The sequence below is a fragment of the Schistocerca americana genome, chromosome 8 (genome assembly GCF_021461395.2).
Source record: "Schistocerca americana isolate TAMUIC-IGC-003095 chromosome 8, iqSchAmer2.1, whole genome shotgun sequence".
Lineage (NCBI taxonomy): Eukaryota > Metazoa > Arthropoda > Insecta > Orthoptera > Acrididae > Schistocerca > Schistocerca americana.
The window spans coordinates 311,862,217-312,150,574 of record NC_060126.1 but is presented as its reverse complement, the minus strand read 5'-3'; the positions used below and the strand labels follow the sequence as shown (position 1 = coordinate 312,150,574).

At 39.8% G+C, this 288,358-nt stretch overlaps 1 protein-coding gene and 1 long non-coding RNA gene across 2 annotated transcripts; both read right to left on the bottom strand.

Annotated features, from left to right (window-relative positions):
• Positions 1-5,459: 5,459 nt before the first annotated feature.
• LOC124545430 lies at positions 5,460-33,583 on the bottom strand. The gene is made up of 3 exons (XR_006967628.1): positions 33,439-33,583; positions 29,180-29,224; positions 5,460-7,415 (listed from the first exon to the last, which is right to left on the bottom strand). It is a non-coding gene; the product is annotated as an uncharacterized LOC124545430 (long non-coding RNA).
• Positions 33,584-124,010: 90,427 nt separating this feature from the next.
• LOC124545333 (sodium channel protein Nach-like) lies at positions 124,011-274,612 on the bottom strand. The gene is made up of 11 exons (XM_047124233.1): positions 274,415-274,612; positions 274,030-274,230; positions 253,027-253,165; positions 252,805-252,935; positions 252,460-252,544; positions 252,220-252,318; positions 191,844-192,027; positions 191,712-191,765; positions 171,860-171,980; positions 137,044-137,156; positions 124,011-124,288 (listed from the first exon to the last, which is right to left on the bottom strand). The coding sequence occupies exons 1-11, from the start codon at positions 274,525-274,527 to the stop codon at positions 124,053-124,055; spliced, it is 1,476 nt and encodes a 491-aa protein (XP_046980189.1). The 5' UTR covers positions 274,528-274,612; the 3' UTR covers positions 124,011-124,052.
• Between the last annotated feature and the right edge of the window lie 13,746 nt (positions 274,613-288,358).

The following is a 288,358-nucleotide window of genomic DNA, read 5'->3' as shown; positions in this document are numbered from 1 at the left end:
AATGGCAATGATTATTGTTACATAAAACCTATGGAACTGTTAGCTAAAGAGAAAATTTTTGAAGTATCCGCAGTTGAACTCTCTGCATTAATATTAATAATCATCTGTGTATATAGGAGCCCTGATGGGAACTTAAATGATTTCTGTCATCAACTAGAAGCAGCTTTAAATACTATAAAAAACTTCAACAAAACAGTGATCATATGTGGAGATTTTAATATTGATTTTCAAGAAATCTCAAACGACCAGCAAAGCTTGATGACCCTACTGGAAACATATAACATAAAAGCCACCATAGACTCTCCTACAAGAGTTACACCAACAACTAGCTCAACAATTGATCAGATAATAATAAACACAAATGTAAATCACAATTTCTGTGCCGGAAATCTTAATACTGGCTTCAGTGATCACTATGCACAGTTTATTGCTTTGCACACCCCAAGTGAAACAACTGAGAAAGAGGAACTTGTAAAAGAAGCAAGGAAATTCACTAACATACAAATAACCCTTTTTGTACAGAGACTAAGTGAAGAAACTTGGTATGAAGTGTATACTTGTGAAATTCATGGAAATCTTCATGTTATACTTTGAAGCTGCATTTCCATTAAAAAAACAGAAATGTCAACCTAACTTCCAAAAGAACAAAGGGATTACAACAGGTATTAGAATCTCTTGTGCAGAGAAAAGAAGATTACACAATATAGCAAAGACACAGAACATGCCTCCTGAATTTCATTTGTACTTGAAGAATTGCAAGAGGATCCTCAAAAATGTTGTAAGGAAAGCTAAAACAATGGCAAGTGACAAATACATTGAAAATTCAAAAAACAAATCTAAAGCTATATGGGAAGTTATAAAAAATCAAACAACAAGTGAAACTAAACAATATAAAAATATGAACTTATGTTATGAAGGACAAATGATTTCTTGCCCTCGGGGTCAGGGATTTTCTCTGCCTCGTGATGGCTGGGTGTTGTGTGATGTCCTTAGGTTAGTTAGGTTTAAGTAGTTCTAAGTTCTAGGGGACTGATGACCATAGATGTTAAGTCCCATAGTGCTCAGAGCCATTTGACCCATTTCTTGCCCAACAGAAATTGCAGGGACCTTCAACAAATATTTTGCAAACATAAGTGAACAGTTGGTGAGTGGACTGGAAGAACACAACAAAATATCACCTCCATCATGCAATACTGTCAGAAATGTGTCTACATCTTTGTTTCTTTCACCCACAAATACAGAAGAAATTTTATCAGTTATAAAAACCTTGAAAACAGGGTACTTATGTGGAACTGATGGAATACCAGATGCAATTATTAAAAAATGCTGTCACACTTGTGCAATAGCTCACTGGCATCAGGAACCTTCCCTTCATGCTTAAAAACAGCAAAACTGAAACCACTGTTCAAAAAAGGAAATGCAGAATGTGTTTCAAATTATAGACCAATTGTCCTACTGCCTGTATTTTCAAAAATTTTAGAAAAAGTTTTTATAAGAGATTGTCTGATTTCCTAAATAAAAATAAAATTCTCTCTCCTTCACAGCATGGATTCAGAAAAGGCTATCCAACTGAAAGTGCAATATTTGAATTTCTTAATGAAATATATACTAAACTGGATGCAAATGAGTTGGTGACCGACATATGTCTTGATTTATCTAAAGCTTTAGACGTCATTGACCATAATGCCCTACTGCAGAAGCTTGACCAATTAGGAATTAGAGGTATATCCAATGAGTGGCTCAAGACATACCTATGTGGTCACAAACAGATGGTTGAAGTGCAATATACTGACCATAACAAAATCAGCTACTACTATTCAGGATATGAAAATGTGAAATATAACGTCCCTCAAGGATCAGTATCAGAACCCATTCTGTTTCTCCTAAATGTCAATGATCTTATGTACAACAAGTATTGCCAAACTACCCTCCAATTTGCAAACGATACAAGTTTCCTTATTAGTGGTAAAACAGAAGAAAAACTTAAAGCCTTCACTATCCAAACAATGAACAGTGTAGAACAGTGGTTCAGCTACAACAAGCTAATTATAAACAAAGAAAAGACAGTAGCACTGAACTTCTATAATGTAAAAGGAAGACACCACCCAAACATAGAAATATAACTTAGGGACAGAGTTCTTGAAAGTGTTGACAGCACTAAATTTCTGGGACTCTGGCTCCAGAACAACACAAAATGGGAGGTACACATTGAATATTTGCAAAGAAAACTAAGCAAAACCTGATACATGATACGGATCTTAAAAACTTGTTGCAGCAAAGCCAGCCTGTTAAATGCATACTACTCCTATGTGCATTCTGTAATTAAATATGGCATAATCTTCTGGGGCAATACAACAACAAATATTAAACTTTTCAGGATGCAAAAGAGAATACTAAGAATTATTGAAGGGGTAAACAATACGAAATCATGCGGACCCGTATTCAAAAAACTGTCAGTTCTTCCTCTTCCTTGCATTTTTATCTACGAAACATCAGTTTTCATCAAACAATATATCGATAGACACGCAGATATCTTATTAAAAAATGAAGATATACATGCACACAATACAAGGCAAAAATCTGACCTTCATATGAAACAGGTGAGAACATCATTGTGCCAAAAAGGCACACTACATACTGGGATAAAGATTTTCAATAATCTACCTAACCATATGAAATCAATAGGTAAACTCTGTAGTTTTAAGGCTGAAGTAAAGGCATATTTAATTGATCATTGCTTTTACAGTCTGACAGAATATATAAAAGCCAAACAACAAAACTAAAGATGCAGACTTTGTATGTTGCCTGTAATGTTTGTTGTATCTATGAATCTTTGCTAAATTACTTCAATATCTAGTCATTAGGATTGCAATACAAACTGTATTTTATCTTGTAAATACCTAACCATGTCCAATATCCTTGTATATATTCTATACATATAGGATTTGAAGGACAAAATAAATAAAATAAATAACTCCTCCTCTCTCCATAGTGTCTCTGCTTACATGTGCTGAAAGCTTATATCTACCTACATTTATCTTTTCTATATCTGTGAGTATAAAATGGTCAGACAGGCATAGTACATTCTGCAGACAAAAATGAATTAAACTGTGGCCTGTTTTTGGGACTGTCTAAGGTTTTCGATGTCACTGACCATAATTTACTGCTCAGGAAACTATATTGCTATGAGGTTCGTGGAGTAGCACATGATTGGTTAAAATCCTATCTTTCTATTAGGTATCAGAAGGTAGAGAAACAGCATGTGGGTAAAGTCTACTCATCAGCATACCAAAGAGTCAGGTATGGCGTGTGGCAGGGCTCTGTACTGGGGCATTGCTGTTCTTAATATTTATAAATGATTTGCCAAGCCATTTATCAACAGTAGATGCAATATTGTTTGCTTACGACACCAGTTTATTTTTCAAAGCTACGAATAAAGCTGACCTACTGTAGAGAGTCACAGTAGCCACAGAAGAAGCAAACATGTCGTTTACAAACAACAAATTAATTGTTAATGACAAAAAAACAGTTTGGATGAATTTCAGACATGTAACAAACAACGTAAAATCTGACCTAACTGTAAAACTAGAACAGTGTAAGATAGAGCAAACCCCCCCCACAATAAATTTTTAGGATAATGGCTAGATGAATATTTAATGTGGGAGAAATACACAGAAATGTTAAACAAAAAATTAAGTCAATATTGTTATGTTCTTATAATACTAAAAACTTCCTGTAGTGTTGATGCAGTGTTATGTTCATACTCTGCACTCATACATAGTACACTAAGATATGGTATCATATTTTGGGGGAATAACAGTTTAGCCAAACACTCGTTTGTGCTTCAAAAGAAGGCAATAAGGATAATCAGAGGTATGACACACAGAGAATCATGTAAAAAAGTTTTCAAGGAACTACAAATCATGGCTCTACCATGTATCTATATTTATGAAAGTATATGTTTTATGAAGGCACACCAGGAACATTCTATGTTAAACATGTTCATAACTACAAAACGAGAAATAGAGATGACTTTCATAGAGAAAGTCACACAAAAGCTATGTATCAAAAAAGTGTTCTTTATCAGCCAAAAATCTTATTTAGTGCACCACCAAATGAAATTAAAAGTATACCAAAATTCCACATATTCAAAAAAGAACTTAAAAAATGTTAATTAGCAAGAGTTTTTATAGTGTCAAGGAATACTTAAATCACCAGCATTCAATATACAGTAGCTTATTTCCTTCATCGTAATGATCCAAAATGGTCATTGAAAACTAAATTGTATTCATCGATTATTCTAATTTAGCATATTATGAATGTGGTTACGCATATGGTTTCATGTCATATGTAATAATATTTTATTTATGGACATATAATTTTAAATCTTTTCATGTCATATTTTCAGTGTAAGGCAATATGTGACAAATCCTATATCATTTTTATAATGATGAGATACAAGGATGCTAAGTAAATACATAAACAAATAAAAAAATCTATTCCACCCTCAGTTTATAAATCTCCTAAACACAAGGAGCTCATCTACTTTGTTTTTTAATCCACTGACATTCTGATGCAATATATTAACATTGTTTTTCACTGTGCTTTTATGATAATCTTGTGATATTTTAACATTGCCAGTACCTGCCTGTCTGAGCTTATCATTAAGCTTAATTTTATTCAATGTTGAATCACTGGACACTGTGTGGTATCCATTGTTTCATCTTCAAACACTTGAATCTTGCATATTGTTTCAATAGGAGGATTGCTGGGTCTCAAAAAAAATTGATGCAGTAATGTTCGTCCATTTTTTCTGTCATTTTACCCAGAACACAAAATCTGATGACTTCCACTTACATGTGATCACTTGTCAATGGCTAGCCAGTGTCCAGTTGTTTCCACAGTTGTGAAAGAAATCAGACATGCACACTATGCAAGCCTACAAACATAGAGAGCATATGCACCCTGATATCATTGTTGATTTCAACAATAAAAAGTAAGGGTGGATGTTTCAAGAACAACCCTTGTATATAGATTTTAAGCATTTCTCTTTTTTTGTACACCATTGTTGTGAGGCTCCAAAATATTATGAAATATATAACTACAACACAAGAAATGAGCCCACTTATTTCTGCCAAACAACAAAATTAAAAGTAACATTAGGGAACTGATGCAAAACAAAATTAAAATCATTTCCTTAAATAGATGTCTGTATAACTGTAATAAATCTAAGTTACCTGTACTTGTGATACTACACTGTAATTCCAAATTGTACAGAACTAGATTTTTTCAATACATGAAACAAGGTTCTTACTGTAGTCTGTAATGTGTAAAAACTGGTGAATTGTAAATATGATATTATATTTTAACCTTTGTAAAACAATATTATGTACATAAAAGACATCACTTGATATATGTACACAAAAAGATATATAAAGAAATAAATGTTTGTAGTCTGAGACAGTATGACCATGTTAAACAGCCTGCTCCTGATATAACAGATGTTCTTAGTCTGTGTGACTACTTAATAACATCCACCACCATTTGCAGCTGTGATGAACGGAGCTACTATTGTTATGGCAACAATTTATGACCAGCATATACAATAAAACAAGTAAAAAATAACAGTTATGTAATATTGTAGCCTAGAGTTTCATGAGTTCACCACTACTCCTCCTAGAAAGATCAGTAACAGGGTTTGTCCTTACCAAAAAAAGCTTGTTGTAGTTTGTGACATGCTGCATGCAGCTCCACAATTTCTACATATTTTGTTTGGAAGTGGGTACTGAACTGCCTATACTATGAACTGTTACTGGCAACAGGTAGAAAACAGTTTCAATTGTAGGCTACCATTAACAAACACCTTGGGAAAAGTGGAGAATGATTCTGACATCCTGAATGGCCTTTTCAGAGTTGAGTCTCAGTTCAGTTGTGACAGCATCATGTGACAGCATAGTGAGTCAAGGAGAAAGCATTCTCACAAATTTGTAGAACAACACATTTTCCTTAGCTTTTGCATAATGTTGAGAGTGATCAATATCTTCTTGTCATCTCTTGGTGGAAGAGCAGGCAAGTGGTCAGTGTGGGAGAAAGGAGAAGAAAAAGAGAACAGGCAGAGGATGAGATATGTAACATGGTAGTATGCTACAGATATCCTGGTTTCTCATTTGCACCTCTTTTGAGATATTATCTTGATATAATGTTTCAAGAAGGCAGTGTTAGTTAGGCACAGTACATATATATTTATGACCAACTGCAACCTTATTATGATTCTTGTGCGGCGAGCAAGCTCTTTGTTTCCAGTGAGACATATGTGAGATGAAGCCGGATGTATGAGCCAACACAACATGCACAGGAAAATAATCCCAAAAGCAACAGTTGTGCATCATTTTCCATAATAAGATGATACAGCCATGGTACAGTGACATCTCAAGATAAATGGGCGCATACATTCATAATTTCATCTCAGACACACACGTATGCATGTGCACACACACACACACACACACATACACACACACACACACCCACACACACACACACACGCAGGCACGCACGCACGCACGCACACACACACACACACACACACACACACACACACACACACACACAAATATTGACATTGCTGTTTCAGAAAGTTGTCAGAATTAAAATGCATGCCATTACCCATTTCCATCAAATGTGTTTAGTAGTTGTCCTTTGGTTGCAGGGAATATGCCAGAACTGGTTATCTATTCCCATCCATTCCCAATTTTTGAACCCCTTTGTACGCTATCAGCTCACTTGGTATCAAACTTCTTTGATGCATTGGATTTCCATAACCCTCTCTATCTCTTGAATTAGAGAATGGAGAAAAAGCTGCAGACACATGCCACAGAATGTAATTAGTGTAATGTGAACACATAATGCCTCAGAAATAATAATTTCATTTCTCTTTCATTACGCTTTTTTGTGATTGGGAAATGGAGTTATTAGCTATACTTTTGGTATTGGAAGTCTCACAGTGCAATACTTTGGAATAACTCTGCCATCTTAAAAAAATATATATCAATTGCACAGAAACCAAAAGTGAATGTTGTTATCATCTCATGATATCCGATAACCACTGTTTGGTGGCTTATGAAGTGGGTACAAGGGATTCTTGACTGCCATGGCAGCTTTCCTCCCACAATTCTAGGTGGTAGTAGCGTGGGTTGCTTTCAGACTCTGAGTGATGGTAAGAATGCGCAGCACAGGACAGCAGCCTGTTGTGACATCTTCTCCACGGGTCAACCTCTGCTGGATCAGGAAAGTGTTGAGAGGCATTGTCAATGCTGCTGCAAACTGCATCGGGAATGTCTGAAGTCACCAGCCCATCAGCACAAAGCTCACGGCACAACACACGCAGGCACTCCCCCAGTGACGGTGTTAGCTCCCTGTGAGAACATTACAATCTTAGTCACATGACAGTTTCATCTGCAGCAAAAAGACATCAAGCATTGAATGGCAAAACAGTGTGGAGCCCAAACATAGGTATTATACAGCTATGATTAGTTTAATTACACAATTTACCTATTAGCATCCTTTATTGCCACCCACTAGCATCACCACCATGATCCTAGTTGATGACATCCCAAATGTGTCCAATAGGAAAGAAGTAGGATGATACTGGTGGGCGGGCAGGAGGGGGGAGGAGAGGAGGGAGGAGCATGGAAGCATCCTCTTAGACAGAATTTTGAAGTTACAGGATGTTTCATTATGCTACTGCAGGTACCAGTTACTTGCAAAGTGCTGTAAGTAAGCAAATGACCACACTTGAATGAGATAGCAGGTATGTTAATCATACACCAGTCGTATCAGGGACCCGATTGAGTTCTCACTTTAAACCCTTCACTCAATAACACCTACCTCTAAGATGCTATGTGGGCTGTGAGACGGCATTATCTCACTTGGTTTTAGATTACTTGCACCTTGCCATCACTGTATACCAACATGTACTTTAATTCATCAGTTAAGGCAACTTTTATTCATGCTTAGATCATCCAACTGTTTGGTTTTGTGTTGTTGCTAATATCTGTGTACTGTATCATCCAATGAGCAGAGGTAAACATGTAGGGCTGTGGCTTCCACTGTTAAAATACACAACTGTCAACAGCAGCCAATGAAAACATGTTGTTAGTCATGGCAGTTCACTTTCAGGATATCAGCTTTTCCCAAATTCAAAAATGGTTCAAATGGCTCTGAGCACTATGAGACTTAACTGCTGAGGTCATCAGTCCCCTATAACTTAGAACTACTTAAACCTTACTAACCTAAGGACAACACACACATCCATGCCCGAGGCAGGATTCAAACCTGTGACCGTAGCGGTCACGCGGCTCCAGACTGAAGCACCTGGAACTGCTCAGCCACTCCAGCCAGCATTTCCCAAATTGACGTACTCATAGTACAATAGGATATGAAACAAGCCCAGTGCTTGCATTATGTCAGAAAACAAGGTTTACCATGTGACGCGAATCCACAAACAGATGAACTGATGCTGCACATCTTGCCCATCCTGGACTTGACTACCACACTGATGGCCAGTAAAATGTCTTCTGATGCCCCAGCCACAAGATGTGCTCATTAATGACAGCAGTGCTCTCCCTCCACTGCAGCACACTGCCATGACTTACAACAGTAGGAAGAGTTACATGACCTCCTGGTACCATTTCTATGCTCCTACAGTATTCCAAAGTGACTAGTGTGCTCATTTTAAATGAATGACTAGTATTTTGTCTCGTAAGCTTGTTTGTACTGAGGTCTATGATTTGATAAGGATGGTATGAGCATCTGATGTACTGACCCAAGCATTAACCTGTATGCTACTGTCATTTAGAATATTATTACACTGCTGACACCTCATATCCAAGGTGCTGAATAAATGTACAAAAGATCTGTACAAGCCTCTGCAGGATTACCACTTGAGTTTGCTTAAATTCAGTTCATTCTTTGATGTGTCCTATGAGTACTAATCCAGTATGATACTTGAAACAACAAGTTGAATGTGTTTTCCTCAGTTCGTTGTTTCAAATCTCAGTACACAGTTCCTGCTTCATCCACAGTACTTGTGTCAAATAGTGTTTCCCCACTACGGAAAATTTGCAAAATCCTTGTCTGTACGAGTGAATACGTGGGAAGACCATGACTTTACCTGCAGGACAGCATGGAAATAAATGAAGCAACCCTAGTGACTCCCTCCTTATATGATGGGTGGTCAGCGGGAATGATGATCTACCACCTAAAACCTTTGTGATGCAGTTTTAGTTAGATTTTTCCATAGTGTCTCAGGATCATTTTGCCTTTGCTAGAGTGGAAAAGCTACAGGCTGAAGTGTTATTAGTCTGGCTGCAATGGGCCCACCAAGCCAGTCTCAGATGTGTTCAACAGTTTTCTAGCCCTTTGAGCAAGCTGGTGACAGTACCATAACTAGCAATTTGCTGTTCATCTACTTAGCTCTATAGGGACGAAATTTGTTGTTCTTAAACAGAAAATTCTCTTTGGATCAACGTGGGACAGAACTGAAGGTTAAAAGACTTCATCTCCATATATTCGTTTCAGGAGAAACTGTGCTGTCATCAGTCATTGTTTGTTTCTACCCACATCACTGTCCCAACGCCACAATATTTGGAAGTTTTGTGCACAAATGTGTAGATGTTTCATGTTCCAGACTCCCTCTCCAGACAAACATACTGCTTGTCAGTCTACATAGAAATGCAAAAGGGAACAAATTGTAGTTGCACTCGCAGACCCGATATCTGCAATGTTCCTCTGTCCAACGTATTGGGATGATTTGAAATCAAGTTGCTACAAGCAGTTACACCAAGCATCCAGAGGTTAACAAAGACAGTGTTAGTCATCTTTTATCTATATTCTTCTAAAGGCCTAGTGTAGCTTAGTTGCATTCTGCTACCAATTATGATGGGGTGTAACCAAGAATGGCCCTCATTTTTTACTGTAGCTCTTTGCAGACAACCTTGCTTTGATTTCCTTTAAAATTGTGATAGGATGTACACAAGAAGGGCCCTCATTTTTTACTGTAGCTCCATAGCAATGTTGCCACATTCTCCTTCAAGTACCACCTGTTGTTTGAAGGGAGTCCTGAAATTAAACTATGAGTAGCTGTAATAGCATCTGCTACCTCTCACAGTGATTGAACAGATTGTATCCTACCAATAGCTTACCACCCCAAGGACACAATACATCAAACACCTGAAACATTATGCAAACTCTTCAAACAATTAAAGTGATCACTAGCTCCAACACCAATGAATCATGAATCCTAACTACTTGAACAATGTTCCTACCACTAGCAGGTGTAATTGACATTTTTATGTGAGTGTTATGGCCTCTTCCTGTATTAATAAAGACTAAGTAATTGCAGCTCAAGCTTTTCCAGACACTTACATTTTCATAAGATGTCAGTGCACCATGGCTGAACCTATGCTCCCCACTTCCTCATCAATTATTTTGATCAAAGTATGTTATGCCCAACAAGCCACTGTACACGGTCTGACACACAGTACCTTTCACAGTTAAAAATTACTTCCTTTCCTTTTCATTGTTCAATTGAAATAATGTAAAACAATCTGTGTGCTTCCATATATTCCTCAATCCTTGTTATTGTGTCCCTATAGCCCTTGCATCAGAGATGATAAAATTGTTCACTTTCTATGCAAAATCATATTTTGCTTTATTTATCTGACTATGTGGGTGGCCACAGTATTTGCAATGATGATTTCATAATTGGGACCAGCAAGGTTAGAATCCCCATCCAGCCATCTTAATCAAGGTTCTTGCATTTTCTGTAAACCATATAACCTTAATGCTGAGAAGGTTCCTTCACCAACAGACAGCAGACTTTCTTTTCCATCTTTGTCCACCTCAAAAATATACTTCACCTTTAATTGCCATAAACTTGATGTGATTATAAACATAATTTTCCTCTCTCTCTATTCTCATTTTTCATTAAAATTCCCTTAAAATCTCACTAACAATTTGGAATGGATGACTATAAAGCAAATATGTCTTTAAACTTCTTGTAGGCTTCATTTAAGTTTCACATTTCTTTATTACCAGTTTTCCAGTTTTGGCTATGGCCATCTTCAGAGCTGTTAAAAAAAAGAGTGGTGTAACTTAGTTGGTTACACCACTGATTTTCATTTGTAACAGATCTGAAGATGGCAGTAACTGAAACCAGTACTAGTGAAATGTAAAATTTATTTGATCAAAAGGACATTTAGAAATAAATTGTCTTAATATGATAATGGACTCATTTACAGACTTTACACCTTCATTCATTCAAGTTGTTTTGATGACCATTTTAAAGGTACAGATGATGATCAAAAATATGTAGCATGAGACAGATAAGTTGCATAATAATCTAGAAACTCATTGATGACAGCACTTTCAATCTAATGAAAACAATGCCTTCCTTTAGACATAAATATTGTCTAAAACTGTTCTTTGTGTATTCAAGGAGGTGGTGGTGCAGAAAGCAAAACACCTACAGCAGTGCAAAGGTTCTAAATTTTGCCATGTATAAAACCAGTAAATGTGTAATAAAAAAGTGAAAAATGATGGGAGTAGGCTGAAAATTGGTGAACATATTCCTCAACAGTGTGCTGGGGTATCAAGCACATGGTTAAGCCAAACTGAATGAAGTCTATACAAATTTTGAAGGCTTGTAGCCAAATTTTTAGTTCCATATGACCTTGTTAGTGAGTTTAGTGCTGACTGATAAATGCTGGCAGTGGCAGTGTTAGGTGGTTGTCCCACTAACAACCTGATGACAGACTGGCAGCATCCCATTATTTGATTAACACTGTGCAATTGATCAGAATTCATGACAGAATAAAGGTCCAGTACAGTGATGCATAAGTGTCACAGCACTATCCCTACAAATAGAATCAGAAATTTACAAGCAGTATGATGTTCGTGTCTCGGTCAGGTAGATCAAGTTCTGAATATCTAATAATCCACAGGCATTGAACCTGTCATGGAATACTGCCAACAGAGACTGTATGACAGTGCAGCAACTGTAAGTATTAGTAACTGTTCAGCAGACCTCATTACATGTGATGTGTTCCAATTTCACCGAGATGAGTGCCCCAGTAACAGACTCCTGAATTGAAACAGCTTGTGTTGGTGACCGTGAACAACTTCTGTGGAATTTTATTTATTTATTTTACATGTCTAGTTCTATAGGACCAAACTGAGGAGCAAATCACCAAAGTCATGGAACATGTCAGCACATGAAATTACAACATAAAAATAATAACAGATGTAATAAAATGTTTCTGAACCCAAAAGAGGACAAGCCATAAGTTTATGTAAATGCAATCAACAATATGACGTTGGAATCAGCTTAATTTCTGAAGGAACTCCTTGACAGAATAGAAGGAGTGACCCTTGAGGAAACTCTTCAGTTCTGATTTGAAAGCACTTGGATTACTGCTAAGATTTTTGAATTCTTGCGGTAGTTTATTGAAAACGGATGCAGCAGCATTCTGCACAAGAGTCAAGGAAGTGCCGTTCAAATGCAGATTGGATTTCTGCCTAGTATTAACTGAGTGAAAGCTGCTAATTCTTGGGAATAAGCTGATATAATTAACAAGAAAGGAATTGAGAGGCCAGTTTCAGGATACCCAGACCAGTGAACTGGGGTCAACAAGAGGTTCACAAACTTACACCACTTATTGCCCAAACTGCTCATTTCTGAACCAAAAATATCCTATGAGAACGGGGAGAGTTACCCCAAAATGTAATACCATATGACATAAATAAACAAAGTGGACTAATTTTCATGTCAAACGATCACTTACTTCAGATACTACTTGAATAGTAAAAATGGCAGCATTAAGTCTTTGAACAAGATCCTGAATGTGGGCTTTCCATGACAGTTTATTATCTATCTGAACACATAGAAATTTGAACTGTTCAGTTTCACTAATCATATGCCCATTCTGTGAAATTAAAATATTGGGTTTTGTTGAACCGTACGTTAGAAAATGTAAACACTGAGTCTTACTGTGATTTAGCATTACTTTATTTTCTACAAGCCATGAACTTATCTACATCTACATCTACATTTATATTCCGCAAGCCACCCAACAGTGCATGGCGGAGGGCACATTATGTGCCACTGTCATTACCTCCCTTTCCTGTCCCAGTCACGTATGGTTCGTGGGAAGAACGACTGCCAGAAAGCCTCCATGCGTGCTCGAATCTCTCGTGACCTGTTCGGGAGGTATAAGTAGGGGGAAGCAATATATTCAATACCTCATCCAGAAATGCACCCTCTGAAAACCTGGACAGCAAGCTACACTGCAAAGCAGAGCACCTCTCTTGCAGAGTCTGCCTCTTGAGTTTGCTAAACATCTCCATAATGCTATCATGCTTACCAAATAACTCTGTGACGAAACGCACCACTCTTCTTTGGATATTCTCTATCTCCTCTGACAACCCGACCTGATACGGATCCCACACTGATGAGCAATACTCAAGTATAGGTCGAACAAGTGTTTTGTAAGCCACCTCCTTTGTTGATGGACCACATTTTCTCCCAATGAATCTCAACCTGGCATCTGCCTTACCAACAATTAATTTTATATGATCATTCCACTTCAAATCGTTCTGCACGCATACTCCCAGATATTTTACAGAAGTAACTACTACCAGTGTTTGTTCTGCTATGATATAATCATACAATAAAGGATCCTTCTTTCTATGTATTCGCAATACATTACATTTGTCTATATTAAGGGTCAGTTGCCACACCCTGCACCAAGTGCCTAGCCACTGCAGATCTTCCTGCATTTCGCTGCAATTTTCTAATGCTGCAGCTTCTCTGTATACTACAGCATCATCTGTGAAAAGCCGTATGGAACTTCCAACACTATCTACTAGGTCATTTATATATATTGTGAAAAGCAATGGTGCCATAACATTCCCCTGTGGCATGCCAGGGGATACTTTAACGTCCGTAGACGTCTCTACATTGAGAACAACATGCTGTGTTCTGTTTGTACATGCCATGAACTGCACTGTTTTGAACAGAGCTAATGTTGCACACAACATCCTGTACTATGAAGTTAGTGTCATCAGCAAACAGAAATATTTTAGAACTACCTGTAATGCTAGAGGGCATATCATTTATATAAATAAGGAACAGGAGTGTCACCAGCACTTATCCCTGGGGCATCCCCCATTTAACCATGCCCCACTCATACCCCAAATCACAACCATTCTCAATACTGTGGACAATGATCTTTTGCTGTCTGTTCTTCAAGTAGGAGGTGAACAAATTTCAAGCTATTCTCCATATTCCATAATGGTCCACTTCTCAAGCAATATTTTGTGATCAACACAATCAACTGCCTTAGTTAAATCAAAAGACATTCCTAGAATTCAAAACCTTTTGTTTAATTTACCCAGCACCTCACAGAGGAAAGAGATTGAAGCCAAACTGTACATTTGATAGAAAATTATGTGAAACAGAATGATCAATTTTACTTACACACACAGCCTTTACAATAACTTTAGCAAACACTGGTGGCATAGAAATTGGTCTGATATTGTCTAAATTATCCCTTTCTTCCTTTTTATAAAGCAGCTTTACTGCTGAGAAATTAAATCATTCAGGAAACTGACTATTCTTAAAGGAAAAATTACAAATATGGCTAAGTACAGGGCTAACATGTGCAGCACAGCACTTTAATATTCTGCTAGGCACTCTATCACATCTTCAGTGATTTAATTATTAACTCAATCTCCCCCTTGTCGATACCACATGGGAGTATTTCAGACATCAGTTTCAGAAAGGCATTTTCCAAAAGCGTTATATGATTCCCTGTAAAATCTAAGTTTTTATTTGATTCACCAGCAATGCTCAGAAAATTATTGTTAAATACTGTACATATATCTGACTTGTCAGCTACAGAAAAAGTTTTAGTACAAACTGACTATGTTGTCAACCTAGTGCTGTTGACCACACACTTCCTTCACAACTGACCATATGGTTTTAATTTTATCCTGTGAATTAGCTATTCTTTTTGAATACTACATACTCTTTGCCTTCCTAATAATATTTTTAAGCACCTTACAAAACTGCTTGTAATGGGCTACCGTAGCTTCATTGTCACTGCTTCTAACATATTGGTATAATTCCCACTTTGTTCCACGTGATATCCTTATCTCACTAGTCAGCCACCCAGGCCGCCTTTTACTGCCAGCACCCTGTTTGGAATGTTCTAATGGAAAGCAACTTTCAAAGAGCATGATATTTGTCATCTATGTTAACGGCACTATAAACATCCTGCTGCTCTTGTTCCTTAACAAGATTTAAAAAAACCCTATTGCCATTGGATTAGCTTTTCTACATAGTTTATAATATTATATAACATTTGTTTGAGTACAAAAAATATTTTGTGTTAAAATTTGTGTGTCATGGTCAGAAAGGCCATTCCCTCTTTTACTAACATCTAATAATGAAGAATGAATAAAAACATTGTCTACAGCTGTGCTACTGTTCCTCTGCACCCTGGCTGGAAGAAACAATCTGCATCAGCTCATATGAATTTAGTATGTCTACCAACATCCTTTTTCTTGCACAGTCATATACAAAATTGATATTGAAGTCACCACATATAATTAATTTTTGGTACTTCCTACAAAGTGAGCCAAGAAACCTCTCTAGATTCAGCAGAAATGCTCTGAAGTCAGAATTAGAAGACCTATAAACAACAACAATTAGAAATTTAGTTTCAGTAAATTCAACTGCCCCTGCACAACATTCAAATACCTGCTCAGTGCGGTACCATGATACATCTACGGAATGTGAAATACTGTTTTTTACATACATGGCCACTGCCACACTCTGCAAAGGACTCCTTGAAAAACAGCCGGCTAATCTGTATCCTGGTAAAGGTAGCCTCTGAACTGCTCCGATATACCAATAATGTCAGAGCCAACATCTGTAAGCAGTTCAGTAACTTTATCTCTAATACCTCTTATATTTTGATGAAATATGCTAATTCCTTCTCTATCTGGATATCTGACCTCCTCTGGAGGTGATTCCTTTGTTAGAGGGACTTTCTTTAAGCAGGGATACCAATCAGCTCACTTCAGTCTAGAAAATATGCAGTTTTAACACCAACGACTGCAGGAATTTTCCTTGAGTGATCCCACCACTATCCACTACACTGTCACCTATAAGCTTTGCTAGCCTCCCCTTCCCATACCTTTTTAGGTGCAGACCATACGTAGTGAAATCTGATCCACTGATAGAATCAACTGGCACCACTGTAAAGTGAGCCATGCCCTCCACCATAAGTGCTTTCTCCAGCCCCATGTTAAAATGCCAGACAGCAGCATTAAGATGAGGCCAATCACAATGCTGAAACAGTTGCACGAAGTGCACATTAGTGCCACCAGTTTGAGTAGCTATCTTTGCCATGTCACCATCTACATCATATTCCCCATCCCTATCAATACTATTTCCTGTTCACCCACAATCACTATCTGATCCTCTTTTATAAAATTCCTTCATAACTCCTCTGTGTTAACAGTTACCTGAGCCAACCCTGCACTAGACTGCACAATGCTGGTGACCTGGCACTCACTCCCCAACACTTTCTGCAACTGCTGGCCACATCTCTGCCATGTGAACCACATAGCAGCAGAACTTTCTTCTTTCTGTTACAGTTTGCAACTGACTTACGCTCTCTAACTGCTGAGGACTGCTGCATGTTTCCCACACCTACAGCTACAAGAGGATCCTCTCCACTCACCTCTGACAGTTGGTCAAATCTATTGCTTATACGCGAAGTACACCTGTCTGAATATCTCCTGCTCCTAGCTGCCTTCTTGCCAGTTCCCATTCCCCAGCATCCTTCACCCTCCTCAACCTATCTAGTTCCTCATTTACATCTTGTAACTGCACTGGAAGGGCACAGATCTTATGATCCTGCTCCTCAGTCAGCTTAGTTCTGCTACAAATATGCTCCTGCTCCTCAGTCAGCTTAGTTCTACTACAAATTCTGTGTTTCCAGGAGAGGATTTTGCTATAATGCCCGTCTGGCTTCACCACTGCTTTCCCCCAATGAAAATACTTGGAACAAATCTTACATTGTAACATACTACTCACAAGCCTATGACAAAGCCCACATTTCTCACTCATGGTAAAATGTGGTGGTTTAACAATAAAGTACAGTGCATTCTATGCAGTAATAGTAACTGGGGGATAAATGTGGGTCCACTACCATCAGCCAGAGTAAAGAGTGTGAGTCAAGAATCATGTCATCCTGAGCATGTTACCAACACATAGTTGTCCTGAGCTTCTTTTGGGGCAAAAAGACGTCTTCTTGAGGATACACAGGGCGAGTGAACACAGTCCCTTCTTCTTATTCACCTTTGCATTTTCCTGTTTCTGCTACTGCCACATAAGCTGAAGCAATGTTACAGATAACTGGTTATACATGGATGCTCTTCCAGATGCCCCTCCCCCCCTCCCCTTCCCCATGTCTTGAGTAAATTTTGAGTAAAATGTCTTCATAGCGTGTAAATGAGGCAAATCAATACTTTGATGTGAGAAACATCTTGGTTGGCTGGCTCATCAGCCCTCCTTAAAGCCACAAGGCGGATTTGATCCCAGAAGTAATAATTAAAAAAAAAGTATGGGAAACTAGGCATGAGGACATTACATTGAAAATTAATACAGTGCAATATGTGGGCTCTAAATAACATATTTAAATGTATTTATGGTTTTCATTCGACTCTCCCAGATAAACAGATATAGAAAAAGACAGAACTGACAAACTGCCTTGTTTTCAGTTATTTTATCACTTACTTTCTGTCGTGATCAAAGACATGTAAACTTCTATAATTTCTGTCTCTTTGATGAAATAGGTCCCAAAACTCATCTACAGGTTGACATATGTGAGGTGTGTTGAAAAGTAATGCCTCCACATTTTTATGAGAACTCTTGAAGCTTTTTAAATAAAATAAACTTCATAAACACAAGTCTGGGTATTTTGTCATTGGTCTCTCAATATATATATTCCTTACTGTCATTTCTTGTTAGCAATATTAACTTATTCCCAAGAATAATCAGCTTTCACTCAATTAATACTCGGCAGAAATCAAACCTGTATTTGCATTGGACTTCCTTAACTCTTGTGCAGAAAGGGGTTGCAGTATGCTGCTGCATCCATTTTCAATAAGCTACCATTCAAATTCAAAAATCTTAGCAGTAATCGACGCACTTACAAATCGAAACTGAAGAGTTTCCTGATGGGTCACTCCTGCTATTCTGTCGAGGAGTTCCTTGAAAAAATAAGCTGATTCTTGTATTGTTGATTGTGTTCACTTAAACTTATGTACTGACTTTTTTGGGTTCATAAACATGTTATTTTTATCTGTTATTACTTTTATGTTTTAATTTCATGTACTGACACGTTCCATGACCTTGGAGATTTGCTCCTCAATTTGGTCCTATGGAACTTGACTTGTAAATAAAAAATAAATTTAAAAAAATAGTCACCCTGGCGACAAACATATTTCTCCAAATGAGAGACCAGTTCGCTTGTGCATCACTATAGAATGTTTGACTTTGTTGAAGGAGCAACAGTCTCACCTCTGCTTGCACTGCTTCATCATTATCAAAGTGAAATTTTTGGAGGTGATCTTTTCTGCTTTCAGTTTTCTGAGGAATTACAGAATGCAGTTTCTCAAGCACTGACATAGTTGCATTACACACTGCCATGTTACAAGCTACAATTCGGATCCATTTAGGGGCAAAAAATTTCGACTTTTGTCAATAAAAGAGGAAAGTTGACTGAGTAATATGCATGACATGTATACCTAAACTGATATTGGGAACAGAATAAAAAATTCAGAGACATTAATTTTAAGCATGCCCCATATTATTTGCTGGAATAGTCTACACCTAAATCCATACTCTGCAAACCATTGTGAAGTGTATGGCAGAGGGTATATCACATTGTACCAGTTATTAGGGTTTCTTCCCATTCTGTTCACATATGGAGTGCAGAAAAAATGACTGAAGCAGTTGCAAATCAATCAAGATCTGACCACATATTTATGCAGCTTTTTCCACCCAGCACCTCATTACTGATAACTGCATCATCTGCAAAAAGTCTGAGGTTACTTTGTATATTGTCTACAAGGTCATTAATATACAACATTAACAGAAAGGGTCCCAACACACTTCCCTGGGGCACACCAGAAGTTACTTCTACATCTCACGATGACTCTCCATCCACAATAACATGCTGTGTCCTTCCTACCTAAAAGTCCCCATTCCAGTCACAAACTGCACTTGATACCCATAAGATCATACTTTTGACAATAATCGTAGGTGTGGTCCTGAGTCAAATGCTTTTGGAAATAAAGAAATACTGCATCTACCTGATTGTTTTCAGCAGTCATGTGGGAAAAGTGCTAGTTGGTTTTCACATAGTCGATGTTTTTGATTCAGTGCTGGATTGCGTGGAGAAAATCATTTTGTTGGAGATATCTCACTGTGTTTGAGCTCAGAATTTGTTCTAAGATCACACAACAAATCTATGTCAAGGATACTGGATGGTGGTTTAGAGGATGACTTCTACAATGCTTCTTGTATACGGGCGTGACCGATGCTGTTTTCTAAGAACTGGGCATGTTTTTTTACTCAAGGGATCTGCAATACATTATAGTCAGAAAAGGGGCTAACTCAGCCGCAAATTCAGTATAGAATCTACATCTACATCTACACAGAAGCCACCATACAGTGTGTGGCAGAGGGTAACCGGTACCACTACTTGTCATTTCCCCTCCTGTTTCACTCATAAATACTGCAAGGGAAAAAAGACTGTCTTTATCCCTCTATATGAGCCCTAATTTCTCTAATCTTATCTTCATGGCCCTTACTCGCAATGTGTATTGGCAGCAGTAGAATAGTTCAGCAGTCAGTTTCACTCTGAATTGCTTTCATGTCTTCCTTCAATCTGAACTGGTATGGATCCCAAAAACTCAAGCAATACTCAAGAATAGGTCCCACCAGTGTCCTATATGCAGTCTCCATTACAGGTGAACCACTCTTTCCTAAAATTCTCCCATTAAACTGAAGTCGACCATTCACCTTCCCTACCGCAGTTCTCATGTGCTTATTCCACCTCATATTGTTTTGCAACATTATGTCCAGATACTCAAATGACTTGACTGTGTCAAGCAGGACACTAATAGTACTGCATCTAAACATTACAGGTTTGATCTTCTTACTCATCCGCATTGATTTATTTTCCACATTTATGGCTAGCTGCTGTTCACACAAACTGTGAATTTTGTCTAAGTCCTCCTGTATCCTCCTACAATCACTCAACTTAGACACTTTGCCATAGGCCTACACCACAGTGTCATCAGCAAACAACCGCAGATTGCTGTCCACCCTGTCCACTGAAGCATTTATTTGTTTAGAGAACAACATCGGTCCTATCACACTTTCCTGGAGCCCTCCTGACAATACCCTTGTCTCTAAGGAACACTCCCCATCGAGGACAACATACTGGTTCCTATTATTTAAGAAGTCTTCGAGCCACTCACTATATCTGTGAACTTATTCCATATGCTCGTATCTTCGTTAACAGCCTGCAATGGAGCAAGGTGTCAAATGCTTTCCAGAAATCTAGAAATATGGAATCTGCCTGTTGTCCTTCATTCGTAGTCCTCAGTATACCATATCGTATGGAAAAAGGGCAAGCTGAGTTTCGCACGAGCGATGCTTTCTAAAATCATGCTGATTCGTGGACATAAGCTCCATAACCTCAAGAAAGTTTATTATTTTCGAACTGAAAATGTGTTCAAATTCTGCAGCAAACAGAAGTTACTGATATTGGTGTGTAATTTACCAGGTCCGTTCTTTCTTATATAATGGTGTCAACTGTGCTTTTTTCCAGTCGCTTAAGACATTGTGTTGGGCAAGAGATTCACGATAAATGCAAGCAAGGTATGGGGCCAATGCCTTCGAGTACTCTTTCCAAAATCGAACTGGGATTCCATCCCAACCTCGTGATTTATGTGCTTTGAAATCTTTCAGGTGTTTCTCTACGACAGGTGTGCTTATTACTATGTCGTCCATATGGGGGTGTGTCCGGTGGCCAAATGACGGTATGCTTGTACGATTCTCCTGTGTGAACGATTTCCTGAACGCAAAATTTAAAACCTTCGTTTTGCTATCTTCAACTGTCACAACAGACTGGTCAACGAGGGACTGAATGGAAGCCTTAGACCCATGATTTTACGTTAGACCAGAATTTTCTCTGATTCTCTGCCAGACCTTTTGCTAAGGTGTAATGGTAGTAGTTGCTGTATGCTTCGTGCATAGCTCTTTTCACGAATCTCTAGTAACCTTCGCTTGTCGTTTTTTGTGCGTTCTCTTTTGAACAGTCTCTGCTTTCCCAGCATCCGCCGAATTTCATTATTAAACCATTATGGGCCTTCTCTATCCGTTATCCACTTACTAGGCACATAACTGTCCAGACAATTATTTACAGTCTCCTTAAACTTTGCTCATAATTCCTCTATATCCACCTTACTGGAATTAAATGATGCCAATTCACTGTCTAAGTGAGATGCAAATAATTTGTTATCTGCTCTATCTAACAGAATCACCCTCGTAGCCTTCTTAACTGATCTACTAACTTTCGTAATCGTAGTTGCTACAATGACATCATGATCGCTAATCCCCATTTATATACTTATATCGTCGATAAGGTCCGACCTATTTCTAGCTATAAGGTTCAATATATTTCCACTGCGTGTGGGCTACCGAGCTCGCTGCTCAATCGAATTTTCAGAAAGCGTGTTCAAAAGTATTTCGCACACTGTCTGTCTGTAGCCCTCCCCCCCAGCAATGAATCCATAGACATCCCAGTCTATACTCGGCAGGTTAAAGTCACCTCCAACTAGTATTGCTATTGACCATAGATATTCTTTGAATGACTCTAGAAATGTCACAGCAAAATCGGGTGGCCGGTAAAAATATCCAGCAACTAACTCGGTTTCACCTACACCTGTTATATGCAATCAGATGATTTCACTGTCACACGCAACCCCGACCTCAATAGAGACATTATTTGTGTCACCTACAATGAACACACACCCTGCTATGGCCTCTAATCTGTCTTTCCGATATACGTTCCACGACTCACTAAATATTTCAGAGCGTTTCACTTAAAGTTTCAGCCAGCTCTCGGCCCCACGAATAATTTGAGCGCGAGAACTTTCCTGGAGGGCAGTAAATTCGGGAAGTTTATTACGAATACTTACAGTTTACTGATAAAATTGTGACAGTTGAAGTGTCTTGATTCTGAACACCGTTTGACTTCCCTTGCTGCATATCGACTGGCATGTGTTAATCAGAACACCTCAAACTACTGCCTAGCCTAAAAAAAAACCTCACATGCACTCCACAAGTACTCTGCTACTCAAGTAGCTGCTTCCTTTGTGTAGTGCACCCCTGGCCTATCAAGGGGAATCCTACAAATCCCCACACGATAAACACATGTCTAGAAATCTGCAGCCAAGACCGTCACCGAATTGGCGAAGCCTTTGGTTGAGACCCTCCGCTTGGCTCCAAACCAAAGGATCCCAATCAACTCTGGGAATGATGCTGCAAATTGCGGGCTCTGCTTACACCCTGCACACGAGGCCATCAGTTTTCACCACCTCTGCCAGCTGCCTATACGAACTGAGGATCGCCTCAGAATCCATGTCATTGGTGCCGACATGAACCACAACATGCAGATGACTGCACCCTGCACACTCAATACACACAGGCAGGGCCACCTCCAAATCTTGGTGAGGTCCCTCCTGGCAGACATAATCAGTGTTTTCTTTCCAGCCCTGAATACTCTCTGTCTAAGGGGGTCCATAGCGTGCCTAACCCTGGAGCTCCCAATAACTAGTAAATCGTTTCCCCCACGTGCCTACTCGGACCCTGCTGAAGGAGCGACAACCTGACCACACAAAGGGTGAATGGGCGAAGCCATCGGCCCTCTGCCTCGAGTGACAAAAACGTGTACCACCTGCCACTCACCCAACTGTGAGTGCGTAGCCACCACGTTGGGCGCACTGGAAGCAGATCCTGTGGGCAAAACAAGCGGCACCTGAAGTGTCCCATGCAACACGCCAGATTCTCCGCCACCACTACATCCCGAGGCAGGAGCCAGAAGGGGACTGACCATAGCCAAAAGACATTCAGCTTTTTGCGAACTCTTGCCAGCTCCTCCTGCGTCTGCACACAGCATGCACACACCGAAGCCATCGTAGCCAGACTAACTGAAGAAGTGAGCTATAAAAGCGGGCAGTTCTAGATAGGCAGTTTGCTGCCCTCCTGATGCACCAATGGACGCTGATACGTTAATGAGCTACGTAGCTGGCTGTCAAGTGAGCAACTATTACGCTACAGACTGAATGGTATTACACTTACAAAAACTCGAGATTAAATCTCTTGAACAGAGAAACACGCACGAAATTTAATAAATAAATGACGAAGAAAACACAGAAAATGATAAACACTTAAACACTTAACTTGCCGTTCTGTAGTAATACTCGTATATCAGCCGAGAGGTAGAGCCTGACTGACTGCCTTACTAAACGAATGGACAGTTGCTTTCCAAATTCTGATCTCTGATAAAGATTCCTTCGAGCCCTAGAGTTTTGTTCAATTTTAACGAATTCAGCTGTTTCTTGGCACCACTGACACCAATACTGATTTCATTCGCCTTTTCAGTGGTACGAGGATTAGGTTGGGGCAATTCTCGTGGGGTTTCCTTAGTAAAAGAATGTTTGGAAACCGAGTTAAGCTTTTCATCTTTCGGTCTGCAAACCTCAATTTCCGTCCCTGTCTCATTCACTAGGGACTGGACACTAACTTTGGTGGCACTAACATTCTTTACATATGACCAGAATTTGTTTGGGGTTTGTGAAACATCATATGACAATATTCTGCTAAGGTAGTCACATGTGCCAAACGTGTTTCATTCAGCATCTCTCTGCCTATAGTCATATGCCTTGTTTTATACCTGTTCTGCAGTAGTCTGTTTCTTTAGCGCCTTTTTACAGTGTCTGCGTACCAGTGAGAATCCCTCCCTCCCTTTATGAACTATTCTACTGGATACATATCTGTCCAGTGTATTGCCAACTGTTCTTTTAAACTTGAGCCATCGTTCCTCTGCATGCTACTCCATGTTCTGAAGGTTTCAAGTTCCTCGAGATATGACGCTACATATGTTTAATCTGCTTTACTGAACATGTATATCTTTCTGTTTGTTTTAACTGTCCTTTGACTTTGGTAATCATTGTTGCCACAACCCCACCACGGTTACTGATACCAGTTTCAATGTGGACATCCTCAAATACGTCAGGTCTTTGTTGTTAAATCCAATATATTTCCATCATGAGTGGGGTTCTGAAATGCCTGTTCCAGCTACTTTTTAGAGAACACATTTAGTAATGTTTCACGGGATGTCTTATCACGCCCGCAACTAGCAAAACTGTGATTTTTCCGACTGAATATTAAATGATTTAAGTCCCCACCGATGATTGCAGTATGATTGGGAAACTTAAATACAAGCTCTGAAGAGCTTTAGTTAAATTTCGGAACCCTAGTAAGTGTGTTGTAGACACTCGAAGATAAGCTGCACGTAATTTTTGTCTGTAGAACCAACATAAGAATCTGTAGCGACAAGGTTTAAACGCTGTGTTATTTGCGAGGGAACAGACTTAACATTTTTAAAACTGTTGTTCTTTAAATTTCGTTAAGTACCAGTAATTTGTTCAACACTCGAAAAAGTGTCGTCCTTTAAATTCCTTTGGAGTCTACATTTTCTCGCTGTTCGTCCTCTTGACGTTTATTTTTCAGTTTCATTTCGTTTAAATCCTTAGCAGTATCTTTGTAATGCAGAAGAAACTTTTCAACGCTGTGTAAAATAGGCAATGAGTTATAGATAAAATCGTGCAATAGAAATACTGAACAGTGTATTCACTATAAGAACTGAGACATTACCACGTATATAACTTTTTTCCTCCTGACTCATTGGTACGAATAATTGTCACCCCATATCTCACGGCAAACTGAAAAATACGTAATAAATTGAGCAGATTTATTTATTCGTATTCCCAAAGAATACATACTGACCTGCCTTTTATTGTAATGCTGAAAAAAAACATTTGTCACTTGAAGATTTAAAGTTTTTCTTTCTGCATGTGAAGCCCAATCTCAGGAACTACTGTAGGAATTCTGACACGGTTTTCACTAATAGATAGACTGTTATATGAGTAAGGTTTTTGTATAGCACTACATATCACACTGTCCACTCACATTAATGTGACCATCTGTCAAAAGCCTGTATAACCATCTTTTGCAGTGGGACTTCTGTGAGATGTGCGACAAGACAGTCAGTGTGGTTCTGGAATGTACCAACAGGGATGTGATGCCATGCCAGCCCCAATGCCATGGCTAGTTGCACTATGTTTCTTGGTTGAGGAGCCAGAGAACCCTTCATCACGCACCATATGGTGGTTTGTAGAGTACATAAGTAGATGTAGATGTAGATGTAGACATAGTGTCATCAGTCCCGTCGAAGTGTTACCGCAGATCCTCGACTGGGTTTAAATCCGGGGAATTTTGTGGCCAAGAGAGTATGGCAAATTCGCCCTGGTGCTATTCGAACTATGCACATACACTCCAAGCTGTGCGACAAGTTTCATTGTGTCGTCGTCGCCCCCCCCCCTCCCCCTGGGGGCTCGCCACTCTTTGGTGAGTACGCAATGGGCTACCACAGGGCCCCAGCCTTTTGCAGCAGTACTTTCCTTTCTGTGTTACATGTCTATCCTGCTGCTATTGTTTCCCCTCCCTTGGGGACCGAGTTGTATGTCTTATTTGGGAAACTGAAGTACTTGGTAAACTTATGTATGGATTCGTCCTGTCCACCTGTCTTTCTTTCCCTGTCCTTCCTTTTTTAGCACTCTTCCGCTTTGGCATTTGAGGTCTCCCGTTTTCCTTTTCTTTTTCTTCCTCCCTGTGCGTTCCTGAATGCCAGCCCACGTGTTTGACGCGTTAAAGGTGACTGGGTAACACGTAATTCCCAGCCGCAGGTCGACAAGCAAGGCTTGTAATACCCTCTGGTAAAGGTCAGTGCCAGGGAGAGATAATTGCCTGAGCTGACTGATTCTTCTGTCTGCATTCTGGGATGTGTTACATGAAGTGTGAACAATCACCTAAGGCGACTGAGCCTCCCTTTGAGTGTGGGGGGGGGGGGGGGGGCAGGAAGGATTACATCATCGGAGACACTGGAAATCATGGGGGATTTCTCCACAATGAGTTCCTCATTTCAAAAGCACAAATGGGTTGATATGAAAGAATCGACGCCACACCCAGTTGCACCCTGATGCCTCACGGTGTCACACAAAGAAGATGGTCACAATTCATGACAGTTAATCCATTTGTTATTCAGAAGGGTGTAGATGCCATTACCCGTCCTGTGAAATCCTGGTCTCAGTTGCATAATGGGACCTTGCTTTTGGAGAGGGATAATTCTTTGCAAGCACAGAAACTGCTTAATGCAACACTGTTCAACAGCTAACCTGTTAAAGTAGAAACCCATCGTACTTCCTCCCATAGTGTCATGTACACTCAGTTGCTTCATGGCCTGACCAAGGCGGAAATCACAGCCTATCTCACTGACCAGGGAGTGCCTGCAGTTCACTGCATCATGAAAATGGTTGATAAAGAATTAGTGCCAGTCCACACACTGTTCCTCACATTTGACTGTGCCGTGCTTCCATTAAAAATTAAGGCTTGCTATAAAGCTATTACTATCAGATCATATATCCTGAATCCCACACTTTGCTATAAATGTCAGCACTACAAACATGACCGTGAATCTTGTGAAAATGCAGCCAAATACGTAACCTGTGGCACAGATGCTCATGATGGTGAGTGTCCATCTTCTTCCGCTTACTGTATCAACTGCAAGATGCTTCCTCCTATGACTGCCCAATCTACCTCAATGAGAGAGCTATTCAGGAGACCTCATATTGCTCAGAAAATGGCGGCTAGCTGCGAACCTTGTACACCACCTCTGGCAATTATGGTACAGTTCTCACTACACCCTGAGCTAAGAAGGACATGGATGTGCAGATTTGTGACTTCCAGTTTAGTGCCATAGTTGTGAAATCGTCAAGCGCCAAGGTCACATCCTCATCATCACTTGCTATATGTGCACCCCATACCAACAAATCTTCGCCTGTGTCAGTGAAATGGCATTCCTCGCAAACAGAAACATGGAAATCCAAAAGGGAAACTCCCACAATGACTTTCTGTACACATATAACCAGCCAACATCTGGGTTCAACGCCAAGGTTCAAAATGGTTCAAATGGCTCCGAGCACTATGGGACTTAACTTCTGAGGTCATCAGTCGCCTAGAACGTAGAACTGATTAAACCTAACTAACCTAAGGACATCACACACATCCATGCCCGAGGCAGGATTCGAACCTGCGACCGTAGCGGTCGCGCGGTTCCAGACTGTAGCGCCGAGAACCGCGCGGCCACCCTGGCCGGCATAGTCAATGTGGGTGCATGAACCAGGCACCTGCTGCGGAGGCGCATACGCAACAACGTTCGCTGAGCGGTCATTGAGGAGACACTGTCGGTAGCCCCATGGTTCATCTGGGCGGCCAGTTGTTCAACAGCTGCCCATACACATCTCTGCAGTCATGATTTATCCCTGGCATCTTTGGCCTGTGGTGCACCAAAGTTGCCTCGGCACCAATTTTGGGCTAGCCGGAGTGGCCATGCAGTTCTAGGCGCTACAGTCTGGAACCGCGCGACCGCTACGGTCGCAGGTTCGAATCCTGCCTCGGGCATGGATGTGTGTGATGTTCTTAGGTTTAGGTAGTTCTAAGTTCTAGGGGACTGATGACCACAGCAGTTAAGTCCCATAGTGCTCAGAGCCATTTGAACCATTTTGAACCAGTTTTGGATGGCGCCATTTTGCCATTCACGTTATTTTTTACCCACTGCAGCACGAGAGTAGTTTACAAACTTAGCCGTTTCGGAAATTTGTGCTGAAAACCAATAATCGCTCCATTTCCGCATTATGACAACAACTGCACTGTTTTATGCATCCCTCCGACGTGTTAGTGCTACCATCTGCATCTGTGAGTGGCTATTTCATGTTGACATCAAACGCAGGTGTTGGTGAAATTAATGTGTCTGAAAAAGTCGGCCAGCTATAGGAATTTAATGCTACACGTATGAAGCTGGGATGGGTCACAAGTATCGAATAATTTCAGTTACCATAAGGCCTTTTAATATTCAAAACGAATGATAGGTAAAGATTAGAATTTAGTGTCTTATCGACGTCGAGTTCAATAGAGACAAAAGCACGATTGTGGACTGAACAAGGGTGAAGAAGAAAATAGGCGGTTGACTTCTTTGAGGAAAGTCCCAACTTTCACCGCAAGAAATTTGTGAAGCACACAGAAAATTTGAGTCAGAACAAACGAGCGGCGATTTGAATGCTAGTCATCCTGATTTTAAATCCAGTGTCTTAACCTCTTCACTACCTCGCTGTGAATGTTATTAAGAATTTAGAGCTATTACACTAGCATCAAGTAAATAATTATTCATAATTACTTGTATTATAGTTTAAGGTACTGTGAAAGTGTAGATCTAGATACCTGATGTTCACACAAAATTCTTTTACTGCGTTTCTCAAGCCTCGAGTCAAACAAATAGTACGAAAATTGTTTCCGACAATAGATTCTAGTTGTTATTATACTCGCATTTCTCAAGCCTCGAGTCACACAAATGGTACGAAACTGGTTTCCGACAATATATTCTAGTTGTTATTATACTCAAATTATCTGATGATGGATTTCTAAGAAGTCTAATGATATGATTTGTGTGACTCAAGACTGAAGGACACAAAGAAAAAATCTTGTTCGCAAGGAAGTCCCTCTTAGGCAATAAGCCTAGTACACATAAATGACGTTCACCCATTCTGTTTAACTGTAATTCAAGAAAGACTGTTCACCCTTTTTCCATTTATCTTTTGTTAACAATTTTCCTTGACTTTTTTCGTCGGTACTTACCCTCTTGCGCACTGAAGGACATGTTTCCAGCTGACACTGCGGTATCTGCAAAAAGAAATGGTCGCATGTAAATTTCTCTTGCTCAATATTTGTGTTAAGATTTAGAACAGAATTACGACGTAAATTAGAAGCAATGAATCTGAATACTCAAGGCACCGATGGCGATATTCAGAAACTGAGCTGTGAATACGAGACTGAAAATTGTGTAGAAGATTATTCCATCGATCGATTGCTCTGTTTAATATTTATCTGTAACGTACGTTACTCTATAAATAATAATGCGCGGAGCGTGAGGGCAAACTGTTATTTGAGAGCATTGAAATACAAACTACGGAAACGTCATGAAAGGAACATTCGTGATAGACTTTGGTCGTGTATTGAATTGGGGTTCTTATGCCTACAAGCAAGGTAGACGGTGCACTGGTTAACAGAACTGTTGCGTATCGTGTGTGTTCGTTACTGAGTAACAAATATGGCACAAACCGTTCCAGTACTACCTGAAACGCATCGTTACTCGATGTTATTTTATCCGCACAAAGTTCCTGTCAGTATCGGATCGAGTCAGTAGTTTCACATTGATCTCATTCATCAACCGCAGTGAAATCGGAGTAGTGGAAACGTTTGGTTACTCAATTGTCTTCTTTCCCACACGTTCGTGCCAACTCTGCAGACTTCATATTCTTTTAATTTCTTACTGTCAGCGGACTCGAAGCAGCGAATACATTTTGTCATTCGCCGTGATTTCGTTCCCACATGCAGTTCGTGACTGGTTACGGCCGACTCGGCAGTAATCCTTACTTCCACGTGCATTTCAGGCGAGCAGTACACGGCGTGAGTGAGTTGCACAGGATCTCTCTGTCTCCAGCAACACTTGATTCGAAGTATCTACTCCTTTACAACGTGTTCAGCTCGACTGCAACATTAAACTGTCTTAGCTGAACCGAGAGGTTGGTTCTATTTTACAAAGGCTCGTCATACTACACTTGTGTGCTAAACTTACGGGCTTAAGTAATTTTCGCATGATGTGTCACCGCCAAGTAACGTAACTGAATGAAACTTGGACCACACATAGAAAGAACGGCGTGTGTGATCACGACTAACGGCACTGCATGATCTTCAACGTGCTCCCATGCTGGCCACGAGGTTGGTAAGGAGCTCTTGTGGTGGAGCAATCCATTCCTCCACGAGCGCAGTTGACAACTGCTGGAATGCCATTGGTGTGCCTGGACGTTCTGTAACACATCTCAACGCATTCCACACGTGTTCCATGGGACACAAGTTGGAGCAACGTGAAGGCCACTCCATGCGTCGAACATCATCTCCTTCCAAGAGTTCCTCCACCTGAGCTGTTCGATGTGGTCGCGCAATGTCACCCATAAAAATGACATCAGGGAGAAATGCACGCGGGGAAGGAGTATACACAATAACTTTGACTGGTGATGTGTCGTGATCAAAGATTTGGAGGTCAGTACACCCATAAAACATACTTCGCCAAACTGTAACACCTGGACCACCAAAACTATCATATTCGACGATGTTCCTGGATACATTACGTGTTCCCACTTCTCGCCATATGAGGGTACGTCCAGAAACACAACTTAGACAGAATTTGCTCGCATTCGAAAAGATCACAAGACTCCACTCCTTGGTGGTCCAGTCCCAATGCCGTTGGTACCATCGCCAACGATGATGGCGATGTGCGGGTGTCAACGAAACACAGCGTACTGATCGTCGAGCAAAGAGACCACCCCACACAGTGACTGTGCCACAGTGGAGCAAGAGATGTCGTGCTTTGCAGTTCTGTTAAATGTGGTTTCAATTGCGTCCTCTGTTTCACGTGAATTCCTTCTTGCTCGTTGCTTGTTGCAGCGGTCATCTGCTGCTATAGCTGACTGCGCCTCCTTCGGGCAGCAGTGCCTGTGATTCGGAACGCTCCCTATGCACGTGAAACAATGCTGCCTTTTCCCGTTTCTTCACTACCTTGTGTTGCTGACTACACGCCATGTGACGTCAGCTTTCTGTGTTCGATTGGGAGACCTATGGCAACATGCCCCCGCACTTTCATTCATTTCCACCAAGTTGTTAATACGTTGTGTTTATCTATCTCGTTCTCATATCTTGCAGAACACTGTATTTATGTGAGTTTCCTTTAATGATAATTCAGTAAATTTTTTATCGTGCAGTGCAAATGTTCTACCCTCTTTTGTACTATCCCTTTTGAATACTGTTTAATTCCGCACAACAAGCGTGAACTAGGGGCAAAAGATAGAGTTTGTATGCACCGACTACGATAACGAGTGAGCTAGCCGCTCTCTGGATTACGATGGCGCATTATTCTATCAACTTTTACGAAAAAGAAAGGAAATACAAGAACTTTTGTTCTAGACTTGTACGAGAACGGTTAAAGGTACTCTGTTTGTGTAACACCTAGCATTGTTGTAGCCGCCGCTAAAGTAATTAATCTGAATGTAAAAACTACATTTGTTGTTGGCAAGATTTCAGTTTCGATTGACATAAAAGATAGGGAAAGCCTACCATCCAAGCTGCAACACCTGAGGAGAGTCCTCCAAAAATGGTTCAAATGGCTCTGAGCACTATGGGACTTAACATCTGAGGTCATCAGTCCCCTAGACTTTGAACTGCTGAAACCGAACTAACCTAAGAACATCACATACATCCGTGCATGAGGCAGCCGTAGCGGCCGCGCGGTTCCAGACTGAAGCGCCTAGAACCGCTCAGCCACAACGACTGGCTCGAAGTCTTCCACCAAAATGGCTACAGTGAAACGCAGATCAACAAGGTGCTTAAAAGGAAGAAGGAAGCAGTGACAATCCCAGAAGAAGAAGAAGAAGAAGAAGAAGACAAACGACTCGCGTTCCCTCCGTACGTGGGTCCGCTCTCGGCCAAAATTGCCCGACTTCTGGGCAAATGCAATATCAAAACCGTTCTCCGCCCACCACCGAAGACAAGGGAGCTCCTAGGTTCTGCCAAAGACCTGCTGAAGCTTAACACACCAGGAATATACAGTGTACCACGCGAATGTGGTAAACAATACATCGAACAAACACAGCGCAGTATATCTAAGCGCTGCGAAGACATATCAGATGTGTGCGACTAGGTCGCACAGAAAAATCAGCCATATCAAAACACAGCATAATGAAGAACATATCTTCAACTTCGAAAACACGAAGGTGCTGTGCCGAGTATCTGGCGTCTGGGAAAGTATTATCAAAGAATCCCTAGAAATAAGGATTCACCACAACCTGGTCAACAGGGATGAGGGATACCAACTCAGCGGAACATGGAACCCTGCGATAGCGGCAATCCGTCGGTAGCACGCCGGTCAACGTCCTCCACCGCGGACGCAGACAGAATGCTTACACCGAAAACCGAACCCGGCCACTGGGGGCGAGCGCTACCCTCACCAACGCACGCACACTGCCAGTCCACCGCAGCCTCCCGAGGTCTAGTGGACGGGGGTGGGCGCGCATATAAACACCCCGCTCTCCGCGAATCTCGACAATTCGCCAGAAGATGGGTAGTATGACACTTCCCGAAACGTCACGCTATATCAACGCTACCACCAGGCTGGAAACCCGAGAAACATTCATCACCAAGTCAGCCCTTTGTTGTCAGCATTTTGTGCGCAAATAGCTTTCTTCCATAACGTGTCTCACTTCACCAGCAGACTATGGAATTCTCTCTCTCGGTTCTGATGCGACATCAGAATAATAGGTTCTTTCTTCAAAGAATTCTCCTTACCGATGAGGCTACATTCACAAATCGTGGAAAACTGAATGTAAGAAGTACATATTATAGGGCCGCTGAGAAGCCTCACTGCCTGACGCAGGTTGAACATCAGACGCCGTGGAGTGAGAACGTTTGGTGTGGTATTATCAGAGATTACGTGATTGCACCTTATTTCATTGAAGAAACCTTAAGGGGTAAAAGATGCACACAGTTTTTTTAGCAAAGTCTTACCGGCTGTCTAAGAGGTACGACCACTTGAAATGCATAGACATGTTAAGTCCCTGTTGTGACTGATTCTCACTACTGCTAAATAGATGTGCCCAAGTAGCCAAAAAACAATGGAAGTTCATTAATACACCACCTTAAGCAAGTACAACAGAAAGCAGATTCAGTATTAATATAACTAAAAGATCCTCCCAATCTGATAAGAGTTTCACACCAAACACAATAACATTTTCTTGAATGTACGAGCACCACTGTTATGCTAACATGGTCACTGAGTTACGTACGCTGCCCATCCTTATAGGGTATTACTGACGTAGCTGAAGTCCGTGTTGATGCTTCTGCGATGACTTGGCAGTTTGGACGCGATGAGAGGTCGTAGGCTTCGACCATTGTGTGCTGCGCACTCGGCGCTGAGCCCAGAGAACTGTAACTATGAACTCCTGCTGTCGAGAGATTGATGAGCAGCTGGGGGGCGTCCTATAAATCCGACAAACGGAAAAACACCGAGAAATTGTGATAGTGTCACATGGCCAAGCCAGTGCCGGCGATAGTCACCTGAGAACCGCAACAGCCGCTGTAGGCATGACGTGCTGCGGCTGAGTTGCCGGCACCTCCGAATGGCGGCAACCCGCAATACACTATTGTGTGGTTGGCAACCGGACCGTAGGCGCCAGCCTTGGCTACAGCAGGATGGCTATGGTACCAGCATGTTAGGTGCCCGATTACTACTCGCTTGCGGCTAGGAAAGTGCTCATCCTGCTTTTTTGGGACGCAAGGTATGAGGTGAAGCGTCATCAGTTGGTTGGGATTTTCACCCGTTTTGCCACCACTGGACTTTTTCTTTGATATCAACTAAAAGTCTATGCTCAAGTTCCGATAATCCAAGAGGATTTAAAACATCATATTGTTTGCACCACGTTGATAACCTCGCCGTTGAGCGCCCATACAGTCAGTCAGAATTGCTGCAGCATGTGCAATGATATCGAAGGTATTCGAAGGTATCTGTTCAGTCTGTCCAGAAGTCTTTGTACCAATGACCACAAAAGTATATTACTGTGGACTGTGGGTGCTTCAATCACTTGATGACATGAATGAAGTTTCAGATACAGCCACATTCTTTTCTGATGCACTTTCATTGCTGATGTTGATGTAATTTTGCAACATAAGTGAGGTAAAGCTGTAATTTATCAGTTTTTGCACTTAAACTTCTTGTCTTACAACTCCATTCAGTTTTTGAGATGCACCTTTCTTGGAAGCGTCTGACAGAAACAAGAGCAAAACTGTTACGGTAGTTAACTGGTGAATCATTCTTAGGTGCGACATAGTTTGCCTTCCAGTTTGTGTGTAATGGTACAGGCCCAGACATGACCCTAGTGCCATATCCAGGAACAGATTGCAGCCAGCCGTTGCAGCATTTCACCATGCCAACAGATTCCACGACAGTGACCCAATTTTCTGAGCAATGACGAGCTCTCAGGAAGTTCTGACGGCACTGAAGTTTGTGACAGTACTTGTCGTCCTTATTAACATGCCCCCTTTGTCCATACGTATGTGTCCACACCAACCGAGAGGTCTCTCCGTGGCTTGGCTATGCATCAACAATTGCCATGTGTTGGTCTCTGCCATGAGGTTGCTGACACTCTTCTGATGTAGCTATTATTACCACAACCAGATGGCGAATCAACGACAGGTGCCTGATGGCCTAGACGTCAGGTCGCTTTCACTCTGTCACTATCTCCATGAAACTACTTCCATCGCCTACTGGTCTGAGGTATAAACTGAGGTACTCTCAGCTCTATGACATTTGGGTCAGAAGCCGCTAGATGCCCCAGACATCATTCCAGGGTTCATCATCTGATGTCATCACCTTCTCCTGCCTGGCCGGCCACTGGTCTGCATCATTCTGGCTTCCACAGATGTTAAATGTCATGCCATCCTGACTCAGCATCAGCCTACTGCTTGAAATGTCCCGGTAGCCAAGGCCATTCGCTACTACTCTGCCTCTTCAGGAAGTGCTAATAGTGGTACGTCCAAATTGGCGTGCCTGGGTGCTGGTTTCTATGGCCATCACCTGTCGCCTGCTTACTGGAGGCACGCTGCACTACATGCGGTTACGGTTAACGATACAGAACATTGCAACTTCTTGGCTGATAAAAACGTGTGGCGGACCAGGATTCAAACACAGGACCATAGCTTTTCTTGGGTACGTTCACTACTGACCGAGTACCCATGCATGACACAAATCCGTCCTCTCAGCTTTACCTCCGCCAGTATCTCATACCCGACTTCCTAAACTTCACAGTTCACCTGCGAAACTTGCAAGTCTAGCACTCCTGGGAGAAAGATCTGGCACACAGTTTTAACTTGCCAGGAAGATTCATACCAGCGCACATTCCACTGCAGAGTGAAAATTTCATTCTGGAGACATCCACCAGGCTGTGGATAAGCCATTCTCTGCAATATTGTTTCTTGCAGGAGTGCTAGACTTGCAGGTTTAGCAGGAGAACATCTTTGAAGTTTGGCAGGTAGGAGATGAGGAGCTAGCGGAAGTAAAGCTGTGAGGAGGGGTTTTGTGTTGTGCTTGGTTAGCTCAATGGGTAAAGCACTTACCCGCGAAAGGTAAGTCCAAAGTTCGAGTCTCATTCCGGCACATAGTTTTAATCTGCCAGAAAGTTTCAAATCAGCTCACATTCCTCTGCAAAGCGAGAATATCATTCTGAACAAAGAATATTTACAGCATTTGGCTGCCTCTATCGTCTTTGTCTCCAGTAGGGAAGCATTTGCACGTTCAAATCTCCTCATCAGCATTACAGATTAGCCTCAGTTTTAAATTAAACTCTTCTCCACTGTTGCTCTTTCGTAAGTAGATTGTATTAGCAGCGTCAATCTGGGGCACTGCATCAGCCAGACGCGAGAGTTCCATATAACAACACAAACTTACTCATAAGACAGCAGTCGGTTTTATATTCAAAACAGATAAATCATAAGTCTCAATATTGTGATTTCTCCAATACTAGTAATTGTATTTTGAAGAGTGAAACACCGTTAAATTTGTCTCTCTGATAAATTTGATACCAGCAACAAAAATTGCTACAGTTGATACCGATAACTTTGTAGTTAATCTTTTTCTTATTTTTCCTGGTATTTATCCCATCTGACGAAGGCTCAGATTTTTCAGAATTTGCTAAAATTTATTTGATTATTTAATGTTTCACATCCAGACACCACAGGCGTCAAGATATTGGAGGAAGTTGTGTGCGGCATTTGTCTGTGAATCTTGTAAACTTCGTCCTGTGTGTTATCATACTTTAATCGTTTATGTAGTGTACTGCATACTCTGAGGCGGAATCTGGGACCAGCCCAGCATATGCCTAACCGAGTATGAGAAACTGCCAAAAAACCACATTGCAGGTGGTCATTGAACTGGCTCACAGTTGTCAATCCACCACGTGGATTCATTGTGGATTCGGCTCACATCCCTGTCTCGCAACCTAGCACGCTGCGCGTTGTGCTATAGAAGGAAGCACGATGACTCCGTAATTATGTACCTATGAAAAGAGACTATAAGTCATTTGGTGAGGACGTTCTCACAAATCATTTCAGTAAGAACAGAATACCGATATCTTAAACGGTTCAAAAAGAGATCAGCTTAGTTGTATCACCATATGTATCTGCATTAGAAACTCAATAGTATTGTCAGAGACAATTATATTCTTCGTCACATACAAAGTACCGCAATATACAGTGTGAAAGGCTGTTCCTCTTTTCAATCAAAAGAGAGCGACCATGTTTGGTCAAATATTTGAGGAAAGTGACACAAAACTCCCTAGAAACTACAGAACGGTTATTTGTCAAATTTTCATAACCCAACCAACAGTGGGAAATGAAAAAAATGTGGTATTTAAAAAACGGTCAAATGTTTTGTGAAAAGATTTGACCGAAAGTAAGAAATAAAATAGCTTAGAGAACATTTGGTGTGCTTCTGAATGGTACTGAAAATCATGCACAGCAAATCCTCTAGCTCTCTTTAAGATTTAAGACTGAGTTAAACACCGAATTCTAAATTCTCAATCGAAATCTCAATCGCTATACATAATTTTGAGCACCATTCAAAGGTATGGAAAAATTTTCCGTAAACTATTTTAAAAATGTTCAGATGTTTGTGAATTCCTAAGGGACCAAACTGCTCAGGTCATCGGTCTCTAGACTGACACACTACTTAAACTAACTTACACTAAGAACAACTTACACACCCATGCCCGATGGAGGACTCGAACCTCCGACGGGAGGGGCCGAGCAGTCCGTGACATGGAGCCTCAAACCGCGTGGCCACTCCGCGCGGTAACTATTTTATTTCTCACTTTTAGACAAATTATTTTATAAAACATTTGATCATTTTTTCCATTTTTCTTTTTTTTAATTTTATTCCTTCTACCTGTGCACTAGCCAGTAACTCCTGATCTATGCAAGCGATTTGTTTATGAGGGATGCTTACGCTATGAACGGTAGAGCAAACATTAACTGGCAGACACAGATCAACCGGCAGAACTCCTAAAGCCTCACCAGCCACGCTCTGACCCACCAGAGAACACTAATTAATCTTAACTCTCACATTATTTATTTCAGCACTATACAAGGAGTAATCATAATGTTTTAATTCTCAGTAATATAAGGAAAATAGCGATTGCTATTTACTGTAAAGCTGACACATCAAGTTGCAGACAGGTACAATGAAGAGACACTTACGTATTAGCTTTCGGCCAAAGCTTCCGTCAGAAAGGGAAATACACTCGCTCACACACACACACACACACACACACACACACACACACACACACACATTCATTCACATAAGAAGGCACACTTCACACACATGACCTCTATCAAAAAAAATGGCTCTGAGCACTATGGGACTTAACATCTATGGTCATCAGTCCCCTAGAACTTAGAACTACTTAAACCTAACTAACCTAAGGACATCACACAACACCCAGTCATCACGAGGCAGGGAAAATCCCTGACCCCGCCGGGAATCATGACCTCTATATCTGGAAACTCAGAACGGGATGCAAATGTCACATAGAATGGAAGCAGCAAACTCGAGATGGAGGGGAATGAGAAGTGATAGCGAGGAATGGCTGAGGGGATAGAAGAGCGCTGTCTGGCGGAGCGTACAGCCCTAGATTGCTAACTGGCACAGCATAGGGAGACTGTAGCGCAGGGCAGGGAGGTGGGGAAGGGGTGGGGGATGGGGAGTGAAAAAGGAGAGCAATGAGGAAGGGAAGAGATGGGCAGGTGCATTGACAGAAGGCGGCCCACAAAGAGGGTGAGAGAGAAAATTGGGAGGAGGCAATACATCAGAGGGGGTGGAAACGGCCAGGAGGAAGTGTGGGGACTGTAAGTTGAGACTGGGATGATTTCAAGAGCAGAGAATGTGTTATAAGGATAGCTCCCATCTGCGCAGTTCAGAAACGCTGGTGGTGGAACTGAAGATCCAGATGGCTCAGTTAGTGAAGCAACCATTGAAATCGAGCATGTTATATTCAGATGGCTGTTGTACTCAGGGTGGTCTGCTTTGCTCTTGGCCACAGATTGACGATTGCTGTTCATCCTAGTGGATAGCTGGTGGTAGTCATAGCAGTAAAAAAAAGCCATGCAGTCATTTCAGCAAAGCTGGTATGATATGGCTCCTTTCACAGGTGGTCCTGTCACTGAGGGGGTAGTGTAAGCCTATGACAGGACTGGAAAAGGAAATGTTGGGTGCATGAATTGGATAGGGCATGCACCTGGTCTTTCACAGAGCTATGATCCCTGTGGCAACGGGTTGGCATACAGATGGATTGGGATGTGGAGCTTGGATGGGTGGTGGAACATAACTTCAGCACCGTTAGGAAGGGTCTTGTGTAGAATGTCCCTTATTTCAGGTCAACTGACAATCTACATTTTCCTTATAGTGCCGATATTCCAATCTGGGGTTTCCACTGCTTGTTTTAATTGTCAGCTTGATACAATGAATTTTGTTTGCACGTATAAGTCAACAGCCCTACTATTCACTGGAATTTCCGTGCCAGACTACACTAGCACACTGCAATGTTGCGGCTGTGTCAGTCCAGACTATATAGCTTCTTCAGTCCGTCTCGTTTGGCTTAACAGAAGTGCAACTTTATCAGTTTATCAGTCATCTAGTGGCGTGCTATCGTATTGTCGCACGGGGACTGCATAGATAAAGCTGCAAATTAACTAAAATAATTTAACTGTGTGAATGTAGACTCTCCTGGCGTACACTGTGGATGAAAAGATCTCAGGTTTCCAGCCAGTGTCAGTGACAAAATGGCACGATGTTTTGAGGAATGTCATACTCATCATCTTCTGGCGAAGTGTCGAGATATTGCAGATATACTGGCGATGTGCCCGACTCTCCTAACTTTGGGCGGTAGGGTACTTCCCGTCGGGCGGGCAGAGAGGAGAGTCAGGTTGCTGTGATGGGCGTAGCGGGTGCGCGTTAGCGTCTCTGCCTACAAAATGCAGTCACAATGCGCGAACAGGAAAGCCGAGGGCTTTTCATCAAAAATTTAATTACGTAACTTTCTTGTTTCAATGTGATAATTAAAATCAAACACAACAATATTTATTTGAGCTGATAATTAAATGTTTATGACTACCGCACGTAGCTATCTGAATATATTCGGGCTTCAAGATCCGGAACCTGGACCAGGAATCAAACATCGCGAACATTTCACTCTGAATCACCTCTTGGTTCCTTGAACTGTCCTCGTTAACTCACAAACGAACACATTCATGATACGAAAGGATTTAACTTTCTCTCAATGATCAGTTTATTAGAGTTGTTCCACAACCTCGATTTGGACAACCATGGGAAAGGTGACTGGAAATCGGTAGTGGTTTTTTTCAAAGGAACTATCTCTCCACTAATTTCAACTAATCCAGAGAAACCACAAGAGACCTCTGTCGTATTGAGCGGACAGGAATTTAAACCCCGCTCCTCTCTAACATCAAGAAAGAAAGGAAGATTACTTTTTACTTCCAGTCAACGATGTGTGGTTAGCGCCTGAACAGAAGCTCGGAATGGGGAAGTTTGAGGTAGGAAACGGACCGTGTTCTTTCAAATGAACCATTCCATCACTTATCGGACGGTGAGTTTAAATGTCTTCTCCCGGATGCGGATCCAGTTTTTAAACACTGCACCATCACACCCGATTCTCGAATTCGAGCCCAGTGTCTTAGCTTCAGGATATTGTTGGTCCAAATACGCAAGACTCAAAACAGTCGCCCAATATTAAATGACTCCGTTTCTACGGAAACAATAAGGTTTATGTAACTTTAACAGACTTCTCCAAGCGTATTCATTCGAGCAGCACCCCATGCAGCTAAACTATGTCATTAGCATGCTATGCCATTAGAGTTCTGTCATTAGTATGTAACAGATAATGCCTTATTGTTTCATAGTATACCTGCATGCAATCCTTATTATATTACAGAATTACAATGGGGGGAGCCCACAAGCAAATCATGAGCACAGTCTCTAATCAGTAGAAAAAGATCGCTGGAATACATCTACAGGGTTACTGTGAAATTCTCAATTAAGTGCCTGGCAGAGGGTTCATCGAACCTTCAGGCTTTTTCTGTAACGCATCACTCACGAACGGCGCGGGAAACGAGCAGTTAAATCCTTCTGTCCGAGCTCTGATTTCTCTTATTTTAGAATGGTGATCGTTTCTTCCTATATGGTGGGTGTCAATAGAATATTTACGCGACCGTGGGAGAAAGTTGGTGATTGAAATTTCATGGAAAGGTCCTGCCGCAACGGAAAACGCCTTTGTTTTAACGACTGCCCTCCCCCTTTCGTGTATCATGTCCGTGATACTCTCTTATCTGTTTCACGATAATACATTACGGACTGCACTTCTTTGAGCTGTTTCGATGTCCTCCGTCAATCCCATCTGATGTGGATCCCACACCGCACAGCAGTACAGAAGAGGACGGACAAGCGTAGTGTAAGCAGTCTCTTTAGTAGAACTGTTGCATCTTCTAAGTGTTCTGCAAAGAAGTTGCAGTTTTTGTATTGCATTCCCTGGAACGTTATCTATGTGATAGTTCCATTTTAAGTTATTCTTAATTGTAATTTAAGTATTTAGTTAAATTTGCAGCCTTTTGATATGTGCGATTTATCGTAAAACCGAAATTTAGAGGATTTCTTTTAGTACTCGTGTGAATGGCTTCAAACTTTTCATTACTTAAGAGTAAATTGCTACTTTCCACCCCATTCAGACATATTGTCTCAATCATTTTGCAATTTTTTTGATCATCCGATGATTTACAAGACGGTAAATGATTGCATCATCTGCAAACAATCTAAGAGAGCTGCTCAGATTGTCTCCTAAATCGTTTATGTAGATCAGAAACAACAGTTCAGACATATTGTCTAAATCATTTTGCAATTTTTTTGATCATCCGATGATTTACAAGACGGTAAATGATTGCATCATCTGCAAACAATCTAAGAGAGCTGCTCAGATTGTCTCCTAAATCGTTTATGTAGATCAGAAACAACAGAGGGCCTATAACGCGTTCTTTGGGAACACCAGATATTACTTCTGTTTTACTAGGTTACTTTCCGTCAATTACTGCGAATTGTGATCCTTCTGACATTAACTCACTAATCCAATCGCACAACTGAGGCGATACTTCGTAGGCACTGAGTTTGGTTAGAAGCAGCTTATGAGGAACTGGGTCCAAAGCTTTCAGGACATATGAAAATATGGAACCAGTTTGACACCACATGTCGATAGCACTCATTACTTAGTGAGAATAAAGAATTAGTTGTTATTCACAAGAACGATATTTTCTGATTCCGTGCTATTTGTCAATTGGTCGTTTTCTTAGAGGTAATTCATAATGTTGGAACACAGTATACGTTCCAAACTCCTACTGCAACCGTCGAAAGTGATATGGGTGTGTAATTCAGTGGATTACTCCTGTTTACCTACTTGGGTATTGGTGAGACTTGTGCAACTATTCTGTCTTTTGGTGCAGATCTTTCTACAAGCTAACGGTTGTATATGACTGCTAAGTACGGAGCTATTGTATCAGCATACTCTGAAAGGAACCTGACTGATGTACAATCTGGACCGCAGGCCTTGTCTTTATTTCTTGATTTAAGCTGCTTCGCTACACCGAAGGTACTTACATCTAAGTTACTCATATTACCAATTGTTCGAGATTCGATTTTTGGAATATTTACTTCGTCTTATTTGGAGAAAGAGTATCGGAAAATTGTGTTTAGTAACTCTGCTTAGTGGCACTGTCATCGGTAACATCACCATTGCTATCACACAGCGAAGGTATTGATTTCGTCTTTCCGCTGGTGTACTTTACATATGATCAGAATCTCTTTGGGTTTTCTGCTACATTTCGAGACAGAATTTCGTTGTGAAAACTACTAATAGTATTTCGCATTTAAGTTCTAAATAACTGAAAATAGTAATCGAAGTCACTGTAAAAACCCATTTAAACAGCTGGGGATTCTAGCCGCGCCATGCATCTACATATCTTTTATGCACAGCAAGAATAATACCAGCCATTGTCGCACAAACAACAGCATTCACGATCATGAAAGAAGAGCCAGACTAAATGTTGTTCAGCAAGAGTACACAAAAAAAAAAAAAGTTCAGAGAAATTTTTCCAGTAGTGGTCGCATTAGGGCATTGAAATTAATCAATAATGTGAGCTGAAAATTTGTGGCAGACTTGCACTCGAACCTGGATGCCCCGCCGCTCTACAACGCTGGCCTTGACCGCCTCAGCCATCCGGACGAGCTCTGTGGCGGACGTAAATTTCCAGCTCATCATACGCCAGTGCAGCGTCCCTGTCCACGTGTCCCTCGATCACTGTACGACCTGTATTCCCGCGAGAGGAAGCAAAACTAGGCGTATCTGCATTGATGAAATCATGTCTGGTTGCCAAGCCAATAGAGGGTCTAACATTCTGCGTGGTGTCTGTTGTTCTATGTCGTGTCTCCCCACCATTATCGCGCAACGACGCTCTGAGCGTGTTTTTTAGCGAATTGACTAGTTTGAACCTGGGACCTGTTGCTGGTAAGGAGACGCCAGACCACACATGACATGTAGAGTTCAGAAGAGTTCAGTGAGACTAGCGATGATATAACCAAGTACTTAATAATTTCAGCGTCAGCTCCATTGCACTCCCTGTAAAAGAATCTTAATACTAACTAAATTTAGTGGAAGGGGTTCAAGGCATTCCTATTTTTAGTTAGCTGGTAAGATAACGTCTAAAAAGCAGTTAAGTTTACCATTGGAATTTTTATTCTACTCACAAAGCATTGTTTATAAATTGCACTACTGATAAAAGGAAATATTTTAATACAGGATGATAAAAACCAACTGCGTTCAAGAAAAATGTGAACGAATATTCCCTGAATGGCTTTCCTAGTTCTACAATGGATCGATGGATGACCTATGCCATATCACCTCTATAATCTAGGTTTAAATTAAGTTTCATAATGAAGAAAACTATCAAAAATGGTCTACAGGATAGGAAGTATCGAAAACGTTGGAAGCCCCATACAATGGCCAATGCTTCCATTTCCGTGACTGAATAGCTTTTCTCGCTTTTTGTGAGTACCCGACTGGCAAATGCAATTGTTCTATATGATCTTAGCCCTGCCTGTTCGTATTCTGTTTTCGCGCTATCAGTGGCCATACAAAAATTTTGAGTTACATCAGGATGTGCTAAAATCGGTGCTGTTGTTAGGGCGTTTTTCACTTTTAAAAATTCTTCATTGGCTTGTTGATCCCATACCCATGGCGTGTTTTTCCCAGTCAATGCACATAGGCGTGGTGTTGCGAGAGAGTCGATCCAAATAAATTTTTTATAGAATCCGGTCAGACCTAGAAATCCTCTGAGAGTTTTCTTATTATATGGAGTACAGAATTCTTTGATTGCCGTTAGTTTTTCTGGGTCGGGCATTACCCTTTTCTCTGAAATTATGTGTCCTAGAAATTTGACCTCTCGCCTTCCAAATTTGGATTTTGTTATATTTACTGTGACCCCATGTTCTTTCATGATCTGTAAAAACTGATTTAATGTGTCGTTGTGATGTTCCCCAGAGGGTTCTGCTATAATCACATCATCAACATAACAAGTTATTTTTTGTAAAATTTCAGGACTGAGTATAGTATTAAATCCCCTAATAAACGCTGCTGATGATATGTTTAAACCAAATGGCAATCGTTTAAACTGGTAACATCTACCGAATACGATAAATGCTGTAAATTTTCTACATTCTGGGGCCAATTCTATTTGCCAGAAACTACTCCGTAAATCAATTGATGAAAATACCTTAGCACTGTGGAAGTTTTGTATCAATTCCTTTAATTTTTCTGGGCGATCTGTCTCAGTGATTATGATTGTGTTGATCTGTCTGGAATCAAGCAGTAACCTGTTGCTCCCATCTCGTTTTTGTACAATATGGAGCGGGCTGTTATATGTGGAGGTAGCTGGTTCAATAATGTCATCATCTAACATTTTAGATATCTCCTGGAATACTTTATTCCTGTACCTTAATGGGATTGTATACGGTGGCACTCTAAATGATTTGTGCTGTTTTACTTCAAACTTGTACTGAAGGTGTTTAATACTGCCAGTCTTAGGTAAAAATACCTCTGCTTTATCTCGTAAAATACCCTCTAATTCTATTTACTGTGTTCCGAAATACCTTGAACTTCTTGCAATTTTTCGGCGATTTCTTTATGGACTTCTAACATGAGTTGAGGCGATTCCCCCTTTTGTGCATATCATTCTAATTCTTCATCCTCTTTATCTCGCGTCATTCTTAATTGTTTGTTTATAACTGGTATTTCTTCTAATTTTAGCTTTTGCTCAAAGAGAAGTGTGACATTCCCGAATGTTACGCTACCTTTCCCCATATCTGTTATCGCTCGTCTCTCATTTAAAAAATCGGCACCTATAATCAAATCTACAGTTAGTTTAGGTATAATCACGAAGTTGGCTTCGATCTTTTGACCTTGACACGAAAGAGTTAACCTTGTTTGTCTCGTAACTTCCGCAGCATTGTTTCTAATAGGACCTCTTACTTTAATCTTACGTGTTTTCAGAACTGGCAATTCCTCATTAAATTTTCTGAGATCGCAGTCAGTTCACTTCCGCTATCAATTACAATATTGACTAGGATATGTTTTACCATGGCCTTCACAATTGGTTGAATTTGAAAGGGTTGGTTCTGTTCTTCTTCTTCTTCTTGCATCAACGAATCCTCCACTGAATCATACATGAGACTTTTCAGGAATTTCCCTTGTGAATTCGAACTTTCTGTAGGATAAGCTTCGACTGCTACTTCTCTCTCTTTTATTTCCTCTTTTCTATTTCTTCCTTCATTTACGCTTTCTTCAACACCCTCTACTTTTTCCTCATCCTCGTCTGTCTTCTCCTTCTTCGTCGCTACTTCCACATAATCGCATCTAAATGCTCTAATTATCGCTTCATAACTTCCTTCATTATATACGTTGGGTTGTGTGCCCACTAGTAACTTATTTTCAACTTCTGTCGACTGCGCATTATCCTCACTGAATTCGCTTTCCCTGGTTTCCATCTCAAATAGCTCTGCAATACTCATTACTTCGTCCTTTCCGCCTACATTCGTTGTGCATGCCTCTGGTAATTCATCTTCCTCGTCAGTATTCTCCCAATTAATTTCGTCCCAGCACGGTATTGTTATTTTCCTGTCTTCGTTTTCATCTGGTCCCTGCGGATTTGTTTCTTCCTTCTTCTCTTCTCGTGATAAGGTATTTACTTCTCTGTTCAAGGTGCTGCAATTGTCCTGGGTCGGTGCGTCATTCCCTTTGGCATGGGCGCTTAGCTGTCAATTCGAACGATTTTCGGGGTTTGGTGGTCTTACCTCCAACTCTTCTATCTGTATTCTCTTTTCTTGCTCAGCTTGTTGATAATGGTTTCTTTGATGGTAATTTGTCGGTCTATTGGTTCTCCAGTACCTGTGCCGGTTGTCGTTATTCTCTCTGTAATAGTTGCCGTTCCTGGGTGAACTATAGTTATTGCCATATTCTCTTCTAAATCCATAACCGGTTCTTTGTTGAAATCTATTGTCGTTCCTTGGTGCGAAGTTATCACGTGGTTCGTAATTATTGTTTCTTCGTACTGTGTCTTGTAGATTCCACTGCTTTTTGCTTTCGTTTTCACGTGCGCTTCGTCTTTTTCTTACGTCATCTTCCGAAAATATGAACTCTAGTTCCCTTAGAATACCTTTAAATGCTTCGACGTCATTGCCTCCGCGACCTGCTAATGATTGCTGGTATTTCAATGGTAACTTCATCGCGCATAGTTTAATCAACTCTCCGTCACTGTATGGTACATCCAAGCATTGATTTTTCTTTGCCATTAATTCGAAAAATTTCACGGAACTCTTCTCTCCTGAATTTTCAAAATATGGGTTCTCTAATAATTCGTACTTCACTCTGTTCTGTGCTTCGCTGGACCAATATCGTGAGAGAAACTTCTCTCAGAAATCTTCGTATGATCGGCATGTCGCTACAACATTTTGCATGGTTTCTGCGACTGTTCCTGACATGTGTGCACATATAAAGTCTAATTTGTGTGCTAGCGTCCAGTGTTCTGGTAATCCTACTCGGAATTGATCAATAAAAGTTCGTGGATGTAATGAGTTTCCTTCTCGAAAGTGCTGAAATTTTCTGACTGTGAGGAAATGATCGTTGTCGTACTTCGTCATAGTTCCATATAAAATTCGCGATTCTTCGCCACTTTTGTTTCTGATCATTTCTCCCGTCGTTCTTTCCGGTTGTGGTAGATCCACTGAATATTGTCCACTGTAGCTTTCGCGTACCCTTGCGTAGTATCGTTGGAGTGGAACGCAATAATTTTCTTCCATCGGTTGTGAACGTGTAGCTGAATGCATTGCACTGTACTCTTCGCGACCTGGCTTTCCGTTGTCATGTATTGGTTCGGTATCTTGTCTGGCTAACCTTGCCGCTTCATTGCACGATCCAAACTGTCTTGACACATACATTTGTGGTTCTGCATGTGTTTGTGGTGCCGTTTGGTCATCAAGAATTTCGAAACGTGTTTGTTGCGGTGCAGGCTGTCTGATTTCACGTATGTTATTTTCCGCCTGTGATTGGAATCGAAAATGCATGATATCTTCGTTAATTGCTTGTTTTTCCGGTGCTGTTACAGATACGGATGTGGTTGCAGACTCAGTGCTTGTTCGATCCCGTTCACTACGCTCTTCAATGGTTTGCAACAACTCTGTTCGCAATTTCTGAAATTGTCGCTTCGTTTGCGCTTCTATTATGACTATGCGGTTATCATATCTTTTCAGCGTTGCTTTTGTGATACGTTTGTGTAACACACTGTTTTCAACAATTTCACGCGCTGTACCTGCTGCTTGTCTAGTAATTACGTTTATCTGTTTCTCTATTTTCTTGATTTATCCCTGGGTGTTGTTACGTAATGTTTTGATCTCGTCCTGAGTGTCATTATGCAATGTTTGTACGTCCACTTGTACCTTGTCAATGTTTGTTCTCAATTGATTGTGACCTGTTACTAAGTTTCCTATCACTTCTCGAGATTCTTTTGTCTCGTCTTCAATATGATTCAGGTGTAACTGAATTTTTTTGTTTTGTTCTTTAATCTCACGCATTTGTCTCGTGGTTTCTGCAATTTGTTTCGTCGTTTCTGCATTCTGAATTTTAATTTGGTTCGCAATTTCTTTATTTTGTCTTGTCATGGTTTCCGTCATTAATTGTAATAATTGGTGGGTCCTACTGCGTTTTCTTCCGACGTCCTACGCTCTGTGTTTTCGCCCAAGTGTTGGTTTGCAACCGATTACATTGAACTGTGCGATGACACGCTTCTGCTCGAATTCCTTGTACTCTGTGGTGAGGGAGATCTGATTACTTGTACTATGGATTCTACGTATTCAGGACGCAAGTTAGAATCCTCATCGGCTGTCTCTCTACTTTCCTGCTCCTCTGTCGTATGCTGACTTATGTTTTCTATGCCTTGGCGTACATTATCCTCGTTATGGTGCGTTATCTGTACTATTTCTCGCGATACTGCATCGTCTGTTGTACTGTCCTCTATTCTCTGTCCATCTTCATGCTGGGTCTCTACCTCAATTCGGTCAATGTCTCGATCTGCCATTGCTAATCTTTCCGAATTCCTTATTTTCTGTTTTAAAAGCAATCCACGAGCCCTACTTTGCGTCAACATGCGCTCATACGATCTCACGCGTTTCATAAACTTTTTGCACACACGACTTGACAATCCATTCACTTACTTGTTGGGTCAGAACCAACTTGTCAACGATGTGTCCGCCACCTGTGCGCTTGCATTGGAGAGAAAACTTAATTCTAACAATATTAAAATTCATAGCTTAATTATGCTACTGTCTCTGCTAGAATATCTCACGTTCTATTGAATACTTTCTTACTATCTATCGCTGCAGCTACTGTTTTCGACTATTTATAACTTTAGGAAAAAAAATTTGTTACAAAAATTTTTCAACAAGATATTTTTCTGACCTAGTTAATTAAGCATGTGGTCGACCTTCAATCATGGTATTTTACCATCCTGGCAGAGTCGCCATTCTCTAAAATTCTGCTTGGTGTCTGTTGTTCTATGTCGTGTCTCCCCACCATTCTCGCACAACAACGCTCTGAGTGTGTTTTTTAGGGAATTGACTAGTTTGAACCTGGGACCTGTTGCTGGTAAGGAGACGCCAGACCACACATGACATGTAGAGTTCAGAAGAGTTCAGAAGAGTTCAGTGAGACTAGAGATGATATAACCAAATACTTAATGATTTCAGCGTCAGCTCCATTGCACTCCCTGTAAAAGAATCTTAATACTAACTAAATTTAGTGGAAGGGGTTCAAGGCATTCCTATTTTTAGTTAATTGGTAAAATAACGTCGAAAAAGCAGTTAAGTTTACCATTGGAATTTTTATTCTACTCACAAAGCATTGTTTATAAATTTCACTATTGATAAACGGAAATGTTTTAATACAGGATGATAAAAACCAACTGCGTTCAACAAAAATGTGAACGAATATTCCCTGAATGGGTTTCCAAGTTCTACAATGGATCGAAGGATGACCTATGCCATATCACCTTTATAATCTAGGTTTAAATTAAGTTTCACAAAAGAGAAAACTATCAACATGGTCTACAGTGACCCTCAGTTATCTTTAATTACTTATCTAACTTGTCGTAAATTACAGTGGCTGATGTGGCTTCTCAATAATTATATAACAGAAAAATCATCGCGTTTCAGATTTTAACTTACGTAGCAAATGTGAATACCATGAGCTGCTTTAATTGACGATCGACACTAGTATTACGCAAAACGGGGGTGTAACAGATGAGACTTCTGCAGTTCTGAGTGAAGCTTTATGCGCTGTTATGCGGCATCGTGTGCGTTCATTACCTTGTTGTTGGTTAGGCAGTGTCAGGGGGCGTCGGTCGGCACAGCTCCACTCACCTCGCCGTCTCTGAAGCAACTCTCTCCTAACTTCTCCTTACTTCTTCTGGCGGTTACTTTTCGTGGTGGGGCAATGTTTTTAACGTTTGCAACGTAACAGAGGCGCGAAAAAGTCTCACGCTAAAACTTACGGCTTGTGTGGACCTTTTAGTGTTATCGTAAGATCAATACCGTTCTTCTGGAGGGCTCTAGCTTTTAACATTGGCTGGGGGGTCGTCCTGGCGGTTAGCTGGCGACGTGGGTGTCCGTCCCTTATCGTAGGGCCTTCTAGCTTAACACGGTTCTGCTCTCGGCTTCCGTTCTCGTTTCTCCCCTCTGAACTGCGTCTGTCTCACGGTGGGAAGGTATGACATGCATTTAGGCATTCTTGCGTTAGTCTGTGGTATTCCATTTGCTCACTCGTTATTCGTGTTACTTTGGTTAATTTAATGTCACGATTTATTCGGAGCTATGTGACATACTACTGGATTTGCATATCATGTCAGGGTTTTCATGGAAGGTGTTGGATTTGCCTGACACCTTACAAGGGGGGTTGGGTAGTTTGGGGGAAGAGACCAAACAGCGAGGTCATCGGTTTAGGGAAGGAAGGGGAAGGAAGTCGGCAGTGCCCTTTCGAAGGCACCATCCCGGCATTTGCCTGGAGCGGTTTAGGGAAATCACAGAAAATCTAAATCAGGCTGGCCGGACGCGGGATTGAACCGTCGTCCTCCCGAATGCGAGTCCAGTATGCTAACCACCGCGCCACCTCGCTCGGTCCCATACTAGTAGAAATGATATATACAGGATAAAGAAAAATTCGCGCACTCGGACTTCACAGTGCGACTCCTCATATACTAGCAATACGAAAATGACTGTCACAAATTTTCGTCCTGCGCATATTTCCGGCAGTAAATGGACGTTAAAGGGTGGCGATCTGGCAACACTGTAATCACGTGAACGGTAACTACCTCTGTCAGGAGGCAGCAGCAGGGCTGTGCAGTTGAACACTGAGTAGCGTTTTGGGTTATCATGCAGGTGATCGAGGATTCGATTCTGGCTCAAAGCGTTTTGTTTTTATTTGCCAGTTTCATTCTGCTATCTAGTACAGTAGTATAGCGATCAGCCAGAACATTATGACTACCGGCCTACTATCGATATAAACCCGTCCAGGCGATAGTAACGCCACCTGATGAGGAATGACTGCTAGTCACACACACGCATGGTGCATGTAGTATCAGTGAGCGTGCTGTCTGTGTGTGGAATGGGGAAGGGGAGCACTCTACCTGACTTTGACCGAAGGTAGACTATTGTGGCCCAGAGGCTCGTCACGAGCATTTCAGAAACTGAACGACTTGTCGGATGTTCAAGGAGTGCTGTGGCGAGTGTCTTTAATACGTGGCGAAGCCAAGGTGAAACAACATCCAGACGTCGTGGGGTTCGGTGGCCAACCCTCATCACAGATGTCAGACGAAGTAGGTTGAGCAGACTGCTAAAACAGGACAGGCGGCGAACAGTGGCGGAAATAACGTCAGACTTTAATGCTGGGCAGAGTACAAGTGTGTCTGAACACACATACATCGAGCACTACTAACAATGGGCCTCCACCGCCGACGATCCATGTATGTGCCAATGTTAACACCACGACATTGGCAACTACAACTGAATTGGGTACATGACCATCGGTACTGGATGTTGTCATGGCGGCAGAGCATTACATGGTCTTATCACCTCGATACCCTCTTCATCATGCCGATGGGATGGCGCGAATCCATCGTCTTCCAAAGGAGCAGTTCCTTGACACCTGCTTGTACCACGGGACGGAGACAAGCTCACGGTGGCTCCATTATGCTCTGGAAAACATTCACTTGGGAATCCTTGGGTTCAGTGGAGCTCATGCAAGGCACTGTAACAGCCAAGGAGTATCACAAACTAGTTGCAGATCAAGACCACGTACACCCCTTCATGATGATCATGTCTCCCAACGGCAGTGGTACTTTTCAACAAGTTAATACGTCATACCTGCCCGCATCTCGTGGTCGTGCGGTAGCTTTCTCGCTTCCCACGCCCGGGTTCCCGGGTTCGATTCCCGGCGGGGTAAGGGATTTTCTCTGCCTCGTGATGGCTGGGTGTTGTGTGCTGTCCATAGGTTAGTTAGGTTTAAGTAGTTCTAAGTTCTGGGGGACTTATGACCACAGCAGTTGAGTCCCATAGTGCTCAGAGCCATTTGAACTAATACGTCATACCAATAGGCCAGGAGTGTGATGGAGTGGCGAGTTTCAATTGATGTTCTGGCTCCCCAACTCTACATATCTGATCCTGATCGAATATATCTGGGATATGACTGAAGATGGAATCAGAGCTCACCACCCCTTCCCCGGAATTTAGGGAATTTGGTGACTTGTTTGTGCAAATTCATATGGTTCAAATGGCTCTAAGCCCTATGGGACTTAACATCTGAGGTCATCAGTCCCCTAGACTAAGAACTATTTAAACCTAAGTAACCTAAGGACATAACACACATCCATGCCTGCAGCAGGATTCGAACCTGTGACCGTAGCAGCAGCAGCGGTTCCGGACTGAAGCGCCTAGAAGCGCTCGGCTACAGCGGCCGGCCTTGTGTGTGCAGACGTGGCCAGAAATCTACCAAGGTTTCATTGCTTTCATGCCACGACGCGTTGCAGCTGTTATGCATGCCAAAGGTGTACATACCGGCCATTAGGTACGTGCCCATAATGCTCTAGCTGATCAGTATATACATAATTTCTTAAGCCACACATATTCAACATTTACATAGTACAGTGTTTTCTAACGATGACCATAGCAAAAACGTGATCAGACAAGTCAGAAAAAACAGTTGAAACAACAGGATGGAAAAACTACAAAAACAATATCAATTTCGTGATGCTAAAGAGGCCTGTACAGTTAAATACCACAACATCTGCTAGTCATTTATACTACATGCACTACATCTGCACAGATGTAACACATTAGCAACCAGTGACAATAATAATTTCCATGTTAATGACTGCATGATGTTTAGGAAAGCATACATCATCCTCGGAGCAGATGCTCAAAGGGAGCCACCTGTATGACCCACAGCAAAAAATCCAAGGGATTTAGGTCAGGTGAATGTGGGGGCTATACAACTGGACCTCCTCATCTGAGCCATTTCCCTGGAAATGGCTTCTCTAAAACCCGTCGCGCATTAATTCTAAAGTCTGCAAGTGCACCATCATGTTAGAACCATAGTCTTCCAGTGCTTCAGGCAAATAGTTTTAGAGGAATGCATGATGCCTTCGTGCAGTCACCTGGTCAGGCAACAGGTAACGACCCAAACACCTGCCTTCCAACGTTCTGTCTCAGACGCTGATGCCAAAGAGAACTTAATATCCACACCCATGGGTGATGTGCAAGTTAACGCCACACCAATGGTGAGCACTGTGAATATTGAAGACACGTTTGCGAGTGAACGCTGCTACAGCAGATTATATTACAGTGTTTATGAAATTGTCGTTGGCTTTCTGTTTTGGAACCATTCACAGAATTTCACTGCAGATAGCGGGTCTGCGGGATGCAGGTGATGAATTAAAGAATAATGCTAGTGGGCAGACCATGTTCATACAGCACGTCAATGACCGTGCACTGCAAAGACGAGCAGCTGTCTTGCAATGCTGTGCGTACTTTGCTGGGGTTCATGGTGTATGACCTCCAGAATAGCTTCGTCAGCAGCCATGGTATGATGAGTCTGTGGACGACCTTTGTCATGCGATAGTGGAAGGTGAGAACCTATATCTCGAAGGTGAAGCTCCAGACGATAAAACACATTTTTATCTGGATGACAGAAAAAATTGCTCCGAGCACTATGGGACTTAACATCTCAGGTCATCAGTCCCCTAGAACTACTTAAACTTAACTAACTTGAGGACATCACACACACCCATGCCCAAGGCAGGATTCGAACCTGCGACCATAGCGGTCGCGCGGTTCCAGACTGAAGCGCCTAGAACCGCTGGGTCACAACGGCTGGCTTCTGGATGTCGTCGACGAGAATATCTGCAACATATTCACGAGCAGCAACACCAGCCCAGTTATCAGATGCACCAAGGACCATAAGCATATTCACATATTCATTATTTGTTTATGTCATATGTCTGCCACTCTGTTTTATAAAAACACAAGAAGAAAATACGATATGTTTACGAATGTACATGGCCGCATTGCTCCACTAACAGCTAGCCCCTGTCTGGCGGACAGTGTATACAGTATAAACACATCATTAGTTGCAGTGGGCTGCTCCACGTAATGCGCATCACCTCTCTTACTGATTTTGTTCTCATGGTTCATCTCGACGCTGCTGATTGTGAAATGTTTGTAATCTAGTTGATCAATTAGTGCAAAACAATTTGCACCCACAACATTCAAAAGCTTCTTTAAAAGTTGACCAATGACAACGATTGGGCTTCCATTGCTGTGTTTGTTGTACGTAAGTGAAAATGTTTTGTATAAGACCACCATAACAGCTGCATGACGATTAAGACAGCAGATATGGTACTACTCAGAATATATCTAACAAATAAAAACAAATAACCCTTAACGTCCTGCTTGCTAACCCGAAATGCTAGCCACTGCAGCAACTTTTTGGCTGGTCAGCGATAACAGAATCAAGGCGCGCACCCTGGAATATTTCTCAAAGGATTTTACGGAAACAATTAGGTAAAAGAATCATGTTTGCATTACTTATTGTATTACATGTGAAGTTCATGATGGTGTGCCCATCATTTCGTTAATGCTCACAGTTATTGTGATATTTACGTAAAATTAAGACACTGCGCGCAATTCGGAAAAGTGTGCAATGAAAAGTAGAGGTTGCTATGGTTTTGCGTTTGGTGCATATTACAGGATCTGTTATTGTGTATGAAATTGAGCTAACATATTTAAGTTTTCTTTGAAGTTGGATAGAAGTATCTGTCTTTGACCAATCTCAGCAAAAAAGATTTGATGTAGCACACTCATTTGGGTTTGTGCTACGTCAGCGATAAAGCCAGAGTGAAATACCCACAACATTTCCCATATTTCATAAACTTTTTCAGCTATCGAAATGAGATTTTGGCAAATGATTGCACACAAAGAGAAGAGTATTTTACCATATCGTTATTGTGTGAAATTTCATTATCTACCGCTTTATTGCAATAACTACAGACTTTTTCAGTGAAAGAATGTAATTTTTAAGGGCCATCGATAGCTGGTGAAACGAGGAGTGCTATGGGCCTTGGAACACCATATGTGAAGACATTATACGTTTTTTCACCGAGAATGTTCTTTATCATAAGCTACTGACTTTACTTTTCCTCAGTTCTTCACTTAATAAACCATTGTTTCAGAATTCACACGCAATTGCGTCTGCACAACATGATAGTGAGATGAGACTGTGTAAACTCCTCTGTGTTTTGGAGAAAGAAGCAAATTTTGACACAGAAACCAGAGAAATATGTAGGTTTTACTCAAAATTAGGCATTTATGAGACTTCTCTCAAAGTTACAAATAATTAAACAAAAAATGAGAGAGTAGGCTTCAGTTTAGAACGGCACCTTCCCTCTAGCGCTTGGCATTTCCCCTACAGCGCACTGGGCGATCCCCCACCACTGCCACTGTCTCCATGCTTCCTCAGCCGATTGCATATCCAGCGGCCACAGCATTTTGCGCGCACACTATACACGCTGACAGGGGTAGTTACTGTACATGTGATTGTAGTGTTGCCAGATTGTTAATCTTTAATGTCCAGTTACTACCGGAAATATGTGCAAGACGAAATTTTGTAAGAGACATTTTTGTATTGCTAGCATGCGATGATTCATGTTGCGAAGTCCAAGCGTGTGAATTTTTCTTCACTCTGTATACAGTACATGTGTGTGGTGTCTGCTCCATCAGACGTAGAGGAGCCACCACACCAATGTATATGCAAGATTTCTGTATGCTTGTCAACCAAACAAGATTTCATTAGTGCAGATGCACACCAGGTTTTGTTTCCTCTTGTGGGACAGGTCGTGCTGCGATCGAGGGGTGAATGGACAGCGACGCTGCACTGGTATATGATGAGTTGAGGCGATTACGGAGCTTGTCCAGATGGCTGAGGTGGTTAAGTCGACCATTCTAGAGAAGTTGAGCATCCAAGTTCGACTCCCAATCTGGCACAATTTTTCAAATCTCATCACTGATTAATTTAAATGGCCTAATGCGACTGTGTTGTTTTCTCTTTACGTACTGCGGAAACAGCCCTCATTCATGTGCTGTGTTATATACAGCGGAATAAAACTGTACAGTGAAGAACTGCCCAATTTGAACCATTTTTATAAAATCCTGGGCCAAAGGATAATGTAAAGAATTCAGTAGAATGACGGAGGTATTGTTAAGATGATGATGCCAGCCCTAAGAATGTGTGAGACTGTGTGTGTGTGTGTGTGTGTGTGTGTGTGTGTGTGTGTGTGTGTGTGTGTGTGCAGTGATTGGTGATGTTATCCAAATGAACAGTGTAAAAACATATATGCATTTACTAGTTAATTTAAAAAAAATACTTTCTTTATCAAATAAGATGAAAATCTGATTTCATTCTCTAGATGATCTGTAGATGAATAAGTAACTAACAAGCTCCACCACGTACCACAAAGCTGCCGCCTAAGCCAAATAGGCCGGTCGGTGTGGCCGAGTGGTTCTAGGCGCTACAGTCTGGAACCGCGCGACCGCTACGTTCACAGGTTCGTATCCTGCCTCGGGCATGGATGTGCGTGATGTCCTTAGGTTAGTTAGGTTTAAGTAGTTCTAAGATCTAGGGGTCTCATGACCTCAGATGTTAAGTCCCATAGTGCTCAGAGCCATTTGAACCATTTTTAAGTTAAATAATGACCCTCGCCCCAAAAAATCAAAACTAGTCCAAAGCTATGCATCCACGAAAGAAGACACGTCATTGCAATTCCACGCGAAACTTGAAACGCAGACTTTATCGATCCCTCTGACTACAACTTTCCTATTAAGAAAATGAAAAATTCCGGAATAGATCGTCTCTACTTTGACACAATCTTTAACCTGTCATGAAGTTTTCCAACATATTTTTCGATTTCATGATTTTAGAAAATTGTTTATGACGTTTGGGCCATTTAGACGATCAACAATGTGGCTACAAGTTAATTATCCTTTCTCCCCTCCGTCAATGGCGATGCTATTGGTTCTGCCGAGGTGAGGATCCAGGGATCGGTACATTGGGAGTCAGTTCGTTTGCGATTTACGACGATTTTCATAACACTTTATCTTTTGCGTTACTATTGCGGGAAAGGGGGATGAGCATGGCCCCCCAATTCCCTCCAGTGTTTTCTGCTGTTGTTCAAAACGCACATTACTATCGCTGTAGATTATCTACGTCCATCATTTGTGCTCTCTCCATCCGCCCAACCCACTCTTCTCACAGACATAAGTTGGCATAAGTCCAAATTCTAGGTGCTTAGAATGTTAATTATGATACCAATAAAAGTAAATTATGTAAAATGTTTTATATAATAATATATTTCCGTCAGTTTTTAGTAAATCGCTATATCATAGTTTGCAAGAAATTCAAATCCAGCGAAATGCATTATATGAAAAACGTTCATCACAAAATTTGACGCATTCATACGTCCTGCAACTAATTTAGGGAGTATACCAGCAACAAACTTACATAACTGTGGGTAACTACACGAGTTAATAGCGAAGTGTGCACTCATCATTATCAGTATTTCAATTAGCACTACGATTTTGAATACATATCTGTAAACAGTGTTTATGCAGACGTGCAAACGTGATGAATGCTGTTTCTTTCGATTGTTTTCTTCTCCATTTAGGACATGTCAGTCTTTTTGCTGTTAATTTCTCAGTGGAAAGTCTTTCCCTATCTGTCTTTGTTTACTCAGCTTCGTTGGTCCCAGGAACGTGCCGGTCGTTGTGGCCGAGCGGTTCTAGGCGCTTCAGTTTGGAACCGCACGACCGGTACGGTCGCAGGTTCGAATCCTGCCTCGGGTATGGATGTGTGTAATGTCCTTAGGTTAGTTAGGTTCAAGTAGTTCTAAGTTCTAGGGGACTCATAGTGCTCAGAGCCATTTGAACCATTTGAACCCAGGAAAGTATCAGATATGCTGTCGCAAATAGATGTGGCTGACATGTACACGGTCGACTGGCTGGAACGTGTCCTATATCTAATGGGCCATTCCGATAGTTGTGGACTAGCCGTCAGGCAAGCAATAAAGAGCGGAATACCTTGCCATCATGAAAACAGTCAGTTTTCATTCAACATTATTATCCATAAGTTGGCTAAAAAAGTTAGAAAATGGAAAAATAATTAGTCACTTCTTCTTTGGCGGTGACATGGAGCACATCCGTACATCATCTACCGCTAACATTACCAAAACCAAAAATTAACATGCCGACCCTGTAAAAATACAGGTAAAGGCTAAGAAAAAAAGAAAAGTTATGGTCCTTTGGAAAGGGTCATGATGCTCTTGAATCTCCCCTTGAATACGCACTTGCTAACTGAGCTTCTCTATTGACTGGTTAAGAGATCTAGTCAGTATTATATGGATAAGAACAATCAAAAAAATTGGCCTGATATCGTGGGAAACATTTTGAAACACACAACCTCAAGCACTCAGCGAACACTGAGAAATTTGCCGAAAACCAACTTCCCTCGGATTAGGCAGACATGCCATAGAGAAGTAGCCGTCAAACTGAGGCCCGAATCTAGTGTTCGTGCAGTCCAGTGGTTCTAGCAACCAAGAACTGTATCCAAAAAGTCTACTAACATTAAGAGCTACTTAAAGAGTTTATTTTTCTTACTCTGTAAGAAACAAAACTACTTACAGCGACCGTAAATTTTTAAGATTTGCTTAATTTTCATTGACGTTGGTGAGTTCGACGGTGCGCTAAGTAAAGTTTACCGATTACCTCTGGGACAGAGTAGTGTGTAGCGCAGCCACTGCGGGGTTAAGAGTAATGAGAGGCAGAATGTTTTACTGTTTGCCATCTAATGCTGACAACTCAAGAGCGTGCGCAGCTCTCACCGATCAACTGCTATGATGTAAATTTCAAACGGAAGTAACATGGATTCGTGAATGAGCATTATTTTTGCGTAGTTTCTGTCCTGAACGGAATTTGAGGTCACGCTACACTCTAAAGAGCTCCCATCACGTCCAGTGGGATTTTAGGCCCAAGATCCACATCTACATCTACATGGATACTCTGCAAATCACATTTAAGTACCTGGCAGAGGGTTCATTGAACAACCTTCACAATTCTCTATTATTCCAATAGCGCATAGCGCGCGGAAAGAACGAACACCTATATCTTTCCGTACGAGCTTTGATTTCGCTTATTTTATCGTAATGATCGTTTCTCCCTATGTAGGTCAGTGTCAACAAAATATTTTCGCATTCGGAAAAGAAAGTTGGTGATTGGAATTTCGTGAGAAGATTCTGTCGCAACTAAAAACGTCTTTCTTTTAATGATCCTGTTTCATATCTGTGACACTCTCTCCCATATTTCGCGATAATATAAAACGTGCTGCCCTTCTTTGAATTCTTTCGATGTACTCCGTCAGTCCTGTCTGGTAAGAATCCCACACCGCGTAGTAGTTTTCTGAAAGAGGGCGGACAAACGTAGTTTAGGCAGTCTCCTTAGTTGATCTGTCACATTTTCTAAGTGCTCTGCCAATAAAGCGCAGTCTCTGGTTAGCCTTCCCCATAACAATTTCTGTGTGTTCCTTCCAATTTAAGCTGTTCGTAATTTTAATACCTAGGTATTTAATTGAAGTTACGGCTTTTAGATTAGATTCATTTATCGTGTAACCGAAGTTTAACAAATTACTTTTAGCACTCATGTGGATGACCTCACACTTTTCGTTATTTAGGGTCAACTGCCAATTTTCACACCATTCAGATATGCTTTCTAAATCGTTTTGCAATTTGTTTGATCTTCTGATGACTTTATTAGTCGATAAACGACAGCGAAAGCAAACGTAATAACATTGTACCTAAAAACTACGCAGTTTGAATGGCAAAAACAAGAGTTGATGAGGAAACTTTTCAAAATACGATATCTAGTAAGCGACTCGCACTAGAATCGTGCAACAAACATCACTGACACTCCAATCCACTCTCATTGAGTCCGTTAGCGTCAACAGACGTTGTTCCACCTAAGAAAGTATATGTTTGCACAAAAAATTTCACTCTTTAAGATGTCCTTAGAGAACGGGTTAATCGCTTGGAGGGGGGGGGGGGGTGTCAAAAATGTCGAAGTTTGAGAAGAACGTCGTCCTGTTACTCATCGCACTGTGAACCATCATTTTCGTGTGGGAATTGGCGCCTGAAGGAAAGGGGTGATTTCACTGACGCCCTCTACGCCACATCCTGAGGCCTCTTCGTGTCGATTCTGAGCAGCAGTGTGTCTGAAATGTTTTCCTCGGCCACCCGTAAGAAAGCTGCGTGATTTCATGATTTCAACGCTAGGCATCGCGGTTCTAACCTCCATCGCAGAGGCGTCAAGAGAAGGTGTGAGAGATGGGTAAGAGGAGGTCTGGCGACCTCCCACCGTGTGACATGTCCACAATGGCGTTGGACAGAATTGTGATGAAATTTGGTGCCAATGTATGACATTAACCCATATTACGTCTCACATGAATTTCTGAGCTCTGCGCTTTTTTTCGCATTTATCGACACCTTGCTTCGCTACTGATTCTGAAGCCATGCCTCTGTCATGGACATGGCCAATCAGAGAGCTGCTAGGCCAACACACACACATACACACATTTTGCTCTGCCAGTACAGCCCTGTATTTTACTGGCATAAAAAACGAAACAGCCAATCAGAGAGCTCCCTATGATGAGGACAGGCAAGTGGCATGATATCACTCTCATCCAGTGGTGATAGTAATTCTCTAACTGCCCACCTTTCAGGTTTAAACAGGCTCGTAATGAGGCACATAGACAGTCGCTTTTCCCTCGCTCTATTTGCTTGTGGAACGGGAAGGGAAAAGACTAATGTTGGTACAAGATATCCTCCTCCATGCACCATACGATGGCTTGCAGTGTACGTAGGTAAGTACCTTTGAGCGGAATTTCAAATTCTGCGTCGCAATGGGATACAATTACGGGGTTCGAAAAAGGGGCGCTTTGATTGTGTTGCGCCATGTGTGTGTGTGTGTGTGTGTGTGTGTGTGTGTGTGTGTGCGTTGATGACGCTATAGGTGCTGCCAATTCTGACAAAGCACCCTCACACGCTCTCGTCGTCGGGGCTTCTGCCACTACATGTAGATAAGCGTGACATGTGACGTCACACGAAAGGTACGGTACTAAGGATGAAACAGTGAGCCATAAACCCCAAGGATATAATGCTAACATTATCTTTGGTTGTCTTAATAATGAGAGAAACACATTTTTCTTTCGAATAAAAAATCTCTTTGAGAGATCGAGGCTCAGTTTGTATATTACAGAGACATTAACCTGTTAGTCTTTTGTTTTATCACACCACGTTTCGATGATTGCCACGATTTTTAGTTTCGTGTGTTGGTATCACTTTTTGGCTTTTTGTATTGCTGTCAGTTTTCGGATTTTTCTACTGGCATCGCCGTTTTACTTTGAACTGTGTAATTCTTGCAATTTTTGCCTCTGTGTATCGATATCACTTTTTGCACTGCTATCGATTTAAATTTAACTAAAGTGATGTATTCGATAGCGCGTTTGTGAGTTCTTCCGATTTCTCGCCATTTGTATAGGTGTCTCCTTTTCCGTCGGTATCCGTTCCCAGCTTTCTCTATTGCTATCAGCTTTTTAATTTAATTACTGTGATGCCTGAGTATCTGTATTGCTTTTAGCTTTCGGTAATGCTATCAGTCTTTTATGTTGAGCTATATCGGTAAAGTTGTGATCGATATCTGTTAAAGTTGGTTAGCGTTAATTTTGCGTGTGGTTTTTTTTGTGTCTTTGAAACCAACTATTGTGTCATGTTTGTCTGGTTGGTGTTTTTGCCTGTCTTGCCATTTTCGACTCCCAACACCCCCCCCCCCCTCACCATTTCTCGCGGTTGTCCCGTTAGTTTCAATATCTGCTATTAAGAAGTTGTACGATTCTATTTGTTGTTTATATTTCGGTGCCATAGATGCATACAGACCGCACACACATCTCTATACAACGGCAAGGTTTGAAACCAATATCTAAGTCACGTGACGGATAGCAAAATGTCACATTTCTGTTACTATGCAACATGTGTAGTCGAGTCGACAGTTACAGTCTTTCTCATTTATCGCTGAAATTAAGCGTTTATTATAGCAACTGAACAACTTGTATTAGTATTTCATGTGTAGCAGTAGAGTTAACCTAATTTCGCCGATATTTCCAGTACTGATCCGATGGTTATCATTTTTACTTTGCGCAAGTAAAAGGGTAACTAACAGTTTAAATTACTGTACTGATAGTTCTGTCTTTTTACAAACGACAGAATGACAGCTCAGCAGTGCATTCCTGTTTTTGTTGCATGCGGATAATTTAGTTCACTGCTTCCACGGAAGTGGAAGACTAAATAACAGTTCGGCATGTATCATTCAGTGTTCTGACGACTTCTCAAAATACATGTGAAACGTTTTATTATGCTTTTACAAGAAATGAGATTCGATTCTATTCTTAATTTGCAGTTTTTACTCTACATAAGCGTTTATGTTACATGACATTTTCTTAATGCAATAGCCTTAGAGGTACCACAACAACATATTAAAAAGCGCTGATTATACAGAAAACTCTTGTCATGAGATAGATGATAACATTTCACTCATCTCGCTGTGATTTTAACATGGCCAGCGTTGCATCCTGCTCCGTGGTGAGTTGGCATCCTGTGTCCCTGTTAAGCATATTAGTCGGGCTGCGTATTTCCACTGCTCCTTTAATAACGCAGTCCCAGCACGAAGACGTCGACGACAGAATTTCGGTGATTCGTCACTCTCGGCGGAAGCAGGACTCCTTATCTAGAGATCTACTGGCCGTACATCTGAAGTTTTCGTCACGACTCTCAGAAGATTCTTGGGCTGGGCTTGATAGTGCCACGTGGGCGTTCTCGGGTTGGAAGCGAAAACACAACACAGCACATCAGACTGAAAAATTTCATCGCTTTAGCGACCGTTGTACGCGAGAAGAAAAGTTAGGTGACAAACTTCGTAGACGGACCGTGTACAATATTACGGACCCATTTCTGCTTGACGCTGCGGCTTCACCCTCGAGAAGGGGCTGAAGTGCCCCCCCCCCCCCCCCCCCCCCCAAGGATACTACCCGTTCTGGATATTATTAGCTCTGTTGAATAGGGAATCCTTAAATTGCTCAGGAATGCTGCCGAGGAAGTCAGACTGGAGATTTGGCGTGCTCTGGCAGGGGCGCCAGCACCCAAGAATAATATCTCGGCTGCAGAGAGAGCAGCGCTGTGTGAGGAGCCTAATATTGTAATCTTACCAGTGGATAAAGATAACGCAATTGTTATCCTCTGAAAGAAGTTGTGCTTGCAAGATGAACCAGTTATTGGACAACTCTGCATATCGCCTTTTAAACAAGGACCTGTCGATCAAAATGGAATGGAGAATCTTAGAACTTCTCAAGAAGAGCGCGATCTCTGAGGTTGTTGCCAAGAAACTCCGTACACAGGCTATTGTTCCCCACAGACTATACAGACTGCCTAAGATTCACAAGAATACTGTGCCTCTTCGACTAATAGTTAGCAATAGTGGAGCGCCAATATGCAACATGGCTATACATCTAGCAGAGCAGTTGAGCCCTTTAGTGGGAAAATGTGAGCACCATCGGCTTGAAAACTTTCGACATGACCTTCAGATCTTCTCGTTAGTTTCGATGTGGTCTCACTTTCCACTCGAGTGTCATTGCAAGAATCGATGTTGCCCACTGGCGGGAAGCTGGAAGAGGAATTTGTTGATTTAAGCACGTGCTCACCTAGACTTATATTTTATTTAATGACCAATACTTTTAACAGACTGACCGTTTCACCACGGGTAGTTCCTTGTAATCCATTGTGACCAATCTTTTTATGGAAGATTTCGAGGAGAGAGCACTCCACTCAGCACAGTTGACACCTATATGTTTCTGGCGATCTGTGGATGACACCTTTGTCATCTGGCCCCACAGCATTGCATCGCTTGATTCATTTTTGCAACAAATAAATACTCTTCTTTCTAACCTAAAGTTCACTATGGAGATGGAGAAAAACGTTCCTGGACGTATTGGTGGGGAGAAAGAGGATGGCAACCTAGATCACACTGTGTACTGTAAAACTGCACACATGGGCTTGTACTTACAGACCTCCAGCTGTCACCATCCTCGACAACGAAGTGGCGTGCTTAGGACATTGGTCCACAGAGCACAAGCCGTATTGGTTTCTGACAGCTTATCTGATGAACAACTTCATGTATGTGCCGTAGTTTTAGAGAACGGATATAGTGAACTGGATATTCGCCATGCCTTACGCCCTGTGCGTGCTGGAGAAAGTTAGGAGCAGGAAAAAAGTGATGAACAAAGAGGAATGGTTGTTTTGCCATACGTCGGTGGTATTTCTTCGACAAAAGGAAGATTATTAGAGAAACATAAAGTTAAATGCGTCTTTCGTCCACTAACGAAACTCGGAGCTCTATTAGACTCAGTGAAAGATGATATTGGTTTAAGTAGGTTTAGTGTATATAAGATTCCCTGTAGCTGCGGGATGTCATACACTGGACAAACTTGTCGCACAGTGGAGGACAGATGTCTCGCACATCGACGATAGACGTCTGACCAACCAGAGAAATCTATAGTGGCCGATCACTGCCTCACTACAGGACATTGTATGGAATACAACAACGCCGGAATTCTGTCGTCGACGTCTTCGTACTGGGAAAGCGCAGCCGGCCGGTGTGCCCGAGCGGTTCTACGCGCTTCAGTCTGGAACCGCGCAACTGCTACGGTCGCAGGTTCGAATCCTGCCTCGGGCATGGATGTGTGTGATGTCCTTAGGTTAGTTAGGTTTAAGTAGTTCTAAGTTCTAGGGGACTGACGAACTCAGATGTTAAGTCCCATAGTGCTCAGAGCCATTTGAACCACATTCACATCCTGAACACTGTCTGCAGACTCAATCGCCCTGACCCCCTAATGTAACCTATCTTCTCTACTCCAGCCCATTGCCATGCCATTACCATTGTATCCCACTCTCTCTCCATCTCTGCACACTCCACCTCCTTTACCAATGCTACTTCCAGCACCTACCCCTCCCGGATGATGATCTTCGCCCTGATATCTACCCTTCCTACCAACTCTAAGCCCACCTTCCCCATCCCCCGCCTCAGGGCTCCCTATCCCCTCCTCTTCCCTAACCCTGAATTGTTTTTTCCTCCCTCTTTCGCCCCCTCCCTTTCCAGTGCACCCTTTCCACATCTCTGCACTCCCTCCTAACTTGCCTTCCCTCTCCCGCCTGTCTCATCTCTTGCCCCTTGGTGAGCCCCCTGGCCTCCTTTCTTTTCATCCCATACTCTCCAGGTCTCCCGTCCTCTCCCCTCTTTTCCCTCCTCAAAGGCTTCCCATACCTTGGCAAGCCCCTTCTGGCAGTTTTTATTCATCATGTGTGCTCCATCTTGTGCAGTAGTTTTTAAGTGTCGTTGTTCTGGTGGGTTTTAATACTGTGGTCAACTTTTAACTTGTGTGTGTGACTTTGGTGTATTTTATGTGCTACGCACATCGCCAACTCTGTTTTTTTATCTTCCTGTGGACATTTTTAACTGTTCCACAATGAACGTCTCCGTGTAAATGTGTATTTTAACCCCTTTGTGGAGCGGCGGATGAATAAGTTTGTAAAAAGTATTTGTAGACTGTAGAAACATTTCCCGGCCGATGCACCATATGTGGGGCGGCGGATGAATAAGTTTGTAAAAATAATAATTTGCTGCATAAACGCTTGCGTGTTGAATCAGTTTCTAGCTTTTAGAATGTTGTTATTGCTGTCTTTTGCCGTTCTCAACACTGGCTCTCTATTTACTCCGTGACCCCCAGAAAGTGATTTAATAAAACTTGGAGTCAGTAAATAGATATCCTAGTGCCCACTTTACCTGAGAATGTTCTTATAGCTGCAGCTTATAGCTCTGAGGAATTAGGAGATTGTCTGGGATTTCTAATCAAAAACGGTTTTCCAAAATAGTTGAGTATATTCTGAAATTCACTAATAAAAACCACAAGTATCCCTACAACCTAACTAACAGAACAGTTCAGAGTCTAATGCGCTGATGCAACTATAAATGTCCGAATCAAATGTTAAAAAGAATGCTCGCCATAATTTGATGAAAATATTTCATCAAACGCCACGCTAAATTTTTGGTAGAATGTCTGTCCCGCGACGGCACGTGAAAATACGACAATACGCAAACTGAAGCTAGATAATGAAAATCATTCCAGAATTAACACTTCACATGAAATGTTTTCATGGTTCCGCATATCTCTAGTAACTTAATACGGCACCCGAGGCTGTTTGTAGCAGATACACTGATGCGACGCGACTACCGACACAGATGGCGTGTCATTCAGTGTCTGGAGAGAACTGGGGCCTTGCTTCCTCGCGCAGTGTTCTTATATATAAAGCCGCGGTGCGGACGGCTGAGGGAACGCCTGATTAAATCCGCTCTCCCGACTAGCCGCTGGGCTAGTAACGCACCACTTCAAGTTACATAATAATTTATAGCTTCTTTGGCTGATGGCCGAAGAAGCTCTTAATTTAAGCGTGCATTCAGCACGCAGGTAAGTATTGATAATAAAATTTTGACGTGGCTAAGTTAAATACTTTGAGCGAGAGAATTAATTTAATTGCCCTGCACGCACTAGATGAGCTCTGAACTGGCCCTGTTGAGATCCGCTATCGCTATAATTTTATAGGTATTAAAAAGAAACTTTACACATCTTCATAATCATAGCGGACCTCCAACCTATTTAAATCTAAACATCCTAGCCTTATTTATTAACCTACTTAATCTATCTTGCTTCCTTCAGTTTTGAGACGAAAACCAGAAAATCATGAATTTCCACTAAAGTCTTAATTTGTGAAATCCAAAGTACTGTTTTTATTAAATCATTATGAAAGATGAATCTAAATATAAATTTTGAAGTCTCTAGCTCTTTTCTGTTGCGCCAATGATTTTTTTAGAAAAACGTCCAAATTTCGAAAATGACTGAAGTTATCGAACTGATATTTAACATACATTAATTTAGTAATATTCCTGACATGCTAGAAAAGTTTTAGTTCATTTGCTTGATTTTTAAGGTATTGCGCAACATTTATGACGTCAGAGCTAGTTACAGCAGACTGGCTGGCACACAATGGAAACTGATGTGAATTTACTACAGCGTGAGTAGGCTGCTTCCCTACACCTTGTCTCCCTTTATTATGCTCTTATGTCCCCCTTTATATCACCCTTTATATATATCGTTTCAGCTTTTTATTTTTAATGTCATTCAGCTGATGAGCGGTGGATTGTGCCGCTGCCAACCCTTCCCTGCCCATATGGAGCAGCCAAATGAAATCACAATAAAGAAAAGAAAAAAAAAGCACAGCCTGAGCAGTGTGTTCACTGTACCTGGAAGGTGTCAGTCAGTTGCGCCGACGAAATATTGTGAAATTCTCACAACAGCATCTGACGTCTCGCCCAAGAACCATATTTACAACTAGTCCATCAGAAAGCTTCAAGCAACACATAGAAATATTACTTCTTACCACATATCTCTCTGTGAAACCAACTACAACACAAGGTTTCGCCATTGTAATAAAGAAGTCTAAAAACTTACAACCAGTCAGCTGATCGCGCTGGTTTCAATATAATGATGCCCTTGGTCTATTTCATCTATTGTATGATACGCATGGGTGTAGAAAAAGAAATGACATATCACTATAGACTTACCCCGTACATTGTTTTGAAGCGAGAGTGGGCAAGGCCCGCCACCATCTTGAATAGTCCAAAACATTAGCAGCCTACTCTTTACGATTGTTTATTGTTCATTATTTCTGTCGTGTACACTGTTTTAAATACTAAGCACTACAGTGCTTACATGAGTAACATAGTGTCAGAAAGGCAATTTCCAACGTTTTTTCTGTTCTTGAATGCGTATTTACTCTAGCAGTATGACAAATGTGATCTCATTAACGTAACTTAATTTTTGTTGATATATTTCGAAAAACCAAGAAGAGAAGGAAGTGATGTGAAAAGCATGGTTTCTTAATCCATTTAATTTCACCTCTGTTGATTTTGTGTAGATAGCAAATGAAGCTTGAACTCCAAAACCAATGCTTGTTTGCTCACTGGTACTGCTCTTGTTCGTTACCAGCTTTCAGCTCGTATGCAGAACATTTTTAATGTTCACATTTGCAAAAAAAACATAGTTACATGTTCTTTGCAAGCCCATAAATTGCGTGTGCAACGAGGAAATAAGCAACGCATGCTATCGTATCTTGTGCATGTCAACAAAGTGAACGACTGGTGAAATGTCAAAGAAACAGAACTGTATGGAGGTACTCCATGCAGAAGAGCGTTCTTGTTTTATTAGACTGTCAGTACATTAGTTTCACTGTAGGTCACGCATCTTTTCATTATGAGATCTTACCTATTCAGTATGTGACCAATAATAGCAATTTATGTGGTAAATAAAGATATAATTTTTTTAATATGTTCAACCACTGAGCAATACTATAAATGTGATTAAGAGAATGGTCTCAAATGGTTAGACCCTGTAAAATAGACATTTTGATTCAAAATTTTTGTAAGTGATTTTTTAGTAATGATAGCCTAAACAGTCTAACATATAGGCCAACCTTTGCAACATATAGTCTATTTTCTCCTTTCCTGGAATATTCCTCGCCAGTAACTGTCAGTTTTTCAGGAATAGCCGAACATATCACAGCAGGAATGTACACCTACTTTGGTCATCTGCTTCGTTTTTAGAGTTTCAAAATATAAAGTCTGTACCATGCTTTACCATTTACCAATAGTTATTTAGTTAGTTAGATTCATGTTCCATGCCTCATTTGCACAATAATTCGTGATGGTGTGGAACGAGTCATTTTTATATTAGCATCAATATCTTTTAAATATACCTCCATGCTGATCATTTACTACTTTTCTTGTTTTTTAATTAAACAGAAACCGACGTTAGTCAGTAATTCCTATCCATCACCCTTTCCACACTACAATAATAGACAGTTTTCTGTGGAATAGGAGGAATGGTCAAACAAAAACATTTTCAGTTTCAAATTTTACTTTGCTGTCTTCTAGGCATTTTACATCACTGGGTAGGTGATCAAAACTTTTGGTTGCAGCATTGTGAATCCCTCTTTGTGCTACAGACAATCTTTATATGGCGTAACGACTATCATTTTTTTCTTGTGGTACTGTAATTCTCTACATCATTGTTCCTGTTGAATTGCAGTGGATTATTTACAATAAACTTCATGAGGGAATAACTATACTGTAAAGCGGATAGATTGCTACTCACACACCGAGCAGCAGGTAGGCATGACTAGAAGTGTGTTCACATACGTTTTCGCCTGAATTCTTCTTCACAAAGGACACAAAGAATATACACACATTGATACAATTGCATACAGAAAACTCACTCACACAAGACAACTGTCTCCTGTTATTTTAGTCAGAATGTTAAAAATAGAAAGAGGAAGCAAATGTGAATAATGAATATTTGTCGGCGGGAGGAATTTAAAGTATGATATGCGCACCAACAATCAGCGCGATCACGCAGCTGTGCATTGTGCGCGGACGAGCTGTGCATTGTGTGCGGAGACCGTTGATACAGTGTGACTCGGATGTCGGAGCGTTTGTGGTTTGGGAGACAATGAAAAACACAGGTAAGAATAAAAGTGAACAGCGCAACCACAAGTCACGTATACAAAAGAAAATATTGCTTGAATGGCTCCACTTACAAGGGAACCTCCCCATCGCACCCCTCTCAGATTTAGTTATAAGTTGGCACAGTGGATACGCCTTGAAAAACTGAACGCAGATCAATCGAGAAAAGAGGAAGAAGTTGTGTGGAACCTTGAAAAATATAAGCAAAATATACAAACTGAGTAGTCCATGGGCAAGATAAGCAACATCAAGGACAATCTGAGCTAAGGAGCGCCGCGGTCCCGTGGTTAGCGCGAGCAGTTGCGGAATGAGAGGTCCTTGGTTCAAGTCTTCCCTCGAGTAAAAAGTTTAATTTTTTATTTTCAGACAATTATCAAAGTTCAGGCACTCACACATAACCAACTTCGCTCTCCAAAATTCCAGGACGCGTTCAGATTTGCTTGGACATATGCAGGATTTGACGGTCTACACACGGAAAAATTTGAAAACGTTAAAAACATATTTTTTGACAGAGCGCAGGGAAAACTGTGCGACTGTGAAACTGTTGAATTCATTTGTTGCAGTTTATGTGACAAACTCTTATGTTTTCATCACTTTTTTTGGAGTGATTATCACATCCACAAGAAAACCTAAATCGGGCAAGGTTGAAGAATCTTTTTACCCATTCGCCAAGTTTACAAGTTAGGTGGGTCGACAATATATTCCTGTCATGTGACGCACATGCTGTCACCAGTGTCGTATATAATATATCAGACGTGTTTTCCTGTGGAGGGACCGGTTGACCTATGAAAATGGTTCAAATGGCTCTGAGCACTATGGGACTCAACTGCTGAGGTCATTAGCCCCCTAGAACTTAGAACTAGTTAAACCTAACTAACCTAAGGACATCACTAACAGCCATGCCCGAGGCAGGATTCGAACCTGCGACCGTAGCGGGCTTGCGGTTCCAGACTGCAGCGCCTTTAACCGCACGGCCACTTCGGCCGGCGGTTGACCTATGACCTTGCGATCACATGTTTTCGGTTCCCGTTGGAGAGGCACGGCCTTTCATCTACTAATTGCACGGTTTTGCAGTGCGGTCGCAAAACAGACACTAAACTTATTACGGTGAACAGAGACGTCAATGAACAAACGGATGGATCATAACTTTGCGAAAATAAAGAAGGTAAACTTTTCACTCGAGGGGAGATTTGAACCAAGGACCTCTCGTTCCGCAGCTGCTCACGCTAACCACGGGACCACGGCGCTCCAGAGTTCAGATTCTCCTTGATGTTGCCTGTCTTGCACATGGACTACTCAGTTTGTATATTTTGTTAATTTTTTTTCAAAGTTCCACACAACTTCTTCCTGTTTTCTCGATTGATCTGCGTTCGGTTTTTCAAGGTCTATCCACTGTGCCAACTTATAACTAAATCTGAGGGGGATGCGATGAGGAGGTTCCCTTGTTAGGAATGAAATGTGATTCTTTGAAAGTTCAGATTAAGATCTGACGATTAATACACCCATGAACGACACATTCTCACATTTTTGATAAAACAGTTACGTTTCCAATCAATAGAAGAACCAGACGCAGTTTAGGGAACGTCCACAAAAGCTGATAGATATCCCCACGGTCGAAACTGAGTATGGATACGTCAGAGCGACATCGCAGGGAAGTATCACCGTGGTGAACCATGCAAGTATAAATGCGGTGAACCTAATGTTTTGGGCTACATATGATAGCGGACGTCGGCTTCAAGTTTGTGATGTATTGACAACTCCATTCTTTTTTTACCTCCATGCTAATATGTCTATAGTCACCGTTTTGAAATCTTGTCTGTGTCGCATTTTGAGGCTTTTTCTGACGTCATTAGTCAAAGGCAAAGAATAGTGACCAAGGCTCTGGTTTATTTTCCTATGGACTGAGGTCTCCACTACAGCTGTAGAGATATTTTTGCGATAGTCGATTTATTTTCTTTCCAATAAATAGTTAAAAGTTCTTCTCGCGATAATCTTTTCGATTTACTTCTGGCAAGTACTGCGAATCGCAGCTATGTAGTTAACATGTATTTTTCGGTACTAGCTTAGATTTATTTACGACAAATACTGTCTCTAGTTTGTAGTGTGTATCGCGGTGGCCACTACTGCTGGTATCGCAACTTGTTCTGTACCGCAAGACACCGAGCTTTCGGCTTTGACCAGTGGCATAGTCATAGACCATAGTTGTTAACATGGACTAATCATGACGTCAGTATACTAACACCAACATCTAAATCATGTGACTCGGAGCAGAAAGCTGCAGGAAGCAGAGTTTGTGGTTGCATATGAGGTCTACCTGGAATACACCTCAGTTTATCTTAATTCTAGTATTTTCAGTTACAGTTTCTTAACTACAGTGGTGATATCTCTTGCAACGTGTGGTCCCACCGAAAAATACACGAAAAGAAAGCAATATTTCGTTCTTTTAACAATATAAATTAATTGTAAATACATTTTTTGAGAGTCATTAACAGGCGTAGCTCAGGAATGATGTAGTCACCAAGCAGATGTCCGCCCCTGGTAGCTGAGTGGTCAGTGCGACGTAATGTCATACCTAACGGCCCGGGTTCGATTTCCGACTGGGTCGGAGATTTTCTCCGCTCAGGGACTGAGTGTTGTATTGTCCTAATCATCATCATTTCATCCCCATCGACACGCAAGTCGCCAAAGTGGTGTCAATTCGGAAGACTTGCACCAGGCGAACGGTTTACCCGACGGGAGGCCCTAGCCACACGGCATTTATTTGTTTACCAAGCAGACGCGAATTGTCTTCTGCCTGACAGTATTTATTTGTGTCTAAATATTAAAAAATAAATAATAACGAACATTATCCTGTAGGCCTACATCTGTTTTCTAAAATATATGTACAGAAATTTATCAAATATTAATTGCAGGGCCTTCCCTTTTCTTTTCGGTTTCATAACTTGTTTTTACATAATCTCAAATTCGTTTACGGTTTTCGCAAAGGTGAAGAAAGAAGGAATGTTTGGAGTCCAGCTTTGAAAAGCGAGAATTTCAAACCAAACTACCACGCAAAACCATGCAGGAAAAATTTTCGCCTGAATGTTTTGTTACTGAGGCGCTTGGTATCGTCAGGAAACTGAAGCCAGATGCTCTTCATTCCATCTGTACTAAAGAGAAGTTCTAAAATATAAAAGATTATTTGTGTAAAAGCGAACATTATGGATAGTAACGGATTTCCTTATTATAAAAACGTAATATCATAAAACACTTCACACATATCGTTAAGGAATCGTCAGAAAACTAATGCTCCTTGTCAAATTGTTATTTTGTCCTCCACGCCTGTGGAAGGGGTGAGTCAGAAGACTGGCAGTGCAACGAAAGCAGGTATTCACTGAAGAACTGTAATTCTGTCGCTTGTAAGTAGAACTGACTATATTTCAAACACTGATCAGCCAAAATATTCTGACCACTGCCCACAGCGATGTTGAATGCCACCTGGTGGCATTGCGTGCACATGACGTGGAACCAAAAGTATGTAAGCAGAGCAGACAAGGACGGAGAATCACCAAAGCGAAGATATGGGCTGCAGATGAGGAAGTCCATTGCGATAAGCGATTTTGACAAGGGCAGATTATTATTACGCAGAGCCTGTGAACGATTATCTCGAAAACGGAGAAGCTAGTCGAATGTTCAGGTGCTACACTCATGAGCATCTACAAAAAGAGGTAGAAGGACAGTGAAACTACCACTGGGCGCTAAATGGTTGGATTCCGCGACTTTTCGCAGAACTTGGTGTTCAGAGGGTTGTCTGCTCTGTAAATCAGTAAAGATGGTGATCTCTGCCAAAAGAGCACAATGCTGGTGCATGCACAAGTGTTTCGGAACACACCCTTCATTGTATATTATTGAACATGGAGCTCTGCAGCATACCACACCTACGTGTTCACACGTTGACCCACTGACATGGTCAATTACACTGAAGAACCAAAAATACTGGTGCACCTGCCTAATATCGTGTAGGGGCCCCGTGAAAACGCAGAAGTGCCGCAACACGACGTGACATGGACTAGACTAATGTCTGAAGTAGTGTTGGAGGGAACTGACACCATGAATCCTGCTGGACTGTCCATAAGTCCGTAAGAGTACGAGGGGGTGGAGATCTCTTCTAAACAGCATGTTGCAAGGCATCCGAGATATGCTCAATAATGTTCATGTCCGGGGAATTTTGTGGCCGGCGAAAGCGTTTAATCTCAGAAGAGTGTTCCTGGAGCCACTCTGTAGCCATTCTGGGCGTGTGGGGTGTCACATTGTCCTGCTGTAACTGCCAAAATTCGTCGGAATGCACAATGGACATGAATGGATACAGGTGGTCAGACAGCATGCTTACGTGCATATCACCTGTCAGAGTCGTATCTAGACGTATCAGGGATCCCATATCACTCCAACTGCACACGCCCAACACCATTATAGAGCCTCCACCAGCTTGAACGGTCATTCCCCTGTAGACATGCGGGGTCCATAGATTCATGAGGACGTCTCCATACCCATACAAGTCTATCCACTCTGACAATTTGAAACGTGACTCGTCCGAACAGGCAACATGTTTCCAGTCATCAACAGTCCAATGTCGGTACTGACAGGCCCAGGCAAAGAGGCAAAGCATAAAACTTTGTGACGTGCAGTCATCAAGGGTACACAAAGAGGCCTTCGGCTCCGAAAGTTCATGTCGATGATGTTTTATTAAATGGTTCACACCCTGACACTTGTTGATGGTTCAGCATTGAAATCTGCACCAATTTGCTAGAGGGTGTAGAAAAATATCCACTACCAGTCACAATAAAAGGTTATTTATTTGTCACACGACCGGTTTCGGGCTTGCGCCCATCCTAAGGCGTTTATACATTCGTGTACACGTTTAAACTGCTGGAGATGTTATTACATGTACATGAATGTATAAACACCTCAGGATGGGCGCAAGCCCGAAACCGCCGTGCGACAAATAAATAACCTTTTATTGTGACTGGTAGCGCATATTTTTCTACACCCTATACAGGAACAGTCACGGAGTTCGACAGCATCCACTATGGATAAAATTCATTCATTTTGCTAGAGGGTTGCACTTCTGCCACACTGAACGATTCTCTTCAGCCATCGTTGGTATCATTCTTGCAGGATCTTTTTCTGGGCGCAGCGATGTCGGAGATTTGATGTTTTACCGGATTCCTGTTATTCATGGTACGCTCATGAAATGGTCGTACAGGAAAATCCCCACTTCATCACTACCTCGAAGATGCTGTGTCCCATCGCTCGTGCGCCAACTACAACACCATGTTCAAACCCACTTAAATATTGATAACCTGCCATTGTAACAGCAGTAACCGATCTAACAACTACGCCAGACACTTGTTGTCTTATACAGGCGTTGCCGACCGCAGCACCGTATTCTGCCTGTTTACATATCTCTGTATTTGAATACGCATGCCTACACCAGTTTCTTTGACGCTTCAGTGTGCAACTGTAGTGAGCACGGGACCATCGGGATTCGACCGTCGATCAATGGAAACGTGGCAGCTCTTCTGGAAAGCCGTCATAGAAGTGAATGGTAGCTCGGAACGTGCAGTGTGCCCACGGACGCAGGCTGGTGGGAGTAGTGTTAGCCTTGGGAGACATTCTACTGTGGTTGCATGGGACCTGTGGTAGCAGTTGGAGATTTGATGACAGCTGCAAACCACTTGCATCCCTTCATGCTTATGTCTTCCACTACGGCGATGTCTTCTTTCAGCAGTATAATTGGTCGGGTCTTGGAGCCAGAACCATGCTGTAGTGGTTTGAGGAGCGTTACAGTAAACTCGTGTTGATGTCACGGCGACCAAAGTCGCATGATGTAAATCCTAAGGGACGCATCTGGGTGCATATCGAGAGCCATCACCACTTACGCAAACCAGCGGCCCGTTATTTACGCAAATCACATGACCTTTGCGTAGACATCTAACGCCACATACCTCTGCAAATCTACCAACAAACTGTCACATGCCCGATACACAGAATCAATTACCTATTTTGTTGCAAAGACGGGCAGAAAAACTATTAAGCAGATGGTCATAATGTTTTGGCTTGTCAGCGTAATATAACCATCGCAGGTATTAAGCAGATGGTCATACTGTTTTGGCTTGTCAGTGTAATACGAGGTGCATTCAAGTTCTAAGGCCTGCGATTTTTTTTCTCCAGGCTGGAAAGAGATAGAAACATGCGCATTGTTTTAAAATGAGGCCGCGTTCATTGTCAATACATCCCAGAGATGGCAGCACCGTACGGCAGATGGAATTTCACCGCCAGCGGCGAGAATGAGAACTGTTTTAAATACTTAAAATGACGACGTTTTGCTTACTTGAACAGCATGCAATCATTCATTTTCTGAATTTGCGTGGTGTGAAACCAATTGAAATTCATCGACAGTTGAAGGAGACGTGTGGTGATGGAGTTATGGATGTGTTGAAAGTGTGTTAGTGGGTGCGACAGTTTAATGAAGGCAGAACATCGTGTGACAACAAACCGAAACAACCTCGGGCTCGCACAAGCCGGTCTGATGACATGATCGAGAAAATGGAGAGAATTGTTTTGGGGGATCACCGAATGACTGTTGAACAGATCGCCTCCAGAGTTGGCATTTCTGTGGGTTCTGTGCACACAATCCTGCATTACGACCTGAAAATGCGAAAAGTGTCATCCAGGTGGGTGCCACGAATGCTGACAGACGACCACATGGCTGCCCGTGTGGCATGTTGCCAAGCATTTTTGACGCGCAACGACAGCATGAATTGGACTTTCTTTTCGTCGGTTGTGACAATGAATGAGACGTGGATGCCATTTTTCAATCCAGAAACAAAGCGCCAGTCAGCTCAATGGAAGCACACAGATTCACAGCCACCAAAAAAATTTCGGGTTACCGCCAGTGCTGAAAAAATGATGGTGTCCATGTTCTGGGACAGCGAGGGCGTAATCCTTACCCATTGCGTTCCAAAGGGCACTACGGTAACAGGTGCATCCTACAAAAATGTTTTGAAGAACAAATTCCTTCCTGCACTGCAACAAAAACGTCCGGGAAGGGCTGCGCGTATGCTGTTTCACCAAGACAACACACCCGCACATCGAGCTAACGTTACGCAACAGTTTCTTCGTGATAACAACTTTGAAGTGATTCCTCATGCTCCCTACTCACCTGACCTGGCTCCTAGTGACTTTTGGCTTTTTCCAACAATGAAAGACACTCTCCGTGGCCGCACATTCACCAGCTGTGCTGCTATTGCCTCAGCGATTTTCCAGTGGTCAAAACAGACTCCTAAAGAAGCCTTCGCCGCTGCCATGGAATCATGGCGTCAGCGTTGTGAAAAATGTGTACGTCTGCTGGGCGATAACGTCGAGAAGTAACGCCAGTTTCATCGATTTCGGGTGAGTAGTTAATTAGAAAAAAAAATCGGAGGCCTTAGAACTTGAATGCACCTCGTATAACCATCGCAAGAAATGTAAAATAGTAATACTAGAATACGTTCAGTTGTTAAAATAGATGCTTGATTTCATATGTAAATGAGAAAAACTGTAGCTATCACCTGGCTTTCTGCCCCGAGTCACGTGACTCAGATATTGGTTTCAAACTTCAACACAGCAGAGGTAGTAGTGTGCGCCAGTCGGCGGCTTTCCTGTTCATTTTTGCTGAACTCAGCGTCAGCAGCGCTCCAAATAGCCAGCAAGCAACACAGCTGCATACTACATGGGATGAGTGCGAATCGTATCGTTTATATTGATTTGTAATGTTGTTCCTATAATGGAGACCGTATTTAGTACCATAAAAGCAGACATTAGCAAAAAATTGGCACCACATACGTCTCATATGTCTTTCTTTAGTTTCCTAAGGACCATGGAACGTAAGAAATGATAGATTACAGGGCAGTTTATTCACGATTCTTTTGTGACCTACACATATTTACTGAAGAGTAACGTTTTGTTTTAAGAACAAAGAAAAGTTAGTAAATAGCAGAAGACATGACATTTTGCAGAAAGATTTCATACAGCTACTCAGCAATGTGAAGATTTGTTCACTACACTTCCAGGCAAATTAGTGGATGTGGAGCGCAGGAAACTTGTATGGAATGAAATAGTTACACTATTTAACTTAGCAACTAAGCCACCACACCTGTAGCACAAGGGAAACTACAAAACATCAAAAGTAATAAAACTGTTCCCCAACAAAGAAACTAATTCTACTGTTGTTGCTATATGAACCACAAACGCCAAGAATCTTCAACACTTTCGTTCTTAAAGTAAAAATAGTCATATTTAGAAAAATATTCTTGGATTTTAAAGTCGGGCCAAGTGTAATAATGTGCGCATCATTAGATTCCACACAAAAGTGTTAGGTATCAAGGAAAGTTGTGATGAAGCATGCTAGGATATTTTTACTTCCCCTCTTGTTTTGCCATCTGCCTCCTTAAAATTCATTTTTTCACTTTGAACTAATTACCATGAACATATGTGAGTATAATCTGCAGTTTCAAAAAAGAGAGAGAAAGGTTGGCCCTCAGTTTTAAAGAACATAACAACAGATCTAATTTTATGCTTAGTTTTATGTTGTAATTGATTTTCTAATCTATTTCGACTATTCCTGGTTAATAATTTCATTGTAGGGCGAAATCAGTAATTGTTTCATAATTTAAATTCTATTGTTGACTTATAAACAAATATAAGTTCTGTACTAGTTATAAACAATTGGGAGATGAAACAATAGGATTCTTTAGGTATTTATTTCGCTGTATTCGAAAACATGTTAGCAAAGCCAGTCCTTAATTAATTCCAAAGTAAATAACAATTTTGTCAAAAGTACTGTTTGTGTAATGATATTTCCTAATTTCATCATTTAAACAAATAATTCGGCCTAAAATTGTAGTAGAAGAAACTGATAAAGAACGAATTTTTCGATGTATTCAGTTAATTTAATGAGTTAAGTTTTAATTGTAATTTCTGTAAATTAAACTTCGAACAATAAGTAATTTCAGCACCTGTTATTGTGAGGATATATAAGGGCCTAATTTTTGGCCCCGAGACAGTCAGTCCACAGCCGAGTTTCAGACGGGAAAACTGTGTTGATAGAACAACAACAATGCATCCCTGAAATAAGTGTTACACAATTAGGCCGTGTGTTAAAACAATGTCAGTGTCTGCTCCACACGTAGCTTTCTATTCTTCAAGGACTGTAAACTTTGCGGCTAGGTTTTTACTGTTCGTAGATGTTCAATAGTAAACGATTGTAGCAGTATGTGGAGGTTTGCCTGTAAGCTATTAATGTGGCTTATGGAAAGTTAAAACAATAGTGCACTAGCGATATATAACGGTGTATTATTGGGAGGTTGTAAACAGTGAAAGTAAACCACTGTGAAACGCCACTGTACACCTGTCGGCTACATTATTTAAAGCAGTCAGTGTTGTACTTCCACACTAGGGTGACCAAATTATTTTCGGTGAAAACCGGGACACATTCACCTGGGTGCCAAGGGACACCTAATTCCACATGCACCCAAGTTTCTTAATTTTAAATATTAATGTTTTGTTGTTACATTTTGTTAATCCGATTATTACAACTAATAAGAGGATACAAAAGATTGATATAATCTAGATTATCTGTATAATTACTGGCATTTAATAAACGTATACAGTAATAAAGAAATGTATTACGATTTTACAAAATTTTACAGCCATTCAACTTTTAATCAATTAATATTAACATGAGCTTTAATATTACTGAGCACTTGGAGATGGAATTGACTGTCCTCAGAGAAAAGGGTATTTTTCACTGCCTCCAGCCTTCTTGATCATGTCTTTGTTCTTTGAGAGACAGTGATAAAACTCGGCACAATCCATTTTGTAGTTGTACAGGATCTGCAGGATTGCTTCAAGAGAGTCCACCTCCATTCTGTTTCTTTCATCAGTCCACTGGATATTCATGAACGAAAATATTCTTTCCACATTGGCATTATGGGCTGGGATTGCAAATAAATACCTTGCAATTATTACCAACTCAGAGTAATGCTGAAGACAGTCACAGCTTTTAAAAAAACTCACCCACTTCTCATGACATTCAAATCGTGTTTTTTTTTCTTTTTTTCATCATTCCACTTCTGAAGACTTTCTTCAACAAAATTTGTCAGTATTCCGAACTGATCAAAGAGAATGGAATCATCGATTTCAATCTCTTTACAGATTTAACTTTAAAAGAAATGAACTGCTGTTCTCGCCTCTTAGTAACAGTTTCCAGAGCATTTTTCAAAACATCATTTACCTCTATTACACTTTTCGTGCTTCCCTCAATTTCCTTTATCCCATGCTGCAAAGTGCTAAGCTGACTGTGGATGAACCATAAGTTGGCTTCACTTAAAGGGTTACTGAAAAACTGAACCAATATTTTGGGGGCTTTGCCTTCATTTAGGAAAAAATCTTTTAACGGTTCAAACAGGCGGATTACTCTTTCAACTGCTGGAAACAGTGATAACCAGCGAGTTTTCGAGTGACACATTGCATTCATATATTCAGTTCCCACAGAACTCTGTTCTAACAGTGTATATGTAAAAGTGTGAGTATACCTCCATGACGATAGTTTCAACAACACAGCTTAAACTGTCAGCAGATATCTGCACGCTATTGTGTAAAACATGTGCAGGGCACCCTATGCCTACAATTTTTTCATGCAATGTTGCCTTTAATTTGGTAAATACGTTGCATCTGCCTTGTCTTTTTAAACCACCAAAGTTTGTGTTGGTGTTGTCTCCACAAAATGCCACACATTTATTTTTCTGAAGATCAAACATTTCGATAGTATTCATACAAAATCTTGAAATTTAGTCAGATGTTTCATTAGGTAGGGAATTCACCTTCAAAAGTTTGGTCTGAATTCCCTGATTAATATCGAAAAACTGAACAACAAACGGAAATATTTTAGTGGCCTTATGACTGCTGACATCAGTGGATGTCCCGTAGAAAGAAGACTTTTTGATGTATTCACGGCTTTCCTTTACACTCTGGGGAGCAATAACTCCTTTCACTAAGGCTGACGCTTTAGTTCTTGCTAAACGAAACTTTTTTGCAATGGAAGAATCATCAAACATAATGCTGTTAAGCTTATTAGTACAATCACTAGATCAATAAGTTTGGTGATGTTTTACCGTGTGGCAGGCTAGTGTAAGCTCGGCTGCTCGAACTTTCGTCTCTTCACTTGACTGATGTTTCACAAAATAATTTTGTAGAGTTTTACTGCAGCTCGGTACACTGTATCTGTTAATGTGTTTCTTTGACCTGATGTGATCAACTATGTCGGAACGTCCACCATGACTTATACTAATAAAATAGTTACATACGGAACACTCTGCTTCGTAATCAAAACGACCTTTCTTAATGAAATTCCATTCCATGGAATAACAGTCACTGAACTTGCAGGCACCTTCCGGCAATGCGTTTCACAGTACTGGAGCAATAATACCACTAATATGAGAAAAAGCTATTGCAGTTTGTCTGACAAAACATCTACTACTACACAGTACACTTCTGACAATGAGTAAATGGCGCGACAATCGGACGGTTTCATAGCTCTGTTAGAATAATACAACTTACTACTTGTTGGCCAAAGTACAGCTCAAAGTAAATTATTGCCTGAGTGTATCAATACTGATACTGTGATTACTAGTATGGGACAATGGAGGTTTTAGGAAAATAAGCTAAAATATATTAATTTCTTGTGTTGTATTTTCTTTAATATAGCGAAATCACAAACATTTGAAAAAGATTCACGAAATGTATTTAAAAACTGAATTCCGGGACTTTTGAGCGTCCCGAAACAAATTTTCGGGACACGGGAACACAGGGATGAAAATCGGGACAATCCCGGTTTTCCGGGACGTTTGGTCACCCTATTCCACACCTCATTTTTCAGCCAGTATCGCAACGCAGTACGTCGACACCGACGACAATAAGCGAAGGAATAAAGAAGGCAAAACCGTGACAAAGTTCCTATCATAATAACAACAAAAATGTAATAGTATGTTTTTCATGCGTGAAATGTGTGTTTATGTTGTTGATTTCAGCGGTATAATCTGCAATTATACACATATTCCAAATTATTTCTTCGTCAATAACTTGTAAGCTTACGGCACTGAATCACCCAGATTCAGCTGTTTTTACATTTATTTTACAATGATTCACGTCTCTCGATAATTTACTAATACTTCAAACGCAAAAATATAAATAGCGTCAACGCAAAAATATAATACTACCCAAAAATGTAATACCTATTTCAAAAATTACGTAGGAAAATAATTAAAAATATGTCTGATTTCTCGTCGCTAGGGGTGCTAGTCTCGTTTCACCTATCAGTCAGTAACAAGTTTTACAGCAATGAGTGCCGTGACAGTATAAGTCAGAGCGTGGAGTGCGCGATCTATGGGCGTAGTGAATCAGGCGACAGAACGTAAACATCATAGCAACTACAGCGTTATGTGATTGGTGGCATTCCAAAACATAAATAACATACAGTTAATTACGGGAATACATTACATCGAGAAATAAATAGTTCGCATTGCGACTAATACGATCGATCTCATTAGTAAAAGACATATATATATATCTTTGAAAGCAAATGACTCGAGTACCGTAAAAAATGCTCTACAATTGTAGTGAGACCACGATACATAGTACTAACGAAAATAAAATATTTATAGTAAATAAACTGGAACTAGCATCGGAAAATACTCTTCGGATGTACAGGATGCATCAAAAACAATCATCTGATTTAAAAAAAGTCTTAAGTATTACGTTATTTGAGATATCATATTTGATATATGTGCTTGAACAACATACTGTTGAAAAGAGCAACTCTCGAGCTTTACGTGGTTCCCGCTAGGTAGAAGCACTGGTATCTGGAAGTGTAGGAATTTTTAAATCAAAGGATTAGTGAACGATGGATCGGTCTCACTGGACCAAATGATTCAGCCTTACATTACTAACCTCAAAGATCACGGGACCTAACTGTATGTGATTATTTCTTGTGGTGGTTTATAAGAGACTCTACTTATGTGCTTCCGTTACCAGCAACAATGAATGAACTGAGACACAGTATAACAGCAGCTGTGGAAGCTGTAACTCATGACAAGCTTGCTGCAGTGTGGGAACCATTTGAATACCGCAGTGACATACGCCGTGCGTCTCAAAGGGGGACGAATTGAACACTTATGAAAAGGTACGAAAAAAATCTTTTTGAGTTTCCCGTTACTCAAAAAACAAAATTCACTGTATATGTTTATTAGTTTCAGAAATACAGATGTGCCAAATCTGATGATTATTTGTGTATAATTCAAGCGGAAATCGTAATACGCAATTAGGAATCTACGTATGTATCAGAAGTACATCGGAACGGTTATGAAAAGATTGTCGGAAAGAAAACGAATCGGCTGTCGCAAAAAGAGGTCTACAGCTGTAGTCGAGATCACGTTGCACAGTGCGAATAAAAGATTTTTATCGTAAGTAAATGAAAGCTAGTATCGGAAAATATATTCCTGCTTGAACTACATCGCTCAAAGAGTGACTCCGATACGAAGTTGCCTACGGACAGTCTTCCTAACATCTGTTTTAAAAGGGGTAACTGTAGAAGTCGAAAACGTTAACCAAAATATATAAATTTCAATACAGGTATCCCAACGTCGCCGCTCGAAATACCCACTTTATTTTGTTTAGTGTGAACTGGCAGCGAATAAAGTGCCCAATGTGAGGCTCCGAGCCCAAGGAATAACAGAACTGCACAGCGCAGACTTCTCCAGAACAAGCCCAAATTATCAAAAACTCTACACTTCCATCGAAACAAGACACACCATCACTGAACTTTTCGGTTGTTGTGGTACAACTCAAGCGACACTCTGAAGTGGCGGAGCATTTGCTGCGGCAGCGTTAATGTGTTAACGCATTCCTAACATGTACGGTACTCACATCGTTAGACCCACAGTGCCGACGGCGAGCGCAGCAGGCACCATCCAGCCAAGGCACATCTTCCGAGTGGTGAGTAGTCAAGCAACGACAGGTCCCAGGTGAACCGCAAAACAGCCACACCACGTCACCTGCCTCTTCTTGTCTGGATCTCCAGAGCACTGTCGCTTACTTAGTCTTGAAAAACGGCAAGTCTCGCAGTGTGTCATATAAGAACAATCAATCTCATTGATACAGTCCCATGGAGCACACTGGACTTGAAGCACAGCACGCAAATCAAACTCCGAACAAACATAAGAATAAAGAATAGCAAACGTCATTAATAAACTTCTTTGCAAAGTTCTTGAAAGCGATGCATTAACTAAAGATTGTAACGATAAATTCTACCTATCTGAAATAATAAATGTACGAGTTGTTGTTGCTGTGGTCTTCAGTCCTGAGACTGGTTTGATGCAGCTCTCCATGCTACTCTATCCTGTGCAAGCCTCTTCATCTCCCAGTACCTACCGCAACCTACATCCTTCTGAATCTGCTTAGTGTATTCATCTCTTGGTCTCCCTCTACGATTTTTACCCTCCACGCTGCAGTCAAATACTAAATTGGTGATCCCTTGATGCCTCAGAACATGTCCTACCAACCGATCCCTTCTTCTAGCCAAGTTGTACCACAAACTTCTCTTCTCCCCAATCCTATTCAACACTTCCTCATTAGTTATGTGATCTACCCATCTAATCTTCAGCATTATTCTGTAGCACCACATTTCAAAAGCTTCTGTTCTCTTCTTGTCCAAACTATTTATTGTCCATGTTTCACTTCCATACATGGCTACACTCCATACAAATACTTTCAGAAATGACTTCCTGACACTTAAATCTATACTCGATGTTAACAAATTTCTCTTCTTCAGAAGCGCTTTCCTTGCCATTGCCAGTCTACATTTTATATACTCTCTACTTCGACCATCATCAGTTATTTTGCTCCCCAAATATCAAAACTTCTTTAATACTTCAAGTGTCTCATTTCCTAATCTAATTCCCTCAGCATCACCCGACTTAATTCGACTACATTCCATTATCCTCGTTTTGCTTTTGTTGATGTTCATCTTACATCCTCCTTTCAAGACACTATCCGTTCCGTTCAACTGCTCTTCCAAGTCCTTTGCTGTCTCTGACAGAATTACAATGTCATCGGCGAACCTCAAAGTTTTTATTTCTTCTCCATGGATTTTAATACCTACTCCGAATTTTTCTTTTGTTTTCTTCACTGCTTGCTCAATATACAGATTGAATAACATCGGGGAGAGGCTACAACCATCTCTCACTCCCTTCCCAACCACTGCCTCCCTTTCATGCCCCTCGATTCTTATGTACGAGTATCATTCCCTTAAACAGACGAATAGCTATAGAGCAAAAACAATATAACAATATAATTTTTGGTTTAATTTTCCGTATAATCCCCACAAGCTTCTACCCTCTTGTCCTACCTTTTTAGGAGTCTCCTTTTCGTCTCAGCGAAAAAATGCGCTACCTAGATTTCGATTTTGCATCTTCGTTCTCTTTGAACTTGACGGCACGCAAAGCTTCTTTAACCCTTTTGAGCCTCAACAGTGTGAAAAAATACATTTTAAAAATTTTCACGAAATTAACCTTCCTCATCGTAAATAACGGATACAACAAGAAATTGTCAAAAAGTACACAATCGATTGAATTATGAAGGTGATTGCACTTTGGAACCACTGGGACATACAATTACCAACCACCATTATTTCCTGTGGAAGCAAACTCAGAAAACATTTCCACTGGAGAGTCTCAGGTTACATCAACATGTGGTCCGATCTCTTCAGTGGAGTCCTGCACAGCTTCTAATTTGTACGATGTAAATCATCTTAACTGTGAGTTTATCATGGAAGGCTCATCTTTACTGTCATCAACATCTAACCATGAACTGCATTTTCAAGAAATAGTTCAGGACATGAAAAACTAGTTGAAGTTCCTGACGTAATCGCGTGGTGGGGAACATTAGCATAAGCATCCTTGTGGTCATTTTCTGCCACAGATATCTCTGCATCTAAATCACTCTGAATTTCTTCTTTTAAAATACGACCTTTTAGATCACTGGTGACTGCTCGAAACATCATGAACACATAATGCCTAATACATATTTAAATAACAAGCAAAAAAGGGCCTAAAATGAAATAAATTTATATTCAATTACAAAAAATAAAAATACACGCAGCCCCAGCTGTTTCCTGTAGAAACAACGCAAAAAAGATGTAGAACAAACTCAAACTGGCTTTACAGTAACTTTAAATTTACGAGGGCAAATCAGAAAGTCTTTGCCTCCATTTTTTATTAGCCGAAGTAAAGTACATGCAGTAATGACAAATATTCATCCTATTCTACGTACCTCACACTATTTTTCCACATAATCCCCACACTGGTTCACAGATTTGCCCCATCGCAGCAGTAAATTTGAGATGTTCCTGTGGTAGAACTCGTCCGGCTGACTATGGAACCACCGTCGGACTGCTGTCTTGGTTTCATTGTTACTTGTGAATCTTTGTACTGCCAGGAACTTCTTCAGAAGTCCAGCAACGTGGAAATCAGTAGAGGCGAGATCTTGACTGTATGGTGGATGGTCCAGAATCTCCCAGTGAAATGCCCAGAGCTTTTCGGCACTTCTGATTGCCACGTGAGGTCTCGTATTGTCGTGCAGCAGAATCACGTTGTCTACACTGAGAATCCCTCAGCACCTTCGCCTCATGGCAGCTTTCAGAGGTGCCAGTGTGAAAGAATAACTGTCGACATTGATGGCTGCACCTTGTAGCATGAAATCCAGCAGGAGCAATTCACAGCTATCCCAGAAGGCCGTTTAACATCACTTTCCCAACAAATGGCGCTGAGCAGAATTTTTTTGTCACAGGCGAATCCAGATGTTTCCACTCCATACTCTGCTGCTTGGTTTCCGGCATGAAACGCAGTATCCATGTTTCATCGCCAGCAACAGTGTAGTCCAGGAAACCTTCACCCTCCTTGGAGTACCATTCCAGATGATTCAGTGAAGACACTACTCACTTGCCTTTCACCATGTCATCCAACTGCTTAGGCACCCGCCGACGTAAAACCTATTACCCTAAGGACCCATGATCGATCCAGCCACGCGGAAAATTATGTTGCCAGTCAGCGACGAAAGCGGCATCCCCGACCGCTCACTGTCATGTAGGACTCACGGCCTTTGTCAAACTCACAACACCACCACCCACAGTTCTCAAAGCCATAGGTGGGCTGCATTTCCCTGTAGATCTCTATGAGCGCTTGTCCCTTACTCTATAGAGAACGAATCACACTTCGTTGCTCTAACGCCGTGGATTGTGAAGAACAACCGCCATCTTTAACAACTGAAAGCCACGTCGTGCGGCGGAGCTACCGCCAGATAAGGCTGACACGAACCAAGAAAGATCCAACACTGGGAATACATATGTTGACTTGTCGTTTGCAGTCGTAATTTGGGTATAAGAAAAGGGGCAAAGACTTTTTGATTTGCCCTCGTACTTAACTTTCACTGTCAGTGCTCTTCTCAGTAATATCACCATGTGAAAACCACGCGTCAACTAAATTATGTAACAAAAATTTGCAAACACAAATCTCCAACAATCACGCAGCAAAAACTCCTCGCAACAAAAGACAATTAATAAAATGGTAGTCTGAGGCAGACACAACTAGGGCCCAAAGAGTTAGTCAACCTAAACAGAAAAAATTCAAGAAGGGGAAAAGTCTGGGTTGTAATGAGGATGAGGTAGGAGCTTCAAACCCGCTCCGCCAACAGTTTCCAGTGTCGTTTGTGCCATACGAGGTAGAGTGTTGTCTTGAAGAAAAAAAATGCCTTTCCTCTTATCAAACCAGACGTTTCCTCTTCAGTGTGGGCTTGACTTCGTTCTCAATGTAAATGTTGCGTGACTAGCGCCTCCCGTCGGGTAGACCATTTGCCGGGTGCAAGTCTTTCGATTTGACACCACTTCGGCGACTTGCGCCTCGATGGAGATGAAATGATGATGATTAGGACAACACAACACCCAGTCCCTGAGCGGAGAAAATCTCCAACCCAGTCGGGAATCGAACCCGGGCCGTTACGATTGACATTCCGTCGCGCTGACCACTCTGATAAAGTCTGAGTAGTTTAGGCTGTTGACAGTGAGTTGCTCCTCCAAAAACCACAGAAAATAGGTCCATGCGCACTCCAAAAGATGGTTAACATAACCTAACCAGCCGATGGTCGCGTTTTGAATTTCTTACAAACAGGTGAGTCAGAGTGTCTCCAGTACATGCTTTGATACTTGGACTTTGGCGCAAAATGATGTATCCAAGTTTCATCACACGTTAAAATGTCCAAAAATGTGTCACCTTCACTACTGAAACGATTTTTTAGCTCAGTACAAGTGCGAAATCTCTGTCATCTGTGATGAACAGTAAGCTCTCTGTGAACTCACCTTGCTCAAGTCTTTCGGTTGTTTAGTTTGTTTTGGAAGGTGGATGAGTTTTACAACGGTTACTGACTTTTTTCGGCAATTTTTTCAACTGTAAGTCGTCGCAATACGAGTTTGCAACACGGGGGTCTGTATTACAGTAGGACTCCTGGGGCGTCGCTTGTCGGTTATGCATTTATCGTCACTCTTATGCCTATAGACTCACAAGTTTCATGTAACTACTGTTGTATTATTTGTTCAAATGAGACAATATTTCTAATGTTTGTAAACTTTCCAACAGAAAAATCGCAGTGCAGTACACTGCTCTTCAAATGTACGTTCTACGAGCAGGTACAATCTTAGACGTTATGTTTGTATTGTATTGTATGGAACTGAGGACCTAGAAACGATGGAGAGACTTCGTTCCCGCCGTAGCACTCAGTGGTTTACAACCACACAACAGGCTACAGCAGTCCACTCACCCCACTGCCGCCCACACCGAACCCACAGCAATCGCAGACACAGTGTAGCTGAGATGGAACATGGGGAACCAACCCGCATTCTCCGAGGCAGCTGAAAAATCGCCTTAACAACCATCCACAGACTGGCTGGCATACCTGACCTCGACACCAATCCGCCAGGTGGATTTTTGCCGGGCACCGGCATGCTTTCTCGCCCGGAAAGCACTGCAGTCTGCATTAGACCGCACGGCTAACCGGGCGGCCAACGTTATGTTTACGTAAATATTAGTCGAATCAATGACTAAGGGTCTTCGTGTGGTTGACAACTAAATTTCGTCTCTTTAATTATTGGACATGGTTACTGATAAAGCCTATTATTAAAACCAAACGTCAAAACTTTACACCTCGAACCGCAACCACTCAGCATGAAACGAATTTAAAAAAAGTGAAATGCAATGAAATTAATAGCTGAATGGCAAGAAATCGGTGAAGATGCAATAATTTATGATAATAGGTATAATGTAAAGTGTTCCGATACACTGAACTTTCAATTCAATGAATACGTCGTGGCAGCTAAAAATTTATGCCAGACCCTGGACCGGTTCCAGAAAAATTTTTCCCCACATGCGACATATAATTTGGTGCCACTTCCTCTTCCGCAGACGTTACTTGCGTTTTCTTGGGCTCTAGATCTAGTGATCATGATTTTTTTCTTATAAAACATGTACTTCCTCCATAACAGAAACAAATTTTTGAATCTTATTTCAATACAAAATATTAAAAGGAGAAAAAAGTCATATACATTGAAGGTATTTCCTGAGATCTTTAGAAGCTATTAGTGAAAGCAGAAAAAATTGTATCTATCGTATTGCTCCAGCGCAAATAAGAAAAGTATAGGCTACTAGCTGTTAAACTGAGTGGAAAGAATGAAAATATAAGATTTCTGTTGTTTTTGTGCTTAATGATGGATCTTTCCAGTTCTGTAACTTACAAATTATTTGCCTTTCCATCGGAAAAACAGGTAAATAAACACATAAAAATCATCCAATTTGATATTGACGCTGTAAACCTCTGACACTGCGCAGGTTCTACAGGGTGAAAAGTATTTAAACCGACAAACTCTGGGAGGTTCTAGGGGACACCAAAACAAATATTTTCCCCTAATGTCATTTATTCCTGTGAGGATTATTTAAACCGGTGGAGGCCCTATTACGCTCTTCAGTTTTCAGAGGTCGTATTACGATCTTCAGTTGTTAAGAGGGCGTATTACGCTCTTCAGTTGTAGGCAACTGCTGTCCACCAGTGTAGTAGTGCATTGTCTCTGTTTACTAGTGGAGCGATACACCTGCAGTGAGTACAATGATATGGTTGGTGCGTACTACGTAGCGCACCACAACGGACGAGCTGCACAGGGTGTTTATCAACAACAGTATCCTAATCGCCGTATCCCGCATCATACGACCTTTGCTGCTGTGTACCAACGTCTGCGTGAGACTGCGTCATTTAGCAGATTACCTGGACAGAGACGCCGTCGCACAGTAAGAACGCTGCAATTTGAGGAAGCTGCCTTGCAACATGTGGAGCGGGAGCCTTCAATCAGCATTCGTAAAATTGCACGTAACACGGGGACGAATCAGAGGAATGTAAGAACAGTCCTTTGAGAGCAATTGTTACGTCCATTTCACTTACAGCGCGCCTACAACCTGGAACTAGTTGATAATCCACCCAGAGCACAGTTTTCGCAGTGGTACCTGGAACAGTGTGAAATGCATCCTACATTTCCATCCTCTGTGTTGTTTACCGATGAAGCAACGTTCGGGCGTGATGGAGTCTTCAACATTCACAATTCGCATGTTTGGAGTGGGGATAACCCTCATGCCACAGTTACTATCGCTCATCAAGTGCGGTTCTTCGTTAATGTGTGGGTCGGTGTTGCTGGGGACTGTTTAATTGGGCCGTATCTGCTACCTAGGCCATTAAATGGTAGGCACTATTATAATTTTCTCGCCAGAGCATTTCCAGAATGTCTGGAAGACGTCCCGGTCCCTTCAAGACAACGCATGTGGCTCCAACATGACGGGGCACCGGCACATTTCAGCCGTCGTGTGCGTCGATTGCTGGACCGACGGTTCCCAGAAACGTAGATTGGCAGAGGTGGTACTGTACCACGGCCTGCTCGATCCCCAGATATGTCCCCTCTGGACTTTTTTGTGTGGGAGAGATGCTCAACCTTGTTTATACAACTCCCGTTGCATCAGAAGAGGATCTGGTTGCCCGTATAGTAGCAGCAGCAGGAACAATTCAGGATACCCATGGGGTTTTTGCCCGTGTCAGACAGAACATGATCCGACGGTGTAACCTTTGTTTACGTGTCAGTGGAGACATTTTTGAAAATCTACTGTAATTGAAGCTGGGTTGTGTTAATCTGTTGCCTCTTGGTCATAAAAAAATGGAAAAGTGTTTGTTGGTTTAATTGATTTGCCGCCAGAGAAATCTTCCTCTACTGGTTTAAATACTCGTCATAGTAAAAAATGACATTAGGGAAAAATATTTGTTTTGATGTCCTCTACAACCTCCCAGAGTTTGTCGGTTTAAATACTTTTCACCCTGTATGTTATATGTGACGAAAACTCAACAGAAAACTGTATTTCATAATGTGCTGAAGCAATGTTGTATTTCTTGTCTAGCTACATAAAATTTGAGTCCAATTAGAGTGGATTTAATCGCAAAGCTTACATTTGTCACATTTACACTAATTAGGATTATACACTGCTCAGCCGACTACCGACCCACTATCGATATAAACCCATCCAGGCGGGAGCAGCGTCACCTGGCGAGGAATGACTGCTAGTTGGACATATGTATGGTGCATGTAGTATCAGTGGACGTGATGTCCATGTGTAGAAGGAAGTGCACGCCAGCTGGAGTGGCCAGGCGGTTCTAGGCGCTACAGTCTGGAACCGCGCAACCGCTACGGTCTCAGGTTCGAATCCTGCCTCGGGCATGGATGTGTGTGATGTCCTTAGGTTAGTTAGGTTTAAGTAGTTCTAAGTTCTAGGGAACTAATGACCTCAGAAGTTGAGTCCCATAGTGCTCATAGCCATTTTGGAAGCGCACGATGTATCTGTCTTTGACCAAGCGCAGATTTTGTGACACAGAGTCTTGGCACTAGCATTTCAGAAATTACGTGACTTGTTGGGTGCTTGAGAAGAGTTGTGGTGAAAATCTTCAACACGTAGCGAAAATAGCATGAAACCACGTCCAGACGTCTTGGCTGGCCGTCTCTCTTTACAGATGTGCGTCGTAGGCTGGGCCGACTGGTAAAACAGGACAGGCGGCTAACTGTGGCAGAACTAACATCAGACTTAAATTCTGGGCAGAGTACAAGTGCATCTAAACACATTGTGCACCGAACACTCCTAATAATGGGCCACCACAGCCGATGACCCATGCGAGGTGTCAATGTTAACAATGTTTGTTGGTTTAATTGATTTGCCGCCAGAGAAATCTTCCTCTACTGGTTTAAATACTCGTCATAGTAAAAAATGACATTAGGGAAAAATATTTGTTTTGATGTCCTCTACAACCTCCCAGAGTTTGTCGGTTTAAATACTTTTCACCCTGTATGTTATATGTGACGAAAACTCAACAGAAAACTGTATTTCATAATGTGCTGAAGCAATGTTGTATTTCTTGTCTAGCTACATAAAATTTGAGTCCAATTAGAGTGGATTTAATCGCAAAGCTTACATTTGTCACATTTACACTAATTAGGATTATACACTGCTCAGCCGACTACCGACCCACTATCGATATAAACCCATCCAGGCGGGAGCAGCGTCACCTGGCGAGGAATGACTGCTAGTTGGACATATGTATGGTGCATGTAGTATCAGTGGACGTGATGTCCATGTGTAGAAGGAAGTGCACGCCAGCTGGAGTGGCCAGGCGGTTCTAGGCGCTACAGTCTGGAACCGCGCAACCGCTACGGTCTCAGGTTCGAATCCTGCCTCGGGCATGGATGTGTGTGATGTCCTTAGGTTAGTTAGGTTTAAGTAGTTCTAAGTTCTAGGGAACTAATGACCTCAGAAGTTGAGTCCCATAGTGCTCATAGCCATTTTGGAAGCGCACGATGTATCTGTCTTTGACCAAGCGCAGATTTTGTGACACAGAGTCTTGGCACTAGCATTTCAGAAATTACGTGACTTGTTGGGTGCTTGAGAAGAGTTGTGGTGAAAATCTTCAACACGTAGCGAAAATAGCATGAAACCACGTCCAGACGTCTTGGCTGGCCGTCTCTCTTTACAGATGTGCGTCGTAGGCTGGGCCGACTGGTAAAACAGGACAGGCGGCTAACTGTGGCAGAACTAACATCAGACTTAAATTCTGGGCAGAGTACAAGTGCATCTAAACACATTGTGCACCGAACACTCCTAATAATGGGCCACCACAGCCGATGACCCATGCGAGGTGTCAATGTTAACAATGTTTGTTGGTTTAATTGATTTGCCGCCAGAGAAATCTTCCTCTACTGGTTTAAATACTCGTCATAGTAAAAAATGACATTAGGGAAAAATATTTGTTTTGATGTCCTCTACAACCTCCCAGAGTTTGTCGGTTTAAATACTTTTCACCCTGTATGTTATATGTGACGAAAACTCAACAGAAAACTGTATTTCATAATGTGCTGAAGCAATGTTGTATTTCTTGTCTAGCTACATAAAATTTGAGTCCAATTAGAGTGGATTTAATCGCAAAGCTTACATTTGTCACATTTACACTAATTAGGATTATACACTGCTCAGCCGACTACCGACCCACTATCGATATAAACCCATCCAGGCGGGAGCAGCGTCACCTGGCGAGGAATGACTGCTAGTTGGACATATGTATGGTGCATGTAGTATCAGTGGACGTGATGTCCATGTGTAGAAGGAAGTGCACGCCAGCTGGAGTGGCCAGGCGGTTCTAGGCGCTACAGTCTGGAACCGCGCAACCGCTACGGTCTCAGGTTCGAATCCTGCCTCGGGCATGGATGTGTGTGATGTCCTTAGGTTAGTTAGGTTTAAGTAGTTCTAAGTTCTAGGGAACTAATGACCTCAGAAGTTGAGTCCCATAGTGCTCATAGCCATTTTGGAAGCGCACGATGTATCTGTCTTTGACCAAGCGCAGATTTTGTGACACAGAGTCTTGGCACTAGCATTTCAGAAATTACGTGACTTGTTGGGTGCTTGAGAAGAGTTGTGGTGAAAATCTTCAACACGTAGCGAAAATAGCATGAAACCACGTCCAGACGTCTTGGCTGGCCGTCTCTCTTTACAGATGTGCGTCGTAGGCTGGGCCGACTGGTAAAACAGGACAGGCGGCTAACTGTGGCAGAACTAACATCAGACTTAAATTCTGGGCAGAGTACAAGTGCATCTAAACACATTGTGCACCGAACACTCCTAATAATGGGCCACCACAGCCGATGACCCATGCGAGGTGTCAATGTTAACAATGTTTGTTGGTTTAATTGATTTGCCGCCAGAGAAATCTTCCTCTACTGGTTTAAATACTCGTCATAGTAAAAAATGACATTAGGGAAAAATATTTGTTTTGATGTCCTCTACAACCTCCCAGAGTTTGTCGGTTTAAATACTTTTCACCCTGTATGTTATATGTGACGAAAACTCAACAGAAAACTGTATTTCATAATGTGCTGAAGCAATGTTGTATTTCTTGTCTAGCTACATAAAATTTGAGTCCAATTAGAGTGGATTTAATCGCAAAGCTTACATTTGTCACATTTACACTAATTAGGATTATACACTGCTCAGCCGACTACCGACCCACTATCGATATAAACCCATCCAGGCGGGAGCAGCGTCACCTGGCGAGGAATGACTGCTAGTTGGACATATGTATGGTGCATGTAGTATCAGTGGACGTGATGTCCATGTGTAGAAGGAAGTGCACGCCAGCTGGAGTGGCCAGGCGGTTCTAGGCGCTACAGTCTGGAACCGCGCAACCGCTACGGTCTCAGGTTCGAATCCTGCCTCGGGCATGGATGTGTGTGATGTCCTTAGGTTAGTTAGGTTTAAGTAGTTCTAAGTTCTAGGGAACTAATGACCTCAGAAGTTGAGTCCCATAGTGCTCATAGCCATTTTGGAAGCGCACGATGTATCTGTCTTTGACCAAGCGCAGATTTTGTGACACAGAGTCTTGGCACTAGCATTTCAGAAATTACGTGACTTGTTGGGTGCTTGAGAAGAGTTGTGGTGAAAATCTTCAACACGTAGCGAAAATAGCATGAAACCACGTCCAGACGTCTTGGCTGGCCGTCTCTCTTTACAGATGTGCGTCGTAGGCTGGGCCGACTGGTAAAACAGGACAGGCGGCTAACTGTGGCAGAACTAACATCAGACTTAAATTCTGGGCAGAGTACAAGTGCATCTAAACACATTGTGCACCGAACACTCCTAATAATGGGCCACCACAGCCGATGACCCATGCGAGGTGTCAATGTTAACATGACATCGGCAGCTACAACTTAAATGGGCATGTGACCATCGCCACTGAACGTTGGCGCATTGGCAGAGCGTTGCATGGTCTGATGAATCCCAGTGCTCTCGTCATCATGCCGAAAGGAGGGCACGTATCCATCGTTTTCCACGGGAACAGCTGTTTGACACCTGTACTGTGGGCGGAGACAGGCTGGCGACGCTACATTATGCTCTGGGGAACATTCACGTGAGCATCCGTGGGTCCAGTGTAGCTCGTGCAAGGCACCATGATGGTCAAGGAGTATCGTACACTGGTTGCAGATCACGTATACCCCTTCATGATGATCATGTTTCCCAACAGCAGCGGCATTTTTCAACAACATAATGCACCGTGTCACAAGGTCAGAAGTGTGATGGCGTGGTTCATGGAACACAGTGGCGAGTTCCAATTGATGTGTTGCCCCCCCCCCCCCCATACCCACCACTCCATCTCGCCAAATCTGAACCTGATGGAACATACCTGGAAGGTGACTGAATGTGGTGCAGAGCTCACTACCCCCCTGCTCGGAATTTACGGGAATTAGGTGACTCGCGTGTGCAGATGTGGTGTTGACTCCCTACCAAGGCCTCATTGCTTCCACGCCATGCATGACACATCGCCGCTGTCATGCATGGCAAAAGGAGGAGGGGTGGGGGGACATTGGCTATTAGGTTATTAGGTAGGTGGTTATAATGTTCTGGCTGATCAGTGTGTACTGAAGTCTGTTGTGTCCCATAATCACAGATTCGCAATTATCTCGCAAACAGCTTATTTGTCTACCCATGTTTACAACAACATTTATGATTCTATTATCGTGTACCACCACACATGTCAATTTCCGCTACCAATTAAGATAAATGTTGCATATAGACTTTTCATTTAGGTGGCCCTGGCGTCTGTCTAAGTCTGGCGCTCCAAGCAGATGCTTTGTCGCTTTGCTTGGTTCTTAAACCAGCCCTGATCATTTCATTAATATTTACTCTTGTTCCTGTAGTTCAATACGAAACCGTTACTGTCTATTTGTGACATATGCCTAGTGTTATATAGGTCAAGCCATTCATTGAACTTATACTCTGCTGTAGATTTCTAGCTGCTAGTTACGAATTCTTCTTTGCCATAGTACACGGTCCAATCACATTAACGTGTCCACCATCTATATTGGACGTCAACGTGCAATAACAACCCACAGACGGCAGGAGCCAGCACTAGCAGTGAAGTGTATAAAATTTGGAAATTTGTGGTAATTTCTTATGGGACCAAACGGCTGGGGCCATCAGTCCCTAAGCTTACACACTACTTAATCTAGGCACTGCAGTCTGGAACCGCGCGACCGCTACGGTCGCAGGTTCGAATCCTGCATCGGACATGGATGTGTGTGATGTTCTTAGGTTAATTAGGTTTAACTAGTTCTAAGTTCTAGGGGACTGCTGACATCAGAAGTTAAGTCCCATAGTGCTCAGAGCCATTTGAGCCACTTAATTTAACTTACTTACGCCAAGAACGACACACACACACACACACACACACAACCACACACACACACACACACACACACACACATACACACACACACACACACATCCATGCCTGAGGGAGGACTCGATCCTCCAACGGGAGGAGCCACGTGAACCGTGACAAGACACCCGAGACCACGCTGCTATCCCGCGTAGCGGAGGTTGTATATATCATGTCGAGGCAGGTATAAAACAGTTTAGTCACTGTCGCAAGGTGGAAAAGAAGTGATTTATCTGATGGTCAAAAGGGCATGGTCAGTGGCTTTCGGACCAGAGGTGGAAGCATTTCCAAATCAGCTAAGTTTGCAAATCTTGGTTAAAGATACTGCGCATGGCAATATGGCACTATCCAAAACTGATGCTGAGGCAACTGTGGTTCACCGTGGGCCATAGGAGTGAATGACAGCTGCAGAGATGTGTACGGCCAAATAGAGATGCAGCTGTTAACTGACAGCTCAGATGAACCAAGGAGCTACCAACAATTCAGAGACTGTTGTTGCACATGGGCCTGCACAGCAGGTGGCTGGTTCATTCATATATACTGATTGATGTTCATCAGTGACAAAGGCTGGAATTTACACGCCAATACCGCAACTGCACGTCTGCTGAGTGCAACAGGTGGCTTTTCCAGACATTTTAGGCTCCATCTGAGGAATCGCCGTTGGCGTGTACCATGTGAAACAACTGAAACACCCTGCAAAAATTGTCGGAAGTATGCATCTATCAATGGGGATCACGTCCATCCCTACAAGCGGTTTGTTTTTCCTCGGCACAATAACATCTAATAGCAGGACAATTTAATGTGTCACACAGCTCACACTGTACTTGTGTGGCTGGAAGAGTATCAGGATGAGTTTACCGTACTCCCTGGTTACCAATCTCAAGGGGTTTAAATTCAGTTGAGAATCTGTAGGACCACATCGATCGGACTGTGCGTATCATGGATCCTCAATCAAGAAACCTTGAGCAGCTGGGCCAAGACCCTGGGGTCCCCATGACTCAATATCATTGTCAGCACCTTCCAGAATCTCACAGACTCTCTTCCTGCACATCTCGCAGCATTCTGCAGTGCAAAAGCTGCAGTTGCTGGTTATATATGTAAGTAATCATTATTCACCCAAACTCTTTACTTCATCCAAGAAAAACCAAAGAAATTTGTGTTAAAGAAGGGTGTTTGTCAAGGACATTAACCCTAAAAATCGAAATTCATTATCTCTGACTTATATTAACAACATACTTTTTACAGAGGAACTGGTACTGATGTGTAAGTGGGGTCCAGATCGTGATATATTTTTAGCATACTCTTAGCAATGCCAACACTCTTTCAATAACCTGTACTATTAATGAAGTTGTACTTTATTACAATAACAAAAATATTAAAAATACAGGTTTTGTTAGGTGTTGTTGACTACCACTCAGAACATGTTTTTTAAAGAGATGATGACATGTAAATATGGTTCAGTACTGAAAATATTGAACTGACACATTTTGAATAGTTACTTCTACTACTAAGACTTAAAAGTTGGTAACTGAAAAATTTAAAATACTTACGGAATCCAGTAGAAGACCTCATTAAAAACAATATTTTTTCAAAATTTTAAAATATAAATTATCTGACTAATTATCTGACTGTTATGACGTGATACCCCCCCTCCCCCATGAACCATAGACCTTGGCATTGGTGGGGAGGCTTGCGTGCCTCAGCGATACAGTTAGCCGTACCGTAGGTGCATTCACAACGGAGGGGTATCTGCTGAGAGGCCAGAAAAATGTGTGGTTCCTGAAGAGGGGCAGCAGCCTTTTCAGTAGTTGCAGGGGCAACAGTCTGGATGATTGACTGGTCTGGCCTTGTAACATTAACCAAAATGGCCTTACTGTGCTGGTATTGTGAATGGTTGAAAGCAAGGGGAAACTACAGCCATAATTTTTCCCGAGGGCATGCAGCTTTAGTGTAGCCATGTATGGAAGTGAAACATGGATGATAAATAGTTTGGACAAAAAGAGAATAGAAGCTTTCGAAGTGTGGTGCTACAGAAGAATGCTAAAGATTAGATGGGTAGATCACATAACCAATGAGGAGGTATTGAATAGAATTGGGGAGCCGAGGAGTTTGTGGCACAACTTAACTAGAAGAAGGGATCGGTTGGTAGGACATGTTCTGAGGCATCAAGGGATCACCAATTTAGTATTGGAGGGCAGTGTGTAGGGTCCTCTTTTGCTTACCAACTATCAACCCAGTCATTATGTTTACATGCAACACATCTTCCAAAAGCCAAAATCCGAATTCGGAAATCATTTTTCACTGTCATATTTACATTTTAAGGTCTGAAGTGGATTTGCTTGCCCACTTAAATATGAGGCCTGTAAAACAGCGGATACAGTTAATGAGTTAGTCAGCACAATCTCTATTTCTCTTCAGTTAGACGAGGTGTAAACAGCTCCAGTCTAATATTTTTACTTATCCTTCAATGTTCGACAAACCACTCTGTCCATATTAGCCAAAAATTTGTAAAAACAAGACGAAACCTGACAGCCCAAGCACGTTTCAAAATCGGGTGCATTTAAATGGGAGCAAAAGTTGATTGTGGTATTGGGAAACCGGCAACCAATACTGAATTACCAGCATTGAAAATTTTGACCCTCCCTAATTTATTCATCTATGAATCAGTATGCTTTCTCAAGTTAAATCAAGAATTCTCTTCTCTAACCAGTGAAATACTCAACTATCAAGCCGGAAACAGACATGATTTCGATAGAAACATACATTCAAAAGCCTGTACCACAATGTGTATGTATCTACCCAAAATAATGTTCAATGTCTTACCAAAAGAACTAAGAAACTTACAAAACTTATATATATTTCAAAAAGAATTAAAGAGACTACTATTAGGTCAAAGTTTCTATAATGATCATGAATTTCTTTGCTATCTAAACAGATTGTGCTCATCTTTTGATTTTTTTGTATAAATCTTTGTTTTTTCTTTTCAACTTGCATGTAAAAAGGGAACAAAATATGTAAAGTATAATTAAGGAAATGTTAAAGTGTAATTAAGAAAATGTTATTTCCCTTAATTGCCATAAGATCTCTCTCTCTCTCTCTCTCTCTCTCTCTCTCTCTCTCTCTCTCTCTCTCTCTCTTCCGTATGACCTTTCCTATATCATGTATATGACAGAATGGATGATAGTAAATGGAACTGAATTAGAAGTGGAGGAAAGACCAACATTTTCGACATAAATTTGTAGAACTGTTCAGACATAAATAAGAAAATTAAAGGAGAAAGCAGTCGAATAGTGTTTTCAAGTGCTTGGGACGTCATGTGTTCATCTGGAACAATCTCAAGTTTCTATTTTTGTAAGTAAAACTCTTCAAAGCTGTCAACATTCGTTCAAAAATACTGAAAAAAAAATTATTTTGATGTTATCAAAGTTACGAACTATTGTGTAAACCATTCTCCATTATTAGCCTGTCACTTGAAAGAGTGTGTACACATTATTCTTATTTATGATATTTTATTTTACTAGGTCTCATAAGTTCACAAAAAATCACTATTTCTTCGAAATCCATATCAAGAACTGATGCTTAGATTCCAAAAACGTTTAGTGATTACCATTCATCATGAGCACAGTCCTCTTTGATGAGGTGACATGGCAATGTCAGAAACGTTTTTGACACATTAACAACAATCACCCATGCACGCTAGTCCTTACTGTGCACATATCGCAAAAAATACTCACATGAGAGACAGTGCACAGTTGGCTTGTGCGTAACGTCATGTACAGTGAGAGGTAAATTTATTTCTTTCCCCCCATGGTACTGTCTATAGTAGTATATACCACTGTGTAATACATACCGTTATAAATTCTACCTCAATTCAATGTAATGGAACATGAGGTTGACAGTGACCGCTGCAATGCTTAACGCTGCAGTATAGTTTGGACCCGAGAGCCAGCAAACTCACAAAAATGAACTCAGTCAGCCCAAGTACACTCCTGGAAATGGAAAAAAGAACACATTGACACCAGTGTGTCAGACCCACCATACTTGCTCCGGACACTGCGAGAGGGCTGTACAAGCAATGATCACACGCACGGCACAGCGGACACACCAGGAACCGCGGTGTTGGCCGTCGAATGGCGCTAGCTGCGCAGCATTTGTGCACCGCCGCCGTCAGTGTCAGCCAGTTTGCCATGGCATACGGAGCTCCATCGCAGTCTTTAACACTGGTAGCATGCCGCGACAGCGTGGACGTGAACCGTATGTGCAGTTGACGGACTTTGAGCGAGGGCGTATAGTGGGCATGCAGGAGGCCGGGTGGACGTACCGCCGAATTGCTCAACACGTGGGGTGTGAGGTCTCCACAGTACATCGATGTTGTCGCCAGTGGTCGGCGGAAGGTGCACGTGCCCGTCGACCTGGGACCGGACCGCAGCGACGCACGGATGCACGCCAAGACCGTAGGATCCTACGCAGTGCCGTAGGGGACCGCACCGCCACATCCCAGCAAATTAGGGACACTGTTGCTCCTGGGGTATCGGCGAGAACCATTCGCAACCGTCTCCATGAAGCTGGGCTACGGTCCCGCACACCGTTAGGCCGTCTTCCGCTCACGCCCCAACATCGTGCAGCCCGCCTCCAGTGGTGTCGCGACAGGCGTGGATGGAGGGACGAATGGAGACGTGTCGTCTTCAGCGATGAGAGTCGCTTCTGCCTTGGTGCCAATGATGGTCGTATGCGTGTTTGGCGCCGTGCAGGTGAGCGCCACAATCAGGACTGCATACGACCGAGGCACACTGGGCCAACACCCGGCATCATGGTGTGGGGAGCGATCTCCTACACTGGCCGTACACCACTGGTGATCGTCGAGGGGACACTGAATAGTGCACGGTACATCCAAACCGTCATCGAACCCATCGTTCTACCATTCCTAGACCGGCAAGGGAACTTGCTGTTCCAACAGGACAATGCACGTCCGCATGTATCCCGTGCCACCCAACGTGCTCTAGAAGGTGTAAGTCAACTACCCTGGCCAGCAAGATCTCCGGATCTGTCCCCCATTGAGCATGTTTGGGACTGGATGAAGCGTCGTCTCACGCGGTCTGCACGTCCAGCACGAACGCTGGTCCAACTGAGGCGCCAGGTGGAAATGGCATGGCAAGCCGTTCCACAGGACTACATCCAGCATCTCTACGATCGTCTCCATGGGAGAATAGCAGCCTGCATTGCTGCGAAAGGTGGATATACACTGTACTAGTGCCGACATTGTGCATGCTCTGTTGCCTGTGTCTATGTGCCTGTGGTTCTGTCAGTGTGATCATGTGATGTATCTGACCCCAGGAATGTGTCAATAAAGTTTCCCCTTCCTGGGACAATGAATTCACGGTGTTCTTATTTCAATTTCCAGGAGTGTATATCAACAGTTTGCCTATTGAATGAAGGAGCAGAAGAGAAATGGTTCAAATGGTTCTGAGCACTATGGGACTTAACATCTACGGTCATCAGTCCCCTAGAGCTTAGAACTACTTAAACCTAACTAATCTAAGGACATCACACAACACCCAGTCATTACGAGGCAGAGAAAATCCCTGACCCCACCGGGAATCGAACCCAGGAACCCGGTGAGCAGAAGCGCAAAGATAAAATCCATGCAAGGCAATGGGTTATGGCACTAGGTGATGCCATGAGCTTCAGCATAATAGGCTTATTGGTAGTGGAATAATATGCATTTAAGTATACAAGCTCCAGTCCAGATTGTCAGTCAGTAAAGAGAGCATTCAAATAAGTAAAACGTACTACCCAATGGGAAACAAGCATATTTAATGTGGCTTGAAAGCTGCAAGAAATGTCTCAATAATACCTGGGGATATATGTGTGACTAGGATCTAAAACATATGTCTGGTAAAAGTGGTACAGTTAAAGCACAATAGTTGAAAGAAGCATCTACTCCCGACAAGCTGACACTCAGCGTGGTAGCTGATAAGAGGTAATGCAAATAGAAAATGTCCTTCTGTTGTTCCCTTGAGTCACTGTGCTGTATGTCAGCTTGGTGTGCACAAATAAATGGGTTGACCAGCAAAGGCTATTCATGGTTACTGACATGCACCAGCTGGTTGCAACTAAAGCTTACAGCACACAGTTAAGGCCCTTGAAACTCACCTTGTCAGTTTGAGTACAAAGCATGATTTACCTTTTGGGCAACTGAAAATTTACTGAATTCATACAGGTAGTATGTCCTGTTACACATATTCGTTGCAGCAGGATGACACTGTGCTGTAACTTTCTCTTAATGTTCATTATTAGTTATTGGTATATGGAGACAGCAATGTCATTCTTTTATTACATCGATACAGAATTTTGCCCTATATTGTCTGAAATCATTTAGCTCAGTATTCCAGACAGCAAATTTTGTACCTAGGAACAGTGTTTATGCAGTGTGGTAGCCACAACATTAGTATACTGTAGACTGAATGTTCCCACATATTGATACACTGCCTCTGCCATCAGCATCACATTCAACAGCTCCACAGCCTTTATCCTATTTTTTATTGCTGTAGTTTCATCCATCAGAAAGTTGGGATTTGTACATTCATTAACTGCAGCAAAGTTGTAACATGTTACTAGTCTGTAGCTAGCTCACATATGAACCTCTCTACCTACACCTATACTCTACAGACCACCGTGAGGTGTGTGGCACAGGGTATGTTCCATTGTACCATTATTAGGGTTTCTTCTTGTTCCATTCACATATGGAGCACAGGAAGAACGATTGTTTGAATGCCTCTGTGCATGCAGTAATTATTCTAATCTTATCCTCTTGATCCCTGTGTGGGCATTACTTAGGGGTTGTAGTATATCCCTAGAGTAATCATTCAAAGCTGGTTCTTGAAATTTTGTTAATGGACTTTCTTGGGATAGTTTACATATGTCGTCAAGAGTCTGCCAGTTCAGTTCCTTAAGTATCTCTGTAACACTCACCTATGAATTAAGCATATCTGTGACCATTCGTGCTGCCCTTCTATGTATACATTCAATATTCCCTGTTAGGCCTATTTGGTATGGGTTGCACACCCTTGTGTAATATTCTAGTAATTGTCACATTAGTGATTTGTAAGCAATCTCTTTTGTAGAGTGATTGCATTTCCCCTGTATTCTACCAATAAACTGAAGTCTACCACCTGCTTTACCCACAACTGAACCTTTGTGGCCATTCTGCTTCATACCCCTACAAAGTTTTATACCTGAGTATATGTATGAGTTGGCCAATTCTAACAGTGACTCACTGGTATTTTCACTGTAGGATACTATACTTTTTCATTTTGTGAGGTGCAAAATTTTACACTTTTGAACATTTAGAGCAAGTTGCCAATCTCTTCCAGATTCAAATATTATCAAGGTCTGACAATATTTATGCAGTTCCTCTCACATAGTACTCCATTATAGATAATGGCATCATCTTCAAAAAGCCTGATGTTACTGTTAATATAGTCTGCAAGGCCATTAATGTACAACATGAACAACAAGGGTCCCAATACACTTCCCTGGAGCACATCTGATGTTACTTATACATCTGACAATAATTCTCCACCCAAGATAACATGCTGAGTCCTCACTACCAAAAAGTCCTCAATCTAGTCACAAATTTCACTTGATACCACATATAATCACACTTTTGACAATAAGCATAGATGTGGTACTGAGTCAAATGCGTTTTGTAAACCAAGAAATACGAGTTGGGTTTCAAATGATCGATGCTTTTGAAATCTATGCTGCTTGTCATTGAGATGATCATTCTGTTCAAGATACCGCATTATGTTTGAGCTCAGAATACATTTTAAGATTCTACAACAAATCGATATCAAGGATATTGCACAGTAGTTTTGTGGATCACTTCTACTATCCCTCCTGAAGACATGTGTAACCTGTGCCTTTTTACAAGAACTGGGCATGGTTTTTTGTTTGAGGGATCTATGATAGATTATGGTTAGAAGATGGACTAAATCAGCTGCAAATTCAGTTTAGAATCTGACAGGGATTCCATCAAGACCTGGAGCTTTATTCCATTTTTAATGATTTCAGCTGCTTCTCAACACCACTGACACAAATACTTATTTCATTCATCTTTTAAGTGGTATGAGGATTAAATTGGGGAAATTCCCTTGGGTTTCCCTTTGTAAATGAATTGCTGAAAATGAAGTTAAGCATTTCAACTTTTCCTTTGCTGTCCTCAATTTCAGGTTCTGTCTCATTTGCTAAGGGCATCAGAATTTCTTTGGATTTTGTGACATGTCATTTGATAATATTATGCTACAGTAGTCATTGAAGGTATCACATATTGCTCCCTTGACAGCCAAATGCATTTCATTCAGCATCTCTCTATCTATATCCCTAAGCATTGTTTTACACCTACTATGCAGTTCTTTAGAAGTTTCTTTACAGTCACTGAATGCCATGGAGGTTTGCTCCCATTACAAACTGTTCTACTGGGTACATATCTATCCAGTGTGTGGTCTTTTAAACATGAGCCACAGTTCCTCTACATGTTCATGACCTGTACTGAAAGTTTTAACTTCTTTACTGAGATATGACACTACTGATTTTTATCTAGTTTACTGGACATATGTATCTTTCTGCTTGCTTTAATTGCCCTTTGTACTTTAGTAAAGCTGTCACCACTGTGTCATAGTCACTGATACCTTGGTCAAACACAGATATTTATCATTCGCTACACAAATTTTCCTCTTTGGTAGACCCCTTTTTGGTATAAGTGTGACATTTTAGCACATATTGTCACAGCCAAGCTTAATGTCACTTCCTAACTGAATTTTTTTCTGTTGTAGGAAGCAGTGTACTCAGTTGTATTGTTTGCAGGTCACAGATCTTTCCAGATAAACACAACTGTAATTTCATATGACATGCATACAACTAATGTTACATGTTAGTACTTATATATAGGGCCACATTTAAAATAAAGGGCCACATTTAAGCACAGTCTATATAGGATGCAGCCTATGGGCTTTTTCAACAAAGGGATGCACACCATAAAAATTTAAAATAAAAAAGTATTTGTTTTAAGACTATGATGGGGGCCCTCATGTAATCATAAAACATGTAGATGTAATTATTTTGCATAGCCTTATTCAGCTGTATTTTTCTATGGACAGCCAACATGAATAAAGTCAACGTTTGTTTCTCAAACTCTGCACTCCCTCGCACCAAATTTCTAGTGGCACCCAGGCAAACAGTGGTACTAGGCAAAACCAGTAAGCCTTTGAAACAGAATGGTTGACAAAATTTTGTCAGTTTGAAATGAGTTCGTCTTTGTGGAAAATTGATTTCTTCTATACTTCATTTCATGTAAAATGTCAAAGGTTGTTTTCCTAATATTGAGGCTGCTCTAAGAATATACTTGTCACTTGCAATCACAAATAACAGGGGTAAAAGGTCATTTTCAAAATTTAAATTCATCAAAAACAGGCTTCAGAATGTCTCTTTAGGAGACAGACTCAACATTTTCATTTCATTCAACATCTAAAGTGATATTTTAAGACAACTCAGTTATGAGTATATTGTAAATAGCTTCATTAGTGTGTAGAGTAGGTGCAAACCAATATTCAATAATATTATTTAAAACTCTCATTACGATGCTGATCATTTGAGAAGATACTGTATTTTAATATTGACGCCGGGAAAATTTCAGAAGTCACATAAAATTTGCTTTATTCATACATTCCTTTTGTTATCTTGCATACACTTAATAAACATATGTGCTTATAGTTGTAACATATTATTTTTCAATCTGAAATAATGATAGTCACATGTACAAGAATCTGAGTTTTTTTATTTCAGGAAGTATAATTGTTCATAGTGATGTTAACGAATCATGTTGGATACCTTAATGATTTCAGTTCTTTTTATTCTTTAGTCTCATCAGTTCAATAAATGGTAAGTGGTAAAGTAAAATTTTGTGTAACCAAACAACACTTCACCAGAAGATGATGGGTACGAAACTCATTGAAACGTTGCAACAAGATGACGCAACCACTCGGCTGATAACCCGAGAAGAATTCATCAGTGGAATACACCAAGAAAGACTGCAATCGCATACAAACAACAAACTTTAAATGCTGTGTATAGGCTTTAATTCAAAAGTTGCTCTAAAATGCTGTTTGTGTTGGCAAATTGTGACAGAGTTTATAATGGTGCAGATAACATTACAGGTTCAGCGTAGTGGTCTAAATATGGCACTGATTATAGGTCACATGTGTACATCTTAATCCACAACATTGTTGAACAGTGTACTTTAAATCAGGAAACATGGCAGGAACAGTACTTGTGGAGTATCAAGTGCCAATATTAAGTGAAGAATCTAGAAATATATTTCAGTCCCCAACACACTGCTCTTGAGAGGCCACAAATACAATTTGAAGAATTGCATGTTTGTCATCAACTGCTCAACTTTATTATTTATTTTCTCCTAGTTTCAGTCACAGCAACTATCTTCACAGGAAGAAAAACAAGCTGTAGGACTGAAACTGCTCAAAAATAAATAATAAATTTGTACATATGATAGCAAACATGCTCTTCTTCAAATTTCTGACAGCTGTATTGAGTCAGCTCATTAAAATGTTAAATGTTACACTAATTACAATTCGCACAGAGGGATGCATTTGAGCATTCTTCTTTCTGCTCTCTATATGTGACTGGAAGTAGGCAAAGCTCTAATGTGTTGCAGAATGCTAAGTACCATCTACCATTCAGTTCATAGTGGTTTGTAGAGTGTAAACATAGATGTAGAACTAGAGGTGCTAAAGGTATCAGACCTATCTAAAGATGAAGTATTTTAGATTGATCAAGTACTTGCTGCGGCACAATATTCCACAGCATCACCCAGCAAGTTCTTCATGAGACGTTTTGAAACAAGACAGCACTGTGTACTGTGACATGAGACCCATACAGAAAGCAGATAACTCAGTGTCTACCTAGCTCAGAGTATCAACCTAAATACCAGTCTAATTGAAGTTCTAGTTTCCTCGATGTGATAACTTCAATAGACCACAGTGTCCAACACTCTTGGTTCTCATCTCGTGCTTAATATTTTCAGGAACATACCAAGAATGTGAGCTTAGTTTCACAACGAGTGGCAAAATAGTTGTCAGATATCGTGACAGATGGTTCCCAGTACATTAATATTGATTACATGTTTTGGTCTTCTTCAAAGCAATACTGAATCAATAAATTTGTCTGTTGGGGCAGGATGTGAATTCAGTTTTTGTGATTTTCTGAGTTGCATTTTTGTGTGTGTGTGTGTGTGTGTGTGTGTGTGTGTGTGTGTGTGTGTGTGATGTCTTGTTTTTGAGAAAGTCCTTGTTGGTTGAAAGCTCGCGTTCTGACAATCTTTTTGTTGTGCCTATCTAAGACTCAGCATCTCTGCTATATGGCGAGTAGCAGCTACCTCTTTCATATTATTGAAACATAATACAAGAATGACTAAATAAATGAGCTGCTCAAAAAAGATATTTTTCCTACTAGACTTGCAAGACCAGTTGGATGATAGTACTGAAATAATGAGAAATGTGGCTTTGTACAAAAAATTATTTGAATTTCAAGCATATTCTTACACCTTCATCTAAAATAGACAACGTACCCACACAGAAAAACGCATTCAAATGCAACTTACACACACATGATCACAGTCTCTGTGGTCATTTATGTGTGAATTGTGTTTGCGTGCATATGTGTGTGTGTGTGTGTGTGTGTGTGTGTGTGTGTGTGTGTGTGTGTGTGTGCATGTGTGTTGTCTATTTTCGACAAAGTCCTTATTGGCCAAAAGCTCACACTTCCCGACAGTTCTTTTGTTGTGCTTATCTGTGAGTTAGCATTTCTGCTATATGGTGGGTAGCAACTATCCTTTTGATAAGATTGTTACATTCCATTGTATTATGTTTCATATGCCACAATAAAGAAGAACATTCAAGGATGTGACATAAAAGGTGTAAATTAATAGAGACACACAGCTGCCAGAATATATTTATGTTGGCTTCATCTCAGTTAATTACATAAATTCACTATACACTCCAGGTCTTCATATTAACAGGAGTGCAATAACTGTCACAGAATAACAATTATTAACTATTGTCCAAATGGAGGTAGTTTTACATCAAGTGTTTTAGAAGTTTTCAGTCCTCAATTCATAATAACCACATAGTTATTAAAAGAAGTGTTTAATAAAATACACTTCTTGATGCAAAAAGTGAAGTAGAAAGACAATTTAAAAAATAAAATGGCTGAAAGCTCACTTTCTGACAATCATTTTGTTGTGCCTATCTGTGACTCAGTTGATTATAATATCAAGTTAAATTTACAAAGAAATTGGCAGTAATAACCCAATTATTAGTAGGACATTGCATCCACTCTGGCCAGGATGCATGCTCAGATTCAGTTAGGAGAGTCATAAAACTGTTGAAACCTGTGCCACAACTATTGTAACTGGTCCTCAAAAATCCTGGAAACTGGGATTAGGATGGAGTTGACAACCAAGTTGACCCACACATGTTGTGTTCCACCAGGGATGGATCTGGGAATCTTGCTGGCATCAGGAGTATCTCAAAATCAACAGTTTATAGAGATACATGTCATGTGTGAGCAAGCATTATAATGTTGGAAAATGACACCACAATACTGGCGCATGAGAGGTAAGACATGAGGGTGCCAGATGTCACTTACAACTGTTTTTAACAGACCTCTTCCTATGATTTCCACTGTATATAAGTTGCCCTACTCCTTTGTCCACATGGTGACTTCAGGTACTACAGGAGATTCAAATTTATAGTCCGAGGTCGTTAACAAGTACGAACAGTTTGGTACTTAACTCATATCGATGGCTGCGTTGTTGTCTTCGTGAAGTCTAGAGGTGATTCCACTGCGATGTTCCCGCGGTTTTCTTTGTGTTTGGATGAGACTAACTGGTTTGTAGGGCAATGTGGTATTTTGATTTTTAGAGAGCAAACGTTACATTAGTTTTGCAAATCACTATTTAATTCATTTATTCACATTTAACACTTCTACAATAATATGCAATAAGACATTGTTTTACACCACATCTGTATTCCCACCTCCTCTAGCCCACGCTTTCTCTCCAAAGTCCTTTTACCACCTCTCCCAAAGATCGACCTCCTTTCCGCATGTCCAAAGATAACTGTCTCTTAGTCGTTAAACTCACAGTCAAAGGCTATATTTACATAAAACATTACACGTAAAGAAATTACTGACATACACGAAAATTACTGACATACACGATCTTACGTTCTGTTACAATACCCCCCCCCCCCCCCACACAAGTCCGTGCATGGCATGCATGGGATTGTGTGTCACTATGGAATAAAATATGTCTAATACACACATCATAATAAAATTTCCAGTTCCGAAAGTTAGTAATAAAATTGGTTCCCAAGTGATCTTAGTTATATATATGTACACTTTCCATGATATACAATTAGAAAGTTACATTGGCTGTATTGAGCAATAAGTGTAATGAGCTTATAACTAACAATAAAATATGGCACCTTATATTTAATTGATCATGGTAGCTGAACAGCCGTGTTAAGATGGGTACATAATTATATAGTATATGCATAAACTCAAGTTTACTTCAATACTGACTTAATGCATCTTAGTTAACTTCATTCTTCTGATTGTCAGTGGTTTCTTTAGAATATATTAAGTGAACTGTGGAATGCAGGCATCTCTCACAATCTTTTAATATAAGTGCTTCAACAAAATACCTTATGGCATGGATTGTGCCCAAAACAACCATTAAATCTAAAGAAATCATTATTCTAAAATACACAGGTTCTTTTAACCACATACATAAAATAGACATAATTCAAAATATTGTAATACTTATACACAATGTTAAACGGTTGTCTCTTAGGGAAAATTCATGTATACGTGATGAATGGAATCACATGGTGAATCCAGTGCAAATTCAATTATGTGCGATCAGCATTGTATTTTCAGAGTCAGATTGGTTTACATATTTATGATTTAATGTTTCCTTTATAATGAGATAGCTGAGACGTTCCATATGATTGCGACTATAATTGCAGTATCCTCACATTGTACATCTATTTCAGCTTTATAGGTCAAATTATGACAAACTCTACACTTAAATTGTGTAAGATTGTTAGTATTTATACCTTAGCTTTACATCATTATTAAGCAGCATTTCATTTTTATTTACTCTCCTGTGCTCAAATAGTATATTGCCATGAATAGAAATTATTCCAAATTGTGTAACAGGGTATGGGATAAATTCCTAACAGCTCTTCATTCACTTTAACATTAAATTATCAAAACTATTACAAAATATTCTCCCACAACATAAACTTCAAAATTAGTGTCACATAACCTTCAATCCATCACAAGTGTTTCAAAAGTAATACACCAACATCTGTTTCCATAATGCTCTAAACCTCAATACATTCTTAATTTGCATGATTAAATTTCATGACTACCCACTATATTTTTAACACACTATAACATACCTGGTCTTTCAAAGTACACTCTCATAATCTGACAAGTACCTCCAGTTTGCTTTATCCATTAAATAACGTTCCATCTGACATAGCTTACAAATGACAAGGTTTTGTCTTCTTACACACAATCACTATTCATATCTTATTACTTTAAAAGTGTCCACATCATTAACTTTGGTTTCTGTTAAGAGACATTACTATGACACTGTAGAATGGTTCATAGCCAGACACACTGATCTCGTACCAAATTTAATGAATGGGTATACTAGAGAACAAAGAGAAATTAGTACAGACATAATTCACATTAACACAAAATCTACTTCATACTTTTAGCTGACATAGTCCCACACTTTGACATGAAGTTTTGCTTGAATGATAAAACAATAAAGTGATGTAGTTGGGCCAGTCAACTAGTTCTTTCCGAGCAGCATTTTACTTATTAAAGACTATTTTATGGGTCATGTTTGTAGAGTTTTAACTCTGTAACATTGCACAGTCCAAATAACTTCTTGGATTTTGGGTAGATTAGCCTATAGGCATTAGGGTGTGGGTTTTCCTTGATTTCAAAGGGGCCTATATAGATGTCAAAAAATTTCTTTATTTCAGAACTCATCAATCTAGATTTTTCCTGTGTTTTTACTAAAACCAGATCTCCTGTCCTGAACTGTACTCCTTTACTTCTTGCATCATGTCTCCGCTTTCTTACCTCTCCTTGTCTTTTCATAGTGTTCCTAACAGCTGTCTCTCTTTCCTGGGGTGTCATAGTTTGACAAGGTGGGAAATCAACATTCTCAGAAATCAAATTTGCAGGTCGTCTATTAAACATTACTTTGTAAGGTGAAAAACCAGTGGATGAATGCTGTAGGCTGTTCATTATATCCTCAAAGTCAGTAACATTTTCAATCCAATTAACATGATTTTTACTACAGTATGTTCTGCAGAGCCTTCCAATTTCCCTCATGTACCTTTCTGCTGGGTTACTTGATGGGTGACAAACCGAAATCAAGATATGTTTTATTCCTGTATCTTCAATAAAATTTTTCCATAATTTAGATGTAAACTGTGACCCATTATCAGACATGATGGCCTGGGGAATACCAACATTTGTGAAATAATGATTCGTCAGCTTGATGATAATTTGTTTACTGGTTGCTCTCTTTAATGTATACAATTTTATAAATTTAGAGAAAACGTCAACTATAACGAAGATGTACCTATACCCTCCCCTTGACCTTGGTAGTGGTCCATATAGATCAATAGCTGTTAATTCAAGGTTTTTATTTGGTAAAATGTTTTGCATCAATCCTTTAGATGTTTGGTTGCTCACTTTTACTCTCTGACAACGATCACAGGTTTCAAGTTTTTTCTTCACTCTCCTACTGATATTATAGAAGTATACATTTTCCTGTATCTTCTGTATACATTTTGTTGCCCCGCAGTGTCCGAAGCTTTCGTGTATGTAACTGATTAACGTGTCAATACATTGCTCAGGCCAACATAGTTTCCAATTGTCTAAGTCAGGTCTAGGTCTCCTAAACAAAATCCCTTTTTGTACTTTATAATACTGATCTACCTTTTCTCCTCCCTTTTTCCCTATATAACTTTTAACCAACTTCCAATTTTCATCATGGTTTTGGTTTCTACGAATATCATTACAGATTTTCAGTATTTCAGCTTCATCTTTTACACCCTTTAAGTACATAAGTTTGAACTCTTTCTCCTCTTTTCCATAAGTATTTTCAACATCTGCACCCACTGGTAGTCTGGAAAGGGCATCTGCAATGACATTATGTTTACCCTGAATAAATTTGATCTCGTAGTCAAACTGTTGAAGGAATAAAACCCACCTTGTTATACGGTCATGATAGAGTCTGCACTCCTGAATGTACGATAGAGCTTTATGGTCAGAGAAAACAATTACCTTGTGCCCTAAAAGATAACTTTTAAACTTATTAAATGCCCAGTGGATGGCAAGTAGTTCCTTCTCTGTGACTGTATATGATTTTTCATACTTTTGTAAAACCCGGCTAGCAAAAGCAATAGAATGGTGTTCTAATTTTCCTTCTACTTCTATGTTTTGAAACAAGTGTGCCCCTAAACCTGTCTCACTACTATCTGTCATTATACAGAATGGTATCGACATAACAGGTCTATACAACATCTGACTTTGGGACAGTTGTTGTTTTATTTCCACGAACGCATCCTGACATTCTTGTGTCCAATCCCAAACAGTATTCTTTTTTAGTAAGTTACATAAGCAGTTTGCATTTAAAGCTTGGGTACTAAGAAATTTTCTATAGAATCCAGTGAGACCAAAAAAGGACTTGAGTTGTTTTTTGTTCTTGGGAGTAGGGAAGTTTACAATAGCCTCAAGTTTATCCTTATCAGGTAAGATTCCCTTTTCTGAAATATTATGCCCCAAAAATTTCAGTTCATTAACTCCAAAACAACATTTTTCCAATTTTACGGTCATTCTCCCTTCCCTCAATTTTGAACAGACTTGTCTCAGAAGGTTTAGATGATCTTCCCAGGTTTTTCCAGTTACAAGAATGTCATCTACATATACTATTAATTTTGAAGACAATTCATCACCTAATACAAAATCCAGTGCTCTGATAAATTCAGCCACCGATACATTCAATCCAAAAGGGACAACACAATATTGGTAACTTTTGCCACCATACAAAAAGGCAGTATACTTCCTAGAATCAAGTTCAAGTGGTATTTGGTGAAAACCAGATGTCAAGTCTAGGCTACTCATAAATTTTACATTATCAAATGTGTGCAGGAGTTCATCCATATTGTCAGGATGGTCATTTTCTCTAATCAAAAACTTATTAAGGTGCCTAGAGTCAAGTACAAGTCTAACCCCACCATTTCTCTTAGACACAACTACTAATGGGTTGTTGTAAGCACTTCTACTCCTTTCTATAATCCCCCAAGTTTCCATTTTTTGGATTTCCCTTTCTACATCTTTTTTCCTGGAGAATGGAATGCCATATGGTTTTAGGAAGAAAGGATGATGATCTCTGAGTTGAAGTCTGCACTGATAGTCTTTTACCTTCCCTGGTCTCTCACTGAATGTATCCTGAAATTCCCATAACACTTCTCTTAACTGATTTTTCTGACTTTCACTTAGATTTACAGCTTCCTTCAATTTTACTTCGACTAATTCTTCGAAATTTTGTTCATTTATAAGATCAAAGGATGTGTTATCACTTATGGCTTGATTATCTACCTTGCTTACAATAGCTTTTATACGGTTGCAAGAATTACTACAGTTAAGGATGTACATTTCTGTTTTCAGAATACTATTTTTCTCAGGTTCAGAAATTATAACAGTCTTATCTTCCCAAGAGAAGCTTACACCCACTTTTAAGATCCAATCCATGCCAAAAATGATATTTTCTTATAACCTTGGGACCACAAGGCAACCCTGCTCAAACTCCACATTTTCAATTTGAAACGTTAACAATACTTGACTCTTAACTACCGTACTTTGCCTACCAGTGGCACCTCTGATTTTTACCCCTACAACTGGCATTTCTACAAAGTTCTTACCATCTCTAATTTTATCTCTAAATTTTTCTGAAATTGCGCATATGGGGCTTCCTGTATCAATAAGACAGTGCCCTTCCCACTGATTTACTCTTATTTTAATGTATGGACAGCCTAATTCCTTTTCATCTGCCTTCCCCTCAGGGACTTCATATAATAAATCTTTTTCAATTTCTTTATAATTTCCATCTACTTCCTCCCTTTCAGTCTTCATCAGGTTTACCTGATTTTCAGATTCTAAGTTACTAGTGTCAAGTTTACACTTTGGCTGCACACAAAATATCTCCCTACTGTTTATGTACCTTTCACTCAGACTCTTTCTTTTACTCTCCCACCAGCGTGGGCATAAAACTCCACTAATAATACTTAGACGATACCAAAACCCTTTGCAACTACAACTCTCATTATACTGGTTCCACAGGAATTCTAAGAATTGGCTTCCTTTACTTTCAATAATATCACGCAAATCTAATTCTTTCACAATATTTTCACTTTTGTTATCACCACTTTGATTAACCATGAGCTCATCAGGAAAGACATGTAGCAACTGATTTTCAGCTGTCACTTCATTATTCCTATCATATTCCTGTGCTTCATCACCACAACTATCATCAAGTTTCAACACTTCATTATTTATTTCAATAAAAACATTGTACTCACTTACTGGTTTGCTTACCATACTTTTCACATCAAAAATACTAACATCATCACTACTATGGTATACTTTACTGCCAGTTTCATCTATTTCTCTCTGTTTTTCACTTTCTATAGTTGATTCTTTTTCCTGTTGCTTAGGTTTATCATCAGCTGATTCACTATTACCTTCTTGTGTGAACAACCCCCCCCCCCCCCCCCCCCCAATTCTGAACTAAAACATTTGTTACTCTCTTCATTATTAGCTTGCTCTCCCCTTTTTGCCCACCTGTAAAAATCATTTATCATCCCCTCATCCATAATTGAGTCAGAACTTTGGTCTCTCCTATGTTTATTTTGTGGTGGTCTACTGTGCCACATAGCATCCCAAATTTTTTTATCAAAATTTATATAATTCACTTGGTATTCCTGGTTTTTAAACTGTTTGTTAATGGTACAGTTATTTACAGTATTGGGTTTTGTGTGAAAGTTAGTGGTCCTATTATGTTTAAATCTGTTCGCCCCAAAGCTGTGGACCCTCATTGAGGCGGTCCGGAGTTTTCCGGATGTCTACCTCTATTGTCACTCCTCCAATTTGTATTCATTCTGTTGTTACCTTCCCATCTGTTGTTCCTAGTTACACCATTGCTTTCCCAGTTACTCCCTCTCCAATTAGCATTGTACTCTCTTGTTCTATCATATTGGTGTTCATTCCGAAAATCTCTATCGTCCCTTCTAGGGTTCTCTCCACGGTGATCAGAATTCCACCTCCCACTGTAATGGTTTCCGTTACTAAACTGTTGCACATTTCTCTCCATTGCCCTGTCTAATTTGTCTATATATTTTAGAAACTGGTCTAAACAGTCGTCAGGTCCATGCACTAATTCCCACTGTATTCTTTCAGGTAACCTCCTTTTAAGGGCATCAATTTGCGTCATTTCGTCGAAGGGTTTATCTAGATGCACCAATTTCCTAAGTTGATCCCTGCAAAAGTCTTTCATTGAGTGGTTTCTGCCCCTGAAGATAGGCCCATTTAAAAATTCACTTTTTATTCTACCCTGTTCAGTCTCAGACCAAAACTTATTTAAGAAACTCTTCTTAAAATCATCAAACGTTTTCCACTCATCAAAATGTTGGTTTGCCCAAGACAAAGCTTCTCCCTCAAGAAATTTTTTAACAAATTTAATCTTTAGCTTATCAGACATGCCAGTAACAAGGTTGTCAGAGCAGTGTTGCAAAAAATCTACAGGGTGTAAATTATCACAAGGAAAACTTTTTACAGGTGAATTACTCCACACACTTCCACCATTCATACATAAATTTCTAGACACAAAATTATCTTGCATTTCAGTGAATCTCTTGTCTATTACTCTTAAATTATATGTTACAGACTCTTGTATCTTATTTAATTCAGCATCTAAGGAGTTAACTTCTGATTCTGTATCTAGACTTAATTTGCCTACCCTCTCCTCCACAGTTCTTTGAGCTGCAGTTAACCTTTCAATCTCTTTCCCTTGACTTGAGCTAACTTATTTTCTAAGGTCACAAACTTATTCTCTATAGCTTCAATTTTGGAGTTCACGCCCTTCAAACTTTCTCCTAATTGAAGTTTTAAATTTGAGATCTCTTCTTTCAGTACATCCCCGTTGCTTTTCATTTTTGCTTCCAGCGATTCACTGGATGCATTTATTTTCGATTCTAGGAATTCACTATTTGAGTTCATTGCCCTTGTTAATTCGGACTGCATTTGTCCCATTCTGGCAAAGAGTAAACTTACCCAGTCCTGTTGATCCGGTTTTCTTTCGGTTTGTGAGTCATCTGGATCGTCACTTACACCACACACGTTCGAGTCTAACATTTCTCCAACTTCCTTTTTAATTTCTTCTGGTAGCGTCATGATGACACCGCGTGTTTGGATACAGTTTTGACGAAAAGTTTAAAACAAAGCAGAATTGTACTTATCTTTTCACACCACGACGTCGATCACAGGTCCACCTCTCCGATAAGCCAGCACTTTGTTGGTTCTCACACTACTTTTTCTGGTCCAGGAAACGTGTACAATGTTATTCACGTTTTACGAATTATAAAGTTTGTAATGTTCCGCAAACGAAGCGCAATTAGTCCCATCGCATTTAACTGTAATATCCCGGACGAGCCCCCAAGTTTAACAGACCTCTTCCTATGATTTCCACTGTATATAAGTTGTCCTACTCCTTTGTCCACATGGTGACTTCAGGTACTACAGGAGATTCAAATTTATAGTCCGAGGTCGTTAACAAGTACGAACAGTTTGGTACTTAACTCATATCGATGGCTGCGGTGTTGTCTTCGTGAAGTCTAGAGGTGATTCCACTGCGATGTTCCCGCGGTTTTCTTTGTGTTTGGATGAGACTAACTGGTTTGTAGGGCAATGTGGTATTTTGATTTTTAGAGAGCAAACGTTACATTAGTTTTGCAAATCACTATTTAATTCATTTATTCACATTTAACACTTCTACAATAATATGCAATAAGACATTGTTTTACACCACATCTGTATTCCCACCTCCTCTAACCCACGCTTTCTCTCCAAAGTCCTTTTACCACCTCTCCCAAAGATCGACCTCCTTTCCGCATGTCCAAAGATAACTGTCTCTTAGTCGTTAAACTCGCAGTCAAAGGCTATATTTACATAAAACATTACACGTAAAGAAATTACTGACATACCCGAAAATTACTGACATACACGATCTTACGTTCTGTTACATGTTGTGCCATCTGAGTTCCCTCAATCACTACCAGTTGTGATCTTAAGTCATACCTGACAGCTCCCCACCACACCACGGTGCCAGCAATAACATTGCTGTGCTTCTCCATAACATTTGAAGTATGGGACTTCTCTCCAGGTCGCCAACCTACTTGCTGATGATTGTCGACCAGGGTAGCACAGAACTCCGAGTCATCACTGAACACAATATGATGCCATTCATCAGCAGTACATGCTTCCTGGTCACAGAACTACTCCAAAAGTAGCTGTTTGTGTTGTGGTATTAATGACAGCCTACGCATGGGATACTAAATCTCCACTGCAGCTCCTGCTAGTGTCTGACCAATGGTGTGGGATGACAAACAGTGTTGTAGGAAGTCTATTACTTGTTCCTGGATGGCAAACAAACATGTGAAGTGATTATCATGTGCTTAGTGCATAATATGCATGTCTTCCTTGTGGCAGTGAGATGTGGTCAACTAGAACCTTGACAACAAGTATACCATCCTTCACATTCCCATGAAGTCCAACAATGGGACACAGTCAGTCCCAATTGCTCCACATATCTATAATGGATGATTAGACCAGCTGTCCAAATGGAGATTCATAATAAGGCCTCTTTCAAACTCCCTCACGTGCTGGTAACACCGTGTGACATAAGTACACAGCACTTCCATATTTTCACAGTGATCGCTCAACATGTTGTGCTCTTCATGTTCCTTATATACCCTGCCTGCTTTATATACCCTTTAAATTACGGACTGGTGGTTTGTAGGTGTGGAGCTGGCACCCAATAGTGTTTCACAAATGTTCCATCAGCTTCAGATCAGGTGAATTTGGTGGGTTGTTGTTGTTGTTGTGGTCTTCAGTCCTGAGACTGGTTTGATGCAGCTCTCCATGCTACTCTATCCTGTGCAAGCTTTTTCATCTCCCAATACCTACTGCAACCTACATCCTTCTGAATCTGCTTAGTGTATTCATCTCTTGGTCTCCCCCTACGATTTTTACCCTCCACGCTGCCCTCCAATACTAAATTGGTGATCCCTTGATGCCTCAGAACATGTCCTACCAACCGATCCCTTCTTCTGGTCAAGTTGTGCCACAAACTTCTCTTCTCCCCAATCCTATTCAATACTTCCTCATTAGTTATGTGATCTACCCATCTAATCTTCAGCATTCTTCTGTAGCACCACATTTCGAAAGCTTCTATTCTCTTCTTGTCCAAACTATTTATCGTCCATGTTTCACTTCCATACATGGCTACACTCCATACGAATACTTTCAGAAATGACTTCCTGACACTTAAATCAATACTGGATGTTAACAAATTTCTCTTCTTCAGAAACGCTTTCCTTGCCATTGCCAGCCTACATTTTATATCCTCTCTACTTCGACCATAATCAGTTATTTTGCTCCCCAAATAGCAAAACTCCTTTACTACTTTAAGTGCCTCATTTCCTAATCTAATTCCCTCAGCATCACCCGACTTAATTAGACTACATTCCATTATCCTTGTTTTGCTTTTGTTGATGTTCATCTTATATCCTCCTTTCAAGACACTGTCCATTCCATTCAACTGCTCTTCCAAGTCCTTTGCTGTCTCTGACAGAATTACAATGTCATCGGCGAACCTCAAAGTTTTTATTTCTTCTCCATGAATTTTAATACCTACTCCGAATTTTTCTTTTGTTTCCTTTACTGCTTGCTCAATATACAGATTGAACAACATCGGGGACAGGCTACAGCCCTGTCTTACTCCCTTCCCAACCACTGCTTCCCTTTCATGTCCCTCGACTCTTATAACTGCCATCTGGTTTCTGTACAAATTGTAAATAGCCTTTCGCTCCCTGTATTTTACCCCTGCCACCTTTAGAATTTGAAAGAGAGTATTCCAGTCAACATTGTCAAAAGCTTTCTCTAAGTCTACAAATGCTAGAAACGTAGGTTTGCCTTTCCTTAATCTTTCTTCTAAGATAAGTCGTAAGGTCAGTATTGCCTCACGTGTTCCAGTGTTTCTACGGAATCCAAACTGATCTTCCCCGAGGTTGGCTTCTACTAGTTTTTCGATTCGTCTGTAAAGAATTCGTGTTAGTATTTTGCAGCTGTGACTTATTAAGCTGATAGTTCGGTAATTTTCACATCTGTCAACACCTGCTTTCTTTGGGATTGGAATTATTATATTCTTCTTGAAGTCTGAGGGTATTTCGCCTGTTTCATACATCTTGCTAACCAGATGGTAGAGTTTTGTCAGGACTGGCTCTCCCACGGCCATCAGTAGTTCCAATGGAATATTGTCTACTCCGGGGGCCTTGTTTCGACTCAGGTCTTTCAGTGCTCTGTCAAACTCTTCACGCAGTATCGTATCTCCAATTTCATCTTCATCTACATCCTTTTCCATTTCCATAATATTGTCCTCAAGTACATCACCCTTGTATAGACCTTCTATATACTCCTTCCACCTTTCTGCTTTCCCTTCTTTGCTTAGAACTGGGTTTCCATCTGAACTCTTGATATTCATACAAGTCGTTCTCTTACCTCCAAAGGTCTCTTTAATTTTCCTGTAGGCGGTATCTATCTTACCCCTAGTGAGATAGGCCTCTACATCCTTACATTTGTCCTCTAGCCATTCCTGCTTAGCCATTTTGCACTTCCTGTCGATCTCATTTTTGAGACGTTTGTATTCCTTTTTGCCTGTTTCACTTCCTGCATTTTTATATTTTCTCCTTTCATCAATTAAATTCAATATTTCTTCTGTTACCCAAGGATTTCTACTAGCCCTCGTCTTTTTACCTTCTTGATCCTCTGCTGCCTTCACTACTTCATCCCTCAAAGCTACCCATTCTTCTTCTACTGTATTTATTTCCCCCATTCCTGTCAATTGCTCCCTTATGCTCTCCCTGAATCTCTGTACAACCTCTGGTTCTTTTAGTTTATCCAGGTCCCATCTCCTTAAATTCCCACCTTTTTGCAGTTTCTTCAGTTTTAATCTACAGGTCATAACCAATAGATTGTGGTTAGAGTCCACATCTGCCCCTGGAAATGTCTTACAATTTAAAACCTGGTTCCTAAATCTCTGTCTTACCATTATATAATCTATCTGATACCTTTTAGTATCTCCAGGGTTCTTCCATGTATACAACCTTCTTTCATGATTCTTAAACCAAGTGTTAGTTATGATTATGTTGTGCTCTGTGCAAAATTCTACCAGGCGGCTTCCTCTTTCATTTCTGTCCCCCAATCCATTTGGTGGGTAAGACATCAAAATGAGTTCACTATCACTCCCATCAAATCACTGTAGCATGATTCTGCATTTGTTATGTGGACAACAGACAGTTATCCTGCTAGAAGATCCCATCACCATCAAGAAGGCATCAAGCGTGAAAGGATACACAATGATATACAATAACATTCTCACATTTCATAGCTGCGAAGCTGTCTTCAAGTACTACCACAGGTGAATGTCCCCCATAACATAATACTACCCTCAGTGGGATGGGTCAATGGCACAGTGTACATTTCAAGCAATAATTTGACTGGATGATGCCATACCCAGACACAACTATTGACCTGGTTTAACAGGAAATGTGATTCATGGTCCAGTCTTGGTGATTCTGTGCCCAGTGCAATTGTAATTGATGATATCATTGGATCAACAATGGGAACATGGAAAGGTTGTATGCTGTGGACCCCATTTTCATCAGTGTTGTTGAATAGTAAGCTCTGAAACAATTGTATCTGCACAGCATTGTACTCTGTTGTGGGATCTGCTATGTGTCAGTGCCTGTCTTGCTTTACAGAGCAGGCAAGAGTCTGACCACATTCTGCAATGAGTTGTCGACATCCCACCCCTTGTCGCCTACTCATTGTTTCACCACCCTTCAACCAATTTCCATAGATATTCACAACCTTAGTACACAAACAGCCAGCTGGACTGCCAGTTCAAATATGCTCATTGCAAGGTGCCAGGTCATAACAATCTGCCCTTTGTCAAAGTCGCTTATGTCAGTGGATTTCTTGTTTGCAGCCTGTATCATCACTGGAATGATTCCTTATTCATCTCTGCTCAATTTATATACTTTCCTTACCATGTCACAACACTGCCAAGCAGCATCCAAACTCATGGGGTGTAATGGTCATAATGTTTTGGCTCATCCGTGTGACTCCACAATTTCGACCCCAAAAGGATGCAAAGCATACATGAAAAATAGTTAGTGTTTTACATTGCAGTTGTGTAGATTTCAGTCATCAGTGACCTTTAAGTTAAGACATAAACAACTTTATGGAGTTCATGTAATCAGAAATAGTGTAATAATTTCCAAGCAGGAATTAATAATTTGCCATTGTTAGATATATGTAGATCTATCATGACGGTAGACTGACACATCATCAGAATGATCAAGTATGTGATGGCGATTAACAACCCTTCTAGAAATGTTATCATGCAATTTTGTACTACATATAAGTTGCAAAAACATTAAGGTGTTTGTTATCCAGCGGTAGATCAAGGAATCTGATTGGCTGATGTTTCATCAGTCATAATGTGGTTCACCAAATGGATTTGAATGTAAATAGTGGATTTAGTGTCAGGAGGACACTGAGAAACATTGTGGTCCATAGTTGCAAGACCATGAAGATGAAGAATGTTGGTGTACAGGGACTTAGAAACCATGGTGACAGGCAAGGTGTCTGGGAGTAATGTACATCATTGACTTGCTCCGCATCCCTGAAGATACTCCTTGACAATGAAATACCAAACTCTTTATTCTGCTCATTGTAAAGCTTCTTGATTCAATTCATTATATAAGTCTCCTAAATGGTAACAAGATAAGGCCATGGGGATGGTATATGTTGGTATACAGGGATATAGCAACCACCGTGCATATATTGACATGCATCAGCTCCCTGAAGATTCTGCTTGATGATGCATTCTACAGGACGTGATGAACCAGAGAGGACAGTAGGGACAGCATGCCACAGCCAAGCTTAGCACAAGGAATAAGCTGCAATGTTATCTAAGTGATATCAGCCACTGCTTGTAATTAAATTGAAGGTTGTGCTATTTCATTGTGGAAGAAAATGTGAAAATCAAGAACAGATGCCTAGTTAATTACACAATCACTCTTATTTATTGTCATTCTGTAGGAAAATATGTTAATTAGGAATAATACAAGACTTTTCAACTAGATGAACTTAATATACCAGATTTTTTTAGGAATCATGAACAATAAATTCCTATTATCCATTTTTAAGAGACAGGTTATATCTGTTTACTATGTTGTCACAGAAGATCCATTATTCTCTTTATAAGAAAGATAAATATTCAGAAAATTTAATGTCAGTTGATCCTCACAGTAAATAGAGTGCAACAACATTTCCTCCATGAAATGGGAATGGATTTATTGATAACCACAGATATCCATAAACATTTTATTCTTCAGGTAACTTTTATACTAACACACAAACTTACTCCCCATAATTTAAATATTTTCTGTATAACAGTGAGTCTTAATTTCATGTAACAGTGCAAGTTTTCATTCATGTGTCCCTTATGACATCACTTTGGAATCATAACAATGTTCCATCAATATTCCCTTACAACTATTGTTATGTGCAATCAATGCTTAACTACAGATCCTCAACATAGATTTGTGCAACATCTAATAGAATAATGTAAATAAGCAGCATGATTTATGTTTCAATTTAAGCACAGTACTAAATCATATGGCACCTGCTTAAAAAATATCTTGCACATTATATTATAAAAATTAACACTAATCAAGCAAATATGGGATTAATTGTACAAGTAACAAGATATCAGTGATATTGTTATCTCTACTGGCAATGTGACATTATATACCATATAGTGTGTATGGCATTGCAATAACATGGAGTTGCTTATTACATATTGATAAAAGTTGATAAAGTATATTATTTCATGAGCAACATAGATTCTAATTGATAATATGGCTAAACCACATGAAATGAGAATTACTTCTGAAAATCCCATGGAGAAGGGTATCTGATTTGCTGCTTAAAATTATTGCTGAAAGGCTTGGCAAACTCTGTTTCGTGTGAGATTACCTTCATTCTATGATTTTTGTTTGCATTGGAGTCATTTATATTTACACAATGGTAAATACTTCTCACAAAAAAATACATTACAAATTCAACAACACTGAGCAAACTTGCTCCAAGGAAAAATCCAGCAGTCCCTCCTATTGATACTGAAAAGAAAATCAGAAGTTTTATTCATTCATTAAGTTGTATATTTAAAGGTATTCTTAAGGTATAGACAAACAAGAACATAAATTCACAAGACAGAAGCCCATAAAGAAAAATTGACTTCTGTGACCAAGCTAATTAGAGCACTTCTTTATTATGATACTAGTCATAATGTAAATTCATGAAACAATCAAGTGAAACTTACAAGGGATTGGCATTATACTTATCAGTAAGATGTTGCACCCCCTCTAGTCTGGAAGCATACACTGACTTGTTTGGAAAGGGTGTCATAAAGCCATTGTATCCTCTCATGAGATGAGCTTTTCTGCAGCTGTTGTAAGTCTCCTCGATATACCAGATACTGACACTGGGATGGAGTTGACATCCATGCTGGTCTCACACATGTTCTACCAGGTGCTGCAAATCTTGCTGGCCATGGAATATGTGAACATCAAGCAGAGTGTTCATAGAGACAAATATCTCATGTAGAGTGCTATCCTGTAAAAACAGTGCCCTGATACTGTCACATGGGACTTAACTTGTGAGGGCACAGGATGTATGTGGTGTACTGTTGTGCGGTCAGAATTCCCTCAGTCGCTACCAGCCATCGCCTGAATGAGGTCACATACAATGGCTCTCCACACCACAATTCCATGCGTAACATCACTATGCCTCTCCAAAATATTGGAAGAATAGGATCTCTCTCCATGTTGCCAGCACAATCATCAATGGTGGCCATCCAGGTTAGTGCCATCCATCTGCAGTCCATGAGTCCATGTTTCCCAGTCATGGCATAACTCCAAAAGCAGTGATTTGTGTCAAAGTGTTAAAGATATCCTATGCAAGTGAAAGTAGTTCCCTAACTGGGCTGCAGTTAGTCTCCACCAGTGGTGCGGGAAGGCACAGAATGTTGCAGGGAGATCATTACTTGTTCTCAGGTGACGGGTACAGATGTGCAGGGGTTACAGTGTGTGAACATTTCTTGTGGTGAACTGGTGTTCAGACATGCTTGACTAGAACCTTGATGATTTGTATGCCTTCCCAAATATTCCCATGCAGCCCAATATCAGGCCACTGTCACATCTGAATGCCCCACAAAACTGGATATTGCACAGTTAGAAAAGCTGTCCAAATGGAGACCCATCTTGAGGCCACTTTCAAACTCTGCCAGGTGCTAATAATGTTGTCACATTGTCCTTCAAGATGATCACTCGGCATTTAATGGTGTTTATGTCCCTTATATACTCTACCAGGCCTAGTAACAACACTCAACATGAACAACTCCAGTGCACTCTAGTGACCATTCTAACTGTCACAGAGAATTGCAACTACCATCTTTTACATGCAGAACCATGGTGGGTATATGCATGAAGTTCCATTAACATCTGTCCATGTTTTCTGGGTACTTCACTTTTTCATCAGGCAATCAGTGTTCTTATGTTATGATTGTTTCCCCTACATTTAAATGTACACACATAACTGTTAAGTAAAATTCAATGTTTAATGTTTATTTATATGTTTTACAAGTCATAGCACAATTATGTATAGCATCTTCCAACCATTAAGGAAAAATTCTTAATATTGTGAGGGATAATTAAATAAAGAAAACTGTACTCCAAACAAAATTCCTTTATGATTGACAGACTGCAGTTGTGTGGGACAGTGTGGCCAGCATAAAGCCAGCCACGCTAGCCTAGGTTCTGCATGTACCAACAAAATTGGCAACACAGTAAGCATGTGATGCTTGAGAAAGAACTGAGATTGGGTGGCAGCTGGCCCCTACCACTCAACTTGCTGAAATGTCATTACTGATCAATATTTATCTTCAGGTGGCTAAATGTGTAGCACCGTTGATAGGCACATACAAAAGTAAAAGGGACACACCAGCTAGCTCTTGACATGAAGAGTTCTCCCCTCAGCTCCTCTGGAAGGAGAGAGGGATAGGTTAAGGGAGATTAAAAAGTAAGAGCAGGTGACTCAGACTCCAGTATGAGAGTGACCCAACTGTAATAAGGACATGGTTGGACAAAGATGGAAGGGGAGGAGCAGAGAGGGCAGGTTGTGGTGATATGTGGGTAAGCATTATGCCAGATTCAATCCAGAGGTGATAAGAGACAGAAAAAGGTAAAGATGCAATAGGGGAACAAGAGATGAGAAGTCATTAGTATAGGAGTGTGTTGGAATGCAAAAATGTGCTGAAGAGAAGTTCTGATTTCCAGAGTTGTAGGAAAATAGCAACATTTGGAAGAATCTGAATAGTTCTTGTCATGTAGAAGCACTCAAGCTACTGAAGTCATGCTGTAGAGCATGTCTTGCAACTAGCTACTGGGTCCCCAAAACAGTTTTACTATGCCTATTCATGTGCTTAGCCAGTTTAGATGTGGCATGCTCACATAAAACACTGTGCAGAGAACATAAGTTAAATGACAAACAATTTACATGTTTACACCAGTTACTCTGCGTTCCACACTGTAGGATTTATCAGTCTGTGGATGGAATAGGCGGTAGTGGGTAGGTGCACAGTACAGGTTTTTACTGTGTGGATGACTGCATGGGTAGGAACCTTGGGGTAGGGATAATGGTTTGGGAAAGTTTATCCCTTCCCTATGGGACCGTCCCCACAGTAAAAACTTACACCATACATCCACCGACTACTATCTACTCCAGTTCCTAATCTGGGTGATGGGAAAGGACTGATGAGGTTTAGGAAATTGGTAGAGTTTGGAAAAGTCACCCAGAACCCAGGGTTAGGGGAGACTTATTGATTGTTGAGGACTGCATCAAATAAGATTTGAAAACCTGAGAGCTTAAAGATGGAAGATAGGGTATTATGCAACACAGAGATTACTGCTAAAACATCATGCATGAGTTAGTAAGAATGAAAAGCTAAGTGCATTGTATGCGATAGAGGCAGGAGGGGGATGGCAAAAAACGAACACATCAGAAAATGAAAGATATAGAAAACTAAAAGGGAATGAAGAAAGGAATAGTTTCTGTGACGAAATGCTGAAGCCAAAGAAATTAACATAAATTAAGGCTAGGTGGGTGGTGAGAACCAAGGACATGTTGTAGTACCAGTTCCCACCTGTGGAATTCTGAGAAACAGGTATCTGGAGGAATAATCCAGATAGCATGTGGGGTGAAACAGGCACCAAGGTCATATTGTAGAACATGCTCTGCAACAGGATATTTTGTGTTGCTAGCATACACCCTCTGCTTATATCCATTCATCGTAACTGATAACTTGGTAGTAGTCGAGTTAAGTAAAATGCTGAATAGTGTTCACATAACAGCTGATATACGACATGTGCTTTTCACAGTTGATGCTCCCTTCAACAGTATATGTTTTATCCATGACTTGGCTGATATAGGTGGTGGTAGAAAGGTGCATAGCACAAGTCTTGCAGCAGGAACAGTCACAGGCTTAGGAGCCATAGGGCAGAGAAATGGTTGCAGAAGGAGCATAGGGTCTGATGAGGATATTGCAGAGATTAGAAGGATGAAGAAAAGTTATTACAGCTGTGGTGGGTGAAATGTTGCACAGAATGGACCTCACGTCAGGGAATGAGTTTAGGAAGACATAGTCTTATCACAGTAGCTGATTAATACATTCAAGACAAGGATAATAGTGAGTGGCAAGTGGTGTATTCCTAATTTTTTTTTTTTCAGCAGAACCAGGATTGGATGTGATGGCCCGGGAAATCTGCTGTTGAACAATGATGGTGAGGTAATTACACCCACTGAAGGCTGAGGTGAGGATAGTGCTGGACTGCTGTAAAGAGTCTGCGTCTGAACAAATATGATTGTCTCAAATGCTAAGACTGCATGGGAGGGAATGTTTGACATGGAAAGAATGGCAACTGTCAAAATGTAAGAACTGTTGTTTGTTAGTAGGTTCAATGTGAACAGAACTGCTTAGCTGATCTTTGTGCAAGATGAGATCAACACCAAGGAAATTGCTAGGGATTCAGAATAGGACCATGTGAAATTTAATTGGGAGAATGTACTTAGAGATCTAGGAATTTTGACAGGTCAGCTTCACCATGAGTCCATATGGTAAAGATGTCTTCAATGTATCTAACCAAACCAGGGGCTGAATGCTTATGGATCCCAGGAAAACCCTCTCCAAGCTACCTATGAACAGACTGGCATAGGAAGGAGCCATCCTGGTTCCCATGGCTGTACCACTGGCATGTTTATACATCTGCTCCTCAAATGTGAAGTAGTTGTTGGTAAGTATAAAGTTGAGTAAGATGAGCAGGAAATGTGTCATAGGTTAGGAATCATGTGGGCACTGAGTGAGGAAATGTTCAGCAGTAGACAGACCTTGTTCATGGGGGATTTTGGTATAGAGGGAGGTGTCATCAAAGGTGACTAACAGGGTGTGTGGTGGGAGTCAGATGGGCACAGATTTAAGACAATCTAGGAAATGGTTAGTGTCTTTAATATAAAAGGCAAATCTTTCTACTATGGACTGCATGTGTTGATCAACTAAGGCAGATATTCATTCGCTGGGTCCTTTGAAATCAGCAACTATGGGACAGCCAGGTTGATTGGGTCATTGGATCTTCAGGAAGAAGGTACAAGATGGGGTTGCATGGTTTGGGTGGTGTAAGAAGTTCTATGGACTGAGGTGTTAGTCACTGTGAGGGGCCTGATGTTTAAGGTCAGTTTGAATCACAAGGATGGGATTGTGGTGGCAGATTCTGAATGTAGAGGCGACAGACAGCTGTCACAGACCTTCACTTACATACTTCCATTGATCAAGTACTGCAGTGGTGGGTCTCTTATCCACTGGTAGCTTAATGGTGGTGTCATCAGCTTTTTGAGAAAGAAGAGCCTGGAGTTATGTAGAGGACAGAGTAGGGTCATGTTATAGGGATCTGAGGATGGGTTGTGAAGCAGTTCTGATTGTAAGGAATTCTTGGAAGGCTTGTAAGGGTTAATTTAGAAATAGTAGTGGTGGATCAAGTTGAGATTGTTGTCCGAACTGTTCAAGTCTGGGTTCAATGTCAGGTTTGTTGTTGGAATGGTTTTGAGATTAGGTTGCACAGTGATATTTTCTGTTGGTATTATGTGTGAAGGAAATAGGATCTTCACCAAAGCAGCATGATTAAATGCAGATTTACTGCTAAAAGTGACACCATTGGATAATACAGATAACTCAGGAGGAGAGAGTGGCTTTATACAAGAGGTTGAGAACACTGTACTGTTGCGAATAGGTCTTGTGATTATGAGTTATTATTAGTTCTGTGAGGCAATGGTGAAGGCTGGAGGATGTTAAGGAGGTTGCCAAGCTTGGTCTGTGGGAGAGGAGATGTGGTTGATGGTGTGGCTGTTTAGGGTGTGCTCCTCCTGTCTACGAACGCAGAAGGAGCTGGCCACTGTTCGTGAACAGCTGAGCGTGTTGATGGCCGCGGTCAGCTGTCTTCAGGCTGCTGCCTCGGAGTGTATCAGCAGTGGGGAGTCTGGTGCATCGCGTGGTACACCCCAGGTGTTACATGCTTCACCCACTGTCCCTGCTGTCGAGACATCTTCGCGGGTGCCGGGTGAGGTTGGGCCACCCTCTCCCCAACGGGAGTGGCGGGTTCAGCGGCATTCGCGGCGCTCGAGGTGGAGGGTAAATGTGGAGGCTGGCCATGTGGCATCGTCCACTAATGGAGCCCCTTAGGGAAATAGCAGAAAGGTCAGGGAAGAAGGCCAGTGTTTACTCTGTCTGCTTGCCAGGGGGTCTCATCCGAGATGTGGAGGAGGCCCTGCCGGCGGCGAAAGAGAGCACTGGGTGCACCCGACTGCAAGTTGTTGCTCATGTCGGCACCAATTATTCCTGCCATTTGGGTTCAGAGGTCATCCTCAGTTCGTACAGGCAGTTGGCAGAATTGGTGAAGGCGGAAAGCCTAGCTCGCAGGGTAGAATCAGAGCTAACTATTTGTAGTATTGTTCCCAGAGCCGATCGCAGTCCTCTGGTTTGGAGCCGAGTGGAAGGGTTAAACCAGAGGCTCAGATGATTCTGCGGAGATCTGGGGTGCAAATTTCTCAACCTCCGCTATCGGGTGGAGAAATGTAGGGTTCCCCTGAATAGGTCAGGCATGCACTACACGCCGGAAGTGGCTACAAGAGTAGCGGAGTACGTATGGAGTGCACATGGGGGTTTTTTAGGTTAGAGAATTCCCTCCCTAGGCCCGACAAGACGCCTCCTGAGACGCGGCAAGGTATGAGTAGGCAAAATGCAACAGGGAATAACAATATTGATGTGCTAATAGTAAACTGCAGGAGCATCTATAGAAAGGTCCCAGAACTGCTCTCATTAATAAATGGTCACAACGCCCATATAGGACCAGGGACAGAAAGTTGGCTGAAACCAGACATAAACATTAATGAAATCCTAAACTCAGATTGGAATGTATACCGCAGAGACAGGCTGCACAGTGAAGGGGGAGGCATGTTTATAGTGATAAGAAGTGCAATAGTATCAAAGGAAATTGACGGAGATCCGAAATGTGAAATAATTTGGGTGAAGGTCACTGTTAAAGCAGGCTCAGACATGGTAATTGGATGTCTCTATAGGCCCCCTGGCTCAGCAGCTGTTGTGGCTGAACACCTGAAGGATAATTTGGAAAATATTTTGAGTAGATTTCCCCACCATGTTATAGTTCTGGGTGGAGATTTTAATTTGCCGGATATAGACTGGGAGACTCAAACGTTCATAACGGGTGGCCAGGGACAAAGAATTCAGTGAAATTTTTTAAAGTGCTTTATCTGAAAACTACCTTGAGCAGTTAAACAGAGAACTGACTCATGGCGATAGCATATTAGACCTTCTGGTGACAAACAGCCCCGAACTATTTGAAACAGTTAACACAGAACAGGGAATCAGCGATCATAAAGCGGTTACTGCATCGATGATTTCAGCCATAAATAGAAATATTAAAAAAGGTAGGAAGATTTTTCTGTTTAGCAAAAGTGACAAAAAGCAGATTACAGAATACCTGATGGCTCAACACAAAAGTTTTGTCTCGAGTACAGATAGTGTTGAGGATCAGTGGACAAAGTTCAAAACCATCGTACAATATGCGTTAGATGAGTATGTGCCAAGCAAGATCATAAGAGATGGAAAAGAGCCACCATGGTACAACAACTGAGCTAGAAAACTGCTGCAGAAGCAAAGGGAACTTCACAGCAAACATAAACATAGCCAAAGCCTTGCAGACAAACAAAAATTCCGCGAAGCGAAATGTAGTGTGAGGAGGGCTATGCGAGAGGCGTTCAATGAATTCTAAAGTAAAGTTCTATGTACTGACTTGGCAGAAAATCCTAAGAAATTTTGGTCTTATGTCAGAGCGGTAGGTGCATCAAAACAAAATGTCCAGACACTCTGTGACCAAAATGGTACTGAAACAGAGGATGACAGACTAAAGGCCGAAATACTAAATGTCTTTTTCCAAAGCTGTTTCACAGAGGAAGACTGCACTGTAGTTCCTTCTCTAGATTGTCGCACAGATGACACAATGGTAGATATCAAAATAGACGACAGAGGGATAGAGAAACAATTAAAATTGCTCAAAAGAGGAAAGGCCGCTGGACCTGATGGGATACCAGTTCGATTTTACACAGAGTAAGCGAAGGAACTTGCCCCCCTTTTTGCAGCGGTGTACCGTAGGTCTCTAGATGAGTTTAGCATTCCAAAGGATTGGAAAAGGGCCACAGGTCATCCCTGTTTTCAAGAAGGGACATCAAACAGATGTGCAGAACTATAGACCTATATCTCTAACGTCGATCAGTTGTAGAATTTTGGAACACGTATTATATTTGAGTATAATGACTTTTCTGGAGACTAGAAATCCACTCTGTAGGAATCAGCATGGGTTTCAAAAAAGACGGTCATGTGAAACCCAGCTCACGCTATTTGTCCACGAGACTCAGAGGGCCATAGACACGGGTTCACAGGTAGATGTCGTGTTTCTTGACTTCCGCAAGGCGTTCGATACAGTTCCCCACAGTCGTTTAATGAACAAAGTAAGAGCATATGGACTACCAGACCAATTGTGTGATTGGATTGAAGAGTTCCTAGATAACAGAATGCAGCATGTCATTCTCAATGGAGAGAAGTCTTCCGAAGTAAGAGTGATTTCAGGTGTGCCGCAGGGGAGTGTCATAGGACCGTTGCTATCCACAATATACATAAATGACCTTGTGGATGACATCAGAAGTTCACTGAGGCTTTTTGCAGATGATGCTGTGGTGTATTGAGAGGTTGTAACAATGGAAAATTGTATTGAAATTCAGGAGGATCTACAGTGAATTGACGCATGGTGCAGGGAATGGCAATTCAATCTCAATGTAGAAAAGTGTAATGTGCTGCGAATACATAGAAAGATAGATCCCTTATCATTTAGCTACAAAATACACTCCTGGAAATTGAAATAAGAACACCGTGAATTCATTGTCCCAGGAAGGGGAAACTTTATTGACACATTCCTGGGGTCAGATACATCACATGATCACACTGACAGAACCACAGGCACATAGACACAGGCAACAGAGCATGCACAATGTCGGCACTAGTACAGTGTGTATCCACCTTTTGCAGCAATGCAGGCTGCTATTCTCCCATGGAGATGATCGTAGAGATGCTGGATGTAGTACTGTGGAACGGCTTGCCATGCCATTTCCACCTGGCGCCTCAGTTGGACCAGCGTTCGTGCTGGACGTGCAGACTGCGTGAGACGACGCTTCATCCAGTCCCAAACATGCTCAATGGGGGACAGATCTGGAGATCTTGCTGGCCAGGGTAGTTGACTTACACCTTCTAGAGCACGTTGGGTGGCACGGGATACATGCGGACGTTCATTGTCCTGTTGGAACAGCAAGTTCCCTTGCCGGTCTAGGAATGGTAGAACGATGGGTTCGATGACGGTTTGGATGTACCGTGCACTATTCAGTGTCCCCTCGACGATCACCAGTGGTGTACGGCCAGTGTAGGAGATCGCTCCTCACACCATGATGCCGGGTGTTGGCCCTGTGTGCCTCGGTCGTATGCAGTCCTGATTGTGGCGCTCACCTGCACGGCGCCAAACATGCATACGACCATCATTGGCATCAAGGCAGAAGCGACTCTCATCGCTGAAGACGACACGTCTCCATTCGTCCCTCCATTCACGCCTGTCGCGACACCACTGGAGGCGGGCTGCGCGATGTTGGAGCGTGAGCGGAAGACGGCCTAACGGTGTGCGGGACCGTAGCCCAGCTTCATGGAGACGGTTGCGAATGGTCCTCGCCGATACCCCAAGAGCAACAGTGTCCCTAATTTGCTGGGAAGTGGCGGTGCGGTCCCCTACGGCACTGCGTAGGATCCTACGGTCTTGGCGTGCATCCGTGCATCGCTGCAGTCCGGTCCCAGGTCGACGGGCACGTGCACCTTCCGCCGGCCACTGGCGACAACATTGATGTACTGTGGAGACCTCACGCCTCACGTGTTGAGCAATTCGGCGGTACGTCCACCCGGCCTCCCGCATGCCCACTATACGCCTTCGCTCAAAGTCCGTCAACTGCACATACGGTTCACGTCCACGCTGTCGCAGCATGCTACCAGTGTTAAAGACTGCGATGGAGCTCCGTATGCCACGGCAAACTGGCTGACACTGACGGCGGCGGTGCACAAATGCTGCGCAGCTAGCGCCATTCGACGGCCAACACCGCGGTTCCTGGTGTGTCCGCTGTGCCGTGCGTGTGATCATTGCTTGTACAGCCCTCTCGCAGTGTCCGGAGCAAGTATGGTGGGTCTGACACACCGGTGTCAATGTGTTCTTTTTTCCATTTCCAGGAGTGTAGCAGGTCAGCAACTGGAAGCAGTTAATTCCATAAATTATCTGGGAGTACGCATTAGGAGTGATTTAAAATGGAATGATCATATAAAGTTGATCGTCGATAAAGCAGATGCCAGACTGAGATTCATTGGAAGAATCCTAAGGAAATGCAATCCGAGAACAAAGGAAGTAGGTTACAGTACACTTGTTTGCCCACTGCTTGAATACTGCTCAGCAGTGTGGGATCTGAACCAGATAGGGTTGATAGAAGAGATAGAGAGGATCCAACAGAGAGCAGTATGCTTCGTTATAGGATCATTTAGTAATCACGAAAGCATTACGGAGATGATAGATAAACTCCAGTGGAAGACTCTGCAGGAGAGACGCTCAGTAGCTCAGTATGGGCTTTTGTTAAAGTTTTGAGAACATACCTTCACCGAAGAGTCAAGCAGTATATTGCTCCCTCCTACGTATATCTCGCAAAGAGACCATGAGGATAAAAACAGAGAGATTAGAGCCTACACAGAAGCATACTGACAATCTTTCTTTCCATGAACAATACGAGACTGGAATAGAAGGGAGAACCGATAGAGGTACTCAGGGTACCTTCCGCCACACACCACCTAGTGGCTTGCGGAGTATGGATGTGGATGTGGATGTGGATGTGGATGTAGATGTAGATGTAGATGTAGATGTAGATGTAGGGTGAAGATCCAGTAGTCAAGATTTCAAACTTCATTACCATCACTATTGTTGAAATCCACACTATGCCCTTAATTAATATGATATATCATACAGCTTCTCCTGCAATAAATGCAAAGTAAACATCTCATCTCAGAATAATTTTTTCCTTCCATATTATCAAGAATCCCTCTGTATGCAGCACATTTATTTAAAAATGATCTGCAATGTTCAGCATGTACATCTCAGTGACATGTTTACATCTTTTGTCTTGTGTATATTATCTAAGTACGATCTCCCCCTCCAATAAGTCATTGCTTCATCTCAAGATAAGTCTCCTTCCAGATGATACATTTCATTTGTCTGGTTCCAGGTGCCCTAGCTGAGGATTTTTAGCAAAGTGTAATGAATATATCAAACAATGGAAAATCCAGGATGTAATGTAACAATACAAGAGAAGGAAAGTTGCTACTCACCATATAGCAGAGATGCTGAGCTGTGATAGGCACAATAAAAAGATTCACACAATTAAAGCTTTTGGCCATTAAGGCCTTTGTCAGCAGTAGACACACACACACACACACACACACACACACACACACACACACACACACACACACACACATAAACGCAACTTACACACACATCTGCAGTCTCAGGGAGCTGAGATCACACAGCTCTCTGAGACCGCAGATGTGTGTGCAAGTTGCTTTTATGTAATTATGTAATGAATATATGATATTTGTAAATCTGTCTGCACGCGCTCATTGCTGATCCTCTATTTTCAAGCAGCAGATCTTCTTTTCAGTAGGCTTGTAATCAGATGAATTTTATGTTACTCATGTATAATAAAAATTCAAAGAAGACAAATAATTCTCCTATACTTTATTATGTTTAAGGAGTGCAACTGGTCCTCATTTTCTGCCACATACGATATTTCATAAGGGCACCTGCCAGACATATTGAGGTGAGCATTCAAAGGCTGACACTGGCTGCCTGTGTTGCACAATTTGTTAATCTGCTATATGTGTTTTGCATATGTACCATTTTTGTAACTGCAACACAAATCACACTACCAACAGGCAGCATGCTCGATGGCAGAAATGCAAACTTCAAGAGTATTCAGTATACTGGGAAAATTTCTGTTCTTCTATACTTGCAGGTTCCCAGTTACAGATCCTAGATCCATCCCTCATATTGCTCAGAAATGCATTCAATGCATTGTCATTTGTATCATCAATTATAATCTGTAAGCAGTAGACTAAAGAAATACATTGGTGTATTGTTAGTAGGATGAATAAACAGTCTTTTCTCATAAATGCATGACGTTGCATGCCATGTGGATTTCTAAGTTAGTTTACTGTGACCATTGCAGGTTCTTGAGCATTATAAGTACCATCACAATTGTTACATTACATATATCTTGAAATTCTGCAGTGTCTCAAAACATATTTGAAAGTTCCTCTCCCATACTATCATCACTATGCTAGGCTTCTGCATTCTTGAGACTCCAGCCATTATCCTCTGAGTTGTTGTCTTTGAACTGATAATCACTATTTTCTAATAGATTCAAAAACTGATTTTCCCCCACCTACTCTACTTCATGGCAGAAGGTCAGTTTGCCATTTGGTTAGCTACCATTTCAAACTATGTATACCACAGACAACTAAAGGCAAGAAAACAGAACAGTAGGTAGGGAAATATTTCCAGACATTTCATCTGGTTCTTGTACCAATATGTCTGAACAGATGCTAAACCAGACTAAATAAGATCCATGTGGATGCACCCACTTGTATGTGTAATCTGTGCTGGCTTAAACGTCAGCTAAACTGCATTCATGCCCCATTCTGAATCCTATAAACAGCAGCTGCAATAAACATGGTAAGTGATTATTCCACTATTTTAATGTTCATATAAGATTATCATTTATAATATATCTAAAAACAAAGATGATGTGACTTACCAAATGAAAGTGCTGGCCGGTCGACAGACACACAAACAAACACAAACATACACACAAAATTCAAGCTTTCGCAACAAACTGTTGCCTCATCAGGAAAGAAGGAAGGAGAGGGAAAGATGAAAGGATGTGGGTTTTAAGGGAGAGGGTAAGGAGTCATTCCAATCCCGGGAGCGGAAAGACTTACCTTAGGGGGAAAAAAGGACGGGTATACACTCGCACACACACACATATCCATCCACACATATACAGACACAAGCAGACACAAGCAGACACATTTATAATAAATTGACTAATCCATAGCACTCACCAACCAAATCCAGTTTGGTCCTTACAACATTTCGCTTGAACCTTTCCACAGGCAGAGAGTGCATTTTAAGTGAAATTTCTGACACAAAGCTCTCATAATTAGTGCTCCCTCCACTGAAAAGGAGATAATCACATCATAGAAAGCTTATAGAGCAGTGGTAGTCAACCTTATTCCTTCCGCCCACTAGTTGGTGTTCGAGCTTTCATGCTGGGTGATAGGCAGTTGGGAGTTAAAGATATTTTTGTAAGGTTTCCATAAAATTTTGACGTAAACTGTTCTGTAAGTAATTATTATCATATGCTTTAACTTTCTGCTTTATAAATTTTAGAAGATAATGTTACTTTCTCACTTTGTACATCACCATTACTGTAGAACTTGTAGAAGTTAAAAAAATCTTACTATGTGAACAGAGATGCAAACGTAGGTGGTAGGTAAAAAAGGTTGACTACCCCTATTTTAGAGGAACAAGTAGCATTGTTTAAGATAGTGAGGTGTACACTGTATTAATGTATTCAGTCTGTAAGCTTGATGTGACCTACCTGACAAATGTCTTTTGTATATACAGGTCCGCATCCACCGTGAATTTCTTGAGGGAAATCATTTTCCTGCATAGACTGTTCTGTTTTGAAATAATCATTTCATTTAGTGATTGGCTAGTTTTGTCCCTTTGGGCATTATCAAGCTAAATCAAAGCAAAAAAGTTTGATGCATATAGCATAATAAAGTCCATACATATGTATGGAGGAAGCTACATGTGATGGTGTCCCTAATAATGGTTTTGGACAACGATAGTAGTTCATCTATCCCAGATATGAAATACATACTCATTTTTTATCCTTTTTACAACTGTATTTCATGTCTGAGATAGCTGTTCCTGTAACTACTATGGTTGTATGAAGCCCTTATTTCGGACATCATAATAGGTCTCTTTCTACATGTCGACTATCCGATGCTAGATGCATTGCAGTTTTTGACAGCAATGATGTAGCTCGATAGTGCCAAAGGGCCCAAAATTACCTAATTGTTGAATTATGAAAAAAATGTTATTTGAAAACAAAACAGCCAATACAGGAAAATGTCTTCCCTCAATAAATACATGACAAAACAGTACAGAGTGACACAGTTCACAGTGATAAAGTTAACAAGAGAGTTGATATTGGAACTGCAGGATAATAGCTAAATCAATGGAGTTAAGGGTGTTTTATAAACTGCAAACTAGTGAAGTCTACAGAACTACTGCCTAGAGTCAGAGCAGATAATGTGAGTTACTTATTTATTTATTTATGTCTGTGGACCATACTGTATAATGGTGTTGGACACATCATGTTTACATGAAGTTTGAAATATGTATCTACATGCATATGTCACTAAAAGGACTGATTTCATCAAAATAAGCCTCCAAAATAAAAATACAAAGGACACTGACACACATACATAGTTAGCTTTCTGGAAGTTTTACGTATTTGCACAGTTACATATGGTATGTTACATTAATTTTTTGCTATATGGACAAATTTTAATCAAGTGAGATTTTAATATCTTTTTGAAAACAGACATAATTTCTATCATATTTATATAGTTCGGCAAATTGTTGTATAGAAGGCATCCTGCTTTTACAGGCTCTCTGTCAGTTAATTTGAGCCAATTTCCTTCAACATGATAATCATTATTATTTCTTGTGTTATAGCTATGACTGTTTAACAATGCAATTGGTTACTTTTTACATAAATAATTGTTTCATATGTGTGTGGTGATACTACTGCTAGTATATTTGGTTCCCTGAGCTTATCTCTGCACGAATCTCTAGGACGTAATTTTGCTATGCATCTTACAGACTTTTTTTGTAGTTTTAGTACACTTTGTATATGCACATTTGCAGAATCTCCCCATACCAGGATACTATGTGAAATTTTTCAGCAAAGTGGCCCATAGTACATTGTTAGCAATGTTTGTGCACTTATAGTCCTTGACATTTTTCTCATTAGAGATATGCTTCAACTCACTTTACGACAAATATTATTTATTTACCTCTCCCATATCAAGTATTTACCCCTGTCATACCCAGGAATTTATAAGTTTCTGTTTCTTTTAGATTCAAAAATCCGAACTTGACAGTAATATTGCTGACGTCACCAGTAGATGTTTTCAGAAGGTAGGAGATGAAATACTGGCAGAAGTAAAGCTGTGAGGATGGAGCATGAGTCGTGCTCGGGTAGCTCAGTTGGTAGAGCTCTTGCCCATGAAAGGCAAACGTCCCGAGTTCGAGTCTCGGTCCGGCACACAGTTTTAATCTGCCAGGAAGTTTCAGTAGATGTTTTGTTTGCATCTATTTGCAAATATGTGGTTTTATCTACATTTATAAAAAGATTATTTGCTCCAAAATAATTATTCCCTAGTCCATGTTTGGAGAAGATTGCTTTTTTACGTTGTCTATGGAAACATTCCCCCCATGAACCATGGACCTTGCCGTTGGCGGGGAGGCTTGCATGCCTCAGTGATACAGATGGCCGTACCACAGGTGCAACCACAATGGAGGGGTATCTGTTGGGAGGCCAGACAAACGTGTGGTTCCTGAAGAGGGGCAGCAGCCTTTTCAGTAGTTGCAGGAGCAACATCTGGATGATTGACTGATCTGGCCTTGTAACACTAACCAAAATGACCTTGCTGTGCTGGTGCTGCAAACGGCTGAAAGCAAGGGGAAACTACAGCCATAATTTTTCCCGAGGGCATGGAACTTTACTTTCTGGTTAAATGATGATGGCGTCCTCTTGGGTAAAATATTCCGGAGGTAAAATAGTCACCCATTCGGATCTCCAGGCGGGGACTACTCAGAAGGACGTCGTTATCAGGAAAAAGAAAACTGGTGTTCTACGGATTGGAGCGTGGAATGTCAGATCCCTTAACCGGGCAGGTAGATTAGAAAATTTTAAAAGGGAAATGGATAGGTTAAAGTTAGATATAGTGGGAATTAGTGAAGTTCGATGGCAGGAGGAACAAGACTTTTGGTCAGGTGAATACAGGGTTATAAACACAAAATCAAATAGGGGTAATGCAGGAGTAGGTTTAATAATGAATAAAAAAAATAGGAGTGTGGGTAAGCCACCACAAACAGCATAGTGAATGCATTATTGTGGCCAAGGTACAGATGAAGCCCACGTCTACTACAGTAGTACAAGTTTATATGCCAACTAGCTCTGCAAATGATGAAAAAATTGATGAAATGTATGATGAGATAAAAGAAATTATTCAGATAGTGAAGGGAGATGAAAATTTAATAGTCATGGGTGACTGGAATTCGGCTGTAGGAAAAGGAAGAGAAGGAAAAGTAGTAGATGAATATGGATTGGGAGTAAGAAATGAAAGAGGAAGCCATCTGATAGAATTTTGCACAGAGCATAACTTAATCATAGCTAACACTTGGTTCAAGAATCATAAAAGAAGGTTGTATACATGGAGAAAGCCTGCAGATACTAGAAGTTTTCAGATAGATTATATAATGGTGAGACAGAGATTTAGGAACCAGGTTTTAAATTGTAAGACATTTCCAGGGGCAGATGTGGACTGTGACCACAATCTATTGGTTATGAACTGTAGATTAAAATTGAAGAAACTGCAAAAAGGTGGGAATTTAAGGAGATGGGACCTGGATAAATTGAAAGAACCAGACAATGTAGAGAGTTTCAGGGAGAGCATTAGGGAATGATTGTAAGAATGGGGGAAAGAAATACAGTAGAAGAAGAATGGGTAGCTCTGAGGGATGAAGTAGTGAAGGCAGCACAGGATCAAGTAGGTAAAAAGACGAGGGCTATTAGAAATCCTTGGGTAACAGAAGAAATATTGAATTTAACTGATGAAAGAAGAAAATATAAAAATGCAGTAAATGAAGCAGGCAAAAATGAGATCGACAGTAAGTGCAAAATGGCTAAGCAGGGATGGCTAGAGGACAAATGTGAGGATGTAGAGGCTTATCTCATGAGGGGTAAGATAGATACTGCCTACAGGAAAATTAAAGAGACCTTTGGAGAAAAGAGAACCACTTGTATGAATATCAAAAGCTCAGATGGAAACCCAGTTCTAAGCAAATAAGGGAAAGCAGAAAGGTGGAAGGAGTATATAGAGGGTCTATACAAGGGCGATGTACTTGAGGATAATATTATGGAAATGGAAGAGGATGTAGATGAAGATGAAATGGGAGATACGATACTGCGTGAAGAGTTTGGCAGAGCGCTGAAAGACCTGAGTCGAAACAAGGCCATGGGAGTAGACAACATTCGTTTAGAACTACTGACAGCCTTGGGAGAGCCAGTCCTGACAAAACTATCATCTGGTGAGCAAGATGTATGAGACAGGTGAAATATCCTCAGACTTCAAGAAGAATATAATAATTCCAATCTCAAAGAAAGCAGGTGCTGACAGATGTGAAAATTACCGAATTATCAGTTTAATGAGCTACAGCTGCAAAATACTAACACGAATTCTTTACAGATGAATGGAAAAACTGGTAGAAGCTGACCTCAGAGAAGATCAGTTTGGATTCTGTAGAAATATTGCAACACGTGAGGCAATACTGACCTTATGACTTATCTTAGAAGAAAGATTAAAGAACGACAAACCTACATTTCTAGCATTTGTAGACTTAGAGAAAGCATTTGACAATGTTGACTGGAATACTCTCTTTCAAATTCTAAAGGTGGCAGGGGTAAAATACAGGGAGTGAAAGGCTATTTACAATTTGTACATAAACCAGATGTCAGTTGTAAGAGTCGAGGGGCATGAAAGGGAAGCAGTGGTTGGAAAGGAACCAAGACAGATTTGTAGCCTCTCCCTGATGTTATTCAATCTGTATATTGAGAAAGCAGGAAAGGAAACAAGAGAAAAATTTGGAGTAGGTATTAAAATCCATGGACAAGAAATAAAAATTTTGAGGTTCGCCGAAGACATTGTAATTCTGTCAGAGACAGCAAAGGACTTGGAAGATCAGTTGAACAGAATGGACAGTGTCTTGAAAGGAGGATGTAAGATGAACATCAACAAAAGCAAAACGAGGATAATGGAGTGTAGTCGAATTAAGTCAGGTGATGCTGAGGGAATTAGATTAGGAAATGAGTCACTTAAAGTAGTAAAGGAGTTTTGCTATTTGGGGAGCAAAATAACTGATGATGGTCGAAGTAGAGAAGATATGAAATGTAGACTGGCAATGGCAAGGAAAGCGTTGCTGAAGAAGAGAAATTTGTTAACATCCAGTATAGATTTAAGTGTCAGGAAGTCGTTTCTGAAAGTTTTTGTATGGAGTGTAGCCATGTATGGAAGTGAAACATGGATGATAAATAGTTTGGACAAGAAGAGAATAGGAGCTTTCAAAATGTGGTGCTACAGAAGAATGCTGAAGATTAGATTGGTAGATCACATAGCTAATGAGGATGTATTGAATAGAATTGAGGAGAAGAGGAGTTTGTGGCACAACTTGACAGAAGAAGGGACTGGTTGGTAGGCCATGTTCTGAGGTATCAAGGGATCACAAATTTAGCATTGGAGGGCAGCGTGGAGGGTAAAAATCATAGACGGAGACCAAGAGATGAATACACTAAGCAGATTCAGAAGGATGTAGGTTGCAGTAAGTACTGGGAGATGAAGAATTTTGCACAGGATAGGGTAGCATGGAGAGCTGCATCAAACCAGTCTCAGGACTGAAGACCACAACAACAACAACAACAACAACAACAACATGGAAACATTGCTTAGAACAAATGACATGTCATCTGCATACATGACAGCATTTCCCCCTACTATTTTGAGCATATCGTTTAGTTATAAAACTAAAAGTAGTGGACCAACACTGATCCTTGAAGCACTCTGTATTTAATATATCCAGGATCAACATTTTATTTCTACACACTGTTATCTATTTTCCATTGATGATTATAATTGGCTGCTTTCCCTTCTATACCATAACACTTAAGCTCTTTTAATAATACGTTGTGGCATAGACAATCGAAAAACTTTTGAAAAGTCAAGAAATATGCCATAAACTTTCTATTGTTGGGGTAATGTCTTAGTTACACTTGCTATAAATTCAGCTAATGCTGTACTGGTGGATCTATCTTCCTAAACTCACACTGGACATCATTCAAGGTATTGCATTTTTCTATAAAATTTACTGTTCTGTCTTTAATTACAAATTCTATTATTTTATAAAAGACAGGTGTAATAGTTACTGGTCAGTAATTTCCTGGATCTTCCTTGTTGCCTCCTTTGGAAATAGGGCTCACTTTACCCTTTCTTAAACATATCAGGAATATTCCTTTTCCAATGGTTGAGTTTATGAGAAAAGTCAGAGGCCTCACCACCCACTGCAGGCAGCAGCTAATTAGTCTAGTACATATACCAGCTAGTCCCTCAGTAATGGTTCAAATGGCTCTGAGCACTATGGGACTTAACATCTGAGGTCATCAGTTCCTTAGAACTACTTAAACCTAACTAACCTAAGGACATCACACACATCCATGCCTGAGGCAGGATTCGAACTTGCAACCTTAGTGGTTTTGTTTTTCCAGAGTGAAGTGCCTAGAACTGCTTGACCACAGCAGTCCCTCAGTATATCTTGTTTTTAACTGGTGTATTATTTTTATTAATTCAGGTTCATTTATTGGGAGAAGGAACAAACTTTTTGTCTTGTGAGGAGTACTTTGTATGTATTTTGTATTAGGAGAGTTTTGCTCCATTAATTTGTCCATTACTTCAATGTAGTGTTGATTTAAAATATTACTGACTTCTTTAGGGTCCCTAATTTCCTTCCTATTTTTCTTTATAGTTATGTCTTCACTGTTTTTCATGTCTATACGTTCCCTCTCTTTCTTTGTGTGTGACCATATGGTATTTGTGATATTATTAGAAGCTGCAATTTTGTTTATGTAGTAACTTGATTTGGTTTCTTTTATTTCTTACATGATCTCTCCTTGCCCCTATAGGTATCAACAGTTCACTCATGTTGGATTTATCTGAGATTGTTCATACATAGTTTTTAGCTCTTCCCTCTTTCATTTTACATCTTCTGTGGCCCAATTTTCATTGCCCTTAACATTTGTATTCCTACATTCTAATGGATATGCAAGATCCATGTCATAGGATAATATTTTGGAGAATGACTGCCATCCCTCATTTACACTTGCTGTTTGGTATATATCACTCCAGTATTCAGATTGCATTAATATTTGTAGCCTTCGCAGGTGTGCTTCCTTTGTTTGTCAGAACTCTCTAAAGATTTTTCTGACATTGTTCTGTTATCTGATATGTCTATCAACATCCCATGGTGGTCATGAAAGGCTGTGTTTATGATCTGTACTTTTTGTCAGTATATGGTAATTACTTGATCTACTAATGTCTCTATGTCTTTACTGCATCTTGTGGAACTATTTGCTACTAGGGTTAGATTATAAGTGTTGATTAGACCACTGAAACTTCCAGTATGACAGCTTTCCTCCAGTGTGTTAATACTTAGATCACTAGCTACTGTTATGTGTGTGAATCACCTAACAGCATTGTCTAACAGAAATTCTAGCTCCTTTAGAAAGCCTTTTACATGATTGTTTGGTGGTCTGTATGTCCCTAATATCAAATACTTTTCCCCTTTGAGCGTTGTCTGTATTGCTGCTGATTCAAAAAGTTCCTGTACAGTTGTCCACTGTCCATGGTATGTAATCCCTCATTTCATTTTGTACATATACTGCAACTCTTCCACATTTATGTTGATATCTGCAGAAATAACCCACTTTTTCACAGTCCTGTATGTTGTAAACATTAATTTCATTTTCTTTTAATCCATGTTCTGTCATAATAAATTTAGGTGGTATTTCTGCTGCTACAATTACTTCTATCTGTTATAATTTGTCACATACTTAACATTTTGGTGTAGAATTCTTATAGTAGGTGGGTTTGCAGGTTTTGCTTAATAGGTCAGGAGTCCACTACACACATAAGGTGGCTACACAGGTAGCAGTGGGTGTGTGGAAGGGACTGGGTGGTTTTTTAGGTTAGAGGGTCTCAGGGGCATCAGTCTAAAAGTGGGCAGGTAAAACACAGTAAGATAGTTGTAGAAACGATTGGTATTGTAGTTGTAAATTGTCGTAGCTGTGTTGGGAAAGAACCAGAGCTCCGAGCCCTAATAGAAAGCATTGAAACTCAAATAGTTGTAGGTACAGAGAGCTGGCTAAAGCCGGAAATAAGGTCAGCTGAAATTTTTTCAAACGATCTAACAGTGATCAGAAAGGATAGATTAAATACAGTTGGTGGTGGAGTATTTATTGCTGTCAGAGGTAGTTTGCCTTGTAGCGAAATTGGAGTATATAGTTCATGTGAAATAGTATAGGTAGAGGTTATACCTGACAATCGGACTAAACTATTAATTGGATCGTTTTACTGACCCCCTGACTCAGAAGACATAGTTGCTGAACAGTTCAAAGAAAACTTGAGTCTCATTTCAAATAAGTACCCCGCTCATACAATTATAGTCGGTGGTGACTTCAATCTACCCTCGATATGCTGGAAAAATTATATGTTTAAAGCCGATGGCAGGCATAAAACATCATCCGAAATTGTACTGAATGCTTTCTCAGAAAATTATTTTGAACAATTAGTTCATGAGCCCACTTGAAGTGTAAATGGTTGCGAAAGCATACTTGACCTTTTAGCAACAAATAATTCTGGACAAATAGTGAGTGCTGTAATGAATACATGGATTAGTGACCACAAAGCAGTTGCTGCTAGGCTGAATACTGTAACACCTACAACCATCAAAATGAAACAAAAAGTATATCTATTTAAAAAAAGCTGATAAAAATGCTCTTAATGCTTTTTTTAAGAGACAGTCTTCACTCCTGATCTGATCATGTAAGTGTAGAAAAGTTGTAGAATGTTTTCAAAGAGATAGTATCAACAGCAATTGAGAGATATTACCACATAACTTAATAAGTGATGGTACTGATCCCCAATGGTACACAAAACGGTTCAGATCATTCTGCAGAAACAATGAAAAAAGCATGCCAAATTTAAAAGAACGCAAAATCCCCCAGATTGGCAAAGTTTAACAGAAGTTCAAAATATAGTGCGGACTTCAATGCGAGATGCTTTTAGTAATTTCCACAATCAAATTCTGTCTCAAAATCTGGCATAAAACCCAAAGAGATTCTGGTCATACATAAAGCACACCAGTGGCAAGAGGCAGTCAATACCTTCATTGCGCGATAACAATGGTGAAGTCACTGATGACAGTGCCACTAGAGCAGAGCTATTAAACACAGTTTTGTGAAACTCCTTCACCAAAGAATACAGAGTAAATATTCCTGAAATCCAATCAAGAACAACTGTCAAGATGAAAAACATAGAAGTAGATATCCTCGGTGTAACAAAACAGCTTAAATCACTTAATAAAGGCAAGGCCTCCAGTCCAGATTGTATACCAGACAGGTTCCTGCCAGTGTATGCTGATAAAATAGCTCCATATTTAGCAATTATATACAACCACTCGCTCACAGAAAGATCCATACCTGTTGTTGTTGTGGTCTTCAGTCCTGAGACTGGTTTGGTGCAGCTCTCCAGGCTACTCTATCCTGTGCAAGCTGCTTCATATCCCAGTACATACTGCAGCCTACATCCTTCTGAATCTGCTTAGTGTATCCATACCTAAAGACTGGAAAATTGCTTAAGTCACACCAATTCCCAAAAACGGAAGTAGGAGTAAGGTGCTGAATTACAAGCCTGTATCACTAATGTCGATTTGCAGTAGGGTTTTAGAACATATACTGTATTCGAACATTATGAAGTACCTCGAAGAAAACGATTTATTGACATATAGTCAGCACGGATTCTGAAAATATCGTTCTTGTGAAACACAACTAGCTCTTTATGCTCATGAAGTAATAAGTGCTATCTACAGGGGCTGTCAAATTGATTCCATATTTTTAGATTTCCAGAAGGCTTTCAACACCGTTCCTCACAAGTGTCTTCTAACCAAACTGCATGTCTATGGAGTATTGCCTCAGTTGTGCGACTGGATTTGTGATTTCCCGTCAGAAAGGTCACAGTTCATAGTAATAGATGGAAAGTCATCGAGTAAAACGGAAGTAATATCCGGCATTCCCCAAAGAAGTGTTATAGGCCCTCTATTGTTTCTGATCTATATTAACAACATAGGAGACAATCTGAGTAGGCATCTTAGATTGTTTGCGGATGATGCTGTCATTTACCATCTTGTAAAGTCATCAGATGATCAAAATCACTTGCAAAATGATTTAGATAAGATATTAGTGTGGCGCAAAAAGTGGTAATTGACCCTGAATAAAGAAAAGTGTGAAGTTATTCACATGATTACTAAAAGAAATAAGCTAAATTTTGATTACGCGATAAGTCACACAAATCTGAGGGCTGTAAATTCAACTAAAATCTTAGGGATTACAATTACAAATAACCTAAATTGGAACGATCACTTAGATAATATTGTGGGTAGGGAAAACCAAAGACTGCGATTCATTGGCAGAACACTTAGAAGGTGAAACAGGTCTACCAAAGAGACTGCTTACACTACACTTGTCCACCCTATTCTGGAGAATTGCTGTACGGTATGGGATCCGCATCAGGTGAGACTGACAGATAACATCAAAAAAGTACAAAGAAGGGCAGCTTGTTTTGTATTATCATGAAATAGGGGTGATAGTGTCACAGACATTATATGTGAATTGGAGTGGCAATCATAAAACAAAGGTGTTTTTCGTTGCGACGGGATCTTCTCATGAAATTTCAATCACCAGCCTTTTCTCGTCTGATTGCAAAAACATTCTATTGGCACCCACCTACATAGGGAGAAATGATCATCACGATAAAATAAGACAAAATAAGGGCTCACACAGAAAAATTTAACCGCTCATTTTTCCCGCGTGCGGTTTGAGAGTGGAACGGTAGAGAGACAACTTGAAGCTTGTTCATTGAACCCTGTGCCAGGCACATTATTGTGAATAGCAGAGTAATCATGTAGATATAGATGTAGATTTATACTAATGTCTAAATTTTTTTACTTCACCTTTTTTCTCAGCTGCTGATACATCCGAACTACATCTCTGAACACTATTCCGATGGTCATTTATCCAATTGTGAGGAACTAATTTTATAAAGTAATTTTGTTTTGTTTCATTGTCTTTGGATGACAGTTATTCAGAATAGCCTGGTTTGTTTCCTAAACATTATACATAACATTGGAAAAATGGTTAATTGTTCTCATATGTAAGGCAGAGACTTATATAAATCACACACAGTGTCATTGAGTGGGGTAACATTGGTAGAGAGATTTATTTATGTAAAGAAATAATGCTCTTGTCATGCTGATGACCTGGCATGTTATGGTTATTTTTCCTGAGAATTTGTTATTTTTGTCATGGAGGGGAATGACCTCTGTAGCCAATACTGCATACTTTCTACTGTTTGTTGGATCCATGTTATTACAAAGTCCTTCCCTAGTCTGTTGAAGTTTAGACCACCGGTTGCATTGAATTCTCTTCCTGCACAGCTTACGTTAACGAATGTTACATTTTCAAACATTCTGCATGTATTTAGGATCTCTTTGTTTCTATTACATACCTCTTTATTTACACATGACCAGTCTAGTAAGTTGTGACAATGTGGGACAGAGAAGACAATCACATTTGAGCTTCTCAGCTTGTAGGGTCTTCTTTTGAGTATGAGCAGTATGTTTTTAGCTTCATTTCTTTCTAAATTGTTTGTTCCTGCTAAGAACATGGAAAGGTCTTTGTTTGTTGAAAGTGTTGCCAGGTCAGGATTCATACAAGTCACCACCTGTAATTTAACACCTGGTTTCACTATGCTGGACATATTATGCCTGGTTCTAGATTTCAGTTCTTGGTGCCTGGTAGTTTCTTGAAGAAAGTTCTTCCAAGCAATGTTCACCCTGCTGTGAGTTGATGCCTGCTTTACAATCTTTTGAAGAATGATAATTTCTAACATTTTGACAATTTTCATGTCTTTGTCTATCATTAGTATTTTGCTCAACTTCTTTGTTATTGATCACAATTGATGTTCTCACACTACTACAGTTTTCTTGACACTTTTGGTCTCCTATTTCTTTCTTCAGTAAACAAATCTCACTTTTCAGAATGTCTGTAAATGGGTAGACAAAGAATCTACTCACCAAGTGGGAAAGTTAGACGAGGTGTCAGAACCAGTGGTGCCTTCTTCAGGCATAAGAGTTGAAGGGGGAGGAAGAGGGGTGAAGAAAAAGGACTGGAGAGGGCTAGAAAAAGGGGTAGATTTTGGAAAAGTCACCCTGATTGCTGGAGGCTGCATCAGATGAGCTTTCAAAACCTGAGAACTTAAAGATGGAATGCACCACAGAGACTGCTGCTAAAACATCGTGTACAACTTAATGAGAGTGAAAAGCTGAGTGCATTGTACTTAACGGAGGAGGGAGGGGGACAGCAAAGAAAGACAGGCAAGAAAATGATAGATGTAGAAAACAAAATGGACAGGTTACTGTGAAGAAATGATGAGACAGAAGAAATTAACGTAAATTAAGACCAGGAGGATGCTGAGAACCAAGGGCATGTTGTAATGTTAGTTCTCACCTCTGGAGCTCTGAGAAACTGGTGTCTGAGAGAAGAATCCACATGGCACATGTGGTGAAGCAGGCACTGAGGTCACAACTGTCATGTCGTATAACATGCTCTCCAACAGGATATTGTGTGTTGCCAATATACACCCTCTGCCTATGCCCATTCGTCCTAACTGTCAAAAATTGATGGTTTTCATTGTTATTTTCAGAATATCTGTATTGCTTAACAACACTTTTATAATTTCATCTTTTGAATGCACTCCTGATGCTAAATATACATTTCCTTTTTCTAAGCAGATGGAACATCACCACTGTAAATTGTACAACATGTACCTTGGTGCACTTTTCATGCAACAAAAAGTTGCATTTAACCCAGTGAATCCCTTTGACTACTCATTTTTGACATTTCTTACATAATGCACTGTTTAATTTATTCTTTTTGTGAAGTGATGCGAATTAATACTCTGCACCTGGTGTGATCTTGAATCTTGGATACAGCGAGGCAATGGGTGGGGCCTGCTGTTAATGCAAGGCATTGTTTGGCTGTAGCAGCAGACAGTGTGTGCATCTCCACATCCAGAAGATATGGCAGCTGGAGCCAGGAAATGTTTGCAGGAGAAAATTTTCCATTACAATAATTTGAAGACTGTGTATAAGAATGACTTGTTCCATTTTCTTCTACTTTGAGTCTATAGTCTCATTCATGTATTTCCAAGTTTTGAACCAATGAAACACAATGGGGTCACTGTTGGGCCTGTAATTTGGGGAGGAGTGCCTCGCATAAGTGGAGTGTATTTGGATGAAACACAGAAACACAGTGATGTCGTGTAGCACATGAATATTGTAAAGCAGTGAGTTACCTGAGGAATTGTATTTTAATGACAAGGATTTAATGGTTCAAGTTGTATACCTGCGTTCCTTGATAACTGATTTATGTTTGCTTATTATGTCACTGTATATTTTGTATTTTGCCCATCTTGTTGTCTTACCAAAGTTGCTGGTGATGACGGGGTAGCATATGCTGTTGAAGGTTTCATTAAGTGGCTGTTTAGTTGACTTAAAATTATTGAATGGTATATGTATGCTAGATAGGGTTTTATGACTGTATATTCATTAGTGCCTCCTCAAGGCTTTTATACACTACTGGCCATTAAAATTGCTACACCAAGAAGAAATGCAGATGATAAACGGGTATTCATTGGACAAATATATTATACTAGAACTTACATGTGATTACATTTTCACACAATTTGGGTGCATAGATCCTGAGAAATCAGTACCCAGAACAACCACCTCTGGCCGAAATAACGGCCTTGATACGCCTGGGCATTAAGTCAAACAGAGCTTGGATGGCGTGTACAGGTACAGCCGCCCATGCAGCTTCAACACAATACCACAGTTCATCAAGAGTAGTGACTGGCGTATTGTGACGAGCCAGTTGCTCGGCCACCATTGACATAACGTTTTTAATTGGTGAGAGATCTGGAGAATGTGCTGGCCAGGGCAGCAGTCGAACATTTTCTGTATCCAGAAAGGCCCGTACAGGACCTGCAACATGCGGTCCTTGCATTATCCTGCTGAAATGTAGGGTTTCGCAGAGATTGAATGAAGAGTAGAGCCACGGGTCATAACACATCTGAAATGTAATGTCCCCTGTTGAAAGTGGCGTCAATGTGAACGAGAGGTGACTGAGATGTGTAACCAGTGGCACCCCATACCATCACGTCAGGTGATATGTCAGTATGGCGATGACAAATACACGTTTCCAATGTGCGTTCACCATGATGTCGCCAAACATGGATGGGCCCTTCATGATGCTGTAAACAGAACCTGGATTCATCTGAAAAAATGACGTTTTGCCATTTGTGCACCCAGGTTCGTCGTTGAGTACACCATCACAGGCACTCCTGTCTGTGATGCAGCGTCAAGGGTAACCACAGCCATGGTCTCTGAGCTGATAGTCCATGCTGCTGCAAATGTCATTGAACTATTCATGCAGATGGTTTTTGTCATGCAAATGTCCCCATCTGTTGACTCAGGGATCAAGACGTGGCTGCACAATCCGTTACAGCCATGCGGATAAGATGCCTGTCATCTCGACTGCTAGTAATACGAGGCCATTGGAATCCAGCACGGCACTCTGTATTACCCTCCCGAACCCACCAATTCCATATTCTGCTAACAGTCATTGGATCTCGACCAACGCGAGCAGCAATGTCGCGATACGATAAACTGCAATCACGATAGGCTACAATCCGACTTTTATCAAAGTCGGAAATGTGATGGTATGCATTTCTCCTCCTTACATGAGGCATCACAACAATGTTTCACCAGGCAACGCTGGTCAACTGCTGTTTTTGTACGAGAAATTGGTTGGAAACTTTCCTCATGTCAGCACGTTGTAGGTGTCGCCATCGGCGCCAACATTGTGTGAATGCTCTGAATAGTTAATCATTTGCATATCAAAGCATCTTCTTCCTGTCATTTAAATTTCACATCTGTAACACTCACCTTCATGGTGTAGCAATTTTTATGGCGAGTAGTGTATTATAGTTGGGTGACATTTTATTTTCCTGAATTTCTATGTTATTAAATAAAAACAAACAATGGAAAATCCAGGATGGAATTAGGACAATTCGCAGGAGAGCTTCTGTAAAGTTTGGAAAGTAGGAGACGAGTTACTGGCAGAAGTAAAGCTGTGAGGACCGGGCGCGAGTCGTGCTTCGGTAGCTCAGATGGTAGAGCACTTGCCCACGACAGGCAAAGGTCCCGAGTTCGAGTCTCGGTTAGGCACACAGTTTTAATCTGCCAGGAAGTATTAAACTTTGCAATGACATATCCAAGATAGACAAGAAACTTAGCAGGGCAGAAACAAAGATTTTGGTGTTAGAATCTTAAGTGGGAGAAGTAAAATCTGGTTTGAGTAACAAAATTCAGTCTGTAAAAAATGAACTGGTCACAGACAAGAAGAAAAATACAAAGTGTTTTGTTAATGTTAATGGACAAATAGATACACTTTGTGTAAATGTAAAAGCTATGGCTGTAGCTCTTAAAAACAGAGTAGATTCAGAACTAACTGTTGTGAATGATCAAGTGTAAACAGTCAATAACACTGTAAAACTCCACGAGGTTGAAACTAAGACAAACATTTGTGAACTAAAAAGTGCAATATCAGAGTTAAACCATAAGTTTCAAATACTTAGCAATGATGTAGCTAGGAAAAAGTTTTTTTTATGAACACATGTATCTAATTAACCAATATTCCAGTTAAAAACTTTTCTAACGAGTGTAGTTTGCATCCTGTTCTTCTTCAGAGTTGTAGGGACCACTTTTTGCCTAATATGAGTGAAAGTTTGAGAATTACGTTTGTGAAAAAATTTTTGGAGGGGGAATATTTGTCACGGGCCAATCAAAATTTTTCTATGGACAATTCTTATGCAGAATTTGAAATAGGGTTCTTAAAACGGTTCTGGTCTGAAACTGAACAGCCCAGGATAAAGAGCAAGTTCCTGAATGGACCAAATTATAGGGAAACACAGGGGACTATGAAACAGTTTTGTAAAAATCAATTGAAGAAACTTGTCATTTGAGTAAACTCTTTGATGAGCTCACACAGATTGATGCTTTGAAGAGAACGTTGCCAGCTGATGAGCAATGGGACCTAGTTTATGGAGCAGATGACAACACTGAACAATTTCTAAACTATGTGGACAAACTAGACAGAATTGTAGACAAAGTGGGGAAACTAACAAACTATTTCAGTCACACACAATGAGGTGCGGATCATAGTTGAGGAAATACTGATTTTTACAGAAGGGAAAACACTAGGTCTAACAACCATAGTTTTCATCATAGGGAACAAAACAGTCACAATAATAATAATTTACATTCAAGGGAAAACTTTAATTTCCTTTCAAGAAGAAAATCTGGAAACAATTGGAACAGAAGTAGTAACAGGGAGTAACAGGGAGTTTGAAAATAGGAATTGGTGTGAACATAGTGACACCAGGAGTCAAAATGCTATGGGAAATCATGAAGTAAAAAACTAGCAGGTGCTGCATTGTCGGTCCACAAGGTAGGGGTGAAAAGCACAGATAATAGATGGACTGATAACAGTGACTATGCTGTACCAAAAGATACGTCTGAAGTAATGTGTAGTTATCTTATGAATGTCTAAACACAGTATCTGTTAATAATGAACACACTGGTTGTAATAAAGAGCCAGAGAAAGTAACTGACTTGGTTGAATTTTATGAGTGGGCAGAAACTTGTAGTTTGCCAGAGGACCAGCAGGTTAGCGATTTACATGATTTAGGAATTGAAGCACTGATGAGGGAACCAGGTAAGCAAATTGTTGACACTGATTTAATAAGCAAAGAATTAAATACACTTGGGTGTGAAAGCAACATTGCAAGTTTTCAGGAGAGAGAGATTAAGGATTGTAGTATTTGAGAAAATGAAGATTTAATGGTACATGATGATGGTGAGAAATATTTTGTTTGTTTGAAAGAGGAAATGGAAGCATTAGGTGTTGTGGGAGAAACTGATATGCATGTTTTAGATATACCCAAGGATGTTGTTAACAATTTAAGTGGTGTTAATGTCAGTGTCACACCCGATAGGTTCTGTAATCTTATGAAGGAACATATGAAGATCATAAAGATTCTCTGAACAATAAAACTGACTGTGCAAGTAGGCTACCATTTCCAATGAACAAAGGTGAATTATTTCTTTATAATATGTGGCTAAATAGTGATGCAATTAGAAATGATAGTAATTTTAGAAAAATAATTCTTAATATATCTCAAATTTTATATCCTGATTGATGGCAAAATACTAAACATATTATTGTTGAGCGACTGGATGATAAATACCTCAGTGACAAACAATGTTGTACTGATGAAAATGTTTGGCTTAATGAAATTACCAGTGCAAGTGACAGCTTTCATTATGTGTATGTTAATGTAATGACAGTAAGTAATAAAGGTGACAGTATACAGGTAATTGTAATTCAGGAAGTCATTGTTTTAGTGAAATTGAAAATGGTTTGTTGTATGAATATGTTCAGTCTGAAAAAGGTGATGACATATGTAGTCAGGTCATTAGAGTAAAGGTTGGTACCTGGGAAGGCGAGTGCCTTTATAGACACTGGGAGTCAAGTGTCAGAAATATCTGAAATACTAAGCAAAAAAGCTGAAATGTGAGAAAGACTACATTGAAATGCTAGTCATTGGGGTAAAAATAAATTTAACACTATAAATCTTGTAAAGGAAGAAATATATGTTGACAAAGACATAACAGAGCTAGACTTAAGCGAAGTAGATGTCAAAACACATGTAAACACTAAGATTTCAGAAGCTAGTGGTCTAAACAATGGACAAAAACAAGAACTAGTCTTTTTATGGGAATACAGTGATGTCTTTAGCAACATTCCAGGGAAAGTTAGGGGTTACCAATGCACTTTGCTTGTGAGATGCCATGATCCATTTTTCATAAAACCATATGGTGTCCCCATTGCAAAACATACATGTCACCCACTATTTGAAAAACAACAGTTATTAACAGTTCCCTCCTTATACATCTATGATATTATCATCATTTTACACAGCAATTTAGAGTTATTCGAGAAAAACTGTTTCAATCACACATCAATACGAGAAACAAAGACAATTTTATGCTTCCCACTCATTGCTTAAACCTATATGTGCAGTCTCCTCTGTATATGGCAATGAAAATTCATAACAAGCTAAAAGGAAAGAATGTTCTGAGTATGAACCTAGAGACACAGAAGACAAAGCTATATGATATACTTGTCAAATGCTGTTACTACACTGTTGAGGAGTTCATGAAGGATGAATTGAACATTTGAGCAGGATAAATTTACATATAGTCTTGTGTGTAAATGTAGCTATCCTTCACAAAAGGGAGGAAAGAAAAATAAAAGTTTATATTAATGTTAAAATTCTTTGTACCAATTAGGCCTAAGTTGTGTTATCCATTTTTTGACATGTCTCCTGTACACTAATCATATGATTAGAAATTGTATGTTATGAGATGAATAAAACACTATTCACTATACAGCGGTTGAGAAAGAATTACATCAGATGGAAGTGTGTTGCATTATTGAAAGGAGTATCAATGCTTATAATAACCCACTGGTAGTTGTGTCGAAGAGAGATGGGGGAATGAGAACAGTTCTAGACTCCAGGCCTTTAAACATGATCTTATACAGGGAAACAGACCAACATGAAAACATCGATGAGCTGTTGCACAAGTTCAAGGATATAAAATTAATATCAAGTCTAGACTTAACGTCAGGCTTTCACCAAGTACGTCTGGCACCAAACTCTAGGAAATATACCACTTTTCTATTCAATGGTCATTGCTATCAGTATTGTGTAGTCCCTTTTGGCTTGAACTCGTCACTAGCGGACTTCATTAGAGCTTTAGACTATGTGCTTGGGCAGGAACTTGTATCCAAATTAGTGATTTATGTAGATGACATTTTAGTACCTGGACAAGACTGGAATAAGCATGTTGGGCTTTTAAGACAGGCAATTGAGAAACTTAGAAGAGGGGGAATGACACTAAAACTACATAAGTGCAAATTTGCAGTACCTGAGTTAAAATTTTTGGGACATGTCATAACAGAAAAAGGAATTTTGGTGGATCCAGGCAAAATTAAAGCTATTTCAGAGTTTCCTATACCCCTGTAACAGAAAACAACTGAAATGATTTTATGGGCTATGTGGGTTCTACAGAAAATTTGTAAGTAAACAAAGCTTAAATGCACCCTGTCTAAGTATATTATTAAAGAAGGACACTGTTTGGATGTGGAGTAAAGATTTTCAAGAGGCTTTCAACAATAAAAAAGAACTGAATAACCAGAACCTGCTACACAGACCAGATTTCAGTTTACCTTTCTGTTTACATAATGACAGTAGTGATTATTGGTTAGGTGCTGAATTATTTCAAGAAAAATAAGTCAATAGGAAGGCAGTTTATTCTACATTTGCTTTTGCAAGCAGAATGTTATTGAAACATGAAAAAAACTATACAGTCACAGAAAAAGAGATATTAGCCATACAGCGGTAATTTAAAAATTTAGTATCTATTTACTTGGACATAAGGTAATAGTGTACTCTGATCATAAAGCCTTAAACTATTTACAGGAATGTAAGCTCAATCATGATAGGCTTACAAGGTGCACATTGTCTGTGCAACAATTCAACTTTGAAATTAAGTATATTAAGGGCTCTGACAACATAGTTACAGATGCTCTATCAAGGCTACCAGTAGGAGGGGAAACAGAAATTTTTATCAGAATGAAGAAAAACATTTAAAATGAGGTATATTAAAGGGGTCACAGATGAAAAAGTTGTTAGATCATTGTGTGATAAAATCAGGAGGAGCCAGCACTGTGATACAAATTGGACATTAATAAAGAGCTGTTTAGGGAAGAAGAACTACGAAAAATTAGACAAGTACTATAAGGTGTTTAAGGGTACTCTATTTAGGAGAAATGATGAAGAGTCAGACAATTGGAAACTATGCTGGCCTGAAGATGAAGCTGAGAGGTTAACTAGGTATACACATCAGAGCTATGGTCATTTATGCAGAAATTACAAGAAAATATATACATCTGCAATATGGCCAAGAGAGTTAGAAAATAATTGTCAACTTGTGATAAGTCCGAATGAGTCAAAATAAGTAACAGAAAATGTCAAGATAAAATGAAAACATTACTCCTGCACAACCTCTGGACTTAGTCACTGTTGATTTCTATGGGCCTCTTGCAAGAAGTAGGTGTGGCCACTGCTACATTTTTGTCATGGTGGGTGTATTTTCTAAACTAATCAAGTTGTATCCTGTCAGAAAAGCCACAGGTAAAGAGATAGTTACAAAAGTTGAAAAAGTCTATTTCTTAAATGTAAGGAAACAAAAAGTGATCTTGTCAGATGGGGGTTCAAAATTTTTGTCAAAAGCTTGAAAAGCCTGTGTTGATAAATTGGTAATCAAACATGTTCAAATATCTGTATATAATCCCTCGTCAAACCCAGCTGTGAGGTATATGCATGAGATTGGTCATTTATGCCGTACATATTGCAGTCATAAACATCCTACATGGTATGACCATGTATAACACTTTGAAGATGTCATGAACAGCTTGCAACATACTTCCACAGGATTTTCACCTTATGAAATTATGTTTCATCTAAAACTAGACAACATTATCACTGAACTCATAGAATTTCCATCATGCACAATAACAACTAGGTATGCGTGAACGTGAAGCCACAGTCAAAGAAACCATGATAAAACAGGGGGGAATTAGAAAATGATGACATGATAGCAAGATCAAAGCAACCAGGTTTAAAGTTGGAGATTATGTTTTAGTAAAATCATCTGAGAAATCAAAAATGTTAACTTCTGAAATAAAGAAATTCTTTGATATCTACACAGGTCCATTCGAGATTGTGGAGAATCCACACCCTAATGCATACAGGTTGGTGTATCATGAATCCAGGAAAGTTCTTGGGCTAAGGATTATTGTTTCATTGAAATTGTATAAACAAAAGACTATGCTGAGAATGTTAAAAGGTGACTCAACAAAAGTTTTTCACTGGAAATTATGAAATATTATGTATAAAAATTGACTAATTCTGATACTATTGTGTGTCCTAGAAAATGTTTATTATTTGTTTGAAATGTATTTGCTGTATCAAGTGTTTGCAATGAATTTTCTTTGTGTAATATGCTTATCATGTTAGTTCTTGATTTTTCTATATGTTTATGCTATTTGAATGATATTTGATAATGTGTGTAATTTTAGCTTGTGTAACCTTCTCACAACACACTCAGTGAGACATCATTTAAAATTCAAACCACTAATCAGTGCTAAATCTGTTTTGCAACAATTAACAGTTTTTTAAATTTTTTTAGTCTTAAAGGCAGAGTCCTAATTACTACACACCTAAGTTGTTGAAACGTCCAACTAAACAAGGGGGAGAATCGTTTTAAGCAAACAACATGAATTACTGTATATTTGTTTCTCAACCACTGCAAAGCATAGGAAGTAATATTTTTTCTAATTTTGATATACACATATCATCCTAAAACTTTCAAACAATCATAGCACCTTTACTGTGAATATGAACTCTTGTAACAGACTGACTGTAGCTTTATTTTTGAAAACAATTTAATTTTTTGTTTATCCTTGGTGTAAGTGTTATAGTTTGCGATAAGACATTTTACACCCAATATGTTAATGCATTTGTATTACAAATGTATTGAATTTATTGTTAGTTAAAGGATCCTTTTTGGACCACTCCATGTCTGTGTAGTATCACTCAGACAGGTCCTGTAAACTTCTCCCACTAGATAAACATTACTAGAAGGATAAATATGTATCATAACCATATACTTACATATAAACATTATGTAACCAAAAGGTGATTTCTGTATTTGATTTTTAGATAACATGGTATTATAATCAATGAAGTGATACAAAACAGCTAAACTCAGGAAATGGACTTGCTTCAGCACAAGCAGAAATCATACCTATTGAGGGAGGTCAGCTAAGTTCAGATGGACAATGTGAGATATTACTGTGAGTAGCAAGTAAAGTGGTGAACAAAAGAAGGTAAAACAAATAAGAAATCATACCTATTAAGGGAGGTCAGCTAAGTGCAGATGGACAATGTGGGACATTACTATGCGTAGGGAGTAAAGTGGTAAACAAAAGAAGGCAAAACAAACCTGCAGTCAAAAGCTACAACCTTTTAATGGTTTAATATGAAGTGCTATGACATTATGCACTCATCTAAGTGGAAATTATAAATCTTCTTTTGTATTTCATTTACCTTAAAATTAACAATTGTATGTTTTCCTTTACTTTGTGTAACACAATTTCTGTGTTAAACCTAATGCCATGCCCATTGCTATGGATGGAAAGTTAGCAAAATTCAAAGAAAGCAATCCTATTAAAAAATTGTAATTTATTTAAAATCATATTCTTGGCAGTTCCATTATTCTGGTGTCAGAATTTTGTTTGCATGTTTGTATTTACAAAATTCTTGGGGGGAAATTGTAATGGAAATGACAAATAGACCTCATTTTGTTATGTTATACACTAATTAAAGCTGTGTTAAAAAAGCATTTGCTTAATATGATATTGGGATAGGTGTTACGATCAATAATCAATATTGAAATTTTATGTTCTTTGTCACTACGACTGCGATCTTTAGTGAGCAATGGGTTTTTGGTCACTTGAGTTCTGGCCACGTTCGAGTGTAGTTGTATTCAAGTTCTGGCAATAAATATTTGTTTCTTTTAAACAAACTGTGGAATCTTGCATCATGATTTGGTTAGTCCAGTGATAATCAAAAACCTGCACCTTTTCTTGCACCCAGAACAGCAAAGTAATCATCACCTAGACAACAAGAAGCCACAGGGACAATGCAGACTCAGCAGCATCAACAAAGGAGACATCATGGCCAGCTCTACAAAGTACTATAGAGCCATTAGCCACACTGTAATGGTGTCCTTATGGAGATAACTTTTGCAGTGTAGTAGATTTTTCCACTCATTAACACATTTTTAAAGTGAGAAGCTTTCATGGAACGTGCTCATACAACCAATGATTTGTAAAGAACTTTTGTAGCAAGGCATGTCCCTTGTAAGATCTACTACAGGAAGACACAAAATTTTCCTGGAAGGAGGTGCAAGGCAGATTTTTCCTCTTCCTTAAGAAGCACTGATAACTTAGCCAGTCCTAGAATTTAATGACAAGACAGAACTGCACACTGAAGCTAGCAGGTATGGGATAGTCACAGTTCTAGTGCAAATTCAGTGATAACTTATGTTTTCAGAATACTCCCCAAGCCCAAGATCAAGTACTCTACAACAGACAAGGAGTGCCTTGCAGTTGGTTGAATCATCAACAGTCCCCAGCCATATTTATTTGGCAAACCATTCACTGTTGTGATGGACTATCAATTGCTGTGCTGGCTGACTGACCTGTAGAAATGAATGGGTCAACTACCGAGATGGACACTGAGGCTTCAAGAGTAAGATGTCACTGTAGTACACTAAAGCAGACACAAGCATAAGGACACCAACTTTCACTCAAGGAATCCCTTGGCAGCACACAGCAATGTGATTGAAGTCTCAAGTCATTGCTGTGTTAAATGACATTGCTGCTGAACAGAAGGAACATCTGACATGGCTGAAAACCACAGAAGCCTTTTAGAAGGAGGATCTGACTAAAGTGTAATTCCACTTAATAAACAGGGTTTGTATAAGAGGAACTACAGTCCAATGGGTTGGAAATGCTTTCTTGTCATACCAGCTGATTAACAGCCAATCATCCTCAAGTATTTCCATGATGCTGTAACATCAGGTCACCTAGAATTTGTGATGACTATAGACAGAATCTCACACATGTACCACTGCCTAGGTCTCTACCAGTCTGTTAGGCACTATGTGAGCCACTGCAAGGAATGCCAGCAGTGAAAACACATGCCAAAGTTACCTCTAGGCCATCACGTAACAGTTCTACCTGCAGCCATGCCATTCACCTGAATTGGAATCAACCTCCTGGGGAGGTTCCCAAAGTCAATAAATGGGAATTAATTGATGATAGTCTATACTTTCTACTTCACCCACTATGCTGTCACCAAATATGTATCAGCTACCAAAGCTCAAGAAATTGCAAAAGTCCTTGTGGAAGACATAAATTTGTAGCATGGAGCACTCTTATGATGGCCTCTGATCATGGAATTTTTTTACAGTCATGCTTAGTATCAGAGGTAATTCCACATTGTGACATGCACAGGATGAAAACTGCCTATGACACACAGATAAAGGAGATCACAGAGTGCCTTAATAAAATATTGGCAGATACGCACATGTACATTTATGTCAGACAGGGGGAATTGGATATGATACTGCCTATTGTGGCATTTGTTTACAACACAGTGAAACAAGACACTACAAGACTACACCATTCTTCATGCTGCTTGTCAAGAGGTCAAGCTGAAAATGGATATACTGTTCCTGTTTCAACTGCATAATACTTAGAATGACTGCATGGAACACCTCACCATCAGTATCAAAGAAGCAAGACAGCTGGCTCTTATACAGACCCTGGATGCCCAGTAGAAACACCAAGCGCCTTATGACACAAAGCAGGGTCAGTGAAATACAGCCCAAGAAACATGGTATGTAGTTTTAGACCCGTGTGAAAAGTGGGGCTATCGGGAAAGTTTATAAAGTGCTATTTTGGGCCTTACTTTATCCTTCATTGCTTACTGGACATCAGAAATGAATTCAAAGATTATGACCCTTCATTAAGAAGACAAAAATGCAGAGATGTCATCCATGTCCTCCATATGAATCCCTACTGCACACCTGAGGTGCAGATTGACTTGAGGGTTTCTCATTGAAAGAATCTGAAAACCTGCTCAGTGATTATGAAGCTTTGGTAGGAGTCATTACATATGCTGTTTATCTCAGTGAAGAGGCAGTGGTAACATGACCAGGATGTGAGGATCTATCAGTGCTGCCACGTAGAGGACCACTGCCAAGAACTAGATCCAGCATGCTGTTGTTGGTTCCAGTGAGAGCTTCTGAAACAGTGCATCACTGTTTCTCCAGGAGAGAGATCAGCACCACAAGCTGTGCTGCAAGAATGTGATGTAGCACTTAGTGTTACTGGATGGCTTTCTGTGGATTGCCAGTTGAAATCCAATCACCAGCTATTATTTTTTATTTAATATTTATCATTTCTGGAAATTTCTCAAAATATCTTTTGTTTGTAATGCTTGTATATTTTGGGACATTTGATGTTTGTATAAACAGCAGCATTCTGTAGCCAGGAGTTCAGTTCCATTCTGGCAGTAGGTTGGTTTTCATAATAAATGTGCTTTCATTGTTAAGTATTATATTCAATCCATGACCCTGCCTTTAGATTTGAATTTGAATGTGGTTATGATGAGGTAATATGGAAGCTCTAGAAATGCTATAGGAGCAATAGACCAAAATATTTCAAAAATTAAATACAGACCAGTCTTTTTTGTAATTGAGATTAATGTTAGAGTCATGTATTCAGCCTAAAGTGGTGTTGTGAGGCTAGATAATTAGCTTTATTGCAACATAAAAACTAAACTGTAACTCATATGACTCTCTTAAATAGCACATTCGACAACAGAGTAAAACATATACTAAAGAAAAGAAAAACGTATGTCAGTGACTACACCAAAAATAATAATTACAAATAGTTATCACTTGTGTGCAGCATTACATAGCACAAAACACTGTGCTTCACCATGCCCCTCTTAGTGTCTGTGATATTTTCTGTCGAATCGGACATGTTATCCAGACTGGGTTGTGCACTGGTTGCTGATGGCACATTAGAGGTTGCCTTTGAAGTCTGTTGCAGCTGATAAGTAATGGGTGGAGGAGAGGCTGGAGCAATGTCGAGTCCATGGTGTGTGTAGATGAGTCCATACCCATGCAGGATGCATGGTGTAATGTGCACTAAGCCCTCTGGACCATGTATATTCGCAAATTTACTATATTATCTTTTTTCAAACTTATTTCTAATGTTTTAAAACTCCAACTGTATATTAATATGTGTAGTGCTAGCACAATTAACCCCTGTGATTAAAAAACAAATTTCATAAAATTACTGTACAACAAAAAGATACATTTTTGTTTATGTGAATATAAATTTTTTCATAATTGTTCTATTGTGCTGTTGAGTGAATTTCATTTTCTGTAAATTATTTTCAGTTTAATGTTCTATGTTTTGATCTTAGTATGATTGTCTCTTTACTGATGTACTTTGGAACAATGTTAACTGTGCCAGGTGGTTGTCATATGTTGTCTGGCGGGAAGGAAGGAAGACCTACAAGAGAAACTGGCTTCCAGATAGAAGAAATTCAAGCAAGGATTTGAAGGAGATCCTTAAAAAACAAGATGAGTATTTATTCTTTAAAACTACCACTAGACCCAACCTACAATATTTTAACTCCATAAACATTTATTACAATTAATGGTCTTCCAATTGTGCGTAACAAAGGACATTGTTAAAATGGAACCATTGTGACCAGGATACTTGTACTTTCGGATTTTTTACAGTGTTTATGTTTCAGTTGGCCAAAACATACAATTGTGCGGAATGATTTTAAACCAAATATAGTTTGACATAGTAAATGTGGAGAAGTTTTGGAATGACGCAACACTATGGACATACATGATTGTAAAAGGTTGAAGTATTATTATCAAAGTTGACACCACCTATGTAATCCAGGACAATAATAAGCTAAGTACCAATTAAAACATTTATTTTTGTATTTCCTCAGTGCAGTGTTTTGTGAACAGTTTGATTGGTTTTTTCTTGCATTGATAATTTACAAACAAATTTACAAAAAATGGATCATGATCAGAACAATGAAATAAATATGCTGAACCTACCAGCTTCAACTAGTGTCTTTAACAGGACATAGGTGATAAAGGCATGTTTCAGGATATGTTACACAATAGTCAACCAGAACAGTTAAACAAAATCAGTGCAGACTTGGGATTTTTGGACAGTAGTATGTTAGATTCGAATCCAGACCATGAGAAACAATTACAGTTGTACATAACTGAAACAATGTTGAGTGAAAAGCACAAACAGTTAAATTTACAAGACATGTTTACTGCATTAATGTCACCAACAAAAAAAATAGTGAAAAACGTGAGAAAAATAATGAAACATTTAAAAAAACTGTCATCAGTGGAAAAAATTTGTGAAAAACTAGTAAAAGGCAATAGTCTCAGAATGCAATCTAATTAGAACAGAGCTTAATGTGCAAATTTCAAAAGTTACAAAAGACTTAGTTGGTGTGTGTTTTCAAGTGAAAGCTATAGATGAAAGTGTGAAAAAAGTAGAGGGGAGGGTAGAGTCCAAAATACGATCTTTAGAGACAAAAACAGGGGAAGTGGACAAGGATCTCAAGTCCGAGATAGGTGCTGTTGAAGTTAGATGTAAAGATGCTATTGGAGATACTAGTAAACAAGCTGTAATCTTTACAAATAAGTTAAATGAAAAAATAGACAGTGTTGCCTTAGATGTAAATGAAAAGTTCAGAAGATAGCTGAGATAATAGACTCAAATGTGTCAGAGATTTCACTATTATTAAAAAAACAAGTACAACAATTTAAAAGATGGAGCTTACCTAAAAAATCCTGTAACGTAGGACATCCAAGCTTTCCTACTATGCCACTAAAGTGTTTCCCCGGTGATTTTATACAACATTGTCATGATAGTTTTCTGCCTGATTTGAATGATGAATTAAAAATTAAGTTTATTAAAAGATTATAAGAAAGGGGAGCCTTGTCATGGGCCAACCAACTTGACTGTAGCAATTTATCCATGGATGAATTTGAAAAGTGTTTCTTCAAAAAGTTTTGGTCTGACACTGAACAGGCAAGGATAAAGAGTGAGTTTTTTACTGGTCTGCTGTACAGGGAGCAGTGAGGGGGTTTGAAAGAGTTTTGCAAAGACCAGATCATGAGACTTGCACACTCAGACCAACCTTTTGATGAATGAATGCAAATAGATGCACTTGAAAGAAGGCTACCAGAAAGAATTCAAATGAAGTTAGTTTATGGGCCAGATGATTCTGCAAGCCAGTTCATAAAATATGTAGAAAAGTTGGACAAGGCATGTAACGGGTTTGGTCGATACAGTACTGATTTCGGGAAGCCAAACTGGAGTAATCACAATCATAATAGAAACACTAATAATAATGACAATTTTAACCAAGGACATAACAACACTCTAGGGAGGAAAGACAGGAATCCAAATAATTTTAGAAATTATTAGGATGTAGGACCACCAACAGTTTTACGAGACTAGAAATTCCGGGAACAGAAATTATGATAGGAATTTTGAAAATAGAGGTGGACAGTGGATAAATAATAACCAGTCCCCCCACATGTGACAGATAATGATAGTAGAGGTGACAGGTTAAACTGAAACCTTCTCAGTTGGTGGAAACATTGGTGCACAGTCATTCTTAACAGTAAACAGAAACATAAAACCTATACAACACTGATTATGTAAAATTCAGAGAGTTAACACATGTCTGATTATTTCTGACTACAAAAGTAATCAGTAGAATGTTTTACTGTTTGTAGTGAAAAAAGTTTTTCGATTATACCAAAAAGGTAAGGTAATGGAATTTTACAAAATGTACAAGTATATCAAATTATGTTGAACACCTTGAGTAACCAGTAAAGATGTAAGTGTAAAAGGTTGTATAATTGTAGGAGTAATGAGATTAGTACACAATGTATACACAATATTTGGTAAATTTTGAGGAAGTATATGGTATATATAGCTATTAGTAGAAGAGTACACCTGAGATATTTAGTGTCATGTACTAGTTTTCAAAGTCTTTGCATAATGTCACAAGGGAAAGTACAGTTGCCTAGTGAAATGCATTTGAAAGTAATGAAGTGATTGTAGGGAGTATTACCTTTCTGACCCTTAAGTTGAAGTAATGTGATTGTATACAGTAATGAGTTGTGCAAGCTATGCAATAATTACATACAGTAAAGCAATAAAAAATGTAAATAGTGTAATGTCTGTTTCTATTGTTAGAAGAAAAGCTATATAAGTTGTGAGGTCTGCTGTTAAGTGATGGTTTGTGAGGTTGGTCTATTGTGTAATGTGAAGCAGGTGATTTTTCTTAGGTGATTATTATTATGGAGTATTTAGTGGAGTAATTAGGTGATATTATGAGGTTATGAGGTAGAGCTATTATGTTGATGCAATGAGGAGATATTTGATGTATTTAGTGAAGTATTGTTGTATTACTGATGTAATGAGGAGAATGATGTTAGGTATGGACTGGATAGGGAACCTGTCGTTTCTTACTGTGGAGAAAGTTGGTAATTAATGTGAAGAACATGACACTTGAAAATAGGAAGTAAACTGAAGAATGTTATTAGCGAATTAACAACTATGCCTATATGCCACTACATACTTGTACACTGTTGAAAGGTAATGAGAAGTGAAACTGTTTATTTCTGAACTTATGAAATTCTTTATACTTACATTGAATCATATAAGATAAGTCTGGATGACACTTCTTAACCTTTGATGGTTGATGTTTTCAGTACTCAAAAGGCTTTATAAACTGAGCTACTTATTGTATCAGACTATATGCTTGAGGCATATTATTGTTTTGTTACTGTATCTGAATATCAAATGAGAGTTGGGAGCTATTTTGTTACTTTTCTGAAAATATGATGAGGTATATACTAAGTTTTTGAAATATTTTACCCTAGATGGGAGACTTTATACTGACTTTGTTTTGTGCTTCATGTGCACCAAGTGTTACAACCATACAGTGACTTATGGAAACATGTAATGATCATCATTTATCTGTACAGAAATTCTAGTTTTTACGTGTTTCAACTCAACCATATCCAACACAATGACTTTTAAATATCTTAGTGCTGTTACATATTTTCTTTGATGTTTTATTATTTATGTAACCAACTATGAGTATGGGGGTGATTCTTGAATGATACTAACAGGTACAAAGACTATTTTGCCATTGAATACTATACCCACACCTCATTAAAAAAACTGCATAACATTTTATCATTTTTATAAATACCTTGAAGATACTGTCTGATAACTAGTAATATATGTATACTATTATTTGTCTTTGAACAACTTGTAAACAGTGCAGAAGGCACCATGCAATTTTATGTACATGTCTATGATGCAGAACTCTGAAACAAACAAATCCTATTTTCACCGAGGTGTGTAAAAGAGAGTTGTTGAAACTATTGTCAATGTAAAATGGTACTGTAATCCATGGTAGTGCCAAAAAGGCACAAAGAACTTACTTCTGTGATATAGTATCTCATTTTTCAGTTGTGAAATTGGTATCATAATCTACAATATTGGAAGTGACATTGTATTTTACTGTTATGATGAAAGTAACAGGAAAGACTGTTTTCAAAATAGTATTAACTTTTCAACTTTAGGAAGTCAAGTGTATACGAGAACAAATCATTTATCTTATTATTTTCTGAATCCAAGTTAAAATTTATTGATTGTTGGGTGTTAGCTTTAGTCTTGTTACTGCTAACACATTAATATTTGCTTTACAATTTTGTCTTAGTATAAGTACTTTTTCTTTAATATCACTAATTAGTATTTGTACAAAATTCAACAGCATAACTACATTTGACAAAATCTAAAATTATTTTTGCGAGAGGTAATCTTTTGCAATTTTTTTTTTTTTTTTTTTTTTTTTTTTTTTTTTTTTTTTTTTTTTTTTTTTTTTTTTCAAGATGAGTTAGTATTTGCTTTTGCCTAAGTGTTTGCCAAGCATTCTTTTCACTTAACTTAAAATCAGTTAAGAAGTCATTTTGACCCTTTCCTTTTTTTCTTCAATTCAGATTCTGACACTATTTATCTTGCAATTTTCTCATTAAATATTTCATATATGTGATTAGGGAACATTGGATTCTGAAGCTGATACACTGTGAAATGTTGCAGTAAATGCCCTGGGAGCTGTGTCCACTCCTAAAAAATCATCAAGACCATCAGCAGTATGAAGAACCATCGGACACCACCCTCCAATTCAGCACACACCAGGCACTGCTTTTTACCAGCCTTCAACTACACAAAACACAGAAACCGATGATTTTGTAAACCTATGATTTTGTACTGCATGTTCTGCTTTTCAGATTTGTAAACATGCCTATGAGACTTTCTCTCGCAGTGGAATGCGAGCAAAATTCTTGGGGGATGTGTAACGTGTGCTAAGCCATCTGGACCGTGTACTCGTGTATTCACAAATTTATGATCTTATCCTTTTTTCAATCTTATTTGTAATATTTTAAAACTCCAACTGTGTAGTACTATATGTCATGCTAACACAGTTAAAACCTATGATTAAAAAACAAATTTCTTAAGATTACTGTACTACAAAAAGATAAATTTTTCTTTATGTAAAATGTAAATGTTGTGTGACTAGAGCCTCATGTTGGGTAGACGGTTTGCCAAGTGCAAGTCTTTCAGTTTGATGCCACTTCGGCACCAGCATTGATGGGGATGAAATGATGAAGATGACAATGCACATCACAAGTGCAATATAATAGAAGTGTGAATTTGCTCTTGTTCTTTATAACAAAAAGAGTATCAATAATGTTGTTTCAGATTCTCTAGGAAAAAAGTAACATTGTGCATACATTTAAAATTGAATGTATAAACAGGCAATAAATTTGTTATTTACCCTCTTACAATCTGGACTAGTTTTATTGCAGAATAACAATCAGTTTTGCATCCCCCAGTTGTTTTATGTGGTTTGTAAAAAATTTAGGTGTTCTTGTTATTCATTTCAAGAATTTCTGTGGTCAGTTGATAGGAGCCGACTGATATATAGTTGTGTAACTAACTTTTCTTTTGCATAGTATTCTCCAGTTAAATACATTTCAGTATTTATTTGTAGAACACAGTTGGGCGGGAGGGGAGGGGGAGGGAGTGATGCAACAGAGCTAAATGGCTCCATCCTACTTGTTCTTGCACTTGACGTTAATATAATTTTTATTTCTTTTATTTGATCCCATTTATGTACAGCACAAATATGACAGTTGTGCAAAATACCTACTTTCATATTGAGAAGGAAAGTTGCTACTCACTATATAGCAGAGATGATGAGTCACGATAGACACAACAAAAAGATTCACACAATTATAGCTTTCGGCCATTAAGGCCTTTGTCAGCAGTAGACACACATACACACTTGTACACGCACACACACACATGAAAACGCAACTTGCACACACGTCTGCAGTCTAAACTGCAACATTTCACTGTCCGCAACTCCCACCATGCTATCCATCCCCCTCCCTGCCCCAGCCTCCTCCTTACTCCCACCCAGTCGCCACTCCCGTCATGCACTGGTGCTGCTGCTCGCAGTGTGGTTTCAGCTCTCTGAGACTGCAGACATGTGTGCAAGTTGCGTTTGCATGAGTGTGTGTGTGTGTGTGTGTGCGTGTGTGTATGTGTGTCTACTGCTGACAAAGGCCTTAATTGCCGAAAGCTATAATTGTGTGAATCATTTTGTTGTGCCTATCACGACTCAGTATCTCTGCTATATGATGAGTAGCAACTTTTCTTCTCTGGTATTGTTACATTCCATCCTGGATTTTCCATTGTTTACTTTCATATTGAAGCAAGAATTCATAAAATTTTATTATTCACAGAGTACTTTTGCAAGCAATGATTGCAATAGTACAGTGGGTTTAACTGAAAATAATTCTCATGAAGAAATATTCATAATTTAAGATTCATAAGCAACAGGTGGAGATTAAATTTGCAATGAGCTAATAGATCTTTCTTGCTAAATTGATGTAGCTCATTTTAAAGCCCTCATTCTCCTCTTCCCCATAAACATTTTGTTTTTCATCAAAAACTTCCTGCTCAAATATTATTCATAATCAAAGTTCTCGTGTTCTAGAATGTTCGAATTTTTAACTTGTGATTATTTCTAAAATCCCATCCCATAGTTTTATAGCCCTGATTTTTCTGCTTCTAAAAGTATCAACTTTTACTAAAAGAATTTGTTAGTTTGCTAATTATTCAATTTGGAAAATTTAATTTTTTACTTACTTTTGATGGTCTCTGGGAATCCTCATGGAAGTAGAAATTATTTATATGGAATAGTACCTATCATTTTTCCCCTGCTAATAGAGACCATGTTTGAAGCAAATTGCTATTTTGTTTATTAAACTTTTGTGTTATCTTGTTGTGCTCTTCTTGATATTATTAATTAATATGTAAAATCAGATCATTGTTTTCATTCTTATGCTTGTCTGTAACTAAGTGTGCAGAACAGTGCTTCAGATGGTCCACATGTCACATTCATTTCATCAAGTTCATGTAACTGGTAATAAAATCAGTCCTTGGTTGGCCATCAGTCTGTGGTTAACTGTTGAAATGTACATTTTTTTGTGAATCAGTCAAAAGTTCACAAGAACTTGTACTTAGTCAGTGGACATCACACATTATGTTAACAAAATGTATTTATGAAACAGTGTGTGGGAGAAATACATTTGTGTCAGATTCAAGTATCACTGACCCAGTCTGTCACCAATGAAATGTGAGATTTTGTTAATGAGTGTAGATTACCTCCTGACTATTAAAAATCTGATCATTATAAAAGTAAATCTGAGGTTCAATAAATATGAAGGAATTGAAACCTGATCACATATATCTTAAAAGAGCAACAGTTTAGACAAAGGTTCTGACATTAATGATTACATAAAACCCCTAATATACAGATTTAATTCATTAGGTTATCTTTACCAGTGTAATATTTCTTTTCCATCAGAGAGTTTTTGATCTTTGTAAAGTTACTGTGATGTGTGCATCATTCAATAGCTTTAGGTTCAGACTTTTTATGAATGTGATGCATGAGAGCTGAGATCATATTTTAAGGATTCTATGTTTGTGGGGTATGCTTCTGAACTGATTCCTCCTTTGTGTGTTGTGGGTGTGAACACTTATGCTTTCTGTCCTTTCTAACCTGTTTTCTGTGATGAATATTATTACAATGAAATGAAAAACCTTAGCTGCTTACCGGCGTTGACATATGTCAACGGGGACAGATGAAATTGTGTGCCCCAACTGGGACTAGAACCCGGGATCTCCTGCTTACATGGCAGACGCTCTATCCATCTGAGCCACTGAGGACACAGAGGATAGTGTGACTGCAGGGATTTATCTCTGGCAAGCCTCCCGCACGACCCACATTCTCAACGTATTGTCCTATTGTTTTCCAGATGTGAAGTGATATTAAGGTTAAGATGACTGGACCATTGAAGCAATGTCTGTATGCTTTATGTGGCCTTTTCCTTAAAATGATTGTAATTGCTTTTCTTTGATGTGTGAACACTCTCTTTGATCACTGAATATTTGAGTATACCCATACTGAAGATGTGGTTTAAAAAGAGTCTATGACATACTATACACAGAAGTTGCTTGTCTGCTCGCCATATAACTAGACTACATTGAGTTTTCTATGTCCAGTTTCAGGAAAGATATCTAAACAATTACAGAGAAGAATATTAGTTGCCATTTTGTAGCATGTTTCCAAATGAATTACAGAGAATAATATTACTTACCGTTTTGTTGTAGCATGTTTCCATACCACATTGTATTCTTGGTCATCACATGATGTTCTGCAGTCACAGACTATACCAAGCTTCTTGGTTTCCCAAGCAGCTTTCAATATTCCTAGACGTTCTGTAATAAATAAGTAAATATACCCATTGGACCTATCACATTGAATGAAATTCATTAAGAATACTGATTTTTTGAATTATTATTACAGGTAATTTTAATTATGCTACAAGAATTTAAAATCAAGTTATGAATATTAATAAATGAAAAACAAAATTGAGCATCTAAAGGAAGAGGTATCAGTTCTAAAGAAGAAAACAAGTCATGGGAAGGAACTATGCATATGAAGAAAATTAAAAGGAAATGACAAAGACATACTCTCCTTCTCCCAATCCCTGAAATGGAAACACTTCTTGATCACCAATCCCTCCAACCAAGGCCAACCTAATTCCAACACTGAACCCTGCCTCTCCCAGTTTATATCACCATCAAACCATGAGGATCCCCCATCCCCACCTAATTACATGCTTGTCACCTTCCACAGATTCCCTACCTCCACAGTTTGGCCTCACCATACTTTCCCAGGCCCCTTCCTCAAAATGCTAACCTTCCAGCAGAAGGAAGAATAGCCACACAAAACCTCAGAACTAATCATGACCTAATCCTTCTATCTGCAGACAAAATTTGCACCACAGTTGTTATGAATTTCAGTGACTTCTTAGTGGAAGACCTCTGCCATTTATCTGATTCCTCCACCTATAAACTCTGCCAGAATTATCCCATCCAGAAGTCCAACAGTCACCAATCCCTGCTTAAAGCCTTAGGTCCTTCTCAAACCTCTCCCCTGAATCTGTTTCTCTCTTCACCCCTATGACACCCACTCACACACATCTTGTACACACTCTTCAAAATCCACAAACTCAACAATCCTGGATACTCTATTGTGGCTGGTTCTTGTGCACCCACTGAAAGAAATTGGGCCCTCATTGACAAGCACCTCCAACCAGTTGCCCATAATCTAGCCTCCCTTGTCAAAGATACCAACAACATCCTTCACTGACTCTCAACCATCTCCATCCCCTCACCTTCTGGATCCCTACCCTGACTGTTGATGCCACTTCCCCATACACTAACATCCCTCACGCCCATGGTCTTATCACAAGCAAGCACTACCTTCCCCAATGTTATTCAAACTCCAAATCCACTACGTCATTCCTCACACAACTTACTAACTATACCCTAACTCACAGTTACTACTTTGGAGGGAAGGTGTACATGAAAATCTATGGCACAGCCATGGGCATTAGCATGGCTGCCTGCTATGACAACCTGTTTGTGGGCCATCTAAAGGAGATCTTCCTAGCCTCCCAAAATGCCAAACCCCCAGCCTGGTTCAGGTTTATTGCAGATATCTTTTTGATATGGACTCAGGGCAAAGATACCCTATTCTCATTCCCTCAGAACCCCAACACCTGCTCTCCCATCTGCTTCACCTGGTACTCCTCAATCCAGTGTGCCACCTTCCTAGATGTCAACCTCCTCCTCTCTGGTGCCTGCATCCACACTTCTGCCCACATTAAATCCACAATCCATCAACAGTACCTGCATTTCAACAGCTGTCACCTCTTTCACACCAAAAAATCACTCCCATACAGTCTGATCACCCAGTGATGGTGTATTTGCAGTGACAAGAACTCCCTTTGCCCAGTACAATGAGGGTTTCATTAAGGCCTTCACTGACAGGCACTGTTCCCCAGACCTAGTCCACAAACAAATCGCTCATGTCATTTTTCCTCACATCCCCATTCATCCTACCAACCCCAAGAACCAGCAACAAAGAAGTGCTCCCTTTGTCACCCAATACCAACCCAGACTGGAACAACTGAACAATATCCCTCACCAGGGCTTTGATAGCCTATTGTCATGCTCTGAAATTAGGAACATCCTACCTGAGATCCTTCCCACCCTCCTACAGTAGTGTTCTGTCACCCACCCAACCTCCACAACGTCCTAGTCCACCCCCATGCCACTCCCAGTCTCAATCCATTGCCACAAGGGCCATATCCCTATGGAATACACAGGTACAAGACCCGCCCAATACATCTATCCACCATTTTCTGCTCCAGTCCTGTCACTGGCTTATCCTACCCCATCAGAGGCCACGCCACCTGTGAAAGCAGCCATGTTATACACCACCTCTGCTGCATACATTGCACAGATTTTTATATTGGTATGACTACCAACCAACTCACCACAAGGATAAATAGCCACCACCAAATTATGGCCAAGAGCAAAACAGACCATCCTGCAGCCCAACCGAGCAGATTCTTTGCTCCCATAATTATCCTGGCCTCAATCTATGGTAACATGTCGCCGCATCCTCTACCTAACAGTTCCCACCCTCTCTGTCCTATCACCTTCTCCCCATTCTTGTCTCCAATCCCCTTTGTGTGCCGCCCTTTGCCAATGTAACCCTCCATCTTTCCCCCCACGCCTTTTTTTCCCCTCTCTCTCTCTTTCTCTCTCTCTCTCTGTCTCCATTTTCATCATCTTCCTGCCCCGCAACCTCCTGACACTGAGCCTGCTGGCAGACAGCACTCCTCTCTCCACCAGTCCATACATTGCTATCCCTTCCCCTTCCCTGCCCCCTCCAGACTGCTGCTTCCATACTGCATGACATTTGCATTCTGTTATGAACCGCCATAGTTGGCGGTGATGTGTGCATGACATGTGCTTGGTTGTGTGAATGAGAAAGGTGTGTGCTTCTCTTTCTTTTTCTGATGAAGGCTGTGGCTGAAAGCTTATGTGTAACTGTCTTGTATTTGTGCCTGTCTGCAACTTAATCTGTTGTCTTTGCAGTAAGTAGCAATCTATCTTTACATACATTGTTATTTTACTATTAGTCTTTTAGTCTGTCCTAATTTTTGTTTGCACTATTCATTTCTCTTCTGTCTAATCTATCTTTATTTCTTACTCTCTCCTGTGCTAACCAATGTAGCATCTCTGACATAATCTCTCTCTCATCTCCCCCTTCATTCCTACCTATCCTTTTCCTCTCTGCTGGTAGGTCCCTGTCATACTTGTGTCTGAGTGATATGCCCTTCCTTTTAATTTTCCCTAACCTATCACTTTCTTCTCCTTGAGCAATGAACTATTTCTTGCAAAAGTTAGGAACTCTAGCACTTTTATATGAAAATCCTGGCAGATTAAATCTGTGCACCAGACCGAAACTTGAACTCAAAATCTTTGCCTCTTGCTGGGAGGTGCTCTGCTGACTGAGCTATCCAGTCATGACTCACAACCTCTCCTAACAGCTTTACTTCTGCTAGTACCTTATCTATCTTCCAATTCTAGACAGCTTTATATATTTGTATTGGCAATACTATACATTTTGCCTCCTATAGGTAACTTCTACCCAGCAGTTCTGTCTTCTAATTTATTAATTTTTTCAGCTGATTCCCAATGTCATATATTAAGGTTAATACAAAACGTTTCAGCAGTGAAGAACTTACACTTAACTATCTATTATTTACTCATAATTACATGGTCAATTAACAGTTGCTTAATTTCATGTTATTTATATTCCTTGGTCTTATAAAGTGCTTCTATATAACTTACCATGTCAGTCACAAGGTAGGTTAGAGAAATACTTATGAAAGACCATGCAAAATGCAAAAGGGAACTGAAGTCCATGGTCTCGCTGTCTGAGTTGTGACCTCAGATTACTGATTAATAACAGCACTTCCTCTTATAACATTACATCCCCTGAATTGTATGTTCCTTAAGGTGTAATTAGCTAGTCGGTAGAACAGGATAATGAAATACTGGATTCATACAGGAGCATGTGATGCATGTTTCATGATATACTTCAATTTTTGGCATGTTGTCTTACTTTTGCAACAATGTTTATTTATGATATATAAATCCATCATTGTTTAATACAATTTAATATTCTGAAGAAGGCAAAGTTTATCATATTATTTCATATGCTAAGGTATAAAGGTCTGTACACTGAAATTTCATGTGTACATTTTTCTGTTCAGCTAATTTAATAGTTTCAAATCCAGAAGGACAGGTGTTTGGTTATTTAATATAATTTATGTATTAAATGTGTGAAATTAAATCATGTTAAACATCTTATCTGTGACTGTTGCCTATTTATGTAAATAACAATCTAGACCAGTAGTGGAAACAATTTTTTTACATGAACTAAGAGCAGCTTGATAGTTTAGTCCAGTCATATGGTGCTTCTTAGAGGAAATTTTTGTAGAAGTTTTTTTGACAAGCTTTCTGTAAGTTCTTGAACCTGAATTCTGCAAAGTCCCACCAAAATTTCGGCCCATAAATAGTCAAAAAAATGAAAAAAGCTACAAAAATATTGGACTTTTTTGGTTAATTGTTTATAACTTGGAAAGTACAATATTGTCAACAGAGTTGAATATTTATGAAAAGAAAGAGGATAAAATTTCGCACAAAATAGGTCTGAATGACATTTTTCATCAGATCAAACATATGGCATGTAGCAGGTGTTGAACTTAGCATAATTTTGAGGGTATCATCAAAACCCTGTTCCTTATCCCTCATTATGCTATGATGTTCAGTCAGATGGTAAAACAATAGCTTTAATCACTTCTACAGTTAAAAACTGTTCAAATAACTTATACAAATGACATAATAATTATGCTTTATTTGACATTTGATAATAATGAGTATCATAATATTATATTATTAACATAACAATTTTCATGAAATTTCAAAGAAGTTTCAAGCACTTCATGCTTCATGAACCACTGCCCTTGTCTTTACTTGATTCATCTGGAAAATGAGCACATATGTGGGTATGTTACAGCTAAATAAGACAATAGATGACTAATTTCGGCCCATACCAAATAATAGCTACATAATCATTTACCTATTATAATTACAATAAATTAGAGTAGAAACCAATATATAATGTTTGTTATAATAATGAGATCATGAGATTTCACAATGGCAAATTATAATAAAAGCAATGTAAAATGTGGCTTTTCTTCTGTAGCAGTCCTTGCTTCACTCTCCTGTTCCTGCTCTACTTCCAACACACCTCCTTCTACACCTCCTTCTAAGTCTTGCAAATCGGGGTGACTGATATTCTTGCAAACTGTATCACAGTTGATGCAGAGCTTCAAGTTGTGAAGGCCTCTATTTTGACAGCTACAAGAGTTTTGACAACACACAATTTTGCTTTTGCATCCAATGTAGGTCAGAATAACATTGGGTGCTGTTTGCTGAAGCATAGTGGTTGCAACTAGGTGATCCTTGGACCTCTATCAAACCTATTCTTTGGGATTTTTATTTTTTCCCAGCCACTATTGCACCAATAGGCACACATGGAGAATATGCTGACGAGCAGCATCCTCAGTTGGTGGCAAAGTTGACAGTTGTTCTGAAGTCAGTTTGACTAAGCTTCTGTATGGGATGTGACTCAGGGACTCCCTGCTTATACCACCATACAGCTTGGTGATGAAATGTTTACAACACTCCACTAAAGCCTCCTTATCTGCATTTCAATCTTCAAATATTTGTATGTCCTGTTTCGATTCATGGTTTTTCTTCAGTGCAGTTATGCATTTCACTTTGCCCTGATTGTAGAGCAGAAGCAGTGTCACAGCCACTGCCTGCGTGCAAAAGCTGGATATTCTCTGGGGTGGGGTAGCCAGTTCCCTGAGGAGAGTAAAACTGCTGTGGGACTTTTCCTTTCCCTAGTTTTATCAATAATACATTACTTTGTTCATAGAGGCTTGTTAGAATGACAAGAAGCTCCAAGTCTTCCACAACAACACAGTTGAATGTGTGAGGTTCAGAGATAGTACATTGTTGATAATCAAGGTATCAGCATCTTCAACAGCTTGCTTGGAAGCTAAGCCTGATTTGGCCGGTTTGTCCATTAAAATGTTAAGCAGTCCTTGTTCTTTAGATCAGAGAGAAATTTTTCCTGAGTGACACTTGATACAATCATTTAGCTGAAGATTATTTCTACAGATCTGTTGTTTGTGGGACCTCCTCACTTACTTGTTCTCCTCAATGTTCTATTAGTGTACTTTTTTCAACATAGTTCATGAACATTAACCACAGTTTTGCTCTTCAAAAAGGCATCCATCCAATACATCCTCTACTTACTTGCTTCAAGAACATTCTTCAAGCCCACTTAGGGCCAAAGTGATGACACTTTTCTCCAGTCATCCAGTACATTATCACATAGCATTATGTACGACTACTTAATCTTAATTTACCAATCGCAAATAGTTTCTAAGCAACCATCAGAGGGTGAACTCATATGCAACTGCCACTGTAGGAGACCAACACACAGGATCAGTCTTCCCAGTGTCAGGAGAGGAAAGTCATCTCACAAACATCTTACACCTACACCACAGCAAGTATCAGTTACCAACCACTGCAATAAAATTGTGAGTGGAGATCATACATCAGCAATGGATGTGCAACAAAGTACAGTAGAAGCACAGGAAAGGCGGGAGAGTGGGCGAGTGTAGGTTGTGAGATGACACATCTCCTCAGCTTCAAAATCGCATTATCTTCAAGACATGCTATCTGCCATATGGTAGGTCTGGCAAAAAAAAATCAGTGAGGTCTATTTTGTAATTTTATCCTCTTTACTTTCATAAACAGTCAGCTTTGCCAAAAATTGTGCTTTCCCTGAGTTATAAGTGAAAGACCCAAATAAATCCCATTTTTTTGCATTTTTACCCATTTTTCAGGCCAAAATTTTGGTAGGATTTAAAAAATTTGTATTCTGCGCCCTTGAAAACATATAGAAAGCCTGTCAAAAAAAATTCTCCAAAATTTTCTGCTATTTGGCCTTTCTAAGCACCATTTGACTTGACTAGTTGCAGTTGTATCACAAATTCTGAGACAAAAATTTACAATTTTTCAAGTAATTTTTGTGAAAGTTTGATGCAACATTTGAAGATGAGACAATATGAGATTACTTGAAATGGAGAATATAGATTCATTCCATAATTTGAGTAACAATCCGGGCCTCCTGCCAACCTAGGACAACATGCCACTTTCAGCAGCTAAGTACTTTCATAAGTTCCATATATTCCTCCTGTTCTAACATTATGTGGTAATGTAATGATCTTAAATTAATAGCACTGTTGCAGCTGCATATTTTAACTGTACATAGTATGGTGTACCATTATATGGGTTCTCTTGCTGGAACTTTTTCAAACTAGATTTGAAATACTAATCTACTAAAACTACAATTGATCGACTGGGTGTGAAGGATGCAAATGTTTGATCATAGTGTAGAAGTGATTGATACTGAAGTCATGAAGCAATAAAATTTAGTGTAAATAATCTACTCAGTACAAATGCCAGGAAAAGTGAGAAATACAATGCAGATATGAAGCCTGAGTCTTTTTCAGCTTGTTACAAACATAACTATGAACCTGCATTCCCTCTAAAGAAAATTAAAGTAAAAACCAGACTAACACTTGGATAATACAGGGTATAAGAAAATCTTCAGAGAAACTTAGAAAGTTAATTAAACCATCTAGGCAAAATCTGACTCTGAAACAGTACGTAAACCGCTACAGAAAAATGTACAAGAAAGCCATTATAGCAGCAAAAAAATTAAACAATGATTCACACATCAACAGAAAAAGGGTAGCAAAAAATGAAATCAGTTTGGAATGTAATACATACAGACTTAGGCAGAATCAAAAAAAAATTGTTCTTAAAAGTGAAGGTAAAACTATAAATGACCCTTTACAAATTGCCACCATATTCAATAGCCACTACACAAGTTTAGTACCAAATCTTATAAAAATGAAAGTCACATAAAGACCAATCATAACAGCTCTGTAAATCCTAAAACTGTGTTTTTGTATCCTGTAACAGCACAATCTACTTGCTTGTTCAGAAATAGTTTATGCCATGAACAAAGGGAGGACGTATAACAGGCTGACACAGTGAATGAGAAGTTCAACTCATTCCTGAACTTATTCATTAAACATTTTGAAGCTTCTTTCCCCCAAAGACAGATTAAAATCAAACCAACCTGTAGTAAAAGGAAAGAGTGGCTAACTACTGGCATAAAAATATCATGTAACAAAAAGAGAGATCTGTATGTACAACAGAGGACTAGTACAGATCCAGCAGTAAAGTTACATTACAAGAAATACTGTAAACTTCTAACAAGTGTAATCAAGAAGGCCAAACAGTTGCACTATGCACAAAAAATTAGCAATTCATACAATAAAATAAAAACCAAATGGCACATCATAAAAAGTGAAACAAATAGGAACATAAAACCTGACAATAATAAACACAAAGTTGCAGCCTCAGATTTCACCAATTTTTTTCTCTCTATAGCTGAAAAAACAGTGAACCATAATAAACAGGCTCACACAGAAGCTATTGAACTACTTAACCACATGCAAATAACATCTAAAGTAGCACTTCATTTTAGAAGTACAACCCCTAAAGAAATTGAAAAAAACCATAAAATTACTCAAAAACTCAGATTCCTGTGGATACGATGGCATGGACCTTGCTGTTGGTGGGGAGGCTTGCGTGCCTCAGTGACACAGATAGCCGTACCGTAGGTGCAACCACAACAGAGGGGTATCTGTTGAGAGGCCAGACAAACGTGTGGTTCCTGAAGGGGAGCAGCAGCCTTTTCAGTAGTTGCAGGGGCAACAGTCTGGATGATTGACTGATCTGGCCTTGTAACATTAACCAAAACGGCCTTGCTGTGCTGGTACTGCGAACGGCTGAAAGCAAGGGGAAACTACAGCCGTAGTTTTTCCTGAGGACATGCAGCTTTACTGTATGATTAAATGATGATGGTGTCCTCTTGGGTAAAATATTCCGGAGGTAAAATAGTCCCCCATTCGGATCTCCGGGTGGGGACTACTCAAGAGGATGTCGTTATCAGGAGAAAGTAAACTGGCGTTCTACGGATCAGAGCGTGGAATGTCAGATCCCTTAATCGGGCAGGCAGGATAGAAAATTTAAAAAGGGAAATGGATAGGTTAAAGTTAGATATAGTAGAAATTAGTGAAGTTCGGTGGCAGGAGGAACAAGACTTTTAGTCAGATGAATACAGGGTTGTAAATACAAAATCAAATAGGGGTAATGCAGGAGTTGGTTTAATAATGAATAAAAGAATAGGAGTGCGGGTAAGATACTACAAACAGCATAGTGAATGCCTTATTGTGGCCAAGATAGACACGAAGTCCACACCTACTTCAGTAGTACAAGCTTATATGCCAACTAGCTCTGCAGGTGACGAAAGAATTGAAGAAATGTATGATGAAATAAAAGAAATTATTCAGGTAGTGAAGGGAGACAAAAATTTAATAGTCATGGGTGACTGGAATTCGAGAGTAGGAAAAGGGAGAGAAGTTAACATAGTAGGTGAATATAGATTGGGGCTAAGAAATGAAAGAGGAAGCCACCTGGTAGAGTTTTGCACAGAGCATAACTTACTCATAGCTGATACTTGGTTCAAGAATCATAAAAGAAGGTTGTATACATATCAGAAGCCTGGAGATACTGACAGGTTTCAGACAGATTATACAATGGTAAGACAGAGATTTAGGAACCAGATTTTAAATTGTAAGACATTTCCAGGGGAAGATGTGGACTCTGATCACAATCTGTTGGTTATGAACTGTAGATTAAAACTGAAGAAACTGCAAACAGGTGGGAATTTAAGGAGATGGGACCTGGATAAACTGACTAAACCAGAGGTTGTAGAGAGTTTCAGGGAGAGCATAAGAGAACAATTGACAGGAATAGGGGAAAGAAATACAGTAGAAGAAGAATGGGTAGGTTTGAGAGATGAAATAGTGAAGGCAGCAGAGGATCAAGTAGGTAAAAAGACAAGGGCTAGTAGAAATCCTTGGGTAACAGAAGAAATATTGAATTTAATTGATGAAAGGAGAAAATATAAAAATGCAGTAAATGAAGCAGGCAAAAAGGAATACAAACCTCTCAAAATGAGATCGACAGGAAGTGCAAAATGGCTAAGCAGGCATGGCTAGAGGACAAATGTAAGGATGTAGAGGCTTATCTCACTAGGGGTAAGATAGATACTGCCTACAGGAAAATTAAAGAGACCTTTGAAGAAAAGAGAACCACTTGTATGAATATCAAGAGCTCAGATGGAAACCCAGTTCCAAGCAAAGAAGGGAAAGCAGAAAGGTGGAAGGAGTATGTAGAGGGTCTGTACAAGGGCAATGTATTGAGGACAATATTATGGAAATGGAAGAGGATGTAGATGAAGATGAAATGGGAGATATGATACTGCATGAAGAGTTTGACAGAGCACTGAAAGACCTGATTCAAAACAAGGCCCCGGGAGTAGACAACATTGCATTAGATCTACTGACGGCCTTGGGAGAGCCAGTCCTGACAAAACTCTACCATCCGGTAAACAAAATGTATGAGACAGGCGAAATACCCTCAGACTTCAAAAAGAACATAATAATCGCAAAGAAAGCAGGTGCTGACAGATGTGAAAATTACAGAACAATCAGTTTAATAAGTCACGGATGCAAAATATTAACACGAATTCTTTACAGACGAATGGAAAAGCTGGTAGAAGCTGACCTTGGGGAAGATCAGTTTGGATTCCATAGAAATATTGGAACACGTGAGGCAATACTGATCCTACAACTTATCACAGAAGCAAGACTAAGGAAAGGCAAACCTACGTTTCTAGCATTTGTAGACTTAGAGAAAGCTTTTGACAATGTTGACTGGTATTCTCTCTTTCAAATGCTGAAGGTGGCAGGGGTAAAATACAGGGAGCAAAAGGCTATTTATAATTTGTGGCAGATGGCAGTTATAAGAGTTGAGGGACATGAAAGGGAAGCAGTGGTTGGGAAGGGAGTGAGACAGAGTTGTAGCCTCTCCCCGATGTTATTCAATCTGTATATTGAGCAAGCAGTGAAGGAAACAAAACAAAAATTTGGAGTAGGTGTTAAAATCCATGGAGAAGAAATAAAAACTTTGACGTTTGCCGATGACATTGTAATTCTGTCAGAGACAGCAAAGGACTTAGAAGAGAAGTTTAACTGAATGGATAGTGTCTTGAAAGGAGGATATAAGATGAACATCAACAAAAGCAAAATGAGGATAATGGAATGTAGTTGAATTATGTTGAGTGGTGCTGAGGGGATTAGATTAGGAAATGAGTCACTTAAAGTAGTAAAGGAGTATTGCTATTTGGGGAGCAAAATAACTGATGATGGTCGAAGTAGAGAGGATATAAAATGTAGACAGGCAATGGCAAGGAAAGCATTTCTGAAGAAGAAAAATTTGTTAGCATTGAATATAGATTTAAGTGTCAGGAAGTCGTTTCTGAAAGTATTTGTATGGAGTGTAGCCATGTATGGAAGTTAAACGTGGATGGTAAATAGTTTGGACAAGAAGAGAATAGAAGCTTTCGAAATGTGGTGCTACAGAAGAATGCTGAAGATTAGATGGGTAGATCATATAACCAATGAGGAGGTATTGAATAGGGTTGGGGAGAAGAGAAGTTTGTGGCACAACTTGACTAGAAGAAGGGATCAGTTGGTATGACATGTTCTGAGGCATCAAGGGATCACCAATTTAGTATTGGAGGGCAGCGTGGAGGGTAAAAATCATAGAGGGAGACCAAGAGATAAATACACTAAGCAGATTAAGAAGGATGTAGGTTGCAGTAGGTACTGGGAGATGAAGAAGCTTGCACAGGATAGAGTAGCATGGAGAGCTGCATCAAACCAGTCTCAGGACTGAAGACCACAACAATAACAACATCAAGTAGGATTTTAAAATCACGTGCAGACTTAATTAGTTATATATTGTGTTATTTGTGTAACCAATCTATGGAAACTGGTGTGTTCCCAGATACATTAAAACATGTAGTAGTGATGCCAATCCACAAAAATGGAGCAAGGGTATCCAACTATCAGTCCATCTCCCTGCTGCCAGTATTCTCAAAGGTATATGATAGGATTTATAGTCACACTACACAAAATGGCTTACTGACTCCTACACAGTTCGGCTTTTGTAAGGGCTCCTCCACAGACAGATGAAGTTTTAGGTGAACTAAATTACAAAACATATCCAATGGGGATATTTTGTGACCTTGCCAAGGCATTTGATTGTGTAGATCACAACACACCCTTAAAAAAGCTTCCACATTATGGCATTAAAGACAAATCTTTGACTTGGTTAGAATCATACTTACGGAACAGGAAGCAAAGGGTTGTCTTAAGGGGGACAGGAACAGCATTAACTTCAGACTGGGGAAATACAAAGTATGGAGTCACACAGGGCTCAATTCTTGGGCCATTAATTAACCAGATCTCCATTAATGATCTACCAATCACAATTAACAACAGAGCAAAAATAGTAATGTTTGCCGATGACACAAGTATCCTCGTAAAAGGACCCAACTGCACAATGTAGGATACTGCCATGACAGTCTCTACTCAAGTATACAAATGGTTCGCTGTGAATAGCCTAACCTTAAATATTTCAAAAGCCAATATAATACAGTTTCTGACAAAAAATAAAAAAATAAAGCTCCTGAAATACATGTTAACAATCACAAAATTAATGAAACCAAACATACAAAATTCCTAGGTATTCAGATAGACAGTCACCTAATATGGAAAGAAGAAATTGATCAGCTGGTCAAGAAACTTAGCTCATCGTGCTTTGCACTAAGAGCTCTTCATCAGTTAGTAGGCAGAGAAATAATGTTGTTGTCATATATTGCATATTTCCATTCTGTTCTCTCCTACGGCATAATCTTCTGGGGAAATGCTGCAGGTGTTCAAAAAGTCTTCAGAATACAAAAACCAGCAGTGAGGCTAATATGTGGGGTCCCTAATGGGACATCTTGCAGAGGTCTCTTTAAATCTCTCAGGATACTTACCATCACAGTTCAGTATATATATAATCACTGATGTTACTTGTAGCCAACAACAGGGAACTGTTTCAGAAAAATTGTGACATCCACAACCATGACACAAGACAGGTGCAGTTAAAACTTGTATTCATTCAAACCATGACCATGAAGAAAATTTACTTCCTTATATATGCCAGTAGCATAAAAATATGCACTGTCACTTATTCTACAATTTTAAACAATCACTTAAACTGTATTTGGCATAATGCAGGCTTTAATACTGCATGCAAGTTATTGTTCTTGTAAAACATACCAATGCCTGTGCAATGTGATGTATCAATGTTAATGTACTACTGTAATTGCATCAATTGACTTGTCCTATATTACTTGTACACTGGCTGTATAATATGTAATCAACAGGGCCAAATAAATAAATAAAAATACAAGAGACAGAGAATGCTATCACCAAACTAAAAAATAAATTTTCCTGTGGTAAAGATGACATTCTTGATTTATTTATTTTATTGTGAGTACCGTTGATCCTGATAGCAATGGAGTTGCAAGGATATGCAATGAGTCAGTATTTTTACAATGTTAACAATACAGCAGCATGCAATATGGTTAATTCATGACAAGACTCATAGTAACAACACGGAACAATAGAAGAAATAAAAACAAATTACATACATCAGAATTAACACTTACACATACACATTCAAATTACCAATATCAAAGTATTTGAGCAACAATATAACACTACAGCAACAAATAATTTACATTTATACTTACATTGAGTGGCTAACTCAGTTGTATAATAAAAATTTGCTCCTATGCACTAAAAAAATTCACTAATTGAATAGAATGACTTTTGTATTAGGTATTCCTGCAGTTTTCTCTTGAACTTTGGTGTTTCAGGAGCAAGACTTTTGATGACACTGGGTAAAGCATTGTAAATTTTGATGCCTGTATAATTTACTCCTTTCTGTACAGTTTAACTGGTTACTATGAAAGTCCTCTTTTGACCTTTTGACATGACCATGATATTTATTATTGGTTTTGAAGAGAGAGTGGTTTTTATTAATGAAACATACAAGGGAGTATATGTACTGAGATATCATTGTAAATACCTGCAGTTTCCTAAACTGCATGAGTGCCTTAGTTGCACACCACTCATGATGCATATAGCTCTTTTCTGAGCAAAAAAAACTTGTTTTGCCAAGGGCTGGTTGCCCCAAAGGATGATTCCACAAGACAAAAGTGGATGGAAATATCTGAAGTAAGCAGCTCTTATGGCATCCTTATGTGTGGTTGATGTAATTATGTGTAAGGCAAATGCTACATGTAACCTTCTTTCTAGATCTAGGCTACAGTTGGACCAATTTAGTTTGCAATCTATGTTCACACCCAGGAATTTAGCTGAGTGGACTTGCTCTATTTGTTGTCCATTACATGATATAGTTATATCCCCCAGTTCTTTATGTGCCATATGAAACTGTACATAATGAGGTTTTTTTTTGTATTCAGAGAGAGTCCATTACAGTTAAACCATTTCAGAATATCATTAAATGCTTTGTTCACAGACGTTTCCCAGTTGTTCCCTGTTGCTTTATCAACTAGAACAGAAGTATCATCAGTGAATAGGGTGAACTTGCTCACTGATGTGTGCAGTATGGGAGGTCATTATAAATATAAGAAACAGTAAGGATTCCAACACCAAGCCTAAAGGCACTCCAGTGTTGACTGTGCCCCACTTGGATAAAGCTGGGATTCCATTACGGTCAGTAATTATTACCCTTGTTTCCTATCTGTAGGGTAGGATTTAATCCATGTCCCTATTATTCCACTTGACCCATAGTAGTCTGCTTAATTTAGCAGAATTTCATGGTTGACACAGTCGAAAGCTTTGGATAGGTCACATAGGATTCCAATTGGTGCCAATTTTTTGTTAAGAGAGTCGAGAATTTGAATGGTGAAAGAGAAAATAGCATTATCAATTGATAGGCCTTGCTGGAAACCAAACTGACATTGATAACATTGACTGAGAATGTTATGGCCTGTCAGGTGATTAACAGTGATCTTGTATACCACTTTCTCAAGAACCTTTGAAAAAACTTGTTAGCAGGGATACTGGGCAGCAGTATGTTACATCAGTTTTTTCGCCTTTCTTGAAAAGTGTTTTCACACAGGCATATTTTAATCTAAATGGAACAATACTTTGTTTTAGGGATTCATTAAAAATGTGACACAAAACTGCATTTATATAGCAATGACAATGTTTAAGTATCTTAGTTGAAATATTATCAGCCCCAAAAGTGTTTTCTGGCTTCATCTCTCTGATTGTCTTAGTGATCTCACAAATTGTTATGGGGGTTATCTGCATCTGGCAATCTCTGGCATTGTTAGCTTTATGCAGAAGGGCCAATTTTTTCTGCAGCTGTTAAAAATGTTTATTGAAGATATTAGCAACTTCCTCAGTATTTTTTACAATGTTTCCATCCTGAATTAATTCTATGTCAGTCATGTACTCTACTTTTTTATCATTCTCTGTTTTTATAACTTGCCAGATGGTTTTTGATTTGTTGTTTGACTTGTCAATTTCACATTGTTATGCACATAGTTTTTGATTTTTTTATTACCCTTTATAAATATTAAAATACAATCTATAGTCCTCCTTTTCGATGGGATCATTAGATAGCCTTAGGGATTCATATAAATTTCTTTTTGTTCAACAGGAAATTCTGATTCCTTTAGTAATGCAGGGTTTCCATTCTGCAGCCTGAGGATTGTTTCTCAAGATTATTTTTGGGAATACAGCTTCAAACAATGACACAAACTCATTAGAGAACAGATTAAATTTTTCATTAATATTCCTCTCCATAAATACAGGGGTCCAGTCAATCTGCTGTAAGAAAAGACTGAAGATTTCTAAGGTATCATTATTGACTGGCCTGAGAGTTTTAAAGGAGTGTTTCAGTATATCACACAGCTTGATATCTTTTACTGTAAGCAGCTGACCATCATGGCCTGACAGACCATTGAGAATTTGACTTACAATAATACTGCTGCTTCTGTATCTGTCCAGGAATATATTGTCAATTAGGCTCTTACAAGAACTAGTTACTCTAGTTGGAAAGTTAACTATTGAAATTAGATTAAATGCTTCCATCGGCACTATAGTTCTCTTCTACTGTTATTTGCAGTTAAAAAGTTAATATTAAAATCACCCATGATAATTAAATCCTTATGTTTTGAATATTGGTTCAAAAGTCGTTCCATGTGTTTTAGAAAGATACATATATTCCCTACAGGGGCCCTGTAAACTGCCAAAATTATAACTGATTTATTACTTGTAGTAATTTCTGTTTCACTGGCTTCAAAGTGAGAATCTGCATCAAAAGTACTTATGTCTAGGGATTTATATTTTACATTAGTTTTAACATAGATTGTAGTCCCTCCTTTCTCATTTTTATGAGGGTGGTTTGAAAAGTTCTGGGAATCACCATGAGAGGTCAGAGCTAGAACAACAAATTCTTCACATGATATTTATTGGTCTGTTGCCTGTAAACATGTGCCACAGCAATGCTCTTGGAAGACAGCTGTGGCAGTCACATGGCTCTGTTGTTGTTCCTGTGTAGTGATTTGCGAAGATGGAAAAAATCGAGATTCGAGCAGTGCTTAAGTAGTTCATGAAGAAAGGTATGAAAGCAAAGGACATTCATGCTGATTTCCAGAATACACTGGGGGACTCTGCTCCTTCATATTCAACTGTTGCCAAGTGAACAAAAGAATTTAAATTTGGTTGGGAGAGCTCAGATAATGATCCATGCAGTGGTTGGCCAAGATGTGTCACTACTCCAGAAATCATAGCAAAAGTGAACAAAATGGTCATGGAGGATCACCAGTTGAAAGTGCATGAAACTGCTCATGCTTGCCAGATGTCATCTAAAAGTGTATATCACATTTTAACTGAAGAATTAGAAATGATAAAAACTATCTGCAAGATAGTTGCCGCAACTATTGACGCTGGATCAAAAATGCATGAGAATGGGCATATCGGAACAATGTTTGGGGCATTTTAGGAGAAACAAACAAGATTTTTTGTTAGGTTTGTGACCACACATGAAACTTGGGTGCACTACTATACCACAGAGACAAGACAACGATCAAAGCAGTGGAAACATGATGGTTCCCCAACACCAAAGAAAGCCAAGACAATTCCTTCAGCAGGAAAGGTCATGGCATCAGTGTTCTGGGATGCAAAGGGGATTCTGTTGATAGATTATCTCCCCACTGGGCAAAAAATTACTGAAGAATACTATGCTGACATTTTGTACAAATTGAAACAAAGGATACATGAAAAATTCCAGGTTTAGCAAGGAAGAAAATTACACAAATTAAGGTTTGAATTGTTGCAACACGCACCTTATTCATCTGATATGGCTCCCTCAGACTTCCATCTCTTCCCAAAACAGAATATTTTTCTTGGTAGACGAAAATTCACTTCAAACAAAGAACTGATAGCCACAGTTGACAATTATTTTGCAGGCCTGGAGGAAACTCATTTTCGAGATGGGATCAAGTCACTGGAACATTGTTGGACCAAGTGCATTAATCTACAAGGAGATTTCATTGAAAAATAAAAATTCTTCAGTGATGTATGTACTTTTTTTCTATTCCATTCTGAGAACTTTTTAAACCAACCTCGTATTAATGATATCAGTTTGTTTAAAGTGTTTGATTTGTTGAAAAAAATTCTCAGTTTGCATCTCTCAAGCAATGGAAATTCCAGATAGGAATAACAACAATGTAGGAAAAGGCAGATTGCTACTCAGCATAAGAGGACATGTTAAGTTGCAGACAGGCACAATCAAAAGACACTCACATATAGCTTTGGGCCACAGCCTTCACCAGTAAAGGAGGAGACACACACACACACACACACACACACACACACACACACACACATTAACTACGCGATATTTTATGAATAAAATTTGGTGGTACAAAAATATTACTTTCTTTAAATCTTCATTTTGCCAGTGTACAAGCAGGTGACAGCCTTCCATGTAATGTTACATAAATGCTAGTTTTAAGCATTAGATACAAGCATCAGCTGAGCAGTTTAAAAGAGGAAAAGTGGATTTCTTCAAAGTAGTTGATTATATATTTATAAAATATTGTACCAATCCCCCTAATCAACAAGTCTGAGGTGCTGTCTTTCGCTGAAACTGAGCCAGTGGGACTCACTTCAGCTGTTTTGGCAAAACCTGTTTTGCCTGGTTTCAGGAGGAGGCAAATGCAAAAGGGTAGAGGTCCATTAATCATTGTCAGTTCAAATGTGCAGTGAATGATGGTACCCATTATGGAAATGGCACAAGGTGCACTAAGTGTGTATGCCTGGGGGCCTCATTCAACATGTGCACATAAAATAATACAGACATAGTTACCATCAGAGTTAGTAGATTATCAGTGATCATAAAGCACTGTCAGTACACTTTACTGAAGCAGTTTACATTGACTACTTCTATGTGTTAATATATAACTTGACTCTGTTCACACTCCTGAAAGCTTTCCTGTATGGTAGCAGTAGTAAAACACTATGTGTGAATTAATTAATCAAATAATTAATTAATTTATTGATGCACTGCTAAAAATTGTCCTGTCTCTATGTATGCAATTACCTCTCTGTTGAACCAGAAGGTCATGCACCAGTGGAAGGAAGAGTGCTGAAAATAATGGACAATAATCTGGGGTTGACAAAATTGACTATTCAGTTGTGGTTTTCCTTTCTCCAGTCCAGAGACATTGATCTATCTCCATATAGGACTTTGTTCTCTAGGGCATTGTTATCTACTCTGGTGGGAGAACCTACTTGTTTATGGCACAGATAGCATACACACTTCAGTTTGTCACATTTTAACATAGTGCATTTAATGTTCTGATATGAGTATATGTGTATATATATAAGTTTATATTTAAAAACAAAGATGATGTGACTTACCATACGAAAGCACTGGCAGGTCGATAGAAACACAAACAGACACATACATACACACAAAATTCAAGCTTTTGCAACAAACTGTTGCCTCATCAGGAAAGAGGGAAGGAGAGGGAAAGACGAAAGGAAGTGGGTTTTAAGGGAGAGGGTAAGGAGTCATTCCAATCCCGGGAGAGGAAAGTCTTTCCGCTCCCGGGATTGGAATGACTCCTTACCCTCTCCCTTAAAACCCACTTCCTTTCGTCTTTCCCTCTCCTTCCCTCTTTCCTGATGAGGCAACAGTTTGTTGCAAAAGCTTGAATTTTGTGTGTATGTATGTGTCTGTTTGTGTTTCTATCGACCTGCCAGCGCTTTCGTATGGTAAGTCACATCATCTTTATTTGTAAATATATTTTTCCCAGGTGGAATGTTTCCCTCTATTATATATATAAGTTTAGATTTTCTATCTATGTATTTCAAAATGAGTTTAGTGTAATATATGCTCTACAATGTTTGTGAATTGTCTGCACTTCTTAATCACCTTAACTTCAGTCTAAACTCTTAAGCTCAACTTTTTAATGTGACTACAGAGTGTCCAGTACATCAACTTTCAATTTACTTATCAGTTTTTACCCATCACTTTGCACCATCTGCTGTGGTACTTTAGTATAATCTTTATCAACAATTCTCTTCATTTTTCACCAAAGTTTTAAGACTGGATCCAGTTCCAGTTTTATTGTGTGCTTTTTGGTTGATATTGATTCATAAAATTGATGTGTAGAACATTTAAAGCATAATTTTAAACTTTAAAACTAGCTGTTTAACATATCATCACTAGTCATGTGAAATAACATTTCTGTCCAATAAAGCTAACACAAAGTCTGAAAAAGTCAAGATTACTCACATTAAACTTACAAACATGCACATTCTCCCCAAAATTAAATTTCAAAATAAATGTGTAACATACCATTATAACCATTAAGGCAGGTTAGCCCCTCAATGCCACAGACCTCATCAGCAGCTGAAAAATCCAAGATCCAAATTAAATTACAGTCTGCCTTAAAATATGACCCTCCTTATCAAGGAAAAAAATACTTACAATTTGGCATCATATGATGGGTACAATTGCAGAACTTCAAATGGTGTTGTTTGTGGCACTGAACCAGACATGTTGTGAAGCTATAATATGGGTACACACCTGTGGGAACTTCATTACGAAACAGACAATCTCTTCCACTGGGTTCTACCTCATACAGCATTGGATCATTGACTACCTCCTTCACCTGTTAGGAATCCCATGTGATGATAAAAGTAGTTTCAAACAAAATCATAAATGTTTATATAAATTGTCTGGTGATATATATAAACTTTTAACTATAATAGGAGAGATTCTGTGGCTACTGTGAGTAATCTGTATATTCGCATTCCTCATATGATTAAATAGAAAAGTTTGCAAAGAAACCAGATGTTTGTATCTGTAACCACACTAATATTATAAAGTAACTCCATGTGTTATGTTTTATGATTAAACTGTTGAACCAAGTTTGATAAAATTTGGTATGTAGAGTACTTAAAAACTGAGGAAGAACATAGGCTACTTTAGAAAGTGTGTAGTAAGACATAATTGTTGACTTAAGAAGATAATACTTACTCTTTGAAAAAACTATTTACTCTTTCACTTTCCAACTTGATCATCTTTGGAAAAATACTTTTATTGGTTTATACGTTCTATGTGATATGATTCATTGTAATCAATAAAATGCATATTTAATTCTCAATATGTTTAGTCCATACTTCCATACTAATACAAGTATTATTAATTGTGGAAGTAACTCACTCTGTCACATTTTCATTACAATATTGCTGAACTGACTCTGATGGTATTTGGTATGGAGGTAGGCTACCTTAGAAATCTGTAGCTTTTTGAGTGTTAATAAAATTTTTAAATATAGTACACATGAGTGGCATGCAGATGACAGTGGTATAATGGTTGACAACTCTTAGTGTCTATAGATTATCCTGTGGAAGTGCAAATCCAATGTTATTGTGCACATGATTTATTATATTGAGTTGTTACACCACCTAGCATAGCTGGAGAATTTTGGTGGGGATACAACAATAAACTCACACAGTAAGAGCAAGAACCAAATTTAAAACTATATTTTCTGTGGAAGTGCAAATCCAATGTTATTGTGCACATGATTTATTATATTGAGTTGTTACACCACCTAGCATAGCTGGAGAATTTTGGTGGGGATACAACAATAAACTCACACAGTAAGAGCAAGAACCAAATTTAAAACTATAACTATAAGCATCGCAAATGTAAGACTTGATTTAGCACACAGTTCTAAGAAAGCTCAAGATATGAAAGTTACTAAAATCCAACAAATCTCAGAGCAATCTCACATCCATTGGAACTTGAATGCAGAATGTCAGGTGGCCTTAAGAGCTACAGAGACATTAGAACAGCCAAATGCCCATCACATTTTAGGTGCTGAGCTTCATGTGCCTCATATAGCTTCCAAGACACTTGAGGACTCACAGTGACGGTGTCATTTAAAGGCCATATGACAAACAGAGAGTCATATCTTTACATGAGGAATATTGGAGTCTTTTTCTAAGGCTACATTTGATTGTGATGTATTAACTGACTATCTTAATCATACATCAGTCCTCTTAGGGAGACAGATGCAAAGTGTAGGCACCATATGCTATTGAATAGGAGGGAGAAAAGTTGCTCTGGTGACAAAATATCACATACAATACTAGATGAACCAGAGAAATGCCTAAAAACTCTACTTCTGCATGGATGTAAGGAATTGAGGCGTTTTTAAGCATAATTAGAAAATATAATGTGTAGTGTCTGATATGACATACAGAAAAATAATAGAAACACATTCATCATGTACCTACATGCTCCCACAGCTTACATTTTTATGCAAAAGTCTCTCCACCACTATATCCACAGACATCTCATAATATTACTAGCTTATTTACTCACCATCACACATCATAACAAAACTACCAATATGTGAGCAAAGCAGTGTGTAATAGAGAGTTACTATAAAAAAAAGGAAATTATGTTTAACATTGTTCCCAAAAATTTCCAAACATTTTTGACTGATTTACTTCAAATTTTTACATAACTAATATACAGGGTGGTCCATTGATAGTGACTGGGCCAAATATCTCACGAAATAAGCATCAAATGAAAAAACTACAAAGAACGAAACTCGTCTAGGGTGAAGGTGGAAACCAGATGGCGCTATGGTTGGCCCGCTAGATGGCGCTGCCGTAGGTCAAATGGATATCAACTGCATTTTTTAAAACAGGAACCCCCATTTTTTTATTACATATTCATGTAGTACATAAATAAATATGAATGTTTTAGTTGGACCACCTTTTTTGCTTTGTGATAGACAGTGCTGTAATAGTCACAAATGTATAAGTAACATTGCACCAGTGCGGACGGCATTTGCTTCATGATACATTATCCGTGTTAAAATGGACCATTTACCAATTGTGGAAAAGGTCAATATCATGTTGATGTATGGCTATTGTGATCAAAATGCCCAACGGGCATGTGCTATGTATGCTGCTTGGTATCCTGGACAACATCATCCAGCTGTCCGGACAGTTCACCAGATAGTTATATTATTTAAGGAAACAGGAAGTGTTCAGCCACATGTGAAACGTCAACCACAATCTGCAACAAATGATGATGCCCAAGTAGGTCTTTTAGTTGCTGTCAAGGCTAATCCGTACATCAGTAGCAGACAAATTGCGCGAGAATTGGGAATCTCAAAAACATCGGTGTTGAGAATGCTACATCAACATCGATTGCACCCATACCACACATTTCTATGCACCAGGAATTGCATGGCGACGACTTTGAACATCATGCAGAATTTTGCCACTGGGCACAAGAGAAATTACGGGACGATGACAGATTTTTTGCACGGATTCTATTTAGTGATGAAGTGTCATTCACCAACAGCGGTAACGTAAACTGGCATAATATGCACTATGGGGCAACGGAAAATCTATGATGGCTGCAACAAGTGCAACATCAGCGACCTTGGCGGGTTAATGTATGGTGTGGCATTATGGGAGGGAGGATAATTGGCCCCCATTTTATTGATGGCAATCTAATGGTGCAATGTATACTGATTTCCTACATAATGTTCTACCAATGTTACTACAAGATGTTTCACTGCACGACAGAATGGTGATGTACTTCCAAGATGATTGATGTCTGGCACATAGTTCGTATGCAGTGAAGCGGTATTGAATAGCATATTTCATTACAGGTGGATTGGTCGTTGAAGCACCATACCATGGCCTGCATGTTCACCGGATCGGACATCCCCAGATTTCTTTCTGTGGGGAAAGTTGAAGGATATCTGCTATCATGATCCATCGATGCCTGACAATGTGCGTCAGCGCATTGTCAATGAATGTGTAAACATTACAGAAGGCGAACTACTCACTGTTGAGAGGAATGTCGTTACACACATTGCCAAATGCATTGAGGTTGACAGACATCATTTTGAGCATTTATTGCATTAATGTGGTATTTACAGGCAATCACACTGTAACAGCATGCGTTCTCAGAAATGATAAGTTCACAAAGGTACATGTATCACATTGGAACAACCGAAATAAAATGTTCAAATGTACCTACGTTCTGTATTTTAATTTAAAAAACCTACCTGTTACCAACTGTTTGCCTAAAATTGTGAGCCATATGTTTGCGACTATTACAGCGCCATCTGTCACAAAGTGAAAAACGTGGTCCAACTAAAACATTCATATTTCTTTATATACTACACAAATATGTAATAATAAATGGGGGTTCCTATTTTTTTTTTTAAATGCAGTCCATTTCAATTTGACCTATGGCAGTGCCATCTAGCAGGCCAACCATAGCGCCATCTGGTTTCCCTCTTCAAGCTAGACAAGTTTTGTTCTTTGCAGTTTTTTTGTTTGATGCTTATTTCGTGAGATATTTGGCCCGGTCATGATCAATGGACCACCCTGTATATGATATATAAATATATCTATCCTATTATATCATGACAAGTCATTGTTTTCCATTGTTACCAAAAAACTCAAAAAATACTTCACCAATCTACTTCAAATTTCTGCATGATACTCTAATGAACATTGAAACAGACATGGACTATAAATACAAATTGAATATATAAACCTGAAGCATTGATACCATCATTCTTGAAATTATCTTGATAAATTTATTCAAAAATTTTACATATTACTCTAATAAATATTCAGAAGTACATTACATGAGCTGTATATATACACACATCAAAAAAAAATTTTGAGTCACCTCGGTTTCGAGAGTTCTGGAACCTGTACAGCAAATTGGAATAGAGGTCAGTATAAACATCATTTCCGCCATTTTTATTGCTCATGAAAACTGCACATTGCATGTTGTACCACCATAAAGCAAGACCTTCAGAGGTGGTGGTCCATATTGCTTACACACTGGTGCCTCTAATACCTTGTAGCATGTCCTCTTGCACTGATGCATGCCTGTATTCGTCATGGCACACTATCCACAAGTTCATCACGGCACTGTTGGTCCAGATTGTCCCACTCCTTAATGGTGATTCGACGTAGATCCCTTAGAGTGGTTGGTGGGTCACGTCGTCCATAAATAGTCCTTTTTAATCTATCACAGGCATGTTCATTATGGTTCATGTCTGGAGAGCCTACTGGCCAATCTAGTTGAGCAATGTTGTTATCCTGATCGAAGTCATTCACAAGATGTGCATGATGTAGATGCAAACTGTGATCCATGAAGATGAATGCCTTGCCAATATGCTGCGGATATGGTTGCACTGTCAGTCGGAGGATGGCATATACGTATCATACAGCCATTATGGCATCTCCCATGACTACCAGCAGCGTACGTTGGCCCCACATAATGCCATCCCAAGACAGCAGGGAACCCCCACGTTGCTGCACTTGCTGGATATTGTGTATAAGGCGTTCAGCCTGACCGGGTTGTCTCCAAACACGTCACCGTTGATTGTCTGTTTGAAGGCATATGCGACACTCATTGGTGAAGAGAACGTGATGACAATCCTGAGCGGTGCATTTGGCATGTTGATGAGCCCATATGTACTGCACTGCATGGTGTCGTGATTGCAAAGATGGACCACACCATGGACGTCGGGAGTGAAGTTGTGCATCATGCAGCCTATTGTGCACAGTTTAAGTCATAACAGGACGTCCTGTGGCGGCACGAAAAGCATTATTCAACATGCTATCAGGGTTCCTCCAAGCCATAATCTGTAGGTAGCAGTCATCCACTGCAGTGGTAGCCCTTGGGGGGTCTGAGCGAGACATGTTATTGACAGTTCCTGTCTCTCTGTATTTCCTCCATGTCCAAACAACATAACTTTGGTTCACTCCAAGATGACTGGACACTGCTCTTGTTGAGAGCCCTTCCTGGTACAAAGTAACAATGCGGACATGATGGAACCACCATATTGACCATCTAGGCATGGTTGTACTACAGACAACATGAGCCATTTACCTCCTTCCTGGTGGAATGACTGGAATTGATTGGCTGTCAGACCCCCTCCATCTACCGTATTTACTCGAATCTAAGCCACACTCGAATCTAAGCTGCACCTGAAAAATGAGACTCGAAATCAAGGAAAAACAATTTTCCCGAATCTAAGCCGCACCTGGAATTTGAGACTCGAAATTCAATACGAGAGAAAAGTCTTAGACCGCAACTCCAAATCGAAACAAAGTTGGTCCATTGTAACATGAGACACAATTTAGGTCGAAAGGATGAAGATACAGCTACAGTAGTTTGATTCGAGTCGTAAGCTTAACAGTTAAGATTTACCAAGCAGCCATAGCTATGTGTCAGGCACTCTATCCGTATTTATACGGGTACCCTTCCTTTTTCACGTGCTTCGTCTGGTTTGAATCGATTGCTTATTGTGCTTTGATCTGATAAGTGCTGTTCTCTTTGTTATAAGTGTTTACATCACTCTAAGCTGAAACTGCATTATTGTACTGTGTCATGCATTGTTTGTCGCATTCTGATAATGAGTGTTTACGACCTGTAGCCGCTCGCAGCATGGCTTACTTTTGTGTGCACTAACACCGCTTACAATAAAAAAAAGGAGAGGAATTGTCTCATAAGCATAATGATCAACAAGAACCAAATAATATACTGTGTATGATAGAAGATGTTCTGAACGAGAGTTTAGCAAAAATTTTTCTCCGTTTGAAAATCTTTGCAGACGCCTCTTTAGTACATTACATTCTGCACAGAAATTAGAGTCATCTTAGATTTAAAAATCTAGTCAGTTACCTTGCTTCATTTCTGACTATCACTATTGAGCATAAGAATAATATGAATATAAACATGACATGATATGTATATTCTTCCGTGTTTGCTGTTGTCTCACTCTAGTTTCGTAGTTTATTAGGCAGACAGGATTTAAATGAGATAGCAGCAAACACAAAAGAATACACGGCATTATGTTTACATTCTTCTACCTTTTCTTTTAATTTATTTGCTGGTGCAGAGGTTTTGGTGCCAGTATTTATCTACCAATGATATCTTCTTTTCAACAGCTGCCATGCCTTCTGCACCAAGAAAAGCCCTCCCATACATCCTAGCCACCCATGGATGACACATATGCAGTGACCAGAACTCCCTTGCCAGTATACTGAAATTCTCTTGAAGCCCTTCACAGATATGTACTACCCTCCAAATCTAATCCACAAACAGATTTCCCATTCCCTATCTTCACACACTCACAATCCTCCCATCACTCCCAAGGATTAGCTTCAAAGGAGCACCCTCCCCATCTTCCAATGCCACCCTGGACTGGAACAGCTCAACCATATCCTTCATCAGGGCTTTGAATTTTGTATCCCTGCAGTAGATAGATGTGCAAGACCTTCCCAATCCTTCCACCCAGCACATCCTATTCCAGTCCTGTCACAGGCTTATCCTATCATATCAGAGGCTAGGCTGCCTTGGAAATCAACGCTATCATATATCAACTCTGCTAAAAACACTGAACAAACATTTGTATTGGTATGGCTACCAGCCAGCTGTCCACCATAATGAATGGCCATTGCCAAACTGTTTCCAAGAACAAAGTTGACCACCTGGTGACACAACATGCAGTTGAGCACAACATGCTCAATTTCAATGGCTGCTTAGTAACCTGGACCATCTGGATCCTTCCCTCCACCATCAGCTTCTCTGATTTATGCAGATGGGAGTTATGCTTGCAACACATTCTTTGCCTGTCCCCACACCCTTCCCCAACAGGTTACCCTTGCTCCATCCTGTCACCCCCTCACTATTCACACCCCCATGTCACTCTCAGCATGCGCCACTCCCTACAGGCTCAGCCAACTGTGCAGCACATACCTAGTCCATGTACCTGCCACCCATTCCAGTCGCAATCCTAGACAGCAAACTGACTGCCCTCCTCTGAGTTACTAGCCACCCACCCCCAATCTCTCTCCCTTGCTCCTCTGTCTATCTCCCTCCACCCACCCCATCAGACACAACCCCCACAACAACCTGTTCCATCTGCCAAAATGCAACACTGGCACTGCTGGTCCAGCCAGCATCATGTAGGATCATAGATGTGTATACACATACATTAAAATGTAACCAGTTTTTGTGGATGCAAAACTGTTTACTTATTTTCTTGATTTTTCAGTTATGTTGAAATGGGGTGAATATCTTTCACTGCATTAATCTCCATCTCTAAGAAAGTTTGGGTTGTTTGTATGTCAGAAGCTACTCATCAAAACTGCACAGTCAAAACATTTAAATGCTTTTTTAAAAAAAAATAAAAACAAAAAAGCTTGTTCATTCCACGACAAAAATGATGTAGCATTGACCCTAAAAATCAGAAAATACTAGTCATGCTATTGCTACAGCGCAAGCCCTTATATGTGTTTTAACAATTGAATTGTGAGAAGATACATGGCTTTAAACAGAGTTTTTAAAGTTTATTGTTAAAATTAGATTATTTTTCCTATTAGTTTACAGAATTTGGCTCTACTATTTGTGCCAGAATGTTAAAATCTTGACTATTATGGTCATATTGCACAAAATACCATTCTACAATAGTGTTGAATTATATACTTTCATAACATATTAGGTACAGATTCCATTCTAATAACAATCTTTATGATTAGCTGGAAAAAAATTACATCACTTTTCTACATACTAACTTCTAAGTACTAGTTTCAACATTTGTTTATAGTGGCTTTTAAATATTTTCAGTTACTCTCCTATTCTGCTAGTTTATACACACACACATGCCCACACTATTGTGCATAAGAATTAAGAGCAAAACTTTGTCATAGTATACATGTAGCAGAATAGGTATATGTTAAACAATAATTTTTGTGTTTGTATCTGTCTGTGTAGCAAAGAGGTGATAATGACAGTTAATTGATCATATTACACAGACATCTGAGTACAGAATATCCTTACATAAAACATTATCACATAAATTATTAAAGACTGCTCCCCTTTTTTAACAAATATCATTTTGTGTGTCCTTTCTCTTCTGTATGGGTCCATAAATAGAGTTAAAATTCAAGTTTGAAACAGCATCACATAGTGCATCATTTCATCTCCAATATATGCAGATTGGTTGATCTTCCCTAAAATGATATACAGGGTGTTACAAAAAGGTACAGCCAAACTTTCAGGAAACATTCCTCACACACAAAAAAAAAAAAAGATGTTATGTGGACATGTGTCCGGAAACACTTAATTTCCATGTTTGAGCTCATTTTAGTTTCATCAGTATGTACTGTACTTCCTCGATTCACCACCAGTTGGCCCAATTGAAAGAAGGTAATGTTGACTTCGGTGTCTGTGTTGACATCCGACTCATTGCTCTACAGTACTAGCATCAAGCACACCAGTACGTAGCATCAACAGGTTAGTGTTCATCACGAACGTGGTTTTGCAGTCAGTGCAATGTTTACAAATGCAGAGTTGGCACATGCCCATTTGATGTGTGGATTAGCACGGGGCAATAGCCATGGCGCGGTACGTTTGTATTGAGACAGATTTCTAAAATGAAGTTGTCCCGACAGGAAGACAATCAAAGTAATTGATCAGCGTCTTAGGGAGAATGGAACATTCCAGCCTATGACTTGCAACTGGGGAAGACCTAGAGCAAAGAGGACACCTGCAATGGACGAGGCAATTCTTCGTGCAGTTGATGATAACCCTAATGTCAGCGTCAGAGAAGTTACTGCTGCACAAGGTAACGTTGACCATGTCACTGTATGGAGAGTGCTATGGGAGAACCAGTTGTTTCCATAACATGTACAGCATGTGCAAGCACTATCAGCAGCTGATTGGCCTCCACGGGTACACTTCTGCGAATGGTTCATCTAACAATGTGTCAATCCTCATTTCAGTGCAAATGTTCTCTTTAGGGATGAGGCTTCATCCCAACGTGATCAAATTGTAAATTTTCACAATCAACATGTGTGGGTTGATGAGAATCCACACGCAATTGTGCAATCACGTCATCAACACAGATTTTCTGTGAACGTTCAGGCAGGCATTGCTGGTGATGTCTTGATTGGGCTCGATGTTCTTCCACCTATGCTCAATGGAGCACGTTATCATGATTTCATATGGGATACTCTACCTGTGCTGCTAGAACATGTGCCTTTACAAGTATGACACAACATGTGGTTCATGCACGATGGAGCTCCTGCACATTTCAGTCGAAGTGTTCGTACGCTTCTCAACAACAGATTCGGTGACCGATGGATTGGTACAGGCGGACCAATTCCATGGCCTCCACACTCTCCTGACCTCAACCCTCTTGACTTTCTTTTATGGGAGCATTTGAACGCTCTTGTCTACACAACCCCGGTACCAAATGTAGAGACTCTTCGTGCACGTATTGTGGACGGCTTTGATACAATATGCCATTCACCAGGGCTGCATCAGCGCATCAGAGATTCCATGCGACAGAGGGTGGATGCGTGTATCCTCGCTAACGGAGGACATTTTGAACATTTCCTGTAACTAAGTGTTTGAAGTCATGCTGGTACGTTCTGTTGCTGTGTGTTTCCATTCCATGATTAATGTGATTTGAAGAGAAGTAATAAAATGAGCTCTAACATGGAAAGTAAGCGTTTCTGGACACATGTCCACGTAACATATTTTCTTTCTTTGTGTGTGAGGAATGTTTCCTGAAAGTTTGGTAATACCTTTTTGTAACACTCTGTATAGTCTCACAGGTCAGTCACCAACAGGTCAGTCAGATGACAACTATGTAAGGTTTATACGGTATCAAATGATCAATGCATGAATAAAGCTTTACAGTTTTGAATGTCATACATTAAAATTCAAATAACTTAGTTAAATTATTATCAATTAGTATGAAGTATAGGGCAAAATTTTACCATATGTATAAGCTCATAATAAATGTAGTATTTTGTTCTGACAGTGGGATGCTTGTGGGTCATGTGGAGCCAAAGCTTACAAGATAACTTGGTAACTAAATTAATTGGTAATTCATTTCAAAGTGAAGCTAGTATTTTGTGTATGGTACAATTTTTATGTTCAATATATGACAGGTGAACATCTTCCACTTACAAGCTACCATCAAGAAAATAATGTTTTCACAATTATGTCAATAATTTTGTCATCAAATCTGACATGAGTTGTAGTTTCTCTTCATAAGGTGTAAACAGTTTCATCCTTACAAATATTCTTGAGAAGTGGTCAGTGTAGCCAGTGTACTACTTGGATTATTTGTAAGTTCTATAGCTTATTCAAGAATGGTCTTTTTATGTAGCCTTCATTTCATCATGTTACACTAAATTTGATCTTCAACAGTTAGGATACAAATCATATCAGGTATATGGTCAAACATGTGTACACAAAAATTAAAGTATTAATCAGTTCTGTTTCATTTGTTACAAGCTTATGAGTGTGCTGATTTCATGAAGATATAGATCAATAATTATGACAATAATCTCTTACTTCTCTCATATAACTTCACAAATGTAATAAAGCTGTTGTAACTAAATTCGAAGTGTTTCACATTTCTTTTGCTTGTCTTTAGTTTAATTAGTTTGTGTTGATGGGAAGTAATAAGGGAAAATTTTCACACTTTCTGTGATACATACTCATGTGTTAATTATTAATATGCAGATTGATGTATTTCAATTCAAGATTGACATACTTCATTTCATAAAGTACGTTTGACAATAAGTAGTAACACGAGTATTTGTGTAGCTTTGTGATGATATAGTCAATGTATTTTGTAAAATAAGTAAATCATTGTTTGCACTGAGACAGGAGCAGTTAGGAGGGTCAGAAGTAACAAGGCTGATCCCCTTCCAAACACAACTGTCATCCAAGATGATGAACCACCATGTGTATGAAGTAAATTCATGTAAGTTCTTGTTCTTACTTTGTGCAGTTATTAACTTAATAATGCTTCTTCACTTACAATAAATACACTATCATATGAATTGGAATTTAGTAAGGTAGTAGTTAATTTTCTCAGTGTATCAGAGGTATAATAGTTATATAGTGTATTCAAAGCATAACATTTACAACATGAGCAATAACTGCAGTGACAATCAGAGTATTCACATATATCAGTAAAAATAATCAATTTTTGAAAATATAAGTTATGGAATAGATAAAAAATCTACTCACCAAGTGACAGCAGCTGAACACACATATAAAAGGTATTAAAGTCTGCAGGCTTTCAGTGGCTCCTTCTTTAGGCAGATGGGGTGAAGGGGAAGGAATAGGGATGAAGGAAAAGGACTGTTGAGATTTAGGAAAAGGGGTGGCGTTCAGAAAAATTGCTTGAATAGTGGGTCAGGGGAGACCTACTGGACAATCAGCCTTTCCTTCTCATCTCATCTGTCTCCTCTGATCCTGGATTCTGGGTGACTTTTATGAAGTCTACAACTTTTACTAAACCTCATCAGTCCTTTTCCCTCACTCCTCTTCCTTATTCTTCAGCCTATAAGCCAAAAGGAGGAGCCACTGGCTCCAAAAGCTTGAAAACCGTAATACCTGCCTTTTATGTGTGTGTTCTCCTATTGCTACTTGGTGGGTAGATTTTTTATCTATCCAATTACTTACAAAGTATTCATACAGTACATTTCAAGATTTCAAGTAAGCATATATATATACCCTAAGTTCAATTCATGTGCAACTTGTGTAGGGGTGTGATTTTAAGTGTCAAAATGGTAAGAGTGGTAAGCATTTTTTTACAAAATATATTTACAGGTTATAAACATGTTAGCTGAATAAGTGAAAAAGTGAAGCCATTCTATTATAGCATCTAGCGGAAGTGTCTAAGCCACAGTCTCAGTTACTGATAACTGAGTAAAATCAGCAGTATCTTTGTTCAGAAAGGAGAAATTCGAATCTCTACAATATTCAAGCAATGACAGAATTCATTGCCGACAAAAGAAAATTTGTACCAAGGCCAGCATTCGAACCCAGGTCTCCTGCCTTCTATGCAAATCCATTAACCATCTATGCCAACTTGGCACAGTGGTTAGACACCATTGCACAGAGCATGCTTCCCTCCTCAGTCCTAATTCCCATTTGTTGCACACTGCCAAAGCAGGTGTGATTCAGAAGTTTCAAGACTGATTCATTTCTGAGTAGGGGAGTGTGCGCGGACCGGTTCAGCTGGGTGGGGGAAGTAGTGGGGGTTCTCATGGAACAAACTGACGCTACAGCAGTTGCCTCCAGAACCCTGGAGAATGTGCATCACTTGCAGCATGAGTGTGTGTCATTGACCTCCGTTGAAAAGTTGGAGAGGCAGAAATGGAACAGCACTTGGAGCAGCATTATGCAATTAAGTTTTGCGTGCAACTGAACAAAAATGCCACAGAGACTCTCATTATGATTCAAGGAGCCTTTAAGGAGGATACCATGTCCCGTGCAATTGTTTTCATGTGGCAGAAATGTTTCAAAGATGGCCGCAGGAATGATGAAGATGACAACCGTTCCGGGAGGCCATCATCGAGCCGAACAGATCAAAATGTGGAGAGAGTGCGGGAACTTTTAAACAATGACCATCATCTTAGTGTGAGTGCTGTGTCCCCTTGAGGGATCGAGTATGCCGCGTCCACTAAGCGATCAAGGGCAATTGGATTCTCCACCATGACAATGCACCCGCACACACATCGCATGCTGCCACCAAAATTTTGGTCGAGTTCAACGTGACAACACTGCCGCAGCCACCCTACAGCCCCGACTGGGCTCCAAGTGACTTTTTCCTCTTCCTCCAAATCAAGATAAGCCTAAAAGGGAAATTATTCGACTCCATCGACGCCATCCAGCAGGCTTCGATGAGAGCCCTTGACAGCATGACACCTGAGGCCTTCCAGAAGGGCTACGAACAGTGGAAGACACACTGTCAGCACTAAGTTGATACTGAACAATCATATTTTGAAGAATGATAGTCCACTGTACTTAAATGTCCAATAAATTTCTAGTTCTGAGTTAAGGTTTGAAACTTTTGAATCACACCCTGTATATATCTACATGAGTCAAGTCCGTTCTTTCTGACACATCCAAAAGAACAGACACCTTTCATACAGATATATATGAACCATGAAGGCTAGTGTGATCAGTCAGTGCAGAGCATTTTTTGCCTGACATCTGCGAGACTTCACATGAGGTGACAAGCAGAAAGAGAGAAAAGGGCTAGGGGATGCACCTGTGATAGTGTGCAACAAATGGGAAACCAGGCTGAGGAGTGAGGCATGCTTGGCTAGTCCATGGAGTAGTATCTAACCACCATGCCAAGGTGGTGTAGATGGTTAACGCATCTGCTTAGTAAGCAAGAGATCCAGGTTCGAATCTCAGTCCTTGTACAAATTTTGATTTGTCACCAACGAATTCTTCCATTTCCTGAATATGGCAGAGATCAGAATTTCTCACTTCTGAACATATTCTATGTCTGGTTGCAGGATCAAAAACAGAAATGGTGTATGTTTTCTCAGACATGTTGGAACGAACAGACACCACTCATATGCAGTGTTTTTATCAATGAACAGTATCAATGGTCAAGCTGCAGGCCGCTTGGTTACTGTCCTGATGCAAGCACACTGGTGGTGTTATAGAAGTTGGAGATAGTGTCAATCTACAGCAGAAATACATGAGATTGCTACTGATCACATAGAGGAGACACTGAGTCACAGATAGAGACAATAAAAATACTGCCAAACATGTTGAAGATTTGACCAAACACACACACACACACACACACACACACACACACACATACACACACACATGTATTTAAAATGAGAAATGGGGTTATGTATCATAATAATATAACTGAGTTGTATGAGTATCATCCCTTCTCCTATTAATGGTCTGTACATAAAGACCTAAATCCAGCATGATGTAGTGTATCATGACAGTGTGAAGATAGTAAGAAATATGTATTTTATAGGGCAAAATAAAGAATAATGTGACTCTGGAAATAGAAAATTTTGAGGTAAGAATTACTTGGCTAGTGGCCTAGTGCATATCACATAGCATCATTTTATTATTCTCTTGTAATGACAGAACTTGTTTACCAACTTTAGTTGTATATTTGTATGGCTTCAGTTGTGCAGTAATCCTTAACCCGAATAATTTTCTTGACTTTGAATAAATTAGCCTGTAAACATTTGGATCAGGAATCTCTATTATTTCAAATGGTCCACTATAAATGTCAAAAATTTCTTAATTTCTCCACTAAGTGCTCTAGATTTTCATTGTTTTCCACAAGAACCAGATTTCCTCCCATAAATTGTGTTACTTTTATGCTCCTGTCATATCTCTGCTTCCTGATATTACACTGTTCATCTGTATTCTTCTTGATTATCTCTTCCCTTTCCTGTGCAGTTATACCCCTGCATGCAGGGAATTCTATCATTTCATTATTACATTTGCAGGTGTATTGTCATACATTATCTTTAGAGAAAATCCAGTGAATGAATTCTGTAAACTATTTAGCATATCCTCAAAACTACTTATATGTTCAATCCAGTCTGAGTGCTCTTTACTGCAATAGGACCTACATATTCTACCAGGCTTTCTCAGGTATCTTTCAGTGGGGTTGCTTGATGGGTTATATGCTGCTTTATACTTTCTTCCTCTATAAAACTTTTCCACATTTTAGAAGTAAACTGAGCTCCATTGTCAGACTGAGTAGCTTTTGGGATTCCAACCTGTCCAAAATAATCCTTTTTTAATTTTTTGTTTTATACTTTTACTGGTTGCTTCCTTTATAGGATATAACTTTATGAATTTTGAAAATAGTTCTGTCATAATAAAGAGGCGATTGTACCCCAGATTTGCTTTTGGTAATCCTCCAAACAAATCTGTTCTTACCAGTACCATCTACTTCTTGGACTAATGTTCCACAAGTGTCATCTACCTATGTGATTGTAGATTTTTACACATTGACATGGGTCACAAGAGGCTAAAATGGTTTGACTTTCTAGTTGAATTATAAAAATGTAAATTTTTTTGCATCTGTGATGACATCAACCACTAGTATCATTGCTGGCCAACTTATTAACTGCAGCAACTATACACACTGTTTATTTGCAGCCTCAGTTTACATTCTTTGATCACCAGATCCCACTTGTCTCTCAGACTGTGGATTTCACAATAGCATTTCTTGAATACAGGGTGTTACAAAAAGGTATGGCCAAACTTTCAGAAAACATTCCTCACACACAAAGAAAGAAAATATGTTATGTGGACATGTGTCCGGAAATGTTTACTTTCCATGTTAGAGCTCATTTTATTATTTCTCTTCAAATCACATTAATCATGGAATGGAAACACATAGCAACAGAACATACCAGCATGACTTCAAACACTTTGTTACAGGAAATGTTCAAAATGTCCTCTGTTAGCGAGGATACATGCATCCACCCTCCGTCGCATGGAATCCCTGATGCGCTGATGCAGCCCTGGAGAATGGCGTATTGTATCACAGACATCCACAATACGAGCACGAAGAGTCTCTACATTTGGTGCCGGGGTTGTGTAGACAAGAGCTTTCAAATGCCCTCATAAATGAAAGTCAAGAGGGATGAGGTCAGGAGAGCGTGGAGGCCATGGAATTGGTCCGCCTCTACCAATCCATCAGTCACCGAATCTGTTGTTGAGAAGCGTACGAACACTTCGACTGAAATGTGCAGGAGCTCCATCCTGCATGAACCACATGTTGTGTCATACTTGTAAAGGCACATGTTCTAGCAGCACAGGTAGAGTATTCCATATGAAATCATGGCAGTGAATCGATGAAGTACAATACATACTGACGAAACTAAAATGAGCTCCAACATGGAAATTAAGCGTTTCCAGACACATGTCCACATAATATCTTTTCTTTATTCATGTGTGAGGAATGTTTCCTGAAAGTTTAGCTGTACCTTTTTGTAACACCCTGTATGTTCAGTTTATGTTCACAGCACTAAAGTGTGTAATACTTCAACTAGGTGTCTGGAGATCATTCTACTGGCCCCAAGCAACCTGTTATTCCCACATTGGTGACCCCAGACCACTGCACATTTGCTGTGTACTCAACAGACATGCAGACTGCTACCAGGGCAATGGCTATCAGTGACCAACAGGGAATTTTGAGACCTTTTGCCGGGATCAACAGTGTTTTTCGTGGACTACATGGTACAACAAATGATCTAGGACATATCAAACAAGAAAGTGTGAGCAAATCTGACTTCTTCCAATCTCCCACATGTGCATTCAAAACCCTCATACCCATGTGGCCCCAGCTGCCACTTCATGCTGCAACAAATCAGATCAACCCACCTCCTACAGAACCCTGTTTGTATCCAACACACAGAAGTGACCTTACCATCCCACAGAATGTCAGTATTCATAAGCAAAAAACTTGATCAGAATCCCCCCCCACACACACACACCAATACTTGTGATACCACATCAGGCTCTCAGGTGATGAATCCATTCCTACCTGGTAGTGGAGCTTGGCTGCCTGAGGCATGCCAGAACATGCCTGGTCTCCCTATCATGCCTCATATGAGCAATGAGGTTCCGCACACAGCTATTCCCAGATCTAATCAAATAGTACTCTATGGACACCTTCCTTGCTACTACTTGAGAGTGCCACATACACCTTCTAAACTGCCTCCAATCTTAGCAGATCAACCTCATACCTGGTTCGCTATCATTGAATCAATATTCATCACACACAATACATTTGATGATGCATCAAAGTATTTGACTTTATTGCATTATTTAGGCAAATGTTCCACCACAATCAGTGACATCATACTGTCTCCAGCAAGGTGGAGCAGTGGTTAGCACTCTGGTCTCACATTGTGCAGGGCGGCGGTTCAAACCCGCGTCCAGCCATCCTGATTTATGTTTTCTGTGATTTCCTTAAATCCCATCAGGCAAGTGGTAGGATGGTTCCTTTCAAAGGGAATGGCCAACTTCCTTCCCCAACCTTCCCTAACCCAATGCGACTGATGACCTCACTGTTTGATCCTCTCCCCCAAACCAACCAACCAATCATACTGTCTACACCTAAATTTAACAAGTTTGAGGCAGCTAAAACAGCATTCCTCCTGAAACTACACAAGTTCCCCAAACGACAAGTACTTCAAGCCATCCATGAGGCACAATTAAATGGATGATCACCTTCACAGCCATGGCATCTTTTACAGACCATCGTGGATCCCTCACTAATGCCCTACATATCACTGTGGGCCTCATGGTTGGGCAAATTGCCACACGAAATCCAATCTGTGATAATATGCAATGAAGGATTCCCATTGGACCATAAATTACAGTTATTAGATCACATATACACTTTGCAAAAAGGCCACCCACACTTCCCAGCACCCACTAGCACTACATGTTGCAGGAAGCTTGTTGCACACCAAATTGGTATATGGCTTCTGAATGACATTGACTTCTTCTGAGGTTACCCGAAGTGCCAAGCATAGGGCAGTGGTAGTGACTTTTCCCTGGCTAGGACACCACCACCAAACAGTACTGATTCCACCTGTGGTCCTCTAACAAGTCATGGGCAGAGCAGTGGTGGCCATCTCACCTCGTCTATGCAAAATGCCATGATCAACTGCTACCAGACCTTCCCAATGACACCTGATGGCACCACAGCTGGTCATCAGTCCCAGCCAGCCGCACCGTGGCTCCCACAGCTGATTACAACAGATGGCTTGGTACCAACCACATTACAGGACACGGACAACAAACAACAGACTGTGCATGGTGCTGGTTTCAGTCCTCTGCTGTGGCACTACTCCATGCAAGTGTTCCCAACTCTACCAATACGCAAATGCCTCCCATGACCTTCACTAGGTGTCAGAGGCTGCTGCATCAGCAAAATTGGCACACACTGTACCCAGTGGACCTAACCAGTTAGTCTCATCCACCCATCGGGAACAACGCCAGGTTCTACATGCAAGGTCATCAAACCAAACAGCATGTTTCAGTGAACTCAGGATTGGAAATCAGTACGGTCCCAAATGTTACACTAACCCCTCACATTCCCAACTCTGCACCTACAGTACAAGCAACAAACGGATGAATCATTGCCACTAACGGAGCTGTCACCTGCAACACTGGCCGCAGCAGCAGCCAAAATTTCGCTTGGTCATTTCCTTGCACCAATGTCAATGAACCAGCAATTGGCCAAATTTGTGAGAAGGACTACTGCTCTGCAGACCAACTAATGTCACCATCAGAGGCTACAGCATGAGTGTCAAAATCAGCTACTAGAGGCAGACCTACATGTTAGGATCCTTCAGGCCGCACCTACCATCACCGTGGAACAAGTATCACCTCAGGACACAAACCCTTCAGACATGTGGCACACAATGAAGATCTCTATACTTCAGTGCATGCAGAAATTCTCCACTGACTCTGCTGACGAGAACAAATACCACCAACTTGATGAACCATTGACCCAATGCTGCTCACCTTGGACTCCACAGACACTACCAGCAAAACTCTCTCTCTCTCTCTCTCTCTCACACACACACACACACACACACACACACACACACACAACACACCACCTCCACCACAAGCAAGTAGTGGATATCACCCAACATTGCATCAATCTGCTTAACCCGCGATCACTCACGTTGTTAGAAAAAATCTAACATTTATGATTTTAGTTAAATGTTCCAGCACATTTCAAAGCTAATAAACTGATGATCTAGAAATGCTTTCTTTCATATCCCATGCTTCAATTAATTTGTGACTTGACAATCAAATTTCAACAATAGCTTGCTAGTTGTGCCATTTTTTGAAGTGGTGCGCAGTGTTAGATTTTTCTATCACTGGAGTCTTCACATAACAATTACTTCTCCTATCATGGAATACCACCTTGCTTCACTTTTAGTCTGTTTCTTGTACTTGTAACATGTGGCTATGTTTGTTTGTTTCCTCCTGAAAGTGTTCAGCGTATGTCACTTCTTTAATAAGAAAGGTAAGTATTGGATTTTACGAATTGAATGAAGCAATTGTTTATACAGAATACATGACATTCTCTGTTGCATGTGAAAATCTATAAAACTTTTCAGAAAAGAAATCATGTCAAAGGAACAGATATTGATGTGACTAGATGAACCACTAGACGAGAATATTCACATAGAGGGTCTGTCACCAGATACTGATGCACCCTCTGAGCGTGAAGAGATCAATACCACAACAGATCAGTCAGACAGCAAATCTGATAGTTCTGCTACAGCTGTTTCTCAATATACAGATCATGAAACCTTCCTTGGTAAAGATGGAATAACAGAATGGTTGAAGCAACATGCTCCTCCAGCAAAAACTGCCCGTCAGAATATTGTAACACAGATTCCAGGTGTGAAGGTTGTTGCAAAAAATGCGAAAACAATTTTGGAATGCTGATAATTATTTTTGCAGATAGTGTAATTGGTCACATTGTGGAATACACAAACCAAGAACTTGACAGAATGGCAGCATCTTATCCGCAGAGTGCTCGAGACTGCCCATGGACAGATTTTGAAATGTTATCTGCTTTATTTGGTGTAGTATATCTTGCAGGAGTGAAAAAGGCACAACACTTCAATACTGATGAGCTATGGGCCGCTGATGGGACTGCACCAGAGTTCTTTATTGCATAAATGAGCAAACGGAGGTTCCACACACTTATCCAAGCTATACATTTTGATGACAAATCTAGGAGACCTCAGAGAAAGGAAACAGATAATCTGGCACCTATTAGAGAAATATTTGATGAATTTGTGGATGTTTTCAAGAAGAGTCGGAGTGTTGGTGCATTGACAACGATAGATGAGATGTTAGAACCATTCCGTGGATGTTGCAAATTCAGGCAGTGTATAGCAAACAAGCCTGCAAAATATGGCATCAAAGTATATATGCTCTTTAATGCCAGGACATTTTATATGCTACATATGGAAGTACATGCAGGCAAACAGCCTACTGGGCTATATCAAGTACCCAACGATGCAGGGAATGTGATGTTATAATTGATTCAAACGATTGACAAAACAGGCAGAAACATGACAATGGACAATTATTTTACATCTATACCATTGGCTAACAAATGTACACCAATCATCGACTCACAGTAGTAGGTACTCTACAGAAGAATAAAAGGGAAATTGTGCTGGAACTTCTGGACATAAAGTGTAGGCAACTAAAGAGTGGCATATTCGCATTTGGAGAAAAACCAAGCAACAACTGCTTGATTTGCTCAAACGTCCCAAAAGAGAAACAGAAAAAGAATTTTCTAATGTTACAATGCACAGTGATGATGCTATAGATGCTGACAGTGGTGAAGTGAACAAATCTGAATTTGTTACATTTTACAATCTCACAAAAGGAGGTGGCAATGTTGTCGGCCATTTGAAATCAGAATATTCTGTTTCAAGAATAAGCAACCGCTGGCCTCTTACACTGTTTTTCAGCTTGTTGAACACCGGAGCAATAAATGCTCAAATAATATGTAAGGTAAACAAGAGAAAACTAGGTGTCATTGCTTCCATAAAAGGAAAAACAGATTCACACAGCATTGCTGACATCATTGTTCCAGTCCTATATGTAGAGAACATACAGCATCGAGTGTTCTTATTTGCTAGGAGGGTATGTCACAAGAAGCCATTTCGGAATCTGATGAGTAAAAAGGAGTGTGGCTTAATTCATCACTTGCTATAAATATTATGAACTGCTGTTCACACATGTGTTGTAATAGTAATCAAAAAAGTTTGTGAAATCTTTGCATGTTGAAATATTTTTAAGTTTAGCAAATTACATGTTCCATACAATGTTTATACTAATTTATAATGCTTTGGTAATAATAAAGAAATTATTTATTGCATAAATATGCCTTGTCTGGCATAAAGAGATAAAAAAGGTGCAAGATCTCATTGTTGGAAAAAATCTAATATGGTAGGTATCACGTGACAACAATATATGTTAGTGACCATTGGTTAAGTCTTTATGAATGTCATCTCTCACCAGTGCCAAAGAACCACCTTCAACAAACACTATGAATAAACAGGTTAATGCTGGTGAAACAAGTGACAGTGCAGTTAGTGTTAGTATAACAAGTGACTATGACAGACATGTCCACCTCCACCTCATATCCCCCAACCTCTCCCCTGCTATGGCATTACTAAAGGCACAGTGCACAGAATCATAACAACAGAGGGACTGCCCATCTCTTGCAAAGTGTGCCGCCTCTCCCCCAAGAAATGGCAAATTTCCAAAGGTGCTGTATATGAGTTGCTTAACTCAGGCGTCATCCACCCTTCAAATGACCCTTGGGAAACACCTTTACATATGGCTTGCAAAAGAGATAGTACAGTTCAGATGTGTGGGGACTACAGAGTCCTCAATAGTCAGACAATTCCAATTGTTATACAGTACCCAACATCCGGGACTTTTCACATGCATTATCATGTACATTGATCTTCAGCATCATTGACTGCCAAAAGGCATATCTGAAAATACCAATGGCAAATGAAGACATTGGTAAAACTCCCTTTCACCCTGTGACAATGTCCCTTGCTTTTATTTCTTCATTTGTTGTCCTCAGTGTCGACATACTGGCTGAAAAAATAGGAGCTGGAAGTGCAGTACTGTCTACTGTAAATGATGAAGCTGACAGGTGCACATTTGCATTTCATAGTTATTTACTTTCACTTTTCACAACCCCCTATACACACATTTAATATGGCCAGCACACTACTGTTTTAACTTTCCATTAGCCTCATTATTAGTTTGCAGGCAAACCTCCACATATTGCTACATATTGTTTCCTGTTGAACATCTACGAGCAGTAAAAACCTAACCACAAAGTTGACAGTTCTTGAAGAATAGAGAGGCATGTATGGAACAGACACTGTCATTGTTTTAACAAACAGCCATATTGTGGAACACTTATTTCACAGTTAACTCGGCTGTGGACTGACTGTCTTGTGACCAAAAACCGGGCCCTTACACATCCTCACAATAATAGGTACTGAACTTACACATTGTTCAAAGTTAAATTTACAGAAATTACAATTAAAACTTATTAAATTAACTGAATACATCAAAAAATTGGTTCTTTTTAACAGTTTCTTCTACTACAAGAGTTAAGCCAAATTATTTGCTTAAATCATAAAATTAATATATATATATATATATATATATATATATATATATATATATATATATATATAATAAAGGGAAACATTCCACGCAGGAAAAATATATCTAAAAACAAAGATGATGTGACTTACCAAATGAAAGTGCTGGCAGGTCGACAGACACACAAACAAACACAAACATACACACAAAATTCAAGCTTTCGCAACAAACTGTTGCCTCATCAGGAAAGAGGGGAAGGATATATATATATATATATATATATATATATATATATATATATATATATATATATAAAATTATTATTATTATTGGTGTTTTGCCCTTAAAGAGCACATTTGGACTAAACTACATGGCCAGTTCCTTTTGCTGCCTTCCTTGCTGCCCAAACTTCCCTCATTCGCTCGCTGTGTTTCTGTTTCCGGTCCTCTGTCCATGCTTCTTGTCGGCTTCATGTCTTCGGCTTCATCTTGATTGCCTTTTTGGTTGCCCATATTTCTTTCATCTTCTGGCTGTGATCTTGCTTTCGTTCTTCGGTCCATTTTGTGCCTGTTCGTTTGTCGCATTGTATCTCATGTAGTTTACTTTTCTTAATGATGTTTCTGAACTTTATTCTGTCGTTTATTGTGTCTGCTGTTATGTTGAGCTGGTTCAGGTTGTTTTCTACCTCTGCCACCCATTTGTTGTTTCTAGTGGTTACCCAGTCAAAGATCTGTTTGGTCAGCCTGTGTGATGGCATTCTGTATAGGTGTCCATAGAATTGTAGTCTGCATTTTCTAATCTTTTCTGTGATTGTCTCCGTATGTTTGTACAGTTCCTCTGTAGGTTTCTTGATCCATATTCCATTGTTGTTAGTTGCGCCAAATATTTTCCTAAGTATTTTCCGTTCTACTTTTTCTAATTGTCTGATACGTGTATGCCCTCGGATTAGTGTGGTCTCTGCTGCATATAGTGCCTCGGGGAGCACCACCGTGTTGTAATGGCGTAATTTGGCTTTTTGTGAGATAGACTTCTTGTTGTAATGATTCCACACTACTTTGTGTGCCTTGTCCAGTTTAGTCTTTCTTTCTTCATTTGAGTCTCTGTTATGTCCACTCATTTGTAGTGTTTCACCGAGGTATTTGAAGTTTGCTGTTTTGTAAATCATGCCATACTTTGTGTTCAGAGATGAGAGTTCAAGGAAAAGGAGAAGGTGGGGGAAGGGGATGAGGTTGTAGAGGATGAGCGTGGGGGACGGAAGGTGGATGGGGAAGGCGAGGCGGAGCGCATGGCGTTCGAGCATTTGGAGGGCTTTATAGAACTGGGGAGGGGTGGAAATCCAAGCTACGCTGGCATAACAGAGGATAGGGTGGATCAAGGATTTGTAAGTGTGAAGGTTGGTGGAAGGAGATTGAAATCAAGATTGCGATGCGCTTTTGTAAGCCAGTCATAGCTCACATCACATGATCTCACCAGCTGGCAACAGCGGATATTCACAACATAGGACATGTGATGTAGTCAGCCAATAGCAACATCACTGTTAAGTAGTGTGAACACACAAATAGGAAAAATTAATGGTTTAAATAAATATAGATAGTGTTGCTACAGGAAAAGAAAAGCTTTCACATATAATGTTGCCCCTTTTTGCACGTGTTACACTTTAAGATTCATCATACAAATGTGCCAGTAAAATTTTTAAGAACAACATAAATGTCAGATCTTCTGGGGTCGAAATTATTCTAAATCATTGCACTCAAAAAGCTGATTTTTAAATGAGAGTCAATCACTCTGTGATTTAAGAAATTCGTCATACATTCTCACACATAGTTCATCTTGCGTAAAAGGAAATTTACTTTGAAAATAATGCTTTTCAAACCACCACTTGGAATATTTTCCCATGACCTATTAAAAATAGATTCATTTCAGCAGTTGCCAGAGAGTGCCAGATAACAAGCGTCACCTCGCTTGCGCAGCTATGATGATGCACAATGCCTGTGTTCATATGTGTAAAACATTAAAAAATCTTACATAATGACATAAAAGAAACAATACATTAGAGGATACTCCAAGAGCATGGGAATTTTGTGAACCATACTAAAATGCATAATTCGGCTGAAAGTGCACATTCGTATGTCCAGATTCAGATGTAAATTTTCTGGGAGTACCAGTACTGTATTGTCTCATGTTTGGTTCTTTATTATGGCATAATGCCACACATGCTAGAAGATGAGAAGGTGCACTTGAAATGCAGTGAACAGTTGAAACTAGCCAACAGTGTGGAATTAAATGCTCCCTTTCAAACAAATTGACTTGCTCAATGGAAAAGATTAATTAAAGCCACATTTTGTTATCAAATCGACAAAAATAACTTCATTGTTCTGCAAGGCGATTAATACTTGACTGTCAGAAAGGGGACATAAAATAAAATCTGAAACTAATAACATATTTTAGCCTTCTGTAATTAAGTAAATGTATTTTAATTGACTTGATAGCTCCTGGACAAAGAAATCCATTTTGTTTTCATTTGATGTGAGAGCAATAACAAAAAGGAAACAGCAAACTCACTAAACATAAATACGGATCACGTGAGACTATCCACATCCCCATTACAACTTAATACTGCTCTGTGGATCAGGCCTGGATCTACAATATTTCTGAACCAGGGGCAATACCAGATAGTGGCACCCCTCCTCCCTGGAGCGTTTGAGGTAGGATGCCAAAAATTTTAAAAATCGACTTTTCAAAATATGTCTATTTTGTAACGTACATCTTTCTGAAGGTTTTGATACATAAAAGTATGTGTTTGAGGTTTGTTGAGTATTTGGTTTTAAATGTGCCAAAGTGCAGTGCCACACCTCTTCATGCAGCATTCTTCTATCGCATGTCACTGTATTTCACCCTGTGGAACTCCAACATGTAACATTTTGTAATGGGTGCCATCAAACTGTATTCAGGACAGTGGAAATTAAAATGTCCTGTGATGCCTCTCCTGCTCCCAGTCGGCCCGTTTGACAACATGCCCCTGTTCAAACAAACAATAAATACTGGGTGGGATTATTTGTAACTGGGAGAACAAGAACTCTTCACAAAATTGTAACTGCTCAAACGAATCTAATGTAAACAGTTGTGACGTCACACTCATTGGAGGCAATTTGTTGTTATGAAGCATTGCATATTCTTCCTAAAGCTGTTGACACATTTTGCTGTTGGCAGACGCTTGTGTGAGCACTTTGTTTTTTATTTCTGTATAAGGCACATTTCCTTCGCAACTCAGTATTATTTTCGTTTTTTTCTCTCTTTCATATTTTATTGCTGCAGTATTATTCTGCAGTAGCGAGATACAGTAATATCCTTTGTTAGAATATTGGTTCTTACCAGACAATATTACAAAAATTTAACTGAAAACTAAAACAATGAAAATTTCCCGGAATTCTAAAAAATTCCAGGGTTTTCCACAGTTTTCTCCCGGATGAAAAAATTCCTGGGTTTTTCCCAGATCTCCCGCTTGTCCCAGGTCATATACACCCTGCCTTCATCCATGGTTTTCAGCATATCATGTGAGAAAAGGACAAGCTGAGTTTCACGCGAGTGATGCTTTCTAAAACTGTGCTGTTTTGTATGTCTGTTCTTTTACCCTTCTAATATATTGGAGTCACCTGCACTTTTGTACAGTAACTTGCGACTTTGTGCTGGGTGAAAGAACCACAATAAATGCAAGCTCGTTAAGGGGCCAATGCTGTAGAGTACGCCTGGTAAAATCAGACTGGGATTCCATTCGGACCTCATAATTTATTTGCTTTCAAATCTTTCAGCTGTTTCTCTACTCCATGGATGCATATTACTCTGTTGTCCATACATGAATCTGTTTGATGGTCAAATGACGGTATGTTTGTATGATTCTCCTGTGTGAATAATCTCTTGAATGTAAAATTTAAAACTTCAGCTTTCATTTCCCTTCTTCAACTGCCACACCAGACTGGTCAAAAAGGGACTGCATGGAAGTCTTATACATGCTTTCCAATTTTACATAGGACCAGAATTTTCTCGGGTTCTCTGCCAGATCTTTTGCAGAAGTATGATATGTGGTAGCTGTTGTATGCTAAGCACACATATCTTTTCACAGATGCATCAATCTCTACTAACCTTTGCTTGTCATCATTTGTGCTTCCTCTTTTGAACTAAAAGTGCAACAGCTTCTGCTTCCTCATCATATTATGAATTTCATTATTAAACCATGGTGAGTCTTTTCCATCCTTTATCCACTTATTAGGCACATAATTCTCCAGACCACAATTTACAATCTGCTTAAATTTTGGCCAGAATACCTCTATGTCCATTTTACTGGAACTAAGTGATTCAGTTCACTGTCTAAGTGAGGTATTAACAACTGCTTATCTGCTCTATCTAGCAGAACACTCACCTAGACTTGTCAACTGATTAATTAACTTTCACAACCATTCTTGCTATGATGACATCATTATCACTTAACCTTATTTCTATACTGACATTGTTGATAAGGTCCAGTCCCTTTCTGGCCACTGGGTCTAAGATATTTCCATTTTGTATTGGCCACTGATCTAACTTCTCAATACAGTTTTCAGAAAATGTATTCAAAAGTATTTCACATGACGTTTTGTCTGCTGCCCCCCCCCCCCCCACAATGAATCCATAGTCATTCCAGTCTATACTCAGTAGGTTAAAGTAGCCTCCAGCAACAAGTATTGCCATGCTTCTGACTGTAGACTTTCTTTGAATGATTCTAGAACTGTCATTGCTGTGTCGGACAGCCGGTAAAAGCTTTCAACAATTAACTTGGTTTCACCTACACCTGTTATTCACAACGAGATGACTTCACTATCACACTCAATTTTGGTGACAATAGAAAGAATATTTTTGTCTATGGCCTCTAACCTGTCATTTCCACGACTCACTAAATATCTCACAGTTTGCCACTTCAGGTTTCAGCCAACTCTCAATCCCAAGAATAATTTGAGTACAAGAACTTTCCTTTAGGGCAGTAAACTCTCGTTGCCAATTTAGTAAGGCCTCACTGCTATTGCTGTGGAGGCCAAGTTGCTGCTGTTGTTGTGGTAGGCCTGCGATGAAGCAAGCTGGGATAATTTTACTTCCCCTCTTGTTTTACCATATGCCTATATAAATTCGTTATTTTCAATTTGAACTAATTACCATTAACATACTCGAATAGAATCTGCATTTTCATAAATGAGAAAGGTTGGCCCTCAGTATTAAAGATTATAACACCAGATCTAATTTTGTGCTTCGCTTTTGTATGTAATGGTTTTATTCCTGGTTTTCCGAGTCCAGTGAACCCAAATGGGGGGGAGGGGGGGGGGGAGGGGGGGGGATAAGTTAATCCGGGAAGTATCCGCAGCAATTTGTGAGATAATACAGTCACTGAAGTCATTTAAAACACTCAATTCAACTATAATTTTGTCATGTCTAAAACAACATTGAAACTAAACATATGCATCTTGAGAGTAGCAAATCTACGTGGGTTACATGGACTGATAAAAAAAAATATACAATAGATAAACTAATTTTTTTTCTCAGCCCAAAGGGCATTGTAACATCCACAAGATAAATTTTTGGCTACAGTGCGACGAGAGGAAATTATGCCTCTAACAGTTATAAACATTATGTATTCGACGTATGAAAAAACAATGAAAACTTATAGTGAATTAATTATTTATATAATATTCTATGATATAATTGGACATATCGATGTGTATCATACAAAGACAATGATAATTGTAAAGTGCTTTTATGATCTGCGTTTGTCTTCCTTTGTTTTTACCTTTTGTTGGATGGCTTTTGTAGGTTCAGCACGCAAGACGCATCTCAAACTGAGGTCTGTTAAGAAATTGTAATTATTTGTTAATTATTACTTGAAAATAGAGTTCATTATTATTATAAACATGAGTGAATAATTATTTGTAACTGTAATTCCTCTCTCAGTAAGCATTATCTGTGTTAATTGTTTCTTTCCGCTGCAAGGAGCGCAGCCATTGATGATAGAGATTTGTATCACGTTTTTGTCTGTGTTTTCCTTAGAAACAAATCAAATATTTGCTTGATGAAGTCTAAATAGTGCACAATACGAAAGTAGAGTTTCTGTAAAGTTTAATAAGCAGTTAAAATACTTATTTGGTCTAACAATAGAAAGTCTGTATCAATTGTCTGCCACCATCTTAACAATTGTCTCAGCGGCAAATTCAAATTACGCAACTCTGCAGACATAAATGCTGAACGTAATACAAATGTGTAAAAATAAATGTGCACCAGGTGTCCCGAACTCATTTTAATGAAAATAATTCGAATCAGATTGGTTCTTTAAAAATAGTGCTCATAGCATGATCGTTATAACAAACTTTTCTAGCTGATGTATGGAGCCAAAATTAATTACGCACAAGTTGCGAAGAATATTGTTTCAGGTAACATACGTCAGTGTTGTGCGTGGCTGATATTCTGTGGTTTTAATGATCATTTTGCTGAAGATAACTGTTTCCATCATAATCCATAGTTGTATAGAATCCATTATATGAACTGTGATTTAGTGACACTTACGCAACTTACAGACAACACTTTAACATGACGTTAACTTGGAGTTCTTTAGTAACTTGATCAAATCTTTGGCCGGGAGAAACATTATTTAGTAATTACTCAATGTAATAAAATAAGAGTATCATTTTCACTTGCAAATTAATTAAATACCAAACCACTGAATAACCCAGTGAACGCCACACAGACCACAGCACAAGAGGCAGTGTTACCGCTGCCAGAAGGTCGGGCATGTCACCAGGATGTGCAGGGACACAGTCGTGTGTTTGAAGTGTGCCAAGGCGTATGACACCCGAGACTGTGACAAACAACAACACATGTGCGAACTGCGGTGTTGTGCATGCTGTGATCTCATGCAGCTGCGCATACTTGAAGAAGCAGACACCTGTCGCTGCAAGGGAGAAAGCAGTACACAGAGAAGAGGTTGCGGCCCTGCAATCCCACTCCACAGGGGGAAACTGGGGAGACGCCCATGGACATGGCACCGTCCTCTCCTTCCCCACCTCCCGAGGGGGAGATAATGCAGCAGGGGAAACATGAGGAAGAGGCTGGGAAGACACACACACACACACACACGACTGCAGTCTCAGGCAACTGAAACCACACTCTAGCTGATGTTGTCTGAGACTGCAGTCATATGTGTGTGTGTGTGTGTGTGTGTGTGTGTGTGTGAGAGAGAGAGAGAGAGAGAGAGAGAGAGAGAGAGATCTATTGTTGATGAAGGCCTTAATGGCCAAAAGCTTTAATTGTGAGAGTCCCTTTGTTGTGCCTATCTGTGACTCAGCATCTCCACTACATGATGAGTAGCAACTTTCCTTTTCATAATATTGTAACCTTCACTTTTGTCAGTTTCAGTAGGAATATATGAGCTACCTTGTATGCTATTATCATCTTTATTTTCTGCCTCATACAAAAGGTCCTTCTCGATGTCTGTGAAACCCATATCTTTTATTTCATGTTTCTTTATATCTCTGTCTTTTGTAGCTGTCCTAAAATATATGTCTCTTGTTGTAGCAACCACATTGTGTGTGTGTGCTTTATATTGTTTCCCTTTTTTATGGAAGTTTATGTAATAGGTTATGAGCCCATTCTTCAGACCAAGAAAGAAATTAGATACTGTAGTTTTGGATTTTGTGTCACCAGAAACACATTAGTGTATGTTGTGAGATATGCATGGTTCATACGGTATATATGCAAACAATTGCTGTAGATTCTCATGTGGAATTTTTGCAGCTGTAAATCTGAGCTGCTTTATAAGTGTTCAATGGATTTCCATGGTGTTCAGAAACTATATGGGGCTGAAAATTGGACACTATGAAGATTGCAATATGAAATTTACTATGTGCATCACATGGTGCATATGTAGTGTGTATTGGCAATATAAAGACCAATGGCTTCACCAGCATGTGCAGCATCCACACAGATAGATGTGTTTAATGCTGTGCTAAGAACATGGTACAAAGCTGCCATACAGAGAGTCAGGTCAATCAGAATTGTCAAAGGAAAAGTCTTCTGTATCATCTGCTATGGATTAGGGATTACACAAGGTCTGTTCAAAAATTCTGCAACTTTGTCAAGAAAATTTTGCTACTCTTACTTTTTACTTATTATGCATGTTATCCTTCAAAATACTTTCCTCTACAACTGATACACTGTTCCTAATGCCGTTTCCATTTCTGGAAACAGTCTTGGTACACCTCTTACTGGATCACATGAAGCACCAACTGTGATTTTTCTTTTATTTTATCTATTGTTGTGAATCTTCATCCTTTCAATGGGGTTTTTGAACTTGGAAATAAGAAAAAAGTCGACCGGGGCCAGGTCTGGAGAGTAGAGAAGATGAGGAACCACTGTGATTTCATTTTTTGTGCAATAGTATGCACCAACAGGGATGAATGTGTGGGTGCATTATCATGATGCAAGAGCCATGAATTGTCTCACCACATTTGAGGCCATTTCCGTTTCACATTCTCCCACAGGCATTGCAACATGTTCCAATAGTACCATCAATTAACGGTTTGTCCTGTGGGATGACATTTGACCTACCTGACAAGCTGTCTTTGGTGTTGTTGAACCATTTGTAATACCAAGTATGGCTTAAGCACTCATCACTTTAGGCTTCCCACATCATTTGTTGTGTATCTGTAAAGATTTTATTGAGTTTTATACAAAATTTAATGCAGATGCTTTGCTTCTCAAACTCTGATATCTCAAAATTCGCATATTGTGCAACACAATATTCTACTCAATATGGGACTGAACACTAATAACAGACTTCAACAATGAAACTTCTAGCAGTTACACAATAAACACAGGCATGTGGAGGAATTCCATTTGAATTTCATTCCAACACACCATGCATGTGAATTTACAAATGTTCTGGAATTTTTTGAATAGACCTCATAATTTTATTCATAAAAAGGCAATTGTGAGTTCTGAAACAGTGGCACTGTAAAAGTGTGTAGCATACACAGTGGCAACTTAGTGAAGATGTTGATTCAAGTGACAAAACAAATCCATTCATGAAATCCTGAGGAAAATCTTGCATTAAAGGAATCTCTGCAAATTTGGTACGAATGCTTTGGTAATCAGAATAAATGTCATGTCCAACAATTCCTGAAGAAATGTGTTGTTAAAGTTGCAGACTTTGGGGAAGAATTTTGTGATGCATTTGTTGAGAGAAAGCAGCATTAGAGCAGTTCTTAGTCATGATAGCAGCCATTAAGGCCTTCATCAACAATAGATCACACACACACGCATGACTGCGGTCTCAGGCAACCTAAACCACACTCTAGCTGATGTTGTGTGTGTGTGTGTGTGTGTGTGTGTGTGTGTGTGTGTGTGTGTGTGCGTGTGTGTTTGTGTCTGTCATCTATTGTTGATGAAGGCCTTAATGGCCAAAAGCTTTAATTATGAGAGTATCTTTGTTGTGCCTATCTGTGACTCAGCATCTCCACTATATGGTGAGTAGCAACTTTCCTTTTCATAATATTGTTACATTCCACCCTAGATTTTCTGTTGTTTAAATGTGAAGGTTAGCTATTTAATATCTACAGGGAGTCCACTTCAGTGTTTTTCTGAAGAGTTAAGGGACAGACTAAACCAGTCCAGATTTTGTTGAGTTGCCAGTGATAAGCATTAAATTTGGAGGAGCTACAGAGAGATATAGTAAAGTTGTGAGCGAACAAATATTGCTGTCATTTAGAATCAGTAATATACCATTTATCTACAGATGCTTTGCGATACCTGATCTGACTGAGGAAATTATTTTAGGTATGAACTGGATGGTTTTTGCTTGGACAACCAAAAAAATTAAGTGTTACTGAACCATGAAGTGGTATTTCTTTCTCCAACCAAATTACCATTGTAAATGGGAATAGCATTAAGAAAATTAAAGAGGTAAATTATGTAGATGTTACAGGAGACATTGAAGAGGAGGAAGTTAGTTTAAATGAGAGGGAAGATTAAGAATATTATCATAATCTCACTGAAACCAAAGAAGAGGATTCTGAGAAACTTAATGAGAGTGAAAAGTAGGATTTAAGAAAATTTTTATGGGACTATGAAGATGTTTATAATGGGAAACCAGGAAGAGTAAAGAATTACCAGTGTCAGCCTAAACTGAAACCACTTGGACCATTTTTCATTAAATCTTATGGAATATCAGTGTACAGAAGAGAGGTTGTAGAAAGGGAATTACAAACGATGGAAAGTGGGGGACTTATAAAGAGGTGTTGTAGTGAATACAATAACCCACTCATTGTAGTATGCAAACAAAATATAGGGATGGGCTTATATCAGACTCCAGACACTTATATAAAGTATTAGAAAGAGACGATCTATTGTATAAATTTAAAGATGTAACTTATATCACTAATCTTGATCTCTCCTTGAGTTTTCACCAGTTATCACCAGAACCCACTTCTAGAAAGTACACTGCTATTCTGCATAGTGGCAGATCTTATCAATACTATGTTGTACCATTTGAATTAAATATTTTTGTAGCTGGGTTCATATGAGGTTCAGATTTTGTTGTAAAAAATGAATTACTTACTAAATTGATAATTTATGTATATGATATTTTGGTTACAAGTAAAAGTTGGTAGACAGTTATGTGAATGCATCATTCTAAGCAGACAATATTTGATGTTACCTTATTGTTTAATGACTGTCAGTAGTATGGTGGAGTGGGAGCTCACTTATTTCAATATAAAGTAGTAAATGGGAAGAGAGCAACATCAGCATTTGTGGTCCACATTTCAGCCAAAGCACATATCACTCCTGAATTTCATTGTATATCAACACAAAGAAATGTGCATTTCTGAGAATTTTGGGAGCAACCATAGTCCTTTGCATAATCTATGAGAAATTTGTAACAAACTGGCATTTTCTAACTAACATATTGTGTTACATCTAGTTTTCCCTTAAAAAGGAGCAACCCTATAACTTATCTGCATTTATCACAAATTAACTCTTTTTTCGAGTTTGCTAACAACCATAGTTAACATCAAAATGTTTTAAGAAACTAGTAATTTTTACAACAGATTTTTGTGTTGCCTTAATAGAAATCTTGTTTTGTGAATCAGCTTCAATTCTTATAGGGAATTAGCAACTTTTTAGCTCAACAGATTAAAAGATAATTAGCAGATAAAATTAAAAGTTATTTGCTCACTGCCTTGTAGTACATTGCACCAACCAAAATGCTGCCCCACGGTGAATGCTGTTCTCAAACACAGGATGAGTTTGGTTGACATTTATAAGCAGCTGGAAATCACCCTCACTACTGTCAAATGATTGGCAGCTGCTGCAAATCAGTGTGTTGGAAGTGCTCCTGAGAGTTGTACCTGTGATACCTGTAACAGAGATACCTCAGACAGTGTCCCCCCCTTGGATCCTGTCTCCTCTGCAGAAAGTACAGGATCTATCACTACCCGTCCACTTGACTGCAAGTGACATGTCAGTAGTAGATCTATGCAGCCTATGCAGGGTGAAAGGGCCAGGGAGGACTCAGGGTGTTGTACCAATCCCCATAACCAACAAGTTTGAGGTGGTGTCTTTCACTGAAACTGAAACTGAGCCAGTGGGACTCACTTCAGCTGTTTTGGCAAAACCTGTTTTGTCTGGTTTCAGGAGGAGGCAAATGCAAAAGGGTAGAGGTCCATTAATCACTGTCAGTTCAAATGTACAGTGAATGATGGTACCCATTAGGGTGCACCCAGGTGCACTCAGTGTGTGTGCCTGAGAGCCTCATTCAACATGTTGAAGAGGCTGTTCCAGCAGCCATTGAGGGAACTGGGTACAACCAGCTGCAGATTGTGGCACATACTGGAACAAATTGTGCCTGTCATCTGGGCTCCAAAGTCTTTCTTGGGTCATTCCAGTGACTGGAAGAGAAGGTTGAAAAGACCAGCCTTGCACGTGGTGTTTCAAAAAAGCTCACAATTTGCAGCATTGCCCCCAGAACTGATCATGACCCTGTGGTCAAGTGGAAGGACTGAAACAGAGACTTTGAAGGCTAGGCTGTGACTCCCTGAACTTGTGCTGTAGGGTTGAGAGCTAAATAGGTTAGGCAGGCACTACACATCAGAGGCTGCTACTCAAGTAGCTCACTGTGTGTGGGATGCACACAAGGGTTTTTTTGATTAGGCAATTCTCCAGCCAATCCAGATAATGATAGCTGCAGGAAACCCAGAAGTATCAGTGTAAGATTAAATGAAATGCCTCCCACAGGTGAGAGAACTAAAATCCTAATGGTAAACTGCCTTATCATTCACAGCATAGTGCCAGAGTCTGAAGTGCTCATGAAAAACAGTGAAGCTCACATAATACTAGATGCAGAACACTGGTTGAAACCTGAAATTGATAGCACTGAGATTTTTTGTGAAAAATAAAGTGTATATCAAAAGGATAAGCAAATGAGGAATGGAGATGGTGTATTTGTTGCAGTAGATTAGAAACTCAGATCCACTGAGATAGAAATTGCAGTTGCATATGAGATTGTTTGGGCATAGTATCATGGGTGGGCATAAAATGATAATTGGGTTATTCTATTCCCCAGCAGACTCATCTCCTGATATAACCAAAAACGTTAGAGAAAACCTCAGTTCACCTGCACATAAGTTCCCCAATCATACTGTAATCATTGGTGGAGACTTAAATCATTCACCAATTAATTGGGAAAACTACAGTTTTGTTAGTGGTGGGTGTGATAAGACAGCCTGTGAAACTTTACTAAATGCGTACTCTGAAAACTACCTAGAACAGACAGTTAGGGAGCTCACTCATGATGGAAATATACTGAACCTAATCTCAACAAATAGACCTAATGTCTTTGAGGATGTCCACATCAAAACTAGTATCAGTGACTATGATTCAGTTGTGGCAATAATGATTACCAAAGTACAAAGGACAACTAAAGCAGACAGAAAGAAATAAGACTAATTGTTTTGCCCTTAAAGAGTGCAGTTAGACTAAACTACAAGGCCAATTCCTTTTGCTGCCTTCCTTGCTACCCAAACTTCCCTCATTTGCTCACTATGTTTCTGTTTCTGGTCCTCTGTCCATGCTTCTTGTCGGCTCATGTCTTCAGTTTCATCTTGGTTGCCCTTTTGGTTACCCATATTTCTTTCATCTTCCAGCTGTGATCTTGTTTGCATTCTTCAGTCAATTTTACGCCTGTTTATTTGTCACAGTGTATCTCATTTAGTTTACTTTTCTTAATTATGTTTCTGAATTTTGTTCTGTCATTTATTGTGTCCGGTTTGATGTTGAGTTGGTGCAGGTCGGTTTTATCTCTGCCACCCATTTGTCGTTTCTGGTCTTTACCCAGTCAAAGATCTGTTTGGTCCATCTGTGTGATGGCACTCTGTATAGGTTTCCATAGAATTGTAGTCTGTGTTTTCTAATCTTTTCTGTGATTGTCCCCCTATGTTTGAATAGTTCCTGTGTAGGTTGCTTGACCCGTATTCTATTGTTGTTAGTTGCACCAAATATTTTCCTAAGTATTTTCTGTTCTACTTTCTCTAGTTGTCTGGTACATGTATGCCCTAGGATTAGTGTGGTATCTGCTGCAGACAGTGCTTTGGGGAGCACCACCGTGTCGTAGTGGCGTAATATGGCTTTTTGTGAGATAGACTTCTTGTTGTAACGATTCCACACTGCTTTGTATGCCTTGTCCAAACACACACACACACACACACACACACACACACACACACACACACACACACACATACAAACAAATGGATACAAAATCACTAGCATCATATTTCAGTGAGGAACTTGAAACTTTAAGCACAGGTCAGAAACATGTAGAAGATCTCTAGCTCAAGTTTAAAAGAATAATTGACCATGCACTGGATAGATACGTGCCCAGAAGAACAGTTCATAATGGGAGGGTACCTCCTTGATATACACTCACTGTAAAGAGTCTTCTAAAGAATCAGAGATTACTGCATAATAGATGTAAAACAAAGTGTAAAGCTATAGACAGAGAGATGCTGAATGAAACACATTTGGCTGTCAAGAGAGCAATGTGTGACATCATCAGTGACACAATAGAAGAATACTGTCAAATAACATTTCACAAATTCTGGTTGTACATAAAGACTGTTAGTGGCAACAAAGTCAGTGTCCAGTCCATAATGAATGAGACAGGAACTGAAATTGAAGTTAGCAAAGCAAAAGCTGAAACAACTGAAATCATTAAAACTGAACAAAGATTGAGGCCCTGTGGATTGCTGTCAGATTGTATACTGATCTTGCGGCTGAATTAGCCCTTCTTCTAATGAAAATCTTTCATAGATCCCTCAAACAAAAAACTGTTCTCAGTTCTTGGAAAAGGCGCAGGTCACACCTGTCTACAAGAAGGGTGGTAGAAGTTATCCACAAAACTACAGTGTAATATCCTTGACATTGATACATTTTAGAATCTTAGCACATATTCTGAGCTCAAACATAACAAGTTATCTTCAACAGAATGGCCTCCTCAGTGCCAATCTGCATGGATTTCAAAAACATCACATGAAACCCAACTTGCACTTTTGTCACATGACGTACTGAAAGCTTTGGGTCAAGGCAACCAGGCAGATAAAGTGTTTTTGTATTTCTGAAAAGCATTTGACACAGTACAGCACTTGTGCTTCTTGTCAAAAGCATAGTCATACAGGCATGAAGTGAAATTTGTGACTGGCTTGAGGACTTTTTGGTAGTGAGAACACAGCACGTTATTTTGGATAGAGAGTTATCATCAGATGTAGAAATAAGGTCAGATGTATCCCAGGAGAGTTTGTTAGATCCTTGCTGTTCATATTATATATTAATGACCTTGCAGACAATGTTAACAGTAAAATTGGGCTTCTTATAGATGATGCAGTTATCTATAATGATTTAATATCTGAGAGAAGCTGCATCAATATTCAGTCAGCTCCTTATAAAATTTCAACATGGTACAGAGATTGGCAACTTGCTCTAAATGTTCAGAAATGTCACAAGACACTCAACATCACAGCAGTATGCTGCCATCCTGGCTAAATGAAGTACTCTACAGATAGAGAGAAGATGACTGAGTTCAGTGAGCACTGAATTGAAGTAATTTTTCAAGACTCTAGATTGCATTGGTGCTAGTGATCACAGAAGTGTTAATTCTAAGACATTACCATGAAACATGGAATCATGGAAACATTGGCGATTTGCTACCCTATACCCAAGGAAACCAGCAGACAATGGCTGTTGTTTGGGCAGTATGAGGGCAGATGCAGCAGTGGAAACACATGCAAATAGTTTAGATGCACCCTGATAAATGAACATAAACAGGAAACAGGACAGAATGTGTAGCACTAAAGTAGTATTAATATTTCGGTAAATGGTTAAAAAATTTTTAGTTGTTGTTTTGTAGCAGTAGAGAATAATTGTTGTAATATCATATGCATAGAATTAAAATGTTTTCTTTTAAAATAAATAATACATATGTCTATTACTATTCACAAAAATGTGACTGTATGGGCTATGTTACTTCCTAGATAACAGGCTATAATGCAAAGAACAAATAAATAAAAGAGTTCAGTATACAAAAGGTATTCTATGTGTCTTCAGCACCCCAGTTTTGCACTTTCACTCAGGGCTTCACAGTTATGCAGTAAAGTCTGATGTTGGATACCCTGTTAACCTACTTGTTTCATCACTGCATTATTAAGTGAGTGTAGTGGTCACCAGTTGAATGTACTTACAAGCAAGTACAAGACAGAATGCTACCTAGTGAGCTTTTAATCCACCCTAACATAACATGCTTCCTATACAGTGATTTCAATTTAATATTCCTTAGTGTTTGTATTTGTAACTATAAGATATGAATATTGTCACAATAATATCCTTTGTGATTGTTTCATTCAGCCTCTATTGATGTATGTTGCACTAGTATGAGGCACAAAGTGCCAGACGTTGTCTCATCAAGCATTGTAATTTGTAGGTAACATTTACCTCATTTCTGAACTACAGTGCCTTGAGGCAAGACTCCATTTAGTTCTGTAAATTAAATTTATTATTTAATTCCATAAGTTAAATTCATTATTCTCCTAAACTTGCTGTTTCATTGTAGTAGCACTAAAAAGCTGAGATTAATTAAAATCAAGCCAAAATTTCATTTCTGGCCTGTGAGATCATGCCAACCAGCTTATGTGTTCCTTTAAGGGTATTTTGTTATTATGTGATTTATTTACTTGTATAAATTTGTGTATGCATAGAAATGTGATTGTAGTGCTAGTATAGGGCCCTGATTTCTATTACTGCTAGTCAATATTAAAAAAGGAAACTAAGTTGGTCATATAATGTAAAAGTGAAACTATGTACATAGGGAGCACTCTTATTTCTGACAGCATTTTACATCTATTTAAAGCTCAAAATTGACCTTTTAGTACTTGACGCATCTGTTTGGAAAGTGAGGATGATGATTGCATGCCAGGGGTAAAGGCTACCTAACATTTTAAGGTTACACTATATACCATACATCTGCTGTCACAGAGAAAAAATATTTTTTAATTGCTTCTTTTATTGTTGTACTGAATATGTACGGGAACTTTTTGGTCATAGGGTGGACTGACGATGGTACTTTGTACCAAAATTGGTAGCCCAGTAGGCAAAATAATAAATAAAAACTTGCAATTTGTAAAGTAACAGAATGGGCTAACTTTTACCAAAAAAACCATGATCCCTGGCCAGTTGAGCCATTCAAAACCACTTCATGATGTATACTTTAAGTAGCAAACCTATGAGCATGTGGCACCTCTAAATTCCAAATTTTGAGATCCCCACAGTGGCCCAAGCAGACATCTCTATCTGTGCAGGTGCACCTGGACTTTCTCCAAAGAGCCCATATGTGTTAGACAAATGCCAACAGGAGAGTCTTTTCACCTACCACCATCTGTGAACATGGATACTTCCATTGGATTTTCCCTAGCTGGAGATGACACCATTCTCATGTGTGTGCATGCGCTGAGCAGTAGTAACAGTAGCTACAAGTGGGTGTCAATTGTTAATTTAGTGAATGTTCAATGTTTTCTAATAAGGACCCAGGCACTGTATGAACACTTATAACTGCTGCAGCCTGGTGGCTTCCCAACGGTAGTACATGGACATATTTTGGTGAGGCTTATCACATTTTGCAAATAACTTGCAGTCACCTTGTTTACCAAATAGGACAAGTGGCATACCCACTGGCATGTCTTGAATGTAAACAGTAAATTCCACTTATTGTGATGTAATTTTGTTCCACAAATTATCAACTGATTCTCACCTGTGTCTAGCAACCACATGTGCCCCACTTCAATGATTCCCAGACACACTGGATTTTTATTTTGCCCTTCACATACATTAGTGCCCAGTTGTAGTACTCTCTCAGATTAAGACTAAATTTCATGTGCCACACAGGTCAAAAGTTAAAAAGTGTAAATGGTTTCCACCCATCTCCCCACATTTGACACCAATGACCAATGCTTATGGTTTGCCTCCACTGAGGTGATCTTCACTGGATCTGGAATTACGAGCCACACAACAATGTTCACCCATACCCTAGCTCAGCTTGGAATTATGAACCACGCAACAATGTTCACCCTTACCCTAGCTCAGCTTGGAATTATGAACCACACAACACTGTTCATCCTTACCCTAGCTCAGCTTGGACCCTTGGCTCCGGCAGAAACTCATCACAGCCCCACACTGTGTAGCAGCTATGACAAGCTGAAAAAGCACCTAATCACATGCTTAGCACCATCAGAAGTACAGCACTCCCAGGGCTTGTTTTCATCAGATGAATGTTCTGACATGAGACCCATCCAGTTCCTGCAGCACCTTCACGCTTTATCCCAGTCCCATGTCTTGCTGGACAAACTCCTCTTCCACAACTGGAGTTCCTGCTTGTCTGTGGCCATCTGTACCATGCTCATGGTGCACTATCATACAGGCATTGACATGGCCACCAGGATAGCAGAGCAGGTATTCGAATCCCTAGACCTCCCATCAGCGGTAGTCACAACCTGTTCTCATTACCTGCCTCCTCTTACCCTGACCACCCCCCACCACCCCCCACCACCATTGCAACAAGTCTCCCAGCCACTCCAAAGCACAGCTGGAGAGGATACCACCACCTGTGCCTCAGGACATGTAGTCTGATTTAGCACACATCATGGCGTGCTTGAGCAGTGAGATGGCTGTCTTAACCACTGCCCTCATGGGCTCACATCCGCCTGTCTCCCCTCCATCCATGCCCTGCCCCCACCCTTCACAGCCCAAGGGCACTATCAATGTGTTCACACAACTGCCAGTGCACACAGCTCCACAGGTGAGACAACCCTCACCCCTTCCCTCCCCATCCCATGTGCAGTAGGAGCCACTTGATGTTGACCCTGTGTGCTGGTACCACAAGCCCTTGGGCAGTGAAGCAGCAAACTGCTGCCTGCCATGCTCGTGGCATCAGTCATGGTCAGAAAATGGTGGTAGCCGCACTGGTTGCTCTGCAATTTTACAGTGCCTGTTTGTATCAGACTACCATTACTCCACCCTCTGCAAATCCTATCTAATTGATGCCAGTTCAGACTTGTCAATCTTTCTCTGCGCAGGCTCCTACCCATGTTCGGTGACAACCCCTCTCCCCTTTCCTGCTCACTAATGCAAATGGTTCCTTCATCACCACCTACAGCCCTTACACACATTGTGTTGACCTTGGCCTCAGTGAGGAATTTCCTTGACTTTCACTGTGGCCAACGTCACCAACCTAATTCTCAGCACAGATTTTCTTTCCCACATCAATCTCCTCCCCAACCTCTCACAGTGTCACCTGATTGACAGTGCATCACTTCACTCTGTACCCCACACCACCCGCCCCACCTCCCACTTTCCGGTTCCTTCACTAATCTCCTCTCCAAATTTCTGCTCCTCACCCGCTCCCCAGATGCCCCTCATGAGATGCTCCATGACAATCACACTATATTGCAAACACAGCGGGCTCACCAGTACACTGCCATGCCAAGCAAGCTTGTGTGAGCAGAAATTGAAGCCGCCATTGTCACTGGAATCCTACAACTTTCAAAAAGCAAGCAATCCTCTGCATTCCATTTAGCTCCCAAGAAGGATGGCACCTGGTGCCCTGGAGATCATTATCAATGTTTGAATAAACTAAAAACTCCCAACCATTATCTCATCACCCTTTTGCACAGTTATAGGAATGATATTTTGTGCTCTACGATATTCAGGAAGATAGATTGTCCAAAAGCTTTTATGCAGATCCTGGTCACACACAGGAGGACATTGAGGAGACAGCTATTATGGCACCCTTCAGTCTCTTTGAAAGCCCCTTTATGCCTTTCAGCCTCCATAAAGCCACACAAACATGACAGAATTTCCTAGACAATATCTTCTGTGCTGCATTGGGATGTTTTGCCTATCTGGATGATATCCTTATTTACTCCTGGAACTTGGTCAAACACTTAAAACATCAAAATGAGGTTTTTACCTGCCTGGGACGAGTGGGAATCATTGTTAATGTGGATAAATGCATGTTTGGGGTAGCTAGCTTGAGTTCCTAGGACACATCATTTCCATATCTGGCTCACACCTTCTGCTTGAGAAAGTCTGCGCAGTCACCAAATTTCCATGCCCTATAGCATACAAGGAACTACACAGGTTTTTAGAGATGACAGATTTTTTCACTGTTTCCTAAAAGATGCAGCCTCCATTCAGTAACCCCTCACTTCTGCATTCCAAGGGAGCCAAAGAAAAGGTATCAGACTCATACCATGCACCCCAAGTATGATAGCCAGTTCTGAGCACACCAAACAAGACCTTGCCAAGGTGGACCTTCTGCTGCACCTCCACCTCTTGGCCCCCCTCACTATCATCACTGATTCAAGTCAGACCACAGTTAGCACAGTCCAGCAGCAGCATAATGGGGGCACTTGGTAGCCGATCAGAAGCTGCTTGTAATGTATGAGGCAGTGAAGTACGTCTGCTTCTCTGTTAAGGGATGCCATTTCACCATTTTTATAGACCACCAGCCACTGACAACAGGTTTTTATCAGAAGACAATGATCAGATTTCGTCTTGGCGGTTCAGCCAGGAAGAGTACTCCTCCAAGCTGGCATTCACAACATTGCCACTGATTGCCTCAGTCACTCCTGTACCCTCGGCCCTTCACTAGATCATGAGGCCCTCACAAAAGGCCAGACCATTGATCCCACAGTAGGCTGTCTACATCAGGATCTGAATTCACACATCATGCTCCAACTGCAGCCAGTCCCTGGTACTGACCTGCAGGTTCAGTGTGATCACCTGTCTGATGCCATGCAAACCATGAGCTCCAAAGACTGTATCTGTCCTTAATTTTCCTGGGCCTTCTGCAAATCAGTTTTTGACTGCTTGCCTGGGCTAGCACATCCTGACATCCACATGTCTGCTACTGTCATCCAGGAACGGTTTTTCTGGCCTAGTGTCCAAAGGAACTGCTAGCCAGAGGCCATGCCCATCCCAGTCATTTCAGCTGCCACATTCATCGACATGTGGGTTTTGTGTTTTGGTTCTCTCCACCACATAACATCTGACTGCAGGCACCAGTTCACTTCCCGTTTGTTCAGAACACTAACTGAGACCTGCGGTACCCTTGTCCGTACTATCACTAGCTATCATCCTGCAGCAAACAGTATGGAGGAGCGTTTACATCACACATTGAAATCTGCTCTTTCCTGCTATGACAGAAAATGGTCTGCTGCTTTGATACTGGTCTTGTTACGTTTTCAGGTGGCCCATAAGGCCAACTTGTAGGTAGCCCCCACTGACTTGGTATAAGCATGGCCCCTGGTTCTGCCAGGTGACTTTATTGAGCCGCAGCCTTTCCCCACTACATTGTGTATTCCAGCTTACTTTCAGCAACTACAAGACTACATGGTCCAGCTGTGTCTGATGCCTCTGCAGTGCCATGGTGAACCAAAAACCTTCAAGCCCCACGACCTTGTGTCATGCACACATGTGATGCTATGAATTGACACCTGTCAGCCCTCACTCCCCACACAGTACTTGGATCCTCGCCTCATTTTATAGCAAAGTGACAAAATATTCACTGTGTGCCTCCACAGTGCCCTGTCAGTTTACGTGTTCACCATTAACAATGCTGATGCTCTGCTGGCAGTTGAGATATTCCTACCAATCACCAATGCCATTGACACCACTGCCCTGACACAGCCAGGATCTGGAATCCAGATGCAGCTACATTACACCCATTTGCTACTCCTCCCACTGCCATTCCCAAGCATGCAGAATCCGATGCTGAAGGCACAACCCATGACACCAAACTTGATTCTTCCCCAGCTGACAGAGCTTCGGGTACCAGTCCTCTGTCAGCCCAATGGCCCTCACCACAGCTCAGAACGTGGCCTCAAGCACCCAACAAGTGATACCTTCCCCCACCACTGTGCCACCATCCCATGACGGCATCTAGCAGATGTCAGAGACAGCAGCAGTACTCACCAATGCCCATGCACTACAGCATGCATTACACCAAGTGTACTGGTTGTATCGTGCATGGCTGCTGATGGCCTGCCTGCCCTAGATCCCTACTCCTGCCCCTGCATCCAGTGAGACTGCACTGTGGTGCAGCTTCTCAAGTTGCCTGCTGTACCTCCTATATCTGTCACCACACCACAGAACATCTTCATCCCTGACTTACAGGTCCAGTTGTTTGTCTCATGCTCAGGTCCACTGCCCACCATTACACACAGCACACAGCTTGGACTCTCAGTCCTGCCCACCCGCCGTAAACATATACCACTGCCGCCACAGCACCATTCTGGCCCACAGTAATGGCCACCTGCCTTCACCCCACCACACCCTGCTTGCTGTGTTAGCAGACCTGGGCATCAATGTAGCGGCTGCCAAGATCATGAACCAACCATGACCACCCACCTGCTCAATGGTGCAGCCTCACCAGCATGGCTGCTGGCTATGGGCCAGCTGCTTCTCCCCACAGCATGCTTGCAATGCCTTGCCCCTCTGCCAACATGGTCATACAACCCACTGCCAGACAGCTTCTCTGCACACCTCTACCACCAATGTTTGCATCATCAGTGACTGACATTCTGGTGTCTGCCTCTTGCAAGGGGGGAATTGTTTGGTGCCTCTAACTTCCAAATTTTGAGAGCCTCTCAGTCTGCTCTAGCAGCTGACTCTATTCGTTCAGCCACACGTGGACCTTTTCCATGCATGATGGGCAATTGCCCACAGGAGTGTTGTTGGCTCCTCTAGTCATTATTTTACAATCATATACTGGCTGGAAACCTTTTACAAGTTTAAACTGCATAAGGCGTGCTTCTTTTTTCAAATGTTAGTGACAGAGAACTGGCTAGGAGCCATTTATTAATGTCCTTGAAGATTTCTTTAACCAGTCTCTCTATAACCTACTTGATTTGTTATTTATTTTAATGTTTGTATCATATGCAAACAAAAAAAATCTTGGCATCTAGTAACATTGCAGATGAGAGGTCACTGATAAACATAAGAAAATATCTGGGATACCCCATGTAATTAGCTCCCAGCAGGTTGATACCTTATGTTTAATATACATCTATTTCTTATTGACACTCTTTGTTTCCTGTCAGAGATATAAGATTTTTTTAACCATTTTGAGCATTTGAAGTTATGCCATAATATTCTAATTTACTGAAAAAAATTTTAGTTTAAACAGTCAAATGTCTTTGATATATAACAAAATATACCAATAGCCTATTACGTACTGCCAAATGAATTAAATACATTCACTGTATGTGTAGCTAGCCTTGTCAATATCAAAACCCTATAGAAATCCACACTGTGATGATGGCAAAATATTATTTGATGTCAGAAGCCTATTACATAACTTCTTTGCTAAAATTTTCAAGAATGCTGGTAAAAGGAAAATTGGATAGCGATTTCACTGTATTTCTTTATCTCCCTTGTTAAATAAAAGCATAACATCACCATACTTCAAACATTCAGAATATGTTCCACTGATAAATGGTAACTTAATATGTTACTAAAGTCACAAGCCCACTCTTTAATTAACTTTGTTGATATTTTATCATGACCTCTAGTATTTTTTTATTTTAAATTTTTTATGGTGGACATTAGTTCTACTGGTATAATAAGGGTCATATTCATATTACTGAAGTTGTTTGTAGTGACAGGTCTGAAATATTCCATGACAGCATCTACTGAATCTAACTGCACACATCTGTAACCAATGTATTGTTTACTCTTAATGCTGTCTGCTACTCTTCATGTTTGGTTCTACCAATCTCCTCCTTCAGTATCCCATATTGTCTTATTTTGCTATCTGAAGTGATTATCCTTTTTTCATAATGTATTTGTTTTTTATGTCCATATTGCAATCTGCAAAATTTTGTAATATGTTTTGTAAAGAGCTACAGCATCAACATCAGAGATGTTTATGAATGATGAATACAGTTTCCTCTTTGTTTTACAAGATACCTTTATTCCTTAAGTACTCAAGACTTCTTTGTAGACTTTGTTCTAATCTGGTTTAGTTTTCATGGAAAACAGTATTCAGATGAGATAAGGACTTAACTAATAAGAGTGTTGCATTTTTCATTCACACTAAAAGCACTATATACATCACTCCACTTCATATCTTTTGTGAGTGTCCCAAAATAATAAATTTTTTGCTTACTGGCTGCCATCTTGAACTCAAATTTAATATATATTATACCCCATTATCTCTTAACATTTAACAAAAGGAATTGTATGTCATGGTCTGAGAGGCCATTGGCTGTTGCTTTAATAATATAACATTTTTTCATTAGATCTTCCTCTAAAGATATTATCAGTGGTGATTTGTGAGCAATTAGCTGTCATAATTAGAAAGTTTACTGTAGTAATTAATTTAAATAATAGTGTTACTGACAGTAATAAATTCTTACTGGAAAAGCAACAAATTTGACTGAACAGATAATAGTCTGCATTGGTAAACTTATTGCTATGGTATCATCAAAGCTGTGCCAACTGCCAAAGCTTTGGAAATCGCAAAATTCTTTGCAGAAGACATTATTTTTAAGCAACCCTTGTGATGATCTTGTGGAAAAGTTTTCCAGATAAGACTAGTATCAGAGGTAATTTCATGTCATGACATCACCCACAGGATAATAACTGCCTACCATCCATAGATGAATGGTCTCACAGAATGCTTTAAAAAGATATTGTCAGATGTGCTCTTGATTTATAATGATGTCAAACAGAGATATTGGAATACAATGCCGACTGCCATGTCATTTGTATACAACACAGTAAAGCAAAACACTAAGGCTTCAGACCATTTTTTCTGCTCCATGGTTGCAAGGCTGATGCAACAATGAACACAGTGTTCCTGTGTCAACAAGATAATACTCAGAATGACTACATGAAGAACATCATCATCAGAACTGAAGAAGCAAAGTAGCCGGCTCATATAAGGTCTCTGGATGCCTAGGAGAAAGATTGAGAGCACTATAAAGTCAAGAACTGGCCAGTGAGATACAGCCCGGGAAACTTGATGTGGTCTTTTACACCTGTGAGAAAAGTGGAACTATCAGAAAAATTACTAAAGCATTACTTTGGGTTGTATCATATCCCTATGCTGCTTGTCAGATTTCACATATCAAGTTGAGTGTTATGGTCATTCATCAAGAAGACAAAAACACAGAGACATCAACCTTGTTCTCTGTATCAAGCACTATTACAGTCCAGAGATGCAAATCAGTAATGTGAGGTTCAAAAAAACTGACAACCTGCTCAGTGATTCTGAAGCTTTGACAGGAGGGCTACCTTTGATGCTCATCATAGTGAAAAGGATGTAACAAAATGACCAGAATGTGAGGAACCATCAGCTCCTCCACACAGAGGATCACTAACAAGCTCTAGATCCAGGGTTTTTTCAGTTGGCTTCAGTGATAACTTCTGAAACTACAGGTTGCTATTTCCCCAGGAAGCATTGTTGTGAGCTGAGGTACACTCCCTGTAGTGTAGTGGCTAGTAACACTACCTGGGGTGGGATGAGTCACCAGTTGAAATCTGCCCATTATCAATTATTTGTTAATTAGTATTTGTCATGTCTGAAAGTTTCTTGAAATATCTTATGTTTGTATATTTTGGAATAGTTTTTTATGTATAAATTCCTGGAATATCTGAAGTTTGTACAAGTAACTGCACTCTCCATACATGAGGTCAGTTCTGTTCTAGCTGTATGTTGGTGTTCTTAATAAACAAGCTTTCAGTAATATGTGTTGCATTTCATTGATGAGACCACTTCCAAATTTGGATTTGATTCTGGTGGTGGTGTGACAATAAAGACACTTTTTATAATAAATAGCAGTATCTCACTTCATTACCTATAGTTGAAGCTAAATAAAAGACCGAAACCACTATCTGTATAGTGGGTGTGCCAAAAGCACCTGGCAGTTTTTCCATTTACAAGAAATCTACAACCTGGTGCTGTAATACTAGATGCCATGATCACTATGCAGCCATGTTGCAACATTTTTGTATCCTGGAGTCAATCCCCATCATCAGCTATGGTTCCAGCAAGATCGAGCAACAGTCAATACTACACATATTTTCATCAGAACCCTTAATGAAATGTTTTGAGGCATTTCTCACTTTATAGACATCAACTTGATTGCTTTTTGCATTACTGACAGCACAAAATCGTTTTTTGTGAGGATAACAATGCTCCACCAATGTCGACAAACTAAAAGAATGAATCTGTGAATACATTCAGAGGATTCCCAATTATATGTGTAGCAAGTTATGATATTTCTTCAAAACAAAATAAATGGAAGCATTATTCAGTATGGTGGAGACTTACTAAATTTTAGTCTCCATAAAACAGACTGAACTGTTATAAAAAAAAAAAATAAAAAATAAAAAAAATACACTTTCCTCTGAATTATTGTATTGTTTTCAAAGCTGTCGAGTTTTTCTGGTGCATCCTGTATATTTTGTTGCAACTTGAAAGCCAAACAAACTTTAAGTTTCATGTTCTTTTTTGGAAAAGTCTGGGAACATGTCCTCACCAAAGGGGCAGCATTTAATACTTAGAAATTAACTTGAAATCTTTCCAATTTCATTGATACCAGAAACGTTCTGATGATCAGCTTTTTTTATGAATCTATATATTTCATGTATCACAGGTCATCATATCACTTTCACTACAACTTCACTGTATTTACTGTGCACATTAACTACTAAGATCTTTTTGATTTCTAGCATGAAATTTACAATTTGCTAAGTAGCTAAAAACTGAATCAAAACAGAATTGTCCATTTTGGCTAATAATGGCTTAGAGGCATTGCCAAGTTGGCTATTTAACACAGACTTTTTTAATAGTAACATATAGATGTTAATATTATGAATAGTACTGCCTACTGACTGAAGTATTGTGACTTCGTAGGCTTTCTCAGCATAATAAGTCGTGAAAATCTCTTTGCCTCTGCTGCCAGATCCTAAAATCAACTCAGTTCAATATTTTGGCTATCCAACTGTTTGCCATCTTCAAGAGAATGCTGCTTCTGCTGATGAGTCTTGTTGAGAACACAAAACTCCTCAGCAGAAGCCGCATTCTCCTGAAGATAGTGAACAGCTGGATCAGTGAGTGAAGTATTGTTCTGCACAGCTACTTCTAGATGCACACAAGAATAAAATTCATAATCTGTTTTGTGTTTTTAATATTAAAACATCAGAGAACAAAATCAGAGCATCCAAAATTACAGTGAAGAAAAAAGCATGCCTGTTTAACTATGAACTCGACGGTTAGAAAAAGGCAAAATTGCTTTATACACGTTATTTCTACTTCTGCAGGGATTTAAATGGCCACCACAATGGCCACAAAAAGAATTTATCAGCATCTAATAATTGGCAAATTATTAAGTTCTCCGATTGAAAATAGACATATTTGGAATCAGAAAAATCTGAGCTACAAAACTATGATACTAAATTTTGTAAATAACAATTACTGAAGATTCAAATACTTTGGACCACAAGAATTTTGATGATGAACACTTTTTTTGATTCAAAATTTTTGGGAAAGAATAAAATGTTTACAGAAAAGAGAAGAAAGGGGGCTTTGAAAATGAGCTATATTGCTTTAGCAAGAAATACCTATTTGCTCACTAAGAATTTCAACTCCAACATTCCTTACAACTGTTAAATTATGAATATATCTTTAAAAATTATTTCCAAACTGTGGCTAAGAGCAGAGTGGACCATCCTGTGGCACAATATGCAGCTAAACATAACATGCTCGATTTCGATGCCTGCTTCACAACCCAGGCTGTATGGATCCTGCCTCCCACCACCAGCTTTTCTGAACTGCACAGATAGGAGTTATTCTTACAACACATTCTCCACTCACAATATTATCCTGGCCTCAACCTACAATAACCTACTGTCCCTGCATCTTCCACTCAACAATTTCTGTCCTATCATCTCCTTCCACTTCACATCCCCTCACCGTCATTGTGCAGCACCCTCTGCCAACGGCTGTTCTTCTTATTTTTTGCTACACATCTCCCCTTCCTACAGCCTCTCAATGCTGTACTCAGCAGACTTTTCCTGTTGATTTCTAGTCCCTGCACGCACCACCAGACAGTACTCTTCTCTCCCCCCACCCATACCTTGCTATCCCTTCCCCTTCCATGCCCCAGTCAGGACTGCTGCTTTAGTTCAATGCAATAGTTGTAGTCTGGCCAGAGGGGCCACAGATAATGGTCATGTGGCTAGCAGGTGTGGCTGCTTGTGTGAATTTGTGTGTGTGTGTGTGTGTGTGTGTGTGTGTGTGTGTGTGTGAGTGTGTGTTTTCCTTTCTTTTCTGAAGAAGGCTTTGGCCAGAAGCTTAGTGTGTAACAGTCTATAGCGACGTCATGTGTCAGTCCAAACAGATGTCAGTTAATCAGCTGATTGGCCAGAGCATGTCAACAGGGTTTGTGCACTGACCGCCAGGAGCACTGTGAGATGCTTTACCCTTGCTGCAGCGTGTGCTCGATGCATTTAACAATTTGATTTGACTTTTTAGTATTCCTGTTACTGTTGCTGTTTTCCTCACTTAGTTACCAAAAAACTGGTGATATTTGTTGCACTGGAAATGTTTCATAATGTTCTTCCTGCTGTTGTGTGAGCTTAAAATAAACTTCTCATCTAAATAAAGTGTTGAACAGAATTATACGTCATACATATCTTATTCTTGTTGCAGACAAGACCATGATAACAAGATCACAAGTACAACACACACAATCTGTGACAGTGGTGACCCTGACATTATCACAGCTAGAGAGAAAGATAAATTAGCAGTGCAAATCATTAGCAGTGAACTTCAAGAATCAGAAATTGGTGCGGGATGAACCCGTCAACCATTTCAAGACTGGCCATGTGGGTATTGTCATTTTGGCACCACAACCCACGCTTATGGTTTGCACAGGTGAAAGTGAGTTTCCTCTGCACTGGATTGACCACTGACTCCACTAAGTTCACACTGGTGGTCAATCAGATGGACCACTGCTACACAGCTGAGGTTCAAGATTTTGTAACTTCGCCTCTGAACACGGAATCATACACAAAATTAAAGACTGAATTAATACAAATAGTGTCCACTTCACAGGAAAAACGAGTGTGGCAGGTTCTCACATGAGACTATGTCAGTGACAGAAAACCAATGCTGTACCTCCGTCATTTAAGAAGAAAAGTTGATGTGCACACAGTGCCTGATACATTACTATGCACATTGTGGAGCGGCCATCTGCTGGCACAGATGAATGCCACTATAGCATCGCAAATGGACATGTCACTAGATGCTGTTGCAGGCCTGGCAGATTGAATTCTAGACGCGATCGCACTGACAACCTGCCCTGAAATTGCAATGGCGTATAATAGCACCTTGGTGGTAATGAGGGCGGATTATGACTGTCTCGTGAGCAAGGTCAACACGCTGAGTGAGCACATGGGCAAGCTACTCTCTGACAGGTATATTAGATGATGATTCCACAGAAGATCTATAAGTTGTTCCTCAGCGAACTCTGCCATGGCCAAAGATTTAACCTGGGCAGACATGTGTTAGTACCACAGGAAATTCGGACAACAGGCGCACAAGTGATCTTTGCTGTGTAACTTTCTCAGTTGTAAGCAACAGTCAAAAGTAATCACTCTGGACTATTGGTCACTGTCGTTGTGTCACTTTATGATAGATGACAAGACAGGGCACAAGTTTTTGGTGGTCACAGGTTCCGATTTAAGTATTTTGCTATGAACCCAGTTACACAAGTATTGGCCAGCCACCTCATTTTGCCTTTCTGTGGCCAATAATTCAACAGTCATGATGTATGGAATGCAGCACATTGAGTTGGACCTGGGATTACATCATACCTTGAAGTGGAATTTCACCATGGTGGACATAACAGAGCCGATTTCTTAGCGCATTGTCGACTGCTGCTGGATGTCGCAAATGCCCACCTAATAGACAACGTCATGGAACTATCTACCAATGGATTCCAATGTAATGCATCAGTATATGATACCAAATTGATCCAGTCAAAGAGGGACGAGTATACCATGACTCTAGAACAATTCAAACAACCCCAGCTATCACAAGGCCTCCTGGGGCCCCACAAAAGGTATGTCACAACACTGCACTACATCCACATCTACATCTACATGGTTACTCTGCAATTCACACTTAAGTGGCTGGCAGAGGGTTCATCAAACCATTGTCATACTACTTCTCTACCATTCCACTCTTGAAGGACACGTGGGAAAAAGGAACACATAAATCTTTCCGTTCGAGCTCTGAATTCTCTTGTTTTATCATGATGATCATTTCTCCCTATGTAGATGGGTGTCAACAAAATATTTTTGCATTTGGAAGAGAAAGTTGGTGATTGAAATTTTGTAAATAGATTTCACCACAAAGAAAACCGCCTTTGTTTCAGTGACTGCCATCCCAACTCACATATCATATCAGTGACACTCCCACCCCTATTGCATGATAACACTAAACAAGCTGCCCTTCTTTGCACTTTTTTGATGTCCTCTTCAATCCTACCTGGTAAGGATCCCACACCACGCTGCAGTATTCCAGCAGAGGATGGACAAGTGTAATGTAGGCTGTCTCTTTAGTGGGTTTTTCGCATCTCTTAAGGGTTCTGCCAACAGAGCACAGTCTTTGTTTCGCATTCCCCACAATATTATCTATGTGGTCTTTCCAATTTAAGTTGCTCATAATTGTAATTCCTAGGTATGCAGTTGAATTGACAGCCCTTAGATATGTGCAATTTATCTTTTACCTGAAATTTATCAGATTTCTTGTAGTACCCATGTAGATGACCTTGTACTTTTCTTTGTTTAGTGTTAATTGCCACTTTTCACACTATACAGAAATTCTCTCTAGATCATTTTGTAATTGGAACTGATTGTCTGATGATTTTACTAGATGGTAAATTATAGCATCATCTGCAAACAGTCTAAGGGGGCTGCTCAGACTATCATCTAGATCATTTATGTAAATCAGGAACAGCAGAGGGCCTATGACACTATCTTGCAGAATGCCAGATATCACTTCTGTTCTACTTGATGATTTACTATCTATCACTATGAACTGTGAACTCTCTGAGAGGAAATAATGAATCCAATCACACAACTGGGATGATACTCCATACGCACGTAGTTTGATTGATAGTCATTTGTGAGGGACAGTATCAAAAGCCTTCTGGAAATCTAAGAATATGGAATCGATCTGAGATCCCTTGTCGAGATCACTCGTTACTTCATCAGAATAAAGAGTTAGCTGTGTTGCACAAGAATGATATTTTCTGAATCCGTGTTGGTTATGTATCAATAAGTCATTTTCTTCAAGGTGATTTATAATGTTCAAATACAGTACATGCTCCAAAATCCTACTGCAAATTGAGGTCAGTGATATGGGTCTGTAATTCAATGGGTTACTTCTATTTCCTTCATTGAATATTGTTGTGACCTGTGCTGCTTTCCAGTCTTTAGGAACAGACCTTCCATCAAGTGAGCAGTTGTATATGATTGCTAAGAAAGGCACTATTGAGTCTGCATACTCTGAAAGGAACCTGACTGGTGTACCATCTGCACTGGAAGAATTGCCTTTCTTAAGTGATTTGAGTTGTTTCGCAATACCTAAAATATCTACTGTTATGTCACTCATGCTAACAGCTGTTCTGGTTTCAAATTTTGGAATATTTACTTCGTCTTCTGTCATGAAGGAACTATGGAAAACTGTATTTAGTAACTATGCTTTAGTGGCACCATCATCAGTAACATTTCCATTGCTATCGTGCAGTGACAGTATTGACTGTTTTTTGCCACTGGTGTACTTCACATATGACCAGAATCTCTCTGGTTTTTCTACCATATTTAGAGACAGGGTTTCATTGTAGAAACTATTAAAAGCATCTTGCATTGATGTCTGCACTAAATTCTGAGTTTCTGTGAAACTTAGCCAGTCTTGGGGATTTTGCGTTCTCCTTTGCCTTGCTTTTTTTGTTGCATCTGTAACAGTGTTCTGACATGCATTGTGTACCGTGGTGGATCAGTCCTGTCTCTTATTAACTTATGTGATATGAATCTATCTATTGCTATCAATATTGTATCTTTGAATTTGAACCATATCTGGTCTACACTTACATAATTAGCTAGGAAGGAATGGAGACTCTCTTAGGAAGGAATCAAGTGAATTTTTATGTGCTGTTTTAAATAGATATATTTTGCATTTATTTTTAGTGGTTTTGGTTGATATTGTTTTGAGCCTCGCCACAATGACTTCATGTTCACTAATCCCTGTATCCATCATGACGCTCTCTATTAGATCAAGATTATTTGTGGCTAAGAGGTCATCAACAAAGGTGGTGGCTTACAAAACACTCGTTCGACCTATACTTGAGTATTGCTCATCAGTGTGGGATCCATACCAGGTTGGGTTGACGAGGAGATAGAGAAGATCCAAAGAAGAGTGGCGTGTTTCGTCACAGGATTAATTGGTAAGCGTTGCGGAGATGTTTAGCAAACTCAAGTGGCAGACTCTGCAAGAGAGGCGCTCTGCATCACGGTGTAGCTTGCTGTCCAGGTTTCGAGAGGGTGCGTTTCTGGATGAGGTATCGAATATATTGCTTCCCCCTACTTATACCTCCCGAGGAGATCACGAATGTGAAATTAGAGAGATTCAAGCGCACACGGAGGCTTTCCGGCAGTCGTTCTTCCCGCGAACCATACGCGACTGGAACAGGAAAGGGGAGTACTGACAGTGGCACGTAAAGTGCCCTCCGCCACACACCGTTGGGTGGCTTGCAGAGTATAAATGTAGATGTAGATGTAGAAGTGTGTTTTCACAACAATTTACAATTCATGTGGCCTCATGAACTAACTGTTCAAAGTAATTCGCAGAGAAAGCATTTAGTACATTTTTGGAAGATGTTTTCTGTCTACCATTGGCTTTGGACATGTATTTTCACGAACAAATCGAGGGTAGATTGAAGTCTCCACCAATTATAACTGTATAAGTGGGGTATTTATTTGTAATGAGATTCAAGTTTTCTTTGAACCATTCAGCTATTATATCATCTGAGTCGGGGGAGATGGTAGAAGGAGCCAATTTTTATTTTGGTATGGTTGTTGAGTATAACTTCTGCCCATAGTAATTTGCAGGAGCTATCTATTTCAACTTCACTAAAAGATAAACTACTACCAACAGTCACAAACACACCACCAACTACTTTATTTAATCTATCCTTTCTGAACACGGTTTGCACCTCCGTAAAAATTTTGGCAGAATTTATCTCTGGCTTTAGCCAGCTTTCTGTTCCTATAACCATTCCAGCTTCAGTGCTTTCTATCAGCACTTGAAGCTCTGGTACTTTTCCAACACAGCTACAACAATTTACAACTGCAATACCGACTGTTGCTTGGTCGATTATTGCCCTTCTTTATCTTTCCCGAGACTGTCTAACCTAAAAAACCTCCCATTCCACACCACACAGCCCCTGCTACCCAGGTAGCCACCTCCTGTGTGTAGTGGACACCTGACCTATTCAGCAGAACCCGAAACCCCACCACCCTACGGTGCAAGTTGAGGAATCTGCAGCCTACATGGTCGCAGAACCGTCTGAGCCTCTTATTCAGACCCTCCACTTGGCTCTGAATCAAAGGTCCGCAAACAGTCCTGTCAATGATGCTTCAGATGATGAGCTCTGCCTTCATCTCACTAGCAAGACTGGCAGTCTTCACCAACTCAGATAGCTGTCGGAAACCAGAGAGAATCTCTTCCGATCCATAGCGACACACGTCATTATTGCTGACATGACCAACCACCTGTAGTTGGCTGCACCCTATACCCCTCATAGCATCCAGAAGAGACCTTTCCACATCTTGGATGACTCCCCCCATATGCACACGGAGTGCACATTGGCTTTCTTCCCATCCTTAGCTGCCATATCCCTAAGGGGCTCCATCACCTGCCTAACATTGGAGCTCCCAATGACAAGCAATCCCACCCTCTGCACTTGTCCGGACCTCTCAGGAAGACCAGCTACTGCCGCAACAGGCAAGGCCACCCTTGCTGACTCAGAAGAACTCTCAGCAGTGGGCAGTACCTCAAACCTGTTATGGAGGTGTAAGGGTACAGCCTTGCGGCCAGCACCAACTTTCGCCTTCCGCCCAGGTGTTCACAATACCGCCATGGATCGCCAAACACTGTCAGGCAAGTGTCGACTGGCAGGCAGGGACGTACAAATCTGAGGGCACAGTGGCATCAGAGATCCCAGGGAATGCTATAGGTTCCAGAGGTGCAAAAGCACTCACTTATGGTGTCTCAATGTCACCGCGGCCTAGGGCAACAGCCTGGAGCCTATCGACCATGGCCAACACAGCTTCCAGCTGTTTACGGACGATGGCCAATTCCCCCTGAATCTGTACACAACAGGTGCAGTCCTTATCCACCCCTAACAATTTTTTTTCCTCTCTTTTATCTCAAAAGCCGTTAAAAACAAGCAGATGACTGACAACTACACAAGTTTACACTGTACGGGTACTAAAATGCGATGCTACAACTCTCAAGTACTATAACGCACCTGAAATTTGTGAATGAAACTATTTGAGTATCCAAAAACAAGCAAAGAAATTATGAAACAAATAAGTGAGCTAAGAGTGTGACTTGCTGCTGGCTGCTGCTTATCCAACAGTGGCAGGGAGCTCACTGGCTGAGACCAACCAACACTGGCCGTTACTGTGCATTATATCAATACTACCACAGGCCCTCCAATTTTGTGTAGACCCAGGCTTCTTGCTCCTGACCAATACATTGTTGCCTAGGAGAAATTTAATACAATGTTGAAGGAAGGCCTCATTTGCCCGTCTAGTGGGCCTTCGTCGTCATTCCTCCATTTAATGCCAAAAAAGAACAGTGCATGACATCCTTGTGGTGATTACCGAGCCTTGAATGCTAGGACAATACTGGATCGGTACCCTGTTCCTCTCCTGAAAGATTATAATTACACATTAAATGTGGAAAAAAGGTGTTTAGCATATTAGATTGTGCAAAGGCATCTACACAGATTCCCGTTTCTGAAAGAGACATCCCAAAAACAGCCATTATAATGCCGTTTGGTATGCTCAAAAGCCTGTTTATGACATTCAGACTTGGAGATGCTGCCCAGACATGGAAGAAAAGATTTGTAAATTCCATTTTGCAAGGCTTGCAGTGTTGTTTTGTTTAACTTGCTGATATACTTAACTTTTCAGCAACTCCAGAAGAACACAAACAGAACCTGAGTGAGGTACTTAAAAGCCTTAATGAATATGGAATAGTGTTGAACACCTCAAAGTGCATTTTTGGCCAGACAGAAGTTACCTTTCTAGGCCACTCGTTTCCATCAGAAGGATCACTGGCATTACTGGAGAAATTAGAGGCTATATTGAGTATTCCAAGGCCAGAAACTGCTAAAGAACTGTAATGATTCTTGGGAGTCCTTAATTTCTACCAACATCACCTACCTCATGTGGTAGAACTCCAAGAGTCTCTTACCAATGCTTTAGCTGGTCCTAAGGTTAAAGGCAAAACGCCAGTATTGTGGATAGAGTTGATGAAAAATGCGTTCAAAGTGGCCAAAAAAAGTATAGCAGACACAGTCCTTCTTGCACATCTGGATTTGGAAGCACCTCTCATGCTGGTAGTAGATGCTAGCCAGATATGTAGATGGAGCTTCGCAGCCTCTCACATTCTTTTCATGAAAGCTATCTCGTGCGCAGCAACAATGGAGCACATACGACCACAAACTGTTGGAGATTTATGAGTTTCGAGAACGAGATTTTCACTCTGCAGCCGAGTGTACGCTGATATGAAAGTTCCTGGCAGATTAAAACTGTGTGCCAGACCGAGACTTGAACTTGGGACCTTTGCCCTCGAAAGGCAAAGGTCCCAAGTTTGAGACTCGGTCTGGCACACGGTTTTAATCTGTCAGGAAGTTTCATTTATGAGTTCATTAAATATTTCTATACACAGTGGGAAGCTAGTGTTTTTGTCATTTTTACAGACCATAAACCCCTCACCTATACCTTTCAGCAAAATAATGACAAATGTTCTCTGAGACAATGTAATCAACTAGAGTTCATTGCACAGTTCACTACTGATGTACAGAATATATCATGAATAAAACAATGTTGTTGCAAACTGTCTATCCTCACTGAGCAGTATCACCAAAACTGTATATTTAGTGCAGCTAGCCCTAGAACAGGAGTCTGACCTGGAACTTCAAGATTGTTTACAGGATGCAACGTCTGGCCTTCAACTTCAGCCAGTCGACATTCCAGCTGCAAATGCAAAGCTATCTTGTGAGGTTTAAACTGGGAAAACTCGTCCATTCATTCCTATGGCACTACAGTACAAGCAAGCCTTCAAAAGTCTACACGATTTATGTCATCCCAGCATGAAGGCAACAATTAGACTATTTGGTATGCATTTTGTATGGCCTGGAATAAAAAAAGACTGTTGCACATGGGCTCAAGCATGTGTACAGTGTCAGCACAGCAAGATTTCTCACCATGTTTCTGCACTGGTGGGCAAATTTTCAGACACAACAACATGGTTTGCCCAAATTCATATTGATGTAGTACGTCTGCTGTCCCCTTTAGGAGGACAATATTTCCTATTGACAGTAACAGACTGATTCATGCACTGGCCTGAAGCCATTACAGTTGATAACATATCTACTGAGATGCTAGTCACTATTTTTGTATTACATTGGATCGCTCATTTTGGTTGTCCACACAGGCAGAGGATGGCAGTTCTAATCTGACCTATTTGCCCAACCAAGTAACTTTTGTGGTGCATTGCATCACACCACAACCAGTTATCATCCTGCCAGTAAAGCATGATTGAACACTGGCACTGATTTCCTAAAGCCACCTTTATGTGCCATGAATAACAATGGACCTCTGCCTTACCACTAGTTTTGCTCAGCCTATGTAACATATATAAACCTGATCTAGACACCTCTCCAGGTGAGTTCGGGGACCCACATGCAATTTCGTTAGACAATGTTAATGCACCAGTATTTGTCACCCACCTCAGAGAAAGGCTGACACAGACAAGCATCATGCCATTGTACATCACAAACATTCGTATCCCGAGAGTTATGATCCTGTACACACATAATGTTGCGAGTAAATGTGTCAAACCACCACTCACATTGCCATATACTGGTCCGCATCGCATCACCATTAGAGGCGACAAAACATTTGATATTATCATCAACGGCAAGATGAATACTGTTTCCACTGATAGAGTGAAGCCAGCATTCATACTACTAGACTCTTCACATTCACATCTGCAATGTAATTAGGTGCAACCTCTGCCCGCCAGGCAGCAACCGCCACTGGCACCATCACCGGCTCCAATTGAATGGTAAATGCATTCCGGATGATGGGTACACTTTCCAGCACATTTCAGGGATGTCACTTCTAGCATCATCCAAGGATGGTGCTTGGCTTTCACAAAGGGGGCTAGTGTGGCAACACTGGGCGCTAGCAAAAACAGATGTCAGTTAATGAGCTGATCAGCCGGCCCATGTCAACAGGGTTCGTGCACTGACTGCCAGGAGCACTGTGAGATGCTTTCTCCTTGCTGCAGAATGTGCTCCATGAATTTAATAATTTGCTTTGATTCTTTTAGTATTCCTGTAATAGTTACTGTTACTGTTGCTATTACTGTTTTCCTCACTTAGTTACCAAAAAACTAGTAATATTCGTGGCACTGCAAATGTTCCATAATAATTTTTCTGTTGTCATGTGAGCTTAACATAAACTTCTCATCAAAATAAAGTGTTGAACAGAATTATAGGCCATGCGTATCTTTCTCTTGTTGCACACAGCAACACACTAATGAGATTGCAAGTACAACACACACATCTTGCAACAAGTCTTTTCATTGTGCCTGTTTGCAATTCAGTGTGTTATCTTTACAGTGAGCAGCAATTTATCCTTTTCATAATTGTTGATATTCCAGCCTGAACTTTCAATTGTTTGATCTAACCTACTTTAATTAGCTAATCTGAGTAGCATTTCAATAAAAAGAAATTTGTTCTAATGTAACAACTGCCAGCAACAAATATCACTCAACTAACATAAAGAATGAAATTACCGTAAACAACACTTCAAGGTACTGAGGATAGAATACTTTGAACATTTCATCCAGTGAGTGACTGTTGGTTGGCACATTTCCTTCTGAGTGCATGTAAACCTGAAATATGAAACAGGTTTTAATCTGTAAGTGAATCTATGCTCAGAAAGGTGAAATGTTGTATTTAGATATTATTGATAAACGTATAGTAATTACTTCATAGGAATTCACATATTTGGTTTTTATCACCATCTTCCTTACCTTTACAGCAGCTCTTACTTTGAAATAGAGTGAACCAGGTCCAGTTGTATAGTTTGAAACTGTCTTCAGTAATCCATTCTTCTTTCTGCAATAACCAGATGTTACAAATAATATGAAACACACATATTAGTTGCTATTTTTCAACCTGAGTAACTATCCCCTATTTAGATTGGCATATATTCTGAGAAAAATGATGAAACTGTTTGCACTTAATGATTAACAGTGCTAATGCTGACATTGAAAAAGTGAAGAAAAAATGATCATAAAAGCATTTAAAATTAAAAAACACTTTACTATAGAAAACTGGCACATTTAAAATGTTATACAAAATTTAATAAGTGTTACCTGGTATTTTCAGAATTAATGGAGAAACATGGACCCACTTCTGTTTGTAGAGGCAGGAAATTTTGACAGCAGTCAAATGGTTTACCATTCCAGTGACAGTCATAAAGTAATTTGTTACATCTGTATCTAAACTGGAAAAACAAAAATAAAATTGAGTGAGAGACAAGCAGCTAAGAGTTTGGTGGACGTTCCCCTGCTTCCTTCAGATTAAAGTGTATATACCTCCCAAATTATTTCTTCATAATTTGTAGAGCAGTTAACATCACCAGAACACTTCTTGTGTTCAATAATCGATCCCTGGTAAAAGGCTATATTTTCCCAGTAATCAATCTGGTTGTAATCAATTTTGCCTGTAAATTTTCTGTAAAATAATTTATTGTCTCAGTTAAAAACAGCACACAGGAACATTGTTTTTCTTTAATATTTAGTAAGAAACATGACAAAATATGTTTTTTTTCTTTGATATTCATTAAAATGATTAAGTAATGTTAGTAATGCTAGAAATTACCAGGTATTTAGAGATGTAATAACAATTGCAACTACAATTACAATTACAACTGTAATACAACCATGAAGACAAGGTACAGACAGAAGAAAAACCACAGAGGAAAGAACATATAGAAAACAAAGAGATAATAAGTCAAAGCACAATTATTAATTTGTCATTACTGCAACACACTTCCTCAATTTGATAATTTCATTATGTATCTGCAAATTTCAATATGCTCATCTTTGTACACAGTCTATTGAACTGTACACACATAGTTGCTTTTGTTGAAATATCTACCACTTGTTCCTCAGAGCTAATGTATTGAACATTCAGATGTCCTTCATTATACAGCTGATGTATGAAATTAAATTTAACATTCACATGCTTCAATTGTCTATGTTCCCACTTCTGTAAAAGATGTGACTGATTATCTTTGTAAACTGTTGGAGTTTTCACATATATTTTTAATTCTTCAAGAAGATTCTCAGCCACAGACTGTCTGTTGTAGCTGTTGCCAAAGCGATATAAACTGATGAGCCAAAACGTTATGGCCACCTGTTTAATAGCTTGTTTGTGCATCTTTAGAATGAAATACATCACTGACTCAGCATATCAGGGATCTGACAGTTTGTTGGCAGGTTTGTGGAGGTAAACAGCATTAGATGTCTATGTACAAATCATGTAATTCTCTTAAACAATGGGCTGCTGATTTGCATAAGCAGTTATGGCTCCTAAAAGTGACCCAGATGGTTTCCACAAGATTCACATCAGGTGAATTTGATTTTCAAGACATCTGTGCAGGGAGGAGACCCCCCCAAGATGGATCATTACTGATAAAATTATATAAAATAATTTTTCCATTCATAATGTATGGTCGTAGCTGGTTTGGGCATACTGTGGTGGAAGGTGCTGGCCGGAAGACCGTGGTCGGCACATTCCTGCCACATGCTCCTCGGTCAGACTCTAGTCCCATGGGTTGGTTGCACTGACGAGGTATGGTCGTAGCTGGTTTGGGCATACTGTGGTGGAAGGTGCTGGCCGGAAGACCGTGGTCGGCACATTCCTGCCACATGCTCCTCGGTCAGACTCTAGTCCCACGGGCTGGTTGCACTGACGAGGGTACGCTACTAGCAAGGCGTGTTGGCGGAATCAATACTCCAATCAGAGACTAATCGTGTGATCATGTGGCGGCCGGTATCGGTGAGGGCAGCTTGGAAACAGCTCCGCCTCTCTCCTCAAACCTCCTGATGAGCAGACGGCAACCCCTCTTGGGGCTGCTCAGCCCTACGTAGGCACCCATGTACCACCATCCATCATTACAAGAATAAATTGGGTCCATTCCAACTTCTTTACTTTTCATTTTACAATGCCCACCGCTCCTGACCTCTATCCTGATGAACAAGTGGTGTCAGAAGTGGGATATGAGCCACCTTACGGTTGTAAAATAAACTCATCAGTTGAGTGTGAGTACGACAAAGGGGCCGAGGCTGAGTAGGTAAAGGAAACTAGACCGAACATGGTGAGGCTGCATTGTGTCATGCACGTGCCAGCCGGTTACCCGCGTTGCAGAATGTGCATGGCCATGCACTAGCGTGCCACAAGCGTGACACAGTTTGCCGCCGGGTGCAAGCCAGGGAAGGTCCACAATGTAGTCACGCTCGCCGCCGCCATGGGTCACCACCTTTACCAGGGTCTAAGGTGCAGCCCTCACACTGCCCCGCTGTCGCAGCTGTCCATGCCATTGCCCGCTGCCTGCTGCCCCTGCGCGTGATCAACGCGCTTGCTGCTGCTCGTCGACACCGCCGCTGTCCGTTGTCTGCACGCCACCAAATAATGTAAGTTGCTAGTGACACTACGGTGGTGTAGATGCCCACACTATTGTAACATGCCGACCACCAGGCAGCAATTGGAGACAGGAGCAACCGGAGAGGATAAAGATCCCCTCTCGGTACTGCAGACCCAGATAAATCAATTAATTTTAACTAACGTGGAGCTTAAGCAACAGATAGATGACCTTCAAATGGCTTCTCCGCAATCTAATGTTGCTAAGCAAGTGCTAGTGGAGGAACAGCCCAAGCAGGTGACTCCACCACTCACTAGTGCAGAATCACCTGTGGCAGTAGCCACCTCTACTTTGGTGCAGAGCTTTCCAGCAGTAGTGTTTATTCAGGCATTCACTGGAAAGCCACACGAGAATATTCAAATGCTTGTCCAGAGTATCCAGGACATCAGAAAGCTTTTCGGTTGGCCAGATGAATTTCTCTTAATCATGATGAAAATGAAACTCACCGGCGAAGTGCGGAACTATGTACAGTCAGTCGAGAGCTTGAAAAATGCCCCTACCTTCCAGTCCCTTGCAACAGGGTTGATTGAAAGGTATACAGACAAACGTGGTACTAGTTGCTATCATGACTTGCTTTCCACCCTTAAGCAAAAAATGGGTGAGGATTTAGAAGCATTCACCGACAGGATTATAGGCATCGCATGCCACACACACACACTAAGTGCCTATTCTGCTCGTAACAAGGTTCTGTTGGAAGAATCAGAATGTCGTGTGATAGACGTGTTTATTCATGGCATAAACCCTCAAATAGGGGGGCGAAATCAAGGTAGCTTCCCCCCCGCACCTTACATGAAGCTGTGCGATTAGCACTCTTGAGAGAGGAGGCGAACCGATTTGTGGCCATCTCTGCACGGCAAAGCGAGCCCCGACATGTCTTTTCGAACGACACTAAGTGTGGGTCCTGTAACAGACAAGGACATGTGACAGAGCAATGTCGCATGCCATATTGTCATCAGTGCAGGAACATGGGTTACCAAAGTGTGCATTGTCCAAATAGTAGGTCACAACTGCCTGCAAATTCCAGGTGAAATGCAAATCAACCACACAACTTGGGAAACGGCCACAGGGCAGGAAGTGCCACCCCTCCCGGCCCCCATTTAAAATAGTGACCCCACTAGCTTATGAGGGAATCACGCAGGTGGCAAGCGTGGTTGTCGATGGTGTTAGAGGCCACAAACCAATACGCGTGCTAAATGACACAGGCGCACAGATCAGCTTGGAATTTTTACCGAAGAGAGATAAAAGAACATTGCAACCGCCACAGTACCATATCAGTGCTATTGGTCCCGGCATAGTGAAACCTGATGGCAGCTGTTGCATTGAGATCATGTTGGACTCCACAGAATATGCTTTTACAATGGAGGTTGTACGAAACAAGCACATGGATTACGACATCATCCTGGGAAGTGACTTTCTGCGTCATTTCCAGGGGGTTATTGACTATAGGTTAAATACCGTCCAATTCGGCGACAACGTGCACCATTTTGGACGTGACTGCACATTGTGGGTGTCCAAAGCTGGAAAAAGGGATCTGTTTCCCAAGTTTCGGAGTCTTCCATAATGATGCTAAAAGCCGATAATCCCATGGAGATACCAGAAAGCACAGGAAAGATCCTTTGGGTGCCTGTCGGGATACGTGAATCTGAAGAGGTTCATTTCTTGGTAGACCCACTCTGCCAGAATGAAACTCTTGACCACATGCAGGTCCACATAAAACATAGGCTGTGCAAAGTGCATCAAGTACAGAAAGAAAACTGTGTACCCGTGTGTTTAGACAATTTAGTCACAAGCAAGCTTTAATACCACGTGGTACAGTATTAGCCAGCTTGCAGGTTATCACAGAAGATGAGTTGCCAATGAAAACCCCTTCTATGAAAAAGAAAAAACCTTTTGACAATCACGTCACATCTGGCAGATAAGTTTAAAGCTAAGCTTAGTCACCTACCACTGCATGAACAAAAGCTAATAAATGAAGTATTGAATGAGTATTCATGGTTGTTTGAAGACAGGAAATATTTACCAGCAACAGATCTAATCCAACATGAGATTCCTACCAGAAATGCTAGGCCAATAGCTCAAAAAGGGTACCGAATTCCCTACCATCTTCAGTCAGTGGTAGAGGAAACTATACAACAGCAACTAGAAGCAGGAGTAATACAACCCTCTTCTAGTGTGTGGTCTAGCCCAATTGTAGTCATTCCAAAGAAAGCAATAGATGGAGAAAAATCCTAACGCCTCTGTGTAGACATGCAAGCAGTAAGCAAGGTTACTACCCCAGATCATTATCCACTACCCCGGATCCAAGACACACTCGATCGTCTGGGCAATTGCCTGTACTTTACAGCATTAGAAATGTGCAGAGGCTATCACCAAATTCCAATTGCTCCTCAAGATCGAACTAAGACAGCTTTTGTAGTTCCTGGTGGCTTATATGAATTCTTAAGGATGCCTTTTGGGCTTCGCAACGCACCAGCAACCTTTAAGCGATTTGCAGATCTGCTATTACATGTGTTGAAACCTACTATGTGCCTTGTGTATCTTGATGATATAATTATATTTTCAAAATCCATTTCTGAACATGCTGAACATCTACACAGTGTACTGTTGCGATTGCAAAATGCTAATTTAAGCTTAAAATTAGAAAAATGTTCTTTTGCTCAATCACAAGTGCAGTATTTAGGTCATGTCATCAGTTCCAGTGGAGTCAAGCCAGATCCACGATTAACTGAAGCAGTAGACACTTTTGCTATTCCAACAAATTTAAAGGAATTACAATCCTTCCTTGGTCTTGCAAATTATTACCGCCCTTTTGTTCAAGATTATGCTACTATTACCAAACCTGTTGCTAAATTGTTGAAAAAGGATACTCCTTTTGTGTGGATGGATGAATGTTCGACCACCTTTCAAACAGTGAAAACTATTTTAACTAGTTCACCTCTACTTGTTTACCCAGACTTCGCTGAACCTTTTATTTTATCTTGTGATGCATCTTTTTTGCTGTAGGATGTGTCCTAAGCCAAGTGCAAGATAGTGAGGAAAAACACATTGGGTATGCCTCTCATCAACTGAATAAAGCAGAAACTAATTACAGTACTACAGAAAAGGAATTGCTTGCCCTTCTTTTTGGAATTAATTATTTTAAATGTTACCTTTATGGTCACAAGTTTACAGTTCTTACCGATCACTCTGCTCTGCAGTGGTTATTGAATCTTAAGGACCTTAGCAGCAAACTTATGTGCTGGGCTATGAAATTGTCAGAATATGATTTTGAAGTTCGGCACAAGCCTGGTCGCTTGCATCAAAATGCTGATCCGTTTAGCAGAAAAGTGCATGTCATTCAATCAGATGAGGTATCAATTGAAGAGTTAAAAGAAGCACAGCAGGTGGATGTTCAATGTCAAAGATACGCCACCTTGCCAGAATTTTAAGTAATAGATGACCTTTTGTACCGAAAAACTCCCCATGGAAATTGTTTGGTAATACCGGAATGCTCGCAGCAGCGTATAATATGGCAATGCCATGATACAATCCAAGCATGTCGCAACGGAAAACGTGCTACAAATGCTTGAATTGCGACACGTTATTGGTGGCAATACCGACAACGTAACGTGGACAGGTATGTAAGATCTTGCCTGCCATGTGCACAACAAGCACAAAATAGGCATCCGCAAGTGTCACTGCAAACACTTCCTTAGGCATCTTCACCCTTCGAAATTCTTTCTTTAGATATCCTAGGTCCCTGTCCACAGTCGCAACAAGGTAACAAATACATTTTGTCTGTTATTGATCACTTTTCATGTTATCTAATTTTGGTTCCCCTCGCAGACATGACAGGTGAAACTGTGGCAAGAGAGTCTGTAAATCATGTGATACTACCTTTTGGAAGTCCTGATGCCATTTTAATGGATCAAGGAACCAATTTCATGTCTGCTCTATTTGTACAAGTTTGTAAATTGCTAAGAATCAAAAAATGTCGTACAACTCCCTTCCATCCTAAAGCCAACAGTCGCATTGAACGTGTACACTGTACAGTTTGTAAAATGTTATCCTATTATGTTGCAAAAACGCACACTGATTGGGACAGATATGTACCATATATTTCTTCTGCATACAATACCCGAATACATGAAGCCACGAGGTATACCCCTTACGAAGCTGTGTTTGGACGGCCGATGAATTCACCATTCGAAATAGACAAACTACCTCAGGGTGTAGAAATAAAGGAAGTAACAGGTTTAGCCTGCCGGCTAAAAGCGATCTGGTATAAGGTAAAGAGGAATAATATCAAAGCTACTAATAAACAGTTGCACAAGCAGGACAAAAATGCTGTTTTACCAACTTATCAAACGGGTGATTTAGTGTTACTACGAAACCCAGCAATCAAAAAGGGACAAACTAAAAAGTTCTCTCCCCACTTTGAAGGCCCATATCAGATTGTATGGTTGACCTCACCAGTCAATGCAGAACTGCAATTAACCAATTGTACGGTGATAGTGCACTTTGACCGCCTGCAACCTTTCCACGGTAGGGCTGTGTCACCACAACAGGTCACATCGGGGGCCGATCTGCCTATCGCCTCCAACTCAAGTGGAACAAAGATGAAAGAAAAAATGGAGGAGATTACCTCCACAGGGTTGCCCAAGATACGCCTTGCGGAATTGACACCCTTATGCTTTGAGGTCACGTGATCAATCACACTTAATTAGTATTTTATGTTATGTTTTATTGCAGCTTAGTTTAAGTCATTTTCTCCAGGGACTTGGAAGCAAGACGTGCCTGGCCACCATGGAGTTCCCAGCCATTCTCAATTGCCAATTTCCAGTCTTGTCATTTATTTTTGCTCATTTTTATATGTATGACTATGTTTTATGTTTTGCAACCAATGCCACGCATTAGACGTCACGCAACTGACTTGCTTCAAATACAACCATTACACATTGTGTTGGCAGTACCACGGCTGTTAACTCTGAATAATATTCTTCAATGTCATCTATTGCCATCTATTTGGCAAACCAGTACATGTGGAGTTTTTCTTAATACTTGTTACGTTGACGTCTAGTGTATTGTGCTATATGTCATAGTTATGTATTTGCTGCAGCTAACAGTAAGTAATTGGAACAGAAAAAGCCAGGACTTGAAATGCATATGCCTCGTAAGCTTTATTTACGGGACCAGCTGTTGGCGGGGCAACACATCAGCTGTTGCAACCCCTCCTCTCTTCAGGGCTGTCTCCTCCTTGCGCCACATTTCCCCTCTCCTCGCCAAGAACTGGCCAGCGGCCATCTTTGTTTCTCAGACAGTAACAGCGCTCCGCGCGATGACGTATCTTATCATCACATGCGCTGCCGCCTCCAGCATCTCAACACACGGCGTGTCCGAGTAGTTACAAAAACAAACCCCAAATTACTGCCCTATCCTCGGTATATGACAGACTACAATGCATTTAATATCGTTTTATATAACTAACACTTTTTTTAAAAAAAAAACTCTTATTCTAGATGATCAGCAATTTCTAATTCATTGTTGTTTCTTGTACACACTAAGCGCGTGATATTTGTCGCTACAGTAGTGGCCGGTCTCTTGAGGCTATACGCTGTCTCACATAACCGCTGACGTCCTACTCCACACCTAGGCATGTGCTGCATGTCCGCTAACAGCCCCAAGCTGGTTTCTTTCATGACACCAGAAGACATGGCAAACAAAATTCATTCAAACTTCCCAATAAATCTTAACATAAATATTAAGTAGATGTGATTCATTGTTTAATTTCATTTTCTTGTTTTGTTTCACATTAGCTGGATAATTTACATGATGTTCTTGATGATTTACATTATTCTGCATAACTTAGTCTGCAAATCTTATAAGAGAAGTTTCATTATTGCTTTGATTCATTGTATAAGCTACAAACTACAGCCCTAACCCTCTTACACATCTAACTATGAGGACATTTAATGTTATCTTCCTTGGACATGGCCAGATATGGGCAAACCAATGCAATGCCATGGGCTTTTCACGCTACTGACGAGGCGCAAATGACCAATCGTCTGGGATGCCATATATCAGTGGGCTATTGTTCCTTGGTTGCTATGCAGTTATTTTTTGCCCTCCCCTTTTATTTTGCTCTACCACTGTGGTCATTGTTCTATCCTGTTTTCCTTCGTCTGTCAATGAGGAGGCCCCTACAACATGGTAGGTACCCTCTTCCGACAGTACCGGTCTTTTAATCTTACCACCCATTTACACCAAGATATCACTTCTCCCTTGTTGCAGTCTTGCCCCCCAAAACATCGGCCGATGATCCATTGTGAGATATGTACTTTGCCTCTTATTAGCCGGTGATGTAAGCGCTACGGGAACTGTGCCTAGTTGTCCTTTCAGTTCAATTTGTTATTGTCAGTTTTAAAACTAACACACACACAGCCTAGCAGCCAGCCCCAGATGGGCAGTGTTACATGTTAAGGTTGAATGTTCCAACTACTTACAGCATTATTATTATACATCATTGTGTTTTTATTTTCCTGTCAATATGTGTCATTGGGTTTAATTATGTCATTATGCTAGCGCTAGTGATTTATAGTTCATGATTTTCATTTTATGTATTGTTATGTACTGCACGCACAAAAAGTGACGCTATTTATGCATGCATGCTATTCTAGCTTCAGAGCTATTTTTATTACTTGAACAGTCAACATTTTCCTAGTACAGCAGGTCGCTAATAACACCGCTGATACCTTTATTCCATGTGTCATGGAAGACCCATGTGCCTGCACTAATTCCTTACTAAGTCAGACGGACGCCCTTAGGCTCGCTGAACCACGGTATTGCAGATAGCTCCAATGCACTGCCTACCCATCAATTATTAGACAGGTTGCCTTAGCACTGTCCGCAGGTTGCTCCATTGCCCTGCAAATTATGTAATCATCAATTCAAGTCTGCAGACTGCACTAATGCACTGCTGAACTTATTAGTCGAGTCACTTGCAGGTACCTCATTTGCACCGTGAACTTGTACTTACATGTCACCAAATCCTAGGCTCCTTGGTTGACCACAAAACGATTCATACATCAATTACCATGAGACAATTTTCGCTCACACTGCACCTTGGGCACTCAACCAGAAATGAACTGAGCCCCAGATGCTCTTTTATTACATTTTATACAACGCCACTGTTGTTATACACACACACTCTGTCGGATTCTACTGACATAGCCCTTGTGCAATTCGTCAACCGACTAAAAAACAACATCCCCTGACAGATTTTGTATCCAATTCAGAAGTTATGTTCAGGAAATATTCCCTTTATTTTATTTCTTGTCAATTATTATTACTTCAGTGTCATGTTTTCTTATTATCAATTTATAGTTATGATCCATGTTTAATACACTTTATGGTAATGGTCATTTTTGTATCATATTCGGTATTCCCTTTTAATTTTCATTATTTTCTTGACTGGAAGTATCTCTGATAGCACCTATTGGCCTTCAATTCATATCCGCCATCACCTACCATTAGTCACACATTTACATAACACTTCATACTCACAATAACACACTTACAACACACTCACACTGTTCATATTTACACTACCTTGGTGTAACTTGTTGATGTTACCAGACCTGTATTGTCACATACTAAGTACATGAACAAAGCTTTTATCATTTATGCCCTCCGCTCTTCGGAAGGGGAAAGGGAAGTACGTACGTATGTACGTTATGTTCAGTAGCAGTTTCTTTTAAACAACTTTAACCTGAACTTATATGCGAGGGTTAACCCCTCTGATAAAGACATCAATTGATGGTACTTCACTTCCTCTAAGATCACTTCATTCCACGTAGTATCCATGCCAAGGTGATACATCTTGCATGATATTTTGAGAGAGAGATACACTGCATTCAGTAGCAGTTTCTTTTAATCAACAACGTTGAATACTCAATATCAATTTACCTGTTGAACACTTAAGATGTTCTGTTAACATGGAATCAAACGTCTTTGTGACATCAGCTATTCGTTTATTATTGCTTTGCAATAAACTGGTACTTTTAAGTTGCACTTATAATGTCTTAGTCTCGGACAGAGAGCCTCTAGCGCTTTCCGACACTGTTATCTGAGCTCAGCACTCTGCCGGCTCAGTGCTGATAAAGCTGCGCTGTGCCACCTCCACAGCTTCACGCTCAGCCTCTGTATTCATGAGCAACAGACTTGCTCTCACTAACATTCATTTTCGACTTCAGTACAGTTAATCTCTCTATTGACCACTTCTGTAAGTAAAGATCCTAGAATTATTGAGTTAACTTGAGGTGTCCTACCCTCATTCAGATTTTCTACAGCTGAAAAACCACTCAATATTATTTCTGAAATTTATGAATTACTTCACCTGTCTCGCCATGTCGAACCTTAGCGGGGTGGGTGCCCCTGTGTAGTGGCCAATGCGTGGGAGGTGCCTAGGCCGTGGGGGTTTACACCGCGATCACAGGATTCCTTCTCATTTTTATTCATTAAACAAAAAAAAAACCTTTCTTCGTATGAAATCTCAAATTAACTAACCACACTTGGTCTTCGTGCCATAGCAGGTTGGAAAATTTTTTCCAGTGAGTTATGCTTTGTCTGCGCTGCGTAGTACTGCCTCCACACTCAGCGTCTTTTTTGCTGACGCATGATTGATCAGCGGATACTCGGTGTTGAATTGCACCATTGTCTTGCCGCCTTGCTGCCCCATGGCTGCCAAACTGTTGGTTGCCTGCCGTGATTCTACTTCGTGGCCTTCTTCATCAGTAAGCATGACTGAACTGGTCCATCATCGCTACTTACCAGGTAACTATTGCTACAACATTGTACCCCCTCTGTCATTTCTGAATTACTCATCAAGTAAGCCAAGAAATTTTTACTTGTAGAATCACTACTACTTTCTCTCACAGTCGACCATTATCTACATTGGAAGCTGAAAGCAACCTCCCCTTTTACTATGCTGCGTCGGAGGTCCGACTTCCCCGAAATTTGGATGGTATTTGGATGCAAATGAGATTGCCAATCATGTGCGCAAATTTCAAATATGAGTGCTATCAAATATACACTTTTCCAGTCTCTTGGGCCACCCTTCACCACTATGTTGTTTGGCAGACTCAAGAATTTTTAATAGTTAGTTGGGATCGACAAACCCACGCCACTCTCTCTCATGCTGAACTATCCAGTTGCACCCATACAACCTATTACTTATGCTCCACGCTGAAACTACTACACCTCCATGTCCTCGTGTTCTAGTCTCACTTCGTCAACCAATAATTCAACCTGTTGGCAACAGTTTTCTATTCGCTGTTCCACAGACTGTCACCGCCACCCTGGTGTGCCACCGTTCAATGTCAGAAACTGAATCATACTGGGTAACACTGAATAATGTGGCCTAGTGTATAGTAGTTCAAGACGTGACGTATACACTGCTTCTATGAGGATATCAGCTTAATTGCACTCCACCTTTCATGTCACCATTACCACATTTACCTTATACCTTCCTGAACTCTCTTTTAAACTCCATTACCATGAGAAGCTAAGGAATTTACCGAATACCAATGACTCAGGTCTACTCCAATTGATCAATCATCTCCTTACCCAGGAACATAACCAAGTTGCTCTTGACCGAGTGGCCTCACATATTGCTGATTGGCACCAAACCAAGCGATTAACCAGCGTTGTATTACCCAGCGCTGGTTCGGTAATCATCACTGTAATGATTCTGATTATAGTATCCTGGATACTCTGTAACAGAGGGTTTTGCAAATGTTTCACTTCCTTCCAAGAAGAAGTACCACCCCCACAACCTGAAGGTGAATATCACACCTGAACCTACCTGCCAACCTTGGTGCATGTGATCAGGCATAACCCTCCCCCTTAGAATTAAGTTGTAGTCTAGGTGTCAGGCAATAACTAATTTTGTAACGAATTTGTATTTCTATGCAAAGTCTATGGAATCCCAATTTAATTGTCGAGTCTTAACACTCATGTAAGTCATTTTGTTTTCTCTTTCAATTATTGTCATTTTGTAATGTTCTCATTCACCCACTTGGGTAATTACCATTGTAATCCTAGATTTAAGAACTCAAGTAATATTGTGGGGCAAAAGCCCCCTTGTGACTGTTATGCCTGGGAGCATTCTGTCACCCCCACAAGGGTGGACTGTTTCAGTGTACTGTGCTCTGGTGTCCCTCATCATCGCCTGGGTACCCACCACCACTGATACCGTCGACACACACACTCACACCATGGCGCCGCCCCTACTGCCGTTGCCCCAACTGCACAAGTTTGTTATTCAAGAGCCTTCCTTCAGGCCCTTCAGGCCACTTTGTAACTTTTGCACATATTGATATCACTATGTTATGGATGTTAATTTCTGTGACCCTTCATAATGATCATATATTTTTTAAAATGAAATAATCAATTAGAATAAGCTCATTCATTTTCATCCAGAGAGCCTTCTTCGGAAGGGGAAAGGATGTGCAGGGAGGAGACCCCCCAAGAGGGATCATTGCCAATAAAATTTTATTAAATAATTTTTCAATTCATAATGTACAGCTGTAGCCGGCTTGGGCATACTGTGGTGGAAGGTGCTGGCCGGGAGACCGTGGTCGGCACATTCCTGCCACATGCTCCTCGGTCAGACTCTAGTCCCACGGGTTGGTTGTGCTGACGAGGGTACGCTACTAGCAAGGCACGTTGGTGGAATCAATCCTCCAGTCAGAGACTAATTGTGTGATCTCGTGGGGACACGGCTGGGAGCAACTAGGGCAGCTTGGAAACAGCTCCGCACTCTCTCAGCTTCAGACCTCAGCCCCAAGTAGTTGCTCCTCTAGCCTCTGCCTCTCTCCTCAAACCTCCTGATGAGCAGACGGCAACCCCTCTTGGGGCTACTCAGCCCTACGTACGCACCCATGTACCTTCGTTACAGGAATAAATTGGGTCCATTCCAACTTCTTTACTTTTCATTTTACAACGCCCATCGCTCCTGACCTCTATCCTGATGAACATCAACATGAGTTCACTGTAATGCTCCTCAGTCTACTATAACACTGCTGAAAGATGGCATTGCCATCAGGGAAGACATCAATCATGAAGGAATGCATGTGGTTCACAGTATTTCTTTGATTATTGCCACAGGTCCGACGCAAGTGCAGGGCAATGTCTCCCATAGCATAATACTGTTCCCAGCAGTCTGTGTCTGTGGTGCACTGCACGTTTTGAGCCACCATTCACCTCAATGATGATGTTTGTGAAGGCAACCATCATCCTAGTGTAGCAAAAAGAGTCAACATGTTTCCATTGATCGACAGTCGAATCCCAAATCCCAATGGTGCCATGCCCATTGCAATCATAACTGATAATGTCATTGTTCAACACATGAACATGTAGGGATGGTCTGCTGTGGAGCTCCATGTTCAACAATGTATGATGAGTGGTGTACTCCAAACCACTTTTGCATCCACACAGATGCCACAGATCACCATCTATCCTACTTCATACAGCATACAAGTCTTCAAGCCCCACATTTTGTGAATGGTCATAGATGTCTAATCATTTAACATCTGGTGGTAGTTTGGCTGCTCTTCTACCTCTTTCTTCTGTAGATGCTCACAATAGCAGCACATGAATTTGACCAGCTTCGCCATTTTTGACATACTCATTTACATGCTCTGTGTTGATAATCTTTTCTTTGTCAAAGTTGCTTATCTCAATGGATTTGCACATTTGCAGCCCATATCTTCACTAGGGTGATCCGTCATCCTTGTCTGTCCTGCTTTCATACTTTTGTTACTGCGTCATGTGCCTCCAACACCACGAGGCAGCATCCATCATTGTGGTGAACAGTGGTCATAATGTTTTGGCTTATCAGAGATTCTGCTTCTATTAAAGATAGTGAAACACATATCTGTCTCCTTGTAGCCCAACAAAAAGTATTTCCAAAAACCTGGAGTACATATCCTGTTATAGATATTCTGTCTTCTTCACTTCCCCAGTCAGAATCAACACAGCAGAGAAGAACATTTGAATTTCCCTTTTTGTAACATAGACCAACTTGAAGTGCTCTTTAATAAATGGAAGAATTCATCTCAAACCTTCTGTTTGTTTATTTTGATGTGTACTAAAATAGTTAATTGATGAACTTATGTTTGGTCTTGTAGCTGTCATTACACACAGCACACAACCTACTAATTCTTGTATAGTTTATTATCTGACCTTGTCACAACAAGCATCTTCACTGGATTTGACTTTCATTGGTGTTTCATACGGTTGCAGTCTTTCGTTTTGAATCTTTTCAATGAGTTTTTGAGATAAACATGTTGACTAATACACATTTGTCATTGGTCCTCTGTATATTTATTCCAAGGAATGATTTTGGTTCTCCGAGTTCCCACATTCAAAATTCAAAATTTAACTTCTTTCATCTTAATATTGGTGATTTAGCTTTTATGATTCCAGCAATTAGGAAATCATCTACATACAGCAACAAATAAGTATTATAATCATCTGTGCTTTCAACATAAATCAACTTTGGATTGTCAAAACCAGATTTCCTTCAGAAAATTGTCAAATGTGAAGTTGGAAGTTCTTGGTGCCTGCTTCATTTCATATATAAACCATTATTGAGTTTGCATGCAAGTCTATGGTGGCATAACATCCATGACTCTGTAAATAAGGATCATTGCCTCGTGAGGTAGTATAAATTAGTATGCTCTGTATGCTCAAATGCTTACATGTGTTAATGGATGTGTGCTTACTAATAAATATTGTGAAAATTGTATCTATATGCTGTGCCACTCTTCCACTATCACACTGCCAGTACCCTATTACCCAAAGATATGACTCCAATTTTCCATATCACACCATGTTTTTCCTGTTAAGTCAAAATCTGCCATGCGAGTTATGCCATCGAGAATTAAACTGCACTTTCCTACTACAATGGGATGGCCAGCATTTGATCCATGGTGCGGTCAACGTACACTACCTGCTGGTACTGCAACACCCTTGGTCACACTGTCACCCCTTGACACACCACTTGACCTGAAGCTACAAAGTAAAGAACTTATCACCAGCTATGCTTAAAAGCAGCTAAGTACTCATCATTACATTGTGACAATGATGTCACACACCTCAGCAATTAACTACTATGGAGGTGAATCGTGTATGCCACTGCATCACTACATGCAGCTCAATAGCATCTCAATTACCATCATCATCCTGACACCAATCACTACTGTGGTGCTGCTTCTCAGGTTAGTGAAGTGTCACAACCTCCACTTGAGTGCGCTCCTGAGACAATGCCATGTGACATTAACAACAATGGTGAGCCACATTGCGTCCTGCTTTCTGGACTCACTCCATGCTCCCCAATTAGCCAACTTACAATCTGTGACATAGGGGATGATACAGTCCACCACATTACAACCACACCAGGTTCCCCTGTATGTCAGTGCCCACATCGTTTATCTCCCCATAAACTTAAAGCGCCTAAATCTGCAGTGCATGAACTTTTGTGAGCTGACATAGTCTGGCTATCAGACAGTGTTTGAGCCTTCCCAATTAAACTAGTTCTTAAGAAGAATGACACTTGGCACCTACATGGCAACTGCCACTACCTCAACACCTTAACAATTGTTGACAGAACCCCATTCTGAACTTGTGCTATTTTTCCCATGTCATGACCGGGGTAAAAATTTAGCGTCATTGATTGCAAAGCAGCATACCTACAAATTCTGATGGCAGATGAAGAGACACCAAAACCTGCAATAATCACACCACTCTGTCTCTTTGTGTTCCACTACATGCTGTACGTATTGAAAAATGTGACACAGACATGGCAAAAATTTATTAATAGTGTACTGTTCAATTTGTCTTGTTGTTATGACTATGTAGATGACATCATAATCTTTTTGATAAACAAGCAAGATCATGATGACCACCTGCATATCATCCTCGATAAGCTGGTCTCTCACAGGATCCTGATAAATGACAAGTGCCAACTTTGGAAACCCCATGCAACCTTTGTTGTACATCACAGCAGTGCATCTGGAGTGCATCCTACTCCTGAGAAAACTGACCATAATAACCTCCTCCCATCTCCCAACAACTACCAAGAGCTGTGTAGGGTTTTGGAGGTCATAAATTTCTACGAAACCAATTGCCAACAAAGCTTTTCTACCACTGACCCAAGCACTGCGTGGCAAGAAAACATCTGGTTAATGATGTCTTGATTGATTGGACACTGCAAATGTAGGTGGCCTTTTACAAAATAAAAGAATATCTATTACAAGCTACAACCCTTGCTCACACATCAACAGACACACATCTAATAATTGCATCCAATGCTAGAGATCATACTATCAGGGCTGCTTTACAGTAAGAGATCGCTGGACTCACGTAGCCGCTCAGGTTTTTCCTGTGCAAACATACCAACACCCAGAATAAATGGTTCACATTTGAGCATGAATTGCTAGCCATATATGAAGCTGTCCATCACTTTCAAGATGATGTTGAGGGAAGACCCTTTCCCATATATACAGACCGCCACCCACTGGCAGATGCATTCTGCAACCCGTCGACAGATTGTGCACACAGGAGATTCCACCACCTAGATTTCGTAGCACAGTTCACTACCCTCACGCAGCTGCCTATGTCACTTCTGACAAGCGATGCCCCACTGCAGCCTCTCCTCACGTGCTCTCTACTATGGGCAGGGGAGGGGGGAGGGGGGGAGGGGGGGGGGGGGGGATCTATGGCAGCATAGCATCCCTGACTCTGGAAATGAGCATTGCTGCCCTGTGAGGCAGTAGGAGTTAGTATGCTCTGCATGCTCATTTACATGTGTCATGTATATAAGCTTACTAATAAATAGTGGGGAAATCATATCTCTATGTTGTGTCACTATTTGGTTATCACACTGCTGCTGCCCCATTTCCCACAAGCCTTTTCTGAGTATTTTACATCTTGAGAAACTTTCATAAATATTTCTTCAGTCAGTTCTCCAAACAGAAACACATTATGTACACCTATTTCTTATGTAAACAAATCATATTCATTCACTACACTCAGTTAAGTTCTCAATGTTGTGAGTCAGACAACAAGCGCATATGTCTATTCATAGTCATATCATTTTACCTAAGCACAACCTTCAGTAATTAAACTTGCCTTACACTCTTGTGCAGAAAATTGTACAATATTCTGCTGCATCCATTTTCAATCTGCTGCCACAGAAATTCAAAAATCTTAGCAGTAATCCATACACTTTCAAGTCTGAACTGAAGAGTTTCCTCATGACTCACTCCTTTTGTAATTTTGAGGAACTACTGGAAAAATTTAAAAAATTAAGCTAATTCCTGGGTTACATTTTTGATTATGTTTATTTAATCTTATGGGTTGTTGTGTCTGCTTACAATTCATATATGTTTCATTTTATCTAACATTACCCTTCTGTTATAATTTCATGTACTGTCTCATTCCATGATATAGGAAAATGGCACATATATAAAGAGCCTTTCAGTATTTCCACATGCATCTCTTTTTACTTTGAGTGCCCACTTACTGTCAATGACTCTTATTTGCTGGAAGTCATGTATAAGTCCAAATTACATTAGATGACAGAGAGTCAAATTCTTCTTTTATTACATTTTTGTTGTTATTCTATTGCTTTTCTGCAGAGGTTTTGGTTCTTCACTTCTTCTAAAGTCATGGCCTCTGACATCTTCAACAGTTTGTTCAGTTTCCTCAAAGTTAGTTTCATTCTGATATTCTTGATCTTCTGTTATGTTCTGCAATATACTGTCCATTTGAACAGTCTCCTTCAAGATCCAATCATCACCACTTTCAATGTTATGAAAAGGATACTTGGTAGCCAGCATATAGCAGAGATGCTGAGTCACAGATAGGCACAACAAAATGACTGTCAGAAAGTGAGCTTCTTGCCAACAAGGCCTTCATCAGAAATACACAACATAAATGCATATCCTTATGCAAACACAACTCACACACACATGACCATAGTTTCTGGCTGCTGAGGCCAGCAGTCTCTGAGAGGAATTGTTGTCTTTCTTAAAGAATATTTATTCATTCATCAGCATCAACTTTGTTCCCTTCACAGTAATTCCCTTCAGATATTATACACTTGTGTCAGTGCTTTTTTCAATCTTGGAAGCAATTCTGGAACTCACTTTTAATTATGGTGTTCACCTCCTTCAGTGATTCGGTTTTTATCTCATCAATGGTGGCAAAATGACATCCTTTCATGTTTCTGTTCAGCCTTGGGAATAAAAGGAAGTTGCATGGTGACACATCAAATGAATACAATGGCTGAGACAACATAATGGTTTTGTTTTTTGCTAAAAAGTATCATGAACAGGCATTATGATGTGAGCAGAAGCATTATCATGATGCAATTTTTCACAAGTGGTTTTGCCACAGTTCTGGCCATCTTCTTTGGATTGCTGCATAAAAACAGTACATAACTTCCAGGTAGGACTCCTTATTGACTGTACAGCCATGAGGCAGGAACTCATGCTGCACTATTCCATTGTAATCAAAGAAAACAGTGAGAAGAACCTTAACATCTGACCAAACTTGTCAATTTTTTTTCTTAGCTCTTAAGCCAGTTTTCATTGAGATGGTTGAGCCTTGGTTTTGGCTGTATTCCATATATCTGTGTTTCGTCACCTGGTATAACCTTCTTTAGAAGTCCTTGATCACTGTTGACTTCATTCAGTAATTACTGAGTGATGCTGACATGATACCATTTTTGGTCAAAATTCAACCACTTTTGCCAGCCACTCAAAAACATGTATAATGTTTTTGAGTGTCAACAATAAACTGAATATTCAAAACAGCTGAAAATGCAAATATACATCAGGAACATGTGTACCAAAAAGATTTTGAAAAATTAACAAATACAATGTATATCAAGCCCACAAAACTAAAAAATTCCCATTACTTTTTAATCACACCTTATACACCCTAAAAAGCAACAGACACAGGACAGAACCTTCTAGCACCTCCCACTTTACATCTCAGTCAGGTTCAGACACTTTTCTCTTTTCTACTTTCTACATACAAAGTGAAACATATGATGATTTTTTCCTAATTCCATAATATTCCAACTTATGCAAAAGTCATATACATGACAACTTCTTCCTCACTTCTCCCAAGAATGACTGTGACAAACTGAGAGGCTATTAACAATGCATTTTCTCATATATGGGTGTATATTTTAACACTTGCTTCTTGTTCAAGAGTTTCTGAAAACCCTAAAAAGTAGATGTGTCTATAATTAGGGAAGCAGTTCCCATCTCAAAAGCTGACTTTAATATCACAGTGCTTGTCCTGCTTATGATAATACTACAGATGATATGTTCTTGGCCTCTGCCAGCTCTTGCACTGGCTCTCACAACTAATCATGCCGCAACTTGCAATTATTCACTACACAAAATCTTGTCAAAGACTGAAATAACAAAAAAGTGGCAAAAGTGCCAGCAAGTGACTTCCAATCTGAACCATGGACAAGTGGCTTTGTCAGACAGATAACTACCACACCAACATCATACCCACACACAGCTACTCACTCGCTCAGTACTGCAGCTGAAATGGTATGACTTTACTTACAAAAATTTGAGTTAATAACAGTAACCTGCTAATGGAAAATTCAGTCTGTGTTAAAATGAGAATTACATAATAGAGTGCAAATTTTGAATCTTTTCTTTCTTGAGTGCGCCTACCCTGTATTATGCAAATGTAGAATATAACTAAGCAGACAAAAACAACCCATGATTACTTATAAGTATATTTTACAATACAAGCTTCTCAGTAGCATTGCATTAATTTATCTTCTAACATTCTTCCACATTCCTGAGCCTCTCCATTAAAATGTAAACTATAAAAAATGTTAAAAGAGTGAGACTGAAACATTGTTTTGAAAAAGCAAGAATGATATAGCCAATTAAGGAAATGCTTGAATACATCAATACCATATCTAACGAGTTTTATAATCTCAATATAATGGAAGGAAACATTCCACGTGGGAAAAATTATATATAAAAACAAAGATGAGGTGACTTACCGAACAAAAGCGCTGGCAGGTCGATAGACACACAAACAAACACAAACATACACACAAAATTCAAGGTTTCGCAACAAACTGTTGCCTCATCAGGAAAGAGGGAAGGAGAGGGGAAGACGAAAGGAAGTGGGTTTTAAAGGAGAGGGTAAGGAGTCATTCCAATCCCGGGAGCGGAAAGACTTACCTTAGGGGGAAAAAAGGACAGGTATACACTCGCACACACGCACATATCCATCCACACATCCACACATCCACACATCCACACATGTGTGGATGGATATTTGCGTGTGTGCGAGTGTATACCTGTCCTTTTTTCCCCCTAAGGTAAGTCTTTCCGCTCCCGGGATTGGAATGACTCCTTACCCTCTCCTTTAAAACCCACTTCCTTTCGTCTTCCCCTCTCCTTCCCTCTTTCCTGATGAGGCAACAGTTTGTTGCGAAACCTTGAATTTTGTGTGTATGTTTGTGTTTGTTTGTGTGTCTATCGACCTGCCAGCGCTTTTGTTCGGTAAGTCACCTCATCTTTGTTTTTATATATGAGTTTTATAATCTATTGTTTTCTTAGTTTTCTATCTCTACTTCTCAATATAACGTAGAAAAAATGAAACAATGAGTATCTTACAGCTCCGCCTTCCACAGAATTAAACAATTCCCCAGAATTGTAGGTGTAAATCCTCAGGTCCCTAATTATAATTTCCCTCTCAACACCACAGAGTGTTATTTTCTGTATACCCGTGCACTACTTAAATAATGCTAAGTAACATTATTCCCAGATAGCCAATAACAAAAATAAATACAAATTCTTACTTTGATGCCAGTGCACCGAATTTCACATCGTTTACACCAGTAATTTCACATACACTAAATGCTGGAAATTTTGTGTTCCAATGAAGATAATCTGTTTCAGTAGTGAAACTGACAGCATGCATCTTGTATGCATGGAATGAAGCCAGTGTAAATATGACAGTATAATAGCATGAAACAGTCACAGCTATGAACCAAAACACCCTGTGGGAAGATTAATTAATAAACAGCTTACATTCTTTTAAAATAACAGCACATAAATTCCATAAATCAAGCAATACAAATCATTAGTTAACCATTATTTGTGAAAGTATTTAAACACATTTTTACATAAAATTTTATTGATTAAGTACCTTCAGATACAGTAATACATAAAGTTCTGTTTTACCTTTCTGTCCAGTGATACTGTCCTCCTGACAAATACCTCAGGCCATTTATAGAACTGTTTGCTAAATACTCCTTCAACCAAGGGATGGAAATGTCTGATACCCGGAAAATCATCTCTTGCAATAAGACTAGCTAGTGTGAGAGTTATTTAATTTTATAAGAATGAACTTCAACAATACACAGAAAATTTCTGTCTTAAGCTACATACAGTAGGCATTTGCATATTAACAGCTAGCTTTTATATAAACCACTGAACAGTTAATGGATTTTTTATCTCACAACTAAGAGCATTTAAGGCTTGCATGATGTTTCATTTGAGTACTAATGTGATGCAACATGATAAGCATGCAATCCTGCAAGGTACACTAAAGAAATCAATGAGCCAAATGTAAAGTTCTTTTGAGGAATAAAACACAATTATATGCTATCCTGATACATTTTCAATTGAGTACACTTGAAAAAGCATAGAGAATCAATAAATTGGCAAACGAAATAGTAAAGTTTTGTTTTATAATCAGCATAATGACATACAGACTTTAAGTAGTGTTAAATGCATCTCATAAACACCTTTGTCAATAATTTATGTCACAGATAAATGATTAGTGAAATGTAATTAATCATTGGCAAAAACAAAACATCCTTTAGGAATGTTAAAAAGTATATAACAATAAGAACGACATGTCAAAAATTTCTAAATTCTAATAACTGAAGAAACAACATATAAAATTTAATAGGCATACACAGATGTCCATAGGATGATTTCAATAAGAAAGAGCTCCATGTAGAATGAATCCCTTCTTTCTGCATTAAATTTAACATTTTATTTGACTAAGCAAAGTCATTTATCATTTGTCAAGTTATGAACTTGATAAAATTTATATTTCCTAGGCACAACCTGAACCAAAACAAAATTTGGTTATGTTTAATATTAAAACATACCAATTGATCATGTCAACAGCTATTTTCAATGTGAATCTTAGCATCTATGCAACTCTTTGAATGCTGTGTCATTTTAGTGGTTCTATAGAGAGGCTAGTAGTACTGGCAGTGTACAAGCTCAATACTATTTACTATTTTCAGATTAAAAAATTAATTACGAAGGTTTATTAACAATGATATGAAGACATTGATGCAATGTCGTTTTTTGGAGATTTCTTTGATTTAATGACTTTCTGTGAAACAATACTGATCAAAGACACATTAGGTTGTTGATGTCTAACTTTAGGTGATCCAAAATAAAATTCTTAATAGTCTTTGAAAAACACAGTGAAACAGCCAGTGAAATTTTGTTTTTAGACCAAAATAGCTTCAAAGGTTTAGTTGTAAAAACAAAAAGTTATTACTTTGTCTTAAAGGGAAGGACAAATATTAACAATAAGCATGCCAGTCAGAAATGTTTTTATATTAATCCAAAAATACTGCACAACAGATATATTGTGAATCACAGTTAGAGATAACTTGCAAGAACACTAGAAATATATTTCCCTCTAACATACATTTACACAAATCTGAATTTGTCTAGATGTAAGGTGGATATGATTAAAATTATATAGAATCAGGAGGAAAGCATCGTTAATCCCTTGTGTCTTGAGAGAGAAACAGCCTACTTCAGAAGACAGGTAAAAATCAAGAAATGAAATTAAATTACTTTTTACTATGACTGTGTTTCTAGTATACTGTTAAAATGTTGTGTTGATGTGATAGATTACCTTTGAGATGTCTCTGAAATTAACCACTGATTCAAGATGTATTTCAAAACTGCTTACATATTCTTTAACTATATCCATGGGAATAAAAAATCATATATAATTTCTCTTTACAGATTTCTTAGCCTACAATAAAATATTTAGCGGAACTTGTTAAACAGTTTCACACTCTTCTAAAGGACTGTATTAAGGCACCCATGTATTATCTCACAAGTGATGTCCTATCAGGGCTAAATATGAAAAATTATGCTGTGATCTTTGCCAAATATCATAAGATTCTATAAGGGAAACTTTAATACTACGGTTTTAGTGAGATCCCTCTTTGATGGAAGTGATCTCACCTTCATGACAAAGTGGATTCACATTGATAACAGGAATACAGGAATGGAACTCAACTCAGAATTAGTAAAACTATTTCTTTATGTTTTAATGCTCAATCCAATCTTTTTCTTAATCTATATATAAAGCTTTCTAAACACTCTGAAGAGCTATATAAGAATGTAATTTTTGTTGATGACACAGCCAAATAAAACAAGGATTCAAACTAGAGTACACCACACACAGTTCATTCTATAGCTGAAAAGATCTATAGCTAGTTTACAGCAAACCAGCTTAAGATTTAATATGATATTGGAAAGTCAGAAGTGGAATACAAATGATGGAATAGTAAAGGTAAGCACTTACCATATAACTGAGGCACTGAGTTGTCAACAGGCACAAACAGGAATGAAATATTGCAAAGTTTTGAAAGAATGTTGATCCTCATAGCTAAATAACTAAAGTAGTTGTTGTTCTTATTGCGGTCTTCAGTCCGAAGACTGGTTGGATGCAGATCTCTGTGTTAGTCTATCCTTCCTAATAACTGTTGCAATCTACATACTTCTGAATCTTCTTATTGTGTTCATCTTTTAGTCTCTACAATTTTTACCCACACACATCTCCCCAATAATAAGCTGGTGATCCCTTACTGTCTCAGAATGTGTCCTATCAACTGATACCTTCTTTTATCAAGTTGTGCCACAGGTTTCTTGTCTCCCATTTCTATTCAGTACCTCCTCATTAGTTATATGATCTACCCATCTAACCTTCAGCATTCTTCTGTAGCACTAAATTGCAAAAGCCTCTATTCTCTTCTTGTCTAAACCATTTATCATCCACCTTTTAGTTCCACAGATGGCTACACTCCAGAAAAATATCTTCAGAAAAGACAATCTAACACTTAAATTTATATTCAATATTAACAAATTTCTCTTCTTCATAAACAATTTCTTGCTGTTGTCCTTCTACACTTCATATCCTCTCTACTTTGGCCATCGCATGTTTGCCCAAAATAGCTAAACTCACCTACTACTTTTAGTGTTCATTTCCTTATCCAGTTCCCTTAGCACTATCTGATTTAATTCGACTATGTTTCATTATTGTTGTTTTGTTTTTGATGATGTTCATCCTATAAGCTCCCCTCCAGATGCTGTCCATTCTATTCAACTGCTCTTCCATGGACTTTGCTGTCTCTGATAGAATTACAGTGTCATTGGCAAATTCAAAGTTTTTATTTCTTCTCCCTGAACTTTAATCCTGCTTCAAATTTTTCTTTGGTTTCCTTTTCTGCTTACTCAGTGTACAGATTGAACAACATTAGCAATTTGCTACAGCCCTATCTCACACCCTTCTCAACCTCTGCTTCCCTTTCATGGCCCCTCAACTCTTATAACTGTTGTCTGGATTCTGTAAAGTTGTAAATAGCCTTTAATTCCCTGTATTTCACCCCTGTCACCTTCAGAATTTCAATGAGAGTGAACCAATCAACAGCGTTAAAGGTTTCTACTGAGTCTACAAACTTTGGTTTGCCTTTCTTTAAGCTGTCTTCTAAGAGAAGTTGTAAGGTCTATACTGCCTTGCACATTCTTACATTGCTCTGGATCCAAACTGATCTTCCCCAAGGTTGGCTTCTGTCAGTTTTTCCGTTCTTCTGTATGGAGTTCATGTTAGTACTTTGCAATTATGACTTATTAAACAGATAACCCAGTGATATTCACCCCTGACACCCTGCTTCCTTTGGAATTGGATCATATTCTTCTTGATGTCTGAGGGCGTTTTGCTTGCCTCATACATCTTGCACACAAGATGGAGCAGTTTTGCTATGGCAGTAGTTCTGACGGAGCATTGTCTACTCCAAGGACCTTGTTTTGACCTAGGTCTTTCAGCACTCTGTCAAATTCTTCTTGCAGTATCAAACACCTGGCTGAAAATAACTTACAAGTTCCTGGCGCCCTCCATCGGTAATACTGGAATGCAATATGGTGTTGGCCCACCCTTAGCCTTCATGGCAGATTCCGTTCTCACAGGCATATGTTCAATCAGATGCTGGAAGGTTTCTTGGGGAATGGCAGCATTCTTCACGGAGTGCTGCACTGAGGAGAGGTGCCGATGTCAGTCGGTGGGGCCTGGCATGAAGTCAGGGTTCCAAAACATCCAAAAGGTGTTCTATAGGATTCAGATCAGGAGTCTGTGCAGGCCAGTCCATTACAGGAATGTTATTGTTGTGTAACCACTCCATCACAGACCGTGTATTATGAACAGATGCTCGATCATGTTGAAAGATGCAGTCACCATCCCCGATTTGCTCTTCAACATTGAAAAGCAAGAAGTTGCTTAAAACATCAATGTAGGCCTGTGGTGTGATAGTGCCACACACAACAGGGGGTGCAAGCCCACTCCACAAAAAACATGACCACACCACAACACCACCGCCTCCAAATTTTACTGTTGGCACTACACACATTGGCAGACGACATTCACCGGGCATTCACCATACCCACAGCCTGCCATCGGATCACCACATTGTGTACCATGATTCATCACACCAAACAATGTTCTTCTACTCTTCAATCATCAAATGTTATATGCTCCTTAAACCAAGCAAGGCATCATTTGGCATTTCCCAGCTTGATGTGTGGCTTATAAGCAGCCACTCTACCATGAAATCCAAGTTTTCTCATCTCCCGCATAACTGTCATAGTACTTGCAGTAGCTCCTGATGCAGTTTGGAATTCCTATGTGATGGTCTGGATAGATGTCTGCCTATTACACATTATGACCTTCTTCAACTGTTGGCCAGTCAACAGACGAGGTCGGCATGTATGCTTTTGTGCTGTATGTGTCCCTTCCCATTTCCACTTCACTATCACACTGGAAACAGTGGACCTAGGAATGTTTAGGAGTGTTGAAATCTCATGTACAGATGTATGACACAAGTGACACCCAATCACATGACCTCGTTCGAAGACCAGAGTGCCTCGTTCTGCTCTCTCACAATGTCTAACGACTACTGAGGTCACTGATATGGTGTACCTAGCACTAGATGGCAGCAAAATGCACCTAATATGAAAAATGTATGGTTTTGGGGGTGTCCGGATACTTTTGATTACCTAGTGTATATCCCATCTCATCTTCATCTACGTACTCTTCCCTTTCTATAATATAGCCTTCAGATTCATTTCCCTTGTATAGACCCTCTATATACTACTTCCAACTTTCATCTTTCCCTTCTTTGCTTATTACTGGTTTTAAATCTTTTCTCTTGATGTTCATATAGCTGCTTCTGTTTTCTTCAAAGGCCACTTTAATTTTCATGTATGTGGTATCTATCTTTCTCCTACTGAAATATTCTTCTAAATCCTTACACTTGCTCTAGGCATTCCTGCTTAATCATTCTGCACTTCATGTCAGTTTCATTTTTTAGATGTTTGTTTTCCCTTTTGCCTGCTTCATTTGCTGCATTTTTATATTTTCTGCTTTCAGTAATTAAATTCAATATTTCACATGATATAGTAGTTAGAGCCTTCAGGAGTTAGAATCTCTTATTTAGTTGGCACTACTGGCACTTGTATCGCTGTACTTCGTTTCTTGAAAATTTTCTTTGAGATAAGTGACTTACGATATGTATGGGTTATTGTTAGGTTTTCTTCTAATTCAGGGCTATTCTTTTGTATTAATCATTTGAAGTCAGGTTATCACTTTTGAGCAATCAGATTGCATTGCGCTAGGATACTGTGGGTCAGTGTTGAAATGATAAGAATAAGTAACATGTTTTGTGTCATCACTTTTTTCAAAATACAAATATTGCTGATGCAAATGCACTGCCGAAAAGCACAAAGGAACATGTTCCAGACACTAGCATATTGTTATTACAATTAATGCAACAAATGGGACAAAAGCTTCAAAAGTTAGACACAACACTTGAACAAACACGTGAAGATTTAACAGCTGAGCTATTTAAAATCGAATCAAAATATCAAAAGATTTTTAAAGATGTAAAATCACAAATTTGTGAGCATTTTCAGCCTATTTTTTTGCACCATGAAAATGCTTTACAGAATCATGAAGCAGCCGTAAAAGAACTGCATACCATTGTGTTCGAAAATCATGACACCTTGCAAGCCAAAATTGTCTCAGTTGCATCTACCAATATGGTCACACAACTTGTACAAAATCAGGAAAACTTATAGGGCACAGTAGATACTACTTTGACACAAATAGATACGCTAAAATTTGGTTCAGAAAAACACACAGAAAAAGTAATCGAACTTTTGGATCAGCTAACTAATTGATCTACAATGGTAGATGATGATCTAAATAATACATGACTGGTAGCCTTTAATGACACAGAAGAGTATGAGCAAATTAGGAAATTCAAACAAAATCAGAACCAATTTAATTTTAATACTCTCGCTACAACATGGGAAGTGGGATTTAGAAATACTGAACAGTCACAAAGTGATAACACTGGATATTATAGAGAGTTTGAAAGGAGTTGGCAAGGTGCACCATATCTTGAGATGGAACCACCGACTTGATGGCAAGGTGCACCATATCTTGAGATGGAACCACCGACTTGATGTAACAATGACCGATTTGCAACTCGCTGTCTTGATGATTTTTACGATAAGCTCTTCACCACTACACGTAAATTTAAAACCTTCAAGAATTCTGGTGATGACATTCATTTACAAGCTTGGCTTCATCAATTTCCTCATTGTTTTCCTCCAAATTTGTCATGAGAGCATATATTAGAATTCATATGCGGCTATTTGGACAATGAACCAGCCCTAACAATGCATTCAGTTATTCGCAACTGTAACAGTGAAGGAGATTTTTATCATGCCTTCCTTTCTGCGAATTGGTCTCAGCCTACTCAAAATCGTGTAAAACACAGTATCATAATGATGAAACATTTCAAGCAATCTGAATTTTCAAGCTCGGTAAAATATTTTGAAGATATGTTGCACAAAAATCAGTATTTGTCAAACCCATGCAGTCCCTCAGAACTTATCCACATTTGCTTAATTAAGTTGCCTGAACATTTAAGACATGTTATTTTGGCAGGACGTTGAAAAGATGACATTGAAGCTTTTGAGGGACTGTTGCAAGAACTGTAAATCGACACAGACAGTTGCGGGATGTGAAAATGGGAAAACACCAACAATTACAGGTCACATCCGTCACAATTCCATGATGACAGAAGTAATAACTGAACATGACAATGCCATTATTATAATGCAAATTGTGACCTAAGCAGATGCCACCCATACGACAACCGTTGGGAGAATAACAATAGTTACAGGGAAAGATCACCTCCCCATGGTAATGAATATGACAGAGATAACTGTAGAAACAGACAATATAGGAACCAGAATAATTATTATCAAGGGAGACAAAATAACTTCATACAAAAAGGTCCATCTCATAATTATGATTCCAGGAGAAATTCTCCACCACATGATCGACAAGAAAGAAATCAACAACATGACGACAGATGCTATAACCATGACGACAGACCTGAATTTAATCAGAATTAGCGTGATTCAAATAGGGCAGGGCCCTCTCGACAAGTTGAAATTGTAGAAGTTAGATCTCCAAATCCCAGTAATGATGCACAACAACAAAGAGATAACAGACAATGACTTACACCACAGGTAGCCACAAAACGTACTATGAAGCTGATGACGTAGCTACCGGGCTATCAAGTACGTGAAAATGGAAGACATTAGGGATATCTTACGTCAGGAACATGACTTGAAACAGAATAATATTGCATTCCTGTAATTTACATCACAGCAAATGACATAAAATTTATGGCAGTACTTGACTCTGGCAGTCCTGTTTGTTATTAGTGAAATAGTTTTTAGTAAATGCAACAAATCAAACAGTTGCCCCATACTGGTATTTCCTCTATGCGAAATTAAATTACAAGGCGCCATTTTTCGAAAAAATGTAGATGTATGCCAACAAACTAACTTAGAATTCTTTTGTCAAAGCCATAGATTTACTATGAATTTTCTTATTCTTCCATTATTGTCAATGGAAATTATTTTGGATGTAGACTTTTTCAATGAATATAAAACAATTTTAAACTTTCATGATGCAGCAATAAGTTTAGAAAAACAAGGTAAGTCAATAGCTTTGAAATTTGAAGATTGGCTTTCAAACCATGACAAGGAAATTAATCAGCTTTACCTCTTGTTAGATCACAGCATGGAACTTTTGATGGAATTTGATACTATTGATCACCTTGCAAGTACTGAGAGAGATGATATCGATGATGTATTAGATACTAACGATTTAATTCAGAATAAAATTCAAACAATTGAGAACTGTAATGACACTGATAGGCAGGACCTTTTTTACATTTTACAGCACATTCTATAGTTTTTACTCCCAAAATAGGAACAATTAAAGGATTTCAATATCAATTTCATATTCATGAGCGCACTAAATTTTGCATTAGGCCATACGTAATTCCGGCACATTATGGGGACCGTGTTAGAATGGAAATACAATCTATGCTTGATGAGGGGATTATTGTATTAGCGGTAAGCTCATATAATAATTCATTACATGCTGAGAAGAAAAACGGATCGATCAGGCTTGTCTTAGATTTGAGACAAATAAATACCATAATCATTCCTGAAGCAGACAGGCCGCAAACATTGGAAGAACTTCTTCAAAACTTTAATGGCATAAAAGTATTGTCTTCTATTGATCTCAGATCCAGCTTTTATCAAATTGAATTTCATCCAGAATGTAGGAAATATACGGCTTTTCTTTGTTTCGGTGTTTGTTATCAGTTTTGGAAACTTCCTTTTGTTTGAACATCTCTTCGACAGCATTTATTCATGGGTTAAATTCCATATTGCCTGAGTTCTTAAGACGTCACAACACATCATATGTAGATGGTATTTTAATACGAGAAGCATCTTGGGAACAACATAATTGTATCCTCAACAGTGTGTTACGTATTTTTGCAGAATTACAGTCAACTTGGAAAAATCTGAATTCGGTAGGACAAAGGTGAAATTTTTGGGTCACATTATTTCTTCTGAAGGCATTCAGCCAGATCCTGAAAAGTTAGAAGCAATCAGAACCATTCCAGTTCCATCCACAAAAAAAACAAGTTCACAGTTTTCTAGATCTCGTGAATTTCTACTGTCGTTTCCTGAGTATGTAAATTCTAGTAACACTAAAACTTTATTCTCTCACTGGCAAAAACATTACTTGGAACTGGGATGAACAGGCACAGTTATTTCTTTGAATGAAGTGCTACTTAATGCGCCAATCTTAGCTCACCCAGATCTGTCACAAGATTTCTGCCTTAGCATGGATTCTTCTAAAGTTGGTCTTAGTGCCCATTTATTTCAAAAACCATAGAAAATGACATTATTGTTCAGAAAACCATCGCTTTTGCTAGCCACAAGCTAACAAAATCTGAAAAAAATTATTCCATCATTGAATGAGAAGCTTTAGTTATCATTTGGGCATTTAACAAATTTTGTTTCTTTCTTTCTGGCAAACACATAAAAGTTTATAGTGATCATCGCACTTTACAATTTCTTATATCATCAAAATTCAATCATGATGGGCTGAAACATTGGGCATTGTTTCTGCGAGAATTCTGCTTCATAGTAATCTACATTCCTGGCAAGGAGAAAATTGTTGCGGACGCACTTTCATGTGCGCTGGCTGGCCTTCAGAAAAGTAACACGGAAGCTAACCTTGAGAAAAATTTCAGTATTCTTTACATTCAAAAAGTAGCCTTTGAAAACCTCATCACTGCATCTTTAAAGAACATTGCTTACGAACAAGATAAAGCTCCGATTTGGAAAGATATCAAAAGCAAATGGAATGAAAAGACACGCACGCAAATTCGTCATTATTATATGGTTAGAAACAACATACTCTTTAAACGTTGCACTGTTGATGACAAGTTATGGGTACTTTGTATTCTTGACGATTTTGTTAATAGGCTCATCTGGTACACTCATTTCAGCTATGCACATTTTGGTCCACGAAAACATTATCATATTTTTCACACAACTTGTTATTTTAGCAATGTAGAAAAGAGAATTATGAGAGTCTTGTCTATTTGTAAACTTTGTCATCTTGCCATCTACCCTTTCACATCGTGCTCCATTGTTTCCTATCATTCCTACTAGATTAAAAGAATTTGCTGCTGTTGATCTTCTGGGACCCCTTGTCAAAACATTGAATGGATTTTCTTACATTCTAGTCGCTGTTGAACTTACTTCAAAATTTATTTCTTTCACACCATTATGCAAAGCCACTTGACGGTCTGTATCCAACGCCTTTGTTAAAAATTTCTTATGTGAAGTTGGACATGTTGCCAAAGTCATTTCAGATCTACTGTTTGGTCATGCCTGCTTTGAAAGTATAAAATCAAACCTGTTTTTATTTCATTGTACTCTCCACATTGTAACCCATCTGAATGGGTCATGAAAGAAATCAATAAGCTTTGCAGACTTTTTTGTCACAGGAAGCATCAGTATTGGGATGGATACTTACACTTATTTCAAAACGTGCTGAATGAAATGCCCCATGACTCAACTGCTTAACACCTGTTCTTGTACTGAAGAATGAGGAACCACCAAACAGAATTAGAGAGTTTGTACCTTTTCTGAATACATGTAAACTTCGACATAAAGACATAACTGATTTGGCTATTAAAAATATAAATTTTGCTGCAGACAAAAGGAGAAAACTACATGGTAAGACAAATGCAAAGAAACTACACATTGGTCAGAAAGTTCTTATTAAAGTCCATTCTTGTCACACAAGAAGAAACATTTGAGTCACAAATTCTTTCTGATTTACAATGGACCTTACAGGATCCGACATTTACCGCATGATAATTGCATTGAAGTTGAAACTCTGCATACTAAGTAAAGTAAAGGACTACACCACATTTCTCATGTAAAACCGTTTACTGAGAGATAATTTGCTTTCTGACTTAGTCATTGCCACAAATTTTCACTTTATTTAAAGTACTTTCTCAGAGATGACAGATGACACAGTATTTGGTATGTTTGTCAGCTACACGATTATATTGTGACACTATTAATGACATAATTTTCATTATTACTTTTGTGCTGTATCTGTTTTCTGTCTGCACAGAAATATTTGGGTAAAGAGTATATGTGACCCTGATGTTATGCTGTGCTGGGCTATGCGCTAGACACTTTGAATTATACCTATTGTTGTGTGGACTTTCAACTTTGCTCATGCCACTTCAGCAACTTGTCGCACTCCCGCAAGCACTCGTATAGCTGCAGAAAAGAGAGGCTGTTGACCTCAGTATTAACATTTATTTGCAGAACGCACCACAAACACGACACATTATTACTTGGAAACGTATGAATACACTTTGGAGTTCGTACTTTGTGCTACTTATTGAAATGCTTATGAAGTGATGAGCAATATTTTTATGCCCACACACCTGATTATGACAAGTGTCTTCTGTGAGAGTTGAGAGAATTTTTACTGACTTATGAAATGCCATATGGCTGGTTAATGATGTTCTTATGCCTTGCTTTGTAGATATTTGTTTATTTTATTTGATATTTGGTTTCTAGCTGCACTGTAGCATTGGTTTTATAATATAAAATTCAATGCATATGCTAATGTAAACACTTCCTGTCTACATATCCATTAAATAATAATTTTATGATCCAAATTCCTAAGAAAAGGGGAGCAAATGGAAAGAAAAATAATAATAAGAAGAAGGAGAAGTGACTAGTAACTGGAATTGCATACATAACTTTCTTTTCAAGGACTTGATAATTTTTTGGTAGAATAAATTGTTGTGGTACATCACTCTAGTGTTAAGATGTGACATAAGACATTAAAATGTGAATAGACATTTCCCTTATCTTCATTTCTCTCTTTACTGTAATATTTTTTTCCGATTATGCTTTTTCGTATTTAGGTATAAGTTATTCCATTTGCTCCTGTTATTTGTCAGGCATTGTCCTACTGAATTTTACGTTGTATTACTGTGCTAAGCCAGTTTTACCAGTGATTTATTTTTCTTGTTTGCTGCATATTGCCTTATATTTAGTCGTAATGTTGCATTTTTTTCTTTGCTAATTTAGATACGCAACTGCTTGTTTTGCCAATTTGCATCTTTTGTTGTTGTTGTTTGTATTAATTGTTTTGTGCTGCTGCATTGCCTTGTTCTCTAGTTTATGTATCTGAGCTCAGTAGATTTAAATTAGTTTAAAAGGAAGTATGCTATATAATGAGTAATGATGAGTTGGGAAGAAATGCATTGAGAAGCTATATGAAAAAGGTATGGCCAAAGAGTATTATGTAATGAGGAACAATTATTTTGAAAGAGGAAATGAACAGAGATAAGTAGGATATGATGACAACAGGTTTAGGTAGGATTTTTCTTGGAAAAGAAAGATGAGATAAGAAATATATGTGAAACTATAAATCCAGAAAGCATGCTTAGATAGGACTTTTTTTGTGGGAACAAATGTTGAAATAAGAAGAAAGTTTGGTTGCTAATGAAGTTCCGCAAGTACTGCAGTACTAAATGTTACACTGCAAACAGAACCTATCCTTTCCTTTTGTGTTATTCTGCTATGTGTTTGGCACCCTTTGTGTCTGTTATTCCTGTCTCTGCATGTTTACCAGATAAGATAAATTTGGTAGATTTTTTTTCCTAATACTAAGCTGCTTTCACTATGATGAGGAAACTGTTATCCCCAAATCTAATTTTGTTTTGTAACATATTTGTTTATTTTGGGAAGATGTTTGGACACAATTTATTCTGTTATGTTTTCTTTAATGCTCATGTGTCAAGTTATTGTTTCAAAGAATATTCTCATTTTTCATTCATTTAATTATGTCACAATTCCTGTAATACTCATGTATACACATATTTCTATTCTTTTTGTAAAGTCTGTATTACTGCAAATGTTATTGGTAGTATCATGTTCTTGACTGTAATTATGTCTTCTGTACCTTTGTAACTGTATTCTTATGCTGTAAAATTGTAAATTGTATATACACCAGTTCTTAAAGTTAAGTAAATAGTAGGGATTCATTTTACTGCTCACTTCTGTTGGTCATACTACATGTATAGAATGTCAGAGGTTATATGACTGTGTTAGTGCTTGCACATGTGTTGATAACTCAGCAAGGGACTGGTTAATAGCATTGCTGATTCTAAGGATATTGCAAAAAGTGAGTGCACAAGTGGTGGTTCATGGACTTGCTACATTGTCATCAAGACTCTTCAATTGTGATTGTGCACCCGCACAGTTGCAACAGATGGCTGCTGGCCATCTCTACAAGGACTACAGTGGGTCTGCACCTTTGGTGGCCCATTACTGCCACAATTTCTACAATAAATACTGTGGGTCTGCTCTGTGGTGACCTACCAATTCTACCAATGTTCTTCAAGACTTTGATTGACTCTGCTGTGGGTTTGGTCTGTTATGGCCCCATCACCAGTCTTCATGTCAAGAGTCAGCACTGTGTTTCCATTGGGAGGACAACACTACTACTTCAAGACTGCATGGAGATCCACTACTTACGTGTGCATTTTCTTTTACTGTTCAGACTTTGTTCATAGAACTGTCATAGACTACTCATCTGATGAATGATTAGGACTGTATTTACAGACTGTGAGGTGAATTTTTTGATTTATTGGCCAACAGTATATTATTAATTTTGTGCATCTGATCTATCTGATATTGATAAAAAATTAGTCTTGGTCACTGCCCAAACTATTTTCTAAAATTTTTTGAGAGGAGCAGGGCAGCTATGTAAATAGGCTGTTTATGTGTTTGTAAGTTGGCAGCACTATGTAGCACTCTGCATTAATAACTCTGACAGTGCTGTGCGCACTCTGTAAGAGAATCTGTGGCTGGTCAGAC

Excerpts from the sequence above, each read along its gene's own strand:
- LOC124545333 (XM_047124233.1), bottom strand. The coding sequence starts at position 274,527 with ATGATTTTCCGGGTATCAGACATTTCCATCCCTTGGTTGAAGGAGTAT. Across the intron at positions 191,766-191,843 it reads CCATCATATGATGCCAAATT|CTGCTGATGAGGTCTGTGGC; the intron begins GTAAGTATTTTT and ends TGGATTTTTCAG. Across the intron at positions 171,981-191,711 it reads CTGCCTTAATGGTTATAATG|AACGTCTAGGAATATTGAAA; the intron begins GTATGTTACACA and ends TATTTATTACAG.